Source organism: Rutilus rutilus (genome assembly GCF_951802725.1).
Source record: "Rutilus rutilus genome assembly, chromosome: 18".
Lineage (NCBI taxonomy): Eukaryota > Metazoa > Chordata > Actinopteri > Cypriniformes > Leuciscidae > Rutilus > Rutilus rutilus.
The window spans coordinates 8270483-8506051 of record NC_140231.1 but is presented as its reverse complement, the minus strand read 5'-3'; the positions used below and the strand labels follow the sequence as shown (position 1 = coordinate 8506051).

At 38.7% G+C, this 235569-nt stretch overlaps 3 protein-coding genes across 3 annotated transcripts in view; 2 read left to right on the top strand and 1 right to left on the bottom strand.

Annotated features, from left to right (window-relative positions):
* The window catches only part of rnf121 (ring finger protein 121), a 99255-nt gene extending 98497 nt beyond the window's left edge, over window positions 1-758 (bottom strand). The window contains exon 1 of the mRNA XM_084386918.1: window positions 551-758. Coding sequence (XP_084243044.1) covers window positions 551-628 — 78 coding nt within the window. The 5' untranslated portion in view covers window positions 629-758. The remainder of the gene's footprint in view (window positions 1-550) is intronic.
* A 63907-nt stretch (window positions 759-64665) lies between these two features.
* On the top strand, window positions 64666-68270 carry LOC311276699 (uncharacterized protein). Its single transcript, XM_084386544.1, has 5 exons — window positions 64666-65227; window positions 65323-65419; window positions 65503-65613; window positions 66292-66458; window positions 66950-68270. The coding sequence occupies exons 1-5, from the start codon at window positions 65013-65015 to the stop codon at window positions 67977-67979; spliced, it is 1620 nt and encodes a 539-aa protein (XP_084242670.1). The 5' UTR covers window positions 64666-65012; the 3' UTR covers window positions 67980-68270.
* Window positions 68271-81684: 13414 nt separating this feature from the next.
* Window positions 81685-203577, top strand: kif4 (kinesin family member 4). The gene is made up of 31 exons (XM_084386917.1): window positions 81685-81947; window positions 83719-83842; window positions 83937-84051; window positions 90954-91144; window positions 91263-91352; window positions 101515-101681; window positions 104212-104306; window positions 125287-125406; window positions 130025-130200; window positions 130323-130384; window positions 134044-134176; window positions 134544-134602; window positions 134680-134785; window positions 160156-160260; window positions 161487-161672; window positions 161753-161856; window positions 161967-162111; window positions 165681-165791; window positions 165939-166022; window positions 166794-166907; window positions 171446-171601; window positions 174446-174543; window positions 182781-182910; window positions 185159-185329; window positions 185700-185816; window positions 187545-187622; window positions 187761-187853; window positions 187931-188092; window positions 196365-196487; window positions 196582-196701; window positions 203116-203577. Exons 2-31 carry the CDS (start codon window positions 83720-83722, stop codon window positions 203314-203316), a joined length of 3735 nt encoding a protein of 1244 aa, XP_084243043.1. The 5' UTR covers window positions 81685-81947; window position 83719; the 3' UTR covers window positions 203317-203577.
* The last annotated feature ends 31992 nt before the right edge of the window (window positions 203578-235569 follow it).

Sequence of the window (235569 nt, the reverse complement as noted above, 5' to 3'; positions counted from 1 at the left end):
AAGGGGGAAAAAATTATTATAATTTAAGACTGAAGACTTGTCGGAAATGACATGCAAAACTGTGTTTTACCAGTAATAAATTAACTTGTGAGTTTATATGTTTGTGTTTCAGGAGCTGCCAATGCCAGATTATCCTGCTTGACTGCAATGTCAAGTGTCTGATTCTGCTAAAAATGTGTTAAACATTTGTTAAAAAAAGTTAAACAATGCAGCCAAGAACAAAAAGATTTAAAAAAAATAAAGAAATTAATAGCTTCTTATGATGTTGTTTGGTGTTTTTCATTTTAAAAGGATTTTGCATGCATATTATTGGTAGGCCTAACTTACATGTTTGGCCCCTGACATGTGCTGTTATGACTGTCATACTGTAGTACCGGTATAATGTGATTATTAGACCCCCGGTATAATGTGATTATTAGACATGACTAATGAGTGATCATCAGATTCAACAAACATTCAGCTAGCCTCGCGCTGTTTACATCTTTACATCTGATTTTTGTAACTTCATCTACACACATCTATGTATGTAACGCTATAGCTGTTATCCAACCTGAGAGGCGTCGTCGAGATGTCCGTGTCCATGGTTGTGTTCCACACCGTCAACCTCCACCTCAAACACCCCTGCCATCTTTACACTCACAAGCCGACGTTCAAGACACTTCCGGGTTACACGCTGCCTTCGTCTTCTTCGTCTTCCTCTTCTTTTTCCGGTTTTGTGGCAAAAAAACGTAATACTGCGTATTTCCGCCACCTACTGAGATGGAGTGTGGAGCATCGATGTTAATAAAAGGGGGAATACTCAATTATTTTAAAGGAACACGCCGACTTTTTGGGACTTCAGCTTATTCACCGTATCCCCCAGAGTTAGATCAAGTCGTACATACCCTTTTCATCTCCATGCTTGCAGTAACTCTTTCTGTCGCACCCATCCCTAGCCTAGTTTAGCACAAAGACTGGAGGTAAACAGCTCCATCTAGCATACTGCTCCCATTAAGTGACAAAATAACGTCAACATTTTCCTATTTACATGTTGTGATCCCATATGAAAAAAAACCTGCATGGTTCATATACAGCAACCATATATCTTCCTTACTTAAATCAGCCAGAATTACCTTCTGTGTTTCATATAAGGCCAATATATGTCCTATACAAAATCAGACCGATTATGGCCACTTTCATACTAAATAGCACACATACAACTTGTAGGGGATTTTTGCGTTATATATGAATACTGTTAAAAGACTTATATGAGTTTTACATGACAAAAGTATGCAAATGAGTATGGTATTAGTAGAAATATATAAAACTCATATAAAATTCATATATAAATCATTTAAAGTTCTTATATTGAATCATATGCTAGTCAAATTAAAGTCATATAGAATTTATACACATTTTGTGTCATTTGTTTATGTGTTTCATACAGATTTCATCTGATTCACTTATATGCAGTTGGCAAATTTTTAAAGGGATACTCCACTTTAAAATGAAAATTCTGTCATCATATACTCACCCTCATGTTGTTTCAATCCTTTATGAATTTCTTTCTTCTGCTGAACAGAAAGGAAGATATTTAGAAGAATATCAGTAACCAGACAGTTTCTGGTCTCATTTCCTACTATGGAAGTCAATGAGACCAGAAACTGTCTGGTTACTGATATTCTTCTAAATATCTTCCTTTCTGTTCAGCAGAAGAATTCATACAGGATTGAAACAACATGAGGGTGAATATATGATGACAGAATTTTCATTTTAAAGTGGAGTATCCCTTTAAATTGTACACAGTGCAGAAGCCGGTTCGAGGATTACTAGCTGTCAGAATATCACTGACCTTTATGAAGACTGTTCATTTTCCTACAGGATTTGAAAGAGCAGTTATAAAGCAATGACATTGTAAGACAGTGCATTACATTAATTGTGAACTGTCTGGGCCTGTTGTTTGTGAACAAATCATAACATATTATTGCAAATGAACAAAGTTGAGTCAAATATGTTTCTAGAACAGTGATTAAAATGTTGAAAATTGGCAGGAATATGCTTTTGTATATGAACTCTGGTGGTGATTCACTCAAAAAACTTTTAATATTATTTACTCATTTTTTTTTGGTGAAACATTTTTACACTTAGAATATTGATTCGATTTTTAAGCAGTGAAATAAATTACATACACTGTATTAACTGAGTAAATGTAAGTAAAACTAATTAAATAGATCTGAGTAACTGCATTTGGTATGCAGTTGTGATCATAGGTACTAAACCTATGCGCGTGAACTCGACAATCGACTACTGTGGACTTCGACCGAAAACAGGATGTAAATACAGGTATGTGCGCTGGCTGAATAAACATCATTTTTTATATATTTCTTTCACATCTACTGCAGTCAGATTCACCCGCGTTCACTCCGAAGGAATCACTCACATGACCTGTGCACTTGTAATGACACATCAAGGATGTTAAGAGGCTAAAAGCAGGTTTAAAACTTGCCCCATTGAAGTCAACAGGGTGCAAATTTTAAAACGAGGATAACACGGTGCAGGCAACACCGATTTTTGTCGTTGTTCTCTGTACTGACAGCACTCCAAATGTACAAAAAAATGAGCTCAATGTTAAAATTGACCGGAGTTCTCCTTTAAGTGCAGCAGGCTATATATTGCAGCAGGCTTTGGGAACATTTAATATTGAACAATATTATTGATCTGCATGCATTGACACCATTATATGAGAACTGAACTGAGCTGGACGATGACATCACAGTTTTCTGAGTGGCTATGTACATAAATGAACTAAATTAATAAATTTTTACAACAAAAATGCACCATCGCTGAACTTACTTAAGCTGGACTATGACGCTATTTTCTTTGAAATCTGCTGTATAGCAAACTTTGTTGCATTATTTCCCTGTTATCACTGTAAAGCTGCTTTGAAACAATCTATATTGTAAAAAGCGCTATATAAATAAAGGTGACTTGACTTGACTTGACACAGTCTGTGATGACGCGTTTGGGTTAATCAGTATCGTAAATCTAATCCTGCAAAGTTTTTTACATTTTCATTTTTAAAAGATGGAATGTACATTTATAACACTATACTTAGTACTATTTTACCTTTGTGTGATATAAAACAGCTTAATGTTGTTATTTACGAGTGCACGATACCACATGAGGGCTCGAAAGCCAGGTGAAATCCCACCATAGTGAAAGAGGCAGACGTGGAAATCATGGAAAGGGGGAAATCTGTCCAGCAAAAAGAGCTGAGTGCCGGAAATGCAGTAAAAATGGTCATTTCGCTCAAATTCTCTGCAGTTTGTATAACCAAAGAAGTCCATGATGTCAGCAAACTACAAGAGGGAAGCAATATAACACTTCCTGAGTGAGTTAACTCTTTTTTTTTTAAGAACTTTATTGAACAATATAAACAAACATAAATGGCCTGTACAAAATATGAAATGTCTTAATCAGACAACAGACAAGCATCATAGCATAAGATAAAGAAAATATAAAGAAATAAAGAAGTAAAATAAAGAAATAAAATAAAAAATGTAAGAGTAAATAATAAATAAAGAAATAAAAGACTCCAAGATCCTCTATCAAAGTAGGTAAGATTAAGGCATTCTTTTTCTTCATTAATTTAACGATAAGAACGATAAGAAGTAATGACACAGTTCCTTATGAAAAACGTAAAAAGTTTGGAAGTGTTTTCAGGAATCTATCTTGTGTAAAAAAGTATTTCCCAAGAATAATAAATGTGTTAACTGGCAGGTCATGTGTTTCATCTTTCATAAACATACCAAATATTATATTTTCCTTTGTTAATACAGGTAAATCTTCACATTTAGGAAATAACCAGTAATGCAAATCCTCCCAAAAGGCACAGGCAAATTTACAATCATAAAACAGATGTTCTGTTGTTTCAATCTGATCAACACAAAAAGAGCAAATCAACATCTTAAAAATTCTCTAGATGGATACACTCCATTAATCATTTTAAAGTGCACTTCTTTTGCTTTTGGTGCAACTGGAAATGTAAGATATCTTGTTCTTAAAATCTTAACACTGGTAAAATATTGAAAGATTGAATTTTTATTTGAAGAAAAAGGATATAATTCCATAACAAAGGCTTTCCGAATTGTAGCATTGGATAAATTTAGGTAAGTGAGAGAAACTCCATTCACCAAAAGCTTAGGAAGACAGGGGGTTACATTACTTTAAGATAAATTGAAAAGATTGTGGGATTGCTTTTATAATGTTATCATACTGTTTTCTGTCGAATAAATACAGTTTTGAACAGAAAGTCTCAAAAGACACAATAACTCCGGTATTATCTAATATATGCATCACAGACCATATTCCTTTCTCCCACCAATTTTTGTAACATAAAGATTTATTCCTAAATACCACATATCTACAATTCCACAAAGGGATGTTGTGAGGACTGAAATTATGCTTATAGATAATTTTCCAGTAAAGTAAAACCTGTTGATGAAACACTGTTTTTAAGGTCATAATCACATCTAAGGAAAATATTTACGCCTCCTAATTTCATAAAGATTTAATTGGGGATATGAAACCAAAAACTATTTTAATCTTTCAAAAAGGATCTTAGCCAATTCTTTTTAATAGTACCATTAATACATTCAATATCGATTGCTTTCATCCCTCCTTCATACTCTTTTACCAAAATTCCTTTTATAATGTAGTGTTTTTTTTTCCAGATAAAATTGAAGTTGACTTGATTTATAGCTTTTATTGCATTCTTAGGAAATTAGATAGAGTAAGATGGATAGATGAGTCTAGAAATGCATTCCATTTTTGTTAGTAAAATTCGGCCAATAATAGAAATGTCTCTTTGAGACCACAAATTCAAATAAAATTTACACTTATATTCCAGATGTTTAGATTATGAGGTATTATCCTTTGTAATGTGTATACCTAGGTATTTAATATCTTTAACAGGAATATTGTAAAAAGTTGAAGTTATGAATTGGTAATAATTCACTTTTTTTTTTTTCAGATTTAATTTTAAACCAGACACCAAAAAAAAAAATTGTCAACTTAAAAAAATAAGGCAACTTATCGCAAGCTCTGGACGGGTCAAAATGGAGGACTTTAGAAACGATGACGCAGAAGCTCACGCTCGGCTCTATGATTGGTGTCATCAGTCATGGAGTATACACAGGTAATATTCAGTACCAGTAAAATCCAGGGGGGCAGCGTTTCATATTATGTTGAAGCTTCCCCGGGCGCCGCCATTGGCTATCAGACCATCACCTGCTGTTAGCATCCCATTGACTCCCATTCATTTTGGCATCACTTTGACAGCGAATAACTTTACATCTGAGGCGTTTAAAGACTCCATTTGTCCATTATTTATTTCTAAAGAAACACGAAAATGTATAAAAGGCTCCATTACCTTGTATCTTACGTTATGGCCCTGTAGAAGCAGTTTTTGTAAAAATAGGCTAACGATTGCGTCATACCAACGCGACTCTCTGTCGCACAGTAGAGAGATTACCGTATGGACAGGAGGAGAAGCTCGCTCGCAATCGGGGGGACGTGGAGGCAAAATGGCAAAGTAATTAATCAGAATACTTAGCAAAAGTTTCTCCTGCTCCAGCTCATGGACACCTCCTACTCACACTCTCCGTCTCTGCAAGTTTCGGAAGGGAATGATTCAGATTTCGCTTGGCACAGCTACTAGAAGACAGATGGGTTGCTCACGTCACATCTACGTCGTCAAGCTCAGTGTGAGTCTGCGCAGTACGCTCGACCATCAGGAAGTTTGTGCTTCTAATTGACTTCACTTGCCTCCGTTGAATCCAATGGGGTCGCTGTGTCCAGTTTATATACTGTCTATGGTAAAATCCACCGGCTGGAACAGTTTCTCACAGTAAGAAACTGCCGCGTCAGGCGCGGAAAACGCGTGCATGCTAGAAATAGAACCAACGCCTATTTTTCATGCCAGTATGCAAGCGTGTTGGAAGCGTTTCCAGGCAAAATAGAATAGGAAAAGATGTTTATATGTCATTTTGACACAAATATATGTTAATAAATGATATTTTGATGTTTGAAAGCATTTTTTTTACAGTCTATGTTTGAAAGTCTCTAGGTCACAGGTGTCAAACTCAGTTCCTGGAGGGCCACAGCCCTACACAGTTTTGTTCCAACCCTGCTTCAACACATACACACCTGCAGTTTTCAAATAAGCCTGAAGGACTTGATTAGCTGATCAGGTGTGTTTAATTAGGGTTAAAGCTAAACTCTGCAGGGCTGTGGCCCTCCAGGAACTGAGTTTGACACCCCTGCTCCAGGTTTACACCGGCACGCGCATGCCCAGTGTTGGTGAATGGTCACGTGAATGGTGAATGGTCACGCGTTTTCAGTCGTTTTAATGTGGATGGAGATCAATTCTAATACGCAGCTAAAACGCTGGTGTGGACGGAGATCGTATTCGTTTTAATTCTCCGTTTCTAAACGAAAACGCAGTATAGTCGAGTCCCAAAATAGATAAATAGCCCTGGATAAGATGCAGTAGGCATTTTTGAGGAAAAGTACTTCAAGTGTTGTTTCTATATGATTTTCTTTCAAATATTTTTATTAGAGCACATTTTCACAACTTTATATTATCTACATCATACACAAGAGTATAATGTATATCCACATAGAAATGTGTGCATTTTTTTTGAACATACAACAATGGAAAAGAAGAACAGAATCAACAGATAGACATACAGAGTACAGAAAAAAAAAAAAAAAATAATAATAATAATAATAATAAAAAAAAAAAAAAAAAAAAAAAAAAAATACAAACCTAAATAAATCCCGCTTCCCCACCCTACCCAGCCTTATCCTTCCGTCTAGATAAATACTTTATTATAGTTAGAGGGAAACATTAATTTCCACTGCCAGGTGTGAGAAAGTGAATGAGAGGTGACCACACTTTTTCAAAGTGTGGGAGTTTATCCATAAGAATATATTTTATTCTCTCTAAGTGGAGAGTGTTAGTAAGATCACTAAGCCACATCTTTGTGGAGGGTGTTTCTTTATTTTTCCAATGCATGAGAAGTAGTTTCTTTGCGGTGATGAGACTATAGGACAGGAGGCATTGTTGGTAATTGTTTAACCTTTTAATATCATCTGAAATTCCTAAAATAATAATGAGTGGATTAGGCTCCAATTGTATGTTAAGTATCCTAGAAATTAAACTGAAGATATTAAACCAAAAGATCTTAACCTTGGGACACAGAACGAAGCTGTGAAGCAACGTGTCTTCTGCAACAAGGCATCTGTCACAAAGAGGGGATATCTCAGGGTATATTTTGTGTAATCTCTCCTTAGAATAGTGAAGACGATGTAGAATCTTAAAGTGAATTAGGCAGTGCCTAGCATTATTAGAACATCGATGTGTATGTTCCAAACTCTTTTCCCATAGAGGGTCTGGGATCACAGTGTTCATTTCTTCCTCCCATTTTGTTTTTATTGAAGTGGAGATCACTGGACTGATAGACTGCAAAGTGTCATAAATATAAGATATCGATTTTTCTGAGCAAGACATGGGCCGGAGGCATCGATCAAGACAAGAGCCTGAGAAGGTCTCAAAATTTTGCAAATGTTTTCTTACATAGTTTCTAATTTGCAAGTATCTAAAGAAACTACTACCCGGTATATTATATTTACTCTGTAATTGTGCAAAAGATGCAAAAATGCCATTAATGTATAACTCTCCTATTGTATGGATGCCTCTGTTCATCCAGAGATTAAAAGTATTATCAAGAATGGATGGAGGAAATGTAGGGTTTCCAGTGATAGGTAATGCATAAAATATGGGTTTCAACTTAAAGTGTGATTTGATTTGTTTCCAAATACGCACTGTACTGTGGATCATCACATTGCTATTGTACAAAGACTTCTCAATAGTGTAAGGTGCCAGAAGGATGGCACCTATAGAGTTAGGCTGGCATGCCTCTTGTTCTAATTCGAGCCAGTTTGGTGGGGTAGCAGTGTTATCCAGCCAGTACGCCATAATCTTGATATGTGAGGCCCAGTAATATGATAAAAAATTCGGGAGTGCCAAGCCTCCTTCTATTTTAGATTTACAGAGGTGTTTCTTGCCTATTCTGTGGGTTTTGTAGTCCCATAAGAAAGGGAGCACAATCGAGTCAATTTTTTTAAAGAAAGATTTGGGGAGAAATACTGGAATGTTCTGAAATAAATATAGTAGTTGGGGCAAGAAAATCATTTTGATGGCATTCACTCTGCCAAGTAATGAGATTGGCAAAGTCTTCCAGAACTGTATATTTGATTGTAATTTAGACAGCAGTGGTGGGAAATTCTCCTTAAATAAATTAGAGTGGCATTTTGTAATCTGAATTCCTAAATACGTAAATTTTTCTAAAGATACACTAAAAGGGAGGTTCTGTAACCAGGCAATATTCCGCACCTGCATGGGCATTAGCTCGCTTTTGTTCCAATTTATCCTGTAACCAGAAAAGGTCCCAAATGAATTTATTTTATCGAGTAATTGTGAGATTGTGACTTGGGGTTGAGAGATAAATAATAAAACATCATCGGCATATAGTGAAATTTTGTTTATAGATTTTTGTGTATTATAACCATGAATTAAAGGGTCTGAGCGGATACTCTCGGCAAGGGGTTCGATTGCTAAAGCAAAAATTAAGGGGGAAAGAGGGCACCCTTGTCTAGTTCCTCTATGTAGTCTGAAACGGGGGGACAATATTTGATTAGTCAGTATCTGTGCACAGGGGTTGTTGTAAAGAAGCTTTACCATTGATATGAATTTTTCTCCAAAATTAAATCTCTTTAAAATTTCAAATAGATACGGCCACTCGACTTGGTCGAATGCCTTCTCAGCATCGAGTGAAAGGATGGCTAGCTCTTCTTGTGGTCTATTAGTAGCATACATGATATTAAATAAACGTCTAAGATTGAAAAAAGAATTTCTACCTGGTATAAAGCCAGTTTGGTCTGGATGAACTAATTTATCTAAAAAGGGGCTCAATCTATTGGCCAAAATTTTAGAAAATAATTTCCCATCTTGGTTTAATAGAGAAATAGGTCGAAAAGAGCCAACCTCTTCTGGATCCTTACCCTTTTTATGTATCACTGTAATAACCGCTTCTGTTAAAGTAGGAGGAAGGACACCATCCGTGTGGGCTTGAGTGAACACCCTATGTAGGTATGGGCACAGGGTTACATTAAATTTTTTATACAGCTCTCCTGGAAGGCCATCAGGGCCTGGAGCTTTATTACTTTTGAGTGAAGTAATAGCTTTTTTAACTTCTTCAACAGAAATTTCAGAATTCAGCTGAGCTGCCTCATTTTCATCTAGTTGGGGGAGATTGCACTTATTTAAGAAATCTTGCATAGCTGTATAGTCTGTATTACTTTTGGAAGTGTACAAATTTTTGTAGAATTGGAGAAATCGATCATTAATGTCCTTGGGTTTGATCAGGATCTCACCTTTATCAGATTTAATTTTATGTATCGTGCGATCATTTTCCTGTTTTCTGAGTTGCCGGGCTAAGAGTCTATGTGGCTTGTCATTAAACTCAAAATGTTTTTGTTTTGTATATAAAAATGCCTTACTAATCTTTGCCGAGAGTATCTTGTTATATTCATATTTTAAGGCAGATATCTTTTTGTGCAAGTCACTGGAGGGAGTTTTGGCATTCTCTTTATCCAGGAGGTTAATTTGGTTATCTAGTTCGAGTAATCTAGCTTTGTTCATTTTCCTTCTAGATGCTTCAAATGAAATTATAGAGCCTCTAATAAATGCTTTGAATGCCTCCCATAGAACAGTAGGGGTGGTTTCTGAATTATCATTAGTATCAAAGTAAAGGGATATCTGAGATTTTAAATAATCACAGAACTCCTTTTCGGTTAATAAAAGAGGGTTTAGCCTCCAGTTCAACTGTGGCTTCACAATGTTTTGAATATTCAGAGTACACGTAAGGGGACTGTGATCTGAGATCAAAATGTTGTGGTATTTCGGATTTACAGCATAAGGTGTTAGTTTTGCATCTATGAGAAAATAATCTATCCTGCTATAAGAGTTATGTGTTGCAGAATAAAAGGAGTAATCCCTAGCTGTCGGGTTGGCTATTCTCCAAATGTCAGACAGATTAGTATTGTTGATAAATGTATTAAGAAAGACACTTGAATTACTCTTCTCTGCTCTGCGAGTGGAAGATCTGTCCAAATACGGATCTAATACGCAATTGAAGTCCCCTGCTATAATCAAGTTCGTCTGGGATAAATCTGGAATAAGAGACATTGCCTTCTGAAAGAATGATGGATTGTCTATATTTGGAGCGTATATGTTCATCAAGGTGAGAGGTGTAGAATATATTTCCCCAGTTACAATCAGAAATCGACCTTCCTTATCAGATATTGTATCTTTGTGAATGAAGGGAACACCTTTCCTTATCATAATTGCTGTACCTCTTGCTTTAAAATTAAATGATGAGTGGTATACATTATTAATCCATTTACACTTTAACCTGATATGAGAGTCTTTTTTCAAGTGGGTTTCCTGTAAGAATATTAGATCTGGTGCCAGTGATTTAAGATGGGCAAAAATTTTACCTCTTTTAATTGGATTGTTAAGTCCACGCACATTCCAGCTAGCTAAGGTTACACCCCTCCTTCCTTCTCTTGTATTCAGATCATTTTGTATTGGCATATCAGAAAAAAAAAAATAGAGTGAATAACTGTTCCAATTAGTACACTTTCAAATTGTGATTTTATAGTAGTAAGACGGCTAAGTCCCACCCACCCCTTCCCCATCCTATAAACTCTTTTAAACCCTCTAGAACAAACTGAGTAAACAAAGAATAAGAACATTCCTAGCCAGTACTAAACAAACGTATGGCACGAAAGTGTTTCGGGAAGTGTTAAAATAAAAATAAATAAGAAAAGAAATTAGTCTAACCAAAAAACTATTACTTCCCTGAGCTGTTACTGTTAACCTTTGTTAACCTAGTAACTAGAGCTTCTCAAATAGCTCGTCAGAATAATTTGAATAAAACAAAAACATACTGTAGGGTATAAAACGATGTGTAGCCTAACGCACAGTCTCACCATATTTTGATGGATTGAACCCGTATATTAGTATAACTGCTCTGTCCACATAGCTGGGCCACCTGGTGTGTCACTTCCTCTGTCAATATCTATTGTGGCTGTCCAAAGTGTTTCTCAGCGTAATCTTGAGCTTCCTTCGGGTCGGTGAACGACATTTTCACTCCTCCGTGTGTCACCATCAGCCTGGCAGGGTAAATCAGTCCGTATCTGACGTCCGATCTTCCTCGTAACATTTCTCTAACTTTAGTGAACGCCGCTCTCTGTTTGACCACAGAAGGAGGGAAATCTGGAAATATGTGTATTTTCCGCCCTTGGTATTCCAGCTTGTTCTTTTCTATGGCCCTACGTAGTATTTCCTCACGGACGTGGTAGTAGTGAAGTCTTAAGATGAAGGGTCGTGGGGGGTCCTCTGATTTCGGTTTCTGGCGGTTTATCCTGTGTGCGCGATCTATCAGTGGTTGCTCCGGCAGAGACAGCGCTTCGGATAGGAGTTGTGAGATGAACTCTCTGGGCCGCGGCCCCTCTTTTCCCTCCGGTATTCCTATAATCCTAATATTGTTCCGTCTGGAGCGCGCCTCGAGGTCCTCACATTTTTCATCCAGATGTTTAACTTTAGTTGTCAGATGATCCACTGTAGATTGCAGTGTGGAGAGGATGTCAGAATGGGATGAAGCGCTTTCTTCCAGCTCTTTTAAAGCGGTCTCGTGTACTGCTGATATGCCTCTCAGCTCAGAGATAGATTTCTGGACGTTTTCATTAAGTGATGAAATCTCGCCCCTGATAGTAGCAGAAACTTCTGTGATGCGGTTTTCTATGGTGGCACAAACCTCTGATCTGATCCGGTTTACATCTGCACTTAAAGCAGCGATGGCCGCGAGCACCGTCTTATTAGAGGGTTCATCCACAGTGCTGTCATCAGCCTCCGGGGCCTCCGAGCAAGGCGCGCTCGAGGTCTCTGGGCCTGTCTCAGGTGCCTCGCTTTTCTTGACTTTCGGTTTAACCATTGTCGAAACCGAGCAGAATACTTGGTTCCGGTGATTACCGCGACGTTTATGTTCTTCACAAAGTGGGTAACAATCGATGATTTTGCGTTTTTGCTCAGTTTTTTGACGGATTTTTGACGAGCTATCTGGAGGTGCGTCTTAGCCTTCCATTGCTCGCTAGCGCCCCCTGTTTCTATATGATTTTTAGGTGCTGAATCCATTTCTGCCGTATAACAAGTTGTAAACATAATTGTTTTGGCATAAACAATAAAAACAAAATGGCTGCCAAAAAAAAAAAAAAAAACGTTTTAATGCATTTATTGCAGTTTAAACATTAAACATTATAACTAAACTATGCATTCTCAGAATATTTAAACATGTAAACAATGAAAAAACAACATTAACATGAAAGGGACAGTTTTTAATGGCTGCTGGAATTATGCCAAGGTACCAAGGTACACTGGGAAGCATATATCAGTGGAAATATGCAATTATGCCCAGCCCGAAGGGGGGAACTTGGAATACACATGACCCCAGGGGGCTGCATATTGAGAATCGCTGGGGTGTCCAGCCGCAGGTGGAATATTTCAAACCCAGGGGTGGCAAGGTGGCTTGCCGAGGGAAAGACACATGCTCAGAGATGCTTACAGTGGACTACACACGTGGGGGTCGCCCAGAGGCCGTGTTAGGTGTCGCCCAGCCTGCAGCTCTACAGATGTCTGTTAGCGAGGCGCCATGCGCTAGAGCCCAAGAGGATGCCACACTCCGGGTAGAGTGGGCCGTCACACCAAGGGGGCATGGTTGACCTTGCTGCTGGTAAGCCAAAGCAATGGCGTCCACTATCCAGTGAGACAACCTTTGCTTGGAGAGAGCCTTTCCCTTCAGCTTCCCACCATGACAGACAAAGAGCTGGTCTGAAGTCCTGAAACACTGCGTTCTGTCTACGTAAGCATGGAGGGTGCATACTGGACAGAGCAGTGCCAAGGCTGGGTCTGCCTCCTCCGAGGGCAGCGTTTGCAGGTTCACCACCTGGTCTCGAAAGGGTGTGGTGGGAACCTTGGGCACATATCCAGGCCAGGGTCTCAGGATCACGTAAGAGTTAGCCGGTCCAAATTCCAGGCACGCTTCGTCAACCGAAAATGCCTGCAGGTCCCCTACCCTCTTGATGGAGGCCAATGCAACCAGGAGCACTGTCTTCATTGACAGGAACTTAAGCTCCACTGATTGCAGAGGCTCACAGGGAGCACTCTGCAGAGCAGTTAAAACCACTGAGAGGTCCCAAGAGGGAACGAGAGGAGGGCGAGGAGGATTCAGTCTCCTCGCTCCTCTCAGGAAACTGATGATCAGGTCGTGCTTTCCAATGGACTTACCATCAACTGCATCATGATGTGTGGCAATGGCGGCACCATACACTTTCAGGGTGGAGGGAGACAGCCTTCGCTCCAACCCTTCTTGCAGGAAGGAAAGCACGACACTGATCGGGCCTTTCGTGGGTTCTTGAAGTTTAGAAGAACACCAGTTGACGAAGAGGTTCCACTTCAACGCATAGGCATGTCTCGTGGACGATGCTCTAGCGGAAGTGATGGTAGCCACCACCGCTGGTGGTAGGGTACTCAAACCTGCCTCGTCCCGTCCAGGAACCACACATGGAGATTTCAAAGATCGGGACGAGGGTGCCATAGGTTGCCCCGTCCCTGAGAAAGCAGGTTCTTTATCAGAGGAATTCGCCAGGGAGGTGCTGTCGCAAGGAGTACTAGTTCTTGGAACCAGGTGCGGTTGTGCCAATACGGGGCAACCAAAATTACCTGCTCCTCGTCCTCCCTGATCTTGCGCAAAGTCTGCGCAAGAAGGCTCACTGGGGGAAACGCATACTTGCAGAGGCCCCGCGGCCAGCTGTGCGCCAGTGCATCCGTGCCGAGCGTGCCCTCGGTCAGAGAATAAAACAGGTCGCAGTGGGACGAGTCGTGGGAGGCAAACAGATCTACCTGTGCGTCCCCGAACTGATCCCAAATCAGCTGAACCGACTGGGGATGGAGTCTCCATTCTCCAGCGAGAGGCCGAAACCGAGACAGATCGGCTGCACGGTTCAGGTCTCCCAGGATATAAATGGCTCAAAGCGACCTCAGATGCTTCTGACTCCATATGAGGAGGTGGCGGGCGAGTTACGACATACGACGGGAGCGCAGACCACCTTGTTGGTTGATGTACGCTACTGTGGCGGTATTGTCTGATTGGACTAATACGTGCTGACCCCTGAGCAACGCACAGAAGCGGTGCAGGGCGAGACGTACAGCCTGCAACTCGAGGCAATTGACATGCCAAAGGCGCTGGGGTCTTGTCCAGGAGCCTGCGGCAGCATGTCCATTGCACATGGCGCCCCAGCCCATTGTGGAGGCATCTGTTGATATAACAACATGCCAGGAAACTCGTTCTATGGGCACTCCAGCCCATAGAAAACTGAGGTTCGTCCACGGGGTGAAGGTCTGATGGCAGGTCGAAGTCACTGGGACTCGGAGCGAGTCGATTTCCATACCGAGAAAAGAGATCCTCTGCACAGAGCAGAGTTTGCTCTTCTCCCAGTTGACCCGAAGGCCCAGACAAGCTAGGTGCCGGAGCACTAGGTCCCTGTGTTCGCAAACCTTGTCTCGAGAGTGAGCTAGGATCAGCCAGTCGTCGAGAGGAACAAGGGCTGCCTCGACAACCTTCGTGAAGACGAGAGGAGACAGGGCTAGCCCGAAAGGGAGAACCGCGTACTGGTATGCCTGCCCCTCGAATTATATATATATATATATACTGGTATGCCTCATTTGCATATGTAAACATGACATTTCAGAAAACTTGTAATACAAAAAATGTCTGTCTCTATGTAAGTGAAAAACTGGAAAGGTTTTATGGTGATATCTATAACTTAAAAATGTTACCCTATACCCAGGGGGCAAAGGGGGTTTAGCAGACATGGGCTGCTGTAAAAGGTTGTCATATAAAAATGAAATCTATGATGTCTGAGGATCACAACCTGGGTGGCCAACCCGGTCAACAAGCTGCTGGAAACTTGTAATTAGGGTCAAAACAATGTTACCTCAAATTCGGCTTTAACTCCCAGAATCACCCAAACATGCTAAAACGGTTTAATTATATTCATGAATCGTGAGCCATATCTTCCTGATACTTTATGCTAGAAACAAACTGAGCACACCTTTAGAAAGAGTGGAAGATAAGCTTTCATCTGATGCCTTGATTGTACATGTAATTAGAATGTAAGAGTTAACAATGCCTCTTAATTCATAGGTAGGCAAAAAAAAAAGAAAAAAATATTGAACATTCCATTTGTAATCGGTAGCATTCTTTTCCCTTTGTTGTTGTTAAAATAAACAAATTACCATGTAAAGTTAACTTTTACTGGATGAAATCATATTTTGATTTTTTTTTTACTAACCAGACAGTCCTCATGGCCCATAACACATTTAGAGGGAATTCAATGTCAAGCCTATAATAGCCTGTCAATTCAAACAAGATCCAAGAAAGAAGTTTACCATTAACTGGTGTTAATTGTATAGTGCTCTGTTTCTGTATGTACAGTATATCGTTTGCATATTTATGCAATATCAATTATTTGTATTGCAATGTCTATTTCTAATATTCTTTCACAAGTGGGATAGCTTTATTTATTCTATTGAAATAAAAAAAAGGGATTTGAGGATTTTGGGTTAGGCTGGTTAGTGTTCAATCCTGGTGTTTGGAGTGTAAGACAAAGGTACTGACAACTAAATGCTGAAAGACTAAAACACACAGGAGTCATGTGTGGAGTAGGTTTAAAAGTATTTACTGATTAAAACTGTTACATTAAGTAGCAATTTGTACCAAAAAAAACAAACAAAAAAAAACGAAACAGACAAACAGATTACAATTCAGGGTGATAACTAATTTCTGTAATAATGTTTATACAATTTGTTTAGCTGTTTCGGAATCACCGCTGCTGTCGCTGCTCTAGTGTTTCAGCATGCTGTGTCCTGCTACATTTGGTTGCCAACCCCTAGCAACGGCATCCTACACTCACCTAAAGGATTATTAGGAACACCATACTAATACTGTGTTTGACCCCCTTTCGCCTTCAGAACTGCCTTAATTCTACGTGGCATTGATTCAACAAGGTGCTGAAAGCATTCTTTAGAAATGTTGGCCCATATTGATAGGATAGCATCTTGCAGTTGATGGAGATTTGTGGGATGCACATCCAGGGCACGAAGCTCCCGTTCCACCACATCCCAAAGATGCTCTATTGGGTTGAGATCTGGTGACTGTGGGGGCCATTTTAGTACAGTGAACTCACTGTCATGTTCAAGAAACCAATTTGAAATGATTCGAGCTTTGTGACATGGTGCATTATCCTGCTGGAAGTAGCCATCAGAGGATGGGGACATGGTGGTCATAAAGGGATGGACATGGTCAGAAACAATGCTCAGGTAGGCCGTGGCATTTAAACGATGCCCAATTGGCACTAAGGGGCCTAAATTGTGCCAAGAAAACATCCCCCACACCATTACACCACCACCACCAGCCTGCACAGTGGTAACAAGGCATGATGGATCCATGTTCTCATTCTGTTTACGCCAAATTCTGACTCTACCATCTGAATGTCTCAACAGAAATCGAGACTCATCAGACCAGGCAACATTTTTCCAGTCTTCAACTGTCCAATTTTGATGAGCTCGTGCAAATTGTACCCTCTTTTTCCTATTTGTAGTGGAGATGAGTGGTACCCGGTGGGGTCTTCTGCTGTTGTAGCCCATCCACCTCAAGGTTGTGCGTGTTGTGGCTTCACAAATGCTTTGCTGCATACCTCGGTTGTAACGAGTGGTTATTTCAGTCAAAGTTGCTCTTCTATCAGCTTGAATCAGTCGGCCCATTCTCCTCTGACCTCTAGCATCAACAAGGCATTTTCGCCCACAGGACTGCCGCATACTGGATGTTTTTCCCTTTTCACACCATTCTTTGTAAACCCTAGAAATGGTTGTGCGTGAAAATCCCAGTAACTGAGCAGATTGTGAAATACTCAGACCGGCCCGTCTGGCACCAACAACCATGCCACGCTCAAAATTGCTTAAATCACCTTTCTTTCCCATTCTGACATTCAGTTTGGAGTTCAGGAGATTGTCTTGACCAGGACCACACCCCTAAATGCATTGAAGCAACTGCCATGTGATTGGTTGATTAGATAATTGCATTAATGAGAAATTGAACAGGTGTTCCTAATAATCCTTTAGGTGAGTGTATGTAGCATGGAGCAGTTCTTCTGACAACCTTTAACCAGAGATGGGCACAAATACATCAAAAAGTATTTAATTAAAATACAAGTAATTTGTAATTTGAAAATACAAAAATATATTTTTTACAGTCTTCTGTAGTGTAAGTGTGGCGTTAGGTACGTGTAAGAGTCTAGAATATTGCAATATTATTGTTTAGTGCAGAAGATGCGCTTTTAACGTACATGTTGCCACATACTGTCATAATAAAAGATAATTACGCATATAACAATATATTTGTATTATTTACACAAAAACTAGTTAACGCTGCTGTGAGGGTGTTTCTAATAGCGCGGCTGTGACAAAGTTGACAGCTTTCTTTCTTCCGACTGCCATTATCTATTTTTTTACTCTTTTTGAAAGTTGTGAAAACACTGTTGTGGCGTTTTTCTTTTGCTATTTGAGCAAATTGGAACACAAAAATATATATTTAATGTAGTCTTTCATTCACTGCTATAGAAGTTAACCCAACTATGATGCCTTACACTTCTGAGAAACCCAGAAATGTGAACAGGGTCAATAGGATGTGTCACATCACGTGATTTACTTGCCAAAAACTGTGATAGGCAATTTGGTAGTCCTGTTTGTATTTTATGTCTATGGTCCTAGGGATAGTTCACCCAAAAAGGAAAATTAGCCCATGATTTACTTACCCTGACGTCATCCTAGGTGTATATTACTTTCTTCTTTCAGAAGAATACAATCAGAGTTATATTAAAAAGTGTCCTGGCTCTTCCAAGCTTTATAATGACAGTCAATGGGTATATTTTTCATCAAAGTGCATCTGTCCATCATAAAAGTGCATCTGTCCATCATAAAAGCATATCTATCCATCATAAAAGTGCATGTGTCAATCATAAAAGTGCATCTATCCATCATAAAAGTGCATCTGTCCATCATAAAAGTGCATCTGTCCATCATAAAAGTGCATCTGTCCATCATAAAAGTGCATCTGTCCATCATAAAAGTACATCTATGATGGATAGACACACTTTTATGATAGATAGACACACTTTTATGATGGACACATGCACTTTTATGATGGATAGACACACTTTTATGATGGACAGATGCACTTTTATGATGGAGACATGCACTTTTATGATGGATAGATGCACTTTTATGATGGATAGATGTACTTTTATGATGGATAGATACGCTTTTATGATGGACAGATGCACTTTTATGATGGACAGATGCACTTTGATGAAAAATATACCCATTGACTGTCATTATAAAGCTTGGAAGAGCCAGGGCACTTTTTAATACAACTCTGATTGTATTCTTCTGAAAGAAGAAAGTAATATACACTTAGGATGACGTCAGGGTAAGTAAATCATGGGCTAATTTTCCTTTTTGGGTGAACTATCCCTAGGACCATAGACATAAAATACAAACAGGACTACCAAATTGCCTATCACAGTTTTTGGCAAGTAAATCACGTGATGTGACACATCCTATTGACCCTGTTCACATTTCTGGGTTTCTCAGAAGTGGAAGGCATCATAGTTGGGTTAAATTCTATAGCAGTGAATGAAAGACTACATTAAATATATATTTTTGTGTTCCAATTTGCTCAAATAGCAAAAGAAAAACCCCACAACAGTGTTTTCACAACTTTCAAAAAGAGTAAAAAAAATAGATAATGGCAGTCGGAAGAAAGAAAGCTGTCAACTTTGTCACAGCCGCGCTATTAGAAACACCCTCACAGCAGCGTTAACTAGTTTTTGTGTAAATAATACAAATATATTGTTATATGCGTAATTATATTTTATTATGACAGTATGTGGCAACATGTACGTTAAAAGCGCATCTTCTGCACTAAACAATAATATTGCAATATTCTAGACTCTTACACGTACCTAACGCCACACTTACACTACAGAAGACTGTAAAAAATATATTTTTGTATTTTCAAATTACAAATTACTTGTATTTTAATTAAATACTTTTTGATGTATTTGTGCCCATCTCTGGTTAAAGGATGTCAGAAGAACTGCTCCATGGTACATAGGATGCCGTTGCTAGGGGTTGGCAACCAAATGTAGCAGGACACAGCATGCTGAAACACTAGAGCAGCGACAGCAGCGGTGATTCCGAAACAGCTAAACAAATTGTATAAACATTATTACAGAAATTAGTTATCACCCTGAATTGTAATCTGTTTGTCTGTTTCGTTTTTTTTTTTTTTTTTTTTTGGTACAAATTGCTACTTAATGTAACAGTTTTAATCAGTAAATACTTTTAAACCTACTCCACACATGACTCCTGTGTGTTTTAGTCTTTCAGCATTTAGTTGTCAGTACCTTTGTCTCACACTCCAAACACCAGGATTGAACACTAACCAGCCTAACCCAAAATCCTCAAATCCCTTTTTTTTATTTCAATAGAATAAATAAAGCTATCCCACTTGTGAAAGAATATTAGAAATAGACATTGCAATACAAATAATTGATATTGCATAAATATGCAAACGATATACTGTACATACAGAAACAGAGCACTATACAATTAACACCAGTTAATGGTAAACTTCTTTCTTGGATCTTGTTTGAATTGACAGGCTATTATAGGCTTGACATTGAATTCCCTCTAAATGTGTTATGGGCCATGAGGACTGTCTGGTTAGTAAAAAAAAAAATATATATATGATTTCATCCAGTAAAAGTTAACTTTACATGGTAATTTGTTTATTTTAACAACAACAAAGGGAAAAGAATGCTACCGATTACAAATGGAATGTTCAATATTTTTTTCTTTTTTTTTGCCTACCTATGAATTAAGAGGCATTGTTAACTCTTACATTCTAATTACATGTACAATCAAGGCATCAGATGAAAGCTTATCTTCCACTCTTTCTAAAGGTGTGCTCAGTTTGTTTCTAGCATAAAGTATCAGGAAGATATGGCTCACGATTCATGAATATAATTAAACCGTTTTAGCATGTTTGGGTGATTCTGGGAGTTAAAGCCGAATTTGAGGTAACATTGTTTTGACCCTAATTACAAGTTTCCAGCAGCTTGTTGACCGGGTTGGCCACCCAGGTTGTGATCTTCAGACATCATAGATTTCATTTTTATATGACAACCTTTTACAGCAGCCCATGTCTAATTTCCTAAAAAACAGGTGTTTTGCCCCCTGGGTACTATCCACCTGTAGTGTTTCGGCTGTGAATAATGCACCTATTGTTTCAATAACAATTACAAGAAAATGGGACCCTTATTTCAATGTTATATGGTGGATCCTTATTCAGGAGACATTGAACTTTCTAAAAATGTGGTATAACAACTTTTCCTCAAAAATGCCTACAGGGTTACACAATCTTGAAGATTCGGACCTGACTAGTAGTGTGGACGGGGCCTCAAACTGCGCATGCGTTTAGGGTTCAAACTGCGCACGCGCTAACAAAAAATGCGGACTTCAATGAAAACTAAAACGATTTAGTTTGAACAACAAAACATTGTACGTTTTCATAATTTAAGTAACGAATTTGTTGAATCAACTTAGTATGATGCATGAACACTTCCAATAAAAATATCTCAGTTCATTTGACTGTTTTATGTTTATTTGGAGAACTTTCAGTAAGTTGGCTTTTTTACAGTAGTTTGGAGAATTTTTGGACCTTGGTTAATGTTTTTTTATGGTTGTGTCATCACTCATCAGACAATTTTTCAAATTCAGAATTTTTTATAAGAATGGAAATCATTTCCGCTACAGCAATAAAGAGCAAGGGAGAGATGGGACAACCTTTGATTCCTTTATCAATTGAAAATCTTGAAGATGTACCTGAGGTAGGCTACTATAACTGAGCAATTAGTGTCCTTATAAATTAATTTGATAAAATTAATAAAATTCTCCTAATCCAAATAATTCTAAAGTACAAAACATAAAATTGTGTTCAAGTGTGTCAAAAGCTTTAAAAAAAATCTAAAAATAAAATAAAACCTTCATTCAAATAATTCTAATCCAATTAATCGAGCACAAGTCATATATTATTGTGAATTGAATGCCCATTTTAAAAAAACTGTCTGTGTCTCTGAAATAATCTGTGAAATTCCAGTTTTAATCTGTTTGCATAAATATGAGTTAAAAAATTAAAGTCATTATTAAGCAGGGTTCTAAGGTTGTCTATTAAATTAGGATTTTTCCCAGGTTTGGAGATGACTGATAATCCTTTGTTTCATAGTAGTTGGAAGAATGCGGGATTCAGATATTTCTTTTAACATAGGAAAAATAAGGTCTTTAATATGCTCCCAAAAATGCCTATAGAAGTTACTCGTTAATCTGAATCCAGGCGCGCTGGAAGCTGTTTCATGGAGGGGGGGCTGGGGGCTGGGTTGGAAAATATGTGACGTCATTATGTTGTGGCCAACGACAAGACATGACATTTCTCTGTACTGTGTTGTAGCCATTAAAGAAAACATTTAGTTTCATATTTATGTTTAAATATTATAGGCTAATGTTATTTTTTAATTTAATCGATGTTGATTATGAAAGTGAGCATATGCAGCATGAGAAAGATAAAGATACATCATGAGATGCAATATGACTGGAGACATGGAGTGGGTAAGACATGATTTTTACCACTTCATTGAGTTTTGTTTTGTAGAAAGACAATTTTTTGAAGATTTTCGTTTTGTATAAATTGTATCTTAATTTTGATCAATGTTTTATTAACCAATTGCCTGTAGCCTATTTAATAAATAAGACGCAAATATATAGCAGACAATGTAATAAGGCACCGGCATGATCACTTGCATTGCACGTGAACTGGAGGGCGCCGAAACTCAGCTTGTGCATCACAGATTTGAGAAATATGCTATAGGCTATCTATTATAGAAAGCTTGAAAAGTCTACTTTTAAACGAAACTATTCAAAACGAAAAGAAATGGGCTACTCTCTGATTATATCATATGAAATGTGTATTTCACATGCATTTCTCTCTGGCGTTCATGGCGAGTCCACATCGCCAACTCCATCTTTGCAGCGACACAGAAAACACCAGTTTATTAATAAACAATTAAATGTGTCCTTGCTATTTTGGACACATTCATACTTTTGCCGGTTCTTTGTGGCAAGCTTAATGCGTGCGGCCGTGCGCCTGAGTGCGGCTATATTATCCAATATTATGTACACGCTCATTATCCTGTATATAGCCTATTTAAGTAATACAATTAATATAAAGGGGCGATTTGTCCACTGATGGCTTAAATGAACAACTACTAAAAAAAATTTAGTCGGAGGCAGCCCTTATTCCACATATTTTGGTACCAGCAGGCTATTCTGGATTGAGCGAGCGACCCTGAGCGGAATGAGCGAGCGGAGCGGAATATTCAGAAATGCGCTCTCCACTCACGTGCTCTGATCGGAACAAAGCATGACAAAGTCAAACTTTATTTCATTTTCTCTGTAGCTTGAACACTCACGACATTAGGCATAAGAGAGTTAGTTAACGCTGTCCATTTATTTATTTTTATTTCACGTTTTTAAAGTACAATATTATATTAGTCCACTGTCCACAGCCCCCCACTTGGGGGTGCTGATGCTATGACGAGGGGGCTGTAGCCCCCGCAGCACCCCCCTTCCCGCGCTACTGTCTGAATCAGGTGATGTCTAATGACAAACACTTCATGGCTTTTTTGACTTCAACCATACTAATATATCTGCATCACATACATTTTTAAAACTCTCATCTACTTTGGGGATCCAATCCTTGATGAGATCAAAGAAAGCAGCAGCATCTGTGTGTGAATAAGAGGTGAATAACAGTTTATTGTAGAAATTGTAAATTTCCTTAGAAATCTTATCAGGATCTTTGCATTCTTGGTTATTAATTAGCAAAGACTTAACACATTACACTCTTGTCTCTTTTTATCCAAGTTACAAAAATATGAAGAGCTCCTTTCGCCCTCCTCTATCACCCTCGATCTTATAAATGCTCCTTTGGCTTTATCAACATAAATGTTGTCTAGCGAAGATTGTAAGAGAATAAGATTTTGTTTGTCATTTTCATTTAAAGAAGGAAAAATCCAAAAACTGTTTATTTCTTTAATTCATGGTTTAACTATACAGTTAAAGGTGCAGCAGAAACAATGGAGCTACTCAAGAGCTAAATTCAGAGACTAACCAGAAATCTAATATGGATTTCACTGAATCATTAGGCTTAAACCAAGTGAAAACTTGGATACCAGGGTTTTTAGCCCACCATACATCAATCAATTTAAACACACTACAAACGTTAAGCAATGTGGGATTATAATGGTGTCTTGTATATTTTGAAGGAGACCAATGACCACAAGTGTCCCTAACAGTGGTTAACATTTTCCCAGGAAAATTGTTTAAAAGTATAGCAACGCCTGCTGACTTATTAGAACCATGAGAGAAAAGTATTTTATCTCCCCACTGGTTTGACCAGAATTTTTCATCCATGTCAACAGAATGAGTTTCTTGGAGAAGAAATCATTGTGCCCTTTCATTTTTACAAAAAAAGGAACATTGATTTCCTTTTAACAAAATCTCTTAGACCCCTATGTCAAGTGAAACATAAGAGAGCATCTGTTTATGAGAAAACATATAAAAAAGGAAATAAGAAATAAGAGTTTTCTGAAAGTAAACATTCTTGCAAGGCCCCTATCAAGCATGATTAAATGTAATAAGATTAATTATAAAACAAACATTCTTTTCCTTAAATTAAAGTTCTAAAGTGAACAAACTTTAATAACTTAGTTTCAAGCTTTTCTACCTCTGAAGAAAAATGTGATTTTTTTTCTAAAGCTTTAAAGTATTTGTGTGAAAAGAGGCAAGGGATTAAAATACACTGATGTTGAATTAACAAGATAACAATTAAAGAATTTTCTTTTTTTTTTCCATAGTGATCATTAAACTGAGAACTCACTAATGTAATAACATGCCCTTTTAGCTAACAGTGTAAACAAGAAAGATGTTTCGGTTTGAAGAGAACCTATTAATAAAAAGTCTTTGAGGTATAAATCTCAAACCTGTAATAGTGAGAGGTAAATGACATGCTTTTGTCCAAAGCTCTGTCTAATCCAGAGTAACGTTAGCCCTGTTACCATTGATGTAGCCCACATGTCCTCTGTAGTACACATTCTGGCCTCCCGCTCTGGCTTGCTCCATTTTCGGCCACGCAGCTGCACAATCCTCTCTGTCAGCTTTGCAAAAGTCTTGCTTGAAGTGAATCCCCAGATCTTTGCAAATCTTAGAGTTTTTGGACAACTTCCAGATGGAACCCCGGTGGAATCTCATGGTGAACTGGATGATAAACCTGACGTTCTCTCCCCTCTTCCTTTCTCCCTGTTCTTACACATATCACAGAGTCGCAAACTGCCCAACTAAAGGAAACACTCATCACCATAATGGTGACCAACCATTTTCAATAAATCGTCAACATCTAAACCTCTGTTAATTCTCAATAAGAACTTCTGTAAATGTATGACAGAAATAAAGTCAATCTGGTTAGTAATAAGTAAAGCTGGTAATGCTGTTTGTGGAGTTGTTTAATCCTCCTCTGCTGAGATCTTGAGAGATTTAATGTCTTATTTTGTCTTCATTTGATTTCATCTAAGGCTGTGGCTGGAAGTCAGTTTTAGTTCTGTTGTTTCTCTTTCCTTCAGTGATTATGCTTGTTGACAGCAGGTGTTCATCATTAATGCCAAATCATCACTTAATTAATCACTTAAGTATCTCATTAACTTTAACTTTAACTCTGATTCAGAGTTATTTTAACTCTCTGTAGAGAGGGACCAAATGTTCAAATGTTTCCTTCCAAATGAGAAGAAAAAAAAGATGGATGAAAATGAGAAATGTGGGCTTGTGCTGCAAGCGGAGGCAGCCTCACGCTTGCTTGAGCTGCTGGAGCTGCAGGCCACTGAAAAGGGGAGGGGTTAGTAGCTGTCGTGAAAAAAGGTTGAACTGATTGGGCCTCCGTTGCTAGCGTCTGCAACAGGTGCTGAAGGCCACTGAAAAGGAAAATAATTAGAAACAGCGGGAGCAATAGACTGATATGCTGAGCGGCGGGCCTGGCTGCAACCAGCGCTGCAGCCTGCTGGTAAGGTCTGACAGCGGTGGAATCTGGGGCGAGGTCCAAGCTTGCTGAAGGCCTGCCGCTGCGGCCTGATGCTGGAAGCTGGATTTGGTGGAGCGAGAGGATGGTGTTGTCGAGCGAGGCCAATCCTGAGCCTTCGGGCTTCGTTTTGCCTATTGGACGTCTTGGGGGCTGGCTTGGACTTTGGAGAGAGGTTAGCTGATTGCAAGGTACAGTTCCGCTTTATTCATCCTCTGCGAGAACTGAACATCAGAATTGATCAGCGCTTGCCTCAATCCTATAACTGTCCACTTCCCAATAGGTGGAATTGATGGGACGGCCGAGCGATAGGAAGACGCTGGGGAGGAATTTTGATGCCTCGCCGGTGGAGCCGAGGGCTGGCCTCGGTGTCTAGGCGAGTGTGTAGCGGTTCGGGCAGGCCACCAGCCTCGCGAAAGAAGCCTGGGGCTCGGTTGTGATGTCAGGCGGAGAAGGAGTGGTCCTAGGGTCGGCAGATTGCGGCTGAAGATTCGGGGAGAGGTTAGACTCATGGTCAGATGGGTAGAGCTAGAGTTGTGACATGGTAGCAAAAAAGGGCGAACCAATATGCTGTTAAAATGTCGACGAACGGAGGTAAGTCTGCTGTATATATACCTCTTAATTCGTTGATTGGGTTGATTAACTGAATGTGCTCCACTCGTGATTAATTAGCTTTGATTAAATGAATGCGCTCCATAGGTGTTGTGTATGTCTAAATGCACAATGATCTTGTGATCAGTGATTTTTAAAGCGTAAAGATGTTACACCCTCTGGAGGTGTGTGAGCCAATAAGAAGTTGTTCTCTTTTGAGGGAATTTCTTTACGACCCTTTGTTCCAGCAGGCCTTTGCATATGTAATTTGATTGGGTGTTTAAGAAAATAATCTTCAAGATTCTTATAATACTAATGCGTCACAAAATTAGCAAAATGTAATGTAAATTAACAAATGGGGGACGAAGATTGGAGTTTATAGAGACTAAACATGCTACACATATGATTTTGGTTAACCATAGTATGCAAGTCTGAAACATTAATCCAAAAGAGTTTAAAAGAGAGAATGAATACATGGGCCAAACCACATAAAAGGAAAACCATGTGATAAGAAAATTAGATACATGGTTATACATTTCTCAAGTGGTTATATATAGAATATATAGGATTAAAAGGGTTTATTTCTCCTTCTCAGCAATAACACACAACTCTCTGCAAATTCCCTCTGGATCATAAAATTCTTATCAGTCTTAATGTGTCCTGTAACAGGAGTCCTGTTACAGGACACCCGGTTCTGCCAGTGTGTTAGCTTAATTTGGGATGTTAGTTTTGGGGGAAGTTTCATGGACCTTTGTTGGGAGAGTGAATTTGCTGGATTATTCATTAAATATAATGAATCATTTGTGTGTGTCTGATTGGTCCAGATGTTACATATAGCATTGTTTGAAATTTAGCAGATCAACAGTCTTAAGCAAACCATAATTTTCCTAATTATAACACACCCTTCTGTAAAAGGGGCAGGGATAGTTAAAGGGCATATTGCAGGTTGGAGCCCCCAGTGAGTCAATGTATAGAAAAAATAATGTAGGAACTAGATTGTCTTTAAATATATATTTATAAATAGGCTATTAAAACTTCTGGAGTCATTCTTGTGAGAAAATGTTTCTTCCGCATCTAAAAAATGCCAAGTGACATTTTACGGGAAGGAGTGCAGCCAATTCAAACAATAGGAAAACAATGGATCACAATGACAGTTCAGACACTGAGGATATTGTAAATGTTTACTCGTACGACAGACCACAGCCATGCAATTATGAGCCTGCTATGCGGCCAAGAGCAGGGACAGAGCAGGGACAGACCAGGATTAGACAAAACAATGGTCAGAGGAGACAAATTGAGTTGTGGTGTGAGGAGAAATAGTGGAGAACAGGGCAGGTGTCTTGGTGAGAGACCAGTGTTAGCTTATTGATGTACAGTATTAGCTGACGATATGTAACACTATGCTCAGATTACAATATTGTACAGATTGTTATCATGTATCAGGCAATAGCAAAGCTAGTATTGGTCATCTAGAAGTATTGATACTTACCACTAACAGAAACTAATAAGCTTTGATAAGGCGTATGTCACACTCGTTAATATCCGACCACACTAATGTTATGTGATGTAACGGTTTCTCATCACCGCAGAAGAGGGAGGGAGGGAGAGAGAGGGGGGAGATAAACAGTTTCCCGAAACACATTTTCGTTTCATGGGTGCTTGGGTTTCATGTGGGAAATGCGAGGCCATGGTGACAGCTGAGGAAAGTCAGTGCTGCAGGGGGGTGGAAGCATACTGGGCCTTAGTGGAGAATGTCACCCCCTGACTTGATGTGCAGTGCTTGACTCTGCACCCAGGCTTTGAGGCTTGCTGTCTGCACCCGTATGTGCTACCATGAACTCTATATCGCCGGGATGATAATCCTCCGGTCTAAAGTGAATGCTACACACTACCGCGTTTTTTTAAGCAGATGCAGAAGATAAGTCCCGTCTCTTCACCTGCACAAAACGCACACAGGCACGGAAGATAGCACCATCCTTTTTCTTGTTAGGAAACTTGTGGACTCGATGTCCAGACAGGATGGAGTTTGTGCAACCTCCACAAACACAATAATTTACCATGACGATGATAAATTGAAATACAATAACTACCGAAAACACACTGAATCACAACCGCTCCTACTGAATACCAACCTACTCTGCACTGAGCAAACGCAGAGCCCGGCAAACAGCTCCCTCTTTTGACGTGCGATGAAAAAAAGCGTTTTTTAAAAACGGTCGAGGAAACACTTTTTCTACTAAATTTGTGCACTCATGTCTTGTAAAACATTTTAAATCCTGCATTAACTTTTCATATGGTATTTTCATACAAGGTTATATATTCATTATTCATATATTTTCATTTTATATTCAAAACCTGCAATATGCTCTTTTCTTATAAGATTCTTATAACACTAATGTGTAATGAGTAAGCAAAATGTAACGTAACAAATAGGGAACAAAAATTTGAGTTCATATATACCACACATGTGATTTTAGTTAACCATAATATATAATTCTGAAACATTAATCAAAAAGAGTTTGAAATTAATACATAGGCCAAACCCTATAAAAGGAAAATCATGAGCTGGGAATATTTTATATGTTTAAAAATTTTTCAAGTGGTTATGTATAGAATATATAGGTTTAAAAGGGTTTATTTGTCCTTTTCAATGAGAATTAAGTGAGAGTCAAAACTCTAAATTCATTTGGGTCATAAACAATCTTATCAGTCTTAATTTGTCCTGTAACTGGACACCTGGTTCTACCTGTGTGTTTGTTGCTGTTAACTGTAGCCCATGGTTTGTTTGTTGGGTGAGGGATATTTTGGATTATTTGTTAAATACAACAAATAGTTGTGTTTGATCTGTCTCAGTCACTACAGCCCAGACACAGCCAAAATAACATCTCAGAACTAAGTGAAAGTGAAATTACATGTAGCCAAGTATGATGTTCCATGCTCGAAATTTGTGCTCTGCATTTCACCTATCCAAGTGCACACACAGCAGTGAGTATTAAACACACACACACCCAGAGCAGTGGGCAGCCCGGGAGCGATTGGGGGTTAGGTACCTGGCTCAAGGTCACCTCAGTTGTGTGTAATGAGAGTGGAAGAGAGCGCTGTTCATTCACTCCCCAACCTACATTTACTGCCGGTGCTGAAACTCGAACCCACGACCTTCGGGTTACAAGAATGACCCTCTAACCATTAGGCCACAACTGCACAACTCCACAAGTAAGTAGAATGGTAGGAATGATTCATTACCTGAGCAGGTATGTTCCTCATCTCTCAGAGGTTATTCAGTTATCTCAGAGCATAGCAGTAATTACTTTATGAACTTCTTTACTTACAAGATTGATAATATTAGAGAGAAAATTATAACTATGCAACCATCTACTACAGTGTTGCATCAGGCAGTGCATTGTCAAGTCATCCTCATTTATATAGTGCTTTTAACAATGTAGATTGTTTCAAAGCAGCTTTACAGAGATAAACGTATAATTTAAGGTAACAGAGATTGTTTTGGCTTTATAGCGGTTCTTTAAAGGGGTCATATAATGGTACATGCACTTTTACAAGTTGATTGTACTGAAATGTGTGTTGGCAGTGCCTGTACACAACCATCATAAAATGATAAAAATCCATCTAGTGTTTTTTTTTAATCTTCTTATATGTTGTCCCCCATCTCAAATCAAGCCGTTCGATTTTGTGACGTCACAAAATCGACGCCCCTCCCACGATTGTTGATTGACAGCAGCGTTTCAACACAGACCCGCCCTCGCTCGTGAGCGAGCTGTCAATCATAGACCGCGCGGACCGGCGCAGTAATTGTTGATACGCTGGAGCACTGTCTATGAGCAGAATGGCGTCTAAGCGATTGTGGTGTTCTGTTCTTGGGTGTAATAACGAACACAGCAGTCATTTTGATGTTCCTAAATCCGAACCGCTGAAGACACAGTGGCTGAGTTTTGTTTTCGGAAGGGAATATTCCCCACGATCAACGTCAATGCTTTCATGTTTGCGCGAATCATTTCACACACCAGACTGCTTTACAAACGAGGTCAGTATAAAGCTGGTTTTGCTAAGAAGCTGCTCCTGAAAAAAGGATCGGTACCAACTATTCGTGTTCCTGCTGCATCTACAGAAGATCTGAAGTGAGTGTAACGTTTTATTAACCTTTATATTAATATTTATATTAATCTTTGCAAATCGCGAGCACGCTTCACAATGAATTAAGGTTACACTCAGGGTACATTACAGCATGTTTTCTATGTACGACGTTCTCAATATAATTCATAATCCCACGTTTATAATGAACAACGCATTATGGTTATTGTGTTATTATTAAAAACGGTGTATGCACAGAACAGAGGGGCGGGGTGAGCAAAGCTCATTATCATTTAAAGACACATGCACTTAAATGGCGTGCTGAAAACAGAGCTGTTTTTGACCGGGAAAAATTAGTGTTTTCTTACAATTCTAATGAGAATTTTTAATTAAAGTATATTACAAACTTTTAATTTAGACCCTAAAGAATCATATTAGCTTGTACAAAAATAGCATTATATGACCCCTTTAATAAAGTTATTTTTCAGCTAAAGTTAGTTTTGATTGATTCGCTTCCGTCGCAACGATCATTTGTTATTAAATTAGGGGCCGCTAAGACGACACCATTCTCTCTACACAGACTTTAAACGCGAACCTGTGATAAACGCTGATGGCGTTCACATGCACATTAAGAATTGGTTCTATAGTTATGTGCGTTTGAATATATGTGCGCAGGTTTGTAATTCCCTACAAACCAAGCCTAAACAAAGTACTGGTCTTTCCTTATAAATGTTGATACAGAATTTTATTTTATTTTGTCACTTCGGGGTAGGTACGCGAAACAAATTTTCCCGACAACGCTTTATCTGTAGAGTGGTAAAGGGATCCTCCATAGGGAAAGACTAGTTGGCACTTCAGCACTGCGTTGTCATCGGGTCCAGGCGAAGGTCCTTCGTCAGATCTGGATACGGCCTGGAGCCGACAGGCTGCGGGAAAACCTCGGGATAAACAAAGACACTAAAATTAGCGAAGATGCCATTCTTCTTATGATGTAACGAGTACATCAGGATTTATGGGAAGTGTTCCCGGTTCCGGCTGACCTAATCTATGCAGCCTAACACTGAATTATAGAAGTCTATAATGTATTATGCGAATGCTAGGTCAAAGAGATGTGTCTTTAATCTAGATTTGAACTGACAGAGTGGGCCCTATCTTGCACCCAGCGCAATTTACTTTGTACACCGACGCATGTATCGTTCCTATTTTGCACCCTTTTATACACTTTGATTCTCTACTCTACACAGAAGCAGCAGTTTTCATTTTTGCAAATCATACATTATTACGATAGATAGATAGATAGATAGATAGATAGATAGATAGATAGATAGATAGATAGATAGATAGATAGATAGATAGATAGATAAATAAACAGTTTATTATAAAAGCATCCATCTAGCTTACACATTTATCCAAATTATCATACACCTGTTTAACCGAAGTTAATTTGGGTGCGTTTCTCCATCCCCAACGTCACTTCTCTGTGTTTTACGGCCCTGACGAGAACCTCGGTCTCCTCGGCTGTGAACTGCTCCTGGCGCGCGCCTGGCAAATCCGCCGTTATAATAGGAATCCGCTATAGAACAAGCGCGCCTGCTCTTAAAGGGAATGTGAAATGACGCTCTGATTGGTTTATTTCACGTTATGCCCAAACCACACCTATGAATAATGAAGCTACTTCAGACCAACTGTGATGGCTAAGGCCACACTGAACAAACACTTAATTTAAATGGTTCTTACTTTGAATATGAAATTGATATTGATATTTTGTTTGTTCTAGGAGATTAATGTTTTTTTTTGTCTGCTTATTTACAAATTCTTGTGTAATTATTTGTTTCTTTAAATGTTATTTACCCAAACACATGTTGTCTCTTTGGTGCTGTAAACCCCAAAGAGCAACAAAGCCATTAATGATTTATTTCTAGAGTGCACGCTAGTGAGTAAATGAGACCACAACCAAGCTATGGGTTTAACATTTTATTTAAGTTTGTTTAAATGTGTACATCTTACCCGTGGTTCCGCCGGGGTCCATGACTGCAGCATGGAACAAAGGCTTGGAATTAAAAGGGCGCGGCATTTCCTGGTGTCCTTTATATATTCGGTTGGGAATTATGGGAAATGTAGTTCTTGGGACAATATGTTTTGGGGGGGTTGTGTGTTAATTGGAATATGTTTAAAAGATGTTTTGTGCGTGTATGTTTAAGTGTATGTTCATTATGGCTTTATGATAAAGGTGTTTTTTATTTTGTTTATTTGAGTTTGTGTATAGATCTATTCCTCCTTTTCCCCCCTTTAAGTTTGATGTGAGAATTTGTGAAATCCCTATAATTATAAGAATGGTTTGGTCCGGCCTGTTAAAAGGGCTTCATTTTCTGTGGCTGAGTTAGTTTTTGGGTGAGGGATCCCTGAGAAACATCTGAGACCCAGAACTCAGTTGTGTGCTGATGCACCGTTTATCAGTCAGTGTTTTTGTTTTTTCTTTTCTTTTTTCTGCACAAAGTGTTGTTAATAAGTGAGTGTTGCAGTCAATAAAATTACACTTTAAGAACCCTTACACCAACCCATTTTAGATTTGCGTCGGGTGCAAGAGTCATTTATCCCGCCGGTATAATAGCAACAGCGCCCAAAACCCGCCCACAAAGTTACTTGCGTTTCGCGCTTGATACTTGCGTTTCAGACCGTTAAAATAGGGCCCAGTGTGTCTGCTTCCCGGACAATGGTAGGAAGACTGTTCCAAAGTTTTGGTGCTAAATAGGAAAAGGATCTACCGCCAGCAGTCGATTTTGATATTCTAGGTATTATTAACTGGATATGGTTATTAACTGGTTATTAACATTAACAAGATGGCGGATTGAGCAGTCGCTTTTTTCGGAACTCGTTTAAGTTAGTCCCAAAGTTAGTTTGAAGTAGTTGAAAGTCCATTGTGAAGAGGTGTCATGGATGCACAGAAACTAATTAAACCGGCCAAATTCATAAAGGGCTCCAAAGAAAAGAATATTCCGCGGGAAGTCGGTGGGAAAGATGACCCTTGTGTTACGGAGCACGACTATGTTATGGACACCGTTCAGCTAAACAAGAGGGACCGTACTATCGACTCCTTACCATCTACGCCAGTTAAAAATCCTGCAGGGAAAAAGCCCAAACCAGCTGATGACGGTGAGAATAGCGAAGTTTCCAACAACGCCATTTTACAGGCAATACTGGGCCTTGAAAAACGAGTGGATGTGCAACTAGCTGATCTGAAGGAGCAGACAATGATTGCTAGTTTAGCCAAAGCTGTCCAATTCAACGTGGAGGAAATGAAAGAATGCAAAAAGAAAGTTGAAGATTTGAAGAAACAAAACGACCAGCTTTGCAAGGATAACGACGATCTTAAAAATAGAGTGAGAGAGCAAGACAGATACAGGATGAGGTGGTGTCTGCAGATTAAAGGTTTGGAAGAAAAAAGAGATGAGAACATTCGAGAACAAGTCACCGAAATCCTCCGGAAAATCGCACCAGATCTTGAGTCGAAGGTGGAGGATGCAGTTGACGTCGTTCATAGAACGGGGAGAAAGATGGATAACAAGATCAGACACGTTGTCATTCTATTTGCAAAGAGATGGGTGAAAGAAGAAATCTGGCGTCGGACCAAGAACTCGCAGGTCTGCAAGGATAAAGGCAACCGCTTTGCGGAAATGTTGCCACGGGAGGATTGGGAGGAGAGAAGACGCTTGTGGCCGCAAATTGAACAAGCGAGGCGCGCTGGAAAACTGGCTTTTTTTTGGGGCCCACATGGATATGTTGACGGACGTCGGATTGGAGATGAAAGGTGAAGAAATTAAATATGACTGTGATAAAATGGAAACGTTTGTATAGGGACATTATAACTCTATTAAGGTTTAAGTTAAATCACTAATTGGACGGAGTAAACAAGGGTTACATTTACCGTTTACTTCTTTTCTTTTTTGTGTTTACTGTTCATGGAAAATGTTGACATTTCTTTTGGTTCATTAAACGTTAGGGGCCTGAAAGACATTGTGAAAAGGAAAGCACTTTTTTTATTTTGTAAAGGGCAAAGATCTCAGTGTTTATATTTGCAAGAGACTCATTCGGCTGATGTGGACGTAGCTTTTTGGACTAACCAATGGGGAGACGATTTTATTTAACCATGGCTCCAATTGCTCGGCAGGTGTAGCAATTTGTTTTAATAGATGCCCTGGAGAAATTATAACGCATAGAAACGATGGAGATGGTCACTGGCTAACGGTGGTATTAAAGGTAGAAAGTCATTTTCTTATTATAACAAACATTTATGGATATAATAATGACGGACAAAACAAGAAACTCATGGAAAAAATAACAAATGTGATATCAGAGCTTAAAGTGCGGTACCCCACTAGCTATATTTTAGTAGGAGGAGACTGGAACATGACTCCGGATAAATGGGTGGACAGGATGCCTCCAAGACTATGCAAACCAAATTGTAATGAGATTATTAAAAGTTTTACGACAGATAATAATTTAACTGATGTTTGGAGATGTCTCAACCCAGATGTTGAAAGTTACTCATGGTTTAAGCCCAATGGGGGTAACAAGTCCAGAATCGATTATTGGATGGTGAGTGATGACATTCTAAGAAATACTTTACGTTCTAGAATCTCTTAACTGATCATTGTTTTATAGATTTAGTTTTAGGACCCGCATTGAAAGAAGTTAGGAATAAAGGCTATTGGAAATTTAATGCCAGATTGCTAAAGAATGAAGACTATTGTGTTCAGATTAGAGAATTGATAAAAGAAAATGAAGATAATGAATCGTTCAGAAATAATATGGGTAGATGGGAATTTACTAAGTTTAAGATAAGACTATTTACTATTAAATTTAGCAAAAAACTCAGCAGGGAAAAAAGGGAATATGAAAGCAACTTACTTGGAGAAATAAATATGTGCTGTAGTAAAGTAGAATTAAACTCTCAAGAGAAGAATAAACTAATGGAGTTACAAGTTAAATTAGATGATCTCTATCTTGAAAAAGCTCAGGGCGCCTTCATAAGATCAAGGGCAAAATGGATTGAAGCAGGTGAAAAAAACGCCGCATACTTCAGCAATTTGGAAAAAAGTAGACAGCTAAAAAACTCTATTACAAGTCTAAGAATTAATGGAATAGAAAATAAAGATTTTAGAAGTATAGAAAAAGAGGTTTTCTCATTCTACTCTGAATTATATTCCTCTCGTTATTCAGAAGTAGATGCCAACATCCTGTTTGATAAGATTAAGAACTCTAGATCTTGCATTGATGACTCCTTTATGGATATATGTGAGTCAGATTTTAAAATTGAGGAACTGGATTCAGTTATTTCTAAGATGGCCTTAAATAAATCCCCAGGGACAGATGGACTTACAACTAATTTTTATCAATTCTTCTGGAAGGATGTAAGAAATCTAGTTTTTAAAGCTATAAAAGAATGTATAGAGGAAAAAGAATTATTGGCAACCATGAAACAAGGATTAATTACCTTGATCCCTAAATCTGGGAAAGACAAAAGGATATTAAACAACCTTAGACCAATCACTTTACTTAATACAGATTATAAGATTCTTTCAGGAGTGATTGCTGCAAGACTAAAAGAAGGCATCTCTTCTATATTTAGTGAGACACAATCTGGCTTTCTGAAAGGAAGGCTTATTCATAATAATCTTAGACTTGTATTAGATTTGCTTGATTATAATCAGATGGTTCAAGAAAGGGGGTTTATTTTATTTCTAGATTTTTATAAAGCATTCGATTCTGTTGAACACTCTTTTATTTTAAAAACTTTAGATCATTTCGGTTTTGGAAGAAAATGTATAGATATGATTGGAATGTTATATAATGGGATTAATAGCTCTGTTGCTTTAGGACATGGCACCTGTTCTAGATTTGAGATTAGGAGGGGAATTCGACAGGGATGTGGTAGCTCACCATTACTGTTCATAATGGTCGCTGAAATGTTAGCTATTTTAATTAAAACCAGTCATATTGAAGGTCTAAATATGATGGACAGACAAATTATAATAAGTCAGCTAGCAGATGACACAACTTTATTTCTAAAAAATGAAGAGCAAATTCCCTTAGCACTGCAACTTATTAATCAATTCTCAAAGGCATCTGGTTTGGAGCTGAATATGAATAAATGTGAAATTCTGGCATTACATGATTATCATTCGCATTCCTTATACAACATAAAGATTAAAAAGGAAGTTAAATATTTAGGGATTATTATCTCTAAAGATAAAACAACAACTGAAAATATTAATGTTTGCAACAATGTGGACAAATGTAAGTCTATTCTTAACAGGTGGCTGCAGAGAGATGTCTCAATTTTTGGGAGAGTGTTATTATCGAAAATGGATAGTTTGTCTAGACTTATTTACCCGGCTTTCTCATTACCCATCTCAACTAGAATGATTAAAAAGATAAACACTGTTAATTTTAAGTTCATATGGAGGAATAGATGTCAATATATAAGGAAGATTGATTTGGTTAAAAACTATGAGGACGGGGGGTTGAATGCGATTGATTTTGATATTATGAATGGTGTCCTGAAACTGAAGTGGTTAAAGTCTTATCTGACAAATAGAAATTCCTTTTGGTTTACTGTCCCGAATATGATTTTTAAAGAAATGGGTGGGATAGACTTTCTCCTGCGCTGTGACTTTGAATGTAGCTCTTTACCGATCAAACTCTCTGCTTTCCATCAGCAAGTACTTCTCTATTGGAAATTAATTTATAACCATAATTTTACACCACATAATACACCAGTTTGGAATAACAGGTACATACGGCTCAGCAGAAAATCTGTGTATATAGAGGAATGGAGATCCAAGGGCATTTGGGCTGTTGCACATTTTATGGACGAGACTGGAAACATGTTACAACATGAGGAATTCTGTAAAAAATACCAACTTCAATGTAATGTTAAGTATTATGACAGAATTCTAAAAGCCATTCCAAATTCCTTGAGATCAATGGTTAGAGAAGACACTCGATACTCTGCCGTCTCTCCGGACCTTAGACAGCTCTGCATTGAAGGTTTGGATTTTTGTGATTTTAAATGCAACAACAAAGTTATTAAGAATCTTCTGATTAAAGAATATTATCCTAACCCAGTAAAAAGATTATACATACTTAAGGATTTTGAAGTGGAAAAAATTAAGAAAATAAGGAAAAATTACATTTCATTTCCACTCCCACCTAAAGTAAAAGAAGTCAACTTCAAAATCTTAAATGAAATTTACCCAACAAACGAATTCTTGAGATTGCGATTCAATTTCGATCTAAATAATTGTGTCTTCTGTGCAGAAAACATTGAATCGTTAGAACACCTTTTTTTTTCCTGTGACCCAGTCCAATCTTTTTGGAGAGAAATGCAGAGCTGGCTAATGTCCAAGGAAATTGTACTGTCTTTATCTGTGATTGTGAAGACAATTATTTTTGGTGTTTTTGATGAAGTAAATCTCTTAAACTTGTGGAGGAAAGCCCTTAAATTATTTTCTTTACTTGAAACATTTAAGTTAATCTGAAATGGCCCCGGTAAGTTTTGTTCATTTGTTGTTGTTTTTTTTTTGTTGTTTTTACTGCTTGTGTTTTGTTTTGTAGCTGTATCTATAATCTCAGATATGTTTTATATTGTATTGTTATTGCTGATTTTGCTCAATCTTTACTGTAGTATATGAGTATATGCTTAACTGTTCAATGCCTTGTATGTTTGTTATTATTTTCATTTAATCAAAAAAAAGAAAAAAAAGAAAATAAAATAAATAAAATAAAAATTAACTGGCCGGAATTTTGAGATCGCAATAGACGTGAAGGACTATAATGCGTTAAGAGCTCGCTCAAGTACTGCGGAGCTAAACCATTTAGTGCTTTGTAAGTAATCAGCAATATTTTAAAATTTATGCGATGTTTAATAGGCAGCCAATGCAGTGTTGACAGAACCAGGCTAATATGGTCATACTTCCTGGTTCTGGTAAGAACTCGAGCTGCTGCGTTTTGGACCAGCTGTAGTTAGTTTATTAAGCGTGCAGGGCAACCACCCAGTAGAGCATTACAATAATCTAGCCTTGAGGTCATGAACACATGACCACATTTGTCAATGAGAGCATATGGCGTAATTTAGATATATTTTTAAGATGGAAAAATGCGGTTTTACAGATACTAGACACGATAGTCAGGCGACTTGACTTGACAAAAGGAGTAGGGAAACATGAAGCACATACGATGACGATCTGGCACAGGATTGCAAACACAAGGAGAATAAATAGAGAGCAAACAAGGCAGGTAACGAGGGAGGGCAAATTAACCACATGGCACAAGGAAAATGTGGTCACAACAAACATGACAAAAAAAAAAAAAAAAAAAAGGCCAACAAACTTAATCACAAGCCATGTGCTCAAACAAAAATAGACACGAACACGCAGCTAAAAAGAGCTCATAAGCTGCGTGTTCACACAAAACATGACAACACGAAAGCACGCAGCCAGTGAAAGGCACCAGCCAACCTGACATGAAAGCATGCGGCCGATGTAAACACGAACCGCATGCTACACAGAACACAACAACACACATTTAGACAGAAAAGCTTACGGCCCGAGTGAACTCGAAACAGCACAACAAGACATAGCGCACAAGGACAAGCGAATGCTCATTCCGTGCGCTCTTAACAGAAGACAAACACGGAGCATGAATGTCTGAATCCCGACACAGAACCAAAACCAAACTAGAGTGAAGTGCCAGGATCCAAACACCACACTCCGCACATGAAACAAGGCACACAGACAATCATATTTTTTATTTAGCAACCTGTGGCAGAAACAGGCTTCAATATGCAATGTAGCCAATGGGCAATTAAAGCCGTTTGGAGTTCTCTTACGAGAGGTTCTCTCGTATTGCGTAAGCTAGCTTACGCTGCGGGAAAGTCTCCTTTCACGAGATACTGAAGCCAAAAATTATCCTAATTTTTTAAACTTTGTCAACGCAGTGCGGCAGCCTGCAGACCTAGGGCAAGCGAGTCGCGTGCCCATTGGCTGCTCTGCGGCAACTGCAGCAGCCTATGGCTGAGCCTTGCGCGTGACGTCACGTCCAATGAGCGCGCTTGGCGCGCTTAGTGCGTCACAGCCCGTCATTAGGGGTGTGGCTTAGAGTATATAAGCAAGGAACAGAGGCTGCTTCGCTGATTTCTGTCTCTTCAGCGAAGCTCTTCGCATCGCTGATCTCCGAGGAAGCCGCCGTTGAATCCAGCGACCAGCACGCCGAGGATCTCAGCCTGAGGACGCCGGCCGCTCGCCGCCTTCAGCCTTCCCTGCCTGCTGCGCCATCCGGCCTTATATCCTTTTCTGCTCTGTTTTGTGTGTGTGTGTGTGTCCGCCGCGACACACTTGCATCTAAAAGAGCGCGAGGCGTTGTTTCAAATGCCTCGCACATCCTGTGGCTCGTGCAGAGCCTCGCTCAGCGACGGAGACCGCCACGTGCTGTGCGCTCTCTGCCTGGGTTTTGACCACGCTGTTCGCGCTCTCTCCGAGGGCGGCTGCGAACAGTGTGAAGATTTACCGATGTCGACCCTACGGGCTCGACTCGCTAAATTCGAAGACACTCCATCTTCTCCGGCCGCTTCTTCCGGGCCACGAAAGAAAAAACGTCGCTCTCAAAGGCCGCCGGAACTGGACGCTACAGCTGAGCGCTCGCCGGAACCTCTCCCGCGAGCCTCGCTCTCTCCTTCCCCCCCACCCTTCTCCGACGCGCAGCGGCCGGCCACTGCCCGCACTGCCGTCGCCCTGGGGGATGATGCAGATGATGCCGCTGACAGCTGCTCTCTGCTCGCGTCTGACAGCGAGGAGTGGTCGGGCTCTCACCGCTCCGCCCCCTCTACTATGGAGTCTTCTCGAACCCGCGCTAGTGTTGACGCAGAGCTTCTCCGCCTCCTCACTTTAGCGGTCGAGAGAATGGGACTGGATTGGTCTCCACCTAAGGAGCCGGAGCCCAATCGCCTTGACGGGTTTTTTCTGCCTAGCCGCCGCCCTGCGCCTGCCTCTAGGTCAGCACCCTTCCTGCCTGAGCTCCACGCCGAGCTCTCTAAGTCCTGGAACGCTCCGTTCTCCACCAGACTCCGCTCGCCAGTCTCCTCGGCTCTCTCCCAGGTGGACGGAGCCGCCGAGAACGGCTATAACGGCATCCCCGCCGTTGAGGATGCTGTGGCAACGCACCTTTGCCCGCCGTCTGCTAGATGGCGCTCAAAGTCTGCCCTGCCGTCTAAAGCCTGCAGGACCACCTCAGCTCTCGCCGGCCGCGCTTTCGCCGCCTCCGGCCAGGCTGCTTCCGCCCTGCACTCAATGGCTATTCTTCAGATCCTTCAAGCCGACCTCCTCCGTGAACTGGACGAGAAGGGCTCGGATCAGTCTGCCTTTACCGATCTCCGCAGCGCTACGGATCTCGCGCTGCGCGCTACCAAGACCGCTGCTCAAGCCATCGGCAGATCCATGGCCGCGCTCACCGTCATCGACAGACATCTATGGTTGACGCTCGCGGACATGAGTGAGTCAGAGCGCGCTGTGTTTCTGAACGCACCACTCTCGCCCACCGGCCTCTTTGGCCCTGCGGTCAGCGGAATTGTGGATCGGTTCTCTGAGGTACAGAAGGCGTCGCAGGCGATGGACCTCTTCCTGCCCCGCCGTTCGAGCTCAGCCACAGGCCGCCCTCAAACTCAGCCTCCTGTGCGCAGCTCTAACCAGCGCTCTTCCAGGCCCCCCACGCTTCGCAGCGGCGCCAGGGCAATCGCCCCAGGTCGCACTCGACCAGCCGTCACAGACCGCCGCCCCCACGGGGCCCGCGGTCCAAGATCGCGTTGAAGCCCGAGCCCGCGAAGTCCTCCTAGCATCCGCAAGGAGGAAAAGATGGTTGAGTCCCGCTACGGCCGGACCGCCATCAAAACGCACAGCTCTGTCAGTCCCCTATGTTCAGGCTACTGCAGCAGCACACACCGCAGCCAACGAGCCAGTAATTACACTCGCTCGCCTGCACACAAACGCCGTTTTCACGGCGACCCAGATAAATCTCAAAAAGAGTATAAGTGCTTTAAGTGTAGAAAATGTGCCCACACCCATGTGCTCACTGCTTCACACAAGTGCAATCCCCATGGTAACGCGCCCAGAGCGCTCTCTCATAAAGCGGCCTCACACCGCTCGAGCACTAAATGTAGTAAAAGTGCCCACACTTCCGTGCTCACAACTACTCGCTGCTCGCTCTGTCACTCAGTTACCTCAAATTGCTACGGCTCAAGCCGCAGGGGTTTTAAGTGTAGAAAAAGTGCCCACTCCCGTGTGCTCACTGCCTCACACAGACCAGGTTCCCATGGCAACGCGTCCAGAGCGCTATCTCTTAAAGCGGAAACTTTCCGCTCGAGCATCAAGTGTAGGAAATGTGCCCACAGCCCTGTGCTCACACCTGCCCACTGCCCGCTCTGCCAGACAGGTTGCAAACCTCATAAAGCCCCCAAACACTGGCCGTGTCATAAGTGCATATCCCGCGCCAGCTCACGAGCACGCGCGCCCACTTTCAGACACCATAATCCCCACGCCGCCCTCGCGCCTGGGTTGTTTGACAGCAGTTCACGCTCCATCGTCCAAGATCGAGCTACTAAATTTTGCACAGTCGGCCAGCCCTGTTCTTCTGCCCTCGTGTCCGAGCATCGGCGGCGCGCGCGCCGCCCCGTCTTCTCTGATACAGGTTCCCCATCCCGCGCAACGCGGCGATCTGAACCCAGAGACCATTCGACCCCTAGCTATGCATGCAAAAGCATGGGAGGCTATTCAGGGCGCGTCAGAATGGGTGCTCAACACCATAAGACACGGTTATTCGCTCCAATTTGCTCGTCGCCCTCCGCGCTTTCTAGCGCAGACGGAAACGAAAGTGAGTTTGGAAACAGCACATCTGCTTCAAGCAGAGATAACAAAGCTGCTGCGAAAAGGGGCCATAGAACAGGTGCATCCTTCTCTGAGCGAGTCAGGCTTTTACAGCCGTTACTTCCTCGTTCCCAAGAAGGACGGAGCATTAAGACCTATTTTAGATCTGAGACATCTGAACAAAGCCCTCATGAGACGGCCGTTCAGGATGATTACAACCAGACAGATCCTCGCGCAAATTCGCCCAGGAGACTGGTTTATCTCTCTCGATCTGAAGGACGCTTATTTCCAGATCCAGATAACTCCCCGTCACAGGCCATTTTTGAGATTCGCCTTCGACGGTCGAGCTTATCAATACACAGTCCTGCCGTTCGGCCTGTCTTTAGCACCCCGTACATTTACGAAATGCATGGACACGGCTCTCGCTCCCCTGAGGAGTCAGGGAATGCGAATTCTGAACTACTTGGACGATTGGCTCGTTCTAGCGCAGTCAGAGACAGAACTTGTGTCTCACAGAACAGCGCTACTCGACCACCTGGAGGTTTTGGGTCTAGCGGTCAACTGGACAAAGAGCTCGCTCTCGCCCCGGCAGTCGATTTCCTTTCTCGGAATAGAACTGGACTCGGTGGCGATGACGGCCAGATTGACGGAGCAGCGCGCGCGCCGCATCCAGCGCCTCGCTGCATCCTTCAAAGAAGGCAACCGGGTTCCCCTGAAGGCATTTCAGCGCATTCTGGGGCATATGGCCTCAGCTGCAGCAGTGCTTCAGTTGGGTTTACTGCGCATGCGCCCACTTCAACGCTGGCTGAGAACGCGCGTATCCCATCGAGCCTGGGCGACCGGCGGCTCGCTAATCAGAGTGACTCAGGTCTGTGTCTCAGCCCTGCAGCCCTGGCTAGCAGCCGAATGGTATCACACGGGAGTGAATATGGGAGTGGTCTCACACCGGAAAGTTGTCTCTACAGACGCGTCCAACCTAGGTTGGGGAGCGCTCTTCGAAGGCAGACCGGTCTTTGGCCACTGGTCAGACCAGGAGAATCTCCTACACATAAACTGTCTAGAGATGCTCGCGGTCGAGAAAGCGCTCATGCACTTCCTCCCTTTCCTCCGTGGTCACCATGTTCTAGTCCGCACGGACAACACTTCAGTAGTGGCCTATGTGAACCGCCAGGGCGGTGTCAGATCAAAGCAACTCTGCGCCCTGACGGAACGCCTCCTCGTATGGGCTCAGCACTCTCTGCGCTCTCTGAGAGCATCGCATGTGCCTGGCCATCTGAACGAGGGCCCCGACAGACTGTCCAGGGACAACGTTCCCCCTGGGGAGTGGTCTCTACACCCTCAAACAGTCCAGTCGCTGTGGCGCCGCTTTGGCAGAGCGAAAGTCGACCTCTTTGCGTCAATAGACAACGCACACTGCCCAGCGTTCTTTTCAAAGAGCGAGGACGCGCTGGCCCAGTCTTGGCCCAGCGGCCCGCTATATGCGTTTCCGCCAGTCTCTCTGCTGCCTCAGGTCATCGAGAGAGTCAGGAAAGCGCGCCACACAGTGCTCCTCATAGCCCCGTTCTGGGAGAACCAAGCTTGGTTCCCGGAACTCATACAATTGGCAGACTCAGCCCCCTGGCCGATTCCGGTGCGGAGAGACCTTCTCTCTCAAGCCCGCGGCTCGATTTGGCATCCCCACCCAGAGCACTGGTCTCTGCATGCGTGGAGCCTCAACAACTACATGCTGATCTACCAGAAGGGGTGATGAACACGATCATACAATCTAGAGCCCCCTCCACGAGGCGGCTCTACACGTCTAAATGGTCTGTGTTTAACAAATGGTGCACTACCAAAGGGCTCAATCCACAGACATGTGGGGTCTCACAAGTATTGTGTTTCCTTCAAGAGCTACTGGACGCGGGCAGGTCCCCCTCCACGCTCAAAGTCTATGTCGCGGCCATTTCAGCGCTCTCTGTGTCAGAGCCGGGCCGCGCATTAGGAAGGAACGAGTTGGTCATCCGCTTCCTTAGAGGAGCGAGGAGGATGAACCCCCCGCGACCCCCTTCGGTTCCTATGTGGGATCTTTCACTGGTCTTAGACGCACTGAAAGCACATCCCTTTGAACCCTTAGAAACTGTGGATATGAAATACCTCACGCTCAAAACCGTTTTTCTGATAGCACTGTCTTCAGTAAAACGTGTGGGAGACCTTCACGCGTTATCCACTAACGCTGCGTGCCTCGAGTTCGGACCTAATGACTCTAAAGTTATTCTCAGACCGAGGCATGGGTACGTCCCAAAAATTTTGGGCACTCCCTTCAGAGCGCAGGTCATTTCCCTTTCAGCCCTGCCGATTACTGGCTGCGAGGCAGATAGTCACCTCCTCTGCCCAGTTAGGGCGCTGAGAAGCTATATTTCGCGCTCCGCCGCCTTCAGGCGTTCAGAGCAGCTTTTTGTTTCGTTTGGTGGGCGCACCAAGGGTCTCGCCGCCTCGAAGCACACTCTGTCCAGATGGATAGTCGATGCTATCGCAGCTGCTTACGCATCTAAAAACCTGCAGTGCCCCTTGGGCATTCGGGCACACTCCACCAGAGGCATGGCCTCATCGTGGGCGTGGTCCAGTGGGATTCCCATTCATGACATTTGTGCAGCGGCGGGCTGGGCCTCCCCCTCCACATTTGTTAGGTTTTACAACCTGGATGTTCCCGCTTTGCAGGCCAAAGTGCTATCAGTCTAAGTCTCGCGTAAGCCAGCCCACTGTCTGTGCGCGGGCTACGCTGCTGATTTAGCTCTACTGGTTGAGCTACACTGTATGGAAGTGTTAGTTGGACCGGCTGTGCCGCTCCCTGCCCCATATTATGTGCTTGTGTACTGTGGTATCTGGCCGCCCAGCTCCGTTTCGCGTTCCCTGGGCTTCCCACGGGATTCATTCAGGATGCTGGGCGCGCGCACGGCGTTGACAAAGGTGTTCCCGCAGCGTAAGCTAGCTTACGCAATACGAGAGAACCTCTCGTAAGAGAACGTACTCGGTTACTAACGTAACCTCTGTTCTCTCTAGAGAGGGAACGAGTATTGCGTAACCCGCCGTGCTCTCGCCACGAGCTCATTTTCGCTTCATGCGACAGAAACCAGCGAAGCAGCCTCTGTTCCTTGCTTATATACTCTAAGCCACACCCCTAATGACGGGCTGTGACGCACTAAGCGCGCCAAGCGCGCTCATTGGACGTGACGTCACGCGCAAGGCTCAGCCATAGGCTGCTGCAGTTGCCGCAGAGCAGCCAATGGGCACGCGACTCGCTTGCCCCAGGTCTGCAGGCTGCCGCACTGCGTTGACAAAGTTTAAAAAATTAGGATAATTTTTGGCTTCAGTATCTCGTGAAAGGAGACTTTCCCGCAGCGTAAGCTAGCTTACGCAATACTCGTTCCCTCTCTAGAGAGAACAGAGGTTACGTTAGTAACCGAGTACGTTTTTGTTCAGCGCTGAATATAATGGAACTTCGTGTACAAAGTGTAGACATTATGAAAATAAGAGATTTGTTGTGCAGTGTGGACAGCTTTATTGATTATAAAGGAACTTCGTGAGATTGTGTCATCCTAATGAACTAAGGTGAATTTGCACGCTTAATAGGCAACATATCCGTTCAGAATTTGATAAATCTTTTGTTTTGTTTATTATTGTCATGTATGCATGATTCTTTTCCTTTCTCACAAAGAAAAAATATTTTGTGTCTCATTTGATTGGGTGGACCTGTCATCTATCTGAGTGGGCCAGTGCCACCCTGGCTTAGCCTCGCTATGTTCCGACATGAACTTGAATGCACCACTGTCAGTGTTGCAAACTCTCACAAAACAGCAACCGCTGCTTCAAAAACAAGCCCAAACCAAGCACAATATTATTATATTATTTATAATCATTAATACTATTTATAAATGAGCCTGCAACATATTACATTGAAACAGCTCGGGTTTGAAAAGCTAAAACAGAAGTTATTTTACTAAAATCATCAAATTTCAACAAAGCGGGAGGGCATTCACTATCCTCCTATCTCCTGTGAGCAAAATAGGTTTGGAAAAAGGAGAAAAAGACAAGAAGCACTAGGCCTAAAGAGGAGCTGAAATAGCTATAGCCACATATTTGTAATAAAATAAATTCGAACCATATTAGTAGAACCATGTTAGTAGGCTATACTTGTTTTTTTTATATGGAATGATTAATAAATTATACAAATATTTTTTAATTAGGTCCCTTTCCTCCTCTGCACCGTACATCTCTGTTGGTGGCATTGTTTGTGAAAATGTACATCCATTTACATCTACTTACCATCGCGTGGATTAAAACGTCAAGGCTGCACATTGAACTATAAGACTATGACTTTGAATAAAAAAATTAAACAATTAAATTAAACAATTAAAACTAGTAAGAGGTTTAATATGTGCTTACAAAAAGATTTGTCATGGGTATGTTTGTTAAAAGCCGAAGGAATCTCCAGATCAGTTTAGGCTATGTGTTGTTATCATTGGATATTCCCCATAAACTTAAAATGCTTTTTGAATTAATTTGGAAAAACATGCCACATTATCTGAGAAAATAAGTTTTATCATAGTGCAGAAGTGTTGAGTTATGATGCTTTAAACAATGTATTTAAAATAGGCTTATTCAATATTTAAAGAATAAAGACAGTTGTCACAATTTGGTCTTGTCTTGGTCACGTTTCATGTCATTGTCATGTTTCATGTGTCTTGTCATTGGTTAATCGTCTGTTCATTGTTCACATGTGTCCCTTGTCCTGTCATTAGTCTGTGTATTTAAGCCGTCATGTTTGCCATGTGTCTTGGTCAAGTATTGTTTCCTGTAGTTCTGCTGTTGTGTAAGTTCATGTTCATGCCACGCCGTGTTTTTGTTTCATGTTTTGTTTCATTTGTAATAAACTGCACTTGGGTTCTTTATAACTTGCCTCCAGTGGAATCCCCTTTACAGAATACTTGACCATTTACTATGGTCCCTTGATAGGACCATGGAGGCTGTGCCGCCTTTGGCCCCCTGAACTGTCTGGTCCACCCTGGCCCCCTGAACTGTCTGGTCCACCCTGGCCACCTGAACTGTCAGGTCCGCCCTGGCCTCCTGCACAGCCTGCTCCGCCTGCCATGCCTGCTCTGCCCTGGCCGCCTTGCCACGGCCCAGGTCCGCCCACGCCATGCCACGACCCATGCCCTGTCCCCCTGCACGGGCCTGGCCCACCATCCCTCCCCCGAGACCGCCTCTGCTCCACCACCCTCCTTGAACATTTTTTTTTCTTTTTTTTGGGTGTCTGGAGCCACCCATAGAGGGGAGGATCTGTCATGATTTGGTCTTGTCTTGGTCACGTTTCATGTCATTGTCATGATTCATGTGTCTTGTCATTGGTTAATCGTCTGTTCATTGTTCACAGGTGTCCCTCTTCTGCCCTCGATTGAGTGTGTGGCTACTCAGCCTATGCAGTGAGCTAAACATACAGTAAGAGAAGGTGGTTCCAGGAATAACAGGACAGTTTTCTTCTTAGTGTCTTTACTGAAGACCTCTCTTTTTGATTGTAAAACTGTGAACATACAAGCAAATTTCATTAAAAATACATTATTTAACAAACCAAGACTCATTGCTGTGAATTTAAATGCTGGAAGTGATCAGAGTTCAAGATATAAGAATCACAAGATTACATATCTTTAAATGATTCAGTTTGCCACCATGTGGTTGCGGAATATACTGCAGTTAATTGCAGTTTCAGTGCACAGATTCACAGGCAGTTCAAAATACTGTTCAACATATCTGTAAAAGTATAACAGGTCTTTCCTCTTTAGATAGGTTTAGTAGAACATGAACTTAGCAAGCCTTAATCAAAGCTACACAGTAAAACAAAAGGTACTTGTTTTTACTTTTGACAACCTGTATGTACAACCTGACGACCTGAGTTGAGTAAAAGGCAGTGTTCACACATTGACTTATAAGATATTGTACAACCATATACTAAACAGAAGCTAGCAACATTAGCTTGGCTTAGATCACAAACAACCTTTTTGCTTGAAAGAGTTAAAATAACCTTTTTGCTTGAAAGAGTTCAAATAACCTTAAGTACCAGAAAAGTAACAAAACATTTAGAAAAACAAAATTGGCCGCTAATAACTTACAGATTATGGCATGTCAAAACTTCCCAAAGATATAAGGGGACTGAAGCATGTCAACACCTCGGGATATTTTCTCACACTGGCCCTCATTTATCAAAAGTGCGTACACCAAATTCCCGGCGTACACCCAAAACCACGGTGACTTTGAGATTTATCAATATGGACGTTGGCGTACGGCACGCTCAAATCCTACGCCAGCTCAGGAGGTGGTGTACATGTACGCACGTTTTGAGTTAGTGTGGAAATGCGCAGAAAAACAATTCCTAACACCACAAAACGCACTGACAAACTAAAAGATATGATATATTATTACCCACTGTAAAAAAACAACAACATAGGGATGTTAACCGATGACCGTTTGACCGATGGTTGACCGTATCAACATTAACCGATTAAAGTTGTCGAATGTCGACAGTTAACTAAAGTTAGACAGTGGACTAAACGCTATACCTACAGTTAGCCATCTCATTCCAAGATCTTTTTGTGTGAAGTGAACAAATCCCTCACACTCAATTTTTCATAACTCGCCTGTTTGTACTTAATAAACCAATAAAAACATTTGGTTTTCTGTGTCGGCTGCAAAGATTAAGTCTAATGACTCGCAATCTTCACTGTAGTGAACGCGCCGGAGAGAAATACACATTTCATACGGATTAGCCTACATCGTTTTATTTTGTTTTGAATGGTTCTGTTTAAAAGTAGAGATTTCTATAGATAATAGATATATTTCTATTTTTTTTTTAGGTGTGTGAGGCTAGTAGTCTACCTTATAGCCTACGTTGAGTTTCGGTTCATGGATAATAGCTTAACGTTATCCAGTTCAGGCTAGGGTGACCACCTGCTAATAAGCCCAAGGGGGGACAATGGGTATGTTTCTGAGGGACAATGTGGGACACTGCCTGGCGCGGCGGTGCCCCACTGGCAGACTCGCTGATAGTGGTTTACCCATTTCTAGCACATACCACCTTGCATAGTATTAATAATGCCCTATTCTCCTAAACGTGTAATTTTTGATGTATATGCTCATGAATAGGCCAACCAATGTGTGTTTTTTTTCTAAATAAAGACTCATAATATTTTGAACATTCAATGAATTGACAGATGTACTTCCACTTAAGATTTACTATTTAATTTTATTTATTTTTCATTACAATTTATTTACTTTAAATAAATTAATAAATTATAATATAAATGTATAGGATTAACAGGAATTGTAGTTGCTCAATACCACAGGAACAATTAAAAAAAAGTATTTAAAAAAAAACAACGATTGACCTCGTATTCCCCTCCCTCCATGTCCGATTGAGAAGGACGTTTTGCAAAGGTCACAAAAAGCCCTCTCGGTATCCCCCTCAACACCTTTCAGCCACAAATATTCATTTCCCCATTCTTGTTTCTTGTACTCACACCTTCTTTTTTAATTGATGATGGCGGTGCCTCTCAGACAGTCTCTTTCTCGAATTTTTCGAATTCCAGGATCAACAAATTTTGTTGATCCTGGATCAACATTTAATCAACCAATCACAAGCCTCTGATGTCATCAGTGTGTGCCGACCAAATCCAATCAGTCCATTTTGAATGTTCCCTCCTCTCTTGCCTCGGCTGACTGACAAAGGTAAGTTATTTTGTCTGTCCTCTTTCTTTGACCCTTTCTGCAACTAAAAATCTGACTTTGTAAATGTATTTATTCACTAAAAAACCTGAAATAAAACACTTAAATGGCATAATGTAATGCAACTCTGAACATACATACAACAGCCATGTGCCGTTTAGCTAATAGCTAAGCTTACTTCCCCTAAAAGTCTCCTTTCTCTCATACCTTTACACACAAATACACATTTAATATTTAATAAAATGTTCTAATAATGTTTAAAAATGTCAATAATTTCCAGGTTTTTAAAACAGATTACTATGATTTTAGTCTGAATAAAGTGTGCAAAAAGTATATGACATTTAAAAAAACAGTAGAATAATTGCTTTTTGAATCTGATTGTAATCAATATTTTGATAATTGATATCGTCATCATTTCAATATGGGGTAGATTCGCTAATGTTGATCCAGGACCATCATGATCAGTTCAATATGGGGTAGATTCGCTAATGTTGATCCAGGACCATCATGACCATTTCAATATGGGGTAGATTCACCAATGTTGATCCAGGACCATCATGATCAGTTCAATATGGGGTAGATTCGCTAATGTTGATCCAGGACCATCATGACCATTTCAATATGGGGTAGATTCGCCAATGTTGATCCAGGACCATCATGATCAGTTCAATATGGGGTAGATTCACCAATGTTGATCCAGGACCATCATGACCATTTCAATATGGGGTAGATTCGCCAATGTTGATCCAGGACCATCATGATCAGTTCAATATGGGGTAGATTCACCAATGTTGATCCAGGACCATCATGACCATTTCTATATGGGGTAGATTCACCAATGTTGATCCAGGACCATCATGACCATTTCAATATGGGGTAGATTCACCAATGTTGATCCAGGACCATCATGATCAGTTCAATATGGGGTAGATTCACCAATGTTCATCCAGGACCATCATGACCATTTCAATATGGGGTAGATTCGCCAATGTTGATCCAGGACCATCATGACCATTTCAATATGGAGTAGATTCGCTAATGTTGATCCAGGACCATCATGATCAGTTCAATATGGAGTAGATTCGCTAATGTTGATCCAGGACCATCATGATCATTTCAATATGGGGTAGATTCACCAATGTTGATCCAGGACCATCATGATCAGTTCAATATATTGTAGATTCAGTAATGTTGATCCAGGACCATCATGACCATTTCAATATGGGGTAGATTCACCAATGTTGATCCAGGACCATCATGACCATTTCAATATGGGGTAGATTTGCAAATGTTGATCCGGGACCATCATGATCAGTTCAATATATTGTAGATTTGCTAATGTTGATCCAGGACCATCATGAACATTTCAATATGGGGTAGATTCACCAATGTTGATCCAGGACCATCATGACCATTTCAATATGGGGTAGATTCGCTAATGTTGATCCAGGACCATCATGATCAGTTCAATATGGGGTAGATTTGCTAATGTTGATCCAGGACCATCATGACCATTTCAATATGGGGTAGATTCGCTAATGTTGATCCAGGACCATCATGACCATTTTAATATGGGGTAGATTCGCTAATGTTGATCCAGGACCATCATGATCAGTTCAATATGGGGTAGATTCGCTTATGTTGATCCAGGACCATCATGACCATTTCAATATGGGGTAGATTCGCTAATGTTGATCCAGGACCATCATGATCGTTTCAATATGGGGTCGATTCGCTAACGTTGATCCAGGACCATCATGACCATTTCAATATGGGGTAGATTCGCTAATGTTGATCCAGGACCATCATGACCATTTCAATATGGGGTAGATTCGCTAATGTTGATCCAGGACCATCATGACCATTTCAATATGGGGTAGATTCACTAATGTTGATCCAGGACCATCATGACCATTTCAATATGGGGTAGATTCGCTAATGTTGATCCAGGACCATCATGACCATTTCAATATGGGGTAGATTCACCAATGTTGATCCAGGACCATCATGACCATTTCAATATGGGGTAGATTCGCTAATGTTGATCCAGGACCATCATGACCATTTCAATATGGGGTAGATTCGCAAATGTTGATCCAGGACCATCATGATCAGTTCAATATATTGTTGATTCGCTAATGTTGATCCAGGACCATCATGATCGTTTCAATATGGGGTCGATTCGCTAACGTTGATCCAGGACCATCATGACCATTTCAATATGGGGTAGATTCGCTAATGTTGATCCAGGACCATCATGACCATTTCAATATGGGGTAGATTCGCTAATGTTGATCCAGGACCATCATGACCATTTCAATATAGGGTAGATTCGCTAATGTTGATCCAGGACCATCATGGCCATTTCAATATAGGGTAGATTCGCTAATATGGATCCAGGACCATCATGATCAGTTCAATATGGGGTAGATTCGCTAATATGGATCCAGGACCATCATGACCATTTCAATATGAGGTAGATTCGCTAATGTTGATCCAGGACCATCATGACCATTTCAATATGGGGTAGATTCGCTAATGTTGATCCAGGACCATCATGACCATTTCAATATGGGGTAGATTCGCTAATGTTGATCCAGGACCATCATGGCCATTTCAATATGGGCTAGATTCGCTAATATGGATCCAGGACCATCATGACCATTTCAATATGAGGTAGATTCGCTAATGTTGATCCAGGACCATCATGACCATTTCAATATGGGGTAGATTCACCAATGTTGATCCAGGACCATCATGATCATTTCAATATGGGGTAGATTCGCTAATGTTGATCCAGGACTATTGTCATCATTTCAATATGGGGTAGATAATGTTGATCCAGGACCATCATGACCATTTCAATATGGGGTAGATTCACTTATGTTGATCCAGGACCATCATGGCCATTTCAATATAGGGTAGATTCGCTAATATGGATCCAGGACCATCATGACCATTTCAATATGGGGTAGATTCGCTAATGTTGATCCAGGACTATCGTCATCATTTCAATATGGGTTAGATTCGCTAATGTTGATCCATGACCATCATCATCATTTCCATATGGGGTAGATTAGCTAATGTTGATCCAGGACCATCATGACCATTAGATTCACCAATGTTGATCCAGGACCATCATGACCATTTCATTATGGGGTAGATTCGCTAATGTTGATCCAGGGCCATCATGACCATTTCAATATGGGGTAGATTCGCTAATGTTGATCCAGGACTGTTAATGAAAAATTCATTGTTCTTGTGTCCATTCATTTAAACTTGTTGATTTCATTTGAGTGTGTGTAAAAGCATCTGACCATATATATTTCTGTGAGGGTTTTCTAACAGCTGAAGAAGGGACAGGAAGACAGGGTGATAAAACTTACACCTGAGCACGAGAAAGGATCCAGCCAGGAGAATACAGGGGTCGTTTAACAATAAACAAGGGGTCCCATGCCATCCCCTTAGGGGATAAAGAACAGCAGGAGGTCATCTAGATTGTAAATGAAGGCCTTTTGGCTTCACAGGGACAAAGAACAGCATGACCTGCCCAGGGGGGGTAGAACCAGTCCGAACCAGCAGGAGATAGGGGGTATCTTTCCGGAAATTTACAAGAAACCTGGAAGGAGGAGTTCTTTTGCCGAGAAACTGTATAAGATCTGTATGTTTTATTATGTCTATTAGGCTTTCTGTTTCACATCTGGGTGGCTGCGGTTGCGAAAAGATTCCTCAAAGAATAAAAAGCCTTTTCTTCTTTATTACAATTTTGCCTTTTGAGTGTTCCTTAACCCTGTGATGCTGTTTTTCCCAGTGAGATAAAAATTGCTATTACAGCTGGTGTCAAGAAGAGGGATCCTGTGCGGACGCTTCTTCTCCTGGTCCTGAGAACGGATTTGACGGGAAAGTGCACAACCTCGGCAGCACCTAGGCAGCCGTCTCATACCTCGACAGTTTGGGATAGAAACTCAACAGATTACGGGAGAGAGAGCAATTCCGCATTCAGGGCCAGTGAGGGAAGCTCCCACCAGGACAATAAAGAATCCGCGGATTGCGGGAGAAACAGAAAAAAAAGCATCTGGGTAAGACACGGCAAATTGTTTTATTGAAGTTGAGTGTAATTTGATAAATGTGAGTGAACGTGAACCATATTGGCTGAGTTTTGCTTTTTGGTACGGGCGAAAGGTGATTCAGGGGAATCACAATTTTTTTGGGGGTAAGGGAAATAATTGATCTGAGGAATTCGGATCAGTTTCTACCTCACTTAGCTCGTTGGTGGACGGAAAGCCCACAGGTGATTCAGGGGAATCACAGATTCAGGGGAATCACAGTTATTGATTAATTAGTTTCACTCAAAAGTGCTAGTAACAAAAAAAAAAAAGAAAAAAAAAAAAATTATTAATCGATTTAGGTGGACGGAAGAGCCACGTCAAATCAGAATTAATCGAGCGCTGGAAAGTGCTTATAGAAAGTTTTTGAGTGAAACGTAATTACAAACCACCCGACCGATCTTGGGGTAAGGGAAAGATCGGGTCTGTCGAAGACGTTTGACAGATTCTGTAAGACACGTGTCGAATTGTGAAATCCAGAAAAGAGGAACTCAGCCAAAAATGGGGTCATCTAACAGTAAAGTAGATCATTTTTATACACCAATTTTCTGTCAAATGAGAAATAATTATGGTGGTAAATGTATGGTTGACATACAAAAACTGATCAAATATCACGATTTTCCCGAGGCGGGAACCTTGAGCAAGATAAGACTTAATGTCGTAAAAGAATCAGTAGAAAAAAACAAGGGAAAACAGAATGGTTGCTGTGTGTGTGTTAAGCATGTATGTGTGAATTGCGAACCGACTATACAATGTTGGGTAGAAGAAGCTGATAGACGAGAACGAAAACAAATACAAAAAGAATTAGCATTTAATGCCGAGAATGTTGTATGTGTGAAAACGGTTCCACTGGAACAGAATGCTACTAATAAGACGAATGAGTGTGTTTCTCCACATGTGACCGGGGAGGCGACGGCTCCGCCGCCCGCGTACAATTTAACACACTACCCAGTGGCGGAGATCTCGGCCCTTAAGTTGGATTCCGATCTGGACCGCCCTCCACCAGTCCCCCGACCCACACAAGAACCGGCACAGAACAGAGCGCAAATCGAACTGGAGGAAGCCAATCGAAGGGCAGCGCGAGCAGAGGCAGATGCAAGAACAGCGCGAGCAGAGGCGGAAGCCGCAGAGCGACTTACACAAATGTTGGCAGCAAGGCTTCAGGTACAACTACCAGCACCGCCAGTACAGCAGGGGGAGGCAGACTCCTCAGCACAGGCCGCGACAAACAGCGAAGAAGAAGAGGGGGAAGTTTACAGAGAAGCGTCTGATGCAGTTCCGGACACCCCGAATGTAGAAAAACCGGGAACAAGCGGGCAGCAAATGCTAACAAGATCGCAAATGAAGCAAGAAAAGGTCAGTTTCACAGCGGCAAAAGTTAAAGTGTCGAGTGTGACGGCTCCGATGGTTGAAGTTGCGGGCACGGCCCAATGCTAGTTTTCAGAGCATGGACTATGTCAGACATGAAGGATGCAATGGCACATTTGCCAGATCCGCGAGACGCGGGCGAGAACTTTGCCAGCGAACTGCTCGCAGTGTGTAAAGAATTCAGCCCCACCACACAAGAACTGAAACGATTGCTAACGATAAGAATGGGCGCTGCGAACTGGGGCAAAGTGGCTGGCAAGCTGACAAAAACAGACATTAGAAGAGTGCACGCCAACTGGGACCATGTCAGCAACGAACCGTACAAGAACGAAGTGGAAAACTTCTCAAAGCACATCATCGAAGCTTTCCCTGCGCGTGTGGACACCGAGAAAATCACGTGCTGTGTCCAGGAAAAGGACGAAACGGTGAGAAGCTATTATTTCAGACTTTTTGAGACATTTGCAAAGTACAGTGGCTTAACTGAGCCAGAAGACAGGGGAACAAAGGCAAGCACGTGGGAGAAACATCTGATGGGCTATTTCCTGCAAGGGCTAAAAACCGAGATCAGGAGGGGAGCGAAAACCAGCTATGTAGGCTGGGAAGACGGTCGTCTGAATAGAATGCTGCAACATGCCATTCATGCCGAAAGAGACGTCGAAGAGAGGAGCGGGAAGAAAAAGCCCGTCACAATGGTAGTTATGCAACAACAACAGTCACAACAACCCAACAAGCCTGAATATTCCAGATCAAACCCTGCTAATAGAAGAGGACAGAAGGGAAGAGCTGCTGGGGTAAGATGGAGCTGTTACATTTGTGCAACGAATGACCACATGATCAGAGACTGTACAAAGTGTAAATTTTGCAAGAAGGAAGGCCACTGGAGCACCGCGTGTCCGACCATGAAGTCTGATTGAAACGAGGGGACTGGAGAGCGGGACGGAAAGGGTCCTACTTTTTGGGGCCAATCTCTGGCTACAGCAAAGGGAAGTGAAAATATTCTTACTAACACATGCACACACGACGCAAACACAAACACATACACTGATTCTCTTTCTGCTTCTTGCAATGAAGAAACTGCTTGCAAACCGTTTTGTGTGTCTGATGAAACTGTGAACAAAGCTGTGAATGATGAGTGTATGAGATTGTACAAAAGCACAGGGTTTTCTGAAATGCCTATCTATCCATTACGGGTCAAAGGGGTAGTTATTGAATTCTTAGTCGATTCTGGAGCGAGCCTGTCAACATTACGACCATGTGATTTACCATGCGTTCCGAGTTTAACCGGGAAAGTGTTTGAGAGCACTTCAGCGTCTGGGCATTTGATTTCTGACCGGTTAACCGAGCCGTTAGAGTGCGAAACGGAGGGTGGACGCTTTTTCAAGCACGAGTTTGTTTGGTCACCTGGCTGTCCCGCACCTCTGATGGCTCGTGATCTAATGTGTAAATTAAATTTGTCTCTCTGTGCTGATCAGTATGGAATTAGCATCGAGGAGACACCACAAATTACTTGCACTAAATTTGAGCCGAAGTGGGCTTATGTCTGGCAGGTTACAGATATTGATGGGGCAGAAAAGATTTTGAAATTGGCAAAAAATCGTACAAACCCAGTCAATACAGAGTTTATGACAAATGAGAAAATGCATTGTACTTCACATGTGGTGGCAGAGCGTGATTCAAATTTTGAGAAAATGTGGTTTAATGCTGTGCAGAATGAGAGTGTGAAATTTGACAGGATTTTCTGGACGGAGAATGTGTGTGCGTTGTCTGCAGTGTTGTCTGACAGTCAGAAGGCTTGCTATCTGATGACAGAGAACACTGCATGCCACTTATCTGTCTCGAAGGCCATAAGCCAGCAATGGAGAGATATAGGGCTGTTTGTGAAAGAGTGTTTATCTGCCACAGACTGGGTGAAAGTTGACACACACACAGCAGAGAGCAAGAGTGTGGGGGCATTTAAATCGAACTGTGATTTTGAACTTGAGGTCAAAAGAGACATGATTGTTATTGGGAAAAATGTGACAGCACAGGGGGGTATTTCTGCTTCAGAAATCGATATTTCTTTGGCACAAATACCACCAAATTTGTGGGCTAAAACCAAATATGATGTGGGCCTCATTAAGGGATGTGAGCCAGTTGTGATAACACCAAAGACTGATTTCAGACCATGTAAAGCGCAATATCCCTTGAAACGTGAGGCAATAGAGGGCATAACGCCAGTGTTTGAGGCTCTATTGAAGGAGGGAGTAATTAGGCCTTGCAATGATTCACCTGTCAGAACCCCAATTTTTCCTGTAAAGAAAGCACGCAACCCAGGTGAACCATTGCAATGGAGATTTGTTCAGGACCTCCAGGCGGTGAATTCAGCAGTCATCGCCCGCGCTCCTCGAGTCCCCACTCCTTATATCATACTAACTCAAATTCCAGAAAATGCAACATACTTTACTGTGGTGGATTTGGCTAATGCTTTCTTTAGCGTTCCGGTTGATGAAAAAAGCCAGTTTTGGTTTGCATTTGATTTTAATGGCAAGGGGTACACATTTACGAGGCTATGTCAGGGTTTTTGTGAAGCTCCAACTTTGTACAATGAAGCGCTCAGAAGAAGTATTGAAAATTTGGCCTTGTCAGAAGGGACGGCGCTGTTATCTTATGTTGATGACCTTTTGATCTGCTCAGTGAGTGAAGCTGTTTGCAGGGCTGACAGTGTGTCTCTCCTCAAGCATCTTGAAAGGGAGGGCCACAAGGTCAGTATTTCAAAGCTGCAGTTTGTGAAACAGGAAGTGACTTTCCTGGGGCATGTTATTAAACCAAACAGCAAAGCATTGTCACAGAAAAGGGTGCAGGGCATAAGAGAAGCCCCAAAGCCTGTAACAAAAAAACAGATGTTGTCATTTCTGGGGATGTGTGCTTACTGCCGAACATTTATCCCCAACTATGCCATTTTAGAGCAGCCCCTACGAGCCCTTACAACAGGGAAGGGGTTGAAATCATGTGACAGACTTGTTTGGACGAGTGAAGCTGAGATAGCATTTAATAACATGAAAACACAGTTGTGTATGGCTCCTTCGTTAGGCCTGCCGGTTATAGACCGTCCGTTCACGCAGATGGTCGATGAGAGAAATGGCTTTATGGCTTCTGTGCTCCTGCAAAACCACGGTGATCGTTTGAAACCTGTAGCCTATTTCTCAGGCAAACTCGACCCTGTAGCAGCAGGGCTGCCACACTGCCTCCGGGCAGTGGCGGCAGCTGAGCTGGCCGTGATGGCTTCAAGAGAGTTTGTGGGCTATGCTGATTTGACCTTAGAGGTCCCGCATGCGGTGTCTTTGATTTTGCAGGAGCAGAGAACATCACACTTGTCTACAGCCCGATGGCTGAGGTATCATACAATTTTGCTTGATATGCCAAATATCACTGTCAAAAGATGTACAAGATTGAATCCTGCGACTCTTTTGCCAACACAACAGGACGGCGAAGAGCACCACTGTTGTCTGTCAGCTCTCGAGCACGTGTGCACACCACGTCCAGATTTGTTAGACATTCCGCTTGAAAATTGTGACAATGTCCTCTTTGTGGATGGATCTGCGTCGAAAAATCCACAAACAGGACAGAATAACGTAGGTTATGCGGTAACGACTGAATTTGAAACTGTAAAATCTGGCAGACTGCCATCTCATTACTCCGCACAGGCAGCTGAGTTAGTTGCCCTGACTGAAGCATGCAGACTAATGACTGGTAAATGCGTGACGATTTACACAGACTCGCGTTATGCCTTTGGGGTCACACACGACTTTGGCGCTTTGTGGAAACATAGAAAATTTTTGAAGTCAGACGGCCGACCCATACTGAATGCTACTTTGGTATCTGACCTGTTGGAGGCCATTCTGCTTCCAGACAAGATTGCAGTTTGCAAATGCGCAGCGCACACTAACGATAAGACTTCTATCTCAACAGGCAACGCCAGAGCAGATATGGCGGCAAAAACAGCGGCAACGACCCAGACTGAAGTAGATACCAGCGCCGCCACCTGCGTATCAGTTGACATTAACCTTCATAATGACATTTCTCCTTGTTTACAGAGCATGCAGTCTTTTTCCACAGGAGCTGAGAAAAACAAATGGAAGGCGGCAGGCTGCCGCCTTGTGGATGGTGTATGGACATCTGTTGAGGGGAAGCCGTGCCTACCAAGCCACTTTTTCCAGCATTATTCTAAGTTGTCACATGGGAAAGACCATGTGTCAAAGGCGGGGATGATTATGCAAATGAGAGAATTGTGGTTTACCAAAGGTTTCACAATATATGCTGAAAATTTTTGCAAAAAATGTGCGATTTGTACCGCATACAACATTGCACGGGGCATTAAAACACCATTGGCAAGCCAACCAGCCCCAGATGGGCCATTTGAATATTTAATGATCGATTTCATTGAACTGACCCCTTGTGGAAAGCAGAAATATTGTTTGGTACTTGTTGATATGTTTTCGAAGTGGGTGGAAATTTTTCCCACCTCAAAACAGGATGCTGCGGCAGTGGCGAAAGCGCTGCTAACCGAGATCCTGCCCCGATGGGGCGTGCCAAAGAAGATAAGCTCAGATAACGGGCGTCATTTCGTCAATGAGACGATCAAACAGGTGGGTCAGTTCTTGGGAATCGATCTGAGAACACACTGTGCATATCACGCTGCCAGCGGAGGTGCGGTTGAACGTGAGAACCAGACGGTGAAGACCAAACTGGCAAAATGTTGCGAAGAAACGGGATTGTCATGGGTGAAGGCACTACCCATTGTACTGATGTACATGAGAATGAGAAAGAGAGTAAAAACGAATTTGAGCCCATTTGAAATTCTATTTGGTAGACCACCATTCATGGGTATAGTGGGGGAAAAAAGGCGGCTTCCATCAACAGATGTGTGTGAGAATGAAATGTTGAATTACTGCAAAGAAATGTCGTGTCTGCTATCTGCTGTTTCTGTGCAGGTAAAGGCAGCTCAGAGCAAGGTGGCAGAGACGTTCCTGCACAACGTCAGACCAGGGGATTACGTGGTGATCCGCGACCTCAGGAGGAAAAGCTGGAGAGCGAAACGGTGGCTAGGACCATTCCAAGTCTTGCTGGTCACGTACACGGCGGTGAAGGTCGGGGAACGAGCGACTTGGGTTCATTCCAGCCACTGCAGGAAGGTTCCGCCTATATCGGAAGAGCAACAGGAGGAGGAGTCCCAAAGACAGCAGCAAGCTCAACAATAAGCCCTAAAGACAAGCAGGTGCAAGGTCACTCAGAGAAAGTGGTGAGACCAGTGTGCAGAATAAAGCCATTTGTACAGTCAGAGACATTGACCATTGAACTAACAAAACGTAAAGATTTACTGGCAACAGATCCCCACATTTTAGCAGCAGCAACAAGCGGAGTGAAATACGAGCTGTGAGAAGGAAGCTGGGAATAGAGGAGGGTTCTGATTGCACAGGCAGTATCAGGTTGCACACTGCACATCAACAAAGACTGATAAGACTCTGAGTGGTTTAGAAAAAAAAACAACACAGTTGCAGAATTAGACAAGATGGATCGTTCAAAGCCATGGCATCCATTCAGAATACCAGGAATGTGCGGACTTTGTAAAGGCACGTTCATCTTAACTTTGATATCAGTGACTATTTGTTCTGAAACATCTGTGCTGAACAGCATCATCAGACAGCGTGATAAAAGAGATACATTCACGGAAGTGGAGCCGGTGAAAGGACTGCACGGAAGCATCATCACAATAGAGGAGGGATCAAGTGTGATTTTCAAGTGCAACCCATTCCAGAAGAACTGTCTCGGGTGCAATGGACATACCGAGGAGCACGCACATTTCTACTTCTGCGAAAGCCCATGTGCGTGGACCGACGTAAAAGCATACGCTCATCACTACAGGACGGAATATGATGAAAGATTTCAGGTGTACGCTGAAGACAAAATGAGTAACAACAGATACGGGATGAGAGTGGAATTGAAACATGCGACGCGTGCTGACCAAGGCAGGTACTACTGTGCCCTGGACTTGGCTGAAACTGACTGGTATGAAACAATAGACATTATGATAGTCGAGGCAACCAGACCACAAGCAGCAACAATGACAACACCTTTCTTGTCACCTGTGCCACCCGAGGTCGAACAGGCTACTGAAGAAGAACTGGCCTGGATGGGGGACGAAGACACAAACAAAGGTCAGATAAATCCTGAAGTAAAGAAAGCAATGATGAAATGCCAGGGGAACAAAGCCTGCGCACTAGCAATGCTGCAGAAAGAGGAACTGGAGATCAAGACAAGCTGCTGGATGTGTCTTCAAATGTCACACGCATGGAAAGCTGTCCCTCTGACGACAGCAACAGTCAACGAAACTAAGTGCCTTATTCCTCAGCAGATGACTGAAGTGCTAAAAACTGTTGTGGACCTGGAAGAGGGAAGAGTACCAACGAAACAGCCTGCTGACGACTGTGATCATATACAACAATACAACAACACTAACATAGCAATTCCACCTTTGAGGGTAACGTATGCCCAGGGTGACGTTTGCGTCTGTTTCAACAGACCAAGACTGTTAAGGACTGGATGGTCTGACTGCAGAATCAAAATCAACATACATGACAGAACAATGGACAATTGTACAGCAGTCATCAACAACAAAGAAATCAACTTCACATGCCCATTCAACAAACCAAACCAAAGTTCACCAGCTGCGGTGTGGGTATGTGGCGACAGAGCTTATCACCGTTTGCCTACAAAAGACTGGTCAGGTTGCTGTTATCCAGCCTTGATGAATGTGGGAACCTCTGTGTATTTGCCAAACAAAGTAGGCAAAAGAGAAAAACGAGATATTAATATTTTGCCTGAAGCTCTGCCAAATAGTTATGCAGGATATACATTAACTGACCCGTGGACAACACCGGGAGCAAATATAGGTTGGTCAATTTTCTTAGGGGTGGGTACAGCAGTAACGATAAACAAGATTAATGGGTTAGCATGGACAGTACTAGCGATAGCCAATAGCACAGAAAATGCTTTGACATTAATAAGCGAGGAAATGCGTCAGTTGAGAGAATCAGTTATTCAGAACCGTTTGGTCCTAGACATTCTGACGGCAGAGAGGGGTGGAGTCTGTAAAATGTTGGGGGTATCATGTTGTTTTAATATTCCTGATTACAGTGACAACTTAACTAATATCATCGAGCACATGAGAGAAGCTGTAAAAGAGCCGCCTCAGGCTGCTGGTAGTGAGTGGATGGAGTGGCTGATGTCCGCATGGTCAGGGTGGTTTTTCAGAATAATTCAAACTGTTTTGCCAATTGTTGGTATGGGATTATTAGTTCTGCTCTGTTTACCATGTATCTTGAGGTACATTTCAAGCTCAGTACAAAGACTGATTAGAGCAGGGACAGCCAAAACAATGACATCAGTACAAGCAGTAAAAATAACTATGCGTTCAGCTACTGATGAGCAGCAGTATGACTATGACAGCGACGAGATTTACACAGAGATGTGATAAATTCCTTTTTGCCTTTCTGGAACAATGAACGGGTTTTCCTAAACTTTGATTGTTTAGGTTTTGATATCATTGATTGACTGTACTATTTACTATTCTTTTATTAATGTTATTTATCTTTTTTTTTTTTCATTTTAAGCCATCTTAATTTTTCTACAAGACTCAAGTAAAATGATCAGGTATATGAAAGTCAGTAATGAGGAGTGTAACTGTGATGTAAAGACTTGAAGTGATTGTATTCTTGGGGATTCAATAGTAAAATGGGTTTGATTGATTTTAGAAAATAGAAATGAATTTTTATTATTTTATTGGTTATCAGAGAATGATAAACAGGGGGGAGATGTTAATGAAAAATTCATTGTTCTTGTGTCCATTCATTTAAACTTGTTGATTTCATTTGAGTGTGTGTAAAAGCATCTGACCATATATATTTCTGTGAGGGTTTTCTAACAGCTGAAGAAGGGACAGGAAGACAGGGTGATAAAACTTACACCTGAGCACGAGAAAGGATCCAGCCAGGAGAATACAGGGGTCGTTTAACAATAAACAAGGGGTCCCATGCCATCCCCTTAGGGGATAAAGAACAGCAGGAGGTCATCTAGATTGTAAATGAAGGCCTTTTGGCTTCACAGGGACAAAGAACAGCATGACCTGCCCAGGGGGGGTAGAACCAGTCCGAACCAGCAGGAGATAGGGGGTATCTTTCCGGAAATTTACAAGAAACCTGGAAGGAGGAGTTCTTTTGCCGAGAAACTGTATAAGATCTGTATGTTTTATTATGTCTATTAGGCTTTCTGTTTCACATCTGGGTGGCTGCGGTTGCGAAAAGATTCCTCAAAGAATAAAAAGCCTTTTCTTCTTTATTACAATTTTGCCTTTTGAGTGTTCCTTAACCCTGTGATGCTGTTTTTCCCAGTGAGATAAAAATTGCTATTACAGCCATCATGATCAGTTCAATATATTGTAGATTCGCTAATGTTGATCCAGGACCATCATGATCAGTTCAATATAGGGTAGATTCACTAATGTTGATCCAGGACCATCATGATCAGTTCAATATAGGGTAGATTCACTAATGTTGATCCAGGACCATCATGATCAGTTCAATATGGGGTAGATTCACTAATGTTGATCCAGGACCATCATGACCATTTCAATATGGGGTAGATTCACTAATGTTGATCCGGGACCATCATGACCATTTCAATATGGGGTAGATTCGCTAATGTTGATCCAGGACCATCATGACCATTTCAATATGGGGTAGATTCACAATCAGTTCAATATGCGGTAGATGCACTCATCTAGATTCAGGACCATCATTTATTCGGAACCAATGAATCACCAATCCATTTACATTCATGTGGAGGGCTTTAAAATGTTTTAAAATGTAATCTTTCAACTTATCAGCTCTTTGTTAGTGTTTCTTCATTTAAAGTTAGTAAATGTGTTTGGGGATGCTGATTGAAAATGAATTAACTAAGTATCATTTTTGTGTGTAAACATTTCAGAAATGTTCCATGATGGAGGAGTTTATCAAAAAGTCTGTGGAAAATGAAGAAAGGAGAAAAATAAGACAGAAAAACATTAAACTCAAGGTGCATGTTCTTAAACCAGATGATCAAGAAGAGACCTTTATCACAGAAATAATAAACAAAGAGCACACAAAATCATTCAGGACCACAAATTGCTCTAGTTTAAAAGATAAAAGAAGAGGATATTATATTTTCCATTGCAGAAGATCTGGAAATGTATATGAAAGAAGTCACAGAGCTGTTGGGTGTAAAGCATACCTCTCTTTTAAAGTAAAAAATGATTGGAAAGGACACAAAGTTGTTGTGCAGAGAATATTTGACCAGCACAATGGACATGATGTTTCTGTAGAACATGGTCATTTTCAGCAGATTCACCCTCAGCTGGTGGATGAGATCAAGAAGTGGATCACATTAGGCGTAAAACCAGATGTCATCCTCCTTCAAGCTCATGAGTGGGCAAAAGCTCATGGAGAAGTTAATTATCATTCCAGAGAATACTTTGTTACACCAGAAGACATACATAATATCCGTACCTGTATGCTTCGAGGGAAACATCTTGATAAAGATGATTGTAAGAGTACAGAGAAACTATTAGCTGGTCCTTTAAAAGATAATGTTGTATTTTATCAGCCACTGGCCTGGGTAAGGATCAGGACCTTATAATTGTTCTCCAAACGGAGTGCATGAGAAAAGACTTACAGGACCATGGGAGTAACATTGTGTTTTTTGATGCCACACACTGTGTGAATCAATATTCCTTTCCACTTTTTACACTGCTTGTGAGAGATGACCATGGTCATGGAGTTCCTGTTGCATACATAATAACAAGCAGTGAGACGCAAGAAACCCTTAAGCTTGCACTTCAGAGGCTACGCCCTTTGTTCCCTAAGCCACCAAGGTATTTTATTAAGGAACTGATCTATTGGGGGATCCACTGCTGGAATGGATACAGCAGTGCTGAACAAGTTAACCTACTTTTCTTTTTCTTTAAAGGTGCTTCATGGTTGACAAAGACATGAGTGAAATAAATGCTTTGAATGACGTTTTCCCTGAGTCTGATGTTCTTCTTTGCTGGTACCATGTACTCCAAGTAAGAAGTTTTTTTTTCCCCTTAAATTTAATGATTCATAATTTAATGATAATTGCCTAATCCATTACATATGTCCTTCACAGGCCGTTGTTCGGTGGTTGATGAAGTCAGATTCCGGTGTTAGTGGGCCACAGCATTCAAGTATCCAGAAAGAAATTATTGATTACTTCAAAAAAATTAAAGCTTGTCCTATGGTATTTGAATTTGAACTTGAATTTGTAATGGTTATACTGTATTATTGTAATATGTACATAATGTATATTTTTTTTATAATTTTAATGCTTAATTTTTTCACCCAAAAACTATTTTTTTTTGTCATCATTTACTTACCCTCATGTTGTTCCAAACCTGTATGAGTTTCTTTCATCTGTTGAACACAAAAGAAGATATTTTGAAGAATGTTGGTAATTAAACAATTGATGAACCCTATTGACTTTCATAGTAGAAGAAAAAAAATACCAAGAAAGTCAATGGGTGTTGTCAACTGTCTGGTTACCAACATTCTTTAAAATATTTTATTTTGTGTTCAACAGAAGAAAGAAACTCATACAGGTTTGGAACAACACAAGGGTGAGTAAAACAAGTCAGCATTTTAATTTTTTCTGTGAATTATCCCTTTCAGAAAGTCAGAAATGTTTGAATTTATACCATTTGCACCTTACATTTTTTGACCAAGAGGGTTTTTTCACTATACATTGTGTACTTTTCCATTCATGTTCCATTCATCCAATGTTTTTTAAAAAACACAGAAAATGCAAAATACTATAGATATTATACAATCCTATAGATATTTTATCTTGTATATTATTAAACTTTTATGTTGTTGCCTTTTTTGCTTGTAGACTCACAATACCTCTTTTTGTTAATTGCAGAAGGCTGACTTTGACAGAGTGGCAAAACAATTCCTAAAGGAATTTTCTCACTACAAAGAGCTTTGCAATTATTTCCAGAGGTACTGGGAACCAATAAGTCATAGATGGGCTGATTATGGACGTTGTTATAACCATGGGAATTCAGAGACCAACAATTTGATAGAAAGGTAGGTTCCACTTTATTTTGATAGTCCACTTAAGACATTCTTCTAACTATAAGTAACTTTGCAACTACATGTCAACTAACTCTCATTAGAGTATTAGTATACTGTAGTAGACTGTCAGTAGACTGTCAGGTTATGGTTAGGTGTTAGGGTTCGGATTAGTAGAATAAATTGACTTGTAGTTGCCAAGTTACTTATAGTCAGAAGAATTGCTGTTGGGGGACCATCAAAATAAAGTGTTAGCAGATATTAAGCATACAGTGTACTAATACTCTAATGACGGTTAGTTGACATGTTGCAAAGTTACTTATTGTTAGTAGAATGTCTAAAGTGGACTATCTAAATAACGTATTACCGAAAGGTAAAATGAGACCCTAGTGAATTTAAATTGATTTCTGCTTTACAGCCTTTAATATCATTCACTGTTGTTGCAACTTTTCCACATATAATTATGATCTTGTTTTGGCATTATAAATAGTTTTTCATTTATTCAGGTTCTTCCATCGACTGAAATACCAATTCTTATCTGGGATAAGAAATCGACGTTTGGATGACTTGCTTGACGTCCTTCTTTGCAAGACAGAGACTTACTTTCAGGTGATAAAACACTTGCAATCAGCAGGAAGAATGGCAAACTGTGTTGCCATGAAGTTGGAGGAAACATTTAACAAAGCAACTAGAATGATGGAAAAAGGCTGGATTGACCACATTACAAGAGAATCATTGGAAATATATGTGTATAATGTGCCATCCGAACAAGACTCCTCACTTTCCTACAGAACCTGCCCAGCAGAGTGTTTCTGCAGTTGCCCTGTGGGTTTGAAAGGTGAAGTATGCAAACATTTGGTGTTGCTAGATATACTCAAAGATAAGGATGATGCATTCCCTGAACTTGCTCTTCAGCTGGAAGCTCATGCAAGAGCTGTACAAGACAAAGGTCACTTCAGTGTCTGTTCAGAAGTGAAGATGGAAATCGACGTGGAAAGCCTTTGTGGGAGAGGAACATATCATACAGATTTGGAAACCTATTCTTGTACCTGTTGCACATTCTCATATCATGGCATATGTCCCTGCCTTATATTAGCACAACAGTTGTTTGGCATGACCATTAATGAAAAAACGTGCTGTTCTGTGAATCAATCTGACAATGCTGATGTGTATTTTGAGAAACAAGACACAAGTTCAGACTTCCGGAGACTAGAAGATGTTCTTGAAATTGTCAAAAGATGGCAGACTGTTCCAGAGAACATCAAAAGCCAAATAAATGATCTCTATATTAACGTGCAACAAGAAGACAGAAGTCTTTTGTCAAAAAGGCATTGTACCAATGACACTTCAAGGAAGATACAGCCACTCTTCCCATGCAATGCAAAAAACAGAAAAAAGACTTCCAAGGTTTCCAAGAAAACCTGCATTTCTGACACAAATTCAGGAGGATTTAAAAGAAGAAAGAGACAACCCAAAAAAAGTAAGAAAATGAAAGAAAATGTGAATACAGGATTGGGTGCAGAATATCTTGTATGAAATTTTGGGATCAAATGAAAAGCTGATATTAGTGTGGCCAAATGTTTTGTTTAACTTGATGTTAATTTCAAAACAATACTGTTTTCGGAAGAATCTGCAAAGCTGTTTTCAATGTAATGTATTTTGTGTGCTAAAAAGAGATTCCGTAAATGTACATTTTAAATTTTAGATCTATTATTAATTATTACCGTTACAGTACCATTGCAATGTGGCTAGATGACATGTGGTATGTTTCTGTTTGTGTTCATAAGAAGGATTCATACGCCATTCATCAAATAAAACATTTTTAATTATTCCACATATTAAAGATGTAAGAAGCTTATTTTACACTGAGCATATTGATATCACAAAATTATTAATATAACACAAATATAAGGGTATTTTACAGAAATAAAAGGCCCCTGATTCAATAAGTTGGGAACATTTTGAAGAGATGAACCATCTGTATAAACAAAATATCAAACATTGACATTTCACATACAGTTTGGTGCTGCGTTGTTCTGCTTTCATTTTAGACTCTCTGAGATGAAACCTAACACTCCATCCAATGCCTGTGGACCAAATGTGTGGGTTAATAAACTGAAAGCTGATCTAGAATCCAGGCTTGATTGCAAGTTGGCACGCACACTAGCCAGAGTTGTCCTTTAATGAAAAGAAAAAAATGAAACAGTTAATAAAATTACATCAAATATCAGCAATACAGTAGCTCTGCATTAAGAAAATGTACTGTACCTGGTTACTTCTGCATTGTGGTCACTTATGTCTTTACGTACCAACTTTGGACTGACATTTTGACAAAGGCTTTTAGTTAGACCAGTGGCTAGGTCTGAAGCCTCTCCCTCTGTTAATGCACTAAAAATGCTTGTCTTAGTCTTCATTTTCTTGGGAAGATTGAGGACTAATTCAGGCAGATTTTTTTTGCGCCCCATAAGAAAAATGAACAGTAGTGCATTAGAACTAAAATAAAACTAATAGAGAGATGAAAACAAATATAAAACACAACTGATAACTTAATATATCGACCTTATCAATTTAAAAATGAACTTACTCCTAGCAGATCTCTGAAAACATTAGAGGACATATTCTCCCCTTCTATTCTGCGCTGAATTTCTTCTTTTGTGACAACATACGGGGACTTTCTCTGACCAGTGAGGGCTAAGCGTCCAAAAACTTTGATGCCTTTAATGTTGTCTGTGGGGTTATTCAAAGGACAATCTCCACTGTCTCTTGCCTCTATTTCCTCATTTTCAAAACCTGCATCCTTGCCAGTGTCAAAGGTTTGTGGCTGTCTTTCTTCCTTGCTGTCTTGCTTTTTTTCCCTGTCTGATGCATCACTTGCCTTTCTTTTTTTACCCTTTGATTGTTTTGTTTTTACTTCCACTTTTTCTGTTTTGTGAGTTTCCCTTTTCTCTTCTTCCTCTTGTTTCTTCTCATCATCTGGAGGTCTTGTTCTTTCCTCTGTCTGCTTACTTTCTCCTTTTTGTAGATGTTCGAAGATATTGTTTCCTTCACCTGCTATTTGAAGCATCAGCATAAACAGCAATGCCATTCTAATCTCAGGAGGACTAATTATTACATCTATAGAAAACATTAAAATGGGTGTACAACTAAACTTGTACTGGGATACATCATCCTCTATACCTCTACAATGGACAACAGTTCTGAAGTCATACATTATAAGGAACAGACCCAAACATATTATTAACTAATAACATTCCCCTCTTGCTTCAGCGAAACATACACTTGTAACTTTCTGAGGCTTTCTGAGTCTAAATGCATAATTGCATTTTTTTCCTAAGACAAGAGCTATGATCTAAAAACATACCATGCACTCAAAATTTTTAATGAAAAAAAGTGCATCACCAGAGGTCAAATACCTTCAGTAGTTGAAGCACTATTAGAGTATTAAAAAGACTGTTCCAAAAACAAACTGTACAGCACTGCATAACATGCATATAAACATACCCTTATTCAAACTGCCCATTTCATTTTAAAAATATCCTTAAATTTGCTTTGAAATATAGTATGTAACATTATATACTTGTTTTGATTTTTGTGGGAGTTTCACTGCAGTTTGCACAACTTGCTTTTTTAGCCAGCACATTTTATACAGTGTGTTGAATAGCTGTTTGTTCTTGGAATTTACTTACAAATTACACAGATGCCACATGGTGTTCGCTGACATCTCAAATGGCTGTGTGCACCGCATTCCTGACAGCACACCTAAAAGTGAAACAATGCTTGTTTTTTTGTAATTAATTACAATATTAAACAGATTATTCCATTTACCTTCTCTTTCATCAGGACACTCCAGCACACTGTGCACTTTACACCTCTATCTGCAGGCGGAAAAAATATGATCATATATATATATATATATATATATATGCAAATCATATATTAAGAATCAAATGAGTAGTTTTGTCTTGGCCATGAGATATTCATTTAACCATGAGTAGTGACATTCTTATTGTCACGAGTTGGCAAGGAAGAGGAGAAGCAAGGATCCAAAACCGTTCGGTCTGTGCAGCGCTGCTTCACTTTGAACATATAATGTAGACATGATCTTGTGGTCATGACATATCACATTCCCACTAATTAATATTAATTAAATAACCCTTGCTGCTGTCGCTTCTCGCCACTGGCTTACTCACTGTAAAGCTGCTTTGACACAATGTGCATTGTAAAAAGCGCTATACAAATAAAGGTGACTTGACTTGATCTAATAACTCATGGTCACGACCAAACTAAGTGAACTGAACATGTCCCCCCAAATGTATAATTTGTATGTTTTGCTTTAGTTTTTATGAAAGGGAGCACCTAAAGAGGAGAACAGAATGTTGCAGAACTGTGCCCTTAGCTGGGGTATATCCACTGAGGCATATCCATCCACGAAATCTTTTCCCTCAAGCAGGGCCTGAGCAAACTAAATATATATCAATTTTAATGTGAATTTTAAATACTTTATCAGAATGCATAAAAATAAAAGTACTGTACATCGACAGATTTTAGAAAATGAGAAAAAAAATACCATTAGCACATGGACCCCACAAGAATGTCCATCCTCTTGTCGTGGGTGGGGCACATCATTCCATGTCCATTTCAGGGCACATCCTTTAGCTTTGGCAAAAGAACTGAAAAAATAAAGCTTAATTATTAGGTATTTGTTCTGAATGTAGTGCTGATACAGTATGTTGTTGTTTTTTCATATGCTTGGTCATTTAAGGTAATGTTTCACTATAATAAAATCCATTAGCAGAATAATTTTGTTGTGTAGCAAGACTCTAAACACAACACACTTTGGCAAGTATCAAGTATTAACTAAATGAAAGTAGACTGTGGACGGGGGTATTTTTCATAAATATCTGGTCAGGACGTGTCTCAGTTTTTTTGCGGTGTCACTTTTAAGTCATGACTTTTAAATGTTAGAAATTTGTACAATTAATTAAAGGTGAAGTGTGTATTCAGTTTATTGATCACTGACAACCCATTCATGGGTTTACCTCCCCAAAAGTTTAAATATTGAGCTTCCCAGGCACTATACCCATCTCTATAACATCTCTATAACTCAAGAAGTTATAGACCTTAGTCAGGGTAGTGACATTTTTTTGGTGTTGCATTTTTATGTATGTATGTATGTGTGCCTGTCAAAAGTTAAAAAATATTATAACTTTTTAATTTTTTAAGTTTCTTCTGCTCACCAAGGCTGCATTTATGTAAGAACAATAATGTCGTGAAATATTATGTCAATTTAAAATAATAGTTTTCTATAGTAATACAGTTAAAAAGGTCATTTATTCCTGTGATGCAAGGCTGATTTTTAAGCATCATTAAATATTGTTATGAGACAGTAAAGGCATCATTTTCAAAACCATGCACTTTGAAATCCGTTTTCAAAAGCTTATGTTTTCAGGCTCCCAAAACGCTGTTGTCGTAACTGAACGGACAAATGGACCAAATGATTACAGCCTTGAAATAAAGGGATACTATCAAAATCTTAAAATTATTTATTGTTAATACTACCTCCAATTCTTCAGAATCCAATTTTTCTTGCCATTGGTTTCACCAAATGGATCCATGTATGTGACTTCTTGTTTTGTGAGGTCACAGAACTACAAAATAAGATCAGAAAATTAGGAGATTAAAAATTAGAAAAGAAGATTAAAAGAATCATCTAATACCAATCCTATAATATCCTATAAAAACTGTTATAATTATAATATATATTAGAGTTTGCACAAGGTAACAGTCAATTGTAAGAAATGTAAGAAATTGTTTAGTCTGGTATGGTTTCCTACTGAACCAAGCCTGGCGTTCAGAACGTTATGATTTGGCCTATACTTACAAAAAGGGTCCAGTGATTTTCATTTTCCAGGAGGGCACCAATAACTTTAGCATAGGTTTTAAATAGGTCTTTCTGGAAAGATCTAATTATTAATTTAATCAAAAGAAACCAGTTTTATGTGGAACATCATGTGTGCTTTTTTAAAAGGGGCTCTAGGAAGTGAAGGGGCTCTGTGGCCATGAAGTGAACTCCAGCCAGCAACTTATTGCTTGTGCTTGCGGTCATGCACGCAATCCATAGTGATTCGAGCAAGCCTTGGCCAAAACAGTATAGCCCCTTTAAAATAATATAAGGCTGAAGGTTGTAACTTTTTCAAAGTTAAAACATTCTCCTTTTGTAGCCGAATATGCAGACAATTTAGTATGCAAACTAGCTGTGTGTTGATTCTGATGTAAACAATTGCATAAACATTATTGTAAAATAGTAATATTCACAAATAAATGGAATATGGTCAAAGACAAGATGCTTTTGCCCATAATGTTTAATAGTGCAGCTTCCATATTTCTATTTTGCACTCCATATCAGGGTGAACCTGTCACGGAATAGATGATCATGAGACGAGGATACAGATGCAGAGGAAATTTATTGATGACATGCAGACAGGGTAACAAACTCAAAAACTCAGAGACTCCAGGAACAAGAAACTCAGACAACGAACCAGCACAAGACTACAAACACAAGGAGGCTAAATAGGGGAACAAACAAAGGAGGGTAACGAGACAGACAGGTGGGACAAATAAACCAATAATCAGATAACAAGATGGGAGGGGCTATAATAGACACGAGCACATGGCCCAAAATAACAAAACACCCATGTGCAGCACAAGACAGGACAGTCATTGCTAAATTCAGACTGTACTGTATGTCATTGCTATGAACATTTAGTGCCTCAGTGCTAGGTAAGCACTGTATCTGCAGTGCACAGCATAAATGAGTAAATCCCCTCTGAACAAATACAAAAGATGTATTTTCTTAATGACCGCTAATTTAACTTGAAATGTATTAAACATATGCTTTCTAAAAATAGAGAAATATATGTTATTAATATCCGTAAAATAGGAAAATTAGCCAATTTTGTGCAGAAATGAGTACACCCTAGATTTAATTCCACAAATGTATAATATAGTAGTACTTAGTATGTCTTCCTTAATTTTAAGTAAACTGCTCAGACACTTTTTGGAACAGAGTGAACAAGTTCATGACAAATTATCACATATCTCCTGTTGAACTCCTGGATGATGACCTCCTTAAATGCTCTGATCTTTAATGAGGAGTGTTGCTCAACTTGTCTCTACAAAATCCCTCACAGGTGCTCAAGTGTGTTAAGATTGGGTGAAATACATGTCCACAGAAGGTTTTCACCTGTTACGTCATTGTCATGTTGAAAAAATTCCCAACAACGCAGGGAATAAGCAATGAGGAGAGGGTAGCATCTTATGTTTCAAGCTTTTGTATTACATCACACTGAGAAGTGTGATTTCATGATAGCATTGATAAAGCACAACTCCCTCACACCTTCAGAACTCATGCATCACTATATAAGAGCTTTAATACCACTGAACTTCACTGTGGGAACCAGGCACTTCTCACTGTACTCCTCCAGCAACAGCATAATATTTTGGATGCTGTTAGATTCAAAATCATTGACTTGGTCTCATGAGACCTGAATAAGGATTCACAGAAGTCTATGTTTTGTAAATATGGTCCTTGGAAAAGGCTAATAACTTTATTGTGTTTTAGCTACAGTAAGTCCAGTGTTGACAATAACCATGCATGTAACTTCTGCAGGCTGCATCTAACTCTGTGAGATAAAGACTCACTCTTTTCATAGCTTTTGTTGGCTCTGAAACACTCGCTTTGTATTTATCCTTACAAAGTCTCCTGAGTCTTTCCCAAGTGGAACCATTGTTGTCAGAATTACTGTAATACTGAGAATGATTCAGTGGGCTATATAACACTTTTAATTGTCAAGAAATGACTTCTCTTTAAATGTTTTGGTTCAACATATGTTCAACATACTTAATAAAAAATTGCCTTAAACTGACACCAGAATTTTTATTATTATTATTTTTTTCAGAAGTAACTTTCAGGAGGGTGTACTTATTTTTGCAACACAACATTGTATCACTTTGATAAGAAAATCTTATTTTCCTGAACAATGTTGTCATGCTTCTTTGGTAATTGATCAAGCAGACTTCCTGGAACATTATATATCCAAAGAACCCTAATATGTCTTCCAAGTAAAGAGTAATTGCTGAATTTGTTAAGTTTATACTTATTTATGCTATGCAATGTATGTCTTCACAAGTCCTGGACATTTTCACTTTTGCTCAATTTTTGTGTGTGAAAACTATCTGTTGCTAGTCCATGCTAGAGTAACATTAGAATCTGCAGCTTTAATATTTAGAATGGCAAATGTCTTTGATTGCATTTTTTATGTTAGATAATATATTCTTGAGGATGTAAATATTATTTACTGCACCTTGCAGAAGTAGTGGCTTTTAACCCTCTGTGATCCAGACAGAATCTTAGTCATGGATTGTGTACAAATATTGTACACATCCTTGAATTTCTTAAGGAGAAAAGGAAAAGCCGATAAATACATACATACATATATATATATATATATATATATATATATATATATATATATATATATACATACAGACATACATTATATATTGCATACCTTGCAGGTGATACTCATGAGAGCATCCATTACCTATTGATAATAACTTTAGTTAGAACCTGAAGAAAATCATAAAATTCTGAAATACAACTGCAATTAATAAATACACTTATAGCTCACCACATCTGGTATGTAGCCTGGCTCATACAGTGCTTTTAAATGGGCAGCTGAAATGCTATTTGGCCCAACACAGCCCACTAAGGAATCCCAAGGTTGTATATCTGTAAATAGGGTATGTACATAAAAGTCATTAGCACAAATTTTAAAGGGTATGTGTGTATATTTGATACGGAATGTGCAAACTTACTAGTCATGTTGAATCATACGTTGAAAGCTGGAAAACAAGAATGTCACAGTTCATTAGGAAGCATTTCTGTAAACAATTTAAAGGGGCTGTAAGAATATGTAAGAATTTTCATATATTAATCACTTTTTTATTGCCAATACTATGATGCTTAAAAAACGAGACCTTCCCTGACTTCCTAGGTTGTCTGTGTAAGCATGTAGAATAACAAGGGTTAGTGAATTCCACATATAGCCCCTTCAAGAATAAAATAGAAATGTGGGTTAAGCTAAGTAATTATATAAATGAAGGCAAACGTATCAAACTTTTTTTTTTACCAGACACTGTAAAATGTGACTACAGTGCAGGGTGCAGCATAGCTAAGTTATTTATCCTTAAACTAAGTATTAAGATTTACAGTTACAATTACAGTAGCACTGCCTACAATACAAAATAGTAGATTTAGATTTAATCCAACACTGTAATAAGTAATAAAACTTTTCAAGATTTCAAGTAACTTATAATTTGACCGTAACTACAGTAGAAATGTTGGAGAATTTGCTAATTTATGGGAATCATGATATATTGAATCATCATATACATGATGGTCCTGGATCAACATTAGCGAATCTACCCCATATTGAAATGATCATGATGGTCCTGGATCAACATTAGCGAATCTACCCCATATTGAAATGGTCATGATGGTCCTGGATCAACATTAGCGAATCTACCCCATATTGAAATGATCATGATGGTCCTGGATCAACATTAGCGAATCTACCCCATATTGAAATGGTCATGATGGTCCTGGATCAACATTAGCGAATCTACCCCATATTGAAATGGTCATGATGGTCCTGGATCAACATTAGCGAATCTACCCCATATTGAAATGATCATGATGGTCCTGGATCAACATTAGCGAATCTACCCCATATTGAAATGGTCATGATGGTCCTGGATCAACATTAGCGAATCTACCCCATATTGAAATGGTCATGATGGTCCTGGATCAACATTAGCGAATCTACCCCATATTGAAATGGTCATGATGGTCCTGGATCAACATTAGCGAATCTACCCCATATAGAAATGATCATGATGGTCCTGGATCAACATTAGCGAATCTACCCCATATTGAAATGATCATGATGGTCCTGGATCAACATTAGCGAATCTACCCCATATTGAAATGGTCATGATGGTCCTGGATCAACATTAACGAATCTACCCTATATTGAACTGATCATGATGGTCCTGGATCAACATTAGCGAATCTACCCCATATTGAAATGGTCATGATGGTCCTGGATCAACATTAGCGAATCTACCCCATATTGAAATGGTCATGATGGTCCTGGATCAACATTGGTGAATCTACCCCATATTGAAATGGTCATGATGGTCATGATGGTCAACATTAGCGAATCTACCCCATATTGAAATGGTCATGATGGTCCTGGATCAACATTAGCGAATCTACTCCATATTGAAATGGTCATGATGGTCCTGGATCAACATTAGCGAATCTACCCCATATTGAAATGGCCATGATGGTCCTGGATCAACATTAGCGAATCTACCCCATATTGAACTGATCATGATGGTCCTGGATCAACATTGGTGAATCTACCCCATATTGAACTGATCATGATGGTCCTGGATCAACATTGGCGAATCTACCCCATATTGAACTGATCATGATGGTCCTGGATCAACATTAGCGAATCTACCCTATATTGAACTGATCATGATGGTCCTGGATCAACATTGGTGAATCTACCCCATTTTGAAATGGTCATGATGGTCCTGGATCAACATTAGCGAATCTACCCCATATTGAAATGGTCATGATGGTCCTGGATCAACATTGGTGAATCTACCCCATATTGAAATGGTCATGATGGTCCTGGATCAACATTAGCGAATCTACCCCATATTGAACTGATCATGATGGTCCTGGATCAACATTAGCGAATCTACCCCATATTGAAATGATGACGATATAAATTATCAAAATATTGATTACAATCAGATTCAAAAAGCAATTATTCTACTGTTTTTTTAAATGTCATATACTTTTTGCACACTTTATTCAGACTAAAATCATAGTAATCTGTTTTAAAAACCTGGAATTTATTGACATTTTTAAACATTATTATAACATTTTATTAAATATTAAATGTGTATTTGTGTGTAAAGGTATGAGAGAAAGGAGACTTTTAGGGGAAGTAAGCTTAGCTATTAGCTAAACGGCACATGGCTGTTGTATGTATGTTCAGAGTTGCATTACATTATGCCATTTAAGTGTTTTATTTCAGGTTTTTTAGTGAATAAATACATTTACAAAGTCAGATTTTTAGTTGCAGAAAGGGTCAAAGAAAGAGGACAGACAAAATAACTTACCTTTGTCAGTCAGCCGAGGCAAGAGAGGAGGGAACATTCAAAATGGACTGATTGGATTTGGTCGGCACACACTGATGACATCAGAGGCTTGTGATTGGTTGATTAAATGTTGATCCAGGATCAACAAAATTTGTTGATCCAGGAACACATCTTACTTGGCAAAATCACGGTGACCATGCGCGTGCGTGCGCTGTCATGACAACAACGAAAAAGTTGACAACAACCTAGTCAGCAGTTCAACTGAGGGGTTTGTGTGGCAACAATAGCGTGCTGAAATGTCAAGTAATGTTCGTTTGTCTGCTTGGGGCTCGAGTATATGGAGCGACCAACTTTTTTTTGAGCAAGCATAGATTATGCGTGACACGGTCTCAATTTGCGTGACGCGTGAATTGGGCTTCAAACGCTGTGCGCGCACGCGCTACGCGGGACGGGTGGTCACCCTAGTCAAAGAGTATAGAAGTACGGTACTTCTATACTCTTTGCCCTAGTTCAGGCGCTGGCGCCTCCGTGTCTTGATTATCTCTGCCATTTACTTTTTATTTATTAAATCGAGAAATTGGATAATGAAACACTGATTAAAATGAAGATACAATTAATACAAAACGAAATTCGCTTTAAAGAAAGGCTTTGTGCTTTCTGTTTGAGGTCTCTGTGAATGTTTTAAAGCATGCCGCTTTCAGAGCGGTCGCATCCGTTATGGATAACTGTCACATAACATTGTTTTTTCCTCATAAATGTGAACACGAAAAATAAAAGACAAAAGACTTTTTTAAAAAGACAACCATCCACAACTCTATAACACTCCAGGCAAAGTATACCTCTTTTTTTTTGTTCAGTAATGAAAGGCTTTCAATGACCAAAAAATAATTCAGACTGACAAAATAATAAAAATGACATTCTTCTTCTTTTAAATAATAATAATAATAATAATACAAATAATAATAATAACGACATTCTTCTTCTAAATAACAATAAGCGTCATTAATAATAAAAATCATAAATAATAATAAGAATATTACAAATTGTCATGCAATTATTAATGTGAATGAATGGTACTCCACATCACATCATCATCATTATTGTACACCCTAATACATGTGACGTGATACGAAATTAAATGCTAATTGTTTCAAAACACGTGCTGTAAAATAATGCAATTGTGATAGGTCATTTGCTCATCCAACGTCGGAGAAGTTTCTCTTCTTTGCCGTCTTCCGTGTGTCCATGGCGTAAAATGAGGGCGTGGGGGAAGCGGAGACTTGAATATATAAGGGCGTGTTATTCAAATGACGATCGTTTTCAGCCGCGGCATTTATCAAGGGCAGGTATTGCGTACACCTGGATTTCAAAGGTACGCACAGCTTCATAAATCAGGCGATGAGAGGAGTGTAAGCATAATCTTACGCCAATATATACGCCCGTTTCTACGCAAGAATGATAAATGAGGGCCACTGTGTGTAACAAACTTTTTTCCTGCTGCCTCAACACATCACAACAGAGCGCCGAGTAGCGCACGCGATATAATCGATGAAGAAGAACCCAAAAGAAACACTAAAGGAGATACTGACCCCAAGTGGGAAAATAAAGAAATGCACCAGCAAACTAATACAATACTATTGAACATAGAGGGACAGAATAGTCCCTGTCATTAGTCTGTGTATTTAAGCCCTCATGTTTGCCATGTCTTGGTCAAGTATTGTTTCCTGTAGTTCTGCTGTTGTGTAAATTCATGTTCATGCCTTGGTTTTTGTTTTCATGTCATGCCATGTTTTTGTTTCATGTTTTATTTGTAATAAACTGCACTTGGGTTCTTTATAACTTGCCTCCAGTGGAATCCCTTTACAACAGTATCTGGAATTCCTTACCGAACTGGGTGACCTCTCACTTTTATTGAAGTGTAATTATTCAATTGAAAATACCGTTAAGCTTGCAACATTTCATAAACAAGCTTTTATGGCGCCTATAAGCATAATTTTTCACCTAGGAAATATTATTTGGAACAACAAGGATATCATAAACAAAAATAAATCTCTTTTTTTTTGATAACTGGTTTTAATATATAAGTCAGCTTTTAAACAATGCTGGAATTTTTGAATACATTTAAAATACCAGTTAGACCTAAGGATTTTGTTGTAATGGATGCAATCCAACGAAAAGTATTGATCCTTCTGAGAAATACACCTCAAGAGAAAGATCTAAATTTTACAGATATCAAGTGTAAAATAAAATACAAAATAGTCTCAAATAACTATAGAAATAAACTTAAAGTCCCATGTAGTCAAAAATGGTCTCCCTTAAAACTCATCTTTGATCACCAAAACGACATATTTAAAAAAATGTGTCCAGTGAAAATTTCTTCATGTCTTAAAATAGCTTGAATGTAACTCTACACCCTTGCTTCATTTAGAAAATGATAATTAGCCCCCTCCACTCACTCATCCTTAGAAATGCTTTAAACGTCAGTGGAGAAAAGCATAGTTCAATGTAATATACATCATATAGCCTACAGTACATAATCCACCCACTTTATTGCTAAATGTAGCCTACCTAATTTTTTTATATCAACAGAAAATATACCGGGATAACCTGGCTTCTCTTGAGACTCCCCTGCTTTGCAGCATGGTTAATAATATGCTAAAGCCCACCTGAAAATTGACGTGACTGGTTACGAGGTATAGTTTGTGATGTCAGAAACACCTTTGATTTCAAACTGAGTCTTTGGTTCACTGGACTTTTAAGGAGCAAATACTCAGCAATAGTGCTGACTTATGAATTTAAACATGATTTGTCTTAACATTGTAAGCAGGTATAATGTTGTATAAAGTGGCATCCTTTTCCTTTTGTCTATTATAATTTTGTTATTGTCCACTGGCACTGTTTTTATTATTTTACTATTTGACTTTTTATTTGTACTTTTAAATTAATATGTCTCATTGTATTGTTCTCGTTTATGGCATTATTAAAAAAAACTTTACAATGCCAAAAAATAAATAGCCTACAAATACAAATAGGGCAACAGTATTTTAGTATTGCACTGATTGGCTGTTAGATGTGAGCAGACAAACAGCGACCATAAATGTAAAGAAACGAAGTTTTTAGAATTTCCTAACAATCAACCATATTTTTATTTTTTAGACTTATACTCTATGGACTCAACCCTGAACACTGCTTTACTGAGGAAAGAACTACAATCCCATAAAGCATTGCGAACAGCATAATCGAATTTTTCGCAGTGCTTCATGTGAGTGGGCGGAGTTAAAGAGCTACTTTGGCGCGTGTTGCTTTTTTCGACTCTGATTGGTGTAATTTTCTGTAAAGCGTCATGGGTAATGTAGTTTTCATCAGGAATTCCGCTGTTAAACACGATTGTTTTAAAAGTAGGCTGAAATAATGCGGGCTGACAGCTTTAGTATGTCTGTATTTTAAAGGTTTATAAGTTATCGTTAAAAATCAATTTCCCTATGGAGAAACGGAATAGAGTTTTTACGACGGTCTATGGGCAGAGCTGAATTGATCGACCTCCACGTAATAACGGCAGAGGCGGAGCAGGTTATTTGAATAGAACATGTAATTATTAATTGTCATAGGTATAAGGAGGAAAGGGTGAGGCAGAAAGACTGGTTTAGAAAAGAAAAAATTAGATTTGAAATGAAGGAAATATTACAAATGAATTCAGGGCATGTAGGGTATAGAGCGATATTTGTGTTTTTGAATAAAACAGGGCTTAGTAGAAGGATATTAGTTTAGTTGTCTTAGAAAGTTGTATTTAATAATAATGATAATGTATGACTATTAATAATGTTATTAGATATTTATGCAGTTATTTATTGGTTTTTATTTATGTATGTATGTATGTATGTATTTATTTATTTATTTATTTATTTAAAGGGTAGTGAGAAAAGGCTATTGTGATCCACACTCCATATCAGAAGGTGGCGGTAATGCACACTTAAAAGTTGTTTGCCAACCGCCATTTAAAGAAAAAGAAGAAGAAGAAGAGGTTATTTGAAAGTGGCGGGCAGGGTCTTTCTTCAGAGACGCTAACGCTGTGCTCGAATTTGAATGGCAGAAACTGTTAAGGACGTCTGTCTTTACAAAAGATAACGGTATCCCGTGAGGTCGATTAAGATTACCATTTTTCTTGTTTTATTTGAAACTGTTATCAAGTTTGTGTAAAAAGGAACGTTTACTACGCTTTTTTCTTCGAGCCCGATAACAACAGACTACGTTACAGGGCGGAAGGTAACGTTAATGACATGCATTTTAAACATCCCGGTTTGTTGTATCAGCTCCTTATTTTGTTCGTGTGTTGTTTAGTTCAAATGTATTTTTATATGTAGAAAGTGTGTATAAAGATTCATGATAATGGAATAGCCTAGTGTAGGCTAGTTCAGGACTTAGGCCTGTTGGATAAACCATAATCTAAGAAGTTAGTCATTAATGTTTTTTTTTTTTTTTGAAGACTGATTTTGAGTTTAAGCAGGAATTCTGATTGTCTTTAAAAGGTCTTAAAGTATTAATTAACCCATCCACAAATGAAGGCCTTAAAAATGTGTTAATAAAGAGCAGAAAGACTTTTTATAAAGTGATGACATTAAATGTTGCAAAAATTTATATCTTATTTAGTATTTTGCCTTGTTTTCTAATTCTAAATAAGTATCTATAAACATTTAAATCAAGATACATTTACTTGAGATGCAAAATAAAGATATGTAGTCTTGTTTTCTGAGAAATTTAACAAAATTAAGTGAGTTTACACTTAAAACTAAAACCAATATCTATCAATTGGGTATGTTATCCTTTTTTTCTGAGCCCATTTGCAGATACTTGTTCTTGTTTTAATCATAAACTTACTTAATTTCTATAAATTTCACAGAAAACAAGACTCCTCTTAAATCATTTTGCTTCTCAATGTATCTAGATTTAAGAATCTTTAGACAATTGCTGAAAAAAAAAAAAAGGTAAAGTAAAAGCTATAATCCATATTCCAGTTAGTTATATATTCATAGTTCGGAGCAGATGTATTCAAGTCTTAAGCTTTTTGTTTTGTTTTGTTAAAATAATAACATTTAATTAAAAAAAAGAATGGAGATCGGTAGGAGGTTGTATTTTGAAACTTTGAAGTGTTGCTAATGCAACTCATTGTGTGCTCCCTAGACATAAAGAGAACATATTGACATGTGTGTTCCCTTCTGTTTAGTCCTTTTTGTTTTTGTTACTTGGTCTTGAAAAGGTTTTAGTCAGTTGTATACAAACTTAGACTGGATGAAAAAGTAACTAAATATAAAACTAACTTTACATTGCATGTTGCTGTAGACTGCAATTAACTGTCAGCTGCACTACTTTCACAAAAGTGCCTTTTTGTTGACTAACTTCTTCAAATGCAAACTTTAATCTTTGATTTTATTATATGTTATTGCAAAAAGTAGTTGGAGCCATTGATGGAACACATTAGGATTTAAGCACCTCCAACCCACAAGGCTACCGTAGTGTTTCGTTAATATGCAGGCAATTAGTGATGTCAAACTCTGAGTGCTCAACTGCTGACCTGGATTAACCCATTACTAAAGAATTGTAGTTTCTAGTTTCATGATGCAATTGAAAGGTGAATTGCAGGGTGCACTTTTGGGGGACTCTGGTTATCCACTAAATCCCTGAATTATATTTTTTTTACACCCTTTTTGAACCCAGTCAGTGTGCCTTACAGAGCTTTTCTGACAAAGGAAAGCTGTGACGAGTGTCAGCTGTTTTGTCTAAAGTTGTTCAATGTCTAGGCTAAATGTTTCACATAACGCATTGTGAATTTGACAACTTTAAGCTTGTGTAGTGCAACAGGCGTTTCTTGGTGTCTTTGGTTGATCAGACTAATTATTCTTAGTAGCCTATTACTCCGTATTAACATAATGGCAATATCTATGTAACTGGTCTGGTTTTGCTCTGTGCACACTGGCTTTGCAAGACAATATTGTGAGTTGGGTTGTCATTTGTGATTCAGCCTTATTTGCTCTTCCAGCATGACCAAGGAGGATGAGAGAGCCATTCCTGTGAGGGTTGCGCTGAGATGCCGGCCTCTGGTTCCCAAAGAGATAAATGAAGGATGTCAGTGCTGCCTTAATTTTGTACCTGGTGAACCTCAGGTGTGTATCATGAGATCTTGCCTATTTCATTCACTCTTTTGCATCAAAAGGTCATGTCAGATTCATGAAATCTTTTTTTCCCTTCCCATTTCAGGTCATTGTTGGCGTTGACAAGGCTTTCACCTATGATTATGTGTTTGACCCCACAACAGAACAGGAAGAAGTTTTCAACTCTGCTGTGTCTCCTTTATTGTCTGGGCTTTTTAAAGGTTTGTAAAACAGTCCCACTAGGATTTTGCGAGTTTCTGATTTTTTTTCAGCTCGAAGTGGCTTGACTGGTGCGACCAAATTTAATGGTGACACCAGCACAGAAATATTTATGATCTCCTTTTTTGAAAATACAGAGTTGTGAGACACAATAGCTTGCACACTGAGTCAGTACAGTGTGTATGTATTCAGTGATTTATTTTTTATTTTTTTGGGGGGTGTTACGATATTCAAACCATACCGAACTCGCCCCGCCCTCTGCTGCCCCAATGTTGAGGCTTTGTTGAGGTTGACCTCACTTTACATTGTCACAAAACAAATTTTACCTCTTTGGCATTTGATTAAATATGGCGCTTTTCCATTACCAGTACCGGCTCGACTCGCCTCGACTCGGCTCGCTTTTCGCTCCGTTTTCCATTGCAGATAGTACCTCCACAATAGTACCTGGACGTCATAGCGACGCCGCAGGAAACTGCCGTGACTTAATCTTTTACGCGAGACGCGCGAGACACACCCGCTACCCACACACACACACAGGGCAAAGGAGGAAATCGAGTGTATGCTGTTTTTGGATGTTTTTGTTTTTGTTTTTGCTGTTTTTTATTCAGGATACTCCGTCTGGCGCGTGCAATGATGACGCAGTGAATAGTGACGATTCTCTCTGACCAATCAGCAGTCTGCCGTGTTTTCACGTCACATTTTAGTATCGCCTCAGCCCGCTTAGAACCTCGCCGGAGGTGGTACGAAAAAAAGTACCTGGAAGCAGGTACAGGTACAACTTTTACACAGTGGAAAACCAAACAGAGCCGAGTCGAGTCGAGCCGAGCCGAGGCGAGCTGGTACTGTGTAGTGGAAAAGCGCCAATAGTAGCCTAATTAGGGGTGTAACTGTACACGTATTCGTCCTGCAAATTCTTGTGTGTCTTATGTGTACAAGACGAATACAGCGTTGTAGCCTAACCACCAATAATCGCATTAAGCTCTGTTTTGTTACTTTCGATAAACAGTGTCATTTCAAATTATATCCATTTTATCATGAAATTTAGTGAAAGATATCACTAAAACAGCTTGTAAACAATATCCCACGTTGCATTACATCATTTACCTCATTTGTTAGTTCACCAGAGAAATTAACTCTTTCGCTAAGCACTATATTATCCTACATATTCATTATATTTTACTTAACTTGTTAGTGATGTCTTGATTTAATGTATGTTTAAAATGTCATGAAAATGACTGCCAGTGTGTAAATTATATTTCAACAACGAATTGGAGTAAAAACATAATTTTACAATTAAATTTAGAAGTTAATGCAAAAACTGCCTTATGTGCAATTTACATGTTAGCATACAATTTGTTATTTGAGTGATTATTATATCTAAAAATGAATAGCAACTGAATTTAGGCTAATAGTTCTATTGTTAAGCTTTAATATTATAATAATGTGCAAGTAAGGGCTCAGTTTACAGCATTAGCAGAGATATTTTTTTTATCCTTAAACTTTTAATTATAACTGAATTCATTTAAAGACAGAGACACAGTTTGTTCAGTAAACCACTGTTTATAAAAAAAAAGCAATTTTATGTTTAGTTTTCTCCCCCCTTCTACACCGAACCATGACGTCAAAACCGAGGTGTCAGTTTTGTGTACCATTACCCCCCGGGAAGAGGAGAGACTTCTGTTTTATTTTTCTCATTAAAAGCATCAAAGCTTCCTACAAATGCACGCTTCAAATAACCATTACGCGCAACACAATATACCCATGGTTTTGTTAGCTCAATGTAAATTACACATATGGTATTGTACACGCATCCTGTGACGCTATATGAACTCGCTGTTGCATCTGATAACTTGAGACTTATTATTTGATAACTCTTGAGACTTATTTTGCTGCGGCATATATGCCGTTTGGTCGGATAAAGTGCTGTAAAGACCGGTTACACTCACAGTGTGGATGAATCGGGTTTGTGTCGAAGACTCAGGATCTATTGAAGAGAACTTATGCGATGCAGAAACTCTTACAAAGCCAAAACAAACACCCGTATTTGATCTAATAATGCATCTCTCACTTACTGTGTGCAATCTCACTGTTTGAAGTGCCTGTCAATCAATGCCTGCTGCCATGAATAATTAAGCAAGGTGTCTTCTCATTGGATAAGGATACGCAGTCTCATGAATAATTATGAGACTATAGTATAAGAAAACATCACATCCTGTGACGTTGACACAAAGACTAATTTAAACCCGGAAGTTGAAAATAGGTTAAAATTAACTAGTTTTCTCCAACAGTCAAAACTAACGGATGGTAAGATTGACTTCTATGATGTTCAACACTCATAACTCTGTTAAAATCTCAGAAAATTTGATTTAGGGTTTCATGACCCTTTAATGTGTTGATTGATTTAAAACAATTCTCATTTCACAGTAAAACGCAATGAATGTGCGCCACTTAAACTTTCATTTTCAGCTAATTTCATGATCAAAGACCATACTGGGAGAAAGAGCGGCATCAGCACTGGTAATATAATTTAGTCTCACTATTTTTAACGAAGACAACTGTAGGCTAGTTTTCATTACAGATTTGTGCAAAACTTTTGCAATATTTTCTAAATGTTGATAAACCATTGCGAAATGACAGCGTTTCCATTCATGGCAACGGATGTTAGTAGGTTTGTATATCCCAGCCACCGCACTAGTCATTGTTTTTAATAGGACACGTAGGCGTGTTATCCAAGCATTAAAGGGTTAGTTCACCCAAAAATGAAAATTCTGTCAGTAATTACTCACCCTCATGTTGTTCCAACCCCGTAAGACTTTCGTTCATTTTCGGAACACAAATTAAGATATTTTTTATTAAATCTGAGAGCTGGATCACTTCTCCATAGGCTTCTAAGGGACTGAAACTTGCTGGATCAGAAAAGTTATTAAAGAGATCGCTAATATAGTCCAAGTGACTACAGAGGCTCAATCTTAAGTTTATCAAGCGACGAGAATACTTTTTGTGCTCACCACTTACAGTATGATTTTTTTTTTTTTTAGATTATGTCTCTCACAGTGGACATGCACCTACGACGACAATTTCAGACCCCTCCATGATTTCCAAGTGGAAGAACTTGCAAAATAGCAGGGTGTTCAAATACTTATTTTCTTCACTGATCGTTTCGCTAGATAAGACCCTTATTTCTCGACTGGGATCGTGTAGAGACTTTGAAGCTGCATTGAGACGGACATTTGAACCCCGGCATCCTGGCCAAATTTGCCCCTTGGCCTCTGTCCATCATGGCCTCCTAATCATCCCCATACACTGATTGGCTTCATCACTGTCTCCTCTCCACCAGTAAGCTGGTGTGTGGTGGGCGTTCTGGCGCAATATGGCTGCCGTCGCATCATCCAAGTGGATGTTGCACATTGGTGGTGGTTGAGGAGATTCCCCCCTTCCATATGTAAAGCGCTTTGAGGTCTCAGAAAAAGCGCTATATAAATGTAACGAATTATTATTATTATTATTGAACCTTCTTTGAACATTGGAATAGTTGGTTGCCATTGAAGTCCATTCTGTGTAGAAAAATCCTGGAATGTTTTCCTTAACCTTAATTTCTTTTCGACTGAAGAAAGATAATGGATATCTTGGATGACATCGGGGTGAGTAAATTATCATAAATTTTGAAAGTGAACTAATCCTTTAAGCCGCTCCGGCCCGCTTATTCGCACAAAAACAGTGCCTGGTGGCTCGAGAACGGAAACCTTGAAATAGGTTCCTAGGTGCAAGCCTTGAAGAGGGAAAAAAAAAGTGTGTGTATATATAAGAATATATATAAGACGGTGTATTACGTGTTTAGTCTATAGTTATGCGCGTTTGAATGTATATGTGCGCAGCCGTGTTGTCTGTCTTTACAAATTGACCTCAACACATTTTTTTGTCTGGCCTCAATTTATAATACAGAATTATTTATCTCTTTCGAGTGGCCATGTGAACCAGAACTATTTTGACAACATTTTATCTGTACAGAGGTAAAGGGAAGGAGATGAGTGCCTTCACAGGGGAGAGACTAGTTGTGTCCAGGCGCAGGCCCTTCATCAGATCTGGATACGGCCTGGATCTGGTGGACTGCGGTAAACCTTGGGATAAACAGAGAGACTAATATTAGCGTAGACGCCATTCTTCTTATGATGTAACGAGTGCATCAGGATTTATGGGAAGTGTTCCCGGTTCCGGCTGACCTAATCTATGTAGCCTAACATTAAATTATAGAAGTTTATAATGTGTTGTGTATGTTAGTTCAAATCTAGACTAAAAACACATCTCTTTGACCTAGCAGAGTGTGTCTGCTTCCCAGACAATGTTAGGAAGACTGTTCCAGAGATTTGGTGCTAAATAAGAAAAGGATCTACCGCCTAGAAATAGAGGAAATAAAGGAAACAATGGATTTGGAAAGACTAGATCTCTTCAAGGAAATTGGAGCTATCAAGGGAACATTTCGTGCAAAGATAGGCATGATAAAAGACAAAAACGGTAGGGACCTAACAGAAGCAGTTTATACACGAAAGAAATTAATGTGCCTGATAACCATGATGATGTGGTTGCTGATCTTGAGCCTGACATCCTGGAGTGTGAAGTCAAGTGGGCCTTAGGAAGCATTTCTAACAACAAAGCTTGTGGAAAGATGGTATTCCATTTCCAGTTGAGTTATTTAAAATCCTAAAAGGTTATGATGTTGTTTTGCTGCACATAATATGCCAGCAAATTTGGAGGCCACAGGACTGGAAAAGATCAGTTTTATTCCAATACCGAAGACGGGCAATGCCAAAGAATGCTCAACCTACCGTACAGTTGCGCTTATTTCACATGTTAGCAAAGTTATGCTCAAAATCCTGCAATCAAGGTTTCAGCAGTACTTGGGTACCGGTTTCATATCAGTATCAGGTTTCGGTGCCCAACCCTAATCATAAGGAAGGCTGAGTGCCGAAGAATTTATTAGGGGTGGCACGGTTCACAAAACCCACGGTTCGGTTCGTATCACGGTTTTAGGGTCACGGTTTTCGGTTCTGTACGGTTCATGTTGTTGTTTTTTCTTTTAATCTTTAACACTCCAAAAATTTACTTCAGCATAATATGATATATAGCTGAATTATCTAATTATTTATTTATTTATTTATTTCATAAATGGGGTGTGTTTGCAAAACACAGCTTCTCATTTCCCATTCTGAAGTAATATGAGTGAGCAGTCACCCTGAGGAAACTTTCAGTGGCCCTGGAGGTCCATCATCTGTAGAGCTACGTGGGCTGTGTTGGACCGTTATTTGTCAATTTATCCTCGTGTCTCGTCATCATAGGCGGGACATGTCCCCACCATTTTTTGCCAGGGTTGATATTATCTTGCAGCACGGGTGTACCAATACAAATAAATAAAACATTTCCAGTTAACTAGCAAAGTATTTGTTTCATTCGTTTGTTAAATAAGAAGCAATTTAGCGCTGAAATGTGTTTTTTTAATCAAGTGATCAAAGTGCTCGTTGCAGTTGCGATCAGTGGTGCTGATAGTGTTCTCGTGGCTCGCGCACACACCGCAGCGGCCGCACATTCATCACTCGGACGCGCGCTTCAAGCCATTGAGGAGACTCAAGGCTACTCGTTCCGATTAAATAATAAAACAAAATTCATACAAATCGGTCCCTGCTTGATATACAACTGCTGATAAACATAATCGGTTTTGATAAAGAAAAAAATATATACGATCGCAGATTAGAACTCAGAACCTTTGATACGCTTGGCAAGTTCTGCCACTGGACCATTAGGCTACGTGGAACAGTCGATCTATGTAGCCTATTTATTCACATGAAAAAAAAAACATATAGTGGAGTAGATCTCATTAAATGTCTAGGTAAACTCAGTGTACTATATAAATCGATTGCTGGACATTGTAATGTAATTCTACATATGTCTGATTTATGATTTAGCATTGTATTAGCACGGGCACGAGGCTACATTGCGCATGCGTCGAACCGTGCAAACCGCGCGACGCACACGCGCACCGAACCGAGACAAGCGAACCGAACGGTTCGGATGTTTTTTCATGTACCGTGCCACCCCTAGAATTTATGCTTTCGAACTGTGGTGTTGAAGACTCTTGAGAGTCCCTTAGACTGCAAGGAGATCAAATCAGTCAGGCCTAAAGGAAATCAACCCTGACTGTTAAAGCTCAAATACTTCGGCCACCTAATGAGAAAAGAGGACTCATTAGAAAAGAGGACTCATTAGAAAAACCCTGATGCTGGGATTGATTGAAGGCAAAGGGAGAAGGGGAAGGCAGAGGATGAGATGGTTAGTGTCATTGATGCAATGAACATTAAATTGGGCAGACTCAAGGAGATAGTGGAAGACAGGGAGGCCTGGCATGCTTTACTTCATGGGGTCGCAAAGAGTTGGGCACAACTGGGCTGCTGAACAACAACAATGTTGTTTCCAACCTGTGATATTCATTCTTCTGTGGAACATATTTTCTTTGATTATTTTCTTTTTTTTGTCCATACAATGGTAGTCTGTAGTAACCAAAACTGTTTGGTTTCCAGTATTCTTAAAAAAAAAAAAAAAAAAAAAAAGTTGTTTGCAGAACTACCCCTTTTAAATCAGGGTGCCCAGTTCTGTTCCTGGAGATCTACCTTCATGCAATGTTCAGCTCCAACCCTGATCAAACATAGCTAAACCAGCTAATTAAGATCTTCAGGAGCACTTGATAATTACAGACAGGTGTGTTGGATCAGGGTTGGATCTGAGCTCTGCAGGTAGGTAGATCTCGAGGAACAGGGGGGTTGATTGGGGGATTGAAAGCTGCATTAACCTCAGCTAATAAGGTTAATTTAAAAGAACTTCAATGTAAATGAATGTTCATTGTTTGCAATCACAGGTTATCATGCCACTGTTCTGGCCTATGGACAGACAGGGTCAGGGAAGACGTTCTCTATGGGCGGCACGTACACATCTGAACAAGAGAACGAGCCTACGGTTGGAGTCATCCCGCGAGTGATACGAAGAATCTATCAGGAAAAGTCTAAATGTGCAGACTGTGAATTTCTACTTACTGTATCTTACCTTGAGGTATAGCTTGCATAGCATGTTGTCATCCTTTATGGATTTAATTTATGAATGAAGTCAATACTTATTTTGTGTAACTCAAGGGTATGTTTTAAAAAAAAACATTTTATTTAAATCTTAGATTTACAATGAAGAGATACTGGACCTGCTGTGCACATCTAAGGACAAACCTGTCATCAGTATCAGAGAGGATCCTAAAGACGGCATCAAAGTGAGTTTTACAATCTATAACCATGCAGAACCACAAAGTGTTTTTGTAGTATGAGCATGAACTTACAATTTACCCTATTTACTTGATCTTGCTCACCCTCATGCTGTTTAAAACCTTTGGCCCTGTTCCCAGTTGTTATAAGATATTTTTCGGATTCGATCAGCTGAGAATCATCACTGTTTCCCCATGGTATTAATGTGTGTTTCAAATACATTTCCTGTGACCACTTTCATTGAGACCCTCCCCTCTTATTTCACCTTAGGTGAAATTTGATTCTTAGGAATGTGATTCAATTTCCCCCCCTTTCATATTAACCCTTTCACACGTTAGTTTAAAATATTCTGGCTGACCCCCCAGCGTGAGTTTTTCAAGGGGACTGTTATTTAGAATGTCACACTGATTTCCATGGTGACGCGTCATTGCTTGTCACGTGACACACCGCAGCAACAACAGAGCTGAAGGAATGATGATCTGCTTTTGTCATTTTTCCTTTTTTATTCAAAATATTCACACATTTGTTAGATATGGCATGAAATATCTGATATTCCGATTGTCAAATATATGCAAATATATATCCCTGATATGTCAAATATATGCAAATATATTTGTTGTTTAAACACCTTTATAACGATCGCGTTAGTTGAGCTGTATGCGCGATGGGCGCCGCCATCTTAGTTTGTGCCGCAGACGCAGTTCAGAGAATCGGATCTGTTGGATGGAAATACCAGCCTAGACTGATCACACTGGTGTGATCGTACGTGCGAAAGGGTTAATACTGATTTCCTTATTTTCCAATCGAAGTATTTCAGAAAAATAAAAATGTATGAAAATTTGGAATTTAGTATTTCAGCCCTGTTGATGGAATAAAGTATTTTGCAAGCTTCATTTTTACATGGAATGCCTTATGAAAGTGCTAAGTGGCATGATTTAAGTAAGGTAGTAGTCTTGATGGTGTATAGGTCACATTCAGGACAGATGTGGTTACATGTTTTGACTACCTTAACCAGAGATTGTTTTAGACTGCTGTAGCCTTTCTCAAATATTACCAATTGTTATTGCATTAGGTAAATGCTGGTCAATGTAAAAAGTTGCTGCAATAAGAGCAAATATTGGTAGATTTGAAAAAAGCCCATTACGACTGAAATATGCTATGAAGGTTGAACCTAATCTTCAAACTCCATGCCCTGTTCAAAATCCCCCTAAAAAGGGGGTAGTAGAGATTCACTGATTGCGATTTTCTTGGCCGTGTTGGATCTGAACCAGACACACACAAATTATTCATTATATTTCATGAATAATCCAGGAAACTCACTCTCCCAACAAAGGTCTATGAAACATCCCAAATGAAGCTAACACACTGGCAGAACCCGGTGTCCTGTTACAGTACACGTTAAGACTAAAGGCCTCATTATACTTCTGCGTCGGACATACGCCAGAGCCTATACGCCGTAGGCAACGTGTTGGTTTTAATTTATACTTCTGTGTCGTTGTCCGCGTTGACGCGCACCTGGGGAGCATGAAACCCCGAGGGAGGGGTTCTGGCAGACCAATCACAGCGCTTGTGTCTGCGTAGAATTGACGCGTTGTTACATTTTTGGAGAGGTGCACGTCAGGGTACGCCGAAGGGTACGCGCGCTACACACAGCCTACGACGTAGCTACGGCGGCAGTTCGACGCAGAAGTATAAAACAGGCTTAAGACTTTTTACGACCCCCAAAAGGAATTTGCAAAGGGATACCACTTTTTCCAGAACGAGTCCGATACAGACACTTTTATTTTTGGTACTCGCTGATACCATATAACCGGATACCTGTATTTTCACTGCATTTGTAATTTTTAAATGTATTGGTAGAGAAACCCAAAAAATCAAAATCATATTAGTTGACTTAATTTGTCCATCAAATAAATATTTCCTTTGGAAAATTTTTAGGGATGAAAAAAGCGTGCGCTTTGGATGTTTGCGTTCATGGAACTTCTTGACTTGCACACGTCCTGTAATAATGTAGGGAAATCACTCCTTATACATAAATCAGGTAACAGTTCATGTTATACTTACATATACGATTTAGTTTGAATCCAAATAACACGTGCCGAGTGAACGATCTGCAATCAAGAGCATGAAGTTTCTCTCTCTCTCTCTCTCTCTCTCTCTCTCTCTCTCTCTCTCTCTCTCTCTCTCTCTCTCTCTCGTCAGTTAACGTTAATAAGCTACATGCTTCGTTCTCATTTCTTTGCCATTGACATCCGACTTAACTACAAATTTTCCACTGACATCTGTGAAAAAGGGATGCCATCTCATGATTTTCCTTTTATGTGGTTTGGCCCATGTGTTCATTCTCTCTTTTAAACTCCTTTGGATAAATGTTTCCAGGGTTTCCGCGGGGTTGTAAAAGGTAGTAAATTAAATTATGCCAAATTAAGGCCAGTAAAAAGTAGTAAACGTCATCTGACAAGGTAGTAAATTTTCGAAGCCCCATCTAACTGGGTCTATATGGTTTTCAATTAGGGTAACTTACGTGTGCAGGCCTATTTCCTTACTAAACTTCCATGAATTTATTTTTATTTTGAGTCGGACCCAAAGACAGAGAAAAGAAAGGTCGGACCTGAGTGAACGGAATGACGTCACGCGATGTGTACGTTGGGCGGTTCAAGCTGGTACCTTAGCTTGGTGGTAAACCTCTGCTCCGCGCGAGTTTACCAAGTAAATATGGGCAAGTGCAAGTTTTCGGACCTCTGGCTGGAGGACGCTCGGTTTAAAGACTGGCTTAGGCCAGTAGTTGGAAACAGCCGAGAAGCTTTTTGCAACGTTTGCAAGAAAACGATAAATATTACTTGGATGGGGGTGAAGGCGGTTAATTCCCACAGGGAGTGCCGCAGTACCGCTGTCGCTGTTTTGCATCTATTACAATAGATGATGTTTATCAGGTATTTTCTTTTTAACAGATAGTTTGACATTGTTCTCTCTCTCTCTCTCTCTCTCTCTCTCTCTCTCTCTCTCTCTCTCTCTCTCTCTCTCTCTCTCTCTCTCTCTCTCTCTCTCTCTCTCTCTCTCTCTCTCTCTCTCTCTCTCTCTCTCTCTCTCTCTCTCTCTCTCTCTCTCTCTCTCTCTCTCTCTCTCTCTCTCTCTCTCTCTCTCTCTCTGTGTGTGTTGGACAGTGCTTGGCTTGTGTCCAGTGTTGAAGTTATTTGTTTATTAATGAAATACTGTTATTATAGTGTACAATTGCACTTTATTATTACACATTGTGTAGCTGTTTATTCTAAAGGTCCAGTCTGTCTTCTAATTTTTATGTAATTGTTACTCATATTGAGTAAATCCTATGGACCAAGGCCTGTTGTGATATCTTGATTAATCCAAGTCCTATGTTAGAGTTCCCTCTTACTTGAATGTAGCTCACTCACTTGCCCTAACACACATGCACACTCACATACACCAACAGAACCTCTCCTGACTTTCTCTTTCTCGCTCTCTCTGGTTCTCTATCTCTCCCTCCCAGTGTTGAAATTAAGTTATAATTGCCTCATTAAATTGTGATTTAAATATGTTATTAATTCATTTTGGAAAGATATTTCATGTCTTTACTTGTCACTTTACTTAACACTTAACACTGCTACAGTTGAAGTTTGAAGCCGTGTTGGTAGTAAAAATATTGTGATGGTAGTAAAATAGGTGGTAAAAAGGTAGTAAATTCAATTTAAGAATCTCTGTATAAACCCTGGTTTCAGACTTGCGTACTATGGTTAACCAAAATCATATGTTAACCATAACCAAAAGCATGTTTAGTCTCTATAAACTCCAATCTTCATCCCCATTTGTAAATTTACATTACATTTTGCTAGCTTTGTGACGCATCAGTATTATAAGAATCTTGAAGATTCACCCAGTCAAATTACATGTTCAAAGGCCTGCTTGAACAAAAGGTCGTAAAGACAACTTATTGGCTCACACACCTCCAGAGTAGTATTGTCAAAAGACCCGGTACTTCGGTACCAAGTCGGTACTACATTTTTTTTAAACGTCACGGTACCAGGTTTTCTCAAACCCGCTACTTGATGCGCGTGCATGCCCGAAGCGCGTGCAGTTGCGTCCTCTTCATAAAAGCGCTGAGACATGGCGACCGGCGGTGCTGATGTTTTTGTGCGTGCAGATTCGTTATTTCAAATAGCGCACGGCAAGCGCGCTCATAATAGAAGCGGCGCGCTAGTTTTTCCATGCGCGCGCATGTTCATGGATGCATAGCAACGACAGACGCCACGGGAGAACAAGCGCTTGTGGAAAGGAGAAAGCGGTGCGAACTGCGCTCTCCATGATGACGAGGAAGTATTAGCAAAGAATTAATTGATTTCTAGCCCTTGCATTAGCTTTACTACTAGATATATTTATGAGGATAAGAAATAAAAAGCTGTCATTAATATCAGTCCGTCAGAAAAGCAGTTCTAGTCTTATTCTTGGCTGGATAACTCTTAGCAGGTTTAAAAAGCCCTTTTAAAATTAAATATGAATGCAGTTTTGGATTAAAAGTACAGTCAAGTCAAATAAAATCAAATAAAATTTTTATCTCCTGTATAGTTTGGTAACGCTGCAATAAGATACCATTCATTAACATAACTTAATGAGTTGTCTAACATAACACAGAGTGAACAATATATTTTTACAACATTAATTAATGTTTGTGAATGTTATTTAATACAAACACTTGATTGGTCATGTTTGTTCACTTCATTCATTGTGCATTAAATAATGTTAACAGAAATAATGTTAACTTTTGATTTTAAAAATGTATTTTTAAATTAACCCCAAGGAGAATAATTGCAACAGTATATAATAGGGGTGGTTAATCTGTCTGATTTCCCGATTCGATTACGATTATTGAAGTCCCGATTCGATTACAGTCGATTTTCGATTATTAACGATTCTCGATTAGCGATTATTGATTTTCCAGTTCACAACAGTAAACGAAAATACACTACAAAGTGATTGCAGTATTAAAAAAAGTCAGCTGCTGAATTACTTAACTCTTTTGAGTAACAACCCAAAGCACTTTCTGTGTCGTGTAGTTATAACTTCAGAATTATTTGTATGTAGCTTATGTTCTGTAGAACACAGAAATGAATACATCACATTGTGTTGTGACTCATCAAGTTGAACTAAACAATAACAAATAAATGAAAGGCTTATTTCCTTTAGGAAGTAGATCAACATACTGTAGAAATTGGACAATTTTCTTCTAGAAAGACAAGGTGTTCAGCTAAAGATATTAAATAGCAGTCCCAAACTAGCTTTTGTTAATACAATGTTGGTATGAGCCACCACAGTATTTTACAAATATAAAAAATAAAACAAAGTGAAAATAAAGTGGCATTTTGGCGTTAATATTGAAACGACAGTTACCATGGTGAATACACAATAGCCTACTAACAAGAACTGTTAATGAAACATGGAAACTGCTCCTGGTGAATAGAATGAAAATCATACCTGCATGCAAATCCTTCTCAGCTAACACACGACCTACCAGTAACGTGATTTATTGGTATTTTACTTTTATTTCATGACTTAGTAATTTACAACGTAACAACGTTGCATGCTCGTAGTTTCCTTTGCACTTTGCACTATACAGTGAAGCGATACATGGCGCGCCCCTCTGCATTTGCGCGTGCAATTGAAGAGTGTGCGCTACGAGTACAGTATAACGGCTGACAGGACAGGAACGTCCGTTTTTCTGAGGTGAAATACTTTTTATTTCAGCGTACACATACGTCACACGATTTTTGAAAATTTAATAATCGATTCATACTCGTCCATAACATACTCGCGATTAATCAATAATCGATTTTTTTCACCACCCCTAGTATATAACTATTGTTTATTGTTAGGTCACTTTATCTAATGTTATCTAACAAATGGAATCTTATTGTAAAGTGTTTTTAATACTACAGTTTCCATCTTTGTAACTGTGATTTACACTTTAATATAATTATGTAAATTGAATCTAAATTAAGCTTTGGTACCGAAATTGGTACAGAGAACCGTGGATTTTCACTGGTATTGGTACCGAATACTGAAATTTTTGGTACCGTGACAACACTACTCCAGAGGATGTGACATCTTCACGCTTTAAAAATCACTGATCACAAGATCATGCTCTTAATCCCTTTCTGAAATCCTGATATGAAGATGATGCTGAACGAGAAGTTTTCTAAGGACCCCCAAGCTTGTGCCAGACTGCGGCCTTGTCTTTCCATTCACCAAAGATCCTCTGACTCCCACTGGTTCTCTCTCATCAAGACAACATCAGCAAAGATCAACTGGAGCCTCAACAAATTGCATCAGGACAGTTTAATTCAAATGGGCGAGACATGCAAGTATCGAACTTAGTCTCATTATTTGATGCATTAAAGGGTAACTAAACCCTAAACCAACTTTTTTTAATGATCTGTAAGAATGGGGCTTTATTAGTGCTGTTCATTGATTCGAGTAACTTTTTTGACATTTGGGTATAAAGTGTTTTAATTCTACAATATGGTGTAAAAACGTCTGAGTGCTGCCCTCTTCAGGTTGAACGGTGGCTACTGCAGTTGAATTTTCCTATTGGATGTAAGCGGTGGCACGTGACGTAAGCAGGTTTCAGCTCACCACGCCCTCTCTTGGTACGAGCTACCACGCCCTTGGCAGTAATAAAAACCATCTTGTTTCGTCAAAACCACTGTAGCGAGTCAGGAGTTGGAATTGCGAGTATTGAAAACGATCAGGATAGCATTTATATAGTTATTTCGTTTTTTTTTTTTTTTGTAGCCTAGGTAGTTAATTAGCATAGTTGTTAGTGTAGTATTGTTAGAAGCATAGTTAGTAGCGTAGTATTGCATCAGTTAGGATAGCTTCAAGTTAGCGTAGATTTATCTGTATTTAGTACAGTGGTCAGGATGGTAACGCAATAGAGGTGGAAATGGGCTTCTCCACACAGCTCGCACTGAAAAGCGACGCAGTACCAAACGCTGCTCCTCCTGCATGGACTCCTCCACCGCAGCGGCGTCTTGATGTGAGTGATCATATATATATTTTTTATCACAATTTATGGTTAGGCTAAAGTTAATCATCTGGGGTCGACAAACGCGCCGGCACATTTTGCTGGATTTTTTCACATAGCGGTAGCGGCAAAATATGAATATGCCTACAGAGATCGCGCTATTAACATAAACTTGATAAAACTCATCAGATGCATGTACTTTACGTCGGATGCCGATCGCGATGCGGGAGTTAAGACCGCAGTTTGAGCCAGCGGCTCAAATTGATATGGCTCTAGCCCTGTGTACACAAACAATTCACCCTCCTCCACTTCAGGTGAAGGTGGGGGAGAAAAGTCCTCGACTTCAAATGACAGCTCTGTTGCAAAGCTACTTGCGTCACTCCAGTCACTCTCCATTTTAGAGTCTGACAGCAGCTGTCAATGCGGGTCTCAGGTGCACGCCCCCCCGCTCAGCCCTAAGTTTAGTTCTAACACGGCCTTCTTTAAAAGGGGTAAGGATCCTTACTAAACCCCTGGTCAGAGCCTGACTCCACCCACTGGCAATATTTGAAAAATGCTGGAAAAGTGGGCAGACCCCAGCGGAGATAGAGCTGGTAAGTCCCGCTCCTTCCGTAAAACCCCGCTGGACCTCTAGGTTGAAAAATCGTCAATGCAAGTGAATGGGAGAAAATAATTATTTTCTGGTCCCGTTTGAATTGTGCCATGAACGTGAACATATGTTGTCTGAATTTTTTTTATATAATCTTTCATGTTACAAGTTTGACAGTATATGGTATGATTCTTCGGCTAGCAGTTGTGGAAAAGACATAACGAGAAAGACTACATGTCGCCTATGTGACGTCACCCCATAAAGTTGACTTACCCGTGGTTTTCGCAAACCTCAACGATTTTGTCCTCTCCCTGAAAGAAGGCGGTGAAGTGCACCAAAGACACAGTCATGTTTAGCGGGATCCGTGAGCTAGTGTCCGTGTGCAAATGGTGGTGACGTTTCAAACGCGTTGAAAGCAGCGAAGAGTTGTAGTCCACAAAGTGCTCTCACACAAAGTCTAACCGTATCAAACTTCTACCCGCTAAATTGTAGCATTCTTCACACGAAAGATTATATAAAAATTATATAAAAAATTCACAGACAACATATGTTCACATTCATGGCACAATTCAAACGGGACCAGAAAATAATTATTTTCTCCCATTCACTTGCATTGACGATTTTTCAACCTAGAGGTCCAGCGGGGTTAGCGAAGGGGGCGGGACTTACCAGCTCTATAGAGGGGACGAACCGAGGGCGGGGCTGAGCGGGGGGTGCGTGCACCTGAGACCCGCAGTGACGGATTAATTGACAGCTGCTGTCAGACTCTAAAATGGAGAGTGACTTGCAGGGTCGCAAGACGACGTAAAGTACATGCATCTGAGTTTTATCTAGTTGATGTCAATAGCCACTGTGAAAAAATCCAGCAAAATGCGCCGGAGCATTTGTCGACCCCAGAGGATTAACTTTAGCCTAACCATAAATTGTGATTTAAAATATATATGAGCAAACAAATGAGCGTAATAGCACACGCAAACTCACAGAAGAAACATACTGAGGTAAAAATTCTAAATGTTGAGTTGATTTATTTATTATAATTTCTAAGGGAGCTGTTCTAGTGAATATCAAGATTTCAAATGTTACATTGAATTTATAGTTAATAAACAAGTAGCCTAGTTAATGTAGTTACTTACAATTTAGACGCAATATTGACTTTTTCTTCTATTTCACAGACAAAAATGGTTACAAAAGAAAAGCAACACTTAGCATGGTGTTATTGAATAATTCAGCATTTTGAAATAAATTTTGAATTAAATGTAAGTAGCCTACAAATAAATAATTGTAATATTTTAATGTAATTTAATATTAGAATGATGTACCAACTTGGGTTACTTATGGTTTTCAGCATTTGTTGAGAGATTTTTCTTTTGAAGAAATTTGCTATGTACTGTATCTGATAGGCCCCAACTTAATCAATATTGAATCAAATTGTCAAATGTTTATTTATAAAAAAAAATTTTTTTTTAATACACTTGAACCAAATGTCTTGAAGCTAAATGTTTATTGTCAGAATGCATCCTTTACATGTTAAAATCATAAAAATGGTCTCATGAGGGACGATGCCCCAGACCCCCCTACAACAAATTACTTCGTAAACATGTCACCTTTTTCAGCACTTGTGAGTTTGCAGGCCTGATCTTAATAGAAAATTGTATTTCCGAATTTCTGCATGTGATAATGGGTGATATTGTTTCAAGTCATGAAACAGGTTTGTTTTGCCTGACTTTAACGCATATCTTCAGCTCATGCCACTGCAGTAGACGTATAGTAACTATTAATTGATTGTTAATTTAAACAACCATCAATCATGGGAATTTGTGTAAATTGACATCCCTGATTACGATACAGGCAAATGTTCACTTCAAGAATGAACAGTGGCGTCAATGAGTTTGTATTAAGGTATTTGGAAAAGAGAAAGTGCTATTTATATTTCTCTATATGAAGCATGTTTATTCAAGCCACAAAAACGAACCTGTTACTGAAAAATGCACAAGACATAATCTCCTAGGATGAAGCCATTATGTAGTACATACATTTGTCCTAAATCGTTGTATTTGAATGGAAAACTGTGCGAAGCTGTGGTGCAAAGTAATTTTGAACAGCTGGAGTCGTATTTGGGCACCGCTGGTGTGTGTACGGTTATAGAAGACAATGTGTTGATTTGAAACGCGTCATTTCTCAGCCTGCGACCCTCTTTACGTGTTTTGCTAATATTTGAGGCTCCTTTTAGGGGAAAGGCTCTGATAGTGATACCATGCAAAGTGATAGAGCATAATATTTTAATCATAACCCACCTAATTGGGTAGTGTGTTGATATGTGTTACCCGTCACAGTGGAATTTTACACACATTTGGCGGCTGTTAATTTCAAACCCTGATTGTGGGGGAGTGAAAAGTGGACCACAAATCTGGGCTTACCTCCCAGGGACAACTGCACTGTGCGTTGGAGTGCTACCCACAAAGGCTATCGTCTCTGAATACATCCTTAATTCTCATGTGCCCTGTATGACCACCGGTGTCTGTTTTTGTTTTCGGTCTTCTTGGTGTAGATTGTTGGACTGACAGAAAAGGATGTGTTCACCGCTCATGAGATGGTGAGCTGTCTTGAGTTGGGAAACTCTGCACGAACAGTGGGCTCAACAGCCATGAATGCAGCCTCATCTCGCTCACATGCCATTTTTACCATATCACTGGAGCAGCGACGCAAAGGAGACAAGTATGTAATCTTGGCATATGCTGTTAAACTAAGCAACTTGAAGTAGTTGTTTGGAGGCTGTCAAATTTGAGAGTTGGCTGTATAAGATGTTGAAGGTTTTATAGAATTGGAGAAAATGAGCTAATTTTGTCACAAGATTATATATTTAGAATTAGGGCTGCAACAACTAATCGATAAAATCAATTATTATCGATAATGAAAGTGATCAACAACAAATTTGATTATCGATTAATCGTGTCTGCACTCTATGCACGTTGCTTTACAATAGTGAATAACCAATTTCTTTGGACAAAAAGCATATGAAAAATAGCGGAGGACACAGAGTGAGCTGCTCCGGGAAAAATACATGATTTAATTGTCGGAAACATGAGAATGCTTTATATTTAAGCACTTAAAACAACAGCAAGCACTTGCCCTGTCATGCTTTCACAGATGCATGTGCTGTTCAATGCATCTGACACGTGTTTTCCTCAGCGCATAACTTATATTTTATGATTATATCCTTACCTGTAAATGTTAGAAAGTCCCACGAGTATTTCCATTTTTTTGTATATTCTGACAAGCGTCTTGCTAAACTTCACAGACTTCAATAGACAAGCGCTGGTGCGCACATGCAGACGGATGTCTGCAAACAGACGGAGCGCAATAAAACAGGAGCGCAATAATTCTATTGACTGATACTTTAATGACTGAAATACACATTTTGCTAAAACATTTTTGTTAGAAATAAATAGTAGGTTTTAAAATTCTACATGTAACAAAAGTAATCATATTTATTGTTAAAATAACCCATTAATATAACTATTCAGACAAGGGATTGTTTGTTCTTCATACCTCGTAAAAGTTAAAAAGAAATTGCTTTTGTTTTCATTTCTGCTTTACATATTAAACCTAAAATCAACTGATTGCTTACTATTTTAATGTTTGTATTATAACCTTTTTTTGCTTCTGTACAGCATAGCCTACATAGATACGTCCCCTATTCATAGGCTTTATTACACACTGTTTGGAAGACAGCACTGGGCAGTATGTGGAATTTTTATATTTATTTTTTTAAATTGTTTAAAACAATGGATCGAAATTAATTTAATGTATAGTGATTTAGATTTTTCATGATTAATAGGAAAAATCGACAGATTAACTGATTATTAAAATAGTTTTTAGTTGCAGCCCTATTTAGAATGGACAGCTTGTTTTTGAAAGATGTGCATGAGAAAAGTGATAAGCATTTGTTTTGATGCAAGAAGGTGCTTATTGAAGTAAAGGTAAAATGAATTTTCAAAGAAAATGTATGCAGGTCTAAAAATATGATTATGGTGAACTGCTAATGTATAAAACTAAAATGTTATATATATATATATACACACACACACACACACACACACACACACACACACACACACACACACACACACACACACACACACACACACACACACACACACACACACACACACACACACACACACACACACACACACATATATATATATATATAAATATAATTTTTTTTTTTTTTTTTTTTTTTTTTTTTATACAGTACCAGTCAAAAGTTTGGAAACACTACTATTTGTAATGCTTTTGAAAGAAGTCTCTTATGCTCATCAAGCCTGCAGTTAAAAAAAAAAAACAGTAATATTATGAAATATTATTACAATTTAAAATAATGGTTCTCTTTTTTAATATACTTTAAAATGTAATTTATTTTTGTGATGCAAAGCTGAATTTTCATCAGCAAGTACTCCAGTCTTTGGTGTCTTATGATCCTTCAGAAATCATTCTAATATGCTGATTTATGATCAATGTTGGAAACAGTTGTGCTGCTTAATATTTTTTTATAACCTGAGATACTTTTTTCAGGATTATTTGATGAATAAAAAGTTAAAAAGAACTGTATTTATTTAGAATAGAAATCTTTTGTAACAATATACACTACCGTTCAAAAGTTTGGGAACAATAACTTTTTTTTTTAAAGAAATTAGTACTTTAATTCAACAAGAATGTGTTAAATTGATAAAAGGTGATGGTAACGATTTATATTGTTAGAAATGTTTTTATTTTGAATAAATGCTGTTTTTATGAATAAATGCTGTTAACGTTTTACTCATCAATGAATCCTGAAAAAAGTATTCCAAAAAAATATATTAAACAGCACAACTGTTTCCATCATTGATAATAACTGAGTATCAAATTATCATATTAGAATGATTTCTGAAGGATCATAAGACACCAAAGACTGGAGTACTTGCTGATAAATTCAGCTTTGCATCACAAAAATAAATTACATTTTAAAGTATATTAAAAAAGAGAACCATTATTTTAAATTGTAATAATATTTCATATTACTGTTTTTTTTTTTTTTTTTTTACTGCAGGCTTGATGAGCATAAGAGACTTCTTGCAAAAGCATTAAAAATAGTAGTGTTTCCAAACTTTTGACTGGTACTGTACATTAGCAGTTAACCATAATCATATGTTTAGACCTGAAATATATTTATATAATTTTTTTATTATATAATTTATTTGTTAAGGAATGATGTCATGGTGTCCAAACTGCACTTGGTGGATCTAGCTGGATCTGAAAGACAAAAAAAAACTAAAGCAGAGGGAGATCGGCTCAAAGAGGGTGAGTGCAATAAATCCATTTTTTATGTGTATTAATGCCAATATACTTAATTTTGAAATAAATTAAGTTAATAGTTTTGCATTTTCAATGGGATCCCTCCATGCCAGCATTTCTTATGACTTATTTTTTTACACTCAAGGGTGTAAATTAATTCATTTAAGAAAGAAAATTGTAATTTATTTATATAAGAATTCTGTGCAACACAAAAGGAAAAAGTCTACAGAATATGATGTCCACAGTTACAATGGACAGGGACTGGGATAAAAAAAAAAAAAACTTATATTAATTTAAACACAACACAGCTAGGGGTAGTTGATATACTGGCAAAAGCGATTAACTGGTAGTTTTTTTTTTTTCTTTCTTTTTTCTCTAGTGCTTGAAGTTTTTCAAGTAGGTGTTTTATGTGTCTTTTGTTCTCTTGTAGTTTTTGTCCTATTGCTAGTAATCAGTTTGTTTGTTTCTTTTTTTAACTTGCTGTTTATTTGACTTCAGTGAGCTGTTTTTTATACTACTTCTAGTATTTGTTTTTTGTGATATTGAAATTGGTGATGAGATTTATGAAATTTCAATGGTACCAAAAATGTATTAACTTTATTCAAAGCGAAATAACTATATAGTGATATAGCTGCAACTATATAGTGATATTATCACCCACCCCTAACAACAACAAATAAACTACTTTTATGATTTCTTTTCCAACAAAATGTGTTGCTCCATCCATATTCAATAGAAATATATTCTAGGCTTGCTGCGGTAGTCGGTGTTAGATATGTTTTCTCGTGTCACGCAAAAACACTAAGCGTGAGGAAATGGCATGCAGAATAATTTATGGACGAATTAACCATTTAGCCTACAGTTTGGGAATAGTCATCTTTAAATGCCTTCATATCATTAAAATGCGAAGCATTTTAGATGGTTTATTATATGTATAGTGCATTAATAGCGGGAGAGGTGGGACATATAAAGCACCGGGAGATTGTGTGTGTGTGCGGCTTGTCTAAATCCAACAAATGCCTGTATTGAAAGCGCGAGTACTATGTTTCAGTGACATTGCTACATTCAATTACTATATATAATGTTGAATATAATCTATAATAATTCAATGAGGGAATATTTGTGGGTCCTGATAATAGGACCCACATAATAAAAATCTTTATTTTGGCTTAAAATATCGCAATAGTATCATGAGTTTAGTATCACGAGTGTATCGTGTACACCCCTAGTTCGCGCCGCTGCTCCCTAGGTGTTATCACAAAAGTGTAAGTAATAGTGGGTGGGCTTTCAAAAGCCATTTCAATACCCTGCAATATTGATAGCATCTCCGTTATGGCAGCAAATTATAGGCCTAATATGCACAGGGTATGCGTGAAAGCGGATTTAATAGCGAAAGTGAAAAGAGCGCGCATTCAAAACGGATAAAGGACAGATCGATCCCGGAATGGGGACCTAGCAGTATTGCTGGAATCAGTCCCAGAATGCTCCCTGTGTAACAATAGGGCTGGGTATCGTTCAAAAAATGTATACCAATACCTTGATTTTGATACCGGTTCCTGAACAATACTTTTTTCGATACCAATTTTATAAAATCCATTTTAACAATATTGCATAACACATTACCTCAGAAAAACTTTGGTTTTATTTTTTTTCAGTTTGACTCATGCTCCTTAGCCAGTGCACAAAGGAACAAAAAAAAGCACAAAGGAACAATTTTTTTTATAAAGAGCTCATGCTCACTAAAGCTGAATTTGTTTGATAAAAAAAATACAGTAAAACTTGTCATATTGTGAAATAGTATTACAATTTAAAATCTGTTTTATTTTAATATATTTAAAAATGTAATTTATTCCTGTGATGTCAAAGCTGAATTTTCAAAATCATTACTTCAGTGTCAAGTCAAGTCATCTTCATTTATATAGCGCTTTTAGAGATTGTTTTGGCTTTATAGCGTTTCTTTAATAAAGTTATTTTCCAGCTAAAGTTAGTTTTAATTGATTCGCTTCCGTCGCAACGATCATTTGTTATTAAATTAGGGGCCGCTAAGACTACACCATTCTCTCTACACAGACTTTAAACGCGAACCTGTGATAAACGCTGCTGGCGTTCACATGCGCATTAAGAATTGGTTCTGTAGTTATGTGCGTTTGAATTAGTGCTGCACGATTAATCGTATCGCAATCGCGATGTCAAGCCTACGCGATTATTTGACGCAAAATGCTGCGATTTTTATATTAAATAAGCAAATTAGCGCAATTAACGCCGCATCTGATAATTTTTGGCATCCTTTGGCTAGTGTTACATGATCCCTCTCTTATTCATGCAAATGCTTTTAAACCATTCATGCGCGATAAGACAAAAAAGAACGCGCTGCCTGTGAATGTCCTCCTGACACACACACACACACGACCCACAGATAGGCGCGCGCCAGTATCAAGTTCTCTTTCGCGGTAGAACGAACAACACGCATGTATGCCAAAAAGAACGCGTTGCCTGTGAATGTCCTGACTGTGACACACAGAAAGACTTGCGCTAATATCGTGCGTGCGCACAGAACAGCATGCCAGAATACAGTTCTCTTTCGAGCTTGAACGAACAATAACACACAATTATGCCAAAATGTCTTTTTGTCGAGTATCTCCATAACATAAGAGTTGCTCTTATGATGAACGTGAAGAGTTGTGACTCGTGAGAGAATGAGGCGTGTGAGATCCGCGTCTCTGTCAACAGCGGCTGGTCTTAAAGGGATAGTTCACCCAAAAATGAAAATGCTGTCATTTACTCTCCCTCAAGTTGTTCCAAGCCTGTATGATTTCCTTTCTTCTGCTAAACACAAAAGAAGATATTTTAAAGAAGGTTGGTAATTAAACAGTTGCTGGTCCCCATTGACATCCATAGTATTTTTTTTTTTCCTACTATGGAAGTCAATGGGGTCCATCAGTCGTTTGGTTACCGACTTTCTTCAAAATATCTTTTGTGTTCAGCAGAAGAAAGAAACTTGAGGGAGATTAAATGATGACAGAATTTTCATTTTTGGGTGAACTATTCCTTTAAAGGGACAGTACACAGTAGCCACTAATTATATCTGTCTCTAAAGTTAATCAAAGAACAAAGGGAACAGAGAAAAACACTCACTGCTCTTGACTAAAGAACTTTTTTCTTTAGGCAGATTATCACTAATCTGTGTGTGCATTTATTTTCCTTGAGAACCAAGCAAGTTGACTCATGAAACCATTTGTTTATTATATTGCAATCGCAATATTGACCTCAATTATCGCAATATGACATTTTCCCCAAATCGTGCAGCCCTAGTTTGAATATATGTGCGCATGTTTGTAATTCCCTCAGGGTTTCCGCGGGGTCTTAAGTCTTAAAAACGGCCAGATTTTCATCCTAGGTCTTAAATTTCATTTAGTCAGGTCTAAAAAAGTGTTTACCCTCGGTCATTTCCAGAAACGCTGGCCGCAGAAAGTTATAACAAAGTAGCAAAAAAGTATCGAGTTGTAGCCTACAAAGAGGAGCCCTAGAGCAGGGGTCTCCAACACGTCGCTCGCGTGCTACCAATAGCTCGTGGCTTGATATGAGCTAGCTCGCCAGAGGCCGTTCACATATCGCGTCTTTTGCGCGCTCAAGTTTGTTCAAATGTAGGCGCGCAGCAAGCGCAACGAGATGAAAAAAATCTAAACTTTTCAGAATGCTGCAAACGCACCACAGATCATGTGACAGGAACCAACCAATCACCCCTTTCCATAACAACATTGAAAGCTCAGTCAACATGAAGGATGGGGATGCACCCAAACACTACTAATAAATAAAGCTAATGTGTAAATGTCAGTAATTTATCTTTTATGACTCATTCTTTTTATAAAAAATTATTTAAAGACTGAAATATGAGGGTTATCTTTGTATAAAACCTTTTTTGTCAAAACTTTATTTTAACTTGTACATGTTAGTAGATAACATGTTGCAAGACACTCTTAAAATCTGGCCATCATTTTTAATGGTATTTTAATGTTGACGTAAACAAAAAGTGCATATCGATGCTAATCAATTTATTTTCTTTTTTTCTACATAAAACTTGTTGAATTGACTTCATTCTGTAGTATTAGTACTTTTTGAACAGGATTCTGTGATAACCGTGATAATTTTGGTCACTTTAATCATCTCATCATTTCCTCTCTAGTTATGATCAACTATGATCAACTAAAATCAACAATAATTGTGTTTTTACAGTATAATATGCAAAAGTACAATTTTCTATTAAAAAAAAACCTACCTCTCCCTCTCTCTCACACACACACACATCAGATAATCCTAGATAGATAGATAGATAGATAGATAGATAGATAGATAGATAGATAGATAGATAGATAGATAGATAGATAGATAGATAGATAGATAGATAGATAGATAGATAGATAGATAGATAGATAGATAGATAGATAGATAGATAGTCTAATGATCCCGAGGTAACTATCTATCTAACTTGGATAATGCGTTGTGTAGGTCTTAAATTTCAATCTTTATGGTCTTAAAATGTCTTAAAAAGGTCTTAAATTTGACTTACTGAAACCTGCAGAAACCCTGTCCCTACAAACCTAGCCTAAACAGAGTACTGGTCTTTCCTTTGATACAGAATTTTATTTTATTTTGTCACTTCGGGGTAGGTACGCGAAACAAATTTTCCCGACAACGCTTTATCTGTAGAGTGGTAAAGGGATCCTCCATAGGGAGAGACTAGTTGGCACTTCAGCACTGCGTTGTCATTGGGTCCAGGCGAAGGTCCTTCGTCAGATCTGGATACGGCCTGGATCCGGCAGGCTGCGTGAAAACCTCGGGATAAACAAAGACACTAAAATTAGCGTAGATGCCATTCTTCTCATGATGTAACGAGTACATCAGGATTTATGGGAAGTGTTCCTGGTTCCGGCTGACCTAATCTATGCAGCCTAACATTGAATTATAGAAGTCTATAATGTATTATGTGAATGCTAGGTCAAAGAGATGTCTTTAATCTAGCTTTGAACTGACAGAGTGTGTCTGCTTCCCGGACAATGTTAGGAAGACTCTTCCAAAGTTTTGGTGCTAAAGGATCTACCGCCAGCAGTCGATTTTGATATTCTAGGCATTATTAACTGGCTGGAATTTTGAGATCACAATAGACGTGAAGGACTATAATGCGTTAAGAGCTCGCTTAAGTACTGCGGAGCTAAACCATTTAGTGCTTTGTAAGTAATCAGCAATATTTTAAAATGTATGCAATGTTTAATAGGCAGCCAATGCAGTGTTGACAGAACCGGGCTAATATGGTCATACTTCCTGGTTCTGGTAAGAACTCGAGCTGCTGCGTTTTGAACTAGTTGTTTATTAAGCGTGCAGGGCAACCACCCAGTAAAGCATTACAATAATCTAGCCTTGAGGTCATGAACGCATGAACTAATTGTTCAGCATTTGTCAATGAGAGCATATGGCGTAATTTAGATATATTTTTAAGATGGAAAAATGCGCTTTTACAGAAACTAGACACGTGACTTTCAAATGAAAGATTGGTATCAAAGAGCACACCCAGGTTCCTAACCGACGACGAAGACTTAACAGAGCAGCCATCAAGTGTTAGACAGTATTCTAGGTTATTACGTGTGGGAGTTTTTTGTCCAATAATTAGAATCTGTTTTTTCAGAATTTAAAAGTAGGAAATTACTAGTCATCAAATTTTTTATATCAGCTATGCATTCCGTTAATTTTGTGAATTGGTAAGTTTCGTTAGGTTTTGGAAGAAATATACAGCTGAGTATCGTCAGCATAACAGTGAAAGCTAATTCCATGTTTCGTAATGATATCTCCTAATTAGAGATGCACCGATTGATCGGCTGGTGACCGGAATTGGCCGATTTTTCACGTGATCGGCCATGACCGGCGACCGGCCGGTCAGTCTGACATATGCCGATTTTATGCCGGTCAAATGCACTCAGGCGCCGCATGATTAACCTTTTGAGCGGTACGGTCTCATATATGGGATTTTTATTTCTGTGCCCTTGAGAGTACGGTGCCACATTTAGAATGTTCAGTGACGTCGCATAACTGCCAGATTCAAACTGTACTTTCGCGCGTTGGCTGGCGCTGAGCCAGAGTCGGACGCGTTCAGCGCTGTCATATATCACAACTAAGCAGTGTTTTCAACCTCATAATGTTTATTTTAGGTTTCAGATATTTAAATACACATAAGCACTAGTAAAACAATACTTTTGGACTTTTACACACTGATGTCTGTGGAAGCAGCAATAACAATCTATTCAAATATAATTTGCTGACATGTGTTATTCATATCAGACAAACATAGTGGAAGTAACTATAAAGTTTACTCTATTCTTTTCAGTTCACCGGCCACTTTCTTGCATTTATTTCGGGAGAAACTGATGAATTCACGTGCTGTAAATCCGACTGACGGGACAACATTGCGGCGCCCATCTCATGTTATAGATCAAGATTATTTATAAAGGTTTTTAAACGACCAAACGCACTCACTTACACGTATTTGAGAATCGGAATATCAGATAGGCTAGTTGATGACATGGTAAGCAAGTTTGTGAATATTTTGAATAAAAAAGGAAAAGCGAAATAAAAGCGACACATTTGTCATACAGTATTATTTTGGCTGCGGTGTATTGCTTGACGCGTTGCCATGGAAACATTAAAGGGAACGTTCGCCTTGAAAACTCACTCTGGGGGTGCGGGGGTGGGGGGTGTCAGTTAGAGTATTTTAAACTTACGCGTGAAAGGGTTAACGAAAAGATCGAAAATAAATATTTGTGTGTGCTGTAAAGTGGTTAGAAAAAAATTTAATCGGCTAAAATCGGTATCGGCAGGTCAAACTCAATGAAAAATCGGAATCGGCCTAGAAAATTGTAATCGGTGCATCTCTACTCCTAATGGTAGCATGTACAGAGTGAACTGCAGCGGTCCTAGTACTGAGCCTTGTGGTACGCCATACTGAACTTGTGATTGATAAGACATCTCTTCATTTACTGCTACAAACTGATAATGGTCAGATCCTCCATAGGGAGAGACTAGTTGGCACTTCAGCACTGCGTTGTCATTGGGTCCAGGCGAAGGTCCTTCGTCAGATCTGGATACGGCCTGGATCCGGCAGGCTGCGTGAAAACCTCGGGATAAACAAAGACACTAAAATTAGCGTAGATGCCATTCTTCTCATGATGTAACGAGTACATCAGGATTTATGGGAAGTGTTCCTGGTTCCGGCTGACCTAATCTATGCAGCCTAACATTGAATTATAGAAGTCTATAATGTATTATGTGAATGCTAGGTCAAAGAGATGTCTTTAATCTAGCTTTGAACTGACAGAGTGTGTCTGCTTCCCGGACAATGTTAGGAAGACTCTTCCAAAGTTTTGGTGCTAAAGGATCTACCGCCAGCAGTCGATTTTGATATTCTAGGCATTATTAACTGGCTGGAATTTTGAGATCACAATAGACGTGAAGGACTATAATGCGTTAAGAGCTCGCTTAAGTACTGCGGAGCTAAACCATTTAGTGCTTTGTAAGTAATCAGCAATATTTTAAAATGTATGCAATGTTTAATAGGCAGCCAATGCAGTGTTGACAGAACCGGGCTAATATGGTCATACTTCCTGGTTCTGGTAAGAACTCGAGCTGCTGCGTTTTGAACTAGTTGTTTATTAAGCGTGCAGGGCAACCACCCAGTAAAGCATTACAATAATCTAGCCTTGAGGTCATGAACGCATGAACTAATTGTTCAGCATTTGTCAATGAGAGCATATGGCGTAATTTAGATATATTTTTAAGATGGAAAAATGCGCTTTTACAGAAACTAGACACGTGACTTTCAAATGAAAGATTGGTATCAAAGAGCACACCCAGGTTCCTAACCGACGACGAAGACTTAACAGAGCAGCCATCAAGTGTTAGACAGTATTCTAGGTTATTACGTGTGGGAGTTTTTTGTCCAATAATTAGAATCTGTTTTTTCAGAATTTAAAAGTAGGAAATTACTAGTCATCAAATTTTTTATATCAGCTATGCATTCCGTTAATTTTGTGAATTGGTAAGTTTCGTTAGGTTTTGGAAGAAATATACAGCTGAGTATCGTCAGCATAACAGTGAAAGCTAATTCCATGTTTCGTAATGATATCTCCTAATTAGAGATGCACCGATTGATCGGCTGGTGACCGGAATTGGCCGATTTTTCACGTGATCGGCCATGACCGGCGACCGGCCGGTCAGTCTGACATATGCCGATTTTATGCCGGTCAAATGCACTCAGGCGCCGCATGATTAACCTTTTGAGCGGTACGGTCTCATATATGGGATTTTTATTTCTGTGCCCTTGAGAGTACGGTGCCACATTTAGAATGTTCAGTGACGTCGCATAACTGCCAGATTCAAACTGTACTTTCGCGCGTTGGCTGGCGCTGAGCCAGAGTCGGACGCGTTCAGCGCTGTCATATATCACAACTAAGCAGTGTTTTCAACCTCATAATGTTTATTTTAGGTTTCAGATATTTAAATACACATAAGCACTAGTAAAACAATACTTTTGGACTTTTACACACTGATGTCTGTGGAAGCAGCAATAACAATCTATTCAAATATAATTTGCTGACATGTGTTATTCATATCAGACAAACATAGTGGAAGTAACTATAAAGTTTACTCTATTCTTTTCAGTTCACCGGCCACTTTCTTGCATTTATTTCGGGAGAAACTGATGAATTCACGTGCTGTAAATCCGACTGACGGGACAACATTGCGGCGCCCATCTCATGTTATAGATCAAGATTATTTATAAAGGTTTTTAAACGACCAAACGCACTCACTTACACGTATTTGAGAATCGGAATATCAGATAGGCTAGTTGATGACATGGTAAGCAAGTTTGTGAATATTTTGAATAAAAAAGGAAAAGCGAAATAAAAGCGACACATTTGTCATACAGTATTATTTTGGCTGCGGTGTATTGCTTGACGCGTTGCCATGGAAACATTAAAGGGAACGTTCGCCTTGAAAACTCACTCTGGGGGTGCGGGGGTGGGGGGTGTCAGTTAGAGTATTTTAAACTTACGCGTGAAAGGGTTAACGAAAAGATCGAAAATAAATATTTGTGTGTGCTGTAAAGTGGTTAGAAAAAAATTTAATCGGCTAAAATCGGTATCGGCAGGTCAAACTCAATGAAAAATCGGAATCGGCCTAGAAAATTGTAATCGGTGCATCTCTACTCCTAATGGTAGCATGTACAGAGTGAACTGCAGCGGTCCTAGTACTGAGCCTTGTGGTACGCCATACTGAACTTGTGATTGATAAGACATCTCTTCATTTACTGCTACAAACTGATAATGGTCAGATAAGTATGATTTAAACCATGCTAGTGCAATTCCACTAATGCCAACACCGTTTTCTAGTCTATTTAAAAGAATGTTGTGGTCAATGGTGTCAAATGCAGCACTAAGATCAAGTAACACTAATAGAGATACAACCACGATCGGATGATAAGAGCAAATCATTTGTGACTCTAACGAGAGCTGTCTCGGTACTATGGTACGGTCTAAATCCGGACTGAAAATCCTCGCAGATATCATTTCTATCAAGAAAGGAACACAGTTGTGAGGATTAGTGGTCAACCGATAGTGGTTTTTTGATTGCCGATATCTTAGAGAGCAGGATGGCCGATATTTTTATTATATACTTTATATTTATTTTAATCAGTATTTTATACATTTTAAATAAATTAGAAAACAAATCTTTAAAATAAACATGCTTATACTTTAGATGGCAACTTCTTGAATCTGCAATCCCATTACAGTATTTTTCACAATTTAAATAAAGTAATTGTTTAAAAATATATGAATATGTGAATAAAAATAATAATAATAAACGGCACTCAGTAATCTGGTAATATTGTGCGCACTGGTAATCATATTTTTTCAAATAAATACGGTAAGATAACGCTAATATTACATACAGCACACAGTGAAACCGATATGAATATGACACAGTGGGCAACTGGATAGAGCACAGCATATTTTAAAATGAAATATTTAAAGTTTTTCGATCGCATCTCCTGAAGCTGATCTTCTGTTCGCATTCACGCACGGACCGACCATCACTCGCAGTCACACGTTTATCAGGCTACAAATGCACACTTCACAAGACATCAGAGTGACAGAGATCGTAAACTAATGAAGACGGAGAATGTGAGTGAGCGTTGTGTGATAAGGCGCTGCTGTTCTCTTCTCAAGCACTGGTGTTCTCAGCGCCGCCCGTCAAAATAAGTCCGGAGCGCCGTCAAAATAAAAGTCCCGCTTCCAACACATCGGCCAATCAGAAAAACTTACCGGCCGATGCCGATATTTTTAAAGTGCCAAATATCGGCCGATATATCGGCCTTGGCGATATATCGGCCTTGGCGATATATCGGTCGACCACTAGTGAGGATACTGCTTTTTTCTAATATCTTTGACAGAAAAGGCAGATTCGAGATCGGCCTGTAATTGATTAATTCTGTAGGATCAAGTTGCGTTTTTTTTTACAAGCGGTTTAATCATAGCCAGCTTAAAGGTTTTTGGTACGTATCCTAGAGACAAAGATGATTTAATGATATTGAGATGAGGTGTTTTTGGGGCCCTAGAGATGTTTTGACATGACCTAAAATTTGTGCTTATTTCAGCTACTTACAACATACTATTGGCCAACATGTAATTTTGTTGTATTCAGCACAAACTCTGCTACAATAATATGTAAGCAAAATGGATGTACATGTTTGCATTTTATAGAAAAAATATATTATGCGTGGTTAGTATGTTTTGGGAAAAACATTGTTACTGAAATAAGGCCATTTAACACATACTGAATAGTTGTCCACAAGACTTTGGAATTACTATTCTTGTAGGCTAGAATTTTTTCTACAAAATGATGTGAAAATCATTCTGACCACTCTTTCACAAACAACAATATAACGATTTTAACTTTGCATGTCAGTTTTTGTGTCAGCACTGCTGTATGCGTGGGCCATGAATATTAATGTGATTCACACCAGGGGTGTGACTAAAGACACTCCCCCCATGGCTAATGGGCCATCAAGGTGCTGTGAGGCAGCCTGAACAAAGAATGATGAACTAAGAATGATTCACTGATGAATAAAAAGTTAAAAAGAACAGCATTTATTCAAAATAGAAATCTTTTCTAACAATAGCCGCGTTTCCACTGTCGGGCCAGGGCCGGGCCGTGCTAGTGCGTGCCAGGGCCAGTCGCGTTTCCACTGTCACTTCCGGGGCTTGATCAGGGCTTACTCGGGGCCAACAGCCAGGATTTCTGGCCCGTCGAATACCTTGGGCCAAAGCGGGCCAGCTCGGGCTAGAGGAGTGGTTACGAACAGAGGCGGAGTTCATCTGAGTCGGGAGACGTCAGTGCCGGATGATTCTGTCAGCATTAAAGACTTTTAAAATAATTTAACTCGCGTTCATGTTTGAATGCCTTCTGTTTGTGATGCAAAAGACTGCGCGCTAACCATTACCATAGTAAACATAGTAAACGCTTGAAGATACGCATAGTAAAAAAACATATTGAACGCTTGAAGAAATCAGACCAATCATAAAGGTTATCACAGTCATGTTTTTATTTTATCTGTCAGTAGCCTACGTCTCGTCTCTTTATACCTGACTCTCATAAAATAAAGCAACTTTTTTTTCGGGAGCTTCCTCTGTTTCTCTGACTGAAAATATCTGTATGGGAGTCGAGAGAGTGCTAAAGCTCCTCAGGTCGTAGTTTTGGTGGCATATACAGTCCCCTCCAAAAGTATTGGAACAGTGAGGCCAATTCCTTTCTTTTTCCTGTAGACTGAAAATATATGGGTTTGACATCAAAAGATGAATATGAGACAAGAGATCAACATTTCAGCTTTTATTTCCAGGTATTTACATATGGATCTGATACACAACTTAGAAGATATAACTTTTTGTTTGAACCCACCCATTGCTCATGTGACCAAAAGTATTGGAACAGATTAACTTAAAATAGATTCAAGTGAATAAGACTTAATATTTAGTTGCAAATCCTTTGCTTGCAATAACTGCATCAAGCCTGTGACCCATTGACATAACCAAACTTTTGCATTCTTCTTTTGTAATGCTTTTCCAGGCTTTCACCGCAGCCTCTTTCAGTTGTTGTTTGTTTTGGGGGGCTGCTCCCTTCAGTCTCTTTTTAAGCAGGTAAAATGCATGCTCTATAGCAGGGGTGGGCAAACTTTTTGGCTCAAGGGCCACACTGGGTTTTAAAATTTGACAGAGGGCCGGCCCAGTAGCAGATTATGAAACACGATCTCATGAAAGTGCGTATCTATTAGGGATGTGCACGAATATTCGAATTTTCGAATATTCGATCTGTAATTATTATTCGAAAAATAAAATACTATTCGAATTTTATCGAATTTATGAAGCCGTAAATACTTTGCGGGTCGTAAATGCAGTGAATCCCTGATAAATCCCAAGCACTAACTCGCAGTTATAATTAAATGCACTGGGTGGCACTGTGGCGCATGTTTAACAAGTTGTTTGTATTTTATCATAATGTCGTCGTCTGCCTCGCGAAGTTTGGAATTACTAGTCGAAAATGAGGTTACTAAATGATTTTACAAAAATGGAATTACTTTTGATCTAATTAATTAATCTGGAGTTATAATATCATCACCACAATGAGAAATCACATGAAATCCAAACAGCAGTCGACTGAGGAAAGACAGCTGTCTATCACTGCATCACGACTGCAGGTAAGCGCAGCTGTAGTGCGAGTGATCCGAGATGATAACTTATCTAATAGTAAAATGATTTTGAGGTATATTCTTCCTTTAAGTTTTCTTTGAGAGAGAGATTTAAGAACAGAAAAGGTGCTGTTAGAAACTTAGAACTAGAACACCGTTATCTTTGTTTCTCTGAAACGTCTGTCAGCGCAGCGCGTTTTCTCACTCGAGCATAAATTGCTCGCGGCGTCCCTCCATGTGGATATTATTGTTTTTCTCAACATAAACGCGAAACAATATAAACACGATAATCATTTGCTGACTCGAGTGTATGTGTACGTTCTGTACGATAACTGGCGCAATCTGCTACTCTGCTTTATTAGGCGTTTTTTTTCCGTTTGCGCTGTGTGAGCTTATATCCTTTTGTTCTTATATTTTTTTGTTTACACATAGGCCTACTGTTTTCAATTAAAAGAAAACTTTAACACATGTTGTAAGCTTGTTGTGTATATTGCCTAATCGTAAGCTTCTTCAGAAATGGTGACAAAACGTAAAAAAAAAAAAAAAAAAACCTTAAAAAAGAACGTATTTTTCGTTAAACCGTTAAACGTCATTTAAATAAACGAATATTCGAATTTTATGAGCCCGAATATTCGAATGCAATATTTTTGAAAAATGCCCATCCCTAGTATCTATACCACGAATTTTATTTCTCGTGCCATTTATACGCCAAAAAATATTTTTTTGCGTGCATATGCTGCGCACTGTAAACCCCTTGGTTAGGATTAGGGGTGCTGAGTGCGTGCCTATTACACGCCATTAAAGGGATAGTTCGGCCAAAAATGAAAATTCTGTCATCATTTACTCACCCTCAAGTTGTTTCAAACCTGTATGAATTTCTTTTTTCTGCTGAACACAAAAGAAGATATTTTGAAAAATGTCGGTAACCAAACAGTTGATGGACCCCATTGACTTCCATTGTAGGAAAAAAAAAAATACTATGGAAGTCAATGGGGTCCATCAACTGTTTGGTTACTGACATTTTTCAAAATATATTCTTTTGTGTTCAGCAGAAAAAAGAAATTCATACAGGTTTGAAACAACTTGAGGGCGAGTAAATGATGACCGAATTTTAATTTTTGGGTGAACTATCCCTTTAAGTGCGTATCATATGCACGCGAAAACTGCGTTTCATAAGAACTACAAATACAATTCGTCGTATTCGCACTTTAATGAGATCGGGCTGAGCAAACACATTTACGTTGTGGCAACGTCTGCGCGAAATTCAACAACTGAGAGACGACATTCTGACAATACATTTTTTTATGCTAGATATCCCCCATTTAGCATGTTATGTTTTGAGGTTAATTTTTAATTAGTCAGATGTTTGATAATTATAGCCTATACTTTTTAAATATTGTTTATCCTTATTATTATTTAATGGGCCTAACCGTAAATTAGAAACAAAACACCTAAGTGTACACTTAGAAGAGTAAAAATGACAGAAGGTTACGTTAATTCAACTTTATTTAAACTGCATGGCAATCAATTTGCACTTCCAAAAGTCATACATTTGTGGAAATAAACGAATATACAAATTTATTTTAAGTATAATAAAATAAAACATAAAAAGCAAAGGCAGATCAGAACATTTAATAAACAAAACCGGGTTCTGTACATGGCAGACAGGGGAGCGTAACGTTAGTCGAAAGCCGGGCGATAAAGGAGGATACATCCACAAATCCAGAGTAGCAAAACTAAATAGCAGACAAATCAAAGGAAAAACTAAACGTGTGCAAGCGGTTACCAAACATTTTTTTCTCTGTGAGTTTTCAAAAAAAGAAAAAAACATTAACGTGCACCAAGTCTATGCGCTTAAGTTGCTGTCTGTTTGGTTTCCATGGTGACGCGTCTAGCTTGTTACGTGACACACCGCAGCCACAACAGCGCTGAATGAATGATGATCTGCTTTTATGTCATTTTTCCTTTTTTACATTTGTTAGCTATGGCATGAAATATCTGATATTCTGATATCAAATATATGCAACGCAATATATATATATATATATATATATATATATATATATATATATATATATATATATATATATAACGCAAAGTATTGCAAGAAAAAGGCTAAATGAATGCGATCTTTAGAATTTTTTTTAAATACTCGACGGGCCGGATTAAACAGCCTAACGGGCCGTATTTGGCCCGCGGGCCGTAGTTTGCCCACCCCTGCTCTATAGGGTTTAAGTCTGGAGATTGACTTGGCCAGTCTAAAACCTTCCACTTCTTGCCCCTGATGAACTCCTTTGTTGTTTTGGCACTGTGTTTTGGGTCATTGTCTTGCTGCATGATGAAGGATCTCCCAATCAGTTTGGTTGCATCTTTCTGTAAATTGGCAGACAAAATGTTTCTGTACACTTCTGAGTTCATTTTGCTGCTGCCATCATGTGTTACATCATCAATGAAGATTAATGAGCCCATCCCAGAAGAAGCCATGCAAGCCCAAGCCATGACATTACCTCCTCCATGTTTCACAGATGAGCTTGTGTGTTTAGGGTCATGAGCAGATCCTTTTTTTCTTCAAACTTTAGCCTTTCCATCACTTTGGTAAAGGTTAATCTTTGTCTCATCAGTCCATAAAACTTTGCCCCAGAATGTTTAAGGCTCGTCTCTGTATTGTTTGGCAAATTCCAGCCTGGCCTTCTTATTCTTCTTGCTAATGAGAGGTTTGCATCTTCTGGTGTAGCCTCTGTACTTTTGTTCATGAAGTCTTCTGCGAACAGTAGATTGTGATACCTTCACTCCTGCCCTCTGGAGGTTGTTGCTGATGTCACTAACAGTTGTTTTGGGGTCTTTCTTTACAGCTCTCACAATGTTTCTGTCGTCAACTGCTGATGTTTTCCTTGGTCTACCCATTCGAGGGCTGTTACTTAGTACACCTGTGGTTTCTTTCTTTCTCAGGACATTCCAAATGGTTGTACTGGCTATGGCCAATGTTTGTGCGATGGCTCTGATTGATTTTCCATCTTCTCTCAGCTTCACAATTGCTTGTTTTTCACCCATAGACAGCTCTCTGGTTTTCATGATGGTTACACGTCTAATTATAAATGCAGTCTGCACAGGTAAAACCTAAATCTGAAACTGAGCGCAGACATTCAGTTCTATTTATTGTTTGAATAATCAATGTAATAGGACACACCAGGGCAACAAAACACACCTGCCAGTCACATGTTCCAATACTTTTGGTCACATGAGCAATGGGTGGGTTCAAACAAAAGATTGTATCTTCTAAGTTGTGTATCAGATCCAGATGTAAATACCTGGAAAAAAAGCTGAAATATTGATCTCTTGTCTCATATTCATCATTTGATGTCAAACCCATATATTTTCAGTCTACAGGAAAAAGAAAGGAATTGACCTCACTGTTCCAATACTTTTGGAGGGGACTGTATTTGTAGAAATTATCATTCTTTCTAAATGTGATGTCCTGTAACTACCAGATAAACAGAAACAGACGCGACTGAAGAAGTAAGTGTGTCCTCTTTCTTGTGAAATAGACCTAACGGTAATTTATTTCTGAGTGACTAATGTGCAATTTTGACATAAATGAATTCATTATGATCAATGTATCACTTTTTATTGTAAACCTGTGGTAAAACATCGATGTTTGGGTTTTAAATATTCAAGTAAACAACAAAAATTTTGGTTTTCATGTTTGGTGGAGGTTCATGTTTATAACAGTAATCTTGCGGGGTGGACTCATTTAAAGTAATGTAATCGTTTGGTTTTAGCCAGGTTTCTGTCAAACACAGCACATCTAGGTTATTATCTGAAATCATATCATTAACAGTGAGTGCTTTTGGAGTAAGGGATCGAATATTCAGCAACCCATGCTTTAGCATTTGCTCATCTGTATTATATCTGTGTTTTATTTGTTGAACATCAATTACATTTTTAACCTTAGATGGGTTTGGACATTTTTTGGATTTCCAAATTCGGGGAACAGACACAGTCTCTACATGATGATATCTAGGTGAAAGAGGCTCTATGTGACGGGATTTATCTGACCTTGGTGACGCGAGGCCACTAGCAGACAGTCGGTTAAGCCAGTCTGTCTGCTTCCTGACCTGGTGCCCAATTTGTCATTTATTATTTTTTTACTCTAAAGGCCATTGCACACTGAGTCCGAAATTTTCGTATGCGTTTTTTCGTGTTCGTCAGCCTTAAAATTCGTCACGCACAGAAACCTTGCATACTGAGTCCGATGTGTATTTATTAAACCTTTGCGGAAAAAACGCAACAAATACAAAATGGATTCGTCAAGCAGTGAGGATGATTTTGTTGCCCTCTCTTCTTAAAAAGAGAAAAAGAAAGAGGAAATATTGGGTCCATCCAATCCTGAGATTGCGCTGAGAGGAACTCCATCAAGGAGTTGCGAAATTATCCCGAGCGATTCAAAATGTACCTCAGAATGTCAGTGGAACAGTTTGATGCTTTGCTAGCAATACTGGAGCCACATATTAAAAAGAAGACCACCAATTTCCGTGAACCAATAGATCCTGAACAGAGATTGTCAGTATGTCTATGGATGGACACACACACACGCGGCCGGCAGAAGCGCTGGGCAGACAGAACAGCTGTATACAGGTTATATTTTATTCAGTGTCTTTGTAATCCGCATTTAGTTTTTCATACAGTACTTGTGCTGCGAGACGAAGTGTATCAACTTGTCAGACGTCATTCTGGATTTTGTCGTTCGTTTGTACGGTGGCTCTGAATTGTCAAAAAACCTCTCAAAATACTGGCTGTGGATGCGAAAAACGCAGAAAATCGAACCCGAACCAAATTTTTTTTATTACGGACGAAAGTTTCGTAGTCAGTGTGCAAGCGTGATTGACATAACGTGAGGTCGAATGTTTTATTTTTAACGTGCGAAAATTTCGGATGAGAATTTCGGACTCAGTGTGCAATGGCCTTAAGACTATGAGCTAAATTACTAGAGAGAAGAGCAGCACCATCCCAGGACGGATGAATACCATCTCTTTTCAACAGGTCAGGTTTGCCCCAAAAACTTTTCCAATTGTCTATGAATTCTATGTTATTAAGCGGACACCACTTCGACAGCCAGCCATTGAGTGAACACAGTCTACTAACTATCTCATGACTCCTGTGAACAGGAAGGGGGCCAGAGCAAATTACAGTGCTTGACATCGTACTTGCGAGTTCACACACCTCTTTAATATTAATTTTGGTGATCTCCGACTGGTGGAGTCGAACATCATTAGTGCCGACGGGAATAATGATCTTAGAGAATTTACGATTAGCATTAGCCAGTACTTTTAAAATTGCTTTGATGTCAGGTGCTCTGGCTCCCGGCAAACATGTGACTATGGTGGCTGGTGTCTCCTATTTTCACGTTCCGTGTGATCGAATCACCAATTACTAGGGCACAATCAACAGAATTCTCAGTGGGTGTTTCACTGAGCGGGGCAAATCGATTTATGGTAATCGGAACGGAAGCCTTGCTGCACAGTAGTGTTGCACGGTTTACCGATACTTCAAAAGTATCGCGATACTCGAAAATTAAAAACGTCATGATACCTAAATGTATCAGTATCGATACTTAAAAAAAAAAAAAAAAAACGCCTCCCTATGGACGTCTGTGTTTTTTTCCTGACACACGCAGCAAAGAACCTGCTGCTGTCAGTGTCATGTGACAAAACACTACAGCGAGATGGCTGCATGTGCGAGCACAAGTGGTCCACGACTCGTAGAAAAGATGACGCGAGGAGTGACATATGGAAGTACGTTGCCTACCTTGCTCTGTTGCACGGTGCACCGATACTTCAAAAGTAAATCGGAAATTAAAAACGTCACGATTCCTTAATTTATTAGTATCGATACTTCTGAGAATGACCGCGTTGTAGATTTGTAAGGCCGGCGACACACTGGCTGCGTGTCGCGTCCGTTTTTATTTCGGCTCCCATGTTAACTGCCTGCGTGACACACGCGTCTGGGCGCAGCTCAAGACACGCGGAAAACGCGTGCATGCCTATTTTTCACGCGTCACGCAAGCGTGTTGGAAGCGTTCCCAGGCAAAATAGAATAGGAAAAGATGTTTCTATGTCATTTTGACACGAATACATATTAATAAATGACATTTTGATGTTTGAAAGTTTTGACATAAATACAATATAAATGTAATTTAAAAAGATTATCGATTTTCAAATATTGCACCTCTCAATACAGAACGAATTATTCTGTAGCCTATTTTGCCGTCAACGCTGCCGACGTTCTTTGCTGCTATATATTTGTTTAACATGAAGTATAGGCCTTCCACAACTCTCTCCCCACATGTCAAATATATCACCAATGAGGCTTATCATATGTTACCAATATTAAACATTGTTTAATATAATCGCTGTTCATATTTTTATTCAAAGTTCAGAATCAAGATAAAGCTCTTATGTTTCTTATGATAAATGAGATAATGCTGCTAAATATATTTAAAAAATTACCTCGAATGTCATTGCTCTAATTTATTTTTTATATTTTGTTCAAATGTTTAATATATCTACTGTTCATATGTTCATTTATTAGCGTGTTATGATTAGAATGTTGTCCCGGTTTTAAAATAAAGCACAGCAATGATATTTGAGAGTGTTTCTCCCTTTTCAGGAAAAGTATCGAAAAAGTATCGAAATCGCAATACTTGACTTGGTATCGGTATCGAAACAATAATTTTGGTATCGTGACAACACTACTGCACAGGCACTAATTCAGCCGGAACCGAATCATGTAAAGAGTTCACTATGCTAGGCGCATCCAAAATAGTATCTAAAGCTCTTGCACTCTTATTATCCTCAATTAAAGTTTGGATGCGTGTCTCTAGTTCTGAAATATTCTCCGTCAGCCTGACTGTCTCCTTGCATTTATCACATATAAATACTATATTGCTGACAGAGAAGGCTATGCTAAACATGTGACATGAAGTGCAGGTGACAATAACAGGACAAGACATTACTCACCGTGTTTGTTGACTGATTCTTACTCACCTGGGCTTTTTATGAACTCAAAGGCGCAGGCGCGCGCGAGAAAAAAAAAAAAAAAAAATTAATTAAATAAAAAAAATAAGTTGATTTATTGTTTACAGAGTTTGATGATACTGTTGTGATCATCTTGTCTGAACGATTGTTTTGTACGCTGTACATAATGGATGTATAAACAGGTAAGATTTAAAAAATTAATCTCAATTCAATGTCCCCGTAATTATGTGGTAAAAAAAATCGGTGTAATAAGTGTATAATGAATATAAATTATTATCCCTTAAATGTCACTCTTAATAGTCTTGTTTGAACTTGTTCGTTCGTCTTTGACTAAGCCACTTGCTGCGAACTTTTCTTCACGGAAGCTTCACGTTTATTTCAAGTGATTGATATAAAATAGTTCAACTTAAAATAACATTTTGTGCCCAATTATTTCCCAGACGTAGTTTTGGTATTGAGGTCAAAGTTAACTTGCCTTGCGTTCGCTATACAACAGTCGGTGATGGTCACACAAGACAACTCGGCAGATCTGAAGTTTCCCCCTATTGCAGCGACTTTTTCTTGTGCATTTTGTGCAGACAGGGTGACCATCCTCGATTAATTTTCCCTCAGGACTTTTGTTAAAGCCAAAATATGACCACACCTCAGAATTGGTTCTTTTAAAAGGCTGAACAATCTCCAGAGCCAATTCCTCCTTGAATAAAAAAAAAAAAACATTGCGCGCTGCGCCTGCGTGAGACTGTTGCTGGCTGAACAGGATCTAAAATCGCGATAATCAAACACGGTTTTAATGATTAATTAAACTTTAAACGATATTACGAACCGTCAGTACATTTTTTCGTGGTTTATAGTGAAACCGGTAATCGTCCCATCCCTAAATAGCTTAAAGATTACCTAAATGGGCAAATGAACTCATGAAATGTTACAAAAATGCAATGGAGTCACACATCTAACTACTTTCTTGCATGCATTATTGGTGGTGTTTTTATTTTTATTTGCATGATGTTAAACTGTGGTCAGGATATTCTCCAAAATTTCTACTTTTGTGTTCCATGAAAGTCATTCATGGGTTTGGAATAACATGACTGTGAGTAAATGACAGAATTTTAGCTTTTGGAGGAACTATTCCTTAAACACATTCTTGATAACATTTGTCTCACAGGAATCAGCATTAACCGTGGTTTGCTGTCTCTGGGGAATGTGATCAGTGCACTCGGTGATGAAAGCAAGAAGGGGACCTTTGTGCCATACAGGGACTCCAAACTGACGCGCCTCTTACAGGGTAAGATTCATTTAGTCCATAAACAGTTGTTCATCAAATCACTTTTTTACTACACCAGGGCTCTAGACTCATTCTTCCCACTGGTCGCACTGGTGCGATTAACTTTCTCAGTTGGTCGCACCAGCACACGATTTGGTCGTACTTTTTTAAATGTTTATTTTATTATTTTTATTTAAAAAGCCTTTATTTAACTGGCTATATCATGGTAGAAAATTTAAAAGACATGGGGTGGGGGAAGCAACCCACGCGTAGCGGCACAAAGCCTTCTTCAGGGTGTGCTTTCCAACCAAACAATTTCTTCTTTTATGTGTGCTAATTAAAAAAAATAGTTTTTTTCTTTGGATTCAATTTGCAATGTAGCCACCTAGTGGACTTTCTCTGTATGTGCATGTATTATGTCACTCAGGTGTTTCTAATTAGCACACATAAAAGAGGAAATTGTTTGGTTGGAAAGCACACCCTGAAGAAGGCTTTTTGTGCCGCTATGCGTGGGTTGCTTTTTTCCCCCCATGTCTTTTAAATTTTCTACCATGATATAGCCAGTTAACCCTCTGGGGTCTGAGCTGTTTTCTGGGCCCTGGAGGTGTTCTGACATGCTCTGACATTTGTGCTTATTTCTGTTACTTGTGACATTTTCATGGCTAAAGTCTAATTACACTGTATTCAGCACAAACTCTGCTACAATAATATATCAGCAGCATGTGTGTAAAAGTTTGTAGTTTTGAGATAATGACATTTATGCGTGGTTTGTGAAAATACAAAAAAAAAATCTCACTGAAATAAGGCCATGAAACTCATACTGATTATTTCTTCACAAGACTTTTGAAAATTGTATGACGTAGCCTAGAATATTTGCTCAAAAACTATGTGAAAATCACCCTGACTGCTCATTCAGATAAGACAAAATATTGATTTAAAATTTTTACGACGTGTTTTGTGTGATAAAGCTTTATGCGGGAGGGGCGGATCACCTCATTAATATGTAAGCTTTCCACACCTGAGAAAGACAAAGACACTCCCTAATGGCCCTATTAGGAGATTATCAGGGCCCATCATTCTGAGCAACCTTGCACAAAGAATGAGGAGATTTAAAAAAGAATGGCTTTTAGATTGTTTGGATTTATTTACAACACAACATAATCCAAAGATACACAACAAAAAAGCACTTATTGATAATGATCCAAAGAAAGAGACCTTTGTGCCATTCCTAAAAACATTGTACTTACCTTTCATTTCCAAGGTGTTTGATTTTCACTTTACCATGTTCATGTACAAGGTGTTTGATTTTCACTTTACCATGTTCATGTACAGAGACATGTACTGTGAATGTTGAAGTCAGCAGGACTCAGTGGCATCTGGGCCCTGAAAAAAAAAAAAAAAGTGAACATACTGATATCAAGAGAAAGGCCTGCACGATTTTGGGAATACATTTTAGATTTTTCTGGTTAAAATTGCTTTTTAAAATTCACAGAATACACACACACTCACACAAATGTTTCCAACAATATATTATATAATGAACACCAGGTTTGTTGTGCCTTGTAGGCATAGGCTATGCGCAGTGCTGCATAAAATAATAACAATATAGCAGCCTATATAAATCTTCCAAATATTTCAGTAACAACTAAGCTAGAGAAAAATATATTGATTATCATGTTACTTCAAATGTTTCCATTCGTTATGATGATATGAAATGAGATAATAGAAAACATGAAGCCGTTTGGAGCGTTTTGCTTTTCCAAAATATGATACATTCAAACGCGATCGCGCTCAAATATAAAACATTATGGTTACCATATACATATCTACGTTTGAGCAGATATCCACAAACACAGTAACAGTAAACAGGGTCTAAATATTATAATATTCACCATATATCTAGCAACAGTTCAACTGCAATGTGAAATTTATGCAACAATAAAAAAACTAATACGTAAGAATTTCTTACCTTATCTTTCTTGTCTTCAAATCGCGTTCTTCTGGGGTAAAGCCAATGTAAGCTCACAGCATGTCTTTCAAACTCGACGAAAAGCAGAGATTGATGAAGTGTTTTGTTTTTGAGGTAATGAGCGCGTTCGCGTTCCATGTGGAGATTTGCATGTGAATATCTTTTGCGCTCGTAGGCGTGGTCAAATTAAAACTAATTAGGAAGCGTTTGAGAAGCTGGACATCTTGTTGGTTTTATACAAATTACTTAAACAGAGAATATTTGTTTTCAGTTTGAATCCGATCATTTAAAAGTACACACTTAAATGTTTATAAAGGTATATGGCTCATAAATGTGTGACAAGTATTCGCTGAGTTTTGTTTCAGTTTATAGACGTGCTCAAGAAAAAAAGGTTCACCGCGACGGAGAGGCAGAACGCACACCCTGTTTATTTTCTTTATTTTTCAAAAGCACAATGTTTTGATTTGATTGTAAGTGGACACATACAAAAGTAGAAATATCACAGATTCTTTTTTTATATTTCTTTTTTCTGTATGACCATAAATGACGGAGTAATTTAAGTTTAAAGTGCTACAATGTAAAGAAAATCCAGCAAAACGCGCCCGCGCGTTTTTCGACCTCAGAGGGTTAAATAAAGGCTTTTTAAATAGTTTTGAAGAAGAGTGCCTTGGATCTTCTCTTTCCTACATTTATTTGAATTCCCGACCCCAAAGAGCACCTTCAAACACTTTTTATTGAACTCCTTGAGCACCCTGGACTTTTTTTATTTTGTCTTTCTAACAAATTAAGATATTTTTGATGAAATCTGAGAGCTGGCTCACTCCTTCAAAGGCTGCTAGGTAATTCATATCTGCCATCCCAGAAAAGCTAGTAAAGACATTGTTAAAATAGTCCAAGTGACTACAGTGGCTCAACCTTAAGTTTATCAAGTGACGAGAATACTTTTTGTGTGCAAAAAACAAACAAAAATAACTACTTTATTCAACTATTCATTTTCTTCTGTGTGGGCCTCTGAGTGTGTTCACTTAATGTAACAGCGCAGCGTTTCAATAGTGAGCCTACGTTCTGACGTACAACCCAGAAGCGCTGCGCTGTTACACTACGTGAACTCACTCAGAGGCTCCGAAGATGAACAAGTCTTACGGGGTTGGAACAACATGAGGGTGAGTAATTACTGACAGAATTTTCATTTTTGGGTGAACTAACCCTTTAAACCTTCAGTGTTCTTTTTTTCAAACATACTTTGCAAAAATGTCAGTGCAGACAATTTTTTACAACTTAAAAGCACTTGCTCTTGTCAGTTATACAGTAACTTAAACAAATAAGCACAAGTCAACCTGCCATACCAAACAAGACCACAGGGAGATGCCAAAGGACTGTATACAGCTACTATATTGATTCATTCAGAATTATTAAACACCAAAATACAAATAAAAAATAAAAACATCCTGAATGTGTGGAAACTCAGCGATCTGAAGGCAGGTCGATGTCATCAGTAAACATTTCCACTGTCAGAACAAGCAATCGTGTCCATGTTTGGATTGTCTGATGCCTGTGTACATAAACACCATGGATCCTCACAAACTTCTCCAAAACACGCTTCTTCGGCAAGCATCCATTATAAAACACTCACAGTACAATCATTTAAACTACATGAATATGTTCAACAGTGTTCATGCAGAATTACTATTATAGTGATCAGTGAGCCAAGAGCGCACATATACCGTTTGTTTGCACATCAATAATAACGGATTCGTGCATGCCTAATGTATGACTCCTGTATGTCACTGTAATCATCTTTACTTTCATTACATTTGTCATCCTTTGAAACTTTTTTTTTAGCGACACTGGTTTTCTTTATCCAACTGAGAGATTTAGTTTGCGTTCATTGAGTGTTCATTGAGTGGTTGGGTGTTTTTAGCCACCAATAGTCTGTATTTCACACAGCGCAATGAAACGGTGTGGGCTACTCCAAAACAAATCGCAGAATACGTACGAGAGAGGTGGTGCTTTTGTTAATTTTTTTAACAAAAAAAAGATGAATTATATTAATATATTTAATTAAGTTCTCGCAGTCCCCCTGGAGGATCACTAAGATCCTCTTGTGAACCCCCTGATTGAGAACCACTGCTTTAACTGAAGTTCTAAAGCACTAAACGTAAACCACGTGAGCCAACTCACTACACATAACATGCGATAGAAGTTTTTAAAAATACAACCAATATTTTATTATATTTCGGCATAAACATAAATTGCTAGACGGGTAATTAACAATCCAGCTAACATTTATAATTTATTTATGGCTGAAATGTTTCATGTATATGTAACAAGTAAAAAAATTTATCATAATGCACTTTAAATATCATTACAAATAATGTCATCATAACATTAGCTCTGCTGTTGTTTATAAGTACCAGTAGTGATGTTGTACAATGAGGACATCGTCATGTCGACTGAAATAGTCATCAGTGTCCCAATGTGAAATGAGCCAGCGTCCTTTACTGTCCTTACCAGTGCTCGAGTTCGTGAACACGATATACTGATTCACGAGCTAAGGAGCTGATTGAGATGCACCCACTGCCTAACATTATAACATCTAGCAACATAACAGTTTTTTGTTTTTATTTTGGGCTAGTTGGTCAAGAAATGCTTCTCAAACCTTTTCCCCAGACTCCCTCGGAGGAAACAGCCATACCTTGATGATTGCATGTGTCAGTCCAGCAGACTCCAACATTGAGGAGACCATCAACACGTTGCGTTATGCGGACCGTGCCCGTAAAATCAAGAATAAGCCTGTTCTCAATGTTGACCCACGCGCACTAGAAATGAAGCGACTCAAACAGCAGGTACTTTGTCTTGTGTGTTTTCAAAGGACAGCTGTTACATGACAAGTTATTTAAAATTAAATTGAATGCTGAGTGAATTATGTAGGTAATTCTAATTTCTATCTTTCTTTTTTTAAACACAGGTGCAAGATCTTCAGGTGATGCTGCTACATGCCCGTGGTGGTGTTGCATCTGTGCTGACTGGGTATGGCCTAAGATTTTTTGGGTAACACTTTACAGTAAAGTTCCATTTGTTAAAATTAGTTAACTTCATAAACTTATAAAGTATTCATTATTCTTAATTTGATCATTTTTTATTTTTATTAACTAATGGTAACCAAGATTAATAAATACTGTAACAAATCAATTGCTCATTGTTAATGTTAGTGAATGTATTAAACGTTACCTAATGGAATTATTGTGAAGCATTACTGACTTTTCATTTTTATTTGGCAGTCTTGTAAGAGGGTTTAGTTAAGGGTCTTCTATTACGTTTGTGTTTATTTTTTTTTTTTTTTAATTTTCTGCCTTAAGTGTATGGGCATCAGAGCCTATAAATTGCAGAGATCTCGATCTTCGCAGGACGGTCACAAATGTGCACCACTACACAGGTGCACAGTCAAACATCTGTCAGACACTAAGTGGATCAAAATTGTTGCTTCCTCTAAAACATACCTTCTGAATTTATAGAAAAAAAATATGAATATATAATTATATATTTAAAAAAAATCATGTTCCATCCATATTTTTTCCGCCATTTATTTACAATAGCATGTTGGTTAAAAGAATAAATGAATCCACACAGATTATCAGATCAACTCAGTAATTTAAAAAGTTTCTGTGATTTCACAACAAAGCAAGTGACTCTTTTCTCTCTTTCTCTCTCTCTCTCTCTCTCTTTCTCTCTCTCTTTCTCTTTCTCTTTCTCTCTCTCTCTCTCTCTCTCTCTCTCTCTCTCTCTCTCTCTCTCTCTCTCTCTCTCTCTCTCTCTCTCTCTCTCTCTCTCTCTCTCTCTCTCTCTCTCTCTCTCTCTCTCTCTCTCTCTCTCTCTCTCTCTCTCTCTCTCTCTCTCTCTCTCTCTGCCTCTGCTATGATACAAGACTTAGGGTCACATTTAGTATAATTGAAGCGGTCTACCACTGCAGCTATGCATAGGCCTGTCACGATAACCACTTTTTGTTGTGATATATTGTCTAGGGCTCCAGACTAACATTTGAGAGCAGTGGCACCGGTGCCAATAAGTTCTACAGATGGTGGCACCAGCACCTGATTTGGTAGTGCTGGGACGGATGGTGGGATTGTTAATCATATAGGCAATTTAATCATAATGGCATGATTAAATTGCCGATGATGTGGAGGTAGCATTTAAGTTAAGTGTCTTGCTGTGAGTGCGGTACTAATTTAGCTTCCACATGAGCACTTGGATATGCGCAGCCATGTAAAGTGGCTAACGTTAGGCTTCTACTTGCATGTTATATGTCATGTTTGGGGTCGCACGTCACCTTTTTCTGTGGCATTTCCTGTGGAGTTTTTTTGTTCTGCAACTAACGGACTGATTAATATTTAGTCGACCATGCCTCTTCTCGTCAACTATCATTTAGTCTACTATTAGGGGGCATTAGGTCTACTAGGATCCATGCATTAGGTCTTAAACTGACAGCAGCCTAATATTCCTGCTGCTGTTTTTTTTTTTTTTTTTTTTATCAAACCACAAAAGACAAAGAAATCACTCACTGCTCTTGACTGAATAACTTTTGTAACTAAGGATTAATCTTTGTTTAATGTATACAGTGAAGATTATATGCAGTAGGGATGTGCACAAGTACTCTGAAGTTTAAAATCATTGGTTAACTGTAAGCCAATCACATAACGTTTGGTTATGACGTGTGTTATGCGCCGGCTCAGCCGCATCGAACTTCCACTGTAAACACATGTATGATGCGAAAACAAAACCATCGAGCGAAATACCGGAGTGAACATGGCTGTGAACGACTTTTGCAGATTATGTGAAGTAAATCTACGCATCCACGGTACAATCAGCGTCTACGTCACGGCTCTCAGCCCGCCCTCTGTTCGTTGATTGGCCGGCTGTTTTGAGGCCGGAGGAAAACTGGGAGATAGGTCGCCATCTCAGACTGAGTACAGAAGCGAACTGAAATGAGCGGAAGTACAAAGTCTGACGTAGTCAGGCTAGGCTTCTCGTCATGGCTTCGAAAATGCATGGAGATGTCAGGAATCACTTGATAAAGTAGATGAAAATACAGTTAAAGGGTTAGTTCACCCAAAAAAGAAAATTCTGTCATTAGTTATTGTCATTAATAACTTTTTCATTAATCGTTCCAAACCTGTAAGACCTTTGTTAATGTTAAAAACGCAGTGCAGTGCTTCAATGTTCTACGTCAGAACACCGGCTCAGTATTGGCCGGCTCCTGCGTCAGCATAACACTCATATCGTGGTGCTCACGTGAACAGTGAAGAGAAGAATGGGGGACGGGATGAGGAGGGGGGTCGAGCTAGCCTCCGTTTTGTTTGACAATACTTGACGTTTTTGTGTTTGTCCCTTTAAATGCAAATGAGCTGCTGCTCCCGGCACAGAGGGTGGAGCTACAACAGCTTATGTCCTTTTATCTCACACAGACATGCTCTGAAAATTTCTAAAACTTCTAGCCTTTTATGTTCAAACCGGAGTCAATGATGGAGAGACTCAAGAAGAAGTGACAACATGTAGAATGCAACAGGACATTTGTGAATGGTTAGTTGATGAATTTAGGTAGCTTATGTGTAGTTATCTTCTAGTCATTGATTAGCATATTCTGTCATGATAATCTGTCAATCGCATTCCCGGGGACGGGGTTTATGTAAATGTTTGGGTTTGTGATGTCACTAACCCGGGAAAAATGTCTCTACCAGCCGTTTGTTGTAGTTCTTAAAAAGCTATTTCTTTACAATAAAATATCTCCCTTTGCTATGAACTTTGAGTGTTGTAACTTTGCAGATGTTTATGCTCAAACAGCAACATTACACACTAACTAAATCATAATCAGCTACCCCTTTAAATTTCTATTCATTTTTAGATATCTTGATTAACAATCAGATAATATGAATGCAAATATTTAAATTGCACAAGGCAGTTGAAATATCACATTTCTAATTATGCAAATGTTTCTTCTAGGTCTGGGTTTACCAATATTAATGAATCGATTTTAATCAATATTGATTTTTAAATCCCAAGATCTTTTTAGCCTGTGCTGTTTTCTGTTGACTTGTGAATACAATTTCTCTAACCATTATTTGTAGTGCACCTCTCATCCAATTATTCCAATAATTGCAATAAGCTTTGTCTTGTTACTTTTAAGGAACGTAACTCTCAGCATTCAAATTGAAATGTCGTTTTGACGCTCTTTAATGTGGCCTGACAGATTGCTGTAGCCACCTCAGTTCAGGCCACATCACACAAGCCAATCATCTGTTCCACTTTACTACTAGTTGCAGCACAAAATAAATATGTATGAACATCAGAAGGTACATTACAATGATATTACTTACTAAAATATATTATGTCTTATGTAATATCTAAATCACTGTTTTAACAGTAGAAATACATTAGTAAAACGGCTTGTAAGCAGGAAAGTATTTAATGTCCATATGTCGTTAGTTACAAGAATCATATTATATATAATTTTTTTGCTTAATGAAGTCTTTATCATTCAACATGTTTTTATGACAGATACAGCTTCATCGCTTACATTTAAGCATAAGTATTGAAGTAGAAGCAATTGTCATTAAATATAAAAAGTGCTTTATGTGCTCAGTTTTTGAGTGTTAATTATTATATCTAAATCTAAAGATGAGTTTGATTTGTAGGTCTGAGCCAGCAGGGAATGTGTCAAAGATCCTGGAGCAGAATCGCTGTCTGCAAGATGAAAACAGCAAGCTAAGTCGAGAGCTGAGTGAGGCAGTGGGACAAACTGCTCTTATGTTTGAAAGGATCATCATGGTGAGGATCATAATTTAGCTGAGTAGTTCAGAGAATGTTAATTTTATTCATGCAGCACAGCAACAAATTGCGGTGTGATAAAATTACAGTGGATATCACTTTTTTTGACAGGTTGCATCTTAACAGAACTTAATGTTTAATGCTGAGAACGACCAATGTCCTGCACAGTTTACTTGTAAAATAAAAAAGGGGGAAATTACTAAATAGATTAATGACATGCAAAACATTTATGGCCAGCACATTTTCTCAGTGTATCTACCACTGGCATGTTGATCCAGGAAGGTTTGGCAAATTTTGCCTTACTTTACTGTTAACCATTCATCTTCAAATTTTGTGCATTAATTTAATAATTTAATTGTTCTTTCAGACGGAGCAGACAAATGAGAAACTGCAAAGCAAGCTTGAGGAGTTGAGGCAGCACTCAGCGTAAGTATCAATGTCTTGCCGATCTGTGAACCAGTGAGGTTAAAAAATTTCAGTAATTTGAATGTCTCTAATTTCAGGTGTAAGGTGGACCTTAAGAAAGTGGTCGAGACTCTGGAAGACCAGGAACTGAAGGAGAATATGGAGGTGATCCAGAACCTTCAACAGCTCATCTTAGATCTGCAGGTATTGACCAGAATTTTACCGTTGTGGTGGAAACTTAGTGGAGAATATATTGTTTTCTTTAACCTGTTAACCGTTGCCAGTGCGCCCGCGCACTGAAGCGTTTTTTATTTATTTAATTCAAAGTTACTATCAGATCATTTAATGTTATACCTTGACAAACTATACATAATTAAAAAGATATAATACTCAAGTTTCAGTATTTGACCACTATTGTATTCTGAGAAACTCATAGTGACAGTTATGTCTTAATTTGTGTCAGGAGTTATGAAATGAAAAAATGAGTCGATACCTTTAATATGAATTATGCGCGTCAGCCGCTTTCATTCATAAAAAAACTCCCTGCTGTCGTCATGACAGCGATACACAAAACAACGTCCCTCAGGGCTTTAGCTCAAAACTGTGCAGATTTGGAGAAATATTGATAGATTCTCATAGATTTACATCATATTTCTATAGACAGGAATAATATTTATTGAATTTATACCCAAATGCGTCGATGTAATCTTTATGAGCGTTTGGTACTCTGATACTGTGTTTTCAATTCATACCAGCAGCCTGAGGGCGCTATATGCACAATAATAGTCCATATATGGAACATGAAGAAGAGCCATGATCATGTGACATTCCAGGACGTCACTGATACACACAAAGCTAACAAGAGATCGCGCTGTAACATGCAGATACAGACGTTTTGAAGACAACATGTTTGCAATGATATTTGAGTTACCTGTGTTTTTCAAGCCATGCCAGGTATTTTCATAATAATAGATTATATTTATAATGTAATGCTAATCTATATAGACTATCATAGTGCATTGTGTCTGATTTTTTTTAAATCTGAAGCCAAATTAGATCACAGAAGATTTAAAACACTCGTACCATATCGGCCGATATTATATCGGCAGCCGATATATCGTGCACCCCATATATATATATATGTGTGTATATATATGTGTATGTGTGTGTATATGTATGTATGTATATGTGTTATGGCAAGCCGTTCAGGAAATAATTATATTTATAATATGAAGTCTGAATATATAAAATGAAAGTCTGATTTTATATATATTTATTTATATACATATACATATACATATACATATACATATACATATATATATATATATATATATATATATATATATATATTATATAGAATGAATGTCTGAATATATAAAACAAATGTCTGAATATATATGGAATGAAAGTCTGAATATATATAAAATGAAAGTCTGAATATATATATAGAATGAATGTCTGAATATATAAAATGAAAGTCTGAATATATAAAAAGAATGTCTGAACATATGGAATGAAAGTCTGAATATATATATATATATAATGAAAGTCTGAATATATATAGAATGAAAGTCTGAATAGATATAGAATGAAAGTCTGAAAAAAAAAATATATATATATAGAATGAAAGTCTGAATATATAAAACGAATGTCTGAATATATGGAATGAAAATCTGATGTTATCAGCGCCATCTTGTGTTATTCATCTACTATTTTTTTATACATATTTTGAACAATGTGCGAGTCCGCACGAAATTTAGTAGCAGCAATTTTAAGTAACGATCATCTAATTAACACCCTGGCGAATGCGTGTACGGGCCAAAATACTGGCAACCGTACTCAACATCGTTCTACTGATGAAGAAATGAATTCGCTATTTCATCACGGAAGAGCGAATGCGGAGAATTCATAAGATTCATAAATTCCTTCGAGAATGATGCATAATGTTCTTTCAGCAACATTTTGTTGAACATGACTGCCCATAAGCGCTAAGAATGTTGCAAGAATGGAAATATGATCCTCGAGATGACGTGATGTAGACTCCAAATTGTTTGTTGTTTGGAGTATGACCAACTGTTGCAAAAAAGTCTTGTAGCTCACCAAAGTATTGGAAAATTTCAGGGAATGACATTTTTAAATGAATCACAATTCTAAAGACTAAAACAAGCTACACATTATTCAGTGAGAATTGTCAAATGTACACTTTCTTTTCACATATTCACACTTTCACATAAATTTAGACTTTCATTCTATATATATTCAGACTTTCATTCTATATTTTTAGACTTTCATTCTATATATATAATCAGACTTTCATTCTATATATTCAGACATTCATTCTATATATATTCAGACTTTCATTTTATATATTCAGACATTCATTTTATATATTCAGACATTCATTCTATATATATTCAGACATTTTCTATATATTCAGACTTTCATTCTATATTTTCAGACTTTCATTCTATATATTCAGACTTTCATTCTATATATAATCAGACTTTCATTCTATATACAGTGAGGAAAATAAGTATTTGAACACCCTGCTATTTTGCAAGTTCTCCCACTTAGAAATCATGGAGGGGTCTGAAATTGTCATCGTAGGTGCATGTCCACTATGAGAGACATAATCAAAAAAAAAAAATCCAGACATCACAATGTATGATTTTTTAACTATTTATTTGTATGATACAGCTGCAAATAAGTATTTGAACACCTGAGAAAATCAATGTTAATATTTGGTACAGTAGCCTTTGTTTGCAATTACAGAGGTCAAACGTTTCCTGTAGTTTTTCACCAGGTTTGCACACACTGCAGGAGGGATTTTGGCCCACTCCTCCACACAGATCTTCTCTAGATCAGTCAGGTTTCTGGGCTGTCGCTGAGAAACACGGAGTTTGAGCTCCCTCCAAAGATTCTCTATTGGGTTTAGGTCTGGAGACTGGCTAGGCCAGAACCTTGATATGCTTCTTACAGAGCCACTCCTTGGTTATCCTGGCTGTGTGCTTCGGGTCATTGTCATGTTGGAAGACCCAGCCTCAACCCATCTTCAATGCTCTAACTGAGGGAAGGAGGTTGTTCCCCAAAATCTTGCAATACATGGCCCCGGTCATCCTCTCCTTAATACAGTGCAGTCGCCCTGTCCCATGTGCAGAAAAACACCCCAAAAGCATGATGCTACCACCCCCATGCTTCACAGTAGGGATGGTGTTCTTGGGATGGTACTCATCATTCTTCTTCCTCCAAACACGTTTAGTGGAATTATGACCAAAAAGTTCTATTTTGGTCTCATCTGACCACATGACTTTCTCCCATGACTCCTCTGGATCATCCAAATGGTCATTGGCAAACTTAAGACGGGCCTTGACATGTGCTGGTTTAAGCAGGGGAACCTTCCGTGCCATGCATGATTTCAAACCATGACGTCTTAGTGTATTACCGACAGTAACCTTGGAAATGGTGGTCCCAGCTCTTTTCAGGTCATTGCCCAGCTCCTCCCATGTAGTTCTGGGCTGATTTCTCACCTTTCTTAGGATCATTGAGACCCCACGAGGTGAGATCTTGCATGGAGCCCCAGTCCGAGGGAGATTGACAGTCATGTTTAGCTTCTTCCATTTTCTAATGATTGCTCCAACAGTGGACCTTTTTTCACCAAGCTGCTTGGCAATTTCCCTGTAGCCCTTTCCAGCCTTGTGAAGGTGTACAATTTTGTCTCTAGTGTCTTTGGACAGCTCTTTGGTCTTGGCCACGTTAGTAGTTGGATTCTTACTGATTGTATGGGGTGGACAGGTGTCTTTATGCAGCTAACGACCTCCAACAGGTGCATCTAATTTAGGATAATAAATGGAGTGGAGGTGGACATTTTAAAGGCAGACTAACAGGTCTTTGAGGGTCAGAATTCTAGCTGATAGACAGGTGTTCAAATACTTATTTGCCACTGTATCATACAAATAAATAGTTAAAAAATCATACATTGTGATTTCTGGATTTTTTTTTTTAGATTATGTCTCTCACAGTGGACATGCACCTACGATGACAATTTCAGACCCCTCCATGATTTCCAAGTGGGAGAACTTGCAAAATAGCAGGGTGTTCAAATACTTATTTTCCTCACTGTATATATATTCAGACTTTCATTCTATATATTCAGACATTCATTCTATATATATTCAGACTTTCATTCTATATATTCAGACATTCATTCTATATATATATATTCAGACTTTCATTTTATATATTCAGACATTCATTCTATATATATTCAGACTTTCATTCTATATATTCAGACATTTATTCTATATATATTCAGACTTTCATTCTATATATTCAGACATTCATTCTATATATATTCAGACTTTCATTCTATATATTCAGACATTCATTCTATATATATATTCAGACTTTCATTTTATATATTCAGACATTTATTCTATATATATTCAGACTTTCATTCTATATATTCAGACTTTCATTCTATATATATTCAGACTTTCATTTTATATCTTTCATTCTATTTATATTCAGACTTTCATTCTATATATTCAGACTTCATATTATAAATATAATAATTTCCTGAACGGCTTGCCATAATGTGTATATACATATATACATACACACACACACACACATATATATATATATATATATATATATATATATATATGTGTATATGTATGTGTATATATATATATATATATATATATATATATAATAGAGCCCGACCGATATGGATTTTTGGGGGCCGATATTAACTCGAAAAGAGCCGATAAGCCGATATTTTGATTTTGAAAATAAACTGGATATTAGACCCATTTCCTATAAACTGCACTTACACAACATTCAATAGCAAAATATCTGCCTGTTCTATGTATGTGGGCTGTATAAACCATTTTCCAGAAGTGATTATGTTAAAAAAAAGCCTTAGATTACAGTCTCAATGACTAAACAATTGCACATCAAAAGTATATATTTTTTAATGATCAAAAAACAGTCTGGTTTTAAACATTTAACACTTTTACTTACTTCCAGTTGAAGCTGGTTTTAACAGTCTGTGTACTGTAAATAAATTATAATTACTAAAGTAAAAGAGCTATACCAAACAAATTCAATATTCCACAAAACCATGTCAATGAATTGAAAATTAGAGAATCATTTTCAATCATCTGCCTTCTAAAACCTACTATTTAGCGATCTAAATCCATTATGTGACTCGTTAATGCTGCGGCTGAACGACAGTCTGCAACGTGTTTACTATTACTACTGTCTCTTTAAGAGCTGCGCGCAACGCGTCTAATATTGCATTTGACAAGCAGATTTTCTCTCAATTTTCTCAAGTTTGCTTTCACTTTAGACATCACCGACTTTGTTTATGTAAACCTTGTGTGTATTTGACAGTATTAGCACAATAAGACTCGAAAGATAACTTAGTCCAGCGCTGGTAGACAGGCTTTTAGTGCATGTGAGCTTCACATGATGTACGCGCTGAGAAACACGTTAGAACAGCGCATCAGTACGCGAATTAAATGTTTAACCGACAAGGCATCAAAGCACATGCAAATTATGAACTTTTATGAACTGCAGTGTCCCTTTCCGCTGCGTTAACATTTTATGTGAATATACGTCGCATTGTTCAGTATGATGGGCGCCAGAATAGCAACTGACAGAATGCGCGATACTACGATATTTCTTCAAAAGCAGATCGTGGAGACATTTTAATCGTCCACGATCAAAAATCGTCATATCGTACACCCCTACCATGAACACACCTCACCGATGATCTCACTCGCGGATAACTGGTTCTCTCTGCCCGAGCCCGACTCTCTCTGGATCAGCAGGTTGCAGGATGTGTGGTGCGTTTATACACGAGTTTTGCCAACAGGGACGGTGTAGAGTGCCCTCTGGTGGACAAACTATACAACGCCAACACTCATGACATGGTTGAAGGGTGTTTCGTTCGTTTTTATTTTATTTTTGAAATATTAATTTATCGGCCATTACAAATGCCGATACCGATAGTTTGGAAAATGCCTAATATCGGGCTCTTATTTATATATTTATTTATATATATATATTTATATATATATATATATATATATATATATATATATATATATATATATATATATATATATATATATATATATATATATATATATATATATATATATATATATATATATTAGGCTTGGCACGATAGTCGGTGTTGTCGGTGTTACACGGTGTTCAGTCGCAACACCGGTTTCATCACTTGCCCACCGCAGCACCGCAAACATTTTTTTTAAAGCAATTACGCAGTATCCGTATTTTCGGTCACCAGTTGACTAGCGTTATATGATCACGCTCAACCATTCAAGCGCGACAAAACAAGAGACCGCGCTGTAAGTCCTGCCTATTACACACACGTGCGCACACACGGAAAAGACGCGCGTCAGTATCGAGTTCTCTTTTCGGCCTTGAACAAAACATAACACACACAAATTATGCCAAAATGTCCGTTTTGTTGTTGCGTTTTTCATGAATAATAACGAATAATAACGAACCCACCATTCAAAACACTGTGGTTGAATCCGAAATCGCGCCCTATACACTCAAATCGGGCGTTATTGTTCTCAACATGATCTCAAGCAGTGAAAAATAGAGGACACTGACAACGCGCTGAAATACAGGACCGAGCAGGTAATATTTAATATGAAACAAAGTCTTAACTTTCAAATTTGGTCAGTCAAACAAAAATAAAATAGGCCTACCGTTTTTTGGCTCTTTAATGTGTCGTGACAGATTGCCTCAGTTAAAGCCAAGTTCAAATCCACCGAAGTTAATCAATAACTCTTCTGACTGCTTTGTCGCACAAAAATGGTGGAATTTGATTGGTCAGATCGCATGTCAATCAAACTCAATACGAATGATGAATTGACGCCATGTAAAAAAAAAAATTACATCACTCTAACACCCCCCACCCCCACGATGAAACCGGTAATACCGGTGTTGTCACAATTCGATTAACCGGTGGGAGAATATTATCACCGTCACATCTCTAATATATATATATATATACACTCACCTAAAGGTTTATTAGGAACACCATACTAATACTGTGTTTGACCCCCTTTTGCCTTCAGAACTGCCTTAATTCTACGTGGCATTGATTCAACAAGGTGCTGAAAGCATTCTTTAGAAATGTTGGCCCATATTGATAGGATAGCATCTTGCAGTTGATGGAGATTTGTGGGATGCACATCCAGGGCACGAAGCTCCCGTTCCACCACATCCCAAAGATGCTCTATTGGGTTGAGATCCGGTGACTGTGGGGGCCATTTTAGTACAGTGAACTCATTGTCATGTTCAAGAAACCAATTTGAAATGATTCAAGCTTTGTGACATGGTGCATTATCCTGCTGGAAGTAGCCATCAGAGGATGGGTACATGGTGGTCATAAAGGGATGGACATGGTCAGAAACAATGCTCAGGTAGGCCGTGGCATTTAAACAATGCCCAATTGGCACTAAGGGGCCTAAAGTGTGCCAAGAAAACATCCCCCACACCATTACACCACCACCACCAGCCTGCAGTGGTAACAAGGCATGATGGATCCATGTTCTCATTCTGTTTACGCCAAATTCTGACTCTACCATCTGAATGTCTCAACAGAAATCGAGACTCATCAGACCAGGCAACATTTTTCCAGTCTTCAACTGTCCAATTGTTGGTGAGCTCGTGCAAATTGTAGCCTCTTTTTCCTATTTGTAGTGGAGATGAGTGGTACCTGGTGGGGTCTTCTGCTGTTGTAGCCCATCCGCCTCAAGGTTGTGCGTGTTGTGGCTTCACAAATGCTTTGCTGCATACCTCGGTTGTAACGAGTGGTTATTTCAGTCAAAGTTGCTCTTCTATCAGCTTGAATCAGTCGGCCCATTCTCCTCTGACCTCTAGCATCAACAAGGCATTTTCGCACACAGGACTGCCGCATACTGGATGTTTTTCCCTTTTCACACCATTCTTTGTAAACCCTAGAAACGGTTGTGCGTGAAAATCCCAGTAACTGAGCAGACTGTGAAATACTCAGACCGGCCCGTCTGGCACCAACAACCATGCCACGCTCAGAATAGCTTAAATCACCTTTCTTTCCCATTCTGACATTCAGTTTGGAGTTCAGGAGATTGTCTTGACCAGGACCACACCCCTAAATGCATTGAAGCAACTGCCATGTGATTGGTTGATTAGATAATTGCATTAATGAGAAATTGAACAGGTGTTCCTAATAATCCTTTAGGTGAGTGTGTATGTGTATGTGTATGTGTATGTGTATGTGTATGTGTATGTGTATGTGTATGTGTATGTGTGTGTGTGTGTGTGTGTGTGTGTGTGTGTGTATATATGTATGTATGTGTGTGTGTATATATATATATGTATGTGTGTATATATATATATATATATATGTATGTGTATATATATATATATATATGTATGTGTATATATATATTAGGGGTGGCACGGTACATGAAAAAACATCCGAACCGTTCGGTTCGCTTGTCTCGGTTCGGTGCGCGTGTGCGTCGCGCGGTTTGCACGGTTCGACGCATGCGCAATGTAGCCTCGTGCCCGTGCTAATACAATGCTAAATCATAAATCAGACATATGTAGAATTACATTACAATGTCCAGCAATCGATTTATATAGTACACTGAGTTTACCTAGACATTTAATGAGATCTACTCCACTATATGTTGTTTTTTTCATGTGAATAAATAGGCTACATAGATCGACTGTTCCACGTAGCCTAATGGTCCAGTGGCAGAACTTGCCAAGCGTATCAAAGGTTCTGAGTTCTAATCTGCGATCGTATATATTTTTTTCTTTATCAAAACCGATTATGTTTATCAGCAGTTGTATATCAAGCAGGGACCGATTTGTATGAATTTTGTTTTATTATTTAATCGGAACGAGTAGCCTTGAGTCTCCTCAATGGCTTGAAGCGCGCGTCCGAGTGATGAATGTGCGGCCGCTGCGGTGTGTGCGCGAGCCACGAGAACACTGTATCAGCACCACTGATCGCAACTGCAACGAGCACTTTGATCACTTGATTAAAAAAACACATTTCAGCGCTAAATTGCTTCTTATTTAACAAACGAATGAAACAAATACTTTGCTAGTTAACTGGAAATGTTTTATTTATTTGTATTGGTACACCCGTGCTGCAAGATAATATCAACCCTGGCAAAAAATGGTGGGGACATGTCCCGCCTATGATGACGAGACACGAGGATAAATTGACAAATAACGGTCCAACACAGCCCACGTAGCTCTACAGATGATGGACCTCCAGGGCCACTGAAAGTTTCCTCAGGGTGACTGCTCACTCATATTACTTCAGAATGGGAAATGAGAAGCTGCGTTTTGCAAACACACCCCATTTATGAAATAAATAAATAAATAATTAGATAATTCAGCTATATATCATATTATGCTGAAGTAAATTTTTGGAGTGTTAAAGATTAAAAGAAAAAACAACAACATGAACCGTACAGAACCGAAAACCGTGACCCTAAAACCGTGATACGAACCGAACCGTGGGTTTTGTGAACCGTGCCACCCCTAATATATATATGTATGTGTATATATATATATATATGTATATGTATGTGTATATATATATATATATATGTATGTGTATATATATATATGTATGTGTATACAGGGTTTTTCCTACATTGAAAATTTTTTGGCGGCCGCCAAAACGATTTTTTGTCCCGCCAAAGCCTTATTTGATCAGCAATTGGGTTTTGTGAGTGAAGCAGGCTACTGACGGAGAGAACGATCACAGCGCCCCACCCCCGCGCGCGCACTCTCCGTCTTCAGTTCTGTCTTTGCTCTCTCCCTCGCATCAAAATCAACTGATCATAAAGGTCGGAAGACCGAATCCATGTTTCACGTGGTGCATTCGGAGAATATTTTTGCTGAATTAGCGCTGGGTGTGAATTGCAGTAAAAAAAAAAAAATTGCCTTATCTTCTCTTACAGCTTGTGACAAGTATTCCGCACATGCAGCTGACAGAACTTTAAATAAACGCCAAAAAAAAATAAAAATCTATCCAGTTTGAAGTGTTTTTTTAGGGGTGTGCGATGTGACGATTTTTGATCGTGGACGATTAAAATGTCTCCACGATCTGCTTTTGAAGAAATATAGTAGAATCGTGCATTATATCTGTTCTGGCGCCTCCCAACTACTAAACAACGCGACGTATGTTCACATAAATGTTAACGCAGCGGAACGGGACACTGCAGTTTATAATTTGCATGTGCTTTAATGCCTTGTCGGTTAAACATTTAATTCGCGTGCTGATGCGCTGTTCTGACGTGTGCTGTGAAGCTCACATGCACTAAAAGCCTGTCTACCAGCGCCTGGATACTGGACTAAGTTATCTTTCGAGTCTTATTGTGCTTATACTGTTAAATACACACAAGGTTTATATAAACAAAGTCGGTTATGTCTAAAGTGAAAGCAAACTTGAGAAAATTGAAAGAAAATCTGCTTGTCAAATGCGTGTATATTAGACGCGTCGCGCGCAACTCTTAAAGGGACAGTAGTTATAGTAAACACGCTGCCGCTTGTCCTTAAAGGGATAGTTCACCCAAAAATAAAAATTCTCATCGTTAATGCACTCTAATGTTGTTCCAATCCTCTATTAATTTCCTTCTAATATTTTCTAATATTTTTCTAATATTAATATTTTGAAGAATGTGGCTATCCAAACAGTAGTTGATCCCCATTGACTTTCATAGGAGAAAATGCAAAGAGAAAATCACTCACTGCTCTTTACTGATAACTTTAGCTTTAATAAGTATCAATGTATAATTTATACAGTGAAGTCTATGTTTTGTTTTATTTTCATATTTGTTCATTTAATTACTTTCTTTTCTTTAAGAAAAAAAAATCACAAACTGTTTCTTTGTATTTATTTTAAATTTAACATTTATTGTCAATATTGGGCTTGCGGATCATGTGGGTACTAGAGTACTCTTTGCTGTGTGTGGATGACCATGTCGGTCAGCCACCACCGAAGACCAATTTTGACCCAGGAAAAACCCTGATATATATGTGTGTGTATATATATATATATATATATATATATATATATATATATATATATATAACTATATCAGTGTTTCCCCTAGGTTTACAGGTTTGGGGGGGGGGGGGGTTGGTTGGTTTGGGGAAAATTGACACAGACGCTATCTATCTATCTCTATCTATCTATCTCTATCTATCTATCTATCTGTCACATAAATTGGTTGTCTGGGAGGGTAATGGTTTGTAAAAGTTAAAAAATGTTAACATAAGATATCTCTTTAAAAAAATAAATAAACATATTTAAATCTTTTTAAATTTGACTTTTGCAAACAACCTTTGTTAAATTTATAGAAGTATTTGTTAATATTAATGGACCAGAGCTTAAATAGTTTTATTTTTTAACTAACAACTAAAAAAAGATTTATAAATACTAACCAATATATATATAATTTTTAAATGGGCTTTTTTTATGAGAAGTTTTTATTTCTATGATGCATTTATTGGAGAGAATAATCCTGTCAGACGCACCACTGCTGTGAACGCGCGCTCACGTAAACACAATTTAAACAATGTATTATTCAATACATTACTTCTATATAATTATATATTAAGTTGCTCAAGCAAGTGGTAAAATATTTAACCATGTACTTATATTAAAATCTTTTGTATTTAAATTTTAATACAATAAATCTTGCATGTCACAAAGAACTTGTTTTTCCACCTCCACGAATAAGACGAGTGTTGTTCATTATGTCGCCTTGTTGAGGTAAATTGTAGTTTTCCTTGCTTTAACTCAGTCTTAAAGTGAAAAAAGTAGTAATTAATTAAATAAATTTATGGTGAGATTACTACATTTTATTTAATTAATCGCACTTATGGTGAAATTACTACATTTTCAGGTCAATCGGTGTTCATTTTGACCACGAAACATGCGCTGTCACTTTAATTCAGCGTTTGCAGCACAGCAGAAATAGACTCGGTGCAGAAACGATCGCTGCACTGGCACTGCTGTATACGCACCGCAACTGGAACAGATCGATCATCGACGGACTGCATCCTCGTGCAGTGTGAAAGCTCTGTTAACACGGGTACGGAAAAAAAATACTCACCGCAAACGAAATATATGTGAAACGGGCGTTGGAGCAGGAGAGCTACTCCGGCTGCTACTCGTCTCGCAGTAGAGCGAGTGTTGCCATCTTCAGTTCAGCGACACATTTCCAGCCGCGCGCTCTCTGTCCGCTAGTGCTCAACTGTATGTGACGCAAGTGTTTGTTTGTGTGTGAGTGTGCGCACACATTGGGATAATTGTAAACACAGACAGAAAAGACATGCCATCGTGGAAATAAGATAAATAACATATTACTTAAGGGCCATTTAGTTTTTTTTTTTATAAAATAACAAATTGTAATCTGTCGCTATAAAGAAAATCAAATCAAATTTACTTGACCTCCAAGGGGGGCGGGGGGAGCCGTTAGGAGGGCGGGGCGCCCCCCTTATATAATGGTAGGGGAAACACTGTATATATATATATGTATATGTATGTGTATATGTATGTATGTATACATATATATATATATATATATATATATATATATATATATATATATATATATATATATATATATATATATATTAGGGATGGGACTTATTCACGACAAAACGACCGACATTCGACACATGCTCCACTCGACAAAAAAGTGTCGACATGTCGAGGGGGCGGGGCTTGTGGGATTTCCAAATTGCATTTTTTTTTTTTGGGCTTTTAATTTATTACATTTCCTCGGTTACTTTAACCTCGGTTCCCTGAGAGATAAGGGAACGAGTATTGCGTTGCAAACGCTATGAGAAAACTCCTTATCTCGAGAAAAGAACGACCATGGTGTGTAAACAGAAGCAGCAGCGGAAATATGCACGATCCGCGAGTGCTGAAGACGTTCTGCACGGCTTTGATGGGTGCGCAGGAGGACACAAATGGGCGGCGACAGCTTCTTACAGTGGCGGGAGCTTTTTCCTCAGCGCCGTCAACAGAAAGAGCGTTAACTGTAGGTACGTACACACCGCCGCCGACTTGAGCTGCAAAGAAGCTCTGGCCGCCCTGTCAAGGACGCTTGTCAAAAAGTACGGGGAAGCTTGACCGCTCTGAATGGTGAGTGCGCGGGCGCGGCCGGGACTCGCTCTCTCTCTCTGCTCGTGCGTGCGCGCTTAAAATTTCATATTTTGTTAGAAACATTCACCCGCCAGTGTGGCGGATAGCCTTTTGAGATTTACTTGCCAAACAGAAAATCTACCCGCATTTGGCGCTTGGCGGGTGTTAATTTCAGACCCTGATGTAGAATATTTTCCACCCTCCGCATTGCTGCTGCTCTTAAAAAAGAAAAAGAAAAAAAAGGCCGACAATCCGACAAAAAGTCGACACATGGGCCTCGACAGTCGATTTCCCAAATCCCGTGTCGTTCCCATCCCTAATATATATATGTGTGTGTGTGTGTGTGTGTGTGTGTATATATGTGTATATATATATATATATATATATATATATATATATATATATATATATATATATATATATATATATATATATATATATATTAGGGGGTGCACCGATCCGACTTTTTCAGTCCCGATACCGATGCCTGGGCTTTGTGTATCTGTCGATACCCGATACCGATCCGATACTATAGTTGAATTAATAATAAACTGTATACCTTCCACCTTATACCTTCCTTGAAGAGACTAAAGGCACCAGACTTTACTAACTAAACATAACTAAGACAAAATAACAGATGTATGTAATGTGTTGTATTCTTATTTATTTAAAAAACAATTGTGCATTCAAATCGAACATAGAATATAATCAAACTTCTTTAAATAAATGTAAAAAAAATCTAATTAAAATGTAGCGGTGGAAACAAAAAAACTGTGTTTCCAAAAATTGTAAACATGTAAAAATATAAAATGCAAAGTCCTGCAACAGGAATTTAAAATGCAACATAGCAGCTGAACCTGAGAATAAAAAAATAAAAAGTTGGTCGAACAACAACTTGATCACACATACAAATAATAATAACCAAACATTGTGATGTGTGTCACACCACCATCACAAACATGACCTGTGAATGCTCACTTAATCAGCAATGGCAAATTTAAATGTCAGTTTTAATGATCATTATGTTTCATATTTTTAAAAATGAAAACAAAAAGAAGCAGGGTTGTGTTTTATATTTCGTGTTGTTAATATGCAGTAAAGATAATCAATGTACGCGTTTGCCTGAACCACATTTATGTGGCCATTAATATGTTTAAGATTTATTTTTTTTAAATGAAAAGAGGTAGAGTGGTGTTGTATAACATACTTCGTTTTATTTTTGGCTAAAATATACATAAAGAGATTACCGGAGTAGCCAGAGCGAGCTGAGTGACGCGATCAAGAACGCATGCTGTTCCATTTGCAGAATAACCGGACTCGCATCCTCTCGTCCTCGGGAGTTCGTTCTCCTGAGTCGAACTTGGCAAGTCCGAACTACCAAGGAGGACGCAAGTCCGAAGTTTGCGTACTTGGTATTGAGAAACGGCCTCTGGCTCGCTCCATGTTGCTTCAAGCATGCGACACGCGTGAAGCTGACGAATGACGTAGGTTCTGCTGCGACGACGAGAAAAAAAAAAGAAAAAAAAAAACCTGGATCGGCCCGTGGATCTGTTATTTTTTCCGATCCCCGATCCAGCTATTTTATCAGTATCGCGGCCGATATCCGATCCTAATATCGGATCGGTGCACCCCTTATATATATATATATATATATATATATATATATATATATATATATATATATATATATATATATATATATATATATATATATATGTATATGTGTGTGTATATATATATATATGTATGTATATATATATGTGTGTGTATATATATATATATGTATGTATGTGTGTGTGTGTGTGTGTGTGTGTGTGTGTGTATGTATGTATATGTGTATGTAAAGAGTTCAGATGCAAAAGCCTCTAAGTGCCATCTGAAATTTTCTTCTAGAATGATCATTTTTTATCAAGCTCGTATATTTAAGTTCAATAATTTCACAATAATGGCAATGCAAATTACCTATTAATTGTCATTTAAGTGAAATTACTTAACTTAAATATACAAGCTTTATAAAAATGATCATTCAAAAGAAAATATTAGATGGCACTTTTAATTTTAATCACTGCTTGCACTCATATATATAGTGCAGCAGTGATGGTGGCTTCTTGGACTGGCAAAAGTTCGAGCAAAGCATGCAAACTGTTCTGTTGTTGGCTGCAGATGAGCACAGAACACTATTTGATCAAAAAATGTCATAGCTGTCTTATAAAGACCTCAGTGAACTGTCAACTTGTGTAAAAGTTAAAGGCACACTATGCAAGATTTGTACCTTAATATAACCGCTTCGAAATCATTTCGATGGTAAACAAACTTTTAGTAGGGCGAATCATCCCGATAGCAAAGCAGGGGGGGGGGACGCCGCTGGAAAAACCAGCAATACAAGTTTGAGAGGTGGCGCCCGGCCTGCTTTACGGCACGATATCACATACATCATCAACATGTGAAGCAGCCTCTATGGAAGACACTAGCATGCATTTCAAGAAGAAAGAAAGCGCGGTCGGAAGAGTGCAGAGACAGCTCTGTGTGAGTGGCATTTACGACAGTAACGTTAAATACAAGTACTCCACAGCGACTCTAGGGGTCGCTGTTTGAGAAAAACGGAAACTGCATAGTGTTTCTTTAAACATGACGGTACAGGCAAGTTGATGAGATGAATCAATGTAACTCCACAACAAGTCCATAACTGTATTTACTAACCATTCAGAAACATCCAGGTGCAGTCTCAAAGTTGCAACCTCATCCTGAGTCTCTCCGTAAGTCTGCACTCCGCTACTGGTTATTTCTGAGATTTTGGATGAGTGAGATTAGAGTGTTTTGTTATTGTATCCGAAGCTTGTGTAAAAGATAGGCCGACTTCTGAATGGGGGCGGGGAGCAGCAGCTCATTTGCATTTAAAGGGACAAAGCTCACACTCAAAAGCAAATATGACAAGATATAATAAATGATCTGGGGGGTATTTTTGAGCTGTAATTTCACATTCTGGGGACACCATAGATTTATATTACGTCTTGTGATGCATATGTCACTTTTAAGGCCGGGACACGCCAAGAGCTTGGACAAAAAGATTTTGCATACTCTGACTCGAAAGGGGCTGATTTTCCTGATGGTTTTAAAGAGCAAACCTGCATGACCGGTCGATTGTTGAAATATGAGTCCAGGGCTCGCAAAATTTCTAAATCGCTGGTAGCCCTTCGGGCAGGCATTCTTCAGATTTTGGTAGCCCAAAATGAATTTTACTAGCCCATATAAAAAGTCTACAATTTTTAATGTAGAATATTGGTTAGGAGTCAAAACAATGAATCAAAAACTTTTTCAAAACACAAATATCAACAAATATGCATCTGGTTCTAACTGAACTGAAATGTGTGTGACCAGTATGGAACATGAATCAGTCTGTGTGTGTGGCTCAGCCCCCAATGAGGGTATGATAAAAAAAAAAAAAAAAAAGTAACTCTTTAGTTTAGGGTCTAATACTCACTATTAACTTGTTTTATTAACATGCAGATGGCAGGGTTTTTTCATCACTGAGGTCCCGAATGTGAGAGATGCTAGTTAGGGGGGTTCGGGGGCACCTACATCTACATATGTGCATTTTAAGATGTTTTGAAGGCCAAAAAAATTGGATAACAATAGCTTTAAAACCATGTAAGTGGGCAGCTGATTATTTTTCTCTCCTCATCAGCATCACACTCCTATTCTCTTTGTTTTTCTCTTGCTCTGTCTCTTCCCCTCCTAAAGCTGTTCAAATTCATAAACACAGGGTCAACTGATAGGTTGATTTATGAATCATTTTCTCAGATGCATTAATTTACTGAAAGCTGCTAAGAAAGCTAGGTAGCCTAACTAAGTCTATTAAATTCATTCACAATATGTACACATTCATTATTGATCTTATTCCTAATACAGGGCAGTAGACAGGGCTTTATAATCAAAGAGGTCCTACATTTAAGGTTATTAGGGGGTTCAAATTTTTTATTTCTCTGATATGTCCATTTCAAGACGTTTGAAGGCCAAATAAGGATAAGAAATAGCTATAAAACCATGTCAGCAGGCAGTAGATGATACCTGCTCTTACTTTTTATCCATCACTCTTTCTTTTTCTCTCTTGCCCTGTCTCTTCCCCACCTAAAGCTGAACTTTTTTAATTCACTATATATGTCTCAGGTCTGTGAGGCAAGTAGACCTTATACGCTGAGTGTCGATTCATTTGAGACGAGCTCCAGGTTCACGCGCCGGCGCATCCGTGTCGTGATTTAAATATTTTCTACTATATTTACTACTTATTTATTAAATCCAGGCAATTGGTTGATGAAACATGATTAAAATTAATACATAATTTAATTTAAAGACAGGCTTTGTGCTTTCTGTTTGAGGTCTGTGAAAGTTTTAAAGCAGTCTTTTAGTGGCGCTTTCAGAGCGCTCGCGTTCGTAACGGAGAACTGTCCCATCCGTAACACATTTTTAAAAATTTTATTTCTAAATGCGACTTATAGTCCAGTGCGACTTATGTTGTTTTCCTCTTCATGACACATTTTTTGACTGATCTTTTTTTGACTCGTAGATATTCGAATATATTGCTTGATATTTGATACCCGTTCGAATTAGATTTTTCTCAAAAGTGACAGCCTTAGTATCAGGCCGAATGTAGTTATATGGTCGTAACAGGAATTGCAAAGAACAGCAGTCGTCTTGCCAAACAGTCCAGTTTGGCTCAATCCATATATTTGGCGACATAGTAGAAATTAATCTAATGTCCTTCGGGCTATGCACGTACACTTCCAGGCTGGGTCAGTAAGCCTATACAGTATCGATCGGCTGCAGCTTGCTTTTACTCTAAAGTCTTGATGTATTGTCACCTGTAGGGGTGCAACGGTACAGATAGCCCACGGTACGGTCCGTACCTCGGTTTTTGGGCCACGGTCTCGGTTCGGTTTCGGTACATGTTTTGTGCAGAAAGAGACTGCTATTTCATCCCAAAAATATGTTTTATTTTTCTTATGAGCATAAACAGAATGTCACAGTAGGAAGAACATCAATGTATGTAATAAATTAACACTCTAGTCTGTACTGAACAACACTAAGTAATACAACCTCTTCAACTATCACTTATATGAAATACAAAATGTAAACAAACACACTTCAAAATATTCAAGTGGATCCCAATTCCAAACCTTGATAACTGGTATATGAAGTGATCAATGTGAAAGAAAAAGTGCACTTTTACCTTTAACAAACATAAATTAGCTTGTGCTTTGAATAAAAAAAGGCAGAGCAAAATAATATAATAAAAAAATAATGCATTCAGGATACAAAGTGCAATGTTATTTACTCATCCACTATTGAGAGATTCTTGTGCAAAAATATGAGTCTATCAACACTGTCTGGTGCAAGGCGAGACCGGTTGGCAAAAACGATGTCCCCAGCAGAAAATTTCAGAATGCCGCAAGCGCACCGTAGGTCACGTGACAAGAACCAACCAGAGCGCAGCTGATGGTTGCTTTAGCAACGACAGACGCCTCCGGAGCGCAACCGCCCTAGCGCTTTGGAAAAAGGAGAACGCGGCGCGCCTAGCGTTTTCTACGCGTTTTTAGGCGCGATATGTGAACGGCGCCTAAAGCAAAAACTAAAAGGATCAGCGCGAACTCAATGGCAAAACCTTAGTCCCGCGGGACACGAGGGTAGATTGTCCCGTGCAGGGCTGACCGAACGGTCCGGGATTTTACCGTGTACCGTTGCATCCCTAGTCACCTGACCCTAGTAAAAAAAAACAGCCTATGTGGAGGTGGAAAAATATCTTCCTTGAGTCATAAGAAGAGTTTCGTTTCACCATTGAATGGATGAAAAGCACGCTAACAATTAAAATATCCACTGTAGCTGCAGCCCAACTTTATTCTAGCCTACACGTAGCACGCACAAGTGTTCAGCGTGTGTTGACGTGAACCATGGACATAATTGAAAGTTTATGCACTGGGATTTTGTTGGGATTCACTTAATCTATCAGAGATTGCTGAGGGGTGTTTATAAATATCTGGGAAATTTCTGGAATGTTTCTTAATGTTTCTTAATGACAGAGGTTAGGTACAGAGCAGCCTTCACAATCGTTGAACTAGGCTGGAGGCGTGAATTCAACAGCACTTTTTCAGCACTTGTCAATCTCACCATTTAACCCAATGAGCATGTTATACAAAACTCTCAGACATTGACATTGCCTATTCATTGCCTTTTCATCCTTATTCATAGTGAAAAAAAAAAAAAAAATGATATGTGTATATATACATGTATATGTGTGTGTGTATATATATATATATATATATATATATATATATATATATATATATATATATGTGTGTATATATATATATATATATATATATATATATATATATATATATATATATATATATATATATATATATATATATATATATAATGTGTATATGTGTGTGTGTGTGTGTATATATATATATATATGTATATGTATATGTATATGTATATGTATATATATATATATATATATATATATATATATATATATATATATATATATATATATATATATATATATATATATATATATATATATATATATATACATACAGTGAGGAAAATAAGCATTTGAACACCCTGCTATTTTCCAAGTTCTCCCTCTTGGAAATCATGGAGGGGTCTGAAATTGTCATCGTAGGTGCATGTCCACTGTGAGAGACATAATCTAAAAAAAAAAATCCAGAAATCACAATATATGATTTTTAAACTATTTATTTGTATGATACAGCTGCAAATAAGTATTTGAACGCCTGTCTATCAGCTAGAATTCTGACCCTCAAAGACCTGTTAGTCTGCCTTTAAAATGTCCACCTCCACTCCATTGATTATCCTAAATTAGATGCACCTGTTTGAGGTCGTTAGCTGCATAAAGACACCTGTCCACCCCATACAATCAGTAAGAATCCAACTACTAACATGGCCAAGACCAAAGAGCTGTCCAAAGACACTGGAGACAAAATTGTACACCTCCACAAGGCTGGAAAGGGCTACGGGAAAATTGCCAAGCAGCTTGGTGAAAAAAGGTCCACTGTTGGAGCAATCATTAGAAAATGGAAGAAGCTAAACATGACTGTCAATCTCCCTCGGACTGGGGCTCCATGCAAGATCTCACCTCGTGGGGTCTCAATGATCCTAAGAAAGGTGAGAAATCAGCCCAGAACTACACAGGAGGAGCTGGTCAATGACCTGAAAAGAGCTGGGACCACCGTTTCCAAGGTTACTGTTGGTAATACACTAAGACGTCATGGTTTGAAATCATGCATGGCACGGAAGGTTCCCCTGCTTAAACCAGCACATGTCAAGGCCCGTCTTAAGTTTGCCAATGACCATTTGGATGATCCAGAGGAGTCATGGGAGAAAGTCATGTGGTCAGATGAGACCAAAATAGAACTTTTTGGTCATAATTCCACTAAACTTGTTTGGAGGAAGAAGAATGATGAGTACCATCCCAAGAACACCATCCCTACTGTGAAGCATGGGGGTGGTAGCATCATGCTTTGGGGGTGTTTTTCTGCACATGGGACAGGGCGACTGCACTGTATTAAGGAGAGGATGACCGGGGCCATGTATTGCGAGATTTTGGGGAACAACCTCCTTCCCTCAGTTAGAGCATTGAAGATGGGTCGAGGCTGGGTCTTCCAACATGACAATGACCCGAAGCACACAGCCAGGATAACCAAGGAGTGGCTCTGTAAGAAGCATATCGTCGCTGCCCGATGAAACTCACGTATGTCCAAAACGGTTACTTTTCAGGAAGTGAAAAAAACACCATAATTTCAAAAGCAGTTGAACGTAGCGTTGTCATACTTGGTACGGCATCTTTAAATGTAACCATATTCTTGCCCGTGTAATGATATAGTCCACATTTGACCAAAATCGAGTTTAAATGGACATACGTGCATATTTTACAGTAACGGTGGTCGATACGCGTTCTTCCGATCATTAGAATGGCCAAGTCGCGTTTCATATTGACAGATGAATAGGCTACGCTCAGTTTATTAAATACGTCTGTTTAAATGTCTCTTGCAAACTTCATATGATATATGAAGGGACAATGAATAAATACACTCATTGCTGACCAGCCTATAGGCAAACTAGGCAATTGCCTAGAGCGGCACTTTTGTAAGGGCAGCAAAATGTGTGCCAATGCCAACCGGGAATGAACAATTCACAAAATAGGCTAGGCTATGATAATCATACATAATCAGAGAGTAGCCTTTTTCTTTTCGTTTTGAATTATTTCGTTTAAAGAATTTTCAAGCTTTGTGTATTGGATGTCATTCTCATGTCTGTGTGAGGCATACACTGAGTTTCGTTAAGTTAGGATGAGATGCGCTTAACGTGCAATGCAAGTGACCGCGCGGGCGCCTCCATGATTATATTGTCTGCTATATATTTGCTGCTTATATATTAAATCCACTACAGGCAATTGGCTGATGAAAAATTTATTAAAAATAAGATACAATTTATACAAAACGAAATTCACTTTCAAAATTCACAAAACAAAACTTGATGAAGTGGTCAAAATCATGTCTGACCCGTCTAAAATGTGGCATCCTATTACTCGTGCTGTTCACTTTTCATACTTTCAACAGTATAGTAGTAGACCTACAGACTCTATTTGTACAAATTGCTGCACATTCATTTAATTCAGAATTTTGCACAAACAAGTTGAAAGGCTTCAAATCAAGTTCACGGATAATTGTGCGTGCATTTATTAATCATGATACTAAAATCATAACAAAGTAGGCTATGCTATGTACAAAAAAAACAGCCATTTCTATTTTTTTTCTTTTAAACAAAAAAAAAACAAAACAAGCTGCACCCTTTTTTTTTACATTTCATCTTTCATTCCGAAATAGAATAATGAATGAACGAAAAAGTACGGACCCAACATGGCTATAGCCTTTTTAGCCGTTATCAATCTAAATTAATCTCGTTTTTAATTTAACTTAATTTTATTTTTCTTTATTTAAATTTCGTTTTTCTTTATTTAAATTTCGGGTTTTTCTTTATTTAATTTTCGTTTTTTCTTTATTTAAATGTCATTTTTATTTATTTAAATTTCGTTTTTTCTTTATTAGGCTAAATTTCATTTTTTCTTTTTTTTAAATTTAGTTTTTTTCTTTATTTAAATTATGTTTTTCTTTATTTAAAATTCGTTATTCTTTATTTAAATCTACCCTTTACTGTGTCAGTAATTTATTAGTCAGAAAAATATTAGACTATAGTATTGCTTAAGTTAACAGACCCGTGCGTTAACATCTCCACAATAAACAGTGACAATTACTTCGTCTAGACCATTTACCGGTAAATAACAGTTGTGAATATATTGCGAATATATAATGAACTTGAACAGTTGTCAAAAACAAACGTTTGCTGATACTTTACCTCACAGAATTATTCGGCTATCCAATGCGGAGCTTCCAGAGACGCTTAGACCGGCGAGATGCCTCCACAGAGCGGGAGATACGCGGCGTGATTGACAGCTTTGACACCAAATGGATATACGTGGAAATCAGATGACATGATTTCACAACTTTTCATTGGTCATTTAGATATGTGAAGCATACTGTATATGGAAATGAACCTGGACATTCTATCCGTCGAAAAATCTCAAAATCGGCAAAATGGACATACGCGGTTTTCATCGGACAGCGACGATATCAAGGTTCTGGCGTGGCCTAGCCAGTCTCCAGACCTAAACCCAATAGAGAATCTTTGGAGGGAGCTCAAACTCCGTGTTTCTCAGCGACAGCCCAGAAACCTGACTGATCTAGAGAAGATCTGTGTGGAGGAGTGGGCCAAAATCCCTCCTGCAGTGTGTGCAAACCTGGTGAAAAACTACAGGAAACGTTTGACCTCTGTAATTGCAAACAAAGGCTACTGTACCAAATATTAACATTGATTTTCTCAGGTGTTCAAATACTTATTTGCAGCTGTATCATACAAATAAATAGTTTAAAAATCATACATTGTGATTTCTGTTTTTTTTTTTTTTTAGATTGTCTCTCACAGTGGACATGCACCTACGATGACAATTTCAGACCCCTCCATGATTTCTAAGTGGGAGAACTTGCAAAATAGCAGGGTGTTCAAATACTTATTTTCCTCACACTATATATATATATATATATATATATATATATATATATATATATATATATATATAGGTGTAATGATTCATCAACTACATCGATGTATCGATTTATATTCCTACGATCCAACTATATCGATCTGTGCTCGGCAAGTTGGTCTTCCGGACGACATATATCGATCTAACATCGTTTTAAACAGGGGGGAAGGAAGTCGACCGGAAGTTGAAGTCGGCCGCGTGCCGCCATCTTGTAGCAGAACTTCACCTGCAGTTAGCATCCCATTGACTCCAATTCATTTTGGCGTCACTTTGACAGCGAATAACTTTACATCTGAGGCGTTTAAAGACTCCATTTGTCCATTATTTATTTCTAAAGAAACACGACAATGTATAAAATGCTCCATTACCTTGTAGCTTATGTTATGGCCCCGTAGAAGCAGTTTTTGTAAAAGTAGGCTAATGATTGCGTCATAACCATGCGACTCTCTGTCGCACAGTAGAGAGATTACCGTATGGACGGGAGGAGAAGCTCGCGGGCAATCGGGGGGACGTGGAGGCAAAATGACAATATAATTAATCAGAATACCTAGCAAAAGTTGCTCCTGCTCCAAGATCATGGACAGCTCCTACTCACACTCTCCATCTCTGCAAGATTCGGAAGGGAATGATTCAGATTTCTCTTGGCACAGCTACTAGAAGACAGACGGGTTGCTCATGTGGTCCGTGTAACGCTTTGCTCGGTTTGAGTCTGCGCGTCAGGAAAGGAAGTGCTAAGAAATCGCTAAAAATGGGCTTCACTTGTCTCAATTGAGTTCCAATGGGGTCGCTGTGTCCATTTCTTTTACTGTCTATGGTTTTAAAAGGTAATGAATCGATTGTATCGGTACTAGGAAATAACGCATTGGATTTACGCACATCAGACTTTATATGGATGTTTTTTCTTAGCACTTTTAATGATAAAGGCATTAAACGTTACTCGATTCAGTCTGCCTATCTGTGACGTCGTCGCCATGCGTGCAGCAGCAGCGCAAAGACAACAAGCAGCGCAAAGTCTCTCACCTCAGAAAAACGTACTTTCCTGTGTGTACGTCATGTGTGTTGCTATTTATCAGGAGCAGTTTCCATGTTTCTTTACAAGTTATTCTAAGTATTGTGTATCACCATGGTAGCCTAATTGTTGTTTGTTTCCATAACAAAATGCCACTTACTGGTTATTTTGTATATTTTTATATGACTGTGGTGGCTCATACCAAGATTGTATTAACAAAAACTAGTTTGGGACTGCTATTTAATAGCTTAACCTCAAAGTGCCTACTGTTTATCAGTATTTGTCATTCTTACAATTTTTTTTTTTGTATGTTAAGTAAAGGTGGACAGGACTTGTGTGAACAATTTTTGTGTAAACAATTGTATTATAATAGGCCTATATAATTCCTAAAAAGGTGGGTCGCGGCTTGATGACCATGGGAAAATGTGGGTCCCATGGCCAAACTATTCAAAACATCATTCAATGTTGTGATAATAATAATCGCTCAGTCCTACTTTATTCAAAAATTTTTTTTTTTTTATTAATTTTTTTTTTTTTTTTTTTTATGTGATTTGGAAAATAGTTCTTTATTTGATTATCATAAAAATGTGTTTTCTATACAGAGATATCGACATCGGTAAATATCGGTATCGGCCATAACAGCAATTTTAATATCAGTTATCGGTATCGGCCGCAATTTTCACATCGGTGCATCACTACTGAAGCTGGTGGAAAATATTAGCTTGGCATAAAGGTAAGGTACTAGAACATAGTGTCTGTTGCTTCATTGACGTCCAAAGAGGAGAACTGGTTAATGAGGTGGAGGTTACGGTGAAAGGTGACCAGTGGAGGAGTCTGGTGAGCATGAAGGTGGAGTGAAAGATAACTGGAAAAAGTGCTCTGAAGGATGTAGTTGAGTAACAAGATGTTATCAGTGGTACCGTGACATGTAAGGATGAGGTTTAGCTCTGTCTGCTGTGTCTTACTGGAGTGCTAAATTAAGCACCTTAAGTTAGATTAAATAGAGTATAAACATTTCGACGACACCATAAACGGACTCCAAAGATTTTAAAAGTTGATCACTGAATGTGTTATGATTGGTTGGTAGGATGTTTTCACTTTTCATTATCATTAGTTTACAGTGATTTGAAATTACAATAAAACCAAATGACCTGGTCCAACAGAGCGAGAGTATGGGGATTGCTGCCACCATTGATGCCATGACTTCAGCCAGTGCTTCATCTGTGGAGTGTTCCAGTCCTGGCGGTTCTGATACTGGCCCACCAGCGGTATGTATTTTTAAGTCTGTGGTTCTCAACTGTGGGACCCACCACTCTGCACATTTTGGCTAATTAGATATTATGCAGGCAAATTTGATTTTTTGTTTTAGTTTTCAGGTTTTTTTTCTCAAATCAGATCTTTTCAGGAAGCTTGTCCACCACACTATTAATTGCAAGTGATAAATAAAGTGATTCAGAATGCTGCAGCTCGTCTTGTCTTCAACGAGCCAAAAAGGGTCCACATCACTCCTCACTCTCTCTGCACTGGCTACCACTCGCTGCTCGCATCAAGTTCAAGGCATTGACGCTTGCTTACAGATCTATCACAGGCTCAGCTCCCTACTACTTTCATTCGCTCCTACGAGTCTACATCTCTACCAGAAGTCTATGATCGGTCAATGAGCGACGGCTCGTGGTTCCATCACAAGAGAGCCACAAAATCACTTTCCAGAACATTCTCATTCACGGTTCCATGCTGGTGGAATGATCTCCCCACCCTCATCTGGAATGCAGAATCCCTGACAACATTAAAAAGACAACTGAAAACTCATCTCTTGTGTGACACTGTTACCCCTTTTCCACCAAAAAAGAACTGGTTCGGAACTGGTGCTGGTTCAAAGTTGGTTCAACTTGCGAACCTTCTCAGAACCTGTTTGTTTTTCCACTGACTAGAGAGCCCAGCAAACAACGTCGTTACGTCACTGTGTACGTTGCCATAGGCTATGTCTTAGCTTTCCTAGAAATGCTTGCGGCAACTTCAAGCATAACAATTACAATGGCAGACTACATTGTCTTTCTGCAAATGTTTCTCCTGGCATTGCGATCCTATATTGGGGTCAGAAGAAGACGTTTAGAACACATTTGTGCTGCTCGTCTGGATTACTATAGACGGAGGTTACGTTCCAGTAGAAGTTCGACAATAACCCCGCCCCCAGCCCCCGACGGAAGCATGACGTGGTAAAAGAACGGTTCTAGTCCAGCAAAGAGTTGGTGCCGCTTTGGAGCCAATATTCCTGGCCGAGAACCGGTTCTTTGGCTGTCAAAACACGAAGAACTGGTTCGCGAGTAGGCACCGGCTCTGAACCGGCACCAGCACTGCCTTGGTGGAAAAGGGGTATATGATTCCCACCCCTAATGTAGTCAGGACATTTTTTTTATTTTAAATCCTAATCCTTTTTTAACATTTTTTTTTTTTTTTACACACTATTTTGCTTTTTGCTCAAATTTCAATTTAGGACATCAGTGCTGATCCCCAAGCCAAAGGCTCTCCTGAAGCCTACACAGCCCAGCATGCACTGCGGCAGGCACAGATGTCAAAAGAACTGATTGAGCTCAATAAAGTTTTGGCACTGAAAGAGGCTTTTGTCAAGAAGATGTGTCAGAATGATAGTCATTTGGAGCCCATGCAAACAGAATATCAGGTAAGCCTGGAAACTAAATCATAAAAATTATATTGCTGAACACCATGAAAGTCATGTTACTGTTTGTTTCACCTCTCCAGGAGAATGTTCAAAGTCTGCAGGCTGCTGTTGGCTCTCTGCAGAAAGAGAAGGAAGATCTCATCCATGCTCTGCAGTCTGCTAAGAAGGACACCAATCAGGCCAAGTAACTCAATATCTGTGGCAGTTTCTTGCCAAACTTAAATTGCCAGGTCTTATGCTGCAACACAATTTGATAGTTTAGTTTATTATTTTTCATGTCTTGTTTTACTCTAGATTGAGTGAACAACGCAGAAAGAGACTTCAAGAGCTGGAAGGACAAATCACAGAGTTAAAGAAGAAACTGCAAGATCAATCCAAGCTGCTTAAGCTCAAAGAGTCATCCGTGCGCAATGTTACTAAACTCAACCAAGAGATTCAGGTTTGTGTTTACAATGCCTCATGTGCTTAATTTGCTGATTCGGAATGGGACGTTCCTTACATCCAGGTTGCGGTGTAATCTGAAGAAAAAAATCTCCACCTCTAGTGGACATACTAACAGCCTGTGTGGATAGTGATGCAGACATTGAAAGATTTTGCTTTCAGATTAGTTTTTTTATTTTTATGAGTTGTTGCAACCCTCAGTATCCTGTCAACCCTAAAGCCCAATTTATACTTCTGCGTCGAACTCACGCCGTAGCTACGTCGTAGGCTGTGTGTAGCGCGCGTACCCTGACACGCACCTCTCCAAAAATGTAAGAACACGTCAATTCTACGTGGACCGCAAGCGCTGTGATTGGTCTACTAGAACCCCTCCCTTGGGTTTCACATGCTCCCTCAACATGTGTAATTGCGCGTCAACGCGGACAACGACACAGAAATATAAATGAAAACCAACGTGTAACCTAAAGCGTAGAGGCTCCGGCGTAGGTCCGACGCCGAAGTATAAATCAGCCTTAAGACATTATTAAAAAGGGCAAAAGACCAAAGACAAATGGTCACTATTTATATTAAGGCATCGTGCCTTCGAACTATAAAGAATGGTTTCATTAAAATGACAATTACATAGACTTTTCTTATTTATACTGCTCGCATAAATTGTTTAAGCTGGTTCCTTTCTTGGCTCAGTCATAGCAGCATTATGTTACGTTCACACTGTGAGCCTTAGTGCTCAATTCCAATTTATTCCTCAGATCCGAATTTTTTATTTTTTTTTGGTATAGCTGCTCTCGTTGTTTTAAATGTGACCAATATGAGATTCCAGTGCAAACAGATCATGGTTTTGGACTGACCGGCATGCTCAAAAGAACGATAAAAAGACGTCACGTAGCACCTTGTTATGTGGAAGTAACAGAGGACATTAAAGTAAGTGATTACATGTTAATTTAAATTGTGATCTGCCACCGAAGTTAGCGAGACAACATAAAGACGAAGATATGAAAAAAGAGAGCAGCGTTTTTAAACATTTATGATACAAGCCCTAATTTTTTGCTTGTATAAAGAGCTGTGACTGTAATTAAGTTCTGACACATGACCACCTTTCGCAACTTGATAACACTGGGTATGTAAAATCTTTGAAATGACTACCATGAGCACAGAATTGTGACAAAAGTCGCATGAATTCCGATATGACTGTTCAGACTGAGGTCGCATTGCAAAACATCTGACCTGTATTGTATTGTATTTAGTATGGAAGCATATGGGTAGCAAATTTCAATTTGAAATGTAATATGCAAAATGACAATGCAATATGTAAAATGGCAATGCATTTCTGTATTTAAATTTAAATTTTCCAATACATTTGTGCAACGTTTGGTGCAAAATGAAAATGAAAATTCAATTATATAATTTACATTTGCCATTTCATTATAGTTTTAATATGCAAATTGAATACATATTTTAACGCTTTATAAGTTGCAAAATTAAAATTAAAATGTATTACAGAAATGATTAGATATGTTTAACATGTTCAAGCAAAACCTGTAGCAAAATTGTAATTTAAATGTTATTTTTTCTTAATTGCATTTGCACTCACAGTTAAGACACTTGCGATTGCATTTCCATTAAGTGTCCCGCAATGAATGTAGCAAAATTCAATGTGCAATTTGAAAATGCATTCTGAGCCGATCACGTGTCCGCCCCGCCCTGTCAATCAACTGCGTTGCTCGGCAACAGGTAAACATACGCTATGGTGCGTATTTTGAGGTGTTGGAAGGAAACACGGCGGCGGCAGAGCTGATACGAGTTACATTCACTAGCAGATGAAGTGGAGCGTGAACAGAGAAATGGTAGTGTTTCCGAAGATTATTACGTGTATTACGTGCCTGCAGGTGATAGAACCAGTACGATGTTGGACCGTCTGGGAGAATGTTCTGCCTTATCAGGCGTCAACATATGCTGAGCTGCTGTTGTCTGATGCTGGACTGTGTTTATGGTTTTGTTTTGTATAAAATATTCTCATTGTCTGATACATGCTTATCTTTATTCTTATTACTATTAACTTTAATACCCAATAATGTTGGAGATCCTATAGTTTTCCCTTACAAATGCATAGGCCTATTACTCTGTGATCACAAAGCTCCGTTGGTATTCGGTAACGTTATTAATAGCGAAAAACGTGACCGCTCTTTTAATAACTGACTGTAATGTTCAATAAAGTGACGAATGTGATGTGTGTGACCATCTCTGTTTGCAGCTGTATAATCATAAAATATGAGGCAGACATGCGAATCCCCTTTCTATTTTATAAAGCATATTGAAGGTTAAATTAATAGACTGTAAAAAATATTATTACACAGGGTCACGGAATCTGACGGGTCAAATTCATCGACCTAGCCTTTTTTGGGTGAATGTGGAGCAGGTCGAGGGCTGGTGACGTCATCGTCTATAATTCAGTGTCTAATATTTTAAACAACGAAGCAGCACACGAAACTTTAACCTGCACAAACGATCGCACAAACAAACGAGACTATTTTGGGTGAATGTGGAGCAGTAGGGGGGCTGAGTGAACTCAGAATGACCAATAAATATTATTTTAATATTTAAGAAACCAAAGCAGCACAAAATAAACGTTTATCAGCGCAAATTAGCACAAACATATGAGAATTTTGGGTGAACGTTGAGCGGGTGACGTCATATAATTCGGTCTAATATTTCAAAAACTGAAGCAGCTGCACAAACAAAACCGGCACAAACCGAACAAGATCTATTTTATTTGGAGCATGTGGAGGCCTGGGTGACAGAATTACCTATAAATATTCTTTTACTATCTAAAAAACAGAAGCAGCACAAACAAACAAAAATTACAGCACAAACGAAGTAAAACGATTGAGCCTATTTTGCGTTGGGGGCGGGGCCAACTTCACGCAGTGATTGACAGGGCGGGCACGTGATCGGCTCAGAATGCATTTTCAAATTGCACATTGAATTTTGCTACATTCATTGCGGGACACTTAATGGAAATGCAATCGCAAGTGTCTTAACTGTGAGTGTAAATGCAATTAAGAAAAAATAACATTTAAATTTCAATTTTGCTACAGTTTTTGCTTGAACATGTTAAACATATCTAATCATTTCTGTAATACATTTTAATTTTAATTTTGCAACTTATAAAGCGTTAAAATATGTATTCAATTTACATATTAAAACTAGTGTATGAAATGGCAAATGTAAATTTTATAATTGAATTTTCATTTTCATTTTGCACCAAACGTTGCACAAATGATGGGAAAATTAAAATTTAATTACAGAAATGCATTGCCATTTTACATATTGCATTGTCATTTTGCATATTACATTTCAAATTGAATATTGCTACCCATATGCTTCCATAATTTAGTACCACATATGGAAGTGGCAAAAGAGTCACATGCGAGCCAAATAAATCAGATTTGGGCAACATTTACCTGCTGTCTGACCGTAGCCTTAGTCAATGAAAGTGGGTTTAAAATAAGGCTTAACTTTTTCATTAAACAAATTATCAGTTGAAAAAGTGCTGGTTAATCTGTGCAGGCTATGAAGTCCCAGCGAGTGCAGCTCATGAGACAGATGAAGGAAGACTCTGAGAAATTTCGTTTGTGGAAACAGAAGAAAGATAAAGAAGTACTGCAGCTCAAAGAGAAAGTGAGTGTCAATCTTAAATTTTTACTCTGATCTTGTTTCATTTACAGATGGTGTAATTTTACCGTTTTTGGCGTTTGACATTCCAATTTTTCATATTTCTATGGTAATAAAGTTTTGCAGGAAATTAAATGTTTGTACACATTTCAGGATCGTAAACGGCAATATGAGATGCTAAAACTGGAGAGAGACTTCCAGAAACAGGCCAATATTCTTCGTCGCAAGACAGAGGAGGTGAGCTGTTTTTCCAAAAGCTATACAGCAATTCTGAACTAATTTGCACCTGCTGTTTTGTTGTCTAACACATCTCCCGCCTCAAATGATAGGACAGTGTTCCACTATTAGGGCTGCATGATCTATCGTTTTAACACTCAATGTGCACATCCTCGAAAGTCACATCGCAGGATGTGCGAAGTCAAGTATAGGGATTATAGTGGATTAGTGATCCATAGGATCCGGAATGCATGTGATTTGTGGATTAATTGCCGTTAGCCATCATAAAATGGAAGTTTATCATTTGCATGTACTTTTCTACCAACATCTACCAACTCTCCTGACTGATTTGTCGGACGGATGGCGGATTATGATTGGTCAGATCGCCTGTCAATCAAACTCTGCGACGGGTCAATTTTATTAGATTTAATTTATACAGTTAAGAGACAATGTAGTTATTTTACATTTGATTATTTAATGTCTGAACCTGAATACAGTTAGATTTACCAAAAAAACAAAAAAAACATTAAGCACTGTTTATTTAATTGTATCTGTTCTGTTGTCTTTATCTATGCTTGTAATTGTTTATTATTTTTATATGCAGATTCACTGTCCTACAAAATCACCCCAATCATCCTAGAATGATTAATTATTTACAAATATTGCAATATGAAAATTTCACCAGATGATTTGTATAGCTCTATCACAGAAAAACAAAACTTTGCAATATCCATTTTTTTTTCAATATCGTACAGCTACAGTATGGTAAAAAAAATTAATGTTCATCCACAGGCTGCAGCTGCTAACAAGCGTCTGAAAGATGCACTTCAGAAGAGAAGTGAAGTTGCAGAGAAGCGTAAAGACGTTCATAACCGTGGAACCGAGGGTGTCGCCAGCAGAGTCAAGGTACTTAACTTAGAAAAAAACTGTTTGGTTTGACGTCCAGCTTATTTGTCATTTATTTTTGGATCTTGGCTAACTGATTCAAGTACAGTTTGAATTTATTTTTAAATGGTCTACCAGCTTAGGTTGTATGATGTATCGATGCCATATTGTTTATTGGTATATATATATATGCTGCATTTACAACACAGAGCCGTAGTTAACTGACAAGCTGAGCCATATCGCATTAATTATCGCAGGCCGCGATAATTAATGCGATATGGCTCAGCTTGTCAGTTAACTACGGCTCTGTGTTGTAAATGTCGCTCCATCTGAAAGCAGGTGATGGCGATTTACTACTAATCAAGGAACCGGCTTTACTGACGAGATGCGCCTAACAATGTCATGCGATATATTGCCCAGCCCTAGTTAAAGGGTAATTGTTTCAAGTCACGAAACAGGTTTGTGTTGTTGCCTAACTTTGATGGCACGTATCTTTGGCAGTTTGCAGTGCAGGTTGCAATATTAAAGGGCACCTATTATGCCCCTTTTCACAAGATGTAAAATAAGTCAAAATACCCAACAGAGATCATTTTTTACAGCATGTTTCAATTGTCATTTTTTGGGGCTCAGAAAAGCACCGTTTTAGTGTGTATCCCTTTAAATGCAAATTAACTGCTGCTGCCGGTCCAGGGGGCGGAGCCTCACGAGCTCGCACTAAGAGCCAGGACAATCTCATCTGATTATATCAAAACAGAAACTCTCAGTAGTGGTGTTCATTTCGACTCGGGAGTCACACAGTAATGCCCACAGAGCCAGAGAATATATGCTGTATGGAGATGGAACAGGAATAGTTTAGTTTAATTACGGTTATTTGTCATCTGCTTTTATCCACTATTAATACAAGCCTGCTGTAGCAGACCCCGTCTGAATGATGACCAAAATATACTGATGAGTTCAATTAAGTTTATTGTACCTCACACAAAAGATGAAGCCTTAGTTTTACTCCAGAAAATCACTGTAAGAGCCGAATAAACAGTATATAAGTGTGCATTAAAGTCTTATCCATAATCTCTCTCTCTCTCTCTCTCTCTCTCTCTCTCTCTCTCTCTCTCTCTCTCTCTCTCTCTCTCTCTCTCTCTCTCTCTCTCTCTCTCTCTCTCTCTCTCTCTCATTATCATTGAACATACACAGCGAAATACACAAAACACTCGTTAGAACTAACAGTAAACAAATATATACACACCTTTTCAGTGGGTGCTTAACCCTCTGGGGTCTGAGGTGTTTTTGGGGTCCTTGAGATGTTCTGACATGCCCTGACATTTGTGCTTTTTTCAGTTGCTTATAAACATATTAATGGCAAAAAAAAATTACACACTATTTAGCACAAACAGGGCTACCATAATATGTGAGCAACAAGAATGTACATGTCTGCATTTTTGAGAGAATAATGTTTATGCGTGGTTATTGAAAAAACTAAAAACTAAAGTTTCTGAAATAAGGCCATAAAACACATACTAAATATGTGCCAATAAGACTTTTGTCTAATAGATGTCATTGCCTAGTGTTTTTTTCTTCAAAATGATGTGAAAATCACCCTGCCTAATCATTCACATAACACAATACATTGATTTGAATTTTGCAAAGCACTTTCTGTTTGGAAAGGCAATATGCGGAGTGGGCGTCACATATCATGCATATTTAGTGGTTCACACCTTAGGAGACAATGGGGCCTTTATACTTAATTAGCCATTCATTCAGGTGAGTCACTGAGCCACAAGAATGCAAGAGCAACAGTTGGAAGCATCTCAATTCTTTTTTATTTTTCCACATATTGTGCTTGCAATTTGGCCTATAATATCCAAGGAAAACATGTCTAGTAATTGTGCAGTTAATTCTCATACTGTATTTTCAGTTTTGGAATATTTATCCTCTCCCCAAATTTGTCACTAATAAAACACAATAAAAATTATTTAAAGAAAAGGCTTATATTTACCTTTTAATAGTTTGTTTACATCTACCTTGTAAATATATTTTTTTATTAAAAAGGTTACAATTACAACAACAATTCAAGTGTAATCTTTCTTTGTAAAAACTAAAGTATACATTTTATCATACATATTTCAAAGTTAAAAAGGTTACAACAACAATAATTACAATTTAACAATATTTCAAGTGTACTCTTTCTTTGTAAAAAAAAAAAAGATTATAGGCCTACATTTTATCTATGTATTCATTACTTTGAATATAGCCAACATTGGAACAGCTAACATCTTAGTTGATGACTTTATTTTTGACAAAAATAGTAGGCTATTTTATATATAGAAATTGCTAAACAAAAGCTTATTTGATGTGGCAGTATATTCTACAGTAAAAACTGTACCCAAATCTACTAAACAAAATGTTGTCTTTCATATTTCGCCTGACTAACGTTGTTTTCATGAAATATTAGTGCATATTGTTAATTTGCCGTTTAATACGTTGCTTATACAAATAGCCTACATTTTATTCAAACATATTTCAGTCGATTTTTACTCATCTCAGTATAGCAATACAGTTTGCTAAAACAACATCATTCATTCACACACGCAATTTAAATTTAACTTCTGGCAAAGATGAAGTTGATGATAGGCTATTGACTCGCGATCTTCGCAGTAGGCTAGTGAACGCACCGGAGAAATGCACATTTATTAGGCTACATAGTTTTTTTTGTTTTGGATGGTTTTGTTTAGAACCAGCTTTCTGTAAATATATTTTTTTTTTTTTAGACATGTGAGGCGAGTAGGCTTCATGATGATCTCCAGTTCAGATCTTATGTTGTGATTGCTAGCCTATCCAGGAAATTTGTTAATGAAAAAAATATTAAAATTAAGATACAATTGATACAAAACGAAATTCGTTTTAAAGAAAGGATTTGTACTTTCTGTTTTGAGGTCTCTGTGAATGTTTGAAAGTATTTTAGTGCTTAGAGCGCTCGCGTCCATAATGGAGAACTGTCACGTAATATTGTTTTTTTCCTCATAAATGCGAACACGAAAAATAAAAGACAAAAGACTTTTAAGTAAAACTTACTCCGAAATTGTGTCCTCGGCGGAATTCGCTCTTCAATATGCTGCCGTTCGTCGTCTGTTACAATCTTCCTCTGAGGAAACAACCCGGTATCGTGCATTCTTCGTCGCTGTCCAGAATCATCTGAAGGGCGTCTTTATTACCGGAGAAGCGTGCCATACTCAAAACGCGATGAACTATCAGTAAGTCTGATAGAAACTGTGTTTTTATGGCATTGATCAGGGGGCGTATGCGATGCATACTAGATCACCTAAACTATTTACATGTGAATCGCGCCGGGGGCGGGGCGCCCGCAGCTGATTATAAAGATAATGAGGCAGAAGGAAAAACGGTACCTCTCCTTGCTTTCAAACGGATTACATGAGTTGAAAACATTTGTGTTTTATATAAATTACTTCATTTAAAATAAGAGATTTCAAGCTTCATAAAGACATAACTCACATGCCTGTGTGAGAAGTATTCGCTGAGTTATGATTCATTTTCGGACGCGTTTCAGAATGGACTACACGGACAGAGAGAAGGCAGAACCTAGCTTCGTGTTTATTTTTCTTTATTTGGCAAAAAGCACCACACTTTGTTTTTATTGTGAGTATACACAAAAATAATACACATTTAACAGGATCGATTGATGTATGAAACTCCTATGGAAAATCAAAGTCAACAGGAGTATTTATGAGTTTCTTTTACACTGATAAAAAAAAAGCGAGCTGGTATCGCCGGCGATACCGTAGACCTCAGGGGGTTAATCAACTGGTAAATTGTATATCAACGACTGGATGAGCTGTCATAAAGTGCGCGCTCTCACTTTCATTTTTGCCGTGATCAGTAACGTTAGGCCTGTCGCTCCGGAGACTGTAAGCTGGATCACGAACAGTACAGATCCATCCTCGAGTAACAACGAGAGTAAATGAAGACTAAGTTCATTCTTACATCCAACAACAAAACACCTCAATCGCTTAGGAGACATTCTTGTCTACAGTTGCTCCAGCGTGGAAACAATGGCGAACTGTGTCCAGCTCACTCAGGGCGGGTCTATCCTCAAACTGCAGTGTCAGTCAACAGTCGTGGGAGGGGCCTGTGCAAAGTGACGTCACATTGCCCTGAATCTGAGAACAGCTCGTTCTGAGACAGTACTTATGATTTATGGGGATTTAAAAAAAAGCACTTGGTGGATTTTTATCATTATAGGGTGGTTGTGTACACACACTGCCAACACACATTTATGTTCAAACACCATGTAAAAGTGAATTTTGCATAATAGGTGCCCTTTAATAACATTACATGTTTTGTCTCTTAGAAATGCACAATTGACAGTAGCTTGAGTTAACTGGTCGTAGCTTGAGCTGGGATGCAGATGTAAATTTGTTCATTAACAACAACAGTAACATCTGTAAAGATTTCAACAACCTCATTTTTATGTGGTTTTATTAAAATTAACCTTTAATCTTTTTGTCGCTCGGCCCTAGTTGTAATTGTCATTTTGCTTGGTTAAGAATTGGTTGCTGAACGAGGTAGAAGTGCTTGTGAGCACAGAGGAGGCCCGCCGACATCTACAGGACCTACTGGAGGACAGGAAAATGCTAGCAGAGGAGATCGCTCAGCTTCGCCAGCAGATGGAGGCAGGAGAGAGACCTGTAGCCAAAGTCCGGGTGAGATTTACACACACCATGTTCAGCATGAAATACTAACATACTGCTTACTACATTTGTGTCAGGGCTTTGTAACAGTGCTTGCAAGGCAGACCCATAAAACAAAACCCATGAGACTTTTGTTCATCTTCGGAACTAAAATGATGTATGATTTATGGGTCGTATGAATTGAGTGGTTTAATCCAAGTCTTCTGAAAAGACATGCTTTATGATGAACCTCATTAATTCTTGTGCTTCATGCACACACATTTGAGAAGGTAGGGTAATGTGCACATTATTTGACAATTAAGCACTGAGCTTGAGTTTAGATGCAGTTGTCAATTTATTATCATTAATAGCAGTGACGTACCACCTTTCTGTGAAAATAAGTGTTACAGTAAAGTGTTAGTACTACAGTAGATCCATATTTAATAATAATGGTGGTTTGCATGTCCCTCCCCTGTGAAGGCCGCCTCCTCTTCCCTTTACCTCAGTACAGATAAAATGTTGTGGGGATAATTCCGATTCGCATGGCTACGAAAAAAAAAAAACCCACTGTATTATACATTTTTAAGGTCAGACAAGTAGTTTGAGGGTTGATTTGTAAAGGACTACACACCTGCGCACATATATTCAAACGCGCATACCTTTGGACTGAACACGTAATGCGCATGTGCGTGACACCTGTGTTTTCGCGGGTTTGAGGTTTGCGCAGAGATAGCGGATTATCGTTTGCACCTTCGAACCTATTTCAGGGAGTGCGTTTTCGAGACACATGACCGTTAGAACGGTGTTGTGTTAGTGGCCCCTAAATTAATAACTGATGATCTTCGCAACGGAAGTGAATCAATCAAAACTAACTTTTGCTGGACAATAACTTTATCCTAGAGCTGTTGTAAACCCTAAACAATCTGTTACGGTAATTTCCTATTATCTCTGTAAAGCTGCTTTGAAACTATTGTTAAAAGCACTATATAAATGAAGGTGACTTGACTTGACTATTGGAGCGAATTCATAAATGGTCCTTGCGGTTCAAATGAGTAGTCCCGTTTTGTCCCACTTCTAGAGCTTTTGCCTTTTGATGTTTCTCATATGCAACAGACATGGCATTAGTCCCACTACCAAGTTTACCCAAATAAGCAGTGCAACCTCTAACAAAATGCAGCCGCACCGCCAGGAAAAAAGGTAGCAAAATGCAATTATTTAAAGAGACAGAGCCCTGCTTGGATTAAACTGCTTGATTTGTATGGAATACTTTTACAATGTTTTTATTGATTGATGTTTGAAAATGTTTATTACTTAGGCTTTCAATAGATCTACAAAAATTGTGAGAGAATATTAAAATGATTGACATGTTTTATGGGTTTGAAATGACATGGATGGATGGATGGATCTTAAATTTATAGATAGATGATAAATGAAAATTGACACACACCCTTTTGGGAGAACTATCTCTTTAAGATAGGGCTGTACTCAACCAAAGAAAATCTTGGTCGACTGAAGTCCTGAAATTTTCGACTAAAAATCGACTAAAATCGACTAAAAATGACGTTAGGAAAAAAAACGTTAAATTAATTAGATGTGCACTGTGCGCAGTACTTGGTAGCCTTGTTGTCCGCCTAAATGAATTATAAATAAACATAAACAACTAGTAGGCTATTTGCAGTATATTAAATCGGTTTTGACCTAATTATTTTGCACTGAAATGAGTCTGACACTTGAGTCTGTCAGCTCTGACAGCGCTGCATCACGTGCACCTGCGCAATATCATAGCTTATGATTTCCGAAAATAGTACTATGTTGTCAACTAGTGATATCATCACAAGAACTGTTGAGGAATATGCAACATAATTTAGACAATTATTTTTGTCATATGTTATAATAAGTTATTATTAGTCAGACACTATCATTTCACCGTGCATGTCCTCGCACCGAGCGAGGCTGATGAGCTTAACGTTAGCTTCGCAGCTGAGACACGAATAGACTATTAACTTAAAGCTTTTACTCTTAAACACAAAAGGCACGTCCACTTTAATAAAAAAAGAATATTTATTAAACAAACCAGATCAAGAGCAGAAACGAAATAAAGTGCATAACTGAAAAATAAAGCATCCTAGGCTCAAAACTAACACAACCAACAGCACAGCACAATTGCGCATTAGGCTCCAAATAAAAAATAAAAAAGTTAGGTTATCACACTAAAACATTGAAATATGCAAATTCTGATATGTTCATAGCTTACTCAAAACAGACAGGGCAAGCTAACGCAGACAAGTGAGCTTACCACTTTTACAGTAGATGATATGTCATGTTTGTCGTCAAGCTGTGGAAAACTGTTGCTTGCAAACTTTGCATTCGACCTTTTTCCTGTTATCAATTTTAACAAAATGCTGCCACACTGTCGATTTCTTTGTTGTTGACGTGTTAGAAGAGGACTGACTATTAAACGCTCTCACAATTAAATAAATAATATTCAGCATCAAACCTTCTACGCTCAACGCTCTCTCTTGGGTTGGACTAATCCAAAAAAGGTGAAAACAAGGGGGGTGTTTTGAAGACAGACTGTTACAGTGAAACAAGGGTATTCTGAAAACACTCCCATTAGCAGTTAGTGCTTTCCACCTGATGAAATGAGCGCGCCTCAGCGCGGCAAAACTGATGAAATAAACGCGGCAGAAAATCGACCAATCAGAATTTTGGTCGAACCAGAACGTATCGACCAACTAATCGACTAATCGACTAGGACAGTACAGCCCTACTTTAAGATCTATCTATCTATCTCCATCTTATCTATCTATAAGCCTCAGTCATTTGTCAGTGGCAGTTTGATGCATTTAAATGATTTATTTATTTTTCCTTTCTCAGCGTCGTACACTGACCATTTCAGAGTTGGAAGGCCAAGGTGATCTGGAAGCCTCCATCAGCAAGCAAGTTGAGAGTCTGGAGACCGAGATGGGGCTCAGGTCAGACATACTAAAACTGAACCACAGTGAATGTATACTCACGCTAGTTTTGGACTATCTGCATGGAGTGATGACAGTGAATGCAAATAAGTGTTGATTCATTTCTGTTCAATAACTGTGTAAAGTTTGTCAATTATGAAATGAGTTCAATTTGGCTATTAAGAAATGCAGATCTTCAGAAAGCTGTGATGTCATCATTCAGTTTAGGGCTGCACAATTAAATTCCACGATTACGTAATCGTTCAAAGCCGCGATTACAAAAGAAAATCCACTATGCGTGTATGTGTTTATAGCATGTTATGTTATGAGAGGCGAATCACAACTACTTCAGAAAACCAAGCACAATAGGAACTTTTAGGCAGTGACGTAAGTGTACGCTGAAATAAAAAGTCTTTCACCTCAGAAAACCGGACTTTCCTGTCATGTCAGCCGTTACACTGTGCTTGTTGCGCACACTCTTTCATGCGCAAATGCGGCAGCGCGTGCTGTGTATCGCTTCATTGTATATAAAGTGCAAAAGAAACTACGAGCATGCAACGTCGTTACGTTGTAAATTAGTAAATCACGAAATAAAAGTAAAATATCCATAAATCACGTTTCATTAACAGTTCTTGTTAGTATTGTGTATTCACCATGGTAACTGTCGTTTCCATATTAACCCCAAAATGCCACTTTTATTTTCATTTTGTGTTATTTTTTATATTTTTAAATGACTGTGGTGACATACCAACATTGTATTAACAAAGTTTGGGACTGCTATTTAATAGCTTTAGCATAGGCCTAATGTTTATTTATTAGTAGTCTTTACTATTAGTCATATTCTTACAATTTATGTGTATGTTAAGTAAAGGGGGACAGTACTTGTGTGTGTTCACAATTTTTGTGTAAACATGTATTATAATAAATATATTTGTATAAATATATATGTATGTATAAATTGTGATAATCGTAATTAGGGGTGTAACGATATTCAAACCGAACCAAAAAACCGCGATACACCACCAACAATACGTATCGCGATACTCTCATTGCGTACCGAGGACGGCCCGCCCCCTGCTGCCCCGGCCCATCCCCGGCTCAATGGACCTCATGTCTTAAAGCCCTATTCGCACGGGATTAGTATTACCTAGGGACCTCCGGTAATTTGTAATAATCGCGGAGGTCGTCTGTGATTTTTTTATCCCGTGCGAATCTGCCATGTCTGTAAAAATGTCTGTAAAAATTCCCCCGAAAATTACCTACCGTATTTCGGCCAACACAGGGGTCCTCTGATAATACCAGTCCCGTGCGAATCCCCATGTCTGTGATTTGGGCTGTTTTTCTGTGAGCCTATCGTTTCCTAAAGAACGTAATAACCATTATGGGCCGTTTAACAGTCCATTTTACGTCTGTATTAAAACTATAACAATAAAATCTCTCGATATGCCCTACTCCAATCCGATTATAGTTTTTCTCCAATAAAAACTATGAAGTGCTGCAAAAGAGAAAACAAACTACAGTAAAGACGTGATCCTGAAGCTCAACTCGGACCGTTGTCATGGAAACGTCAAATTAAGCATTTTGGCGCAACATGGAAGCTCTTTTGGAAAGTTTGGACGCTTTTTGTGGAAGTGTAACTTAGTAGTCTGTATCGTGGAGCAATTCTTTGCGCTAAGTGTCACCGTAAAGTTTTGCGCGATAACATCCAAGGAATCACCAAACCCGCTATTCGTCATCTGGCGCGCCGCGGCGGCATCAAGCGCATCTCCGGTCTGATCTACGAGGAGACTCGCGGAGTGTTGAAGGTGTTCCTGGAGAACGTGATCCGCGATGCCGTCACCTACACCGAGCACGCCAAGAGAAAGACCGTCACCGCCATGGATGTTGTGTACGTGCTGAAGAGACAGGACGTCCAATCGTCCATCCTGTAAGTATCTCAAGAAATCAAAGTGTAAAAGAGTAAAAATTATATAAAATGAAATAAACCAAATAAAATGAATAGAAGAACAAGCCTATCGCGACGTTTCGGTATTTATAATACCTTCTTCAGGCAGGCTTGTTGTAAATATGGACAAAGAATAAAAAAAAAAGAAGATATGTTATATATTTATACAATAATATGATATTCTATAGGCTAATATATATAATTTTTCTCTAATAAATTGGTTTTAAATAAGTTCTTTTTTTGAATTGCAATACTGCAGCGCGATCTTCGTTTCAGCACGTTCAGCTAGTGAAGTGTGAATGGGTGGGCGCGCGCTGTAAAGTCCGTAAACTCGAGGGAATTACGAATAGGGATGCACCGATGTGAAAATTGTGGCCGATACCGATAACCGATATTAATATTGCTGTTATGGCCGATACCGATATTTACCGATGTCTATCTCTGTATAGAAAACAAATTTTAATGATTATCAAATAAAGAGCTATTTTCCAAAACACTTTTTTTTTTTTTTTACTTTAGAAATTACTGATATTGGGCACCTTTACCTGTATGCAAAATATGTCACACATACGACACACATGCATTATATTGCATTGCATATAATGTGTGCTGGTCAACTTGTCTAAAATTAAGAAACCCTTAGAAAACAGGAAAAAAAAAAACAGGAACATTGTGTACAATTAAGATAGGCTACTTAATTTATTATTCCAATATCCAAATATGATACTAAATACCACAGGGAAAAGGGCTTCTATTTGTGACGTGCTGTCTTTGCGTTTGAACACTGCGCATTTTAAACAGGACACGCATTAGCTGAATAAATGTTAGCCAATACAAACATATTTATAGAAAACAGTTGACAATGAATAGACAGGAGTCCAATAATAGCATAACGAATCACTTATTCTAAAAATAATAACAAGTAGGCTATAAGACGAATCCGACATATGGGCTGTGTTAACAGTAAAACGTCTGTCATTTAAAGAATTTTAAAAACACGGATGGATAATACAAAATGCTTTCTGACATTTTGATAGGAAAAAAAAACAAGCAAGAACAAAATTTAAACTTAGCCCGTCAATTTTTCATTTTACAATTGTCTTCTCTCTCTGGGTGCGCGCGTCCGTGTTTGTGAGGGAGAGCTCGCGCAGCACTGATACAACGGTTGCCTACTTTTTAATCCATAAGTAACGAACGCGCTAGTTTTCATACAAAATAAATATGTAACATAATTAGGTAGGCTACTTTAGTTATTATTAACACAATAACGTAACACATGAAGGCTACGTTTCTCAACACTGAGAATGAATAAATAAACGTCTGTTTCTCCACTCGCGCTTATCAGTAATCCACAAATCACACATGCTGTCACTTTTGAGAAAAATCTAATTCGAACGGGTATTAAATATCAAGCAATATATTCAAATATCTACGAGTCAAAAAACGATCAATCAAAAATGTGTCATGAAGAGGGAAAAAACATAAGTCGCACTGGACTGCGTTAACAATGTTACTGACGGGACAGTTCTCTGTTATGCACGTCTGAAAGCGGCACTAAAAGACTGCTTTAAAACTTTCACAGAGACCTCAAACAGAAAGCACAAAGCCTGTCTTTAAATTTAATTTCATTTTGTATTAATTGTATCTTAATTTTGATCAATGTTTCATCAAAAATAAATAAGAAGTAAATATTAGAAAATATTTAATCAGGACATGGAGGCGACGGCGCCTGAACTGAAGCGCGTCTCAAATGAACCGAAACCTACCTGCCTCACAGACCTGAGACATAGAAAGCTTGAAACATCTATTTTTAAACAGAACAATTCAAAACGAAAGAAAACAGACTGTTCTCTGCTTATGTCATCTGTATGAAATGTGTATTTCTCTCAGGCGCATTCACTACTGCTAAGATCGCGAGTCAGCATCGTCAACTTCATCTTCAACTTCACACGTCAAATATCGGCCTGTTCACATCGGCCCTATTTTGACATCGGAACGATACCGATGTGTAAAAAAAATGACCATATCGGCCGATATTATATCGGCGGCCGATATATCGTGCACCCCTAATTACGAACATTTATTTGCCCGTGTGAACGAGCCACCAAAAACACAGACGTCAGGGGATAATTTCTTAATTACAGAGGTCCAGGGGTAATACTAATCCCGTGCGAATAGGGCTTATGACAGAATTTGTTCATTAAACCACTGTGAAAAAAAAGCAGCAGCAATTTTAGCTTTCTAAACCCCCCACCCCACCGAACCGAACCGAGATGTCAATACCGAACCGTCAGTTTTGTGTATCGTTACACCCCTAATCGTAATTAATAATCGCAATTACAATTTCAAGGGAATAATCGGCAATTATGATTTTTGTCATAATCATGCAGCCCTAATTCAGTTCTAATCCAATAGTGTCAGTGCAGTCAAATCAATATTTCTGAATATTAAGTGTACCCGACTCAGCAAGTCAAAGCGTTAGTGGAGAGGAATCCAAACTCCATCTAGTGACAAAAATGGAGAAAAAACAGGCTCACTTGAGGGATCAGTTCTCCTGACCAAATTAAAGAACATGCTTTGATTATGATTCCAGGTTGCATCAGAACTCAGATTGTGGATTGATATGATTTCAGAATATTTCATCTAGCTCCTTCTGCCAGGGTGGTAAAAAAAAGAGGAATCAGTTGCAGGAATAAGTGATTTATTGGATATCAAGGGCACACAAAATCAGGAACACAATGAGGAATAGTGAGGCCACAGTCAGAAGGGGGATCAGGAAGGATTCCAGCCAGAAACGATGGAGTGCTACATCAGCCCAACAGGATGCGTCGGATAAGGGAAATGTCAGAGCAGATCCAAACAGCAACGCTGGGGGAGAAATGAGTACAGTCTCCAGAGTGAACCTGGAGAGTAGAGGTAGGGACTTGGTGGTGGTAGCTGGAATCCTTTGGGGCTGGTGGGCAGGGAAGATCCAAAAAGGAGCAGGAAGGGAGCAACAAGAAGGATGAGATCTGGCAGCCAAATCGGACAGTGGAGCTGGGAGGAAAAAACTAACCAGACGGGAGCTCAAAAACATGGCTAGAAGAACAGGAAAAAAATAACCAAATCTCAAAAACTTCAGATAAATGGTAGGAAGACAAGACTAAGACTAAAGCTACAGAGATTGATCTGGCACATGACAGAAAACAAGAGGAATATAAAGGGTGAGAAACGAACTTAAACGGTGCAAGCCATTATGAGATAAGGTAACGAGGGGCGGAGTGACAATAGAGCACAGGAAGCAAAATTGTTCAAGCAAAGGACACATCACAAACAAACCCTGAGCTGATCAGACTGGCATCCTGACACCTTCTGCTTGAATCAGGATAGATTTGAATGCATCACACCAGCATTTTGTGGGAGAAGTTGTTGAAGCTGGCCATAGGAGTTTGCGCACAGGACTTGTCTGGATGGCCTCCGCTAGGGAAATCTGTGCCGAGGGTTGTCTAGTTGACGAGGTGTTCGCAGTGGATCTTTCTCTTGGGATTGTCTAGTTGTCATGGTCATCGCTGTCATTCATGGCTGTGTTGTGGTTTTCTCTGCGTTGCAGGCCCACCATCTGGTCTGGATACCAGACCTGGTTTACTAAAGTAACCTTGGGGTCAGGGTGAGACAGGCAGACTAATATAATGCCATTCCTCTTATGATGAATCGGGGTCAGGGTGAGACAGACTAATATATTGCCATTCCTCTTACGATGAATCAAGATCATCCAATGTAATGGGAAGTGTTCCTGTTTCCGGTTGACCTAATATATGCTGCCTAACAATACTGTAAGGGATTTTGATATAATAATGTGATAGTGTTATGTGTATCTTTAATTTAGATTTAAACTCACAGTGTGTCTGCATCCCGAACAATGCTAGAAAGACTGTTCCAGAGTTTGGGCACTAAATAGGAAAAGGATCTACCTCACGCTATCGTTTTTGTTGTTATAGGTATTATCAACTGACCTGAATTGAGACTGCAACAAATATAATGCGATAGGAGCTAAACAATTCAGGGTTTTGTAATTAATCAGCAATATTTTAAAATGTATACAGTGTTTAATAGGGAGCCAATGTAGTGTTGAAATATTTGACTATGGTGGCTGGTGTCTCTATTTGCATGTACCGTAAAATAGAATCTCTAACTAAGGCACTTTCAAAAGGTTTCTCTGTGGGGGCTCTGCAGCTGGAACCTAACAATGTACTGGGCTTGCTAAGCTAGCTGCTTTCAGAGCTGTATCTAATGCCCTTGCATTCTTACTATCCTTGATTAAAGTCTCTAATTCTGAAATCTTATCTTTCAGCCCATTTCCCTGCACTGTTCCGCTGCATGTGAAACCCTTGCCGCTGACAGAAGGTTATGAACGTGAGAGCTTAGGGTTCCGTTTGGGACAGAACCTATGTATAATGGCCAACAACTGTGTGTGCTGAATTTCATTAAATAAAAAAGCATTAGTTTGCATTACCATAGCAGCACTATTTAAGCTATCAAGAGCCCTATCACAGTTTTACATTAGCAGTGTCTTATCATTAGGCAAACTCTGACGTTCAATATTATGATTGCTTGATATCTTACCTGTTGGAAAAAAGGCCATCTCATTTCACCATTTCTGAAAAGCCAACAACAAAAGATGTTGATACAAGTTGTATATGCGCTCTGTCATTTTAAACTATTCTCTGAAATGGCTTGCTTTTTAAAGGGATAGTTCAGCCAAATTTGAAAATTCATATTGTTATGAAACCTGTATTACTTTTTTCTTTTTTTTTTTTATATAAAGTCTACACACCCCTGTTAAAATCACAGCTTTTTTTATATAAAAAATAACGCAATCAGGTTTTTTTTTCCTTTTAAAGTTTCCATTTGTTACCAGAATTTTGTTGTTTTCAATATATTACAAGTAAAAAAAGATCTGATATGAGTTTACTTTTTCATGATTTTTGTTGTTGTTGCTGCTTTTATTTGGTTCATCTTGGGTCTGGCAGAAAGTAACAAGAACGTGAATGTAGTAATACGGTATAAATAATATAGATGCATGTACACATATACATATAACATACAACCATACCTTAATTCAGATTAAGATTTTTTTTATATATAAGCTAAGTATAATTATACACATACCAGAAAAAAAAAAAAACCCATTGACAGGAAGGAGGGTGAGCTGCTGTCTTCCTTCCAATTCATAAGAATTAGTCACCTAGCCAGTAGAGTTGCAAAGGCTACACTGTCAGCCTCCAATGTGTTTATTTCAACAGATTCTAGCAAGATACCAAACAATACTGTTAAGGGGTTGGGGTCTATTGGTAAAGATAAACGTAAATGAGACAATCCTTAATGAATGTTTAACTATATAAGTATTCTTAAGGGGAATTAGTACAAATAGTAAGAATTGTAAATTTGCTGGAGTTCAAAAGACAGCTTCCGATAGTACCCACTGAGACTGAGATTTTTGCAAATCCTGCTGCACCCAAAATAACAGATTCCTAATGTTTGCTGCCCAATAATATTTGGTAGAGCCAGGCCACCCAAATACTTTGGTTTCATAAGATGTCTTTAATTCATTCGTTTTGATATTCCGCTGCAAGACCGTAAAAAAGGATTTTGGAATAAATATAGGAAGGCACTGGAAAATATATAAAAATTTAGGAAGTACATTGATTTTGATGAGATTCACCATTTCTATCAAAGAAAGAGGGAAACATCTCCAGGACACGAAGAGAGACTTAACATGATTATAGAGAGGACTAATGTTGGCTTTGAATGGGTCAGAATTTACGGGTCATCTGAATCCCCAGGTATTTAAAACTATTACTGACAACCTTGAACTGAAAATCTGAATATGAATTCTGAAAGGAAGATGTTCAATGGGAACAGTTCACTATTACAGAAATTTTGTTTGTATCCTGAAAAACTACTAAAGATATCTAGAATAGAAAAAATGAGGAACTGAAATAAGAGGGTTAGACAAGAGAAGGTCATCTGCATATAAAGAAACATTTTGCGCTATACCTGCACGGGTGATACCACAGACCTGTGCACTGGACCGTAGGGCAATTGCAAGGGGTTTAATGCTATGGCAAATAACAATGGGTAAAGGTGACAACCTTGTCTTGTGCCCTGTTGTATTCTGAAATGCTCTGAAAGGACATTATTAGTACGTACAGAAGCTTTAGGGGCCGCATATAAAATTAATTGAAATTGTGTTTTACATCTCAAAAAGCTGCAGTTTTAACGGATGTGTAAACTTTTAAATCCACTGTGTATATCTTTCTTTAAACTCTTTCAGGAGTGCTCAGATAGCTGACCTGCAGCAGAAGGTTCTGGATGCGGATAATGAGGGGCGAATGAAACAGCGCTGGGATTCTATCACAACCATCGTAGAGGCCAAGAGTGCCCTGAAGGTCCTTATGGCTGAGGTGAAGGCAAAATTTTCTCACATTTGAGGATTTTTATATATTTTTTGGTCTAAGCACTGAAGCTGCTGTTTGTACTAGGACTGTGAATCTTTAGGTAGACATCGATTTGATTCACGATTTATAGGTTTTCGATTCAAGAATGATTTTTGCAAATTCAGAACGATTTGATTCGAGGTGATTCACAATGCATTTCGATTAATGATTCGATTCTGCATTAAGTGCATTCATAAGATTATTTAAATGAGGATCAAACTACAGGAGTCTTCGGCCGATTTATCCCTGATCAAGCCCTCTCAACAATCTAAGAAAAATCTTGTCCAGGTCATTGGTTTGTTCGGCCCAGATTATCTGGGAATGTGAGGCATTTTCAGATCAAATCTTAAATCAATAAAATGTTATATTGCAGTGTTTCCCACAGGATTTTGTGAAACTATGGGGGGGTGGTTGTTAGGCCCTCTAGGGGGGTCGGGGGCATGCTCACCTTTTGAAAACGTTATATATTTTGAAGGCATCAATCAGTTTTGTATATTTTAAGGAACGTTGTATATTTCTTTTGAGGAACGTTTGTTTATCTTGCTTGCATTGCATTTTGCTCACAGCCCATCCGAATGTTCCATGCTCATCGGAAAAGCAAAATTGACACGTCTATGTAGTAGTATACTTGTTTCTCTTTACAATATTTTTTAATAATTGGTCAATGTTAAAAACATATGAGGCCAAGGCACTCAAGAATGTAGAAAATATATAAAAAGCCTTTTATTCATGGCTATAACATTTAAAAATTTCACATAGCCACACACAGATTTAATTTAGCTTTAAAAAAGTCTTATAAAGAGGCCCGAGATTAAAACTATCTGTAAAATGCAAAATGATTTAATCTGCTTCATCCTCAACTGCACTTCAAAAATGTAGGCCATATGTTTTTTTTTTTAACTTAATTTATTTAGCTTACATCTTGTTGCTAGAATGCATATTGCTTGTCTGTTGGGATCAAGAAAAACACTGATTTGACAGGCTAAATCAACTGCACCCTGTACTTGCTCTCCACACCACTCTTGCGATTTACAGACTGCAATCTTTTGTCAATTTGTTTGTTCTATTGGTGTAAACTGCCTTCGCCAGCAAGAAGGGATATTTGCACTTAGTTTATTTTAAATTAAACTGAAATTACATTTAATTAGGTACTTTAAATTGAATGTAATGCTTTACGCATTGGTTTTAGATTATGGCCTCTTCTGTCTTGCCTGACCACTGTCTTTAAGTTTTTCATATTCTATGGAGTAGACCAAAGGGCCACCACAGTTTCAAAGAATCACAAATTGTGGCACTAGCATCCTTAACCCCTGGAATGATGGCCCGACAAGCCAATGCTGGTACTCTTCCACTGCCATTACAACGTAAATATTTTTAACCAATAATGACTCTGAATGAAGATTTCCTAAGTGAAATCAGAGACACTCAAGGCCAAACAGCAGAGGTGCCCTCCTAAGAGGCTGAGCACAACACACTGATTGTGGGTGACTATTACCAGACATGTAGGTGGCTAAGCTACCACTATGTGCTGCCTGCCCAGAACAACATTTTGGATTTAAATAAGTAACTTCACAACACACTGATAAACCATCAATCTAGCTTTTCAAAACACTTTTAATTTGGTGAGAGTGGACCAGTTTCAGTCGGTGGAACATGTTCTCTCTGGTGCTAAATCTAAATACATGGCTTTTTTAATATAATAAAAGTGCTGCGCTTCGCTGCTTATTTATGCCTAACAACTTCATGCCTAACAACAATCCTTAGTTTTAAAATCACTGTAAACCACCGATTCTTGGGGATTCTTACTGCTTCATTAATTCAATTGCAGCCTTTTTCAATTTGATAAGGACACTATTTAATATCACGATTCTGATTAGTTTGATTGACAACTTTGCCAAAGCAATGGTGCAAAACTCAATGTTAACTCAATGATCTTTTGTTATAAGAAATGTAAACATGTTTTCGGTTCATTATGAGACTGACAGGCCGCCAGAATCTAGGTAATTACTTGGAAAAACGTTGGTGTATGGCATAGGGATGTCACTTGTTTAAGAAGTTTAATTTAACTAAAAATGAAAATTCACACGTGCGAGTAATCATTTTATAAGTAGGTTTAGAAGTCAGTATATTGAATGTTTTTCCTTTCTTTTTTTTTTTTTTGTTCAGTTTATTATAATAATCAGTTGTTTAACTCATTTCCTTGCTCCTGTTTCAGGTTGTAGTCTCCAAGACCACCAGTGCCAAGCTGGAGAGTGAGCTGAAGCAGGAAAAGGCCAACCTGCTGGATATGCAGAAGATCTTGTGTGATGAACGCAAGCTTATGTCTGCCATGGACATGGAGCACCAGAGTCACCTGGTAGAAATGGAGCAGAGACACCAGGAGAAGGTCTGCTTTCTTAGAAGGTCCTCATAGATGTTTAGCTGCTATTTTCATAGTAATAAAGGCAAAGAATTAGTTGAATTGGTTCCATTTTATTTTCCATTTAGTTTTGACATTTAATAGCAAGTAGATTTTTCTGCTAAAGTTTAATTATTATTTTTACACTACTAAGTTTTATATTTTTCTTAAAGTTTAATTGACAATTTGTCATTTTAATTGTTTTATACTTGTGAATTATTTTTATGCTGCAGAACCATTTAAAATGTGATTATTATGGTGACCAGTTACAGTATCTAAAGTATACACTTTCCCCTTAAGTACATAGTGTTGCTGATATATTGGCCTTTCACTCATTCCTTGTGTCTGATGTGTCCAGGTACTGTATCTCCTCGGTCAGCTCCAGAGTAAGCCTGTGGCACAGGAGAAGCGGGAGGAGCAGCAGGAGGAGGTGTCCAAACGGGAGCAGGAGCTAATGCAGCGTCTAAAGTTTCAGGTGTGAATGTCTCCATACATTCCATGTATTCTCTTGTAGATGTCAACCAATATTGTTTTTTATTTGTATTTTTTGCTGATGGATATCTTAGAGAGCAGGGTGATCAATATAAAGCCGGTATACATCGCACTCTAATTTAAAGATGGTAAATACACATGGAATACAATTTCTGAAATTACATTTATTTTTAACATTTACTGAACTAGAAATGCATAATTTTAATAAGGAATTGTATGAAAAAATAAATAAACTTTATATAAAGAAAAATCTGTAAAATAAACTTCAGAACTTCAGTCTGTAATCCTATTGTACTATTTTTCACAATGAAATGGTTAAAAATATGGGTGGTGGTAACGGAAGTAAACACTAACCAACAGTGCAGGCAGTTATCTGGTAAGTCTGTGTGCACTGTGAATCATATTTTTTCAGATCAAGACAAGGTAATGTTCATTTTACTTGGAGTACAAAGGGATTTGACATGAATACAACATAGTGGCCACTAGGGTTGGGTATCGTTTGAATTTTAACGATTTTGCTTATCGATTCCAATAAAGTTAGATAAAGATACCCTTAGATGATATTCACATTTCGTCATATTGCAAAACATTTGATTGTAGCTGAATATCTTAAACAAAAAATCAACAAGCTAAAGAACACTCACGCAAGGAACGTTTGCGTTTCAAACATTAAAGACAAGTAAACGCTCAGTAATTAATAACGAACAAATAAAAAATTAGCAATCACAACATAGATACAACTGAACAAAGATACAATTGAAATAGTGTTTTCAGGTATTCAGCTACAGAAACGATCAAATGTAAAATACTGCACTTTATAAATAAAATATACATTACAAATATAGTTAGTTATTCAGTCAAGAGCAAGTGAATTTTCTTAGTCTTTTGTTGTTTGATTTGTGTTATTATAGAGAATGGCAGCAGGAATATTAGACTGCTGTCACTTTAAGAGTTGCCCAATATAGTTACACATGCCTGCAGCTCTGGTTTAAAGTCATATTGAAATGTTCACAAAGGAATCGATAAGAGGAATCGAAATTTTAATTTTATTAAAATTTAAAGAAATCCGATTCTTGACCTCTAGTCGATTCCCAACCCTAGTGGCCACCTGGTTAAAGTGCAGCATACTGTGAAATCAAGGATTTAAAAATGGTCGATCTTGCAATTCAGTGACCACTCCTGAACTCTCCTGTCTGCATCCAGTTCACATGGACCGTCCGTTTTGCATAGTTTACATGTTTTTATGCAGTCTATAAATGCGCACTTCAGAATATCTCACAGCTTGATTCACCCAGATAAATAAATGCATATGTGCAGAATGCTGATGGTAGATGAAGGTATTAAAGCGTTTTCCTTTGTTTTTCCTTTCTAATGCTTTTTGTATACTGTTTACTTTCTTTGATTACCAGTTCTAACAATTTATTAGACAGAACTGTAAACAGAGACCGTAAACTAATGAACTCTGAGAATGGGAACTCAGGTACTGGTGATCTCAGCACTGTCAAAATGTTCTCTCTCACTCTGTACCAAAAATGATTACATGTCTGAGTTTTGGTAGAAGTTTCATTGTGTAATATGTAAAAGACAATGCAGTCATTGACATTTAAATGTGTGCAGTAAAACCTAATTACATATTAGACATGACATCCATTCAGCAAATAAAATAGTGAACATTTAAACATTTAAATGTATGGTCTGTTTTCTGTCACAGGAAGAGGAAATTGGAAAACTGCGAGAACTCGATGATCAGAACCAAAAACTTAAGAATGAAAATGAACAATACAAGCAGGTAAAAGTCTTTTCGTTCACAAATTCATACCATAATTTAGCAAAGTGGGAACTGAATTTCACGATTGAGTTTTCCATAAGTTGTGCTTGCTAATTTCTGAACCCTGAAAACTTTTGTTTTGGGGGTGGATCTCCACAGAAATTACTTCTGGCCCAGCTGACCAGTGCAAAGAAAGTCCTTTCTTCTGTGAATGAGTCACCTGATACATCTTTTGAATATGTTCCACCTAAGGTAAACCTGCAACACCTGGAAAAAAACAATTTTAGAGATCTATTCTGACCACTGTCTTTCCCCTCCCCTACATCTAGCCTAAAGCCAAAAGCCACTCCACTGCTCGGGCACGTCTGCAAGAGCCCATAGATCTTGATGAACTCATCTCTCCATCAGAGTCTGAGAAGGAAGAGGACGAGTGGGTTCCAGAGAAAAACGACAGAACACGACGAGGCTCCAAAAAGTCGAAAATGAATGGGGTAAGTTTTTGATGGGGATACATGTAAATCTTGAGACTGTCATAAATATTTCTCTCTCTCTCTCTCTCTCTCTCTCTCTCTCTCTCTGTGTATGTGTGTGTATATATATATATATATAATATATATATATATATATATATATATATATATATATATATATATATATATATATTAGGGCCGTGACATTAACGCGTTAATTTCGATTAATTAATCTGAGACAAAATAACGCGTAAAAAAAAATTAACGCAGATTAATCCATTCCGTATTGACCTTTGAACCTGGAGCCGTTCTAGCCACAATTCGACTGAAAATGAAGGAGGGAGACGAGAACACGCTGGCGCTGCCTGGATCATTGATTGGAACATTTACTTATAAAAAAACAGCCGGCATTTCAACGTTGATTCACCGGTGAACGTAAGGGACCAAGGTCGAATCAATGTTGGATTATGTTTCGATTGTGCAAAACGAATCAACGTTGAAATCGTGACGTTGTTTCATTGTTGATTTCGTGACGTTGTTTCACCGTCTCTTCTTTCAATATGGGTGAATAAAGATAGTATGTCGACGTTGTTGAACCAATGATGAATTATGCTTCGGTTTTGCAAATTGAATCAACGTTGATATCGTGACGTTGTTTCACCGTATTACCTGGCTTTCATCATGGGATAATGAGTCATGACAATGCTGACTGAATTTGTGATTAACTGTACACTAAAATATTGTTAACTGTCAAATTACTTGCAGCAATGGCTTAATTAAACACATTTAATAAAAATATAACACATGCTCAAGATTGTAAAACAAGTTTTATTCTGAAAAAACAAAAGTCTAAAAATACTTTCTAAAACAGATGAAAAACATCTCAAACTTTAAATTTCAGCATTTTCGAAGTAATGTTAAAAACCTGTAAAGCAAGTGTAAATGTTTATAATTTAATGTTTAATATCAAATGTATAATTTAATAATGTTCAGTAATTTAATAATGTTCAATTGTATTGATTATTTGCTAGGCACAATTATTTCAATGCTCACCCTTTGAACATTATTTCAATAACATGTTCAACACAATTATTTTTAATTGATTGACAGCCCTAATTTATATGCAATTAAAATGCGATTAATTTCGATTAATTACAAAGCCTCTAATTAATTAGATTAATTTTTTTAATCGAGTCCCGGTCCTAATATATATATATATATATATATATATATATATATATATATATATATATATATATATATATATATATATATATATATATATATATATATATATATATATATGTATGTATATATATATATATGTATATATATATATATATATATGTATATGTATATATATATATATGTGTATATGTATATGTATGTGTGTGTGTGTATATATATGTATATGTATATATATCTATATATGTATATATGTATGTGTGTGTATATATATATATATATATATATGTATATATATGTATATATATGTATATATATGTATATATATATATATATATATGTATATGTATGTATATATATGTATGTGTATATATATGTATATATATGTATTAGGGCTGTCACGATGTTAGATTTTTCACACCACGGTTATTGTGGCCAAAAGAATTCACGATATCGATATATCGCGATATCTATAGAATCTATGGGGGGGTACTCAATCTATGGCAAATTTTTGTGAAGGAAGACAAGCATGTGAAGTTTAACTGTAGCCAAACACTGTCTGAAGGTTTCCTGCAGAACTGAAAAGCTCTTAAACCTGTTATTGCACTGGCGCCAATAAAGTCATGCAGATAGCAGATTTGAATTAAAAAAATCAAGTGCAAATACAAATACAAAAATAAGATGATTAAAGAAAACGGGGTTCTTAATTTTAAGAATCACCCTTTATTAAATATATGAACACAGAAACCCCCTGTTAACAGTTAATGTCACGTTTCCCATTCCATGATGACTAGTAAAATAATAGCCGCGTCGCATCTATGACAACTCAAGGTATTGCACACCGGACACGCACTTTCGCAGTTTATGGCCAGCAATATCATTATGTTTAAGGACATTATGGAATTGAGATAATGTCTGTACTATGTTATGATTATACTGTACAATTAAATACAATAGTTGCTGAGTCTGTGATCTGAACACTTTTTTCTGCGCTCTGTGTCGCGGCAAGATTTTGAACAAGGTCCTGAGCCGTTGCTGGGCGCCGCGGACAGACGCCGAATAGAACCGCGCTGTGCTTCTCGTCCGGTGTGTGTACACTCATACAGAATGTGTTCGAATTTTAAAGACGTGGCGCTGCGCTTCTCGTCCGGTGTGCGACCACCTCTAAGGTGCTGTTTTCTTTGAAGCCGAAGAACTCTGTTGTTAATACTGGCGAGCTCAGCTTACTTTTTTCGGGTGTGGACAGAGTGTTTCACTCTAGCTGCGCGGACGAGCGCTGCGTCTAGAAAACGCCAATATCGCCAATACCGGTATATTGTATTGCTCTAAATTAACACGATGTCGATATTTCATGCTTTGAATATCACGATTATCGTCAATACCGGTATATTGCGACACCCCTAATATGTATATGTGTATATATATGTATATGTGTATATATATATGTATGTATATATGTGTATGTATATATATATGTATTAGGGGTGTGCATTGGCACTGCCCTCACGATTCGATTCGATTACGATTCACCAGGTAACGATTCGATTCAATTCGATTCTACGATGCATTGCGATGCATCAAAATTCTACTGCACACAACAAGGCAAAATTTTCATCAGTCATGAGGCAATACAACAGTCAGATATTGAACAACAGATTTTATTGGCTGCTATGTGTGTATTATCACTCTCCTGTATCTTTGACATAAATGTCATTAAATAAAATAAAATTGAATGGTACAGGGTATTGGATATGACATTTTCAAACCTGAAAAAGAAAGCATAAATCACTGCTTTCAGTGCTTTGAATGAGAAATGTTTCTCTTCTCACTGCTTGAGAACCATTTGAAATTAAATTCCAACTTTATTGTCCAACTCAAGGCCAGAAAATAAACAGTGTAGGGTGTAACGGTTCACAAAATTCATGGTTCGGTTCAATAGGCTACGATACACTTGTGTCACGGTTCGGTACGTTTTCGATACAGCAAAAAGAAAGAAATGCCAGAGAAATTTCCTTGATTTTTTTTTTTTTATTCTTTTTTTATTAGAACTAAAGTATGACTTTTTTTTTTCTTTGAGCAGTGATGGAGCTATAATTGACTCTTCTTAGGAGCATATAAAACAAAACAGCTCCTTGGAAAAAATTAAATGTAATATTTTGTGCTTATAAACAAATGTTTATTTTAGTTCAGATTAACATTTGAGGGCAGCAATGTTATTCATAATGTCGAAATAAATCCGACATAACGTTACTTGAAAGCATTATAGCCTACTATTCCTGCCAAACTTCCAAAGTTGCAGTTAGTGTTACTACAGTAAATCCATGGTGAATATTGCAGATCTGTGGACACTGGATAGTTCATTCATGTCACAATGTTTCTTCCTGGTTTCCACGTCAGCGCTGTTTGATCCGTTAATAACGGAGAAATGTGAATGTTTCTCACTAGATCTCGCAGCGATGTTATTACTTTAGTGGCGAGTTCAAATGCTTTCTTTACTGGATCTCTTAGCGTTGTGTAGTATAAGATCGGCTCGCGCTGCGTTGGTCCAAACTGATAAACAGTCCGTCACGAGTAGCTCAGTTTCGTTCCGCTTACATTGCGTTTGCCATTTGATGTTGTGGTCGCGCCAGCGTCTACATTATGAGCGCGCTCGCGACGCGCTTACATTTGAAATAACCGTTCGGTTTGAAAATGCGTGCCTTGTACCGAACGGTTTAGTACGAATACGCGTACCGTTACACCCCTAAAACAGTGACATAATCGATTATGGCACTTTGCCGCATCGATGCTGAATCGTGCATGCCCCGCATTGCGATGCATCGCCGAATCTATTATTGTTGACACCACTAATATGTATATGTATGTGTGTGTGTGTATGTATGTATATGTGTGTATGTATATGTGTGTATGTATATGTGTGTATGTATATGTGTGTATGTATATGTGTGTATGTATATGTGTGTATATATATGTATATATGTGTGTGTATATATGTATGGTATGTATGTAAAGGGCTTCAAAAGTTCAGTGCTGGGTAGATTACTTGCTTTACTTGGTTACTGATTCCAAATTACGTGAAAAATATATTATATTCTTTATCAACAACATAAAGTGCATTTAATACTAAATTGTCAGGGTTTCCCAGACTGGGGTTTGTGGTGGAACTGCAGGGGTTTTTGAGTTTAATGAAAAGCTATTAAGTTACTAAGTTAAGTTAATGAAAAGCTATTAAATAAAAACACCAAGATAAAGCACTTACTTAAAATGTAAAAAAAATATATATATATTTGTTTACCTGCATGTCATGTGAACATTAACCGACATCAGAGAACCGTGAACTCAATTTTATTATTTATTATAATTATTGACTTCAAATCTCAGGGGGTACTTCAAGTAAATATAATAGGTTTTATAAGTAAAATAAAATCAGGTTCAGCTGATGAAAATGTTGGGGAATCCCTTTATTGCATGGAAATATGAAATGTCGTAATTTATAACTGATTTTATCCTATAAGGGTAAAATATTGTTAGCAAATTTTCTGAAACTTAACACATTCAAATGCATTTTCACTTTTCTGCAAATTACTGAAAAGGTCATGGTGGTTAAAAAAGAAAGAAAAAAAAGCAGCTTTATTTACATTCCATTTCATCTTGTTACTATTAGGGATGTCCCGATCCGATCCACGGCATCGGTATCGTGCCGATACTGGCCCAAAACGCTAGATCGGATATCGGAGGGGAGAAAAAAATGTATCCGATACTAATGACCCGATACCCATTAGGGGTGGAACGGTAGGTTACGTATTCTTACTGAACGTACATTCGGTGCATGGATTTACACAGAGAATACACGGTATAAAAATAAATAAATCTCGCGTGCACATTAGTTAATGTAATACAGAACTAACGTTACTGTTAGATACGCGCATATGCGGGTTCTTTAGGGACACCTAATCTGTAGCCCGCCTTAGCTCTGAACGCGCGTCTATATCGCTTCAAACGCTCACTTTATCATTATACGCGCGCGGCGCGTCCTATTCGCTTTGGACGCGCGAATGGATTCAAACTGTTCAAGCATCGAACTAGACGCGATAGACGCAAATTTGACGCTCTATTCGCGTTTGGTGTGAACGCAGCAAAATTAACAGGCTGCAATGTCAAGATTGCAATGCTGGAGTGTGTGTGTGTGTGTCAGAGAGAAAGAGGCACGGGCGCGATCGAACAGTGGAAACATAAAAACATACTCCGTCATTTTCATACAGGACATCATTAAAACTGCAAAAAGTGTTTAGCCTACTTATATTTGTGTAAAACACAACATTGTGCTTTTGTCAAACTGTAAACTCTTGTCAAACTGTAACTGTCACCCAACCAAAATCACACACACACACGCTGTTTAAAAGCAAAAATGATCTCATCTTTTGGACATTCATCATATTGCATTGGTTTTCATTTCTTGTCCTAAAACACAGCACTAATCTGTTTATTTTTAAGTTACACATTCTACATTGAATAAAAAAGAAAATCAAATGTGTTTTTAAAAGTAGTATTATTTTATACAGAAATAAATTATTTATAATTCAGATGAGAATAAAGTTAAAGTTAATTAAAATTTTAAGGAAACAAATATATTGATCTGAAATATAGCTAATTAATTTTAAATTCATTCAGGTTACCAAACATATCTCAAGGTCTTTTGAATAAAGGGTGGCAGTCTTTCATTATCAACTGTTGTTATGGACTATATACTGGAGAAGTATTTGTTCTCCATTTGAGTGAGATGTTTTTATGTGGCTAATTGAGCAAAGTGCTTCCATTTATATTTTATTATTATAGTTCAAGAATAAAATAAAAATATTGGATTGGTATCGGCAAATAGCCAAAGCTTCGGTATCGGTATCGGAAGTGAAAAAGTGGTATCGGGACATCCCTAGTTACTATATTTCATTTGGAACTCACATGTGAAAGTCAAAAACTTCACCGCCTGAAAAGTATTAGTGTTTCAAAAAACACAACAAAAAAAAAGAAAAGAGAAAAAGACTTTGCTTCTTTCTTGGAATTCCAAATCAATTATTGTAGCACAAGTGAAAATCAACAAGACTTCTTTTTCAGTGTACCCCACATGTACTTTCCACATATAAATTGACTTTGACTAGTCATTGAGGCCAATAGGCAATGGCATTTGACCTTTGGTTGTAGTATGGATCACATCTTCCAAGCTGCTGTATTTTGCAAAAAAATACGTCATCTGCAAAAACTTACAGCACTACAAGTGTAATTCAAGTCAGTTCAGAGATCAAGCCAGACGCGAAGATGTCAAAGTGTGTGTACATTTAACGAGGATCTTCAAAAAAGAGTTCAAGTTATTATGCGCAGTAAGTTGTGAAAAAAGAACTTGTGGTATCGTGCTGAGTGACGCGTACCAGAAGCTCTCTCAGACAGTCATGAATTCACTTCTCTTTGCGCCTCAATGGTCAAATACAGACACCGTTGTCAAAATGCCCATCATGTGGAGTATCACACGTAAATAGTCGGTTATGGCTAAAACTGGATATCTGTCATTATACTGTATTACTGGTAGATCCAAGCATTCAGTCTTAAAGTGACAGCAGCCTTTAACATTAATGACACAGACATGTATTTATCAAGGAATAAAAGATGTCAAATAAATGTATACATGTTAAATAAACCTACTGTACCTGGGAAAACGTGGGGGAAATGAAAACGTCATTTTTTTTTTTTTCATATTTGTCAGTTTGTAATTTGCTTCATTCTTTTTTTTTTTTTTATATAGGCCTAATAAAAATAAAATAACTAAATTGTATGTATCGTTTTCATGAAATAAAATGTACTTTTTAATGCACTTTTTTTGTTGGAGGCATACAAAGTACGTTACATTCTTTCAGCAGTCAGTTATAGGCCTAATATACTGTAGGCTCAAAGATGGCCAAATAAAAATATTTTTAGGTTAACAATTTATTTATCTTAAGTTATATTGTGCCTTGTTGGTATGTCTGCTGGAATGTTAAAAAATATTTTTAAGTGTTAAATATTTTTAAATTGTAGTTTTGTATTTTTTTTTTTTTTTTTTTTTTTTTTTTTTTTTTGAAAAGCACATTTTGACTATTTGATTTATGCATTGGTGAAAAATTGACAAAATAAATAGAAAAAAAAAAGCGAAAAATCTCGTTCAGCCTTCGGTCAAGTGTTTCATTATATTCCTATTCGGGTAAGAATTTTCATTTCGGTGCATCCCAAGATATTTTTTATTAATTCTTTTAATTTATATGCATTTTCTGGTCTAAAATAAACTCACCATGGTGCCTTGACAATTGAGTTCATTTTCACAGCTTATTGCGCTTAAACGTAAAAATGCGCGCACAAATTTTCAAAATGCCCGTCTTAATGATGCCTATGTCTTAAGTGAGCACAAACAGTTGAGAAAGAAAACGTATCAGTATATTGGATCAGTGCAATCAGTCTTTAAATCTACTTTAAAAAAGACCTTTCATTTGTATATTTATTCTATTATTCTACTACTACTGCTTGTAATTTTATTTCTTATATTGTTTACTGTCTGTTTATGAATTCATTTCAAAATTTGAAATCAAGCTTCCTTGTGCGGTGTAATAAGCTATTGCATAAAAAGTAACCCCTTTGTAAAAAAAAAAAAAAAAAAATGCATAGAGTGAGCAAACATTTAGGATTAAGGTGAGATCATTGAGAATTTCATTTTCCAAAATAAACTTCAGGCACTGGTTTAATTGATATTTAAATTACAATACTTGGCATTTGGGCATTCAGTCATGTGACATTGTTCTCTGCCTGAAGTAAAGTCTGGCACAGTTGCTGCTTGTACTTATTTTTTAAATAGCATTAAAAGTCATTCATTTTAGTTGAATTTTTATTCTTAATTTACGTTCAAATTTAGTATAGCATATCTAAAATCATGTAAACATAGACTTTCATGGAGCATTTTGTCATGAATATTGTTTCAAGTCGTGGACATTTCTTGGTAAAAATCTGAATGAACCATGTAATTAAACATCTATTTTGTGGCTTTGCTTTTTTAGCGAGCCATTTATGTGTATGATTCTGTCTCCTCTAGTGTGCATGTCGGGGCCGCTGTGTTAACAAGCTTTGTCGCTGCCGCAAGGGAAAAATTACATGTGGAGAGAACTGTCTCTGTGACCCTGACAAATGTCGCAATATGGAGAACCGCAACAATGTGGTTAGTAGAATGTTCTTTTAAAGAGACAGGGGTTGTCGGTTTACCCTGTGAATGACCATGTCCTTATCTTATTTTTTTCTGCCATTGTCCTCAGGATCATACTGATACAAGTGAAGTTTCTAAAGAGCCTGCTGCCGTCCCTGAGGACCCCACAGCAGTCAGTTCTCTAGATTCTACATTTTTCAGACCTCCTAGTGTGCCACCTACTAAAAAGGTAAGAACAAGGGTGAAATTTTGTCTTTGACCAATTCTCTTCTGAAGGAATGGTTTAACTTTACACCATATGGAAATTCAGAAAATATGGCAGAATAAGAAAAGCAGACCGTTTAATGTGTGAGTAAATTAGAATTCATACATACAAGGATTGAGGATGTAGAAGGGACAATCTTCTATTGTGAACATGTTTTTAATCTCTAAATGAAATAGTCAAATGTCACTGTGGTTCAACTGTCAAAAGATATAAAGTGTTTGTTTTTTTGTGTGTGGGGGGGTGGTTACCTGGATTATCAGCAGACCTTGATTATCAGCAGACCTTGATTATTGCACAATATGGATCTCAACCCTATAATAAATTACAGTGGAAACTGTACTTGAAAAAAATCGTTATCCAGGGTTCCCACGGGTCCTTGAAATCCTTGAAAGTTTGTGTATATATATGTGTGTGTGTATATATATATATATATATATATATATATATATATATATATATATATATATATATATATATATATATATATATATATATATATATATATATATATATGTGTGTGTGTATATATATATATGTGTGTGTGTGTGTGTATATATGTGTGTATATGTGTGTTGTTTCCACACATTCAGGATAATGTTTGATTTATGTACTTTGCTGTGTTTAGTAATTGTAGCTTTATGCAAGTTAAGGCAGGTGATTTTAGTTTTTTTGGCGTCTCCATGGGGTCCTGTTCGGTATCGCTGCTTGACTCATCTGAAATTAAACGGGCTCTTTGTTGTTGCTCTGTCACATACTACACAGAAGAAAAAAAACTTCACAGAATTCACAGTGTTATATATATATATATATATATATATATATATATAATAGAATATATTAGGGCTGGGCAATATATCGATATAAAAAATATATCGATATATTTTTTTTAAATGCGATATGAAATTAGACCATATCGCATATCGATATAGTTCAAATTTGCGCTGTGATCCTTGCTCCAAGCAGCTGCTGACCCGGAGCTCTCTGCACTGCTCCACTCTGCGTGCGTGTTTAGAGTATGTTATGTTATGAGAGGCGAATCATGACTACTTCAGAAAACCCATATTTTTTAATATTTTTAAATGACTGTAGTGGCTCATACGAACATTGTATTAACAAAAACTATTTTGGGACTGCTATTTAATAGCTTTAGCATTAGGCATGTTTATTTATTAGTACTAGTCTTTAGTCATATTCTTACAATTTATGTTAAGTAAAGGGGGACAGTACTTGTGTGTGTTAACAAATTTTGTGTGAACGTGTTATAATTTGCATAGAGAGAGAGAGAGAGGCAAATTATAACCTTTACACAAAATTTGTTTATATATATATTCAATGTAAATTTTGCTAATCATAATTAATAAATTGTAATTACAAATACAATTCTGAGGGAATAATCGGCAATTATGATTTTTGTCATAATCGTGCAGCCCTAAGGTGAAGAAACCTGTTTAATATTTATTCATTTGATTTTGCAACTGTTCACTGAAATAGCCGGTTTCAATAAAACTACTTGTGACATGTCATATTTGGCTTTGGCTTTGACTTTGACTGAACATTTGCTCTCACTTTGCGGAAAAAATATCGGGATATATTCACCTTATTCCGCCCCGCCCACTTTTACTTCTGTCCAGTACTTCCGTTGTAAACCAACTTCCGGTTTAGCGGACCCTCATTCAATTTCGAGGAGAACTGCAGAGAAGTCTCACTGATAAAATGTCACATAAGATAAGCTAATTTGTGCCAAATGTGCTATGTACGTGTGTACCAACAGCACAGCACAGCAATGCACTGTTTCTCGGGGTAATTTTTAAACGACTTTTAGGTGTTTATATGACCCGTCTGCCTGTCTGATCGCAGCCCGGCCGATGTGTAGTGTTTAGCCTACATTAGCCACAAACATCTAATGTTGTAATGGTCTCACTACAGGACACATACACATGCTATACCTTGTTTGAAAGCTATGGTCCTCTAGAACAGGGGTTCCCAAACTTTTTCATTCGAGGACCCACCTAGACAAGTATAATCAATCTCAAGACCCACTTGCACTGGTGCTACCAACTTTCTCAGTTAGTCGCACCAGCATGATTTGGTCGCACATTTTTTTTTTTTTTTTGCTACATGCCATGGGATTAATCAATGCATGCTGATGATCTTAATCTGTATACCCTAGTTTTGCACTGATGTAAAAAGACTGACAGTGACAAGACCTCATGTTAGCAAAATATTTTAAACTTTTAATTCTTAAAAAAACAACAACAACAAAAAAACATGAATGTTCTTTAATGTTTGATTATAATTTTACCGTCTTCACATAGGGATGGGAAATGATCAGATTTTATCAATAAAAATAATGCCACTGACAATTCTGATTGTCGATCCGATTCTTTAACGATTCTCTTATCGATTCTTGATAGCACTGTGTGGAAAAATTTCATATGCTTTTCAAAAAAAACAAGGGGTTTTATTTATTTTAAAGCTTAAGCTTGAGTAAGCAAACTGTACTTTTTATGTAATGTAATAAATAGAACCTTATTGTAAAGTGTTACTGATTATACACCGATTCATACGTCTCCTGAGTTCACTGTTGGAAAGATCAGTTGTTTTAACCATTCATTAAAATGAATCGGTTCAAAGGAGTCATTAGTTCGCGAATTGGACGTGTGCATGTGCGCGTTGTGTGATTATCCCAGCAGTTAGGACATGGACATCCAAGATTTCTGTCAACACAGAAAACATTTCATCACTGGATTTTTTTTTTTCGTTTAATTAAAGTGTTGTTTTATGTCAGCTGAATGTCTGGGACGCTTTTCAGAGAAGATAAGGCAACTTATTTAGCACAATTCACACCCAGCAGTAATTCAGGAAAAAAAAATCTCCGAATGCTCCACATGAAACTTTGGTCTTCCGACCTTTTACCACCATGTTGATTTATTTTGATTAATATGTGCGAGGGAGAGAGAGAGAGCAAGACAGCGCTTAGTTTGAAGACGGTGAAGTCTTGTTATGTTTACACTTTCGCCTGGCTCCGAAGAGAGAGAGAGAGAGCGCGCGCGCGACCGAGTCTCTCTCTCTCTGCTCGACGTTCTTTCAGTTAAACATGCGCTGTGACAAGCGCAGCAGTTCATCTAATTACTCACCGATCAAATAAGATTTTGGCGGGACAAAAATTCACTTTGGCGGGCGCTAAAACTCACTTAAGAGTCGTTTGGTCATTAATCGGACTGGTTTTGTTTCACTCATCGTAACGTAAATTTAGCTGCAGCTAAGTGCCTTTGTGCGACCCACCTTTTCTCACTGTGCGACCCACAAGTGGGTCGCGACCCACAGTTTGAAAACCACTGCTCTAGAATTCAGTCGCTGGATTTATTTTACAGCCATTACTTGTTAGAGATCAAACCATAAGAAATTGCAGCTAGCAGTTAGCTAAGCTAACGTTACCCTCTTGTTCATCTAGTTGAGGCTCTACTTTCTTTCTACACCAGTTCGTGGCTATTTTTTTCTCATCTGTTGGCTATACACTGCAAATGTATCTGGTGATTAAGCAAACAAACTGTGGTGTAATAATGTTTCAAACTTTACATGTAGTAGTGTTTGTGCACATCTTCATAACTAAGTAATAGCTATTAGAAAGACACAGCTATTAAATAATTTGATTGTGGCATTGTTTCAAAAGCTTCAAGTGAAATGTACTTTAGTACGTTGCAGCAGTTGTTAATAACCATAGGCCAACGCATTTGGCTATAATATTATAGTCTATCTACTTATATCAAGACAGATAACAGATTGGACCAGGGCAAACAAAGCGCTTAATAGCTAAACCAGGAAGTGAGATTACGCGGATGGCGCCACCCAGTGCTACTTCCGGAATAAGGTGAATATCGTATATCGATATTCAGCCTAAATATATCGGGATATGACTTTTGGTCCATATCACCCAGCCCTAGTGTGTATATGGACACGTTTTATAAGAATCGCCCTTCAATCTGATTTTTTACTTTGCTGGATATAGCAAATTATGACAAAATTAATGTTAGACAAGATAAATGGCTTATGCTTAATTTCACAATTTCATAATTATTCGCGATTAATCGCACAACAAGAGTGTGATTAAATCCGATAAAAAATATATAGATTGACAGCACTCATAAAAAACTATATTTTATGTTTATTACAAATTATGCATGTGTATTGCAATCGAAATTATTCAACCCCCATTGCAAATCAGGTTTATTGGCAAAGTTTACACTCTTTCAGCTGTTTGCAATGAACAAATCAATCAAAAGTCATTGAAATAACTCAACACAACAAATGTTTCAAGTGGTTTCCCCAAATTTAACTAAAAATGCAACTTTTAATGACTTCTGCAGTTTCCAAATTTACCCCCTGGATAGAATCCCTCACAACAGCACAAATCTGCAAAAAAAAGGTGTTGTCTCAAGCACACCTGATGCAACTAATCAAGGGCTTCGTTAGTTGCACCAGGTGTGCTTGAGCTAGAACACAAAAAATATCTGAACTGGCTAGGTTTGTTGAGTCACGTTTGACTCCAATTTAGAAATATGGCTAAGTCAAAAGAATGGTCCAAAAAGTTAAGAGAAGGTATCATCGCCCTTCAAAAACAAGGAACAGGATACAAAAAGATAGTGAAGGCACTAAATATACCTAGAGACACAGTTGAAAGCCTAGTTTGCTAGTTTTGGGATTCTGTTCTGTGGAGCGACGAAACAAAACTGGAACTTTTCGGCCCTCTGGAAAAAGGTGCAAAAACACTGTTTTACAGTTAAAGCATGGTGATAACTTGGTGATGCTCTGGGGCTGCTTTGGTTCCTCTGGCACTGGAAACCTTCTGCGTTTGGAAGGCAAGATGAATTTGTTGAAGTATCAGGAAATCCTAGGAGAAAACGTCTGTGAAGAAGCTGAAGCTTGGGCATTATTGGACCTTCCAGCAGGACAATGATCCCAATCATACCTCAAATTCCACCAAGGCTTGGTTTCAGAAAAAGTCCTGGAAGATTCTACAGTGGCCATCACAGTCACAGGGGGACTTTAAAAATAAGCTGAAAATGTAGGCTGATGGCTTCAGCAGAAGCAAATACCATGGATTATCAACCTCGTAGCTCACAGTTGATCTGTCTTTAAAGGTTTATAATTTATCATTAAAAATCAATTTCCCTATAGAGAAACGGAATGGTTTTAAATACAAAAAAGCCCCTCATGGACGTCTCCCACAGACACAAAATAAAACAAACAACACAACGTAAAGTTCTCTATTTACGTGGTCCTCTCTCGTCCTTCACTGTCGTCGCTCCTTTTATGCTTCCGAAGCTCCTCTGTGAGAGATACGAGACCAGTGCGTCGCTCAGTTGGCACTCATCAGTAATCACGCCATTCGTCCTGCTCACCACACATGCCGTGTGATTTTTATTTATTTAGAGGAGACTAAAATGCTAATTGTGTTTGGTCAAAGTACGACAATTTATGAGAATGGTGTATTTTTACTACAGACTCGTGTTAGCGTCAGTCAGGGGTTTGAAATAACTTCCTTTTGTGAACTGATATGGTTTCCTGTTACAGAATGAGGCAGAAATTATATTTTATACACTGCCCGGACAAAAAAAAAAGTTGCTGTTTGGTTTTAAATTGGCAAATGAGTCTGTTTGGATCATTGTTGCAGTGATTATTATGTTTATATAATGTTATGTGTTTGGAAACAATTCTTCTAAAAGTGTGTAGCTTTACATTTCTTAAACAACCATGTAGGAAGACACATCATGGCCATATTCCGAGATGACAATGTCAAGATTCATCAGGCTCAAACTGTGAAAGAATGGTTGGGAGGAGCATGAAGAATCATTTTCACACATGAATTGTCTCCTTGGAGTCCAGAGCTTAAATTCATTAAGTCTTTGGGATGTGCTGGAGGAGACTTTACAGAGTGCTGGACTCTTGCATCGTCAATACAAGAGCTTGACCAAAAATTGATGCACCTCTTGATGGAAATGACATCGCAACATTTCCATGAAGAGGTGCATCACTGGACTACATGGAGTGGGCAAGGTTTATGACCTACACTGCAGTCAGCCACAAGGGGGCGATTGAAATGCGTCGGCTTCACTTTCAGGACTTGTGCGGCACACTTGGTTACACCACACTAGTTCGTTTAAAAAGTTTTGTTTAAATTTTTTTTTTATTATTATTATTTTTTTATCTTGGCCATTCTTATTTGTCATTGACCCTGAAAGTAACAGCATACTGCTTGTTGTCATGAATGTCATGAATAATTATGTCAAGGTAATTGGGAGTAAATTTTGACGTGTAGTAGGCTATTCCTTTAAGTCACTCTTGATTAAACACACTTGTTTGCTGTATCATAAACAGGAGATTGGAGACATGGGCTGCCTGCCTGCTAATCTGAAGCTTGAAAAAAAGCCAGTCGCTGCTGACAACGAGAGTGACAGCGATGACTCTGAAGCGATGAACAACACTTCCAGCTTCCTCCGGAGGAACAAGAGAGGCCTAAATAACTTCAAAAACAGCTTCTTCTCTGGCTGCACACCCATCCGTGAAGAACATTTGTAGTACAATAGTAGAATGTAATAGTTACGCCTGCTTAATTATCTTGTCGTCTTGTCTTTTTCATGTGGTTTAAATGTATACATTTGTTTGTTAAATTGGTAGTTTATCATTAATGGTAATTCATTTGAATTAATGGTTAATGCACTAACTAACAATATGAGCTGCACACATCAGGAGTAATTTTATAGATTAAGCAATTTGCCTGTATGACATTTGAAAGTCATGGTTGTAAATTTTATTTCTATTAAAAGTCTGTTGATTTAATTTTTATTTTTGTGGTGTTCATTTCTTAACATATTGCTGTTAAAATATCTAAATACACAATTCCTTTTTAAATTCTGCCTGGAAAAAGGCTGTTTTAGTCAAGTCACCTTTATTTATATAGCGCTTTTTACAATACAGATTGTATCAAAGCAGCTTCACAGTAATAACATGAAAATAATACAAAAAGTTTTTCTAGAAGAAAATTGCGTCATCGTCCTCAAGTAAGGAAGATCAATAATGTTGAATATGTCAGGAGTAATTTTATAGATTTTTAAGCAATTTGCCTGTATGACATTTGAAAGTCAATTGGCAGATCAAGATATAGGCAGATCAATAATGATGAATTTTGAAATTGAAATCATGAAATTTAAAAATTGAAATTTTGAAATCATGAAATTGAACTGAATTTTGTTCAGTTGATAAATGAACAAAAGTGTTGCCGCCTCCCATCTAATAAATCGCAATAAGCTTTGTGATTTGTCACTTCTGATATGACGTTTTGGCGCAACAGATCTTATAGCGCCTTCAGTTCAAGCGAAGCAGCAGTAAAATAGTTTCATGAGGTATGCAAATAGTTTGGGACGTCCCCTAAAAGAACTGGCCATTATTTTATTTTTTTATTAGATAAAAAAAATTTATCTTCAAAACACTGCAGTAAAATGGTTTTATAAGAGGTATGCATACACTCTTAAGAAAAATGGTGCTAAACAGTATCAAATTAGGGTTCTTCGGCTTGTAACAATAGCAGAACCCTTTTTATTAGGTTCCATAAATAACCATGCTTTGAAAGTGCTATATAGAACCTTAATGGTGTAGGCTAGTGACAATGCCCCCAAATTGTTCAGATACCCCTACCGGAGGTAGAACTAAACCCAACAATGTTTTTCCTCATCTCTAAGGTCTCCCATATATGAAATGGATTCTTGGCTCAAAATATTTTACTGCTAAGATTGTTACATTAACAGATATTGTTATATACCCCAAAACCAAAAAAGGACTAATATAGCCTGTCCGTATGGGAGTTAAGGCATATAAACTAATGCAGATCAATCACACAAGCTCTGAGAGCTTTTAAACGTGGCATGTTTGTAGTCAGGAAGTTGCTTTACCTACTAGAAAAGACTGGATGTGAATATCTTGATGTATGGAATAAATAGAGACATAAACACATACCTAAAATAAGCAGACATGCACAAATTGAATATCTATGCAGCAATACCAAATATGTAAATCTAGCACGACAAATCAGGGTGTTCTGCCACTCAATGTATGAGGTGTCTAAAATGAAAGAAAATGGAACACTGACATAATTTAGTCCAAAGCCCATTAGCAGTGGTGAGCAGAATGGTGAGAAATTCAAATATAAGATACATTTAATAATGAAACATTTCATATGGCACCTTGTACTATATGGAAACAAAGATTGATATCGAAAGATAACACCTTACCATAGCACAAACAGGAGACCAGGAGTCAGGATTGCAGTTTGACCTTAATGAGTCTTTTAATAAAACTATAACTTTACTTAACACAATACAAATTAAATTACTGTCTTAAAAAAAAAACAAACACTGAGGGGAATGAGCCCTCTCTTCTCAGGCTGTTGTTTTTTCTAACAGCAACCATTTGGAACATGAACTGCTTGTGGTAGCCATTCTGAGGTCAGCCCCCCATGATGTTACAACTGCAACACACCAATGTCACTCATCCACATTGTCATCAGTGACAAAGTGGGTCATATTTGGACAGTCTGGAAAGGGCAAGAGCAAAACTCTGTGCAGGTCAAACCTACTGAAAGACACTGGCATTTGGTGGCATCGCTGCCGTTTCTGTCTTTACAGTAAAGGTGGGTGATGTCTCTAACTTCTTTAGGTGCTGCTGGTGCCTTCTGGAACATTACAGGTTCAATGCACCCATCTTCTCTGAGCCTCCATCGTCTACCAACTGGGTTCCAGAGTGTTGCTGGAAGGCATCTTCTGTTGGGGGTAGATTTGCTGCTGACAAATCTGTGGTAGACGCTAGTGTACCTCAGCTCATCCAGGTTGGTTCAAGGATGCCCATCCACCTTTTTCTTTTGGCCATACAGAAGGAGGGCACACCTTCTTGCCACAGGCAAAGCCTTTTGCAGGCTACCAGAGAGTCCAAATTTGGTAATTTACTGTAACTTACAAAGATGGGTTTCAGGTTTGTGAAGGCAGTGGCCTTCCCAATTCTGTACAAACTGCTTGTGGTGTCACAACCCATTAGTGCGTGGCATGCAGGTAAACACTCACAAAGCACTGCTCCAAGCTTCTGAGCGATCAAACAGATAGGAACAAATCTTTCCTTAAGGCCATGTCCAGAGTGCATAAACACTGCTGAGGATCCAAACATCCCTTTGCTTGAATAGTACAGAAGCAAAACTAGTACATCTATATCATCACATTTGACAATTAGAAGAGAATGTGACTGTGCAAGATGTATTGCATGTAACACCAGCCTCGTGTCAGCCTCCTCATGGTCACTGTAAAGATCTTTCAAGCAGTCAATGCCTGACTTGCTAACCCTCTTAACCTCTTGTGAGGGCAGTGGCCTTCCCAATTCTGTACAAACTGCTTGTTGCAGAAATGAAAGCACTTGAACATGAACAACCAGAAGCATACACATTCATGCAGCAAGGTGGGTTTGTTATTCGCCGGTCTGAGCATCGAAGCTTCAACTGTGTGGCTACTGATCAGGCACTGGAGCAAACCATTAATCAAATTAATTAATCATGTCTTTCAGTAGGCTTGACCTGCACAGAGTTTTGCTCTTGCCCTTTCCCAGACTGTCCAAATATGACCCACTTTGTCACTGATGACAATGTGGATGAGTGACGTGTTGCAGTTGTAACATCATGGGGGGGCTGACCTCAGAATGGCTACCACAAGCAGTTCATGTTCCAAATGGTTGCTGTTAGAAAAAAAAAACCAGCCTGAGAAGAGAGGGCTCATTCCTCAGAGTGTTTGTTTTGTTAGATTGCCTTTTTTAAAATTTATTTAAGACAGTAATTTAATTTGTATTGTGTTAAAGGTTGTATCTATGATTTCAGGCCCCCCAAAAAAAGATCACATTCATCTAATCTTTCCTAACGATCCACTAGCTGCCCGCCCCATAAGCATGCCGTCAAAAAAACGCGTCTCTGTAGGCAGATTAAAAAAAAATATTTGGGCCTGAAATCACTGATACAACCTTTAAGTAAAGTTATAGTTTTATTAAAAGACTCATTAAAGTCAAACTGCAATCCTGACTCCTGGTCTCCTGTTTGTGCTATGGTAAGGTGTTATCTTTCGATATCAATCTTTGTTTCCATATAGTACAAGGTGCCATATGAAATGTTTCATTATTAAATGTATCTTATATTTGAATTTCTCACCATTCTTCTCACCACTGATAATGGGCTTTGGACTAAATTATGTCAGTGTTCCATTTTGCTTTTATTTTAGACACCTCATACATTGAGTGACAGAACACCCTGATTTGTCGTGCTATATTTACATATTTGGTATTGCTGGATTCAGCACAACCCCATCTTTCCAACAAGTCATCATATGTGTTTCTATGATAATCCCTGGCAAAGCAACCACAATGTAAATGAAATGCCTGGTGTTATATCTTGTTGCCTCTATGTGGGCTTTACATTTAAAAAAACAGCATGTCAATTAGGTACTTTTTTTATTGACATGGCAGATTGTAGAAAAAATGACAGTGTTCTAACAACAGAGGTTAGCTGAATACATTAATAAATAACAATTGACATTGACCATGATATAGATGTATGTAATGGAGCTGTCAACTGATCACCACCTGGTGGTGAGTTGGATCCGATGGCGGGGGAGGAAGCTGGACAGACTCGGCAGACCCAAGCGTACTGTAAGGGTCTGCTGGGAACGTTTGGCTGAGTCTCCTGTCAGAGAGATCTTCAACTCCCACCTCCGGCGGAGCTTCGACCGGATCCCGAGGGAGGCTGGAGATATTGAGTCCGAGTGGACCATGTTCTCCACCTCCATTGTCGAAGCGGCCGCTCGGAGCTGTGGCCGTAAGGTCTCCGGTGCCTGTCGAGGCGGCAATCCCCGAACCCGGTGGTGGACACCGGAAGTAAAGGATGCCGTCAAGCTGAAGGAGGAGTCCTATCGGGCCTGGTTGGCTTGTGGGACTCCTGAGGCAGCTGACGGGTACCGGCAGGCCAAGCGAACTGCAGCCCGGGTGGTTGTGGAGGCTACAACTCGGGCCTGGGAGGAGTTCGGTGAGGCCATGGAGAAGGACTATCAGATTCTGGCAAACCGTCCGGCACCTCAGGAGAGGGAAGCAGTGCCCTACCAACGCTGTCTACAGTGGAGGTGGGCAGCTGTTGACCTCAACTGGGGATGTCGTCGGACGGTGGAAGGAATACTTCGAGGATCTCCTCAATTCCGCCGTCACGTCTTCCGTTGAGGAAGCAGAGGCTGAGGGCTCAGAGGTGGACTCGTCCATCACCCAAGCTGAAGTCACAGAGGTAGTCAAGAAACTCCTCGGTGGCAAGGCACTGGGGGTGGATGAGATCCGCCCTGAGTACCTCAAGTCTCTGGATGTTGTGGGGCTGTCTTGGCTGACACGCCTCTGCAGCATCGCTTGGCAGTCGGGGACAGTGCCTCTGGGATGGCAGACCGGGGTGGTGGTCCCTCTTTTTAAGAAGGGGGACCGGAGGGTGTGTTCCAACTACAGGGGGATCACAGTTCTCAGCCTCCCTGGGAAAGTCTATGCAAGGGTACTGGAGAGGAGAATACGGCCGATAGTAGAACCTCGGATTCAAGAGGAACAGTGCGGTTTTCGTCCGGGCCATGGAACACTGGACCAGCTCTATACCCTCTACAGGGTGCTGGAGGGTTCATGGGAGTTTGCCCAACCAATCCACATGTGCGTTGTGGATTTGGAGAAGGCATTCGACTGTGTCCCTCGCGGTGGCCTGTGGAGGGTGCTCCAGGAGTATGGGGTCCGGGGTCCTTTGCTAAGGGCTGTCCGGTCCCTGTACGACCGAAGCAGGAGCTTGGTTCGCATTGCCGGCAGTAAGTCAGACTTCTTCCCGGTGCATGTTGGACTCCGGCAGGGCTGCCCTTTGTCGCCGGTTCTGTTCATAATTTTTATGGACAGAATTTCTAAGCGCAGCCAGGGGCCGGAGGGTGTCAGGTTTGGGGACAACACGATTCCGTCTCTGCTCTTTGCGGATGTTGGCCCCTTCAGACCAGGAACTTCAGCATGCACTGGGACGGTTTGCAGCCGAGTGTGAAGCAGCTGGGATGAGAATCAGCACCTTCAAATCCGAGGCCATGGTCCTCAGTCGGAAAAAGGTGGCTTGCCTACTTCAGGTTGGTGGAGAGTTCCTGCCTCAAGTGGAGGAGTTTAAGTATCTTGGGGTTTTGTTCACGAGTGAGGGAAGGATGGAACGGGAGATTGACAGACGGATCGGTGCAGCTTCTGCAGTAGTGCGGTCGATGTACCGGGCTGTCGTGGTGAAGAAAGGCGAAGCTCTCGATTTACCGGTCAATCTACGTTCCTACTCTCACCTATGGTCATGAGCTTTGAGTCATGACCGAAAGGACAAGATCCCGGATACAGGCGGCCGAAATTAGCTTTCTCCGCAGGGTGGCTGGGCGATCCCTTAGAGATAGGGTGAGAAGCTCGGTCACCCGGGAGGAGCTCAGAGTAGAGCCGCTGCTCCTCCACATCGAGAGGGGTCAGCTGAGGTGGCTCGGGCATCTCTTCCGGATGCCTCCTGGACGCCTTCCCGGGAAGGCCTTCCACGCTGACCTAGGACACGCTGGAGAGACTATGTCTCCCGGCTGGCCTGGGAACACCTCGGTGTCCCCCCGGAAGAGCTAGAGGAAGTGGCTAGGGAGAGGGAAGTCTGGGCATCTCTGCTTAGACTGCTGCCCCCGCGACCCGAACGGATAAGCGGAAGAAGATGGTATGGTATGGTATGGTAATGAAGACCAAGTTCCAGTGAAATATCTTCACAATCCCCTATGATGTCTTTACGTCCTTCATTATGTGTATTCTGAGAGGCAGTTTCTCTCTGCAGATGTTGAGGTTATGATACGTGAGTAACAGCATCTGAAATAAACAACTGAGTTTTATTTACATTGTGTCTCTTCCATTTGATTATGTAAAAACAATTATGTTCATGAAGGCCAAAATTAGCAAAAATGGACAGTATGAGCCCTTTACCATGTTAAAAGGAAAAAGTGATGTAAGTATAGAAGTCATGGTATAGCTTTAATATTTTTTTTGTGACTGGGTATGTTTAGGCATGAAGTCTTAATTATAAAAAAAATCAAACAATATGGATCATAAACTCCATGTTACTTTGTGGAGAAGAGAAGATGAGTATCCTTAACTGAACAGAGCTGCTCACACTTACATGTTCAGTTAAACTAAAAAGAGAAAAATACATGATTGTTAGGAAACGATTGTTGCAATTTTTAAAGTTAGAATTTATAGACATCTTAAGAAAGAAATAATTTACCTGTTGAGAGTATGTTGACAGTCTGTGTAGTTGTATAGCTGAGCTCCAGAAGATCAGTAATGAAGTGGCTTTGACACAGTTACAGATAAACAAAAAAGAAAGAACCCTAAAATCTAACATCAAGAACCATTTCAACATGTAAAGGGTTCTTCAGGATGATACAGTACTAAATAGAACTGTCTGTTATTATGTGTAAAGAACCATTTATTTTTATTTTTAGAGTGTATAGTATAAGAACTGGCCATTCTTTTTTTCTACTTATTAGAAATAAGGTCTTTATAGATGTATAAAGTGGAAATGTCACATCTCCAAAATGCTGCAGTAAAATGCCTTCATATTAGTTGTGCATATAGTATGGGACGTCCCCTATAAGAACTGCCCTTTTTATTCTACTTATGAGAAATTAGGTCTTTATTGGTGCATAAATTAGAGTAATGTCATATGTCTCCAAAACTCTGCAGTGAAATGGTTTGATATGAGGTATAAACAGTAGCCTATGGGATGTCCCATATAAGAACTGACCATTTTTTCCCCCTACTTGTTAGGTCTTTAGGTCGAATAATGTGACATCTCCAAAATGTTGTTTGCATATAATTTGGAACATTGCATGCAAGAATAACTGCGTCAGTAATGCATATAGTGAAATAAACATACAGTGAGGAAAATAAGTATTTGAACGCCCTGCTATTTTGCAAGTTCTCCCACTTGGAAATCATGGAGGAGTCTGAAATTGTCATCGTAGGTGCATGTCCACTGTGAGAGACATAATATAAAATAAAAAAAATCCAGAAATCACAATATATGATTTTTTAAACTATTTATTTGTATGATACAGCTGCAAATAAGTATTTGAACACCTGTCTATCAGCTAGAATTCTGACCCTCAAAGACCTGTTAGTCTGCCTTTAAAATGTCCGGGAGGAGCTGGTCAATGACCTAAAAAGAGCTGGGACCACCGTTTCCAAGGTTACTGTTGGTAATACACTAAGACGTCATGGTTTGAAATCATGCATGGCACGGAAGGTTCCCCTGCTTAAACCAGCACATGTCAAGGCCCGTCTTAAGTTTGCCAATGACCATTTGGATGATCCAGAGGAGTCATGGGAGAAAGTCATGTGGTCAGATGAGACCAAAATAGAACTTTTTGGTCATAATTCCACTAAACGTGTTTGGAGGAAGAAGAATGATGAGTACCATCCCAAGAACACCATCCCTACTGTGAAGCATGGGGGTGGTAGCATCATGCTTTAGGGGTGTTTTTCTGCACATGGGACAGGGCGACTGCACTGTATTAAGGAGAGGATGACCGGGGCCATGTATTGCGAGATTTTGGGGAACAACCTCCTTCCCTCAGTTAGAGCATTGAAGATGGGTCGAGGCTGGGTCTTCCAACATGACAATGACCCGAAGCACACAGCCAGGATAACCAAGGAGTGGCTCTGTAAGAAGCATATCAAGGTTCTGGCGTGGCCTAGCCAGTCTCCAGACCTAAACCCAATAAAGAATCTTTGGAGGGAGCTCAAACTCCGTGTTTCTCAGCGACTGCCCAGAAACCTGACTGATCTAGAGAAGATCTGTGTGGAGGAGTGGGCCAAAATCCCTCCTGCAGTGTGTGCAAACCTGGTGAAAAACTACAGGAAACGTTTGACCTCTGTAATTGCAAACAAAGGCTACTGTACCAAATATTAACATTGATTTTCTCAGGTGTTCAAATACTTATTTGCAGCTGTATCATACAAATAAATAGTTAAAAAATCATACATTGTGATTTCTGGATTTTTTTTTTTAGATTGTCTCTCACAGTGGACATGCACCTACGATGACAATTTCAGACCCCTCCATGATTTCTAAGTGGGAGAACTTGCAAAATAGCAGGGGTTCAAATACTTATTTTCCTCACTGTACATTTGAGAGTAACTGTCATTTATTATTTAATAAATTAAACTGTCAAATCAAATGTAAAAATGTCACTTCATTTTCACTACCGTATTGGCTCACAAAATATACCATAATTTAAAGCTCCATGGCATTTGAAGAGAATGACTTGCAGTCACACAACCAACTGTAAAGTCTTCATGTAGGTGTCAAGTATCATGCACACCTTTTATATTATTTATATTTATTAAAATAAACTGTCAACCGCAGTCAAATGAAAGCAGAAGTTATTGATATTTTCAATGTAATAAGACACAAGCCTGTTCAATTGTGTTTGCTCCTATTTGTTGTAAACAGCGCTTTCAACCATTAGAGCTTTTAGACCAAAAGTGTGCACACATTCAGTGAAATATTGATACATTCTCGTTTACTTTACATTTATTCTCAGAACTATAATATATATTAATTCCCCACTGAATATGTGATCTGAAGAGCTTTGAAATTAATTGATGCTTGAACTTAACAAAAAGTAGTACACTGGAAAAAGTGATGAAGTGCTTACTTGAGCTGTTTAAATTGAGTGCTTTGCTTATATGAATTGCTTCTTTCACTGACAATCACTGGTTTACACTAGACGACTGTAATTAATAAGTAAATCAAATATGTTAACAGCCAGGAAGTAAGAACATTATTTTTTTTCAGTTGCTAAGAAGCATTTGACAATTCTTAAAATACTTTTTTCTAAACTCTTAACGCAGCAACACACCTACAACACACAATTAGCCAAATAGTTAATTTTATGCCCAAAACCACATTTTCTTAAATAAATACAAACTCTACATTTCAAAACGCAAAAAAACTTTTTTAATATACACTAACTCTATCAAAACACTGCAAACCCGTTTCAAAATCGAATCATTCGGTCAAAACTTTAGCACTCGTTTTCTATCCAACATGAACACAGAGTCAATCATAGCGCAATGACTGTCAAAATACTAACAGTTGGGCATTACAAAAACTGCATTACTTGTCATGTTTCAGTTCTATCTGTATAGAACATACAGTATGAAATCCATTTTTTTTATTTTATTCATTCAGCTGTGTGTGAATTCATGGCGCATTAGATAGTATGTGTACAACATAATATCTAAATGTGAAGGAGTCATCAATACTTTATAGAATGTACAACTGAAGAAAAAAACAGTAAGTAACAGAATTCCTGCAGTAAAGGCTTTATTAGCAATATGAAATTGCTGTCAGTGATCAACAAAATAAAACAAAAAAGACAAACATACATGGCCTTTGGTTTAAAGTGTGCAAAAATAAAACAAAATGACAGAAAAAAAAGGCACAGAAAAAAAGAAGTCCTGTTCTATACGATCTTCCGCATTTGGCCACATGTTCTCGTCTACATCATATCATATGTTGTCTCTCGCTATACACCTTGGATAGAAACGCTTGGCATGCCTTATCCACCCCTGACAGTCTTCAGCTGAGATGTCTCTGCAGCCAGCATCCATGGCATCCAGGAGGGACATTTGGTCATGTGGCCGATGATCATAAACTTTCCACCTCCAAGCAGAAAAAAATTCCTCAATGGGATTAAGGAAAGGAGAGTACGGAGGAAGAAAAAGGGAAATCATTCTTGGATGTACTGCAAACCAGTTTGTGATTGCATGTGGAATGCTACATTGGCCCATGTAATCACAAATGTCCTCATGTTTCCTTCCACCTGTTCTGCTTCTGGCACCAGTTGTTGGTAGAGGTCATCTGAAAAAAAAAGAAGGTGCTCTGTGTTGTAGGGACCAATCTGGCTTTTCTGCAGGACCAGACCAGCACTTGAGATTGCAGCACACATTGTGATATTTGCTCCTCTCTGACCTGGCACATCAACGGTGGCCCTTTTCCCAATTACATTTCTTCCTCATCTATGTGTTTTTGCTAGGTTAAACCCTGCCTTGCCTACATAATTGATTTCATGCAGTGTCTGATTAGCCTCTAACTCCATAATTCTCTGAAAGAAAAATCAAACACAATTTTTACATAAATGCTTTTCACTATGTGGGTATGTTTACTTGTAGAGTAGCAATAGAGAATAGTGGTAAAAATGAAGTGTGGAATAGTCACTGTAGAATCAGACATGGTGTATAGACACCGTATACCTGGAAGTACTGGTGCCGGAGTTCCTTGACCCGATCACTGTTTCTCTCAAAGGGAACCATGTACAACTGTTTCATTCGAATTCTGTGTTTGGTCAGAGTCCGAGCAATGGTAGCCAGGCTGATGCTTTCCACGTTCTGGAATACCAGGTTGTCCTCTACAATTCTGGTCTGAATTTTTCACAGTTGTATTGCATTGTCAGCAATGACCCATCCTACAATGGCATGTTCTTGGTCTTCACTGAGAAGCTCTCTTCCTCCCCCAGAGTGAGGAAGTCGTTGTGTCCTTTAGAGGAACAAAAATACAACATATTTGTATTTGTAACTGCTGGTGGCCAGCAGTTACTGTAATACAGTAAATAGCAACTGCATTGATAGCCCACATGAAATGCATGACTTACCTGTTGGTTTGTTGAAAAATCCGGTTAATGGAAGCAACGGTTGACCGTCTGAGGTTAGGCTGGACTCTTTCACCAGCCTCTCTCAATGATAGACCATGGTATATCACATGCTCTATGATGGTGGCTCTAATTTCATCCGTGACAACAGCTCTTACTCTCCTTTGAACAGCAGCACACATTCTTACTCCTCTCCCCCTACCTCTCCTTCTCCCTTGTCCTGGTCCAACTAGTCCTCTCCCTGGTCCAACTAGTCCGCTCCCTCAACCATCTAGTCCTCTCCCTCGTCCAGACGTTTTCTTTCTTTTTCTGTTCTGTGTTGCTTTGAACAAAACTAATCCAAAGAGTGCCTTTTTATTGTGTATGTCCATGTAATGGAAAGTCTTCAACACCTGGCTATGTCTCTGTTTGAGATTGAAATCAGCTCGGAATTCCATTGAGATTGGAATCAGTCATTTAAAAATGCTTATCAGCTGTTTGAATATTTGTTTCAATACTTTTGAACTGATATTGTTGCAGAAGTAGAAACTTTATACTGTATCTATGGTTTGGAGCATAGGTCTTCATTTCTGGCATGCTGCGTTTAAGAATTTGTAAAAATGACTATAAAGATCCATGATTTTGGTATTGGGTATGCTTATATGTAAAGAAAATGTAGGCATTTTAGAAACGTGTGAATTGACTGCATTTTGTGTGAAAACAACATGAATTGTGTTAATGGTATGGTCACAACAGACAGATGTTATGCTAATTGTGTTTAGAGTTTTGAAAATGTGACTACAGATTGGACAAAAGGATGTTATCAATTGAAAAAAACTGTAAACATATAGATGCCTAATTTGAAACTTGTACAACTAAATAATTATGATTCACATTTTGTGCATTTCAAGACCAGTGTTTCTGTCCTGTGTGACTCCTCACTTGCTCAACATCCGTCCATTTGTCCGGCCCCCTCCACGGTCAAGGTCTTGGATGTTGAAGCAATGAAACTCTAATCAAATATGTATGCAAAAAAAAAAAAAAACGTTCAGATTAATTTTCCTATCAATTCATATAATTTTGAACCTGTTACCATACATTTCTCAATTTCAATTTCTTAATTACCTACTTTAGTATACCCTACTAATGGGGTGCTTCTCAATATCCCTCCTCGTTTCCCTCCGTCCTCCATCCTATGACCCGAAAAACGATCGAGCTCAGCCATCTTGAAGGACATCTCAATTCTCTAATTGCGCCGCGAGGATCGAGGAGTGAGGAAGCTTCCAGAGGAGCCATGAGTGAGAAGTGTTTTATCGACTAAACACATCGGTCACAATCATTTGAATTTATACTTTGCATTTGCAGTTTAAATAGACCACACATCTCACATATTTCAACAGTGTATCTTGCTTTATTATTTATGAATTTCTTAAATAACCAAACTTCAACAACATAAGGGCAGATCCTTTGAGCGCTGCTGATGACGCTGTAAGGTAACGCTCGAGTGATAAAATAATCCAATGTATAAAAAAGCTTTCCTTCGATTCCTCCGTCCTCCTTTTTTCTTTCCTTGCAGCCTTCCCTCACATCCTACAGGGGGTGGAGCTGAGACGCGAGGAAAGGAAACAAGGATGCAAAATAAGATTAATAGAGCTAGCAAACCGGTGAGGACTTGGAAAGCCCCTCTCTCTTGGATAGGGATCTAACTGAGATTTCCTTCAGACCATCCTGCCAAATCACTGAGATGAGGTTCTGTGGTATAACCCTTATTGTTTCTATACACCCATTCTTTTGGAGTTTTGTTTAAGAGTGGTCTGCTTACTGTGTCTTCCATCCTAATCATTCAACAAGGAAGTTTGATCAAATTAAAATTTTAAAATACTTGAGGCATTATGGTGGACGAATAATGTTTACCTTGATAGGTGAAGGGGAAAAAAGATGTCTGGTTTCCTCTGCTAAAGGGACACTGAAAGAGCAGAGCATAGGTCAGTTACAGTAAAACAATTGGCAGCAGGAAGAACATTAGTCAGCAGTGTATGTGGATTTGGGACCTCTGCAGAACAGTCTTCTATCTCATCAACTGCTCTCAATTCGTGCACTAAGTGCCATTTTGTTTTGTCCGCCTTTGCAACTGACAAAATGGGTGTGTTGCAGTGGCTGGCTGTTTTAATCAGCCCCTAAATTGGGTTTTTAATTCCTTCTTTAGCCTTTTGTTTCAATCAATATTGTTGTGTTCCTGGGATTTATACCATCAAGCCGGTTTAGGTGGCTAGCCAGGTATATTTGGCTGCAATAAACAATCTATAGCTCATGACAAGTGTGATAAAATATGAATGTCACCTGGAATGTTAATGGGTTGAATCAAAGGCTTAAAAGGAAAAAAGTCATTTTATACCTTAGAAAACATAGTATTGGAATTGATCTAATACAAGAAACACACTTGACTGACTCTGACCATCAACCTTATAAGACAGTGGTCTGGACTGGTCTTCTTTTCTTCCTTTACCTCACAATCAGTAGGGGTTGCTATACTTATTGATAACCATATACCCTTTCAAATGGAATCTATTGATAAAGATAAAGTGGGTAGATACATTCAAGGTTATTATAGTTTTGCTTTTTTAAATTAGTTTTTATTTTAATATCGTTTTCAATTTTGCTTTAAATTTAAGTTTAGTTTTAGTTCGTTTCATTAATGGTTTTGTTCGTTTTAGTTTAGTTTTTATTTTGCAAACACATTTCTATTTAGTTTTTATTTTATTTAGTTTCAGTTTTAGTTTTAGTAATTATAGTTTGGCAGAGCAAACAGAACACTTCCAGGGTAGACCAAAGCGAGACGCATAATTTCAGCAAAGTTTAATGTTTGCCGAGATTACAGTTAACTCTTGTGCAGACATCGTAATAATACAAATAAAAATAATGGTTTGAGATTGAACAAAGCACCAAATAAATGGAACTTAAAAGTATACAAGAAAAAAACGATGAAAAAGTCAGACAAACTAATTCATATTAAAGATGAAATCTTGTTAAACATAGTTTACTTTTTTCAGCTGTACATTGTAGCAGAGTGACACTGGTACATAAAACAAAAAAACAGCTCAATTAATCTGACAACCTGCTGTGAAGCCAATGTGATTAAATAATGAAGTATCTATGCAGTGTGTGAGTGTGTGTGAGTGAGTGTGTACATGTTTTTCTATCCCGGTGGGGACTTAAACCTGAATGCACACACACTTACGGGGACTCGTGTCACTGTGGGGACCTAAATTAAATGTGTGTGTGTGTTGTGTGTGATGGGTAGGTTTAGGGGTTGGTTTAATGTGTGTGTGTGTGTGTGTGTGTGTGTGTGTGTGTGTGTGTGTGTGTGTGTGTGTGTGTGTGTGTGTGGGTAGGTTTAGGGGTCAGTTAAGTGTGTGTTGTGTTTGATGGGTAGGTTTAGGGGTCGGTTAAGTGTGTGTTGTGTTTGATGGGTAGGTTTAGGGGTCGGTTTAGTGTGTGTTGTGTGTGATGGGTAGGTTTAGGGGTCGGTTTAGTGTGTGTTGTGTGTGATGGGTAGGTTTAGGGGTCGGTTTAGTGTGTGTTGTGTGTGATGGGTAGGTTTAGGGGTCGGTTTAGTGTGTGTTGTGTGTGATGGGTAGGTTTAGGGGTCGGTTTAGTGTGTGTTGTGTGTGATGGGTAGGTTTAGGGGTCGGTTTAGTGTGTGTTGTGTGTGATGGGTAGGTTTAGGGGTCGGTTTAGTGTGTGTTGTGTGTGATGGGTAGGTTTAGGGGTCGGTTTAGTGTGTGTTGTGTGTGATGGGTAGGTTTAGGGGTCGGTTTAGTGTGTGTTGTGTGTGATGGGTAGGTTTAGGGGTCGGTTTAGTGTGTGTTGTGTGTGATGGGTAGGTTTAGGGGTCGGTTTAGTGTGTGTTGTGTGTGATGGGTAGGTTTAGGGGTCGGTTTAGTGTGTGTTGTGTGTGATGGGTAGGTTTAGGGGTCGGTTTAGTGTGTGTTGTGTGTGATGGGTAGGTTTAGGGGTCGGTTTAGTGTGTGTTGTGTGTGATGGGTAGGTTTAGGGGTCGGTTTAGTGTGTGTTGTGTGTGATGGGTAGGTTTAGGGGTCGGTTTAGTGTGTGTTGTGTGTGATGGGTAGGTTTAGGGGTCGGTTTAGTGTGTGTTGTGTGTGATGGTTAGGTTTAGGGGTCGGTTTAGTGTGTATTGTGTGTGATGGGTAGGTTTAGGGGTCGGTTTAGTGTGTGTTGTGTGTGATGGGTAGGTTTAGGGGTCGGTTTAGTGTGTGTGGTTGTGTCTTGTGTGTGTGTGTTGTGTGTGATGGATAGGTTTAGGGGTCGGTTTAGTGTAAGGAGACGGTTTAGTGTAAGGAGACAGAATATACAGTTTGTACAGTACAAAACCATTACGTCTATGGAGAGTTGGAGAGTCCCAACAAAGATAGTGGACCAGAGAGTGTGTGTGTGTGTGTGTGTCTGTGTGTGTGTGTGTGTGTGTGTGGTGTTCACACACATGTCTCCATGTCACACACATGGACATGTCTCCACATTGTTGATAATATTATTAGCAGAAAACCTTTTGTAAAAACAAAGATAACAACAGCACCTTTCAGCCTGTCAACCTTCATGAAACCTGACATCTCAAACATACAGTAGTAGTACATTAAAGGTATTTTTGTGCTTGACGGACTTGTTTTGCTGTTGCACCCGCGTCTCGCAAATGAAAGGACATTCTAAAAACGCCGCGCTCAAGTTAAAAGAAGTTCATTACCTTGAGTTATTTCCTATTCCACTGCCACAGACGCATCCTTTATGAACAGCCGCTTAGGACTAGCGATGTGTTCGACGCTACCGCCCTTCATTGAGCGCGACACAGGACAGCGGTTAATCGCCTCAGCAACTTCACGCGTGTGAAGCGCAATATAACCTTCAGGCATTTCCCTAAACAGCCACAGGTCAGATTTTCCACCAAAGTAAAGAGCTTATTAAATACGAAAACGATTATTTATTTTTGCTAAATATTATTTTATTTCAGTTAGTTTTTCAGTAACTGTTGTTAGTTTCGTTTCGTTTTAGTTTTTCATTTATTATGAATTTGTAATTTTATTTCAGTTTACGAAAATGTTTTTTTACCAATAGTTTTAGTCTTAGTTTCAGTTTTCGTTTACGAAAATAACCTTGGATACATTCTTTTAAGAGGAATGATTGCATTACTTAGAGTAGGTTAATGTCCATCATCCAGAGATGGAGGGTGCTGACTTTATTCATAATTTATTTTTTAAACTTGCATGCCCTGCTGCAGAGCTGATAATTGGAGGGGACATTTATTTAGTCATAGACAATTTATTGGATAGGTAATCTGTCAAAATTATGGCATTAAACCAAGTTGCCAAAGCTTTGAAATATGAAAACGGGTGGTATAATGCCCCTTTTTACAATATGTAAAATAAGTCTCTGTTGTCCCCAGAGTGTGTATGTGTGAAGATTTGGCTCAAAATACCCCACAGATATTTTTTACAGCATGTTAAAGTTGTTCCCTTTTTGAGGGTCAGTAAAATGCGTCGTTTCGTGTGTGTCCCTTTAAATGCAAATGAGCTGCTGCTCCCGGCACAGAGGGCAGAGCTTCAAGAGCTTTGTGTGTGTGTGTGTGTGTGTGTGTGTGTGTGTGTGTGTGTGTGTGTGTGTGTGTGTGTGTGTGTGTGTGTGTGTGTGTGTCTGTGTGTTAGCAGCTCCGATTACTTCACACAGACATGCATTAAAATGGCAGAAACTATTCTGCCTTTTATGTTTAAACTGGAGTCAGACAATGATGGAGAGAGACGCATGTAAAATGCAACAGGACGTTTCTGAATGGTGAGTTGATGAATTTATGTTGCTGATGTGAAGTTAACTATCTTCAAGTCTTTGATTAGCATATTCTGTCACGATAATCAATAAATTGCTTGTGTGGGAACTGTTGTAAGATGCCTACAGAGTGACATGCTATTGCATTTTTTAACGTACTGTATTGCATGTGAAAAGACGGATGTGACAGCTTGAGCAGACTCCCAAATGTGCTGTACTAAAACAACTCTTCCTCTTCTCAACATGGACTGTGTGTTCCCGGGGGCGGGGTTTATGTAAATGTTAGGGTTAATGATGTCACTAACCCGGGAGGAATCGTGTAGTCCATTACCCAAAACTGAGGTATTGAGCACGACACCTCAGCCCCCAACCGCTCCCCAGACGGCGAAGCAAAAGAAAAGAAAAGTGTTCATAGTGTGTTCAATACTCACTTTGTGTGCGCACAAAGTTTTTTGGCTTTTACAAACTATTGTACATCACCCAAGGAGTAGATGAAACTGAAATTCATACCTTCTTTGAATATTCCAGTTTTGTGTGATGAAGACTGGAAAAAGAAATCTCAAAACGAGATATTCAAACTGCAGTCTCTGCCTTAGCTGTTTTGGACGGTTGAAACTTTTTTTTCCAAAATTAGTCAATCTACTGTTCTCTATCAATCATACTGTATGAGGCAATTCACAAAAAAAGAGTTACCAGAATCCCTTAATCAAGCTTTGATAACTGTTCTGTTGAAACCTGGTAAAGATCCTAATTTATGTGCCTCATACCAGCCAATCTCATTGCTTAATTGCGAAATTTTCTCTAAGATGTTTGCATTATGTTTAGAGCGAGTCTTACCAAATCTAATCCATATGGATCAGACCGGATTTATTAAGAATACAGTAGGTCCTCTTTTGACAACATACGGTGGCTTGTGAATATCATATTCTCGGCAGAACAAGTAGACTCCCCAGTGATTGCACTTTATCTAGATGCAGAAAAAGCTTTCAACCAAGTAGAATGGCTTTACTTGTTGGCAGTCCAGCAAAAATAGAATATCAGTCCAAAATTACTTGACATTATCCATATGTTTTATAAAAGTCCATCTGCAGTTGTCATTCCGATGTCATCACAATTTACTTTATCAAGAACAACCAGATAGGGGTGTCCTTTTTCTCCATACTTTTTGTATTGGCAGTAGAGACCCTGGCCATTGCAATATGGACAAATTAGTCAATCTTGGGTCTAGAAATAGGAGGAGCTGAACATATTATGTAAGGGATAATGTACATCCAGCCGGTTGTTATCTCAGAATAAACGCCGACAGGGTGATCAGGACCCCGACGCAAAGCATCTAAATAATAAGACACAAAATATTTGATTAGGTCTTTAAACGCAAAGCTTCCGCGGAGAGAGAGCAGTTGCTAGCGTGGCAAGTTCAAACTACAGCATTTCAACACAGATATAATTATGGGGATAAGAGATATTGATTTGAGATGAAACTGTTTTACTATCATATCTGTTTGTTATCTTATAATCCATTAGTGTACAAAAACAATAGTCACACAATGGCAGCAGCAGCGTTTGTATGAAATACAAGCTCACGATACTGGATGGAATAATTAAGTAACTGTGTACACAAAATATTGATTTGACTGAGTTTTAATATTTTATTAGCTCACCGAACGAAAAACTCCAAGAAGAAAAAAGCATTCCTAGTGTATAGTACTGCTGATTTCAGTAACCCGGATGAGTCTGTTTTATCTATTTTAGCGGTTATCGGGGAATAAGATACCACTGGATGGTGCGATTGACCAATCAGAATCAAGTTTTCCAAAGAGCTGTGTAATAAATCATTATATTGCTGTTGACATAATGTTACTAACCCGGAATTATCTCTGCCTACTTTGTCACAAGTATTGGAATTTTTTTTATCAATAACTGGCTATAAAATGTATATGAATAAAAGTGTTATGATGCCGATGAATTTAGTTGCTGAAAAAATGCCCTTAAAAAATTTCCCCTTCACATGGAATCCAGGAAAAGGTGTGTATTTAGGACTAAATATTTCTACGAAATTGGAGGAGACATAATCTTTAAATAATACCCCATTACTTAAAAAGCTATTAAGAGACCTAGAAAGGTGGAAATCACTGCCTCTGTAATTACACTGGCTATGTAAATTGAGAAAAAAATGACTGATCTTTCAAAATGTTTATATTTATTTCAAACTCTTCCAGTCCCTATACCACGAAAGTTTTTTAACCTTCATTTAAATTTCATTTGGAAAAAAAACAAAACACCAAGGGTTAAATTTAAGTTATCACATATGCCATTTAAGAAAGGAGGATTACAACTGCCAGATTTCTTACTTTTATTTTTGGGCAGCGCAAATAAGAGCTGTATGATTATGGATACAAAGAAATTCCCCTAGATAAGGCATTATTCATTCTCCAGACCTGTGTTGGGAAGAAGGTCAGCAATCCATTTGTCAGTATTGGGGTCAGAGATCAAGAAAAAATGTAAATGGCTATTGCCAATATATAATAACACTCCATTTCACTATAACCTGGCTCTTTCAGAGGCACTTAGAGATGGAATAACACAACATTGGTATAAAAAGCATTCAAGTATTTGGTGATTTGTATGAGGAAGATATACTCGTGTTCCTGGGATTTATACCATGAAGCCGGTTTAGGTGGCTAGCCAGGTATATTTGGCTGCAATAAACAATCTCATGACAAGTGTGATAAAATATGAATGTCACCTGGAATGTTAATGGGTTGAATCAAAGGCTTAAAAGGAAAAAAGTCATTTTATACCTTAGAAAACATAGTATTGGAATTGATCTAATACAAGAAACACACTTGACTGACTCTGACCATCAACCTTATAAGACAGTGGTCTGGACTGGTGTTCTTTTCTTCCTTTACCTCACAATCAGTAGGGGTTGCTATACTTATTGATAACCATATACCCTTTCAAATGGAATCTATTGATAAAGATAAAGTGGGTAGATACATTCTTTTAAGAGGAATGATTGCATTACTTAGAGTAGGTTAATGTATATCATCTAATTTGAACAACTGAGTTCAAAGTTTTTTTCTCCCCACAAAATACTTCTAAAAGTATTCTCAGGTGTACCATTACATTGCTAAACAAGGTGGTCATTTATTGCCTCTTACTTCTATCCCAATATATAACATTATAAGAGAGAAAAAATGGGCCCAAAGGTTATGTATCTTATATAAATGCCAATTGCATTGATCTTTACGGAGAGGATACAACATCCTCAAAATTCAAACGGGAAAAAGATTTGGAATGTATTTTTGAACAAGATACTTGGGGAATTGTTTGTAAAAATGCCCTAAGATTCTCATGTAACAGCAGACATATGTGACCTAAACTTGGTGGCTGTTAAATTGTCGACCAAATTGACTACGCCACCCCCACGTTCTGGGATGGGGGACCCCAACAACGATCTCTTTGCACAAATAAATGATCTAGAAGCCAGAGTACAAAAATAGTTGATTTACTTTATTAAATGACAAGTACCGTTCTTCTCTTGTGACTGAAATGACTTGGTTGGTAACAATGTTATTCATAACACAAACAAACTAAAGAAAAACAAACAAACCACAACAATTCAACTTCACTCTAAATGAACTTAAAGTAAACTTAACCAAAATAATTCTCAAAAGAAATGAAAACAATGCTCCAAACAAATCAGAATCAAATTAAAAGAATACAATTAAAGAAATAAATAAATCAATCTAAAATTCAGATTAATTAAAGACAAATCATAATTTAGATCAAATGATGAAGAAAAGACAATGATTAGAATGACACTCAAAATAACACAAATCAACCAGGAATCATAAAATGGGAATTACACCACATGGGAGGAACAAATCAAACCAAAGAAAATCAAAACCAATCAAACCATAATATGTAAAACACACAACCCAACAAGACCTCCCATACAGTGATATACCACTCAATAAGACAGGCAGACCTCGCAGAAAAATGAACGCCACAAAAATCAAAGTATAACAAATAAACAAAAAAATAAAGCAACCAAATCCCAAGTTCGGTGGGGAAAAAAACGATGGCCACTTGCCAAGAGAGGTTTTGACGTTGCTGATACGCTAAGGCTCACTTAATCGATGATTAAGATGCATCAGTCTCAATGAAAGGCAAAAGTGTAGCAACGCAGTCGTAGCTCGGCCAACTAATAATGCTTGTCAGGTGGCCGAAGCCAAGTGCAAATGGCACACGCACTAGGTTCTCACATCAGTCATTGGTGCAGAAGAAATCTCTGAATTGTCGGACACAGTGGGTCAAACTGTTCTTTCAACGTGCCAGCAGAGGAAGAAATACAAACTCGCTCATCGAGCGTAAAACGAGAGCAAACTCTGTTTCCTTGACGCCCGCGAGACTTTCAACGCAGCCTGCCCATTACGTCATCTGCCCACTTAAAGGCGCAACATACTCATTCCGGTTACATCCACCCCCTCTTTCAAAAGTCGCCGTCCCGGTGACAACATTTAACCCCATCATAACCATTCTAATCCTAAGGTCTAAAAGGGACATAGAGGGAACTTACTGAGGCTGAATTTGGGGGCACTTGATTTTCCAAGGATCGTACCGGCCTTGGTAGATTGAATAAATTTGAATGCTGGCCGGCCCTCGTTCTAACCGACCGGCGTAACCAAAGTTCTGCCCGTTCCGGCTCGGATTCTCGTTCTAGGTGATCGTGGGAGCCAGGGGCTAGCTCTAGGGGGCCTGATGAATCAAGTCCCTGCTCCACTGGACACTGGAAATCTGGGGGATCAGTGACTTCAGTTAAACACTGGTCCAACTTCAGCTCACTGCTGGACCTCCCTCCTGGGCTACATGTAAAACCACAGTCTCCTCTTCTGACATTTCCTCTTCCTCAGCTAATGGTCTCTGATGGCCATACTCTGGCAACAATCCTGCTGGAGGGGGGTTATTTACCTCACCCTCGCTTTTATCCAAGGGTACATACCCATCAGGAAGCTCTCGCAAATCCGAGCGGTGGACATTCTTCACGTGTGCCGTTGTGTCTTGCTGTCTTACCTTATACACAGTGCCTACCGCATCCAAACACTCTACCACCTCATACACCTTGGAGCCCCACACATCTTGGATCTTATGCCGGCCTGGGAAATGATTCTTACACAGAACCAACGTACCAACTGGCAAAATAGGCACAGACTCTGGATGGTGACGTGCTCGCTGGGCTGCTGCCACCCCCAGCTGTTCCCTAGCCTTTACATATACAGAGGCCAAATGGTTCCGATGACTCACCACCCAATCTTGGGCAGTCACTGGAGTACCTTCTTCCTCCATCCCTAAAAGGGCATCCACGGGAAGCTTTGGCTTCTGGCCAAACATTAATTCGTAAGGAGAGTAGCCCGTGGATTGATGGGCGCAGGTATTATAGGCAATAAGTAACTGAGGTAAAGACTGCGGCCATACTCTTTTCTTTTCAATGGGCAAAGTACGCAATAGATCATGCAAAGTGCGATTAAACCTTTCACACTGCCCATTTCCCTCGGGATGATATGCTGTAGTCCTACTCTTCTGAACCCCATATAGGTGGCACAGTTGTTTAAGCAATTCTCCTTCGAAATTCCGCCCTTGATCCGAATGGATGCGTTCTGGCACCCCATAAACATAGAACCACCTCTCCGTCAGGATGCGGACCACAGTACTCGCCTTTTGATCTCGAGTTGGATAAGCTTGGGTAAATTTAGAAAACACGTCAGTAACTACAAGCACATTCTCACATCCGTTACTTGCCCGATCCAAAAGTGTAAAATCAATTGCGAGAATTTCCAAGGGCTTTGAAGCCATCAAATGCCCCATGGTTGTACGAACTTTAGGGCGTAACGCTCGCATTTGATACACCATTGCTCAACATCATGGCGCAGATTAGGCCAAAAACATCTCTCCCTCACCAAGGTGGTTGTCCTCTCTATACCTTGATGCCCGTGATGGTCATGAAGGCCCTCCAACACTTCCTTCCTTAAAACCCCAGGCAATAAAACCTGAAGCACTCTAACCTTTCCTGGACCCAAGAAGACTTCCCTATACAAAACTCCATCCACCTGTCAAACACGTTTCCACTGGCGAACAAGCTCCATTACTTCCCTAGACTCCCTAACCCTTTCATAACGAGTAGGGACCACTCCTCTTTGCCAATATTTCAGAAATGCAGCAATATGCATGTCTGCCGCCTGAAGAGCTTGCATATCTGCCTTCTCACGAGAGGGCAGGGCAGCTATTTCTGAAGCTAGAGTACAGTTCAAAGCAGAGCTCAAACACTGAACTAATGAAAGTTCATGAGGCAAGGTTATACCAGAAGCAATTTCCCTGAGCCTTTTAGGAGCTGGATTCACAGGCAGGCGGGAGAGTGCATCCGCATTGCGATTGGCTGTACCAGCACGATATTTCAGCTCAAAATCAAACAACGCCAACTGTGATGCCCACCGCTGCTCTACGGCAGCCAACTTGGCAGTCTGCACGTAACTCAAAGGATTGTTATCCGTGAACACCACGAACTTTACACCCAGCAAGTATTCCCGAAACTTCTCGGAGACAGCCCACTTAAGGGCCAAGAGCTCCAGTTTCATTGAACTGTAGTTTAACATATTTCTTTCTGCAGGGCGCAGGCTCTGACTGGCGTAAGCGATAGGCCTCCGCTGCCCCTCCTGAGACAAGACCGACCTGACTAGCATCTATCTCTAACACGAATGGTTTAGCGAAATCAGCATAGCCTAAAACTGGGGCCTCTACCAGTGACTTCTTCAAAGCCACAAAGGCATTCTCCACAACTTCTGTCCATCGTCCTTCCAGCAGAGTATTAGTGCCTGAACTCCGCTTCTTTCCCTTACCTTGGAGCTCCCCTACTAATCTGTGTAGAGGTGCTGCTAATTGAGCAAAACCCTCTACAAACCTTCTGTAGTATGATGCAAAACCCAAAAAGGAGCGTAACTCCAAAAGATTACTGGGTCGCTTTCCAGTTGGCTACAGCACTGATTTTCTCTGGGTCAGTGGACACTCCCTGGGAGGAAATTATGTGACCAAGATACTTAACCCTTTCTTGGAAAAAATGGCATTTTTGGAACTTCAATTTCAGATTATTTTGTCGAAGACGCCCCAAAACCATCTCCAACCGCTGAAGATGTTGTTCAAAAGAACCAGAAAAGATGACAATGTCATCCAAATATAATAGAAGGGACTGGAAACGTTGATCACCGAAAATCCTCTCCATAAGCCTCTGGAAAGTACTGGGTGCATTGCACAAACCAAAAGGCATTCGATTGTATTCAAAGAGGCCAAAAGGAGTGCAGAAAGCAGTCTTCTCCTTATCCCGTTCAATCACTGGAACTTGGTTGTACCCACTCGCCAAGTCAAGAGTAGAAAACCACTTAGCACCTGTTAGCGCATCAAGCGATTCCTCAATCCTTGGAAGTGGGTAAGCATCTTTCCGTGTTTTTGCATTGAGTTGGCGGTAATCAACACAAAGACGGATACTCCCATCTTTTTTTTGCACTATCACAATAGGTGATGAGTAGGGACTACAACTAGGCCGAACTACACCCTGTTCAAGCAGCTCACTAATATGAGTTTTGACTTGCTCATACTGAGAGGGGGGCAACCGACGATAACGCTGCCGAATAGGAGCATTGTCTAGCACTGGAATCTCATGTTGGACTAGGTGAGTACACCCCAAGTCACCCTCTTTTTTACTAAACACGGAATTAAAACGGTTCAAAAGGCATTTAGCCTGCTGAGACTGTGCAGCAGATAACGAAGGCCATGACGCCACTACCCCTGCCTCCATGACCTGATTACAACTCACCATATTCGCACTCTCTTCCAAATCAGGTTCCAGAGCTGACTGTAGATTGACCCTATACAGCTGGCCTAAAAAAGTTTTTGGCCTAAGCCATTGGTCCTTCTCTCCCAAATTTACTACAGGAACATGAACTACACCCTGCTCTACAGGTAATAAACACTTTGAGATAAGGATATTCGCAGGTAGTGCACCTTCCTCACCTATTGGGGGCTCCAAGAATACAGAAGTAATAACACGTGCCCATAGGAACCCATTGAAGGGAACCCGCTGGCACTCGTATAGCCGATCCTGCCCTTACAACTGCCTTCCCTAAGAACCCAGACTCAGCAGTAAGAGCTAGACTTTGGCACTCCAAAAGGGCCTGCTTCCACTCCTTCCCCGCTTGCTTAACCGTGGGGGAGGAAAATAAACGCTCTTCATGTTGACAGAAAAGCTCTTGATAGCAACAGTTCAAAACATTCATGCCCAAAAGACCTGGGACTGCAAGCTTTTGTTGCCGTATAAGAGGATCTAGTGGATCTCTCATAATTAGTATCCCCATTTTAGGGAGAATTTTACCCAAAACCTCAACTTCCAGCTCCAAGTAGCCACAATAGGGAATGTCCAGCCCATTAGCAGCCTTCAACCGTAACCAGCTACAAGGTTTCAAACATTCCCTGATATGCAATGGAAATGCAGACTCAAAGAAGCTCTCTGTGACCATTGACACCATCGATCCAGTGTCCAGTAAGCAGGGAGTTTTCACACCCCCAAAACAAACTTCCACTATAGGGCACTGCCCAATAAGTTGGACCAAATCTTCCTCCAATACCCCTTTAGAGCCAGAAAAAAAAAACCTCTGGTGTCAAGCTCCCAACACCAGAGGGTGCTAGTTTCCCGGCTGCACTGGGATTTCCTGTACAACCGTTTGACCTTGCACATGAGATGACTGTCCCTGGCCAATTCCTACCCCCTCTCTCACACTCACGTGCATGCCTGCTAAGTCAGATCTGCAGAACCTTGCAATATGACCAGCTTTATTGCAACGCATGCAGATTGGCTTACCATCGGCTTGGAAACGGGCAGAACTCGGCCGGGAGCCAACAGCACCCCCTACAGGATTTGATGGATTTATACTCAAGTGCTTCAAAATAGCATCCAGCTGCGCCTGTTGTTTACGGAGACAATCTTTAAGCTCGCCCAATTCATTAGTGGATTCAGAGGAAAATCGATTTGACCTATACGTATCCACCACCTGAATGTCCGCAGCGCAAGAATGAGCTCGAGGTCTTACACTAGAGGTGTCTCCCTCGTCTGCCCACCGTATAGCCTCAGCACAAACCTCCAGGAATGACATCTCAGCATTTAACCGCACCTGTCGTTTCAGCTCCCTGCGAAGGGTATTATCACGCATATGTTCAATAAACTGATCACGTAATGTGTGGTCTGGGTTACAAATACCTGTCAAGTTCTTACGTTTCATTGCCTCCATTAGAGCCATGAGGGCGTGCGAGTATTCACGGAGCGATTCTCCCTCCAGCTGGCGACGTTGAAAAAACTGCTTCTGCAAACCAACCAAAGACTGAGAACAACCATACATATCAAGCAAGATTGTACAGATTTTTTCAGGATCATCCCTATCACTAGAGGTTTACTGTGTACTGTAAACTTTACTGTTAAATTGTCGACCAAATTGACTACGCCACCCCCACGTTCTGGGATGGGGGACCCCAACAACAATCTCTTTGCACAGGCAGTTCAAATAAATGATCTAGAAGCCAGAGTACAAAAATAGTTGATTAATGCTGGGTACACACCAAAAGATAATCGGGCTGATTTTGGGCCGATTTCCCCCCTTCCGACAATCCTAGCTGTGTCCCGATTATCTTGATGGTTTAACAGATTATTTTATCAGATTTTCCCTTGGTGTGAGGTGTGTTAAGAGTGTCCGAACCTGCTCGGAAGAACGTCGGAGCCGCTCCGATCGCGAATCGTAAATATTAAACATGTTTAATATTTACGATCAGAAATCCTGATGTGTGGGGGGAACCCCGAGGACAAACGCGCGCACGCTCTGGAGATCATCACGTGAAACAAAACAATATCCAATCAGAAAGCGAGATGATGGAAGACAGGTGCTGCGTTCCAGTCCAAAATTGTCATGCCCTTCACTCGCTAACTTCCCTCCGTCTCTTTCACTCGGATGTACGTCTTTGCTTACGTTGCACGAGTGCCCACTACTGGCGGAAACTGCAATGGGCTGAACTGGAACGTCCTAAGCCCTTGATCACTTGGAATCAGCTATGGAGTTGATTTATTATTTACATTTTTTTTTCCTTTAAGAATTTGTTTAATGCAGCACCCAAATGTTTATATGTGTGTATGGGTTGTTTTAAATAAAAAAAAAATCTAATTAATATATCATAGAGTTGTCTGTTGTGGTGGTGATTCTGTGTCTGCTGTTGACTGCTGTTGTCTGCTGTGGTGACGTCACAATCGTACTGCATTGTGGGACATATAGGTACCTGAAGTGTACATTTGAAGTAGACTCGCTCCCTCGGTCAAAATCGAGGGAACAAGGGTCTGTCCATAAAAACTTCCCTCGTCCACTTCACGAAGTGGAACGCACTTCAAAATGGCGGCAGGGATTCCCCGAGGGGAAGTGCTGAAGTTCGCAAGTGCGTGTCTAAAAGTGGACTGGAACGCAGCAAGGGTCATTCTCTCTCTCTCTCACACACACACACACACTTGCAGGAAGCTTAATGTTAAGATTTAGTATTCATAAGTGTAAATTTCGAGGAAACAAGCCTTTGTTTTTCATTTTAAGTGCAGAAATTTTACAATACCTAAACACAATTGGGTTTGAAAAATAAGAAAGCTGCAAAGTGCGTTTCAATCTGTAAACATTTTCAAATTTTTGTTTAACTTTTAAGTTTGTCACTGTTTATGTATATGTCTTTTTATGTTTGTTTATCGGCTTTACTCTTTGTACCCCCCTGACTGTAGGCTAATTGTAATTCAGAAAAAAAAAAAAAAAAAAAAAGATAAAAAAAGAAAAAAAAAGAAGAAGCTGAGTGTTAAGGGTTCAGTGAGGTTCTATAGAGGGATTAAATAACTTTTTCTAAAGAGACAATAAATCCAATAAAGAATAAATAAAGACAATAAAGAATGAATATATTTCTGTATAAAAGGTTATATACAATGGTAGGTACAATGTTTTTTTCACGTGAATTTTCTGTGAAAATCATTCCACTATCGCAATTTCTTCCTGCATGTTGTCCGTCATGCTTATTCTGAAGTCTCACGATATTTTGCGAGATTTCCTGTGTTCATAGTCGAGACCCTGGTTGAAAATCTGTTTGTGTGGCACACCACACACTATAGGAGCAAAACGCTTAAATCTAGGATTTTTTGTCCTCATGTTTGTGGTCTGTCACATTTTGAAAATCTTATAAGATGTCAAAAATCTTTTGGTGTGTACCCAGCATTACTTTATTAAATGACAAGTACCGTTCTTCTCTTGTGACTGAAATGACTTGGTTGGTAACAATGTTATTCATAACACAAACAAACTAAAGAAAAACAAACAAACCACAACAATTCAACTTCACTCCAAATGAACTTAAAGTAAACTTAACCAAAATAATTCTCAAAAGAAATGAAAACAATGCTCCAAACAAATCGGAATCAAATTAAAAGAATACAATTAAAGAAATAAATCAATCAATCTAAAATTCAGATTAATTAAAGACAAATCATAATTTAGATCAAATGATGAAGAAAAGACAATGATTAGAATGACACTCAAAATAACACAAATCAACCAGGAATCATAAAATGGGAATTACACCACATGGGAGGAACAAATCAAACCAAAGAAAATCTAAATCAATCAAACCATAATATGTAAAACACACAACCCAACAAGACCTCCCATACAGTGATATACCACTCAATAAGACAGGCAGACCTCGCAGAAAAATGAACGCCACAAAAATCAAAGTATAACAAATAAACAAAAAAAATAAAGCAACCAAATCCCAAGTTCGGTGGGGAAAAAAACGATGGCCACTTGCCAAGAGAGGTTTTGACGTTGCTGATACGCTAAGGCTCACTTAATAGATGATTAAGATGCATCAGCCTCAATGAAAGGCAAAAGTGTAGCAACGCAGTCGTAGCTCGGCCAACTAATAATGCTCGTCAGGTGGCCGAAGCCAAGCGCAAATGGCACACGCACTAGGTTCTCACATCAGTCATTGGTGCATGAGAAATCTCTGAATTGTCGGACACAGTGGGTCAAACTGTTCTTTCAACGCGCCAGCAGAGGAAGAAATACAAACTCGCTCATCGAGCGTAAAACGAGAGCAAACTCTGTTTCCTTGACGCCCGCGAGACTTTCAACGCAGCCTGCCCATTACGTCATCTGCCCACTTAAAGGCGCAACATACTCATTCCGGTTACACATAGATAGATTCAGTTTCAATGTATATTACACACCAGAGAGATTACACAAGTGGTTTTTATTCAGAATGTTGCCCTATGATTTAAAGTAGAAACTGATACATTATCTTTTGGGCTTATTCATCTATATGTTTTGGGCATGTAAAAAACTTAAAACCTCTTGGGAAAATATATATATACTATTAACAAAACTTCAATTTGATCCAAGATTTATTTTATTAGAGTACAAATCAGTCTAGCAACTTGAACAGAGGGTAAATTTACGTTTTAAAGAACAGAAAAAATAAAACAAGAGGATAATAAGAAAAATCTAAATGAAACCTCTTTCTACAAAATAGAACTCTAAGTAATTGGATTATATGATCAAATGAATTGAATTAATTAATTACAGAACAATGCATATTTATTCTTTGGATGCCGGGCTAAATGAGTAAACACTGTTACTGAATTCCTAACATGGGACAGACCCTCAGTCAGTCACCTCTCAGTCAGAGACCAAACACAAATGCCTGTAACTTTAATATCCCATGCTAGATGCTAGAAAAAAAATAAAAAAATAATAATGTATAGAGATACTTTCTATCTCTATAGAAATGGAGGGGTACTTTCCATAAGATCATCTCTCAATGCAAATCAAACTAGCTATTAGGCTAACTGAAATAAAACCATGCCAATCTCTAGGTATGGTGAAGGCTATGTGATGATGTGGGGCTATTTTAATTCCAAAGGCCAAGGGAACTTTATCAGGATGCATAGTATCCTAAAAAAAAAAAAAAAAAAAAAAAAAAAACTTTAAAAAAAAAATCTGCCTGCCTCTATGGGAATTTAACATAGGGGTGTCCAGACTTATGCACCCTGTATTTTAAGGAAGAACATTTATTTATTTACGATACATTATTCATTCACGAAGAAAATTGGTGTCCTTAAAGGTTGGATTTTTCCACATTTTTTAAATTAAGGCATTAAGTTCAATTTCCAAAAGATGATTTTTTATTCCTCTTTTTAGTCAACTTTAGCATGGGTGTCTAAACTTATGCATAGCACTGTATATATATATATATACAGTGAGGAAAATAAGTATTTGAACACCCTGCTATTTTGCAAGTTCTCCCACTTGGAAATCATGGAGGGGTCTGAAATGGTCATCGTAGGTGCATGTCCACTGTGAGAGACATAATCTAAAAAAAAAATCCAGAAATCACAATATATGATTTTTTAACTATTTATTTGTATGATACAGCTGCAAATAAGTATTTGAACACCTGTCTATCAGCTAGAATTCTGACCCTCAAAGACCTGTTAGTCTGCCTTTAAAATGTCCACCTCCACTCCATTTATTATCCTAAATTAGATGCACCTGTTTGAGGTCGTTAGCTGCATAAAGACACCTGTCCATCCCATACAATCAGTAAGAATCCAACTACTAACATGGCCAAGACCAAAGAGCTGTCCAAAGACACTAGAGACAAAATTGTACACCTCCACAAGGCTGGAAAGGGCTACGGGGAAATTGCCAAGCAGCTTGGTGAAAAAAGGTCCACTGTTGGAGCAATCATTAGAAAATGGAAGAAGCTAAACATGACTGTCAATCTCCCTCGGACTTGGGCTCCATGCAAGATCTCACCTCGTGGGGTCTCAATGATCCTAAGAAAGGTGAGAAATCAGCCCAGAACTACACGGGAGGAGCTGGTCAATGACCTGAAAAGAGCTGGGACCACCGTTTCCAAGGTTACTGTTGGTAATACACTAAGACGTCATGGTTTGAAATCATGCATGGCACGGAAGGTTCCCCTGCTTAAACCAGCACATGTCAAGGCCCGTCTTAAGTTTGCCAATGACCATTTGGATGATCCAGAGGAGTCATGGGAGAAAGTCATGTGGTCAGATGAGACCAAAATATAACTTTTTGGTCATAATTCCACTAAACGTGTTTGGAGGAAGAAGAATGATGAGTACCATCCCAAGAACACCATCCCTACTGTGAAGCATGGGGGTGGTAGCATCATGCTTTGGGAGTGTTTTTCTGCACATGGGACAGGGCGACTGCACTGTATTAAGGAGAGGATGACCGGGGCCATGCATTGCGAGATTTTGGGGAACAACCTCCTTCCCTCAGTTAGAGAATTGAAGATGGGTTGAGGCTGGGTCTTCCAACATGACAATGACCCGAAGCACACAGCCAGGATAACCAAGGAGTGGCTCTGTAAGAAGCATATCAAGGTTCTGGCGTGGCCTAGCCAGTCTCCAGACCTAAACCCAATAGAGAATCTTTGGAGGGAGCTCAAACTCCGTGTGTTTCAGCGACAGCCGAGAAACCTGACTGATCTAGAGAAGATTTGTGTGGAGGAGTGGGCCAAAATCCCTCCTGCAGTGTGTGCAAACCTGGTGAAAAACTACAGGAAACGTTTGACCTCTGTAATTGCAAACAAAGGCTACTGTACCAAATATTAACATTGATTTTCTCAGGTGTTCAAATACTTATTTGCAGCTGTATCATACAAATAAATAGTTAAAAAAATCATACATTGTGATTTCTGGATTTTTTTTAATTTTTTTATTATGTCTCTCACAGTGGACATGCACCTACAATGACAATTTCAGACCCCTCCATGATTTCTAAGTGGGAGAACTTGCAAAATAGCAGGGTGTTCAAATACTTATTTTCCTCACTGTATATATATATATATATATATATATATATATATATATATATATATATATATATATATATATATATATATATATATATATATATTTATTATTATTATTATTTTTGTTATTTTTTTACAGTATTGTTGGAGTCTAATAGATTTTGATTATCCCTGATTTCCAGTTTTAGTATTTCATATTGTTTGGTTATTTGATTTTGTTTACAGGTTGTGTTTGTCTCTTTAAATTGTGTTTGTAAATGGGTTTTCCATA

Coding starts and splice junctions, on each gene's coding strand:
- LOC311276699 (XM_084386544.1), top strand. CDS start 65,013: ATGAGAAAAGACTTACAGGACCATGGGAGTAACATTGTGTTTTTTGAT. Junction 65,228..65,322: donor TTGTTCCCTAAGCCACCAAG/GTATTTTATTAA, acceptor TTTTCTTTAAAG/GTGCTTCATGGTTGACAAAG. Junction 65,420..65,502: donor GCTGGTACCATGTACTCCAA/GTAAGAAGTTTT, acceptor TGTCCTTCACAG/GCCGTTGTTCGGTGGTTGAT.
- kif4 (XM_084386917.1), top strand. CDS start 83,720: ATGACCAAGGAGGATGAGAGAGCCATTCCTGTGAGGGTTGCGCTGAGA. Junction 160,261..161,486: donor CTGATACTGGCCCACCAGCG/GTATGTATTTTT, acceptor ATTTCAATTTAG/GACATCAGTGCTGATCCCCA. Junction 166,023..166,793: donor TTCGTCGCAAGACAGAGGAG/GTGAGCTGTTTT, acceptor GTTCATCCACAG/GCTGCAGCTGCTAACAAGCG.